This window comes from Telopea speciosissima, chromosome 5 (genome assembly GCF_018873765.1).
Source record: "Telopea speciosissima isolate NSW1024214 ecotype Mountain lineage chromosome 5, Tspe_v1, whole genome shotgun sequence".
NCBI lineage: Eukaryota > Viridiplantae > Streptophyta > Magnoliopsida > Proteales > Proteaceae > Telopea > Telopea speciosissima.
Genome location: NC_057920.1, coordinates 14,958,970 through 15,247,327, shown reverse-complemented (window position 1 = coordinate 15,247,327; position 288,358 = coordinate 14,958,970). Strand labels below are relative to the sequence as shown.

Here is a 288,358-nt window from a genome sequence, read left to right as displayed (position 1 = left end):
GGAAGCTCCGGCCTTATTTCCAGAGCCACCCAATTTCTGTACTCACTGACCAACCCCTGAAGAAAGTTTTGCACAAACCCGACCTTACTGGTCGCCTAGTCGGATGGGCGATTGAGTTAAGCGAGAATACTATAAATTACAGGCCCAAGGCGTCAATAAAAGGATAATGCTTGGTAGAATTCATAGTGGAGTGTACTTGGGTAACTGCGAAAGAAGAAAATGTTGGGACGGATGACATGATCTCATGGACTCTGTATGTAGACGGCTCAAGCAACTCTGCGGGAAGCGAAGCCGGAGTACTATTAATCAGCCCCGAGGGGTTCCGAATCCAGTATGCACTCAGATTCCAATTTTCGGCCTCAAATAATGAGGCAGAGTATGAGGCACTGCTAGCCGGACTAAGGGTGGCCCGCTCTGTACAGGTTAGATGCCTGGTGGCACACAGCGACTCCCAACTGGTGGTTAAACAGGTCCGAGGGAGTTATGAGGCCAGAGAAGAAAGGATGACCATATATTTGGGGAAGGTCCAAGCACTAATAGAGTAGTTCAAACATTTTGAAATAAGCAACATCCCAAGGAGTCAGAACGGGTCGGCTGATACACTTTCAAGACTGGCAACTGGGGGGTGGGAAAACCTCGATCAGTCTGTGTATGCAGAAGTCCTCGATCAACCATCATACAAGGGGGAACCACAAGTAAACATAATTGAGGAAGAATCGTGCTGGATGGACCCCATCATTGATTATTTAAAGGATGACATATTGCCGAGAGACTGAGCTGAAGCACAGAAGGTAGTAAGAAGAGCGTCCCGATACACCTTGATTGAGAATGTATTGTACAAAAGGTCAGTAAGTTCTCCACTTTTATGATACCTCGGGCCAACAGGAGCGCGATACACCTTGGCTGAAGTACATGAGGGGATCTGCGATAATCATATAGGAGGTCGGGCCCTGGCATACAAGATACTATGGCAAGGCTTCTATTGGCCGAAAATACAAGAGGAGGCGATGAAATATGTCAAAGCTTGTGAATAGTATTAGTTATTTGCACCAGTGCCACACCAACCAGCGACCCTCCTGACTTCATTGCTCAATCCTATACCATTCTTGATGTGGGGAATGGATCTGCTCGGGAATTTCACTCCAGCATCGGGAAATAGGAAATATCTGGTTATGGCAATTGATTACTTAATGAAGTGGGTAGAAGCAGAACCCCTGGCAACCATCACTAAGAAAAGTATGGAAAAATTCTTCCGTGATAAGGTCATATATCGGTTCGAACTCCCAAAAGTGTTGCTTATAGACAATAGAAAACAATTTGATAACCCGGCATTCAAGGCATTTTGTGCACATTATCATATCGAATACAGAAAAACCGTAGTGGCTACGCCTCAATGTAATGGTCAGGTGGAAGTCACGAACCGAACACTGCTAAACGGGATCAAGAAAAGGTTGCAAGAGGCAAAGGCAAAGTGGGTCGAGGAGCTACCCAATGTACTATGGACCTACAAAACAGCAATTTGAACACCCACAGGGGAGACTCCTTTCAGGTTGACCTATGGAACAGAAGCTCTAACCCCTGTCGAAGTATTGGCCACGTCGCATTGGGTCACTCATTTTGATGAAAAAATCAATGAGGACGGGTTACGCACAAACCTTGACTTCCTCGATGAAGTAAGAGAAGGGCACTGATCAGGAATCAAGCATACCTGCAGTGCGCAGCTCAATACTATAATTCCCGAGAACGACCACGATTGTTCAAAGTTGGAGACCTAGTCCTGTGGAAAGCCAATTCGTCTGACCCGCATAGTATCAGCAAGCTCTCCCCGAACTGGGAAGGACCGTACATAATTTCCAAGGTAATCCTCCCAGGCATGTATAACCTCAAAACTCCGGGGGGCGAGGACATCCTAAGACCTTAGAACTCTTTAAATCTGAGAAGGTTCTATCAATAAAGTTCTGACCCGATCAAAGGGACTTGACCAAATCATTTCTACTACTTGACTAATGTTTGTACCACAAAAGTCATAATATACAAGAAATTTACAGTAATTCCTCCAATATTGGCTAACGCTCTATCTTAAGTTTCTTAAATAAAACTACCCGACCAAGCGATTGGGTATCATGAAAGTTCGCTCCCGTGAAGTACGAAAGTCCTCACCCGTGAGGTACGAAAGTCCTCACCTGTGAAGCAAGAAAGTCCTCACCCGTGAGGCAAGAAAGTCCTCACCCGTGGGGCAAGAAAGTCCTCACCCGAGGCATATAAGGTCCCAACCCCTGAAGCACTAAGCAAAGAGACACACCATCACAAAGAAAAAAGGAGATTATATTAATTTTGCCAAGGTTACATAGAAGCGGTCGGTATTAGCAACCCGATCAGAAACACTTAGAAATTTACAAAAGAGAGAATAAAGTCATCACCATTACAAAATATAAAAAAAAAATAGACTACACCACAACCACGTCAGCATCACCAACGGAAGAGGGACCCGTCTGAATCACGAGCTCAGTCGGATCAGGAAGAAGAGATCGAGAGGAAGCGTCCACGTCCATAACCTTCGGGCCATCCACCAGTGTCATCGTCTCGGAGACTTCGGGAATGGTATCCTCAAGGGTTGCCCTGAGCTCCTCCTCCTCGGCATCGGCCACCTTCTTCTCTACTTCCAGGTCATACTGATCAAAACCAGAGAAGTTAGACCCCATATCTGACTTATGAATGTAATGGCAGGTGGTGTGGACCCCAAGCCCGAAAGCTTCGCCGTTGTATTCATACACTAACTCTTCAAACTCCTTCGAAGCTTTAAATTGTTCAACAGCCTCGACCCGAGCCTTAGCCACCTCTTCCTCAAAAGTTCTCTTCAGTTCAGCCTTGGATGACCTCGCCTTGTCAAGCTCCTGCTTCATGGTATTTATACTATCATTAAGTAGCTGCTGCTCATTCAACAACTCACTCTTTCGAATAAGGGCGGCAGACAGGTCATCCCAGACTCTTGCCATTTCTGCCTCAGTCTCAGCCTTGCTCTTGTTCAAGGTCTCGGCAAATGATCTTTCTTCTTTCAGCTTGTGAGTGAGCTTGCGGTTGGCCTCCATGAGAAACTTGACCCTTTTCACCGAATCAACAGTGTAAAGAAGACCCTAAGAATAGATCAGGAAAGGAAAAATTGAAATCGAGAATGGGCTCTATAATAGAAGAAAAACAAATCAGGAAGAGAAAGATAATCAGTACCTTTGCAAGCTCCTTATACGCGACGTTGACGACGCGACCGTGAGCAAGAGATTTCACGGAAGCGACGTCTCGAGGGAGATGACCCTTCAGCAACAATTCTCGGGCCACCGCGCAGTTGGCGATGGCCGAGTCAGTAGGAGAAAGGATCCAACATGGGTCAAAAATGTCAAGTCAGTTGGTAGCTAGCCGATCTGCAAGGGGCATGTCTTCTGAAGGAAAGTACTCCCGTCCTCCTACTTCTTCTTCCTTCCCTGATCGTCGAGAAGGTCGGAGTCACCAAGTTTCCTTTTATTTTTACTTCCTTTCGGGAGAGGAGGCTGACCCGATCCCCTCACTTCAGTTGGGCCCTTGCCCTTCTCTCTCTCTCTCTCTCTCTCTCTCTCTCTCTCTCTCTCTCTCTCTCTCTCTCTCTCTCTCTCTCTCTCTCTCTCTCTCTCTCTCTCTCTCTCTTTCTGCCTCTGGATGCCCGAGCCTACGGTAGGTTCGGGCCAATTTTTCGCTTGAGCATCGGGGGCACTGTCACCCTCCTTTGTAGCCCTCTGCTTCTTGGCAATGGTAGCAAGACGGGAAGGGCCGAGTTTCACTAAACACAAATAAAACAATAAAGGTGTAAGTACGTACATAAAAATAAAAAAAAAAACTTGAAACTTTATAAATGAAAGGGAAGGATGGGTTGGACTGACCCGAACTCAGACCCCATCTGATGAGGAAGACCTCTGAGTGAAGGTTTCGCACATTGAGCTTGGGGCCCAGAAGAGTAGCTTTCATCGACTCTTACTCCTCTCGGGTAAGACCAACCAATCGATTTTTTACCCGAAGATTTATTTTTGGCCACCCCGATCTTAGCGAGTTGCCAGGGATGACTGCAAAAACAAATTTCCCTTTCCAAAACTTGTTGGACGGTGAGACTTCAACATAAAACTTGAACTGCTTCCATGTTTCACCCAAATCGCCACGCATGAAGTAGTACCAACCGTCATTACACTTCTTCAAGCAGTAAAAATAGGCAAAAAGGGGGAGCGTTGGTGCACGCTCACAGATCGACAGGTAAATAAAAAAGCCAAAAATGATCTTTCAGGAGTTTGGCATGACTTGACCCGGTGCCAAACCCCAATGATCCAATACATCTATGACGAAAGGGTGGACAGGGAACCTGAGGCCGGCCTTGAGTGCATCCATATGGATGCAGACCTCAAGGGCACGGGGGGAGCTAGCCCTCTCGTGCCGGTTTGGCCAACGAGTGACCACCTCGGGTGGAATGTAGTACTTCTTCCTAAGGGCAGCGATGGCAACGTCGGTATACATGCACTCATAGTCCTCAACCTTCTGAGAAATTCATGTACGGGGCACTACGTACGCTACTTCTACCACTCTCGAATCATCAGGATTCAGAGAACCCTCGTTATAATGATCGACCAATCCCTGCCCTTCTTCATTATCGGGACGGCCTGCTAAGGTGGGATTTCGGTCATGATTAGTATGCCCCGAAGGCTCTGCCTTGGAACCATCGGGACGGATAGACATCAGCTCTTTCGGGGGGTCTCGGACTGATCGGGACATTACTTCTTCACTCTCGCTCGAATCATTAAGATCCTTCGAGGACAAATCTTCTGGATCACTGTCCTCACTAAAACCCCAGACATCTCCCTTACCAGGTATAGGTTCAAAATTACTATTTGAAGACATACTTACTCTTGAGGAGGAGAGATAGATGAGCCGAAAAGAGAAGCAAGAACCGAACACAGAAGGACAAGGGAACCCGAGTTCAATAGCACCGAGAGCAAAATAACAAAAAATGGCTAAGCTAGAATGCCTATTTATAGCAAAAAGGAGCGGGAAAAAATAGACGATCCAACGGTCAAGAATCACTAAATCGAACGGCCAAAAGTGTGCGACGATTCATTTCCCCGAGGCTAATGATGGTAGAAGACACGCGTCAGATCCTGAGGAGACACATCACGCGGCAGATATAGAAATCCTGACATAGTACGGATGCCATTTAATGTGCCTAGGGTCTAACTACCATAGACTCAGATCAGGATAATCTACGACGTGGTATACCCGACCTACTCTTATCAGACGTATACATCCAATAAGAGTGAGGGGCTTGTGATAGACGACAAATTATCACAACTAATTACCTCGCGACACATGGAGAAACTGAACCAATACCGATTCGATATGCATACAGGTCAGGTCTATTAGGACACATCAAGAAATCTCACTAACCCAGGTTAACCGCTACCCACTGCCCTTGACCCTGGTCAAGGGAGGGGTCATACACCTTGCATGACCCTAGAATCACACGCTAAGCATGACCCTAGGTCATACACGTGTCAGCCAAAGAGGCTGCCACCAAGGACTACAGGAAACCGAAGTTAATCTCTATAAACCAGTAAAGGTCGAATACTGTACAGTAACTGAAAGCTATAAATAGCCATGCCAGGCTAAGGTATGGGGACTTCAATTTCTCTCGTAACTTAGGCTCTATGCTTAAGATTTATCTGTTGTCAGTTTTGACTTGGGCATCGAAGTATACTGATCAGCTCAGGCCAGGACTTCCTTGTCTTTTCGTGGTTTTTGGCTTGTGCAGGAACTTCTGGGATGACCTGACCTGTTGAACCAAAGTACGAGTCAGAATTTGTCACAACACTACCTAAACTAGAATTGGAGAAAATAAGAAGAATGAAAAAGAAAACAATAAACTAATTGAACTGAGGGAACAGACCTGATGAAGAACAACATTGGTATCAACAATAAGAATCGTTGAAGCAGATGAGCTCAAACGAGCAACTGAAGAATGGCAAACTTTGCAGATAGAAGCTCCGCAGTAGATATCATCTCAAAGATAGTGCTCTCTTACGACCTGACAAGAGAACAGAATCCTTTTTGGTTTTATAAACTGAACAAATATGAAAACTAGGGTTAGAGTTTAGAAAAGAATATTGAGTGTGATTCATACCTTGATTACTTTGCTTGCTTTGTTTTTCTAATGAACGATTTGCTCTGCAACATCTTTATTCTTCGATTGCTTTGAAGGTAGTACAACGACGGTTCAAAATTTCTTCTCCATTTTCCGTCTACCTCTGTTTGAAGCTTGGCAAAGTTTACGTAATCGGGTGGAAGGTCTAGGCACTGGCTATAAGTTTGCCCCTGTCAGCCCGAACACGCATTGGCCCGCCCTGAGCTAGAATAGGGCCTGGGCTAAGATTTCTGGCCCTGAGGGCGGGTTAGGGCCAGAAATTCCTTGCCCTGAGTCAGGGTCGGGTTGAGACCTCGGACTCAGCCCAACCTTGATTTTGGCCCAAAAGAAAATTCGTTATTTGTTAAAAAATAGAAGTTAATATACATATAAACAAGTGCCTAGAGTTCTTGGTAGTTTTTTGTTATTTTAATTTGCTTATTGCAGGGTCAGGGTCAAGGTCAGGGTCAAGGTCAGGGCCAATAGGTCAAGCCCGACCCAATCAGGGCCAGTCAGGGTGGGCTTGGGCTGGGCTTGGCCCGTCAGGGGTAGGGTTAGGGTTAGGGTTAGGGTATTTAGGCCCTGAGTCAGGGTCAGGGCGGGCCTGGGCCCAGCTAAGGGAACTCAATATTGGGCTAGGGTTTTAAAAAGCCCAGCCCAACCTAACCCTATTGCAGCCTTACTAGGCAGGATTTTAAGAATCGGGAATCGGATCAGTGAGTCGTCGGAATCAAGTCTAAATCAGCCGTGATCGATTTCGATTTCCACCGATCCGACATCGCCGATTCACACCCATAACCCTAGAAATTCTTTGGTTTTTTTAATCGGCAAAACCAATTATAGGAATTTTTTAGCACTCATTCGAGCCGATTACGATCAGATCTGGATCAGAATCTCCAATGGCTGAGTAACTTGCCAAAGGTCTTCTAGCAAGTCTAAATGGAATCTCATTTTCTACGGTAGGAATTTGATAATACCCCAATTGTTGCTTATTATGCCCAATGGATACCATCCAAACTCATTGGTCCTGAGTACTGAAAAATTAGGTCAAAAATAAAGGGGAGAGTTTTCTCTAAACAAGCGATGTAGATGAACACACTAATAGTATCATGCATGTGAGGGCAACGAGGTCAAGTCATGAGGAGAACGACAAGCTTGACGGAATTCAATATGGATCTAAGCAACCCAGAAGAAGCTCCGGCAACCTCTGATTCTATGGTTCAGAACACCATAAAAGAGCGGCTAAAAGCTGTAGGCCATGAAGGTTCTTCCAGAAGTAACCAACAGGGTAGTGGTGGTGGTGGATTTGGGTCAGATGGGTTCGATTACCGGCTTATGGCCGCTACTATCTCTCCCAGAACAACCCATACGAGGAATTCCAGCAATTTCATTGAAACACCTCACTTCTTAAGAGCTTGTAACCTCTGCAAGCGCTGCCTTGGCCCTGGCCGTGACATCTACATGTATAGGTCTATATCTTAATATCTTTCCACCTTCTGGGTGAAATCCCAATAGAGAGATCTAGAATTTTTTTTGGGTTCTTCTCTTTATGGGTTTTAAAGCTTTAATCCCAAACCAGTTTCGTTTCTGAGAATTATTATATTTAGTTCTAATGAGAAATCAATTTCAAAAGTTGGGTTTTGTAAATTTTGCAGAGGAGATAGCGCATTTTGCAGTTTAGAATGTCAACAGCAGCAGATTAACCTAGACAAACGCAAGCAAAGTGTGCATTGGCTTCGAAGAAAGATGCATCGACTACCGCTGGATCAGAATCCTCCCCTTCTAAAGGAGAGGCAGTCGCTGCTGCATAGACTTGCAGAGAGAAAGAGAGAGATATTAAACTCATCTTCCCCAAACCCTTGATTTGGGGAAGATGAGTTGCAGGTTTTTTTTTTCTTTTCCAGGTAAGGTCATTTTGGTCATTTTATCCTATCCAGGGGTAGAATGGTCCATCAAAGTTCAAAAACTAAGATCCCTTATGGTATAACGTGTCTGTCTAACGGCAGGACTATAGTGGTACTTAGTTTGGAAAGTAGGAGTGCACGTAGAATTAGTGAAAGTTTAGGAGAACAACTGTAAGTTTGGCCATTTTAAGGGGGCATTTGAAAATAACTCTTCTTAAAATGAGTTTCAAAATAAGTTGAAAGAAACATATCATTATCTCATTATCAAAATGTGTAATTATCATGGATCGAGATCCTCTTCGGCGCACATCGTACGACTGGGGGGCTTCGATCCACACCATCGCACACATCCTGGTGCAGTGGCGTGTGGATCGAGGCCTCCCCAACCGGACGATGTGCACCAGACATCATCCCACGTGGGAGAGGATCTCAAATCTATTATCATGCACATTTTTCTAGAACATATATAAAATGAAACTATTACTCTAATTGAAAAAAAATTACAAATTATTTGGCACCCCTCAGGGATATCAATAAGAAGATGTCTTCATTTATTTCCTCTCTTGGCTAGAATAAACATATTACCAAAAAAAAAATGCTAGAATAAACATAAGGAGTAAGGACTCAAAGATGCAATTTCAAAACAACCCCCCCCCCCCAAAAAAAAATAAAATAAAATAAAATAATTCTGGTGCAGTATACAACCTTGGGCTTGGTTGCTTACTTGCTCCCCATGTCTGCAACGAGGACTCAAAAAAGAAAAAGGCAGAAGAAGAAATTCATGAAGATGTGAACCTTTCTAATTCTTTAACTCGAACGTGGAGTTAAGTGTACTTTCTCGTCCTCTAGAATCTTCCCATCCATTCCCACTGGTACCCGGCCGTATAAGTCCTCTGCACCAATAGCTTTATACCATGAAAGAAATCTGTAACTGCACTTAGAATGCAAATGTACCTGCATTTCAACCTGCCCTTCTGACTCCAACGACCGAACCTTCTTATAGAATTTCTGATCTGCAAGGAAATCCTTAACTATTGAATGAGTCTCTGTTGGCTTCAGTAAGGATATACCAGTAATATTTGTATTTCCAATGGGTAGAACACCATAACTAACTGTCACATTAATGTAATAGAAACGAATACTAAAAGCTCTGTTTGGGTTCAGAACTACAGTTTTGAGTGAGATTGTGTTGTTTGATGGTGGAGTATCTAGTAAAACATTCAAGATTGGGATAGAGAGATCTTCGATTGTATAGGAAGGTTTCATGGGTCGCCAGCTTGTCCAGAACAGAACTGAAATGAAAGCTATGAAGGCTAGAAGTAAGAGATAGAGGAAGACACACCATGGGTAAAGAAGACAACATCTCTTAAGGGTGGGTTGTCGAGATGGAACTGCCATTTGATTTTGGATTACAGTTCCAGTTTGATTTGTTGCTTGGGTTTATTGGGATTGTAAAAGATGAAAGGAGCAGAGCAGTTTTAGTCCTTAAAACAGAGACAGAGAGAGAGAGCGAGAGAGAGATTCTTTTCTTCTTGGGTGGTTTTTTTACTTTAGTTAAAGAAGAAAGAACTTTGATTCAGTAAGAAGAGATGTACCTGTAGGGACTAGGGACCATGGCCATCCCACGAGAAACACAACAAAAACAGGACAACCGGCTCAATGGTGCACCATTAAGGGATTACAAAGGTACCTGTGAGATCCACCAGCAAAGGTGATTTTCCTGCTATCTAATAGTGTTGTTAACGCTCAAAATTTCTTGATGTGATTGTTATTGGTGAAGTCTGATCACAGTCTAGAAAGTATTGTGGTGATTCTTTGCCAGGCCATTTCGCCTTCGAAACGCGCCAGAATGGTTAAAAAGTGTTATAGAGTTTGTCGAGATCTTCAATTTGATATGTATTTCGACATATGTTGGTTCAGGTCCAAACTAGACCGGATAGGTCTTTATAGGTGCTTCTGTACTTTCTGGGTTAGGGTTTTCTTATATAATGTTGTTATTTCTTTGAGAGATGAGAGATAGAGGGTTTGTATTTTGCTTCACATAAGTAGTGGAATCGTTTTATCGCCTGGCCATGGATGGAAACTTATCACCTCAATTTACCTGCCTGTCAATTTCCTCAATTCCCTCTAATAGAGGGAGGTGAACCCCACCCGGGCAGTGTGTTCGAGCAGGGGGTAGGGTGATCATTTCTACCCCCTATTAAATGGAATTAAAAAAATTGACGGGCAGACAAATTGAGGGGATAAAGATCCACCATGGATGTAGCCTTCCTTCTTGGGGGTGAACCACATAAATCTTGTCTTGTGCTTGTTCCTCTCTTTCTCTTTGTTTTTCTTCTGCAAAATAACCTTTGTGGGCATTTTTCTTTTGAGAGTGTTGTTGTTATTGTCATCAATTAATCTAGGTTGATTTTTTAAATCTTATTCAACATTTCTATATTCAAAATAAAGTAATTTGATTTGGATTTTATGAAACAATCAACTTTGTAAGAAAAAAACAGGAATTGTCATAAAATAAAATAAAAAATAAAAACCCATTTGTAACTTGCAATATATATATAGTTGAGATCGACCATTAAATTTGACATTACATTGAGATATCAGTACCTTTCCAATAGTTAGAATGACCAAATGATTAATCAACATTTTAGAAAACTAAGATTAGAAGAGAGCACTCTAAGGTTGTGTTTGATATGATCAATTAACATTTTGAAGTGAGAAAATAGAATATAAGGTTTCAGAATGTGTTTGGGTCATTTCATAGGGGGCACAAGCGGCCCCCCTATGAAATGACTACAACCTCCTCTGTTTTTGTTGGGCTGGATCCTCCAGCTCCCGCCACGGCTAGAGGAGAGTCAGGTCAACTATACCAATGCATTCTAGACAAAGAAACAAACCCTACATTGTTTTCTCATCCTGCCACAAGGCTATTAGATTTTTCCCCTGATCCAATGAAACACAAAATGATATTTCTCAATCAACTGCTCATTACTATCACATTTCTAAAAAATGTCTGGCCTTTAATTCTAGCTTAAAGGCCTTCCACTGTGGACCCATTTTTGGAAGAAAAAAAAAATCCTCTGCAGTGCCTTAATCATGTGGTGCCTTGCAATTCGGGCCTAAGAGCTTGACGCGTGGAAGATATACGATATCCAATGATGCCGAGCTCGAGAAGAAAGAAAAAAAAAATGGGTCAATTGAGCTCACACTGTTGGATGAAGCATCTTCCATATGTCGAGCTCTCACGTCCAAATTGCAAGGCACCGCAAGATGAAGGAATTGCATAGGATTTTAATCCCACCCCACCCCATTTCTCCTCAACATGATCAATTTCGTATTTAGCCTATAAGATAATGTATTGTATAAAATTAAACCATCAATAGAAAACCATACGAAATGTTGAAGTACCCTAGAGCTCGAATGATCTAATGGGTTACTTAACCTGAATTTTCTAGCAAATCTCTTCCTTGTAGTGATCTGGAACTTTCCGTAAGTCTAGATAATTACAAGGCAGGTTTAAACTACTCCTCACGATGGTTCCAATACAAGTAACGATCTTGGATGTGATAGGACCAATTCTCTACTGGTGCTCATTGAGGTCTATTTTTTTTCTTATGTTTCGGCTGCATTTTTTGTGTTTTGAATTTTGATAGCCCTATTATTTAGGACCCCGCTTTTTGCTTGGGCCTCCAAATAAATGCTACTTTTCAATTAAAAAAAAAATAATGATTTTAATTTCAGAAATTGTTTGGTTCGATTTTACACCTTATTTTAGTGAAATAGAAATCAAATGGAATAGAAATTCTGAAATAGTTGAGGAGTTATTTCAGAATTTCTATTCCAATTGATTTTACTCTTACTCTTTATTGAGCACATGGTTAATTTTATGGGCAAAATAGTAATTTTATGTTAAAAATAAAAAACCATACTTCTTCTTCTCGGAATGGTCTGAACGCCACCCCACTGACACCATTTTCACCACCACACCACTATTACCACCACCACCCCCTTCCCAACCCCCTGTCACCACCACTGTTTCCAAAGAAATATAAAGAATCTATTCTCGAAAATTGAACTATCAAGTGGATTTTTTTATTTTTAAAATATTTTATATTGATACAACCAAAACAATGCAAACTTTCTTGACCAAAAACCTATTTGTTGACTATTTTATGAAATCAATCCAAGATTGACATAGAAATCATATAAAGCCTAAACAAAAGAGACATGTAAGACCTAGTAAACTACTAATAATATTTAGTGATATACGACAAGTAATACGTCCTTGAATTTATATAGGAGATGTAAATGTGTCAAGGACGGCAAACAACAATTGAGGGGATATATTGAAACAAGAGTTTAAAGGATGAATAATAGGGTATAGATATGTCAGTCCATGCTTTGTAATGATTTATATACCAGTTGTTTGTCCAATGAAAGCTCTCTCTAAAAAGTCATTAAGAATAGAAGTTTAAGTTAATTAGATTAATTATAGAATACATGTTAGATTAGAATAAATTAAATTAGTGTAATTAGTTAATTAGAATAATATAGATACATTACATTTCTTGGGAAAATTGCTTAGATCTACTAACTAACAAAAAGATTTACAAATTTAATAGGTTTAAATTATATTTTACAATCACAAATTACCAGTTTGAAAAGATTTACCAAATTCCCATTTCAGTAAAAAAAACTAAAGGAAGAACCTAAAATACCCCTAACATCGTTTTCTCTCTCCTCCTCATTTTTCCTCCTCGGTCGAAGGAATACCTAGGCAACCGCTCTCTTTCCCTCCCCTGCAACCCCACCTCGTCCTCCTCCCTGCAAACCTGTCCCGTACCACCCCACCTATTGTAAATTATATGCGTTTGATGAATAAAACTTTAGACAGCCTCTCAGTACGCTGAGCCCTTGGGAGTCTTCGACTTTCTCTCTTGTGCTTTCTCTATGCGTGAAAGTAGTAAGGGGGAGATCCTAACACTCACTTTACCTTTTCTACTTTGATTTCAATTTTTACACACGGGAAAGAAGAAGGAAGATAGAAAGATCTTTAATGAGTTTCTCTTTTTCGACTGATTAATCCTAACGAGAAAGAAAATAAAACAAGTTTTAGGATCTCACGATCCAAACTAATACATTTTCATTTTCAGATCTGTTCGGTGGGCTGCCCCATCTATTCATATCTGATGTTGATTTAGTAGATTGATTCTTATAATGGTCAAGTGATTACTAAGCGGAGAAAGAGGGTTTTAATGGTTGTTCCTTTTCACTTATATTGTTAATGCAATTAATTGATTCCAATCGACAAGACAACTCTTCGTAAAGAGAAGAATTCTAGATTGAAAAAACAAAAAATCACTGACTTGAAAGTGTTGGACCTACAACATGCTATTCCGTTCTCATTTAACATATTATTTTTTGTACTTCTCGATCACTCTTTCTATGGTGTCCAAGATGGATTCTGAATAAGAGAATTTCGGACTCATCCACCAGGTTTTTCTGGGTCATAAAGTTTAACATCTGAATGATTGAACTAGAGACGCTTTGCTTCAACATCTCTTTCTTTCACCCACGCATCTGTTTTTCCATGCCTCTCCCTCGCTTTCTGCATTTCTTCTCTTTCCTTTGTTTCTCTCTTTTGCAGGTAAAGAGAGGGGTGACTAGCGGGGAAAATTATCACCTCAATTTGCCTGCCCATCAATTTCCTCAATTCCTCTAATAGAGGGGAGGTGGACCCCACCTGGGCAGGGTGTAGGGTGGTCATTTCCACCCCCCTATTAGATGGAATTGAGGAAATTGAGGAGCAGACAAATTGAGGAGATAAAGGTCCGATTGGCGGTGGTGGTGCGGGGAGGGATCTTTATCCCCTCAATTTGCATGTCCCTCAATTTCCTCAATTCCATCTAATAGGGGGATAGAAATGACCACCTTACCCCTGCTCGAACATACTGCCCGAGGTGGGATCCACCTCACTCTATTAGAGAGAATTGAGGAAATTGCCAGGCAGACAAATTGAGGTGATATTTTTCCTGCGGGGAGGGGGAGGGAGTGGTTGCTACGGTGTTGCTTTGTTAGAGGAGGATGAGACAGAGAAGGATGTTAAGGGTATTTTAGGCTGTTCCTTAAACTTTTTTTACTTATATGGGGATTTGGTAAATCTTTTTAACATCATACCTTGTGATTGTAAAATATAATTTATACTCACTAATTTTGTAAATCTTTTTTTTTTATCTAGTAGACTAGTAGATCTAGGCAATTCTCCCTTAATTAATTAGGGTGATATAGATGTAGATATGCATACTAGTTTAATTAATTAATTAATTAAAGTTAATGTAGTTTACTTTCTAGTTAAAGCATGATAATTAATAGGATTAGTTAATAGGTTGTTTATTTCTTTTAAATATATGTAATTGTTAGATAGTATGGGGCATAGAAAGAGTGCTTATTGCACATGAGGTTTCCATCACATCAAAGGTGATATGAGGAAAGCACATGATTGACTGGCAGTTCCTCTTTGTTGTGCTAACTAATTTGGATTTTTCTAAGAAGTGGATCCAACTTATTGAGCAATGTATCAGCAGTGTTTCTTACTCCTTCATTATTAAGGGAGTGCAGAAGGGTGCTCTAATCTCTTTTCCCCTAGTTTGTTTATTTTGTGCTTTGGATGCTTTGCATCATTATTCTCAGCGGCTATCTCCCAGAGCTACATTCATGACATTGGTTTTACAAGAGTTAGTCCATAGACTACATACTCTTTTCGCTGATGATAGCTTGTTTTCCTCCAACTCTTTTAGACTCCTGAAGAGTTTGTTGAGCCTCTACTATGAAGCATCTGGGCAAGCTGCCAATCTACAAAAATCCTCACTCTCCTTTAGTCTTAACACCCCCTTTCACACTCAAAAAGAATATTTACAAGAATTATTGGTATTAGTAGCATTACCTCTCCAGGGAAATATTCGAGGCGCTCTTCTATTATGGGAAAAGGCAAAATGACCACCTTTCAAGATATTAAGGATATAACCCTTAACAAGATTGTAGGATGGAAGGAAAAAATATTGTCTTCTGCTATAAAGTAATTAAGTTTATATGAGGGTTGTGGTTGTTGCTACTCCTTTCTACTCTATGTCTCATTTTAAGCTCCTTGATGGATCACTTGATGAAATCAACAAAGCATGATACAGATTCCTATGGGGCAGGATTGAAGGAAAGGAAGATTCATTGGATTAACTGGGGACTCTCTGTAAGCCAATATGGATTGTGGACTTGGCATTAAGGACCTTCATACATATAATCTGACCTTGCTAGCAAAGTTAGGGTGGCTGCTTCTTAATTATCAAAACTCTCTTTGGGCTCGCTTGTTGTGCAACATTTACTTTTTTGGTGGTAATTAACTTTCTTGAAGCACAACCATAATCTCACCCTTCTTGGTCATGAGCGAGTATTTTGAAAGGCAGTGGGCTATTTATTGAAGGTTTGCTTTGGATTGTGGGAAATGGTGGAGCATTAATATTTGGAGCAATCCCTGGATTCCCTCTCTCCTTGAGTACAAGATACATTCTCTCCAGCCTATAGTCTGGATCTCTAAGTTGATTCACTTCAGAAGGTCTTTTGGGTTGTGGCCAAGTTGAGGTCTTTGTTTTCTCTACTTGAGATGGAGACGGTGCTGAAAATCTGCCTTAGCTCTGAGGATTGTCAAGATAGGTTTGTTAAAGCCCCACACAAAAGCGATATTCTCTGAGAAGTTTGCATATTGCAAAGGAACCTCTCTCACTCCAAATATAGAATAGTCGCTACCCCCAAGGTCGTGTGGAAGATTATATAGTTTTCTATAGTGCCCCCAAAGGTCCAGAACTTCATTTGGACATTACTCCTTGAAGGAATATGGTTGCTTCTAATCTCTATCCACGTGTGTGCTTCTGAGACTACTGAGCATGCCTTGCAGGCGTGGTTTGCCTCACGTGTTTCTATGCAAGCCTCGACCCACTCTGATTATTCTATCTTGGATTGGGATTTGGGTATTGCATTGGGACACCTTTCAAGCTTCACAAAAAAGAAACATAGGTAGTGCTTCTTTACCCATGCAGCTATTATATAGGAGATTTGGAAGCATAGGAATGTAATGGCCTTTCAAAAGACTATCCCTGGCTTCCGTCCATAAGTGGATTAAGTGAATAGGTGTGATTGAGACTTTATCAGCACTTGCACCCTATTGTATGCGGACTCTATTCCCCTACTTGGCCCTCTCCTACCCCGATGTCAGGGTCTTATCATATCTACACTGATGTTTCTTTGTCTAAAAGGCCTTGGGCTATGGCATGGGATCATCAGTTATTGATGATTGTGAGATCCTCTATATGGTGGCTACGGAGAATGTTTTTCTTAGTTCAACTATTGTTGGGGAAGCTATCAAAGTCAACAACATACAAGGTGGGACTTGACTTCTATTTTCAATAAGTGACATTCTATTTTTCCTTTAATTACCATTTTCTTTTTATTATATAAAAACAAAACTATTATTGGGGAAGCTAGGACCATTCATTTGGGTTTGAAAGTAGCAATTACCAATAACCTCCGTAGGATTGTCATCCATCTCAATATTAGGCTTCTTTTACCTCCTTTGAGTCTTTATTTTTAAATTTTTTTTTTTTGATGAAAGTGTAATCACACAAACCACACACCAATCCCAAAAGGTTAATCGACTTTTAGGATCGTGGAATGACGGTTCTACACAACACACACCGAATGTGGGGTTAAACCCACACACTCCTTTTTTTTTTTTTTTAATGAAATTATAATCACATAAACTATACATCAATCCTAAAAGGTTAAACAACTTTTAGGATCATAAAATGACAAATATACATAGCACACACCACACTCACACAACCGAAGTAGGAGAATCTTTATCTTTCTCTTTTGTAGATAGAGAATAAAATGCTTATGCACATGAGATTTTGTAGAAGAACTCTTTCCTTGAAGATCTTGTCCGAATTCTACTTTTCCATTTGCCCACTTGGCCTTATAAATTTGCCTTAAAAAAAACCCAGTTTTACCGAACAGACCAGGTGTTTTCTCTCTCTTGAAGTTGACTTTGGTTGTTTGACTTTAATTATTTTTTTTTGAGTAATACTTTGACCGAACAGTTGACATTTAGTATTTATGATTTTGTGTTGGCGATCACATTGGCTCCCTCTTTCAAATTTGCAGTCTCTGACAAGGCTTTCGTTGACACTTGACAGAGAGGAATCCGAGCAAAGCCAAATCAAAAGTAGACATTTGTTCTACTGTTTTTGTGCCCTAGATCATCGTTCCCTGCTGGGATTCTTTACCGCCTTCTATTCTCTTTCGTTTTCTATCCGACTCATTCAGTCTATTTGTTGATATTTCAACAATGGTAATCCTGGCGTTGGTCGTTTTGCTTGAGATTGTTGGAAGCTCCAGATTCTGAAGACTGATTTTCCTCTTGTTTATCTGAAATGGCAGATCCGGTTCATTCTACTACAGAACAGGCAAGGGAAGACTCGTCTGGCCAAGTATTACGTCCCTCTCGAGGAATCCGAGAAACACAAAGTAGAATACGAGGTCGGATCCTATTAATTCTTTATTTATCTTCTCCGTTCCCCTTTTCATTGGTCCTTTTCGATTTTCTTCATATTTAGAGGTATTGATTGCTCTCCAGGTTCATCGATTGGTGGTCAATAGGGATCCCAAATTCACGAATTTCGTTGAGGTTTGTGTTTTTTATTATTTTTTTTAATAAATTACCGGTATGAGGCATCTTTAGTCCTCTCTATTTCACTGTAACATGTTTTTTTTTTGTCCCTGGTTCAATCTGATAGAAAAGACACCTACTGGTTCGTTGAGAATAATTTTATTAAATTTGATGGGAACCTTTTAATGGACTGGCTTTTGTTTCATTGAATTGGTCTGACGAGTGTATAATGCTTGTTCAGGACCCATCTGGCCCAATCCTGTTATTTTATTCATGGAAGTACTAGAGATTGTATATGACATCCCCTAGCACCAAAGTAATGAGGCCAGGGCTTGGAAGGGATTCCAACTACAGAGTTTATTATGATTTGGGTTCTTCACTTAAACGTCAACAGCAGCAAAAGGCTACCTTTTATGGAGAAAACAATTATTGTTCAGAGAGAGAAGAAGTGTTAAGATTTTTTCTGTAGGGATCCAATAGATAACAATCTAAATTCGATCAACTTCGTCTCACAGGGAACCACAATTTTCTCTATTTATGCAGCATTCAACTCAACTAGTTAACCTGACATTTTCTTTTTTGGGATTAGTAACAAATTATTCAATTGGAAAGCAATAACATATGATTACAATTTATTCATTCCTTCGTTAGTACCTTTATCAGGGTTTTATTTTTGATAATTTTTGAGAATTTAGAGATTCTGATCCAGCTTAAAGAATTTTGATTCGTGAACAATGTCATTAGTCTAGTTGCTTTGCCAGACATTTTTACTTGTTTTTCCAGTTTTCTTACCTACTGGGCTGCTCCCAATATCCTTCTTACATGCATTAATGCCTCGTTTGTATCCATTCATCCATTCTAACATTGTCATTCCAACTACACTATTTTTTGGATTAAGCTGCCCCAGATACAGCAAAATCAGAGCCAAATTACTTTATTACATCTTTTTAGAATAGTATGTACAACAGGCTATTCCAACTTCGATAAAGAATCAACTCAAACATGGATTGACTATAAATAAAAAAAGAAAGAAGTTTATTTATAATCAAGGTTGTCATCATTTAGAGACTAGATATGACTCACATGGGAAAGTAAACTAAAGAATCTAATTAGAAGATCAATACACAAACTAACTCTACTCAACTCTACTCAACAGAGCCCTATCCCAACTACACAGTCAAAACGGTGAAGTATTCGTGTTCAAAATGGTTTACATTAACAATTCTATCCTGATTCGAACTTGTATGGTTGATGTAATTTACCTATGACTTGCTTGAAGCATGTCTAGTTTGTGCTTAACATTCAGAAACTTCTTAATGAAGATTGGTTTCTAGTATATTGACATATTTGTGACTCCGTTTTGCTCAAACTTGATTCTGTGCTTCTTGCACTGTTATAACTCATGTGTTTGTGTCTTCTCATGCTTTTTTCAAACATTGGGTAATGTTCACATTATTTATTCCCATGTGGAGAGTATCGACGTCTAGTTTTGAAGCGAGTGATAATTGGTTTTGATTGGAACTTTGATAGCACTCTAGGATTCCAAGGTGCACCATTCTCCCTTGTTGGCAGTTTTAACTTATTTCGGGTCTTTGTTTCCCCAACACTTGTGTGGATAAATCCCGTCTTTGAGTTCTGATCCTTCATCTCATTCTGACTCAAATATGAGGATGCATACTTATGGTCAGTTGCATTTGTTGCCAATCTTGTTGTCGTAAGTGATCATATTTACTAACTTAGGTGCCGACAACCCTGTAAGGTTTCAATCTTCTATAGAATGTCATTTACCAACAAAATTAATAAAAAAGAAAAAAGGAAGCTCTCTCTCTCGCTCGCTCGCTCTCGATCAATAGGAGCTGAATCTCTTTCTTACTAGACTATATATATGAGCACCTCCCATGCAGAAGCATTGAATTTCTTTCCACTATCTCCGTATGAGCGTATCTCTCCTCTACCATGACTGCCATCTGTCTCAATTTTTTTGTTGTGCTTACACAATTGTCACTCTGCATACAATCCCTAATTTAGGTCCCTAAACATATCATCCCAAAAGGAATCTCTAGACTAAAGATGCACAAGATATAAGTGATGAAATTAATCTCTTCTTATCCCTAGTTCTAATTTACGTCCCTATGAGTACCAACCTGAAAGGATTCTCAAGAATGAACAATCCAAAGTCTAAAAGTGGTATCTGAGATTATATGTTTTTCATTTGATGCTACCATAATCTTATTTTTCACTTCAGGCTCCTATTCTACATCGCCACCCCATTACTTAGGTTGGGACATGGTGTATTTGAAAGTGATCTATATATATACAGTTCAATAGCAGTGGCATGAGATTAAAGTACTTTGTGAATTTCTTTATACTTCATACCATGCATCCGCACAATATCCAATGTTCAAGAGAGAGATTATTGTCTTTGCTTTCTAAGAATTGTCTTTAATATGAGCATTTTATAGGACAATCATACGACCGACTATGATGTGTGGTGCGGAATGTCGGGCAGTTAAGAAGCATCATATAGATAAACTTAGTGTAGCTGAGATGAGGATGTTGAGATGGATGTGTGGCAAAACTAGGAAGGATAAAGTAAGGAATGATCAAATTAAAACTGATTTGGGAGTAGCTCCGATACATGACAAGCTATGAGAAAATTGTTTGGGGTGGCATGGCCATGTTCAAGGGAGGCCTTTAGATGCTCGAGTACGGAGGAGTGTTTTGGTTCAGATTGAAGGGAGCCAAAAGAGCCATGGGCAGATCTAAAATGACTCTGGGAGAAGTGGTGAGGAAAGACATGCATAGCTTAGGCCTTGTTTCAAGTATGACCTCGAATAGAGCTGATTGGAGGGTAACGATCCATGTAGCCGACCCCATTTAGTTGGGATAAAGCTGAGTTGTCTGTTTTCTTTAACTAACTTTAGTTGATTGCTCAGTGAAACCAAACCAATAATCTTTTAAACTATAAACTTGACAATAGAAGGTGTCCTAATTAATTTATAAATTCTTGTCTTAAAATATGCACAGTTATACACTAACTGATATTAATTCTTTTCATTGTTTTGTTTGTATGATCCGTCTAATAGTTTTAAATACTTGATTAAGTGTCGATGCATTTTATTTTGCAGTTCCGCACTCACAAGGTTATCTACAGGCGATATGCTGGTTTGTTTTTCTCAATATGTGTTGACATCACAGATAATGAGTTAGCATACTTGGAGTGCATTCATTTATTTGTGGAGATTTTGGATCATTTCTTCAGCAATGTGTGTGAACTGGATTTAGTATTTAATTTTCACAAGGTTTGTGCGGTTCTTAGAACTTCCAATTTTGATTTTTCTCCTTCTTTAGTTGTTGTTTATTTCTTATTAGTTAGTATTTATCAGGTACATTTATGACATTTTGATTTATCTACTCAACAAATTTATAGTCTTATTCTCTTGATATGCAGACATTTATTTTTCTTGTTATAGGACTGTGGGCCTAGGACTTCTTAATGTCTAGACTCTAGTGTGCACTGTGCAGGGTCACATTTTTGAAATATCACTACTTCTATGTTGGACTGAGATGACCACCGAGAGGAGGGGTGAATCAGTGGTTTCCAAAAACTTTATCCCAATTCGTTTGTTTTTCGACTCACTCGTTGGCATCACTACCACTCAACCACACAGGCACATGCACACATACACATTTGGCTATCACCAGCCACATATCACATAACCATTCCTCTACAAACCATCCTGCAGTAGATAATAGTTGAAACTCAAAGGTAGATCGAATCTGGTAAGAGAAGAGTATACAGCAAGAAGAAGAAGAAGGAGAGAAGAGATGAGAAGAAGAGAAGAGAATGGGAGAATCGATTGTGTGTGTTGAGAGTGATTCTCAACACACATATTAGCTTCATTCATTAAGTCTTCCAAATTACACAAGCCTCCCTAGGGAGGTAAGGAGAAATAAGACAATAAAGTAAAAATACAACTTAGTCATGTCTTATAACTAGACAATGACAGAACTACCCCTATACAAGATATTCTAACAACTCTAACACTCCCCCTCAAGCTGGAGAATAAATGTCATACATTCCCAGCTTGCACAATAGAGTACTAAATAGACTAGAAGAGAGACCCTTGGTGAAGATATCTGCTACTTGATCACCTGTTTTCACAAAGGGAGTACAAATGCACCCAGAATCCAACTTCTCTTTGATGAAGTGACGATCGACCTCAATATGCTTGGTTCGATCATGTTGAACCGGATTATGGGCAATGCTTATGGCAGCTTTGTTGTCACAATAAAGTCTCATTGGCCCTTCAGTTTCAAAGCTCAAATCGTGAAGAAGTCGTTTTAGCCATATAAGCTCACATACTCCATGGGCCATGGCCCTAAACTCGGCCTCAGCACTAGATCGAGCAACAACTGGTTGTTTCTTGCTCCTCCAGGTAACTAGATTACCACCCAAGAAGGTACAATACCAGTAGATCTCTGTCGGAGATCGAACCAGCCCAATCAATCTGTAGCCTTCAATCAGTAAATGGTCATGCCTGCAAATAAAAGGCCCTTTCCGGACAGGATTTCAAGTATTTGATGATGCGATATACGCATCCGGATGTCCACCCCTGGAGCATGCATGAACCGACTCACCACTCCAACGCATAAGAGATGTCCGGTCGAGTTAGGGAGAGATAGATTAGTTTCCCAACTAACCTCCGGTACTTGCTTGCATCTATAAGAGAAGAACCACATTCATCACCAAGTTTATGATTCGGATCAATGGGGAAGTAGTGGTTTGCACCCCATCATCCCCTGTCTCTTTCGAAGATCCAAGACAAATTTCCTTTGGCAAATGTTGATCCCTTTCCTTGATCTAGATACCTCAATACCCAAGAAGTATTTTAAGATTCCAAGGTCTTTGATCTCAAACTGTTTAGCCGATAATACTTCAATCTATCTATCTCAAAGAACATCATTCCCATACCACAATGTCATCAACATAGACAATGAGAGCGTAATCGTACCATTACCTCTCCGATAAACAAGGTGTGGTCACTTGACTCTGGGAATACCCATTCTTCAGAATGGCTTGTCTAAATCTCTCAAACCAGGCCTTAGGAGACTGCTTTAGGCCATAAAGAGCTTTCTTCAACAAACACACTTTCCCTTCAGCTGAGGGACACTTAAAACCAGGTGGAGGCTGCATGTACACAACTTCTGCTAAATCTCCATGAAGAAATGCATTCTTCACATCTAATTGGTACATAGGCCAATCTTTATTGGCTGCTACTGAAAGAAGAACCCTGATGGAGTTATGCTTGGCTACAGGGGCAAAAGTCTCCTGGTAGTCAATGCCATACACCTGACTATACCCTTTAGCAACCAGCCGAGCTTTGTACCTTTCCACTGTACCATCGGATCTATACTTGATTGTATAAACCCATCTACATCCAATCGAGTTCTCCTGGGAAGATCAACAAGTGTCCAAGTATTGTTCTTCTCTAGAGCCACCATTTCCTCAGTCATTGCTTGCAGATCCATTTTGGATTGGATAAGGCCTCTGTGACATTTTTGGGAATAGAAGAAGACTCAAGAGCAGTGGAAAAAGCAACACCTGTAGGAGAAATGGAGTTATAGGAAACAAATCAGCTATGGGATTAGTACGGGTTCTCTTCCCCTTTCTAATAGCAATGGGAAGATCTAATTCAGAAGGAGAGGAATTACCTGACTGAAGAGGATGAGACTGAGGATGTGGATCCAAAGAGGGGTTTTGGCAGGGTCGCTTGTACCATGGTTGCTTCCCTTTTTCCTTCAACAAGCATTCACCTCTTGTGAATACACCATCTTCTTTAAATCTTATCCCCTTGTATTCCTTTTGTCTGCTAGCATCACCATCACCAATACCATCAACATCAGCATCATCCACAACATCCACTTCTTTATACTTTCCAATATCAAATAGAAATGGGGAAGTAGAGGTAGGTAAAGGAGATAGGAAGGGAATGACATCCGCATTCTGCTCATCGCTAATACTCTCCCCAACGAAATGGCGAGGGGAAGAAGAAAAAAAGGAATAGACTCAAAGAAGGTGACATCTTTGGAGAGAAATCGCCTTCGGGAAGAAGGATGGTAGCACTTATACCCTTTAGTGGAATCAGAGTAGCCTAAGAAGATGCACTTGAGAGCTTTGGGATCAAGCTTGGTGCGGGCTGATTTGTTGACATGTACATAACAAACACAACCAAAGACGTGTGGAGACAAGGAAAATACTGAGGATTGAGGAGAAAGAAGAGCCAAGGGAGATTTGGAGCCAAGGAGTGGACTTGGCATCCGGTTAATAAGAAAGGCAGCGGTAAGAAGGGCATCAGACCAGAAGGTCTTAGGCACGTGCATACCAAAGAGAAGACCCCTAGTGATTTCCAGCAAATGGCGGTTTTTGCGTTCAGCCACCCCATTTTGCTGTAGGGTGTCAACACAAGCCAGTTGATGGATGATGCCCTTATCAGAAAAGAATTGTTGGAGCCCCCCATACATGTACTCACCCCCCTTATCAGATCTAACAATTTTGATGTGAGTACCAAACTGAGTACTGATAAAGTGATAAAACTCCTTAAAAGCATCACAAACATCACTCTTTTGTTTTAACAAAATAGTCCAAGTAGACCGAGAATAGTCATCCACAAATGAAACAAAATAACGAAAACCAGATAAGGAAGTAGTAGGAGAAGGCCCCCAAACATCAGTATGAACAAGGGAAAAAGGTGCAGTAGATCTATTACCACGATAAGGATAAGATGTGCGACAATGTTTAGCAAAAATACAAGATTCACACTGAAAAACATAAGATGCAGGAAAGGAAGTAAACAAGTGGGGTAAGTGTCTCCTCATAACAACAAAAGATGGATGACCCAAACGTTGATGCCAAAGCATAACAGACTCCAAAGCACTCCGGTCGTGCCGACCACAAACATAAGCTGCAGCAGCAGATGAGCAGGTGGCGTGGCTCAAGAAGATAGAGTCCTCCTTTCTCGGGCCCCACCGCTAATAACCCTCTTTGTCTCCAAATCCTGAAAGACACAATAAGAAGGAAAGAAAGTGACACAACAATGTAAGGATTTGGTTAGGTGACTCACCGATAATAGGTTAGTAGCAAAGTCGGGAACATGAAGGACAGACTCAGGAAATAGAAGGAGTAACCCGCACATTACCCTTACCAGAGACAGAGGAAAGGGAACCATCAAGAACCCTTACCTTGTCTCCGCGTAACAAATGGAATAGGAATCATAGAATCGGACATACCAGCACGTGATCGGAAGCTCCGAGTCAATGATCCAAGTGGATGCGTAGGGGTAGCAGATGAGACCGCAGAGCCGAGGCGAAGTAGTCAACCTTCCGAGCTAGAACCGAGTGCGACCCTCCAAGGTGAGACATCAACCGACGTAGGGCTGCAATATCATCCTGTGAGAGGGAATCGGGAGCGGTCAGCGGTCCAGGTGGCTCGGACTCGGATGTCACTGAATGAGCCTTAGCTCCCCTCGCTTGCCTCCACGGGCATGAGATGAACTACCACGCATACCAGGGGCTGCCCACGAAGATCCCAAGACCGGTCCTCGGTATGTCCAAGCTTGCCACAATGGTCACATTTGTATCTCTCACGGCCTTTCCCCCACTTTTCCAGATCTTTTTGGGAACTCGAAACAAGAGCGAACCTCTCTATTGATGGTACAATATCCATAGTGGTCCTCCGGTTTCCTCACTTTGCAAATAACTCGCACACATCATCCGGAGATGGAAATGGAGACCTCCCTAAGATTTGTTGGCGAAGGGGCTCATATTCGAGTTAAGACCACCAAGCAAAATAAGGATCCTTTCCTTTTCTTGGCTCCTGTAGACTTTTGCCCGATCCTCGGCATTGGACAACTGGAGATTGGTATAATGATCATACTCCTCCCACAAGCTAATAACGAGTTGTAGTACTCGGATATACTCCTATCACCCTGTTTCATATGAATGATTTTTGGAGAATTTGATACACTTTCGTGGAATCTCCAACTCTATCAAAAATTCTGGATACACCATCCCAAATATCTTTAGCAGTCTCCTTACTCATAAATCTCCGACCTATCTCAGGTTTCATGGAAAAGATCAGCCAAGTCGACAAGGGAGTTTTCGGTCTCCCACTTGAGATAACCTCGCATCGAGTAGTAGCGGGAGCCGTGATAGACCCAAATGTACCCCAACTTCCCCTACTACGTAGAGACAACTTCACGAACGGGACCAATCCAAATAGTTGGTATTGTCCAACTTCACAACCGAGATCCGGGTGTTGGGGTTATCAAAGGAAGCCATGGTTGGGAAACCACCACTGGGCTGCCGGCTGTAATTGGTCCATCGACCTCGGAATCTTGTCCGCATGGACATAATAGGCAAATACTTCAACAATCAATATAAATTGTTTCGCAGTGGGGAGTATACTCAACCCAAAACAAGGAGACAGACCAATACAAAATATGGTCCCAAATCAACCAAACCACAAGGCTGAGGCCAAGCCTAAAAAACAGCAAGCATATGAAGAGCAAAAACTTGTATAACTGAAACCAAATTCTGCTAGTAGCCAAGAACCTTTAGTCCATAATACCCAATAAGTGTATCAAGATGTAATACTATCACATTCAGCCATCCAATACAGCAGACCTCAGAGAAGCACAAAAACAGAGCAGCCGATACCTCGCAGAAGAGAAAAAAAAGAGCAGTCCTCCGACCCTCCACCTTCAAGGGCAGTGCTCTTGGGCTTCAAAAAGCACTCCCATACGACACAAATGGGACAAGTTCCAAGGTCATCCAAGCCGCCAAAGGCGTAATCGAAACCGAGACACTCCTAGGTCAGGCGAAAACGAGCCTGGTTTCAAGTCTTCAAAAACATCTAGCAGAGAAGGCAGCATTTATTTTTCAACAACCAAGAGCTTTGGGGTCTGAAACAACACCCCTAGGCGATGCAACTCCAATAGGTCTCATGCCAAGATGTGGAGAAGAGAAGGAGAACCGAAGAAGCTTCACAGTCGGCGGTAACTCGCATCTTCCTCCATTGCTTAAGTCACCTTCAGCACTCAAACTCTCTCCAACTTAGGGAATACCACTCCCAAGATCGTAAGGAGTATAGGTTTCACATATACGCCTCCAATGGAACTCCCTTTACATTTATAGGGTTCCAAAGAGAGGAGAAGATGAGGATCGAGCTCACCGACTCTCAAACCAGAGATGTTGGCTCGATACCAAGTTGAAACTCAAAGGTAGATCGAATGCGGTAAGAGAAGAGTATACAGAAGAAGAAGAAGAAGGAGAGAAGAGATGAGAAGAAGAGAAGAGAATGGGAGAATCGATTGTGTGTGTTGAGAGTGATTCTCAACACACATATTAGCTTCATTCATTAAGTCTTCCAAATTACACAAGCCTCCCTAGGGAGGTAAGGAGAAATAAGACAATAAAGTAAAAATACAACTTAGTCATGTCTTATAACTAGACAATGACAGAACTACCCCTATACAAGATATTCTAACAACTCTAACAATAATATGGCAATGCAAGTACATAGGCACACACCACAAAACAAGATTTACGTGGTTCGGCAGTGTACCTATATCCACGGTGCAAATGACCGCTTGGCCTACGACCCAAATCCAGGGTACATACAATGCACGGTACAACATTCAGTGGAACCCACCACAAGGAGCTACAACCCCTAGTTCATGCTGCTACAACTACAAGGGAGCTCCCACCCCTAATTTTGGTAGCACCCACTCAAGGAGCACCAACCTCTACTTTCGAGCACCCACTCGATAGCCAATGATTACAAGCAAAGTGGACCATTACAATGTCCCAATAAAGTTCAAACTAGGCTAGGCATTTAATGTGGGAAATACAAACACGAGGTTACCTTCAACTAATGTTGTTTTCTCCCTTTGTGCTCCTCCCATTCACCAATGCCTCTTTGTTGCCAAAGCTTCAACCAAGTTGTCACTTGTAATTCTTAAAGCCTCTCACAAGAACCATAAACCGAGGTTCTTTTCTTCTTCTTCTCTTCACAACACAGCACAATGCTCTTCCGCTAACCAGCTTTAACTCCCCACATTCACCAATGCCTCTTTGTTGTCAGAGCTTCAACCAAGTCGTCACTTGTAATTCTTGAAGCCTCTCACAAGAACCATAACCCTAGGTTCTCTTTTTCTTCCCTTCACAACACAACCCAATGCTCTTCCATCAACCTGCTTTAACTCAACATATAGATCTTCAATCAATGTTCTTTAGCAAGCCACACCTTTCTTGAGCCTTCTTCATAAACCCTTGAGTGTCTTCTTGAGAGCACAGGACCAATCCTTCCCTCGAATACTTGGAAACAACAATGGAGCATAGAAGAATTGGGGATTCTTGGTTTAACTTCTTGGGAGCTCTCTCTCCTTCATAAACCACTCCCCTCCAGCTCAAAGACCTCTTCTTAGGTGTTTCTCTTGAAGCCTTTTGGTCTATGTCAACCCTAATCAAAATAGCCACTTAAAAGCCCCAAAATGACGTTTTCTGGGTGGAACCGGTCGACCACTTTGAGCAACCAGTGAGCCAGTTCGAGCTTAAGTTCTCTCATGAAATGCATTTGGATCCAACCGGCTAACCAGTTCCATGATCCGGAAGCCTGACCTCTGCTCTCTGAAAGGCCCCATATCTTTCTCGTCTAATCTCCAATTTACTTGATTCTTTTTCCACATGAAAGCTAACTCAAAGGGCTCAACTTTCATGTTTACACCTTCAGCTCATGTTCAATGTTAGGGTTCCAAAACTGAGGTTGAATCTGATGCATATGCAGAAACAGTGATCTATCTTTATCGTGTCTGGAGCTTCCATAAATTCCAATTGAAGGACAATTCAAAAAATCCGTGAAGTCACTACCACAACAGAAAACTTGGAGACTTCAGATTTTCTCATTTCCCCTGCATCTGGTGGTCTTCTACACATCTGGCCATTCTTCGACCTTGGCAACTGATGCAGATCCTAGTCTCCTCGAATTGAAGAAGCCACCCTAAACCTAGGGTTTTAATAGGAGCCTTAGTTTAGTTTAGTTTATTTCCATACTTAGTTTTTATTTTGTGTTTTTAATTGAATCGGGTTAAATTGGTTGCATCCAATTGGTTCAATTGGTCTAATTTAAGTGAAGTGATCCTATTGGCTAAGAGGATCTTATATCCTATTGGCTAGTAGGGAATCTTCTTTGTTTAAGTAGTTTCAGTTGTTTTTAAGTCATTAGGAATCTATTTTGAGTCTATTTCAGTTTCCTAGTCAATTTAAGTTAGCTAATAGGTTAAGGATTGGGTTAGGCCATTCCTTTTTAGTGTCTAAGTCTAATTTTGAGTCTTTTATATAAGGTTCTAAGGGGGCCAAGTATTGGACACGAATTTTAATTAATAAAAACTCAGCTTTATGCCTGTTGCCTTTGCTCCATCGTGAGTGTGCCTTGTGAGTAATATCAAGGTTGCCTTATGAGTAATATCAAGGTGAAGGGATTGGTGGATCTCCAATCGACTCCTTGCATCTTGTAGATCGGGAGATCCTTCTTCTTCTTCAAGTCAAGCTTCCTCAACTTGCTGCTATTGTAGATTTGTAGATCTGGTGAGTTGTTTGTTAATTTAGTTATTTTCTTCTTCCTCTAACCTAATCCACACCCCCCTCCTTCCATCAACCCTAATTCTCCATTAAACCTGCAACTCCTTCCTCAACTAGGACTCCCTTATAATTCCAGATTTAGCCTTCACCCTCAAACCCTACTTCCAGCCCACATTCCCTACATCACTCCCCGCACTCGACCTTAACCCTAGCCTTTAGTATTCACTCTAACCCCTCCATTCCCCCACTCCATTAAACCCTAAACCTGCATAGTAAAACCCTATAAACCTCTTTCCCAAAATCTATCCCTAAACCGTAGATCTTGCAAACAGTCCATTTTCACAAGGCCTCTAACCCGAAACCCTAGATTTCCATCCTTATCCAAATTCATCCGAACCTACACCACTAGACTCCTAAAAACCTGCACATCTTTACCAAATAAAACCCTAGCTCGAAACCCTATCCCTAAATTTCGACCTAATTAGCCAAATCTGTCCCATTCGGCAAATCCTATTACTTAACCCTATTCCCCTGGTTCCTAGTGGGACTTGTCCTACCTAGGACTACATTAGCAACCCATTCTTCACCTTTGGCAACATCACCTCATGCACTTAACTGCCTCCTCAACATGCCAGACACTTTTGGCAATTGCCAACTCAAGAGATGCCAACTGTACCAGCCATAGTTGTCATGGCGACGCCATGGCGTCCTGGCGCTGGAGAGGGCTGCATGGCGACCTACGCCATGGCGACCCTCTTTGATTTCTTCCTCCTGACTCTCTTTCCCTCTTCGATTTCTTCTTCCTGTCTTCGATTTCTTCTTCCCTCTTCGATTTCTTCTTTCCCTCTTCAATTTCTTTCGATTTCTTCTTCGATTTCTTCTTCCTGTCTTCTTTCCCTCTTCGATTTCTTTCGATTTCTTCTTTCCCTCTTCGATTTCTTCTTCGATTTCTGAATTTTCTTCTTAAAACTTGAGAAACAATAGAGAAAAAATAAAACATGGCTTGAGTATACATCTATTAACACATTAAAAATAGAGAAAATAAAAAATAAAACATGGTCGACATGCTCGCCATGGCAACGCCATGGCGGGCGACATGTCGATATATCGACGTGACACCCCTCCACCGACTTGGATCGCCGTGACGCCGTGACAACTATGGTACCAGCCCTATTGCCAACTCTCCCGCTGCACAACTCCACAGCTGTTGCACACTGCTGACACTACCACAGTTCCTCTTACTCTGCTGACTCAGCGTGTTGACAGCAATGACAAAAATACATGCTGGTATGGCCAACATTGTATTGGCTGATCAAGGATTGAAATTGGGATGTTGGATCATTCCTGACTAATATTGACTCATATCATTCCACATTGAATGATCCAACCAAAGGGTCAGCTGATCCAGTGAGAAAGGCCTAATAGCCATGATAGATTGGATCGGCCCCAGCTAATGCGGATATGGATTTGGATGATCAAACCTGAACCGATACTGATCTTTAAAACCATCTAGTACTTGATCTGTCATGAAAAAAGTTATTTTCTGTCTTTTACAGGAAATGTTTCGTTCACATATGTCAAATGTTCCATTCTTTGGTCATGTGAATTTCATGCTTTCTATGAACAATTGGATGAACACTCTCCTCTCAGTGTATATTGATGGAACCCCAGAAGCAATGGATGAGAAAAATCAAGAGAAACTCCTGATCTGAAAACCAACTCAATCAAACGAGCAACCCAAACTCAACTTGGCAATGACTTTGGAGAGAAAACAAGCAAAATATGCCTGCTGTATTGGGAAGTCTATAACCAGAAATACATGTTCTGTTTTTCCACCGTAATTTATTGCTATGAATTCAACTCAATGCCCTACTTAACAATGTGATAAAGACTCTAACTATCCCTACTATCAACCACTTAACTAGGGCAAAACAGTAAATTAGAAATAAGACTAAATTGGACTCATAATTAAAAGAAAATAAAATCTGAAAATCAGACTGATGCTACTTGTAGAAGATCATGATTTTATATGCAATTTCAACAAAGTTCACTCTCTCTTGCTGAAACATCCCTTCCTCTAGTCTCTATTAACAAAAGCGATTCAACCAAGGCCTTTTTGGCCTATCGATTTGGGCTTTATGGGTTGCTGCTACTTCTTGACATGGTGCTTTGTTTTCTGGAAGACTTCTTCAATCCTTGGTGCTCTGTTTTATGGAGAACTTCTTCAATCTGGCTCACATGTATTATATGTTAGATTTGCAGTTAATCCATGATGTTCACTTTCTTCTTTGAGTTTCTTGTATGACTTCTGTTGTTTTTGTTGATCAAATGTTGGAAAATATTGGATTATATACCCATAAAATGAGAATTCATATTCCTTCAAGAAATAGAGCCAACAATTTTGCCGTCGGTAATGTGAAAGCAGTATAACTTTTCGTCCGTGTAGAAACATAAAAGTAAGACTTTTAGTTTCTCTTGTTGTGTACCCTTTATTTTCTCTTGACATTTTGTCTAGATTATGAAACATATTGGCTTTAAGTCACATTGTTGCAGATGCCACTGCATGTTTCTGTTGCAGTCAAACATTTAATATGTTTGATAACATGAAGTCATGCATGCTGTATGTTCAGTTGTCCAATTGTGGACTTCATGCAGGACTAGCATAAGTTTGTTTCACAATTTGTGACCATGTAAATTATCTACTGGTTCTATATTGCCTTTAGGGTTTAAGAATTGTTGGATTTGATCCATCTTGCCAAGCCAAGCCGTGAGGTCTGGCCTAGGCCCAAGATTGAGTTTCTGCTTTCCTGCTTATTTTTTTTATCCTGGCCAATATGGTTTCTGCAGTTTTCCATCCCATTTTTTTTGGGATAGATTTACATTCCATCTCCTTTGTATATTATATTATGTTAATGTATGTCATGTGTCTAGGTTCAATGTATCTCTTGTGTATGTTAGGATGAATTTTATCTACCTAACATACCGTATTTGTTTTCCTTCTCTTAGCTATAAATAAAGTGGGCCTCTGTCAATTACAGACAAGCCAAATCATTCTGATATTCAACTTGGTATCAGAGCCCTAAAGCCCCAAAAAAGTTTTCTTGGTTTTTTTAGTTGAGCCACTAGTAGGGTTACCACCGCCAATCCTCAAGGCTCCGACCTCTCTAGTCAAGCATGGGAGACGAAACATGCGCTAACGCATGTCGCACCACGCGTGACCAACTGACATCACTGCTGACCTCTGCTAACCGGTGTATGTCGCACCACCACCGTCGGGCTCCCACCACCAGTTGTTAATGGCTCTACCACAGCCCTTCGGCCCTAGTGGCCCCCGTCTTCCCTGCCAGGCCTCTCGTGGCCTGTACCCATGCCACCAGGCCCCTTTGTGGCCCTTGCTCTCACCTCCAGGCCCCCAGGTGGCCACTACCACCCTACGCCAGTGTTGCTTTGCTTCTCAGCCATCACTGCCGCACCCCGCTAATGTCACCTGGACTCCAGCAGCCTTGTCATGTTTCATAGTTCATCGACAGCCCCGTTGTCTTGTCGCCCTCCATGATACATGAGCCCTTTCTTTATTTTGTTTCATCTCCGTTTTTCAAAACCCATTGCTTGTTTGTGTTTGACCCTATGGCAGAAGAAAGTAGTACCCCACCTTGGAGGGGAATTTGGGGTAGTGATGTGAGTTGTGTTGGGACTCATGGCTATAACCCCCTCTCTCCAACCAGGTCCAACAAAACTGAATGGATCTAATTACCTTGCCTGGTCCCAACCTTGTCTTTTGACTATTCAAAGGAATTATTTTTTCGGGGTACTTAACTGGTGACACCCCTATGCCCTACTAATGGCATGAAACGAAATACTTAGTTGGCCAATGATGCATTCATCATGTCTTTTCTCCTCAATTCCATTGAGCCAACAATTAGTTATAGCTTCGTTCTTATGAATTATGCAAAGGAATTATGGTTCGAGAGACTACTCAGAAGGATTAATGTAGTCCTAGGTAGGAGTAGTCCCACTAGGAACCAGGGTAATAGGATCACCTAACAAGGCTGGCCGATTGGGATAGCTTAGGCTAATTAGGGCAGAAATTAGGGTTAAGTTAGGTTTAGGTTAGGGTTGCCTTATATGGTAATGATAGGCAGGTGTAGGGAAGTCTAATGGTATAGGTTTTATGATGTTTGAGTGAATGGAAGTAAGTTAGATGAGTTGGACAGCAAGATAAGGTTACTGGAGACAATTCCTAATACAGGTAGGAGTAGGGGATTCTAGGGTTTAGGGTGGTGGGGGTTTGATGAAACTTGGATCGAGTGTCAATAATGATGTAAGGGATGTATGTTGAAAGTTTGGTTTGAAACTAATGGACAAATTTGAAGTTATAGAGGAATCCTAGTTAGGGTAGGAGTGAGAAGAAGAAGGTTTAAACAAAGTTCAGATTCAAACTTACTGGATTTGAAGAGATCTTCAATGGCAACAGCTTTGAAGATGAACAATGGGGTCTCCCGATCTTCGCGATGCAAGGAGATAAGTAGCAGCCCTCCCGATCTTCACTATGCAAGGAGTCGATTGGAGATCCACCAATCCCTTCCACCTTGTTATTACTCACAAGGCAACCTTGATATTACTCACAAGGCACACTCACGATGGAGCAAAGGCAGCAAGCATAAAGCTGAGTTTTTATTAATCAAAATTCGTATGTAATGCTGGCCTCCCTTACAAACTTATATAGAAGACTCAAAAATAGACTTAGACACTAAAAAGGAATGGCCTAACCCTATCCCTAACTTATTAGGTAACTTAAACTGACTAGGAAACTAGAATACTAAAGGAAATAGACTCAAAACATGGTTTGACTTATAGAGTCCTAATCCAGCCCAACTTACATCACATGACCACTTAACCAAGTCACATGATCACTTAAATTGAACCAATTGGATGCAACCAATTTGAACCGGTTCAATTAAAAAAAACATAAAAATAAACTAAGTATTGGGCTAATCCCGCATGCAACCTATATACCCATATTTTAGGCCCATAAAAGTGGCTTATTACAATAGAAACCTATGGGATCACAGGGCCAACATGTATGTAACCCAACCCTAGACTTATTCCTAATGAAATAAGCCCTATTTGGTGATGAATCTGCATCAACTCTCCTCAACTTAAAAAAATTCGTCCTCGAATTTTGTAGTGATGAGGGGGAATCAACATGTGATCAACAGCTTTGACCATCCCCAAACAAAATTCTAGTGAAGCAGGAACATTGGGGATAAAATCTTCAAGGCGTGGAGCTTTCTCTTCAAAGAACCATGGTGGCATAACAAAATCTATGTGTTCGTTTTCTGAATGAGCAGCAACTGTGAATGTCCTGCCCGTAGAGTCTTTAGTGTTAGCAACCTTAGCATCTAATACTTGAGACACAAGCTCCACCTCTTAAAAAACAGCATCTTGAATGCCAATAATTTCTTGTGGAGTACTCTCAACCACCTCTTCATCTTCTGCTGTTTCATCTTTTTCTACTTTGGTTTCTTCGACATTGACCACATCAGTAGGGTCTTCTACATGTCGACTTTCCTTCTTTGAAGCTATAGGGGCTGGCTCTTTCTTTTCATCACAATTCACTGCCACTTCAGCTTTATCTTTAACTTGTGCTCTCTCGACTTCCTTTGGTATTGGAAATTTGTATTCAGCCGCTATTTTAATACTGGTGAAGTTAGATTTCCCACACTCTTCAACTTGCAAATGGAATCTCATTGATGGAGGCTTCAAGTTGTCTTCAGATTTGGAGGCCTTTTGGTGGTGATGTTGTCGATAGGAATTTAAGTTACCTTGTTGTAGAGCTCTGAACGTTCATGGGAAATATTTCTTACTCAGATCTTATTTCATCTCTGCCCATGTAACAGGTTCTCTACCACGGTAGTCAGGACAATCCATCTGGGTTCTCTACCAATTATGTGCTAGTCCCACTAGCTTGGTATGTGCTAGTCTCATTTTCTTATGCTCAGGCAAATCATACCAATTAAAATAATCATCTAAAGCAGCTAACCAATCACAAAATACCTGTGGATCTGGTCTGCCATCAAAGTCTCTCAACTCATACGCCTCTGAAGGTCTATGGCGTCTCATGTAGTCTCTGTATCCTTTGTTCCTATTTTCACTATGATCTCTGTACCTTTCTCTGTCTTCTCTGTATTGATCTCTTCCTGGGGCTCTTTGTACTACCGAATTAACTTGATATTTGTCCTTTTCTAGGGGATTGTTGCTGTCCCTATAAGGGGTAGTCCTCTTCTCTTCCAATTGTGTCACCTTTTCATTCAACTTCTGTAGCATCTCCGTTATAGCAGCCATAGGGTCAGGTGGAGGGGACAGAACTGGATTGCCATGTACATCCATGACTCTGATACCAATTAATGTAGTCCTAGGTAGGAGTAGTCCCACTAGGAACCAGGGTAATAGAATTACCTAACAAGGCTAGCCGATTGGGATAGCTTAGGCTAATTAGGGCAGAAATTAGGGTTAAGTTAGGTTTAGATTAGGGTTGCCTTATATGGTAATGATAGGCATGTGTAGGGAAGTCTAATGGTATAGGTTTTATGATGTTTGAGTGAATGGAAGTAGGTTAGATGAGTTGGACAGCAAGATAAGGTTACTGGAGACAATTCCTAATGGAGGTAGGAGTAGGGGATTCTAGGGTTTAGGGTGGTGGGGGTTTGATGAAACTTGGATCGAGTGTCAATAATGATGTAAGGGATGTATGCTGAAAGTTTGGTTTGAAACTAATGGACAGATTTGAAGTTATAGAGGAATCCTAGTTAGGGTAGGAGTGAGAAGAAGAAGGTTTAAACAAAGTTCAGATTCAAACTTACTAGATTTGAAGAGATCTTCAATGGCAACAGCTTTGAAGATGAACAATGGGGTCTCCTGATCTTCATGATGCAAGGAGTCGATTGGAGATCCACCAATCCCTTCCACCTTGATATTACTCACAAGGCACACTCACGATGGAGCAAAGGCAGCAAGCATAAAGCTGAGTTTTTATTAATCAAAATTCGTATGTAATGCTGGCCTCCCTTACAAACTTATATAGAAGACTCAAAAATAGACTTAGACACTAAAAAGGAATGGCCTAACCCTATCCCTAACCTATTAGGTAACTTAAACTGACTAGGAAACTAGAATACTAAAGGAAATAGACTCAAAACATGGCTGGACTTATAGAGTTCTATTACATTAGAAACCCATGGGATCAAAGGCCCAACATGTATGTAACCCAACCCTAGACTTATTCCCAATGAAACAAGCCCTATTTGGTGATGAATCTGCATCAAGGATTCGTCTCTTACATCCTATTATGTTGCTCTGATTGCTCTCTGGCAACAACTGGATTTCTATCACCCTGTTCGCATGGCATGTACTACTGATGTCGCTACTTTTCAAAAAGAGCGTGAAATGGAACAAGTCTATGACTTTCTAACTTGTCTGAATCCAGAGTATGACTAGATTCGCGTTTAGATTCTTGGACGGGATAAGTTTCCCACCCTTCTTCAAGCTTATAACCTGCTTCAACATGAAGATCGCCATCATTCTATTATGATGCCATCCATTGTGTTGCCTCGCTCGGCTCTGGTTTCTACACCATAAATGGGGAGCCTTTTGCTCCTAAGGTACCTTCCAGTACTAGAGAACCAGTCAAATGTGACTACTGTGGCAAACCCTGTCATACCCGTGAGACATGTTGGAAACTACATGGTCGCCCTAAAGGGGGTCATGGTGGGAAATAGAGTTTTACTCGCTACTAGGCACATCTCATTGAGCCTATTGATACTTCTCAGCTTGGACTACCAGCTTCTACGTCTGCTTTTGTAGCACCCTTCTCTTCGGATCATTTATTGGCACTATAACACATGATGTCTCAGCTTGGGACTACTCCTTCTATGCCTAGCGTTGCCTCTACTTCCAATCTTGCTCAGTCAAGTATTTTTCATGTCTCTTGTTCTAGTCTGTCCTGTCTCCTGGATTTTGAAGCTTCTGATCATATGACTAGTTCCTCTGACCTTTTTTGTTCATGCCTCCCTAGTTTGGGTAAGGACAAAGTTTGTGTGGCAGATGGATCTTTATCCTCCATTTTTGGTAAAGGTTCCATTAAATTTTCTCCAAATATGTCCTTATCACCTGTTTTACATGTGCCTAACCTGTGTGCCAACTTGCTCTCTATTTACCGTGTCACGGTTGAACTTAATTGTTGCGATTCATTTTATTCTACCCACTGTATTTTTCAAGATCTGGTGATGTGAGCAACGATTGAATATGGTAGGGTGCGAGACGGCTTGTACCACCTGGATCCGGGTCCTCCTACGCTTACTCCCCTATTCACTACTCATAACCTTCGGGTTAATAGTGTTCTCTAGTAAATACACCGCTGGCACCAACGCCTCGGTCATCTTTCATTCCGTACTTTGAGTTTAATGTTCCCTGTTTTAATAAAGGGTTGTAGCCCAATACCTTTCATTATGAAAGTTGTGAGTTGGCTAAACATATCCGCACTTCTTATTCCCCAAGTTTAAATAAAAGTGAAATTTCATTTTTTGTTATTCACTTGGATGTGTGGGGACCCTCTCGCTCCCTTTTCTTTACCATGAATGTTCCGAAGTATTATTGGGGGAATGTTGTCCTCACTGCAACCTATCTTATAAACAGGGATCCTTCCAGTGTTCTGGACTTTAAAACCCCTGTTAGTCTTCTTCCAAATCTTTCCTTGGCCTCCCATCTTCCTCCTTGGGTGTGTTTGTTTTTCTTACAACTCCACACCCTTGACCCTCCCGATCCAAACTTGATCCCCAGGCTTTCCATTGTGTCTTCCTTGGGTATTCTGGCTCCCAGAAGGGTTACAATTTACAAATGCTATCATCCTCCCTCCCATCATCTATATGTTAGTTGTTACCAACTTACCATAGATGTTACCTTCCATGAATCTAAACCTTACTATTAGTCATCTCTCAAGGGGGAGAGTATATTGCCAGAGACTCCTTCAAGCCCTTTTATTGACATTGTTCGTATTAAGAGGGAGAGACCTCAAGTTGATAACAGTGGGGGAGGATGCTCGGAAAAAAGGACTTGCTTACATAGTCCAGGCGGAAGGATTACACAAAAGAGCCTGTGACCGACCTACTATGTCCAACGACATGACCTGATCCTGATCCACCTCCTTCACCTCCCGCTGGTACTAATGACCTTGAAATCCCTATTGCTATTAGGAAAGGAGTTAGAGCATACTAAACATCCCATTTTTACCTTTATTTCCTATGTATCCATGTCTTCATCCTATTGGGCCTGTGTTTCCTCCGTATCTTTAGTTATGCCGCAGGGATGGAAAGATGCTATGCCAGAGGAAATGCAGGCTCTTAAAAAAGTATTGGTACTTGGGAACTTGTTCCCCATCCAAATGGAAAGAAGCTAATGGGATGTAAGTGGGTGTACACCGTGAAGCATAAGGCAGATGGAACCATTCAACGATGTAAAGCAAGGTTGGTTGCCAAGGGCTTTACACAAACTTATGGCATTGATTATCAGGACACTTTGGCTCTTGTTGCGGAAATGAATTCGGTTTGTGCACTCTATCATGTGCTACCAATTTAGGCCGGAATCTCCAACAGTTAGATGTCACGAATGGCTTCCTGGATGGTGACTTGGAAGAGGAGGTGTACATGGACATTCTTCCGTGTTTTGAAACATCTTCTACAGCAGGGAAGGTGTGCCGGCTAAAGAAATCTCTCTATGGACTTAAGCAATCTCCTCGGGGTTGGTTTGGGCGTTTCGTGAAGGCTATGCAGGAATTTGGTTACAACTTACAAGCAAAGCCAAGCTGATCATTCCTTGTTCATCAAGTATGGAGATGGTAAGGTCACTGCTCTCATTGTGTATGTTGATGATATGGTAGTGACAGATAGTGATGAGGCTGAAATCTCCAAGATAAAGACTCAATTAGCAAGGGAATTTGAGATTAAAGATTTGGGACCTCTCTGATATTTCCTTAGAATAGAAGTTGCCCCCGATCTAGCAGGGGTATCTTTATTTCCCAGAAGAAGTATGTCCTAGATCTTCTCAATGAGACAGGAATGTTTGGATGCAAGCTAGCTAACTCTCCTATTGAGGTCAATCATAATCTCAGCAGCAAGGGTGGTGACCCAGTAGATAGAGAGAGTTATTAGAGATTAGTTGGGAGATTGATATACCTCTCTCATACCCAGCCAGATATTGCATACACAATACAAATTATCAACCGATTCTACATGATCCAGACTGCACATCTCGAGGCAGTATACAAAATTCTGAGATATTTTAAATCAGCCCCTTGAAAAGGTATCCTATTTTCCAACAATGACAATCTAAAGTTGGAAGCTTTTACGGATGCTGACTGGTCTGGTTCTATTGATGATCGGTGTTCTACCTCAGGGTACTGTACTTTCCTTGAAGTGAATCTAATCACCTGGAGAAGCAAGAAGCAATTAGTAGTGTCTAGATCAAGTGTAGAAGCAGAGTACCAGGCAATGGCACAGGGAGTCTATGAGCTTGTGTGTCACAAAGTGTTACTCAGTGATTTGGGAGTAACTGTTACAAAACCTATGAGACTATACTGTGATAACAAGGCAGCAATCAGCATGGCTCACAATCCGGTCCAGCATGACAGGACCAAACATTTGGAGATTGACCGAAACTTTATCAAGGAGAAACTCGAACAAGGTATCATTTGTATTCCTTTTGTCACCATGGAAAATTAGTTGGCTGATGTGTTCGCAAATGGTTTACATTGTAAGGTGTTTCATCATATTGTATGCAAGTTGGGCATGAGAGACATATATGCACCAACTTGAGGGGGGGAGTGTTCTATCTCGTGTGTATGTTAGGATGAATCATCTCTACCTAACATACTTTATTTGTTTTCCTTCTCTCATCTATAAATAATGTGAGCCTCTGTCAATTACAGACAAGCCAAATCATTCTGATATTCAACTTGTTATTCTTTTGTTCACTCAGAAGACTGAATTCCCAGCTATTTTTCATAAGGGCTGATGTTCTTTGTGCCCCAGCGCAGCCTGCACCCAGACACATGGGCTGCGTATTCAGGGGGCCAGGGTGGTCATTTCGCCCACCCCCAAGTGTCTGGCTGTAGCCTGCGCCCTCGGCACAGAGAGCATTTGGCCTTTTCATAACTATAAAAATTTTGGGCTATGGATCTTTGGTCATCAACTTTGTGGGAAATTGAGGGCATAAACTCAATTTTTTTACATCTTTATATACTTTGTTTTCTAATTTACCTGCGTTATTGGTGCAATTGGATTAACCTAAGAATAGGTTCAGTCGTTCAGACACAGCCCACAGGATAGGAATGCAGTGACAAGTTAGGAAACCAGATTAATCTTAATATCCAAGACTCCGATCTGAAACAAAATCTGGTTGAGCATACCCCTTAAAAAGCATATCAAATTCCCAAAAACTGAAGATATTCCAATGACTGACTGAAACAAAATCTGGTTGAGTGTAACCCTTAAACAGCATATCAAATTCACCAAAACTGAAGATAATCCAACGACTGATGTTGTACTATGGATCAATTCCAGAATTAGAAACTCTAGGTTCTATTTTTTAGGAACCCAGGTATCTCTAAATCTGCAGATCAGATGTTAACCAATTTCAGATCGAAGGACACTGCTAGGGGTGAGAATAGCTCCTCTAAATTAGGAGCAGATTTGATGGACAGATCTTTAATTACAACAATCTTCATGTCTGACTGAAGAATTTAGAAATAGAGTATCGCAGGATGAGATAATGTCTGATTTCAGACATGTAAGACCCTTTTCATTCAGCCAATAGAGTAATTAACTCTGCACAGAAAAAATAGGGACTCTTAGTCTCGATAGTAATAAGTAATCAAAACAGAATCAATTACTGCAGCCATGGAAATAGACCAGTTTAAGTTAGCTGGACTCTTCATACAATAGAGGAGATTCACTCAAAACAGACTTCTTTAAATGGTACCCAATAGGTAGTTGCTACAAGAGGGAGATCAAGGATAGAACACTGAAATAAGCTATCCTTAGGAATAATTTCAGATTAGAAATACAGCAGGAAATAAAAAACAAGAAGAACAAGGAGGAGGATATGTTGGTTTCCCATCAACTGCAAAGAAAGGCCTCTCACCAGTCTCCCTACCTGGAGTCCCACCGGATCTACTGTCTCTCACAACCAGAACATTGCATACACATGCAGTAATAATTCACCAAAAATCCATCCCCATGTGTGGGCTTTTCTTTATTTATAAAGTGAAGCATCATTACAAAATTAGAAACTCTTCATACCTAAGGAAAAGTTAATAAAATAGAATTTTCTCGAACTTACAAGAAATAACAACTAGGAGACTTAAAGACTAAGTCAACTTAATAACTGTGAAGCTATAATAAAGAACCACAAAATAGAAGCCCACAATTTAGTAGAGCTTATAATATTGCTGGAATATCTCAAACTGAACCCTCCACGCAAGTAAGGACTAGCTCAATGGGAGTTGGGCTGGCTGCACTGACTAAACTCTGTGGACTTGGGCTGGTCTTTCTTCTCTTCCACCTCCTTTGATCTACATCATAATTCAAAAGTCGACCTCAAACCAGGGAAACCAGCGGGAGATCGATTGCGGCAGGATCAGTACAATAAAAGGAACAAAATTAAATAACTGAAACTCCTGTTATTGCTGTTTTACTATTACATATCAAGGAGATCATAGAGGGTAAAGAAAAAAAGAATAAAGGGATATAGAAGGGGGTATAGGATCAGCTCTCTCAGCCCATCATCCTCTCACCCAGGGCCTCTCACCCACGGTCTCTCATCATTGCCGCGTCTCACAGCTTCAACCATAACTCTTTTCTCTTCAATCTCTGTCTTCTTCTGCTCAGCCTCATACTCATATTTATAATAACCCAATTGCAAAGCAACCCAGTTCCAATCTAATTAAGAAACTAAAGAGTCCTAAAAAGGAAACTACTAATTCGTAAAACCTGTAAAATAGAAACTTCCTATAAAATCTAGCCAAACACTTATTTTAGATAACAAAATAAAAATAGTAACAGGCTGAAATTAGAAACTTAAGCCTACTTTCTAAATATGAAAATAGAAACTAAACTTTGGCAGCATTAGGATAGAAGCTTTCTCCACTTGATTGGCCCACAAGATCTTCTAAAAAGCATCCCCGCTCAAGGCAAATATGGGCTGTGACACTGTTCATGTGAAAAGTACCGTGAACAGTGCTTGGTCTTTTTTTCTTCATATTTCGATGTACATCACGTCAATTATATTGTTAATCACTGATCAGGTCCATATTCTGTCATAAAGCAGAGTTGGGCATTTATAACCCTTCCCCTCCTAGGGGTGTCTACTTTTATTGCTTGCCTGTCAGCCGGTTGCTAACTTTGACTCGCGTCTTCCTTTTTGTTAAATCGAGTAAATTCCTCTGATGAGATGCAGTTGGTTCTTTTAATTCCATATGTTGGTTACTTGTTTTATCGAGTTCATTCATGAAAGCAGATCATCAGTTAAAATCCAATCGTAAATGGAAAATGAAGAAATCTGATACTGTTGTTTCTTATACTATGGTTATACCTGTTTGGATCAGGTCAAAATTTCCTTAACTGTAATTTTTGAGAAATATATTAAGGAAATTGATACGCACTTCCATATGATTAAGTAGCTGGAGATTTATATGTATGGATGGATGGCATCTGCACGTGTTTCTGATAAAACTCATACTGAGTGATAAAACTAGTATTTTAATAGGATTGAGTTCATTTTCTCAGGTAGACGGTTCTATAGGTCACTGGCATTCATCAACATGTTAAAATGTTTTCTGGATGCCTAATTTTGTTTGATGCTCTTGTTTTATCCATGTAATTAGAAAGTTTTTGTTAATGCAATTCATTGGAATTCGCTTTTTGAGGAATGTCCCAATACTTGGGTTCATCAAATACACCTCAATTTACTTTAAGACAAGTAAAGATGTGCACTTAGAGGATGCACTTGGTGTGAGTGGTTGATACCAAGCAGTTACTCAATGAAAGTTTTTAAACTTCCAATTGAGCAAAACCTGTGGGACACTTGAGATCCTTTGGGGTTGAGATGGGTGTTTCCTTGTGGCATGAGATCCATAGGATAAAGTGACTTAGTCTATTTGGGTTTGATTTTGTTTGTTTTCAATTTCTCTTATTTTGGCTGCAATTACATTGTAAAAAATTGTGTTTAATAGTTGAGTTTATTTAATGTGTTATTTTGACTAACTCTTGGTTGGCCATCATTCATATTTTTACTTTAAATTATGTTATTTAATTTAGACTCTTATCAGTTTAATTAGTTTGGGTATATTGCTGTTATTCTTTCGTAGCTCTAATCACGGGGTCAAATCTGAAAACCACTTATTCTGCTTGTATTTTGGTGGTGTAAAGAGTGTTTCTGGTACCTATCCAATGAACTGTTGGTGTTGCAAAACCAATGTCATTTTAGATAGATATGGCCAAATTATTGAAAAGTTAATTGGCTATGAATAGGATTTTTATTGTTGGGAAATATAATTCAATTAGAAGTCAAAGACATGGTCTTGGTTAACTTAAATAGGATAAACATATTTCTAAATTTGCTTTTGGGTTTTATTGGGAAGGAAGAAAGGCTGGGTAGTCATTTCCCTACTTATAAATACCTTCACATTTTATGGAGTGGGCTGATTTTGGGTTAGAAAGAAAAATTATTCTAGTATATTTCCATATTTTGAAGTGGATTTCTTTTAGGGAGAGGGATAGATGCACCATCCGTGTATGGTAAAATAGTGTGCAGCACCATGGGCGATGGGGTACCATACAGGAGGGGCAATGGGTCATTTCAAAAGAGGGGGGGGGGGGAGAGAGAGACACACACACAGTAGGCGCTAGCTTACAGTACACCGGTGGTGTGCCCAACCTTTTCCCTTTCTTTTATTTTCACTCAATGAGGATTTTGACTTTTGCCATGGATTACATAATTGGAATTTTTTCCTTCTTTGATTTATAGCTGTTTAGCTCCGTTCAATATATCTAATTGCTATTTTTATACTTCTGTGATGATACACAATCCTTGTTTGGTCTTACTTTGAACTTTAACCGAGGGTTTCCCTTTAATGGGCTGCATGTGTAGTCTTAGCTTCACTGAAAAGACTCTTTTGATTGCATATTCATCTGCATTTGCAAACCTATCTGAAGTTGCATGGGCAACATCAGTCATGACTACTACCATGTAACAATTTAATACGCATTAACGGTACTTTATCTTAGAAGCATAGTTATCAAGGCGTCGCCAAGGCGATGCCTAGGTGTCCAGACTCCTTGGTCACCTTGGCCGCCTTGCTGGTGTCGCCTTGATTTTAGACCCTCTCCAACACCATGGTCGCCTTCCCGCCTTGATAACTATGCTTAGAAGTCCATTATATGCACTGTTTATTTATTCCCATCTGGCTAAGAATTCTTTTTTTCAATTTAATTGTAACAGTATTTGTAATTTGTGCTTGTGTGTTATTTTATTAGGAAACAGGTTTAAAACTTGTTATTGGCATCACTAACAAACTCCCCCCCCCCCCCTCCCCTCCACTCTAAAAAAAAAAATTCCCTTTGAAAGGTGTACTTGATACTTGATGAATTCATCCTTGCTGGGGAGCTCCAAGAAACTAGCAAGAAGGTACGTATGCCTTTTCCCAACACTATGGCACATGGTTGCCAATACACTAATTCCTCTTTCCCCAAAAAATAGAAAGCACATACCACCAAACACAGAGTGGGACCCTCTTGTCTGCATATGCTGTGTCTAGCTTGGAAGGCCTCATAAGTTATTACTTGTTTAGCCTTAAACCCATATTTCTGTTCCCACCTTATTTTCTTTTAAGGAACTTAATATCTTGATCTTACAGAAATGAAAAAATTTGGGTTTCTTTATTTATTTATATGACTGCTGTCCATTTCTTACCTTTGGCCATGGTGTGATGGCTCCCAACACGGGCAATGTTGTTTATTGCCATATGCTTTTTTCTGGAGCTGTGTTACTACTGTGTTCAATCATATCCATGGGCCCCTTTTCTTGCACTACTGTTTGTTTTTGACAATGTAGACTTGATTATAGCCGTTTAGGGATTGAGGAATCAGCAATTGTAATTACTATACATATTGCAGGCAATCATAGAGAGAATGGGTGAGTTGGAGAAGCAAGAGTGAGCTGATTGTGCTAAGGAATTCACGGATCTTGCCTTGGTCTTAGTTCCTTGTTTGGTTCGCTTCTGTTCATCAAATTTCAAAAGTTGTTTCCTTCCAAGCCTTGTAACAATGAATGAGAAGAAGAACGAGATGAAACTGTCTTCATTTCCCTCCATTTTCTTTTCCATTGTATTGTGAATTGTGGTAATTGGTGTATTCCTTCTTCAAAATTAATGAGTACCAAATTTCTTATACGTGTGTGTTAATATTTCCTATATTCCAAATTTCTGATGATTCTTGTAATTCCATTTGTATCTTGTGTTTTTGTATGCGGAACGGAAAACATTCTATGGAGTGCTTTAGTTTAACTTTAAAGGGCTTCTTGGTACCCAATTACCTGGTACAATGGTTACCTAAAATGGCTTTATTTTATGAATCCAAAGTACTATGAAAGAGTACCATAAAAAAAAGGGGAAATTTCTTAGATCTACTAGCTAAAAAAATTAATTACAGGATAAGTGTGTTTTAAATTATTTTACATTCATTAGTCTTAATTTTAAAAAGATTTACTTAATACGCAGAGTTAGTTATTGGTCATGCCACCTAAGAAGAAAAGCCTAGTGAACTTCCAAAATTACCCCAACTTCACTTTAGCCGCACTCTTTGGCTTCTGTTCACCCTTGAACTCTGCAACTCACACGTTGTTGTGCCATCTCTGTATCTCTCACTGAACTCATCGACGTTCCCTCAAGAATAACAGAGAAGAGCTTTCTCATTAGTTCTTCAGCCTTCATAAGCCAGTCAAGCGTACATGTTGTGGAGTTATAAACCACAGGCCAAATCGTTTTTGTGTCCAAATTTACAAATTTGAAAAGAAAAAAAAAGAAAAAGAAATTAAAACCCCAAACAAGCTACATGCAAAATTTGGAGAAGAACGCAAAACAGGGGATTTACACTAAAAGGCCTCACCAAAGTTACTTATTGCTCAACGTATATTCTATCTAAACCATACAAGAGAATAAAAACATGAAATGAAATAAAAAATCCAAAAAAAAAATAAAAAATAAAAAATCTGATCAAAAAATCATCTAGATTGAAGAGGACGAGGGATAATGACCGGAATCCGTCCAGATAGTGTTGGAAAACTTGAGGCAGCATCAACCCATCATCACGACCATCATGATCACGACTCTGTTATGGATTTATGAAATAACCCATCTATTGATGACCATCAAAAAGTAGAGAAAACGATGTAGAAGATGGAGAAGAAAGTGAAGATTGCAAACCAGCAACAAGGTGAAGAATATAACATCTGCTCTAACAGACTCGTGGGCTGTAAAATCTAGAGAGCTCTGAAGCAACTATCAATATTCATTGTAATCCCTCGTTAAGTAAGAAGTCTAACTAATGCTAAAGCACTTGAGACTACATAAATTGCTTATGCGTTTGAGAAGAAGGCAAAAGGGTCGCTGGAGAATCCAAAATGGTCAACTTGAAGCTGGAGAAATGGGCGTTGGAGGACTCAATCTAACGTTTTTTTGGAAGTTAAACTTTTCCTCTGAATGTAAGAGCAGCTTCATCGTAAGCTCTGACAGTTGCTCCTGCTGTATGGAAGGTCCCTAAACAAAGAATCCCTTGCAAGTTGCAACTTTCTGTGGGTCCCTTATTTCTACTGCCTATTTGCCCCATGGCCTTTGTCTCACTCTTCTGTATCTTCTCCTCTTCTCTCCCTCTCCTTCTCCATAAGAAGTTCTATCTTCTATGATAGTGGTAATGGATGCTGCTGCAGTAGTTGCTGTCAAAGAGCTCTAACCTTCTTCTTTCACTATAAAGAAGAAAATATGAGAGAGAGACATCTAGAACACCCTTTCTTGTTATCTCTAAAGTTGGGCAGTGCTACAGTGGATACGGTAAGATCCAGAAGGGAAGTAACAACAAATAAAATGGGATAATTCGATATTGTTCAATCTAGTACAAGTGAAGGGTTGGTTTTCTTATTGTCGGAATTTATACTAGTATTTAGATTCTAGAATTAATAGCTTATCAAAGTAATATGTCGCCTCTAGTTTCTACGTTTACACCCTGCACATTTTACTGGGTTAAAATGATGACGAAGAACTAATGAGAATCTCTTCTCTATTACTTGAGGGAACGTCGGTGAGTTCACACACACACACACACACACAGTTGCAGAGGTCAAGGGTGAATAGAAGCCGAAGAGTGTGGCTAAGGTGAAGTTGGGGTAATTTTGGAAGTTCACTAGTTTTCTCTTCTTACGTGGCATGACTAATAACTAACTCTGGGGATTAAAAGAAAATCTTTTTAAAATTAAGACTAATGAATGTAAAATGAATTTAAAACCCACTTATCTTGTAATTAATTTTTTTATCAAGTAGATCTAAGAAATTTTCCCTAAAAAATAAAGGTACTATGAAAGAGGTCTGGGTTAGGGAAAAAACCCTAATCTGGGTGCTCAAACAATGTAACTACATATTATTGATCTACGTAAATAACTTAATAAATATGAACAAAAAAATAAAGATGAGAGAAAAAATATATATATCATTTTGGAGCCGAAAAAAGGTTTACATGCAGAATTTTGGCACCTACAGTGGTAGTCCGGGTGAAATTCTAACTTTTTAGTTTTGTGAATTTTTGAGATTTTTTTTGTTTTATCGTGGGAAACTGTTCTCAAAGATAGTTTCTGGGATTCCCCATGAATTTTATAGTTTCCCCAGAGATTTGGGGAACCGAGAAACTATTGAGAGACTGCCTGTGAGAAGACAGAGAAGAGTGTGAACTGATCACAAAGGGATGAAAATAAAGGAGGAATGAATTCCTATTTGTAAGAACCGAGGGAAGTCTCGCACAAGATCTTAAATGGAAGAGATTTTTTGGTTTCAAAAGTTAAGACTCTTGTATATTTTCCAAGGCGATTAAAACATTAAATTTTGTCATTCTATAGCAAAAATAAATCATAAGATATGTTCGGTTTAGGGAAAAAGAACTCTGTCCGGGAGTGTGGCCTACACCAGCATTCCCATGAGTCTATCTCTCTCCTCCCCATATGAAAAGACAATTCTGCCCCCTTGTTTTAAGGAGGAGAGAGATAGACATATAGGAGTGCTGGCATAGGCTACACTCCTAGATAGAAAACTGCTTCTCTTTTGTTAATTATATCAAACATGAGTATGGTGTCCTTTTTTGATGGAAATGAGTATGGTGTCCTCATTTTTTATTCTCTTAGGGTTGTTATTGTCTTTTCAAAGCAGTTATCTTTCATTTTTATTACTTCCAGTCCTGGACCATATTTTAGAGAACCTTTTTTCGGAATCCTTATTAGAGAGTGACAATGAGTTCTATCATTCTTTACCTTTTAATGGGGAAATTGGGAATTCATTGTTCAATATTGGGCCTTCAAAGCTCCAGGTCATGATGGGTTTTTGCTGTCTTCTACCATAGATATTGGCAGTTTGTGAAAGACGATGTTTTGATGTAACAAATTTCTTTAATTCTCTTTCTCTTCCCATTGGCATCAATCATACATTGCTTGCACGCTCTAATACCAAAAAAAGATAAAGTTTCCTATCCTAAGGATTTCAAACCCACTAGACTATGCACCGTAGCTTATTAGATTATTTCCAACCTTCATGCGCGATGACTCCAATCAGTTTTGCCCCATTTATCTCCCCCTTCCAAGCTACTTTTTTAAAGGGTAAACAAATAATGAACAACATTATTATAGCCCAGGAAATTATTTATTTCATGAAACACAGTAGAAGTAGAAAGAGCTAGGTGACTCTTAAATTAGATATGTCTAAGGCCTATGATCGTGTGGAATGAGGTTACATAGGGCTCTCTTCCAGTTTCTTGGGTTTTCAGAATATTGGTGCGATCATATTAGTGTCCTTGTTTCCTCTGTCTTTTACCCTATCAAGTTGAATGGCTCTAGTTTTAATTATTTTGAAGCTTCTAGGGGGATTAGGCAAGTTTGTCCTATCAGCCCTTACTTGTTCATCATGGCAATGAAGGGTCTCTCTCGGCTGCATTGGTATTTCAGATAACAGAATTTGTTTTGAGGTAAGAGTCTCTGCAGGCCTTTGAGATTACTCATCTCTTATTTGCGGATGACACCTTTCTCTTTTGCAGAGCCACCACCTTAGTGATATTTCTATGCTTTAAGCTACCCTGGACCTGTTCCAAACTCTAGATAATCAAAAGGTTAATTATGATCTTACCCAAAAAAAACGAAGATTAATTATGAGAAGAGTAAAATCTCTTTTAGTAAGTGTACTCAGATCTGAAAACACAAATCTGACATCAGTTGAAAATGAAAGAAATACCCCTTAATCCTTTCTATTTGGGTGCTCGTCTATTAGGATGGAGGTCTAGAACCAGCTGCCTCTCTAGAGTTCTCGACAGAGCTTGTAGCAAGTTAGCCTCATGGAAAACTCCCCTCCTTTCCTTAGCTGGTAGAGTCATTTTAGTAAAATTTGTTCTTAGCTCCATCCTAACCTATTTAATGTCTTGTTTTATTCCCTAAGTGCTTGTGCCTAAATAGATATTATTAACACTCATTTCTAGCGAGGGAATTCTAAGGGCAAGTGGGCAACAAAAAAAATATCTCTAATTGCTTGGGAGGAAGGATGTAAAACTAAGTCGAGTGATGGGCTAAGCTTCAGACTTAGCTCTACCCACAATACTGCCCTTTTGATCCACAATTTGTTGGAGAATTGCTACAAATCCATCTTCATTGTGGGGAAGGGTTCTAAAAGCTAAGTCTTTTCCCAATAATAGCTTTTTTGCCTCAAATTTTAAACCCAAAAAGGGTTCATGGACTTAGAACAGTATTCACATATTCTTAATTTTCTTAAAAGTATGGTATGTTAGAAAGTGGGTTCAGGAGGAAATATAAATGTTTGACAAGATCCATGGCTTCCTAAATGGCCAGATGTTTATATTGATCCAAGAGGCCATCAACAAAATCATGTAATTAATAAGGTTTATGACTTAATTTGTGATAGATAGTGGAATGTTCCGTTGGTTAACACCATTCTTCATAAACATGTTGTGTCTAAAATCTTAACCATCTTTCTTTCTGATTCAATACATGAAGATTTCTTAGTTTGTTATTTGACCAAGAAGGGTGTCCTCTCAAGAGTTTGGCTCAAGTCCTCGTACGAGGACGGTCCTTGGGACCTGAGCACCAGTGCACCCCCCCCATATGGAATACACTACTCCCTCTGGATTCTATGTAGGTGGTGCTCAGGTCCCAGGGACCGTCCTCATATGAGGACCTGAGCCACACTCTCCTCTCAATGAAAATGGCTACAATTCTAATGCTCTTCGTAGACCTCTTCCTCTATGGATACAAGGAACCCTCTTTGGAAGAATAAGATTTACCCAAAGTATAAAATCTTTTTTTGAAAACTTTTAAAAAATAGTTTATTTATCAAGACCTTGAAGAGGTTTTTTTCCTATTAAGGATCTTTGTCCTCTCTGTCGTTTGGAGAGGGAAACAGAGTGGCATTTATTCTTGTCGTGTTATATCTCCAAATTAATCTTGGTAGCTGGCCTTCTAGGGTTAAGAATTGAATACCTATATGGTACTAATTTGATGGATATGTTAACCAATGTGGCCAACACAGCCCTAGGTTTCCAATAATGATTTCTCAAATTTTTTTTTCTGTCTGTGTTTGCTATCACTTGTTACTTCTTTTGGATGACTGGGAATAATTGTGTCAATACATGAAAATTATTTATTTTGTTATATGACCAAGAAGGGTGTGCCCTCAACGAAAGTGGCTACAAACTCCATTGTTCTTCTTAGACCATCTTATTCTATGGACACAAGGAACCTCTTTGGAAGAATAAGATTCACCTAATGTTTAAAATCTTTCTTCAAAAACTTTAAAAAAATGGTTTGTGTATCAAGACCAATTTGATGTTCTTGTTTTGGGCTCAATAATGTTTGGAACCGATTAGAAATTGGAACCAGACTATCCATTAGTTAACGGTCCTAGATCTCAGATTTAGATCTAATAAGTTTCTTGGTCTGGTTGTGGCCTTGATACCTTAGAGTCAAAACCACTAAGAATTCAGACCGATAATCCAAAACTGGACCAATTGACACCCCTACTAATGCTTAACTTTGATTATTGCTCATTATCTCATATTTATAGAGCTAAAAATGTTTGTGCACACTTCATTCATTTCTAATTGGGCATTGTCCTACTCCCGGTTGTAGACTGCTTTTTGACCTGAAAAGATTTAATAAATTCCCCTTAGCTTGGTGTTCAAAATTTTTTTTTTAAAATTAATTAAAAAATTATTTTTTATCTTTATCTTAAATAATAATTAAAAAAAACTATAAACAATCAGATGAAGATCACATGGTTCTAGAGTGCTATTTTTGAACTTCGAATTTGTCTTTGCGTTTGGATTGAAAACCTGTCGACCTCGATCGTGTAGGTTACTCTTACAAGTTTATCAAGCGAAACCGTTCTGACATTTTTTCCCTACGTGGAAATCCATGCAAGGACGACTTTAAATGTCCCCGGGTTTGGGCGAGTCCTGAGACTCGCGACGAGAAAAAGCGAAAGCACAAAGAAGCTCGCCTATAAAATGCGGAGAGAACCACCAGGAAGGGGGCATGTCTTATGTATGAGCCTATGATCGTTCAAGTTCAACTCGTGGGAGAGCGGGAGTGAGCAACTCACGCAGAAACTCGTCTTCCTCGACAGGAAAACGGTACAGAGAAAGAGAAAGGAGACGAGAGGAAGAAGGAAGAACACCTCTCTAACTGTCAGAAACCCTAGAATCAGAGAGAATAAGCAAAAAATCGAATCAAGAATTTTGCTTTTATAGGAACAACTGAAAAGCAGAGCTAGGGTTTTAGCCCACTCTGCAACTCCAAAATGAGTCCGGTTCAGAACTTAGAACAACATGCTCGGCGTCTTATCGAGCCCGACCTCCGTATCCTTCAAAATTTCTACCGTCGGAGAAGCTTTCTTCTTTCTTCGAATTTTTTTTTTTCAGTGTCTTAATTTTGCTCCGGCGAGTTTCGAGTTTTCTCTTTTTACTAATTTTTAGTTGTTATTAGCTGAAGAGTAGAAGTAGAAACGATTCTTATTTTAAATTTTTTTTTTCTTCCGAACTTCGTGTTTGTGATTCGTACAGCCATGGCTGCTGTGCCGTTCTAATTTTTCTAGTATGCTTTCCTTGACTGTTTCGTTTGAAATCAGCTATCCAGACGAGGCATCAGATGGCAATGGAGGTAAGGGACAGCCTCGAGATTGCGCACACTGCGGAGTACTTAAATTTCCTGAAATGTTACTTCCGGCCCTTCTCCATGATTCTAACACAGTTAACGACGCCTCAACTCACTGACAACCTCGAGCACAAGATTAGAAATGTTATTATTGAGATTCTTAATCGTCTCCCTCACAGCGAAGTACTCCGTCCCTTCGTTCAGGATCTTTTGAAGGTCTCCCTACAAGTTCTCACCTTGGACAACGAGGAGAATGGTTTAATTTGCATACGTATCATCTTTGACCTCCTGCGGAACTTCAGGCCGAGCCTCGAAAACGAGGTCCAGCCGTTCCTTGACTTCGTTTGTAAGATATACCAAAACTTTAGGGCGACTGTTAGTTATTTCTTCGAGGATGGGGCGGGTGGAGAAGATAATAAGCAGCTCACTGGTTTGGGTCAAGTTGCTACCGGGTACATTGGTGGCGGACAGCTTAACCCCAGCACCCGTTCTTTCAAGATAGTCACAGAGAGCCCGCTAGTAGTGATGTTCCTCTTTCAGTTGTATGGGCGGCTGGTTCAGACCAACATTCCTCACCTGCTGCCTTTGATGGTTGCCACAATATCTGTTCCTGGTCCTGAAAAGGTTCCCCCTCAGTCAAAGAACCACTTCATTGAATTGAAGAGTGCACAGGTTAAGGTACGTGTTTCCTCTGCTGTAAAACTTCTACTCGGTAATGAAGAAAGAGGAGAGGGGAGGGGAGGGGGCGGTCAGATGGTCTTTAGCACTTAAGGGAGAAAGGTGGGAAAACGAGAATGATTAAGAGAAATTAACGTGACATTTGTCTGGCTGCATATTTATGGATTTAACTTGCTTTACAGGGAACTACATGCAACAAAGATTAGGCTAAAAAACTTGGTTGTTGAAGGATCAAGGACAATTATTGTTGTATTGTGTTAAATGAACCCTACAAATGACTTGAAGTAGAGAATAACTGAGGTACTTTAGTTTTCGTGTCCCTTGCTGGGACTGTAGGGGATCGGGAGATAAGCAATGCTTGTGGAGATTACATTGGTAGTTTCAATATGTTCGTCAGATTGGGCTGGCAATTTACTTGCCTAAGGTACAAGAGGAATTTTAATTTTCTGAGCCTTGGGAGGATGTGGATGAGATAAAATATCTGTTTTGGCTATGGATATTTTAGGCCTCAGTGGACTCAAGAGACGTTTCAGTGATTTTTGTGGAAAGCTATCTTGCTTGAAATTTTGATTGGTCGGGTATTATACTTTGATATAGAACCTCTAGAACAGTTTATGAAAGAAAGCCCTTTTGGCTGAAAAATTTCATGATTGGTGGCCAGAATGAATGCTGAAACCAGGAAAAGCAATCCCATAGTTACTTGTACCTACTTCCCCCTCCTCTCCCCCCCCCCCCCCTAAAAAAAAAAAGTGTTGCAGCACAATGGAAATTACAAACTCATAGAACAATATTCTAGCTTTAAGTCAATGCAATTTGAGTTTCTTCCTCTTTCTCTTCTTTATTTCCTGATTACCTTGTGTATTTCTTCATTTGTTGCAGACAGTTTCCTTTTTAACTTACTTGCTGAAAAGTTTCGCTGACTATATAAGGCCCCATGAGGAAAGCATATGTAGAAGCATTGTAAATCTGCTTGTTACTTGTCCTGACTCTGTTTCTGTTCGAAAGGTGAGATAGTCATTAATGTTTCCGTGTCTGCTTATCTTACAAGTTAAAATGTTTTTGTTTTGTTTTGTTTTAGTTACATAATTTCACGTGTAGCATGTTTGATACAGGAATTGCTGGTAGCATTGAAACATGTTCTTTCAACAGATTTCAAGCGGGGATTGTTTCCTTTGATTGACACTTTATTGGAGGAGAGGTACTAGTTTAAAGCCATGTGGACGGTATTAATGTTAATATGCTGGCATGGATATTAGACTAGAACACTTTAGTTTGTTGTTGTTGGGGTCGAGGGGATTAAGCTGGACTAACACTTGGGACATTGTTTTTGTGATTAAATTCATCAACCGATTTGGCTGATGACTTTGAGATTTCCACTTGAGGTTATCCAATTTATGTGAAGTTTATTTTTTACATTTTATGATTTTCTTTTGTGATTCCCTTTTATTATCTTATAATTATTTTTATTTTATTTTATATTTAAGTTCTTGTTATTTTAACATATTATTGCCTGTCTATATTCCTTTTAGGCTTATGTGGTTAGTGAGGAAAGTTAGGATTCAGGTTGTGGTTTAGATCATAATTCTATTGATGGAATTAAGAGCATTCATTTGGTTGGAGGCCTAAATCCATTTTCCCCGACTTCTTACCTTTGGTGTAATGACAACCTTGTCCATATTTGCTCTAATGGAAGGGAAAGCACCATTTATTGGGCTGGTGATGTTCTCAAATTGCAAAACTTCCTATCCTTGACAAGCCTTTGACCATGTGAAGCAGTATCCTGGATACATTCGCTGACCTTGATATCTATGTGAACCTCAATACAAGTTTCATCTATACCTATTTTGAAAAATTGACATCCTTTTTTTTCTATGGAGAAATTTCACTTGGATAAAGAAGCAAAGTTACCATAAGTAAATGTAAAGGTTACTATTATTCCAGGGGCCCTCTAAAGTCTTGACGAAAGGGACTCAGGAGTTGTTGGGTTTATTTTACCTTGTTGACCTGGGATGTTTGTGAGAGCTAGCAAATATGATTGTGTCAAAAATTTCTCTGTTTTGATGCAAAACGAGAAGTTTGATGACATATGGTGTATGAGAATAGAGAATGATGCTTTTATTTTCTGTTTCTGCTGCAAATCAATAGCAAAAAAAAAAAAAAAGGCTATCCTTCTTGGGTTAAGCATGTTTAGAAGGTTTATGAACTCAAGCGTCCAAGGTTCTGCTACCAATCTCACATAATTTTAGTAAAGTAGATTTATTTTAAGGAATTCAGAGGGTAGCTTCTTGTTTGGTGTCAATCTGAGTATCCCAGGCGTTCCGAGGGGGAAAACCGATTGAAAATCATTTCTTTCAGTCACAATAATGTATCCTTTTTAGATGAGCTCCTGAGGAGGAAGTTGGCAAGAACTGATGGACTAAGATTAGCAGGTTGGTTGTGACAACAATTCACACACCAATTTGAGCGGAAAATGTGGTGATTATTCTCTCTAAATATTATATTTGTCTCTCTACCTCTCTATTATCCTTTATTTGTCATTTACAGTAACAGAATAGTTTTTTACTATTTCCGTCATTATAGAGCATTATAATCTCAGTAAAGTTTTGGGTTCTAGAGAGCCACTCTTCTAAGTTGTTTCTCGTGTTTTCTGTCAACATATCTTCTCCTCTTTTTTATCGGGCCCGTCTTTACCTCTTGATGGATGTTTTGTTGATCTATGAGATGAACATGATTCACATGTTAATATGATAGATATTCAGTCCATTTGTCTTTGATATAAACCTGAATCTTGGTAGCAGAGAGGGGGCGGTTCCAGTACAACAATAGATGAAGTGGTCCACGTGCATGCTTGATGGAATGGAACGAGGGAATGGGTGCAAGTGTATCTACAAGACGACAATATGCTCCCGCCTTTTGATGCATAGCAATAAATCACTTTAGTCCGATGCCTTCAGTGCTTTGCTATTGTTGTACTGGAACCGCAGGATACCAAATTGTTTGTTGATGGATTATGCATAGCAAAAGTATTGTGCTCCAAAAATATCATCTTTGTGTTTCTTTTGTGTTAGGACAGTGGGGTACTAAAATGTCTTGTTTGATACATTAATGTTCACTGATAATTTCAGCCTTTATCCTAACTAATGGGCTGATGCTAAGTTACAGACACTGATAACCTGTATTCCTTACTGACGCACTGATTTATATACCTCTCTGCATGTTGTCGGATTGTTAATCAGATGCTTATAATTGCATTGTGTATTGTTAGTTTGAAATAGGGGCCATTGCCTAGAGCAATGGTAAAAGAGTCGGGCTGCCAGGGCAAGTGCCTGGGTTCAAGTCTTGAGTTAGGACAGACTCCAAACTCACCCCTCCCAGGACCTTGCATAAGCGGGACCAATACTGTGTATTGGCCCTTCTATTGTTAGTTTGAAATAAGGACAATCCACATACCATTACCTATGATCATAGATATAGGTGAACAGACATCTGGCTATTTTTTATTGTTATTCTCTATTTATAGCTTATTTGTATGCTTTTTTATTTTTCTGTTTATTTACTAAAGAACCGAAAAAGTGGTGAACTCCCATTGATTTTGAATGTGACCTATTTTTTGTTTTTGGAAAAATGTACCATTTGTTGATTAATTATTCTCTTAAAAAAAATCTCATGCTAGTATGCTACATCCCCTTCCCTTTTTGAATCTGAAAACTTCAAATTATGCTGCAGTGGATTATTAATGTATGCTACACAGAGAAAATGATATGTTGAAATACCTTATCACAGTCAAATCCAAGGTTTCTTAGTGGAAAACCAAGGAAAACCTCCTGCAAGTTGCATCCTTTCAACCCAATGTTGTTGAAGCCTAAAATGCATATAAATTCATTATTTCATTGAAGATGTCACAATATCTTCATACATGCACTTTTATAAGCCTCTCAATCACACCCATACCTAGAGTACCCTTTTAGTTTACACAGCACACCTAAACACAAACTAGTAAAAAGAGCCAACATTTATAGTTCAACTTTCTAAACTTCAACTGTGTTCTAGTTAAGACCTGACGATTTTTAGAGGACATACGAATCCATTCCTCTATTTCCCAAGATTTCCTATAAATGAATCCAAGAAACATAAGCTTCTTGGGCATCACATTCACTGAATGACTTATTTCTTTGATTATCTATTTCATCTTTACATTGCTTGAGTATCATTTCTAAGCTGTTTCTATAGGTAATTAATTCACCTAAAACAATTCCAAAATCCCTGCAACAATGGCAAGACTGATATTCTTTTGGTATGAATTTTTCCCAATGCTGCATGAAATTTTGCAGATTTTCCCCCTGGATCCCTTCATTAGGAGATTTTGTCTTGAGCTTGTAGGAATGTTTATTATGCCTGTGTCAGCTTTTGGAAGGTCTGGTGTGTTCAATTTCCATGACCTCCTACCATATTATGACCTGCTTGATTTTTAGATAAATCTTGGTTATTACTGTTAGTAAATTCGATTAATAGCTTTGTTTTTTAAGTTAATAATACCGTCTTTCTCCTGTTCGTTAATTGTATGTCAGGGTTTTGGTGGGCACTGGTCGGGCTTGCTTTGATGCATTGAGACCACTGGCATATAGTCTACTTGCTGAGATTGTGCATCATGTCCGCGGGGATCTTTCACTATCACAGGTTTCCTATTGGATTGAGCCATTGGATACACTGTTGGTTGTTGTTTTTTGTTTGTCATAATCTCTCTGTCTCTCTGTTTGGGGTGGGTTGGTATCTGACTTTCTGTAACTTTAGTGTTTGCTTCTTTGACTCATAACAGCATTACTAGCGTGGCTATATAATTTACATTCCATTTTTTTTTCACAGTTATCCTGTCTTCTTATTGCTACATTTATACTATGATAGCTTGTGTTTAATGATTTTTACGTCTGTTATGCTGTTTTGAGTCCTCTAGGGTTTATGCAAATGTAAGATTGTATGTATTTTTGTTGTTATTCTTTATTACCTTAATTATTTTATGGATTACAATATGGACTGGACGGACTTTAGAAAATATGAATTAGATAGAAATGAATGGGTATCCAAAAATAATAATAATAATGAAAAAAAGAGTTGGACGGAGAAACAAGATTCATGTTGCTTATTCCATTTAGTCATCCTAAGGCTTAATTGTGTAGGTTGTTGACTGAAGTGTTAAAAAATTGGCCAACTATTTTAGTTGTCTGCTTTTATGGTGAAGCCTCGGACCTGGATGGGTCTAACCATTTTATATGGTTTAGTGGATGGTGAGGCACTTGATGGCTGATCTATAATCACTAAGTATAAAAAAATATAAAATTTATCATTCCTTGATTAATACACTATAAATTAGCCCCTTGATTGATGAGCTTACTAATTAGCTCCTTTAAATATAGAACCACATTTCATTGTGGAAACTTACCTTAATTTAATTTGTAATAAATTGAATAGTATCAAGAAATTGAAAGCTTCATGCATAGAATAAGAGAGAGATAATCAGTATGTATTTACTAAGATTAGGAGAGTTATTTTTTTTTGGTGAATAAAAATCTATTACCAAAGCCCGAGGGGGGCGAGGGAAAAAGGGGGGGGGGAAGAAACAGACCCCAAACCCAGCTAAGGGGGGGGGGGTATGGGGCCGCAAAAGAGCAATATCTAAGCCCCAGGAAACAACAATATGCTTGTTCCTTGGGGAATCCAAAAAGGTCTTAAGCGGTAAAAAGCTAATCTTAGAGGAGACATCCGAAAAGATGGCTTTCCAAATCAAGTCAAAGGAACGAGAGTTGGAGGTCCATCTCCTAAGGTTCCTCTCCATCCAAATGTGGTAAAGGGCAGTGCCAAACACAAGCTTGCCAATAGTGTCGCAGATAGAACAACCAGGTTAAGTCATGACCAGCTAGAGCCACTCTCAAGCGAAAGGGAGGGGTCTACTGTTGCAAGGCCAAATAAACGAGAGGGCTTTTTTCTAGATGGTAGAGGAAAATGGGCAAACAAAGAAGAGGTGGTCAATGTCTTCGGAACCACTCCAACAGAAGATACAAGAAGGGTGGATAGAGATTCTTCGGTGGAGGAGGAAGGCTTGGGTTGGAAGGCAAAGGGTAAGGGTTCTCCAGGCCAGGAAGCTATGGCAAGGGATGTGACCTCTGAACCAAAAAATCTTGGGCCAAAGGACAGTGGGGGCTTGGTTCCTAACAAGTTTCCAGGCAGAACTAAAGCTAAAAAGGTTGTTTGTGGAGGGGAGCCAAATAACCTTGTCCGCAAGAGCTGGGGGGGGGGGGGGAGGGGAAGGGGGGAAGGGAATTCCAGATCTGGGATAGGATGAGGGGGAGGGGGGATGGGGGGTCCAAGATCCAAGGGAGATGATGGAGGAAAGGGGGGCTGACTTGGGAATGCTAGAGGAGTAGATTGCTCTAGCCCCAAAGTAGTTATAGAGGACTCCATTGGGGTGCCAGTGGTCAAGCCAGAGAGAGGTGGAAGACCCATCAACAATAGTAGGGGAAGTGGCTCTAGGCGCCAAGGGACGAAGGAGGAGGATCTTACGCCAGATCCAGGAGGAATCTGAAGGGAGGGAGGCGGTCCAAATGGAGTCATTTTTTAGGGGATGGGAGTAATCCCAATGAACCCAAAAGGAGTTATGTTTGGAAGAGATTTTCCAAATAAGCTTTAGGATTCCCGCAATATTGGAGTCACGGATATGGCGAATGCCAAGACCTCCTTTAGATTTTGGAAGGCAGATGGATTTCCAGCTGAGAAGATGAAGGAATTTGGAGGTTTCCTTCCCTTTCCAGAGGAAAGCACAAAATAGGGTTTCCATTGCTTTAATGATGGCTTTAGGAAGGCCAAATATTCCACACCAATAAATGTAGGAAGATTGGAGGACCGATCTAATGCATTCAAGCCTACCTGTGTAGGAAGGAAGTTTGCCTTTCTAGAGGTGAAGACGCTTGCGGATATTGTCAAGCATGGGGGTCCAATGGTGACTGGAGAGCCTAGCAAGGATAAGGGGAAGGCCCAGGTATTTCACTGGGAGGGAGCCTAAGGAGAAGCCTGTAAGGCGGAGGAGGGTGTCCTTGTTGGAATCCGAGAGACCAAAGAGGAAGAGTTTGGAGTTAAGGAGGTTGATACAAAGACCAGAGAGACTTTCGAAGAGGTGAAGGGAAGACATGATGGCAGAGATGGAAGAGGGGGAGGCTTTGGAGAAGATCATAAGATCGTCCGCAAAGGCCAGGTGGGTGAGGTTTAGGTGTTTGCATTTGGGAATGGGGGAAATAAGGTGAAGGTCGGTTTGGCTTGGATGCTCCTCGAAAGGACTTCTAGGGCCAGAGAGAAAAGAAAAGGAGAGAGAGGGCAGCTTTGGTGAATCCCAACTTTAGAGTGGAAAAAGCCAGCGGGGGAACCGTTGACGATAACAGAGAAGGAGGGAGAGGAGATACAAGCCAGAATCCAGCGGATGAAGGCAGGGGGAAAGCCCATCTGGGAGAGCACATCGCAGATGAAGTCCCATCTGAGGGAATCAAAAGTTTTGTGAAGGTCAATCTTCATAAGGGCAGCGGGCGAGTGGGACTTACGGTCGAAGCCACGCACAATTTCAGAGCATAGGATGATGTTATCCGCAATGCTTCTGCCAGAGATGAAGGCAGATTGGTTAGGAGTGACTAGGGATGGGATGACAAGTTGGATTCGGTTTGCCAGGACTTTGGCAATGAACTTGTAAAGGAGATTGCAAAGAGAGATAGGTCTGAAATTAGACAGGGAGGAGGCTCCATCTTTTTTAGGGATGAGGCAAAGAAAAGTCTGATTGGCCTGGGCAAGCTGGTTAGGGTTAAAGAAGAAGCTGCGGACAGCTTTGATGAGATCTCCTTTAATATGGTCCCAGCAACTACAGAAAAATCCCATGCTGAAACCATCTGGGCCAGGGGCCTTATTTGATTTATGGGACAAGATAGCCTTGGTAATCTCCTCATTAAAAGGGATGGCAAGGAGCGAACTAGCCAGAGAGGAGGGGATAAATTTATTAATGAGGCCAGGAGAGAGGGGAGAGGAAGGGGGTGGGGAGGGAAGGGTTAAAAAGGGAGGACTAAAAGGAGACAGCCTCGTATTTAATATCGTGGACAAAGGAAAGCGGGGATCCATCCTGAGCAATGAGCAAAGTGATGGAGTTGGAGCTCAACCTGGCTTTTAAAGAACGGTGAAAGAAAGCCGTGTTAGAGTCACCAAGCTCTAGCCATTTAATACCGGATTTCTGGCGGAGAAAGCTTTCTTTTAAAGTGGCGAGAGAAGAGAGCTCTTCAAAAAGTTTTCTCTCTTCCTCAGCCAGCAAAGGGTCAAGCGGATCCGATTGAAGACGGGATTGCACAGAGGCAAGGTTGGATCGGCAGGAGGAGATTCGGGAGGGGATATTGCCAAAGGTGGCAGAGTTCCAGGTTTTGAGGGCAGATTTGGTGAGACGGAGTTTTTTGGTGAAGGCAATGAGAGGGAGGGAGGGGCAATGGACGGTAGAGCTCCAAGCTTTAAGAATGGTGGGGAGGTATAGGGTATGTGAGGTCCACATGTCGAAGAACTTAAAAGGCTTGGGGCCGAAGGAGGAATATTGTTGAATAAGGAGATGGCAAGGGCTGTGGTCGGACAGGCCTTGGAGGAGGAAGTTAGCATGGGAGTGAGGAAAGGTGGAAAGCCAGGCTTCATTGATGAGGAAGCGGTCCAATTTGCAAGCAATCCGTTCAGTGCCCCCTCTACGATCGTGCCAAGTGAGGGGGGATGCTGACCATCTAAGGTCCTCAATACCAATGTCCTCAATTCAATCGTTGAAGGCATTAATGGAGAGGGTATCAAGGGGTCGACCTCCAATTTTCTCAGATTGGGATCTGACAACATTGAAATCTTCCCCCACCCCCCATGGGAGGGATCCTGTCCTATCTTTGATGAGAGCCAAATCATCCCAAAGGGAGATACGATCAGCAGCCCGGTTGAAGGCATAAACCACCGTGATGTAAAAGGAAGAGCGAGTTATTATTTGTCTCCTCTCCCCAAATGGGGAGAAAAACTTCAAAAATAACACATGGGGTGTGCATAGGCTCTAGTAGGCGAAGTCATTGAGGGAAATCTGCCTGTCGAACAACTCAAACTTGAGCCTGGACCTTTTCCCGGCTGGCAGGCCCATGTCCTGTTCGGGTTTTAAATTTTTGGGTTTGCCTAATGAATATGCTTGTACTTTCTTCCTGTTATCCTGTTGTAGAAATTAGAATGATGGCCATAATTTATACTGTTATTGGAATGGGAATTTTGGTTGAGAGTGGGCCATTGTACTTACTGTAGCTTGTTGCATGTACAGATTCTTTTGTTCAGTGTTTCTCTCATTTTGTCTGCATGGCTGACCTTTGGTTCCTGGTATCACTTATTCGCCATATTTTTACTCATTAGCAATGGTACTTGTGTTGCTGCCAGTAGGGAGATGTCATTAATAATTTTTACCTTCTTTTTCTTTCTTTCTTTTGGTAACCGCTGCAGTAAAATTTTTTTTAAATGTTGTTATGATCAATTATTTGCTTATTGAAACACTCTTTATTATTTTTCTGCAGTTGTCACGAATTATTTATTTGTTCTCAAGGAACATGCATGATTCATCCTTGTCATTAAGCATTCATACTACTTGTGCGCGCCTAATGTTGAATCTGGTTTGAACCTCTATTCCTTTAATGGGAAAATGAATTTAATGTCATCTTTTGCAATTCCTTGCTATGTTGAGGACTTGCATATGCTTGTGATATAATTTTTAATTCTATCATGGCTTTCATGTTGTTAGGTGGAGCCTATTTTTGAGAAGGGTGTTGATCAGTCATCTATGGATGAAGCACGGGTTTTATTGGTTAGGACCTTACTCACTAATTTTAAAGTTGACTGCTATTTGAGCTTTTCCGTTGCTCTGATTATTCTGAGTTACTATATTGTCCCAAGTTTTATAGATTTTGTGGATTTCTATATACAGAGTGAGGTCATACTCTTACCTTACCTGCAGGGTAGAATTTTGGATGCTTTTGTGGGGAAGTTTAGTACCTTCAAGCGAACCATTCCTCAGGTAGTTTACATTGGTTAGAATATGTTTAGGTTAAGTTTGTTGATATGGTAATCGATGTTTGCTTTTTGTATTTGTTAGTTCTAATTCCATGGTTTCTTTGTGTATTGCTTGTCTTGTAACTCATCTTTTCCTCGAGGCATTTTTAGCATTTATGGCCTACTCAAATATTTTTAGTTGTGGTTTCCAATACTTTACAATCCTACTTATGGCATCTCATTTATAAGTTAATTACATTTCTTTAGAATTTTTGCTTATCAGTAAGTTGCTTAATATCTATGTTCCATGAGGCATTGTTTAGCATTTACAACCATCCATTTATGGTTAAAATTTTGGTCGTTGACAGGTTGGCATGTCTTCAGTTATCCCTTTCTAATGGTGTTGTTGTTTGGCTCAATCCCCATTTAAAGACTTTCCCATTGAACAAAGAAGTATGACACAGGTTCTGTTGTATGGTGAGAGAATGACAGATTCACATGTGAGAACCCAAATTTCTGATTTTAGGCAGGAGGCATCATGGTCTGTGATCGTAAATGGTCTTTACACTTAGTTGTGCTGCATGGAAGGTTGATGTAGCAGTTCTGTGGTTGGATATTTAAGAAATGATCTGGACCATCTATGTGTTAAATTTCGGTCTCAAATTCAATCATATACCCTCCCATGTATGCCCATGCACCTCTTAAGGTGGTCCATGCATCATTTTAGTTGTCCCAGATTTTTCAATCCTTTGTTTTGCCACTCAGGAAACTCCATTTGGGCAGAAACTTTACATGTGAGCAGGGGACCTTGGGGTCTACCTGTCTTACAAAATTTCAGCCTCATTTAAGCTTCCATGTGGCAGTAAATGTGTGCAAACCACTAAAGGTTATAGGGTATGTACACATAGACCACAAAGCCCCCCAACCCCTTATTTTATCTTTATATGTCTGTTCTGCTCATCTTAGGTGCAGTGAAACTAGATTTTAGCGAATATGATTGTCATATCTACTAATTGCATTAGAATGTGAAAAGCATTTATATGGCTGTTCTAATATGTTGTTAATTTCTCTCTCCTCCTTGCTGTGGCCTCTGTTTTAGTCAATATAGTATTATCTGCTTGGTGTGCTGGAAGGTCACTTATTTATGTTTATATGTTAAAAGGCTGGATGCTTTTAACCATTTCATTTTGAAGGTTAGCTTGCTTTATTTATGACTTTTGGTTGCTCTGGAAGATGCTTATTTGATATTGCAGTTGGTTCATTTTCTAGTTTGATTGATGATAGTTTTGATGGTTAAATGTCATCTTTGATATGGAAATGGTACTTGAATTAGCTACTGGAGGAGGGTGAGGAAGGGAAGGAGCGATCAACGCTGAGGTCAAAGCTTGAGCTTCCTGTGCAGGTTTGTTCAGAAGATATCTTTGAGTTGTATTCGTGTTTAATGATAAAAGGTTTTGTGAGTTGACTTTGTTCATGTTCTTGATGTCAAATTTCTGGCTTATAGCCTCTGTAATGCCTAAAGTAAGTTTTTTAAATTAATGTTATTCCTTAATTTTTTTTATCTCTGCACTTTATATTTGACGTGTTCACTGGTTAACCAATCTCCGATTCTTCAACAATGTGAAAGAAATTTGATCTCCAATAGTAGGATACTCAGTCTCAAAAACAGAGCAACAATATTCCATATAAAGGCACCAGTAACAGGTTAACCAGTCATGCTTACAGAAGCCAATCAACAGAACCAGCAAGGTATGTAGTAAAGCTCAATAGAACCAGTAAGTATAAGATAGTAACTCAGCAGATCCAATAGTAAGTGATGCAGCCAGCCACATAGGAACTAGAAAATAAATAGGTTGATTGATGTAGAAGGTGACCATAAGGATGAAACCTGAATTTTGTTAAAGAACTCCATGAATGATGCTGAAACTTGGGTCGAGTACTCCTCTGATGGTGATAAAACACTCCTAAAAAAATCAGCAAGATAGGACATCCCTTCCCCTAAGATCGATTAGAGTCAGGGTTTTGAAAGTTGAGATCGATTGTAGGGAAGGGGGCTTCAAAAAATTGATGATGACTTGTCAAAGTGATGATGTCTTGGCATAGATGCTGTCCACAACTGCTTGAATGGATCTCTGATACGAACACCCAATCTCTTGTAGGGTTTGAGACTTGATCTTTAAGTGGGAGAAACACCAAAAAGTGCAGAAAAAATAGGGCAGCAGCTATCTTGTGTAAAAAAACTTCTTCAAGGCATGAATAATTTGAAGTAAATTGCCTCTCTTGATAGTAGAAATACCTCTAAAAAACTCCAAAACAGCCGGTAACCCTAACCCAAAAAATCGATTAATGTCAAGGTTTTGGAAAACCCTGAAAAGTAGAGATCGATTGCGGTAGGGGTCTTCTAGAAAACTTGGATAAGTGCAAGATTGAGGTCAAGTGGTCCTAGTAAAGGAAGTAATCAGCCTTCCATAAATCAGCAAAAACTAAAACCTGTAACCCTAAATTCGATTGGAGTCAGGGTTTTGTCAAGGTTTTTAGTAGGTAACCAAATTAGAAGGTTGATGAGCACATTTATGTGTGAAATCTTAGGGCATAAAGCATACATTTTACCACATTGGACAGAGTTACTTCGGTGCTTTCTTGTGCTTTTCAGGTTTTAGGTGAATTCTTATGAAAATGGAGCAAAAGATGCTAAGAATAGCCGGAAGCGCCCAGGAGTCGAGAAAATAAAGTTTGAATTGAGCACTGAAAGAATCACGCCAATCAATCAAATTTGAATGTGATTACAGTGGACCCCTTAGCATAATTTTGAGGTGTTAATAGTATGGATGCGTAGCCAGTCGAGTCAGCTTCGTAATGGTTCAAACGGCATTTGATTCCGAGTTGAAACGAAGAAGTTACGGCCGTTTCTGTGGATAGGGGTTTATTTGTAATTATTGATAGTTGGCCAGGGACAAAGTAAAGTAGAAGTTCGGATTCCATGGGCCTTAGCGCAATTATCAGAAGTTATCTTTCTGTCAGCCAAAAGATTCCATTTGGAAAGCTCTGGAGCAGTCCAACTTCAACTTGAGATATCTTGGTCTCCCGAACTCCAAATTGGCCGAAATTTGGGTCTATTTTGGGTAATTTTTCGTAAGGAATACAACAGTGAGACCCATATAAGCATCCCATGCTCCACGTTTTTTGAAGGACAGATTTGACATTTCATTAATTGTGAGTGGAATCCTAGTCATCACTCTTGCTCTCTCTCTCTTCCAACTTTCCAAGGGCATTTTTGGGATATGGATAGATTTAATTTGAAAGATATTCTCTCATTTATGGAAGGTTGAAAAGTCAAAGATGCCTTGATCTCATTGTTTGGAGAAGACACCTACAAAGAAAAGGAAGCACAAGTTAAAATTAGAAAGTTACTTTTTAATAAATAGAAGGTTTATGTATCTAGGATTCTTTTCTCTCCCTCTTTGTATTTTTTTTCTTTTTTCTTGGGATTCAAGGCAATGTAAAGGAGAAAGGAGAAGAGAATATTCTCTTTTCTTAGGGAATATTTCTCCTACCACTTCCCTCTTCTCTCTTCTCCCTTCCCCCTATAAATACCCCTTGCCCTTTGGGTTGTAAGAAGTTAGTTCTAGTTCAGTTTTTAAGTAGTTTTAGTTTAGTTTTAATTCAGTTTTTAGTTAAATTTTGAGTGAAATTTCTTCTCTTCTTTTCCTTCTAAATTGTGATTTTTGGCTTTCTAGTTTTTAGTTTTGATTTCATAAGATTAGTTCTTTCAAGTTCTTAGTTTTGATTTCATAAGTCTAGTTTAATGGTTGTAATAGCTTTAGTTTAAAGCTTCTTAGTCTAAGTTCCTAAGTTGATGACAAGACTTGGAGATTTAGAAGAGGAAGCCATGGTAAGTTTATTCAAGTATTCATTCAAGCAAGTTCAATCCGGTTCAAGCACATCAAGGTATCTCATTCTCTAAACCCTTAATCTCATTCTCCCTCTCCTCTATCTTCTTCTTCTTCTCCCTCTATTTCTTTTATTTTTTTTTATATGGTTGTGGTTTGTAGATGCACTTTTATCCCCTTATTCCTTTTTATGTGGTTGTTATATGTGGTTGCAATTTTATTCCTCTCAATTCGCTTTAGTTTGATAGGTTAGATGCTCATGTGTTAGGACGTCAATTTAATCCCTTAATTTTGTTAGATGCTTATGAGTTAGGATGCATTAATTTTCATTAGTTTAATTTAATACTTTAATTTGGTTCACTTTGCATTACTTTTAAGTTAGTTAAATAGAGTGGCGTATATCTCCTCGTGTTCGACCCGTAGCTACGATTGATCCGTATGCTTGCGGTAATTATTTTAACTCAAACAAAGGTTAAGGAAGCTTCGCTGTAAAAACTAATCCAGCCATCAGAAAGGGTCCAAACTTAGATCGAGTGGGGCTTATAGTAGTAGAGAATCACCCCCCAAAAATCAGCTGCATCTGAAAGGAGGAACCCACAAAATCGATTGAATCAGGGTTTTTTTCAAAAAAACCCTGATAAAGGAGATCGATTGGGGTAAATCAAGGCTGGGAAAGAAAAGAAAGGAGAGTAGATGGAAGATGGTAGAAAGGTGCTGGAAAAGGTTGCATAGGAGACTCCAACAATGGAGGATCAGCCTTCATGAGTGGAAAAATCTGATCTTCAAGGAATTCTGGAAAAAACTCCAAATCGCAGGTATGCTTCTAGCAGAATTTCAATGGAAAAAATAGATTGGATGGAGGAGGGCAGCAACTAAATCATTGGTTTAGGTTTTTACCTCATTAGTGCTGCCCCCTTGCAAGGATGAGAAGAAGAAAACCAGAAGAAGGTGAAACCGAGAAAAAGAGAAAGGAGGGAGAAGTCGATTGAAGAAGAAGAGGGTTTTTTTTTTTTTTTCTTTCTTTCCTAACCTAGATCAGACCTGCTTTGATACCATGTTGGCAGAACCGTGGGTTAGAAAGAGAGAATTAGAGAATGGAATGGCTTAGTTTCATTAATAGGTAAGCCCCTCTATTATAAATAGAAGGGAAAGTTACAAAGGGACTGAAATGGACATAATTACCTTTAACTAGCTGGCTCAATAAGAGCAGCAATCTAATCCTAATAACTTAACAACTAAGCAAGCCCAAAAGGACCAGAATACGCCCATGGTATTCTGGATTACATATTCCGACAAGTACTCTTGGTTTGTGTGATAACTACATTGTTTTTATACTTATTTAACATTAGAAAATAGAGAACATAGGATAACTTTGTGGCGGTATGAATGAATTGAATGCTTCGCCCGTCTTCAAGAAAAGTTCATATATCTTAAGTTTATAATATATATCTAGGGAGAGGGTTCCCCATGCCGCAAGTGTTTGGTGGGGGGGGGGGAATCTCCCACGCCACACTAATGACGGTGTGCGGAATGGTATCATCCTCATGGGGCCCACATGGTTGGGAAGAGAGAGAGAGAGAGAAGATAATAATAAAACCCATGTGAGAGGGCGTACGGTACATTGGCTGCGTGGGGTACTCTTCTTTCCTAAACATCTATTTTTCAGTGACAGTAGTTTGTGAGTGAACCTTTTCATTAACTAAATAGTAAATACTCCACGAAGGCATCTGCCCTGCCTGTTGATGAAATGTTATACCCAAAGTATCAAGTATCAGTATTGGACAGCATATCGGGAAGCTGGTTTTAAGTGAGGTCTCAGAAACGTATCAGAGAGTTGCTGGACATGCTTAATACACATGGGAACGTATCAGAGAGTTGCTGGACATGCTTAATACACATGGATACATTCAAAACTAGTGTTTTGAAGTGTAATACACCATAAATAAGCAATAAATAAGGCTTTCTTTCAAATACTTTCTCATTGCTTCGCAAAGTTTTGATGGACATTTCATACAAATCTTTACATTCAGATACTCTCCTACCATGCGCTGCTTTTGTAATAGAAAGCAATTATGCAAAAATATTTGAGAAATTAAAAGGTTGTAATATTTAATAATTTAAATATATTATTATTGATATTTAACATCATAAAAAAATATAAGCGTCATAAGATTAATCAAATTAATATCTAGTATATCAATCTAAGGTTGTTCCATTGTGACCAAGTGGTCACGGGTTCAAGTCTGGAAAAAGCCTCTCTGCGGAAGCAGGGGTAAGGCTGCGTACATTATGACCCTGCCCAGACCCAGCAGTGGTGGGGGTACACCCTTTATATCAATCTACTCTATGTTATCAATTTTGGTTACTAGAATAAAGTTCCAATGTAGGACTGTATAATTAGGGACCGTTGATTTAGCTGTGAACTATTGGTCAATAGTACAGTATAAAAGCAAAGATTCCAAAATGAGACTTTATAATCACGGTCCATAGCTTTGCGTGTTGGCTCTTGGTTATTGCTATATATTTAAAATAAAGTGAAGTGTGTGTCGTGGCATTGGTAAATAATTCACCCTCGGGCGCTTTTTAGTTATTAAATTCCTGACTAGGGTTCCTTCTGGTAAAGAACTTCAGAGCAGGAGTATTTTGGACCTTGGTACGTAATTTTCCCCAATGGAACTTTTAGTTTAAGTAACCACATTTTAACTTCAAGGATATGAGTCATAAGACTGTAAATAAATATCTGAACTGGACTTATTATATAAATATTTTCAAAAGAAGCGCCTTTCTGTAATTTTCCTTTCTAATGTTTCATATCGTCCTCAACCTGCGTAACGGAAGAACAACCCACCTTGCAATTGATCTAGCCAATCAACCCTTAGACCTCTTAACAAACAGTAGATAACAGCCTCAAAAACAAAGCAACAAAATAATAAAGTTCTTGACAATCAGATCTAGCAGTAACCCTTAACCAGATTCAAACTTTGTTTTTCTCTCTCAGCTGGATGAACCAAGTAGTTCCCAACTCTACAATTGAAGGCCTTTTTTTTTTTTTTGCCAAGGATTCACTTCCCAAAATATCAAGGCAAAAACAGTAGAAAATTGAGCCACAGAGCAAATTTCGTTTTTAATCGCTGAGTTTCAAAGCTTATCTCGATGCATAACCGTATGTATTGACCTGTATTGGGTTCTGTGCACTCCTAGGGGTCAATACATATGTTATTTTTATTTTTTTAATTTTTACCTTCTGTACTGTCTTTTTTTCATATTGCAAAGGGTCAAAGCGGGTACTATTGGAACGATACGTATCGATACTTCTCACCTTTGTTATACCTACTTCCTTTTCATGCTTCCTTTATATAGTACTTGAATGCCTCTTTTTTTCTGTTCTTCTAAAATATCATATCTCAAATTCTGTTTGTCTAGCTGAAAAGTGTGAACCTATTTCATTTTCAGTTTGCATTCTTCATTGATTTGCTGATGCTTTACCTTTGGACCTAAGAACCTTGGGCTTTCAGGGCATAAACTGTTATAGTTTTTGTGCCTGTAAACTTGTTCCCTTGCTCTTGGCTAGAGTATCTGGCTGATCGATAGGAATTCTGAATGGGACATCTTTGTGGCAGGATTTACCAATTCAAAACACTCCCTTTTTGGTTGAATGGTTACAGTAGCTTTATTGAATAGGATAGAAAACATTATAGCAATTCAGAAATTTAATTGTGTGAGATATAAACATTTCTTCAAATACAAATCATTCCCAGATTAAGATACAAAGTCCTCCCAAATCTGCTTGACTCCATTGCTTAAGAAACTATTAACTTCACTGGCAGTTCTTTTTTGGATAGATGATTCCCAAAGAAACTGCTTGACATATTTGGAAACCCATGTACTTTTCCTTGAAGATTCTATGGCTTCTCTCCCTAAGTGTATTCCTTGTACGCATTCTTTCTTCTGAAGAGGCACATAACACCAATATTGTTGGTTGTGCTGGTACCAGCCATGTAATCCAAGATGCACCCTATTAAATAATGCTCAATCCTCATCTGCCCTGTGTAGGATTAAGCGCTTGCCAATCCCCTAAAAGACGCCTTGTGAGGGAAGGTGCAACTTTAATTCCTTATTGCACACCAGCCAGCGCGCATCGCTCCCTCGTCCGAGCCGGGACATGGGCAGGACATTTTTGGTCACTCCCAACAATCCCCCCCCCAAATGCACGTTCAATAACAGAGCACCCATGGCACCGGGGAGACTCGAACTCGCCACCACCTGCTCTGATACCAATTGTAGGATTAAGCGCTTGCCAATCCCCCAAAAGACGCCTTGTGAGGGAAGGTGCAACTTTAATTCCTTATTGCACATTAGTCAGTGCGCATCGCTCCCTCGTCCGAGCCGGGATCTGGGCAGGGCATTTTGGGTCACTCCCAACACCCTGCTAAGAGAGCGGGAGGTTTACTGTTTTTACAAGGTAGGGGCCTCTAGATCGTTTGTTGCATACCAACCCCAATCTAGTGCGCTGAGTGTTTTGCTTGTGCCAGACCTGACTAAGGCGTGAATTAAATTATCTCAGTTGATTCCATGCTCTGAACTTGTGCCTAAATTCTGATTCGCCAGCTTGGATCTGGGTCCATCTCAGGGAATCCACATCCAATCTGGGATCCAATTGGATTAGAAATGTGTTCTGGGCATGGTTAACTCTCTATCTCAGGATTCCTCTCTCCATCTTCCACCTGGATCCAAATCATTACCTGCTGATCCAGCCCTAAGCCTACTAAAATTACAAAATTTATTTGGTTATACTTATATGATCTAATGCCTGGTTAGTTGGGAAATCTATTAGATTGAATTGGATCTAACATGTCTAGCTTGCCTTCCTGACTTGCTTCCTTATCTTGGGAAACCTGGAATATCTAGCCTCTTGCAACAGATGTTGCTAAAAAATTAGGCAGTTTCGGAATTTCATCAGCTTTCGATCCTTGGGGAAACATAAATATTTTTCCAATTTTGACATATTTCACTCGAAATTTCAAACATTGTGAAATGGATGCGGGAAAGTTGATTGAGATGACTGAGGAATGATATGGGGCAAGTTGAAAGTTCTAGAGAGACATGAGGACGTCCTGAAAGATTTGGATTGGCGTAATGAGGGAAACCTCTATGGTTTGGTGGAAGATATGACCCTAGATAGAGTTTAAGAACAGAATACTTTGTAGATTACCCAAGTAGTTGGGTGAATTGATACGTTGACTTTGGAGATATAGTTAGTTGAAGATGTGGCTCAGATAGAGCAGAATCGCAGGACAGGAATTCTTTAAGTGAAATGGTGGAAAATGAGTTATATATTCCAAGGATTTAAGTATCGGTATCGTGTATCATATCGGACAGGTGATTTTAAGAGACATATATGTATAAGAGAGACTCAAGATGCACTAAAGATACGATAGAAATGGGCAAGAAATGCATGGATGTGCTTATGATACATATAAAATACAGTTTTGAAGCATAAAACACCTTGTTATGCAGTATGCATCAGCTTGATGCAAGGATTTGAGTCGTTTTTACCCAATCTAGTGATGCGTAACCCCCCTCCCCCCCAAAAAAAAAAAAAAGAAAAAAAAAAAGAGAGGGCGATCTGCAATTTTATCCTGTTTCGATCTGTGATTTGAACTCTGTAAGTCCCTAGAACTTATTGAAATGGTGAAGATTAGAGTCGTTTTTTATGTTAGATGATTTCCTCCAACTCATATTGAAGAGAAAAGCAAGTTTTCAAGGCCTTCGGTTGCTCTCAGTTTATATGTCACTCGTGGTTTCTGTTTTGCAAGTTTAAAGAAGGTGTATCTTACTTGTATTGGACCGTATCAGATCATATTGGACTGTATCGGTCGACACAAACTTTTTTAGAAAATAAGTATCATATTGATACCCAGCTAATACATATCTGTATTGGCTGATATGATACGATACCTACCGATACTTGAAACCCTGATCTGTCCAACCTCAAGTAGCTGGGACAAGAAATTGTTGATTTCCCCTCCCCCTCTTCTTCTTGCTTGGGTGGTGGGTAAATGGTCTGGTGTATTTTAAGTAGAACAAAATTGATGACTAATTAAAGAATGTAAAACTGTTAAGGAACAAGTTTGTCCCATTGACTTTTTGGTAACATTCTATGGTTGGTGTCTCAGTTGTGCACATAAATTGGGGGATGCAATTGGTTTTTTTTGGTAGAAGGGGATGCAATTGGTTTTAAGTAGAGAACTTGACATTAGCATTAAATGATGATCATTTAAGCTTTATGTTCTCTTCCAAGATGCTGCATTACTTTCCTCATTTCCTTGTATTCTTAATATTATTCATACAACTTAACTTATTTTCTTATCTTTCTTTATAAAAACTGTTTCAATTTATCAACCATTTGGTAATATTAGCAGATTCATGTCCATATCATTTTAAATTATAATCAGACATTTTGATTTTTGTCAAAACTTTAGCGTTATGAGTCATCCAATCTGTTGAACCTTAGAATAGGGCAATTGTTTGTGGTGTCAGGGAAGCAAGATTCTTACACATTGATGGGTATTAATGGTCCTTGGATAATCATATTTCATTAAAGATCCTAGATATTGTGTCTACTGTTAACAGATCTTCTCGCAAGGTTCAAAAACTCGTATCGACTCTTTATCTCCATAACCAAGATATCGGTGAAAGTATTTTTAATTTTTTTGGTTTCGGTGGGAAAATGGCCATAGTTGGCTTTGAAACTTTAAGGGAAGCTTGTTTTAGGCTTAATAAACATATTTAAATCTTCAAATTGTAAAAAAAAGCACCCAATTTGGTGTTTTGGATTTGCACCACCCTTGGTTGGCAGTAAACGTTGAACTCTTAATTTAACATTACCTATTTTACACATTGTTTGAGGGTTATGAAACATAATTGGCAAGTAAAACAAGTAAATTATGCAATAATGGATGAAGACACATAATATTGAGTAATTATTTAAATAGTTAATGACTTAAAGTTTCTACTACAAAGTACAATAAACAATACATCAATCATGGACACCCTAGTCTTCCACGTCCCAACAATACAAATACAAGTATTTGTCATATTTTTTTTTCAAAAAATAGTTTTGGGGAATAGTAACTTTACTTGAAATAGTTGAATGTAGCCAAATCTTCCGTAATAAGCAGCAATTGATCTCTTCGTAGTGATGTGGCAACTCCCAGTAATATTGAGTGAGTGATGATACGACCAAAAAAAAAAAAAAAAAAAAAAAGGATCCAAGCTCTTTTCCCCCCTTCTCTAGGCAAGGTTTAAAGTATCGGTATCGGGTATCGTATCGGTCGGGTGATTTTAAGAGGCGTATCGTATCATATCGTTTCGGAGATACGTATCGAACAGTACAAATACACATAGAAATGGTCAAGATACACATGGAAATACACTTTTGGAACAAAAAACAATATAAATAAGCAATATATAATAAGTGTCATGCATAAAACCTAAAATTGTGAATAATGTATAACCAACAAGTGCATTAAATTGAAATTTTTATAAAAGATGAAGTTTCTCACATGTTGTAATCGTCTATAGCCATGAAGAATATTAGATGATGCAAAGGATGATGTTGTAGCACTCCTTGATTCGTTTTTTAGTTTAAAAGTGTGAAAAACCAAGATTAAATGCAAGATTTTAGACTCTTGGTTGAGAGTTTTCCTTCATTTTATCGTTGGATTAGGAATTGTATCGAGTCTGTGAGTGAAAATGGCTTTTTCTATGGAATGTATCAATGGTATCGGTATATATCGGTGTGTATTGGTACGTATCGGTAATGTATCAGTATGTATCGAGCCGTATCGGCCAATACATATTGATACATATCGATACGTATTAAACCACCCACAGAACCCTTTACTGGACGTATCGATACGTATCGGTCGTATTGTATTGTATCGGCCCGTATCGGTTGATACAATTCAAGATAGGGCATTTTTTTAAAAAAGGAGACGTATTGGTATGTATCGTATCGGTATCAACCGACACCGTATCGTATCGGTCCGTATCGTATCGTATCGGTTGATACTTTAAACCATGTCTCTAGGTTCAAACCCACGAAACTGACGAGTTTTGGTCAAAATTTTGAACTAAGGGTCGAGACCTTGCCTATTTATAATGGGTTTTGTACCATTTCGGCGAGACGGTATAAAGTGTACCGAAATCTCGCTAAAATTATGTAGAATAGAGATCTCATCTCTACCAGGGCAAGATTCTCGAGTTTTCCGAAATCTTGCTGAGATCTCGGTGAGTTTTAAAACTATGTCTTCCAGTGTATGCCAACATTGGGATAAGGGCTGATGAGGTTACCAAGTGAGGAGCAGGGTGGTACTCTATGTGTATGGGGTACGTTATGCTTGGATGAGACGGTGGATTCTTCTTTATTTTGACATCTTTTTCCCTTATCAATAAAGTAGCATTGCTATTGGAAATTCTAGATAACCTTAGTCCATGCATCTCTGGTCATTTTCTTTTGCTGCTTCCTGAATGGGGACCTCGAGATAACTTCAGAAATTCCTGGGGGTGTATAAGAACTGCTATAGGCCTCCGCCTGTCATTAATTTTGATGTGTTGTAGAATAATCTTCCACATGGAGAAATTTTCTTATGCTGCATTTTATCTTAGGTATTATATATGTTTGCTTTTTATTGAATTACTCTTAACATTTGTTGCAGGCAGTTCTAAATCTGCAGGTCCCTCTAGAGCACTCCAAGGAAGTCAGTGATTGTAAACATCTAATTAAGACATTGATCATGGGTACTGATTATCTTTCTCTTTTGCTGTTCTTTCATTCTCCTTTCCTTTTTGAAAAGCAAGTTTTTTTTTATTTGGATTTTCTGGTTGTCACAATTGGAACTTGAGATCAGTACCTGCACATGAAGAAAGAAGAAGAGAAGTGGAAGATTGAAGTTGAGAGAAAGAGAAGAGAAGAGAGAGTGGAGAGACAACATCCCATGGCTACAGAGAATTGGAATACCTCTCTGATCGTGAGTGGGGGGAGATTTTATATTAATAATAAGGGAAAGAGAACGCTACCTGGGCCCATGCGGTGCACTGCCCCTGCGCCCAGAAATGGGCACGAGAAATGACCGCCATGCCCCCGGGAGATTCCGGTTTTCCATAGGGGCATGGCGGTCATTTCGTGCGTCCCTGTGTCAGGGCACAGGGGCAGTGCTCCGCACGCACCCAGGTAGCGTTCTTTCTCCCTAATATTAAAAAGTCAGAATACAAGTAAGGATTGGAGAGATAACTTATGTATAAGTTACACATATTGACAGAATTACAAACTTAATAGTAAAAAATACACCTGCCAACACTAATATCTCTTAAATGTTCAGGAATATAGAATCTATTTCGTTGATCATACTCTTATAGTCAAAGTTGGCACATGAGTTTTCATTACTAATTGGGAAAGTCATTCCTGTAGGAATGAAGACTATAATCTGGAGCATCACTCATTGTCATGTGTCACGCACACAGGTTTCTCAATCCTCTAATTCAGCAGTTCCAGATATGCAGATGTCTACTAGATCCACTCACTCAATATTTCTCATGCTTCAGGTTTCACCATCAGTGCATGGAGCACATCAGCAAATGCAGGCTTCCCCATCGTCTAGCATACCACTTCCTCAAGCATTTAAAGGAATGAGAGAGGATGAGGTACTAAAATACACTTATGGCTATATTTCTTGATATCAATTCTAACACTTGCATTTATTTGGTAGGTGTGGAAAGCCTCTGGTGTCCTTACTAGTGGTGTCCATTGCTTAGCTCTCTTCAAGGAAAAAGACGAGGAGAAGGAGATGCTTCACCTTTTTTCTCAAATTTTAACTATTATGGAGCCACGAGATCTTATGGATATGTTCTCCATGTGCATGCCAGAAATTTTTGAGTGCATGATCAGTAACAATCAGTTGCTTCACATATTTTCTACCCTTCTGCAAGCACCCAAGGTTTTTAAACCCTTTGCAGATGTTTTGGTTAATTTCCTTGTCAGCAGCAAGCTTGATGTTCTTAAGCATCCAGATTCACCGGCAGCAAAACTTGTTTTGCATCTTTTTCGGCTGTTATTTGGTGCTGTTTCTAAGGCTCCTTCAGATTGTGAACGTATTCTACAGCCTCACGTGCCTGTTATTTTGGAGGTTTGCATGAAGAATGCCACTGAAGTTGAAAGGCCACTTGGTTATATGCAGCTTCTTCGTACAATGTTCCGTGCACTTTCAGGGGGAAAGTTTGAACTTCTGTTGCGAGACCTAATTCCTACATTGCAACCCTGCTTAAATATGTTATTGGCTATGGTAGATGGGCCTACTGGCGAAGACATGAGGGACCTTGTACTGGAGCTTTGCCTATCTTTGCCAGCACGTTTAAGTTCTTTGTTGCCTCACCTTCCTCGGCTTATGAAGCCTCTGGTTTTGACTCTAAAAGGAAGTGATGAGATTGTGAGCCTAGGTCTAAGGACACTTGAATATTGGATTGATAGTTTGAATCCTGATTTCTTGGAACCAAGCATGGCAAATGTTATGTGTGAAGTGATTCTAGCTTTATGGTCTCACTTGAGGCCAGCGCCCTATCCATGGGGTGCAAAAGCTTTGCAACTTCTCGGTAAACTTGGTGGTCGGAATAGACGTTTTCTCAAAGAACCCCTTGCACTTGAGTGTAAAGAAAATCCCGAGCATGGGCTTCGCTTGATTTTTACATTTGAACCATCAACCCCTTTTCTAGTACCTCTGGATCGTTGTATATATCTGGCTGTAGCTGCTGTGATGCAGAAAACTGCTGGCATGGATGCTTTCTACAGAAAGCAGGCTCTAAAGTTCCTTCGTGTATGCTTGTCTTCTCAACTGAACTTGCGAGGTAATGTTGCCGGGGAGGGAATTACACCCGGACGGTTATCAACATTATTAGTTTCTTCAATGGACCCTTCCTGGAACCGGGCTGAGACATCAGATACGAAGGTTGGTTTCGAACTAATTTACCTGATAGAATGTTAAAGATGTACTATCATTGAGGGGGTTTCTAGTCACGTAAGGAATTAGGATTCAGAAATCCCAAATAAATCTGGAACTGCAGGATAGGAACCAAACCAGATTTAGAGAATCAAATAACAGTCAAAACAGGTATGATAGGGCAGAAACTTGGCTCGAATGCTTAGTTTAATTAGTACAACAATGCTGTAAAATTTGATGCAGATCTGATGGTCAGATTTCAAGATATGGTGAAACCCTACTGTAAGAAGGAAACTGGAAATCCAGATTAAAATCGATTTCTACAGCAGGGCTTTTAAGGCATAAAATAGTGAGCTAACAATGATTTGATTTAATGAATAAACCGCACTATAAGATACTAAGCAGTAACAGAAATCAGATTTATCCAATCGAGAAATACCAGAATTGAGGAATGGGCATTGAAGTGGGATTCTGGAAAAAAGAATTTAGGAAACAGAGCTTAAATCAGAAACTGATGTTCTGATTCAGCAAACAATTAGATGGAGAAATAAAGCAGATTATTTAGCAGTTAAATCAATAAATAGGATTCAAATGAATGCTGAAACTGAAATAAGAATTTAAGCAAGATATTCGAATCGCAGGGTTTGAAATTATTAGTTCTGACCTGATATATGGTTGGAGAAGAAAGTAAAAGTAGGAATAATGGAGATGAGGAAATAATGCAATCAGGAATCCACTTGATTACTCGGCTGTTTCCTTCTCTTTGCTGTTGGCATGGCTTGAATTCTGCATTAATCTTTGCTGTTTTTGTGGCCTTTTCATTTTTTTCAGTTTAATGGCTCCGTTTATTGGAAGTTTTGGTTTTGTTGCTGAGATTTATTTTGGGAATTCTAGATTGATTATATTTACTAGTGCTGTTAGTATTGTTTATCACTTTTTTTTATGTAAAACACATGTTATCTTTTTGTTTAAGACCTTTTTTTCTTTCCCTGTATCGCGTACCTTCCAAAATAACAATTAATTCTTTATTTATTCAGAGTCTTAACTAAAGCACCAAAACTTTAAAATACAATTTTAAGTTTAAAGCAATAATTAAACATAAAAATTTGTTATTTATTTATGGGAGAGAGAACGCTAACTGGTGCTGTGCCTGGGCGTGTGTACCTGCACCCAGACACCCAGAGTGAAAAGACCGGTGTGCCCCTGGATCTTTCTGCCTTTCCAGGGGGGTGCGTCGGTCTTTTCATGCGGGCTATGTCTGGGCGCAGGTACACACCCAGGCACAGAACCGGTTAGCGTTCCTTTTCCCATTAATTATTTAGAGTCTTAATTAAAGCACCAAAACTCTTAAATAAAATGTCTTTTAGGTTCTTTTGGATACAGGGAGAAATTCATGTGGAGAAGCACGAATGCAGCTGTATTGTGTAGCATTTGGTAGGAATTTGCTCTAGGGTGCTCGAGATAATGTTTCAATTACTTTAGGCCATAGGTTTGATTGCCCTAAGGGCTTCTTACTTGGGAACACCAATAGCATTTGAAGTGTAATCACTTGCTGGGTTGTGAGAAGATGGTTTGGCATTTTCCTGATTTAGTGCATTATATGTTGCGTAGTTTCGCGTTTTAACTTCTCCTAATTAAAGTCTAAAGATGTTCTTTTGGGTTTTGAGGACACATGTAAATGTGGAGCACCTTTAGACATGAGTAGGGAAAACTGCTTTACATTTTTTTCTTTGGTCAGCAACAACAAATTTCATTTCCTTTCTCATTGTAACAAAAAGATACATTTGTTCCTTGTCTCATGTTCTATCTTCCTCACTCTTTTCAACATACACCGTGCTTACACTGTTGCACAAATTACACCCTGGGCGATGTAAAGGAATCCACAATCCAGATTGTGTGGTTGGGATTAATTCTGATTAATATTAGTTCAGATCTTGTATGTTAGGGAGGATTGTCTTTTGATTAAAGATGGGGGCAATTATGTAATTTTCTCAATATTTTAAATTATGATTTTACTTTTTAAGGTAGGGTCGTGCTAGCTATCGATTATTACAACAACAACAACAACAACTACAACAACAACAACAACATCAAACTAAGCCTTATCCCATCTAAATGGGGTCGGCTACATGAATCCTTGCAGTTGCAAATCAAAGTAAGAGAAAAGAAGAAATGAAGCCACAAGAGATGAGAAGTGCGAAAAGAGAAATGAAAGTAAATGAAAGTAAGAGTAAATAGGCTCAGCCCAGGAAGTCAAGGAAGTCTCAGCTACACGGGGTCGGCAACATGGATCTTTGCCCTCCAAAAGGCTCTATCCAAGGTCATACTTGGTACAAGACCCAGACTACGCATGTCATTCCTCACGACCTCTCCTATGATCATTTTCGGCCTGTCCCCAGCTCTTTTAGCTCCTTCAATCAGAATCAGATTGCTCCTCCATACTGGGGCATCCTCAGGCCTCCGTTGAACATGGCCATACACCTCAAACGACATTCTCGCAGCTTGTCATTGATCGGGGCAACTCCTTAATCAACTCTAATATGATCATTCCTTACTTTATCCTTCATAGTCTTTGCGCACATCCATCTTAACATCCTCATCTTTGCTACACATAGCTTCTCTATATGACACTTCTTAACTATCCAACATTCTGCCACATACATCATAGCTGGTCAGACAATGGTCCTATAGAACTTTCCATTAAGCTTTAAAGGAATACTTCGGTCACACAGTACTCCGGTCGCACCTCTCCACTTCATCCATCCCACTTTAATTCTTTGTAAAACATCATCATCTATGTCACCTTCTTTATTTCTACAAGTATTTGTGTTGCTTGATATTTGGAAATTAGTTTAGCTGTCCATGAGTCCTAGATTTAGAAGATTCCTTTGGATTTCCCCCCTATAAATAGATGTAGCGACCACCTATAGTTATATGTCGATGGATTAATTTTATTTTATTTGACAATAGCCTAGCTGGCTCTTGTCTTCTCCCTCCTCTTAATTTGGTAAGGGAATCTCTTCTTCCTCCTATTCTCTTTTTTTCTCTCTCCCCTTCTCCCTCTCATTAACTCCTTTGTGCTCTCTCATTAACTTCTATCTCCCCCTCCTACTGTTGTCAGTTTCCCCTTCTTTTCCTCTTATTTCTTCTCTTTCTTTATTGGGACATCACAACAGATTTATTTCCTTCATCCTTCCTTCAATCGATTGTTAGTTTCCTGATCCTAAATCTTAGGTTTCTTCCCCGTTTTATCTTCTGTACATCACCCATTGATCACTTTTTCCTCTCCTCCAGTCCACCTCATCAAATTCAAATACTTAGACTATCTTATGAGTGATTCAATTCTGCAAACATAATTATTCTCTTTAGATCTGGCCACTAGATCTGAGATCAAATCTGAGCAATCATAGCCATTGGATCTGAATATCTGATTGGTAGATCTAGGCAAATATCGGCCCTCAAAACAGAATCTTAGAGGTTGGTGCCCATCACTAGTAGATTGATCTTGATCGATCTAGCATCACTATGCATGAAAAAAGCAAAAATTAACATAATTCTTCTAGCAAGGGAAACCAGTTGACACCAAAACTGTCTGCTCCATCTTGAATTCTTAATAAAATAAAATGTCTTGTTGCAAGAGGCAAATGAATTAGATATTGACTAATATCTGCAGAAACTCTAGGGCAAAATGTGTATTGCCATTCAAATTATTCCCTGTTTCTCTACTTCATTAGATCTGTAATCATCACATATGAAACACTACCTTTGATGCCAAAGTGGCTTCTTGGCCTAGGCAGAAATAAATGTAGTACTCTCCGGCCATGTCATATCCATACCAACCAGACCAAAGATATACCTTCAAACATTCCTGGCCTGGACACATATTAAAAACAAGTTTGTGGTAGTTTCTTCTTCCCTAAAGCATCTTTGTTAGTGAATTACTGACTGCCAAACCATATGCTGCAGATTGTACATGGTCAAGGCATTACTTGATACCTCCACCCATAAAACAGTAGCCATCCTTGGTGGAGCTACTGATGCAGTAGTGCTATCATGGCTGGATTGACATGACCCGATCTGGAAACCCAGACCGATATGAACCTGTCCCAAAACTGGCTTTTAGTCCAAAGGTTGTTGGTAAGAGACAGCATTGTAATCTTTTATTTTATTAATGTTCATAGTTGTCAAGGGGTCGCCTAGGCATCGTTTTAGTGTTGCCTTGGTTTTTTTGCCACCGCCACCACGACCGCCTTGGATCGCTTTGTTTTTGTGACAACTATTATTATGTTTTTATTTTGTTTGGAGTTAGCTATGTAGGGGATTTGATTGAATTATCTTTTCCTTGTTTGAGTTAGTTTCCTAGTTTGAGAGTAGTTTCTATTTGTAGTAGTTTTTTTTTTTCTTTTATATATATTTATACAACTCAACGTGATGGGCAGAAAAGAATTGTGTCAAGAGTTGAGAATTTACTGGTTTGTGTTGAGTAGTCAAACCCGAAAGGGTATATTTGTCTTTTATATTCTTAAGTTGTTTAGTCGGCTATGTGGGTTTTAGTCCCACATCGCCTATTTGTAATTATGTTCTCTCTTTTCAATATTATAAATAGAAGAGCTTGGGGTGATCATTACTCACTCAAGCATTACATCCCATCATGTTTTGTTAACATGGTATCAGAGCTAGATCTGATCTAGTTCAGAACACCCCCCATCGTTTCCTCTCATCTCTCCTCTCTCTCTTTTTCTCTCGGCTTCTTCTTCTTTTTCTGTTTTGGTTTCCTTTCCCTATTAAAGGGCAGCACTTAGGAGGTGATCGATGATCTAGTTGCTGCCCTCCATGGTACTTCCACTTTGATATGAAGAAGGTTCGATAGTTGCTGCTGGCCCATCTTCTCTGCGATTTTTTTTTGGGAATTCTCCCTCTTGAAGATCAAGTCTCAATTATCATTGGAGATTGATTGTTCGTATCGGAGACGCATTCTTGCAGCCTAGGACAGCATTTATCACCAATCATCATCACCAATTGAAGCCCCTACCCTATATCGATCTCAACTTTCAGGGTTTTCTAAAACCCTGACAAAAATCGATTTGAGGGTTAGGGTCGTCATCCTGGTTGATTGTTTGAGGGAAGTTCTATCCATACCAGGGGAGCGCTTGATCTGTTTTCCAGCCATTTATATTGAGTTTTGTTGCACAAATCAGGTTTTTTCTCTCCAAACTATCGATTTGATTCTGGCACTTCTTTGGCTGGTTGCATAGAGCCTGTTGTTCTTTGTTTCAGATTCATTATTGTTGGTTCCTTGTTTATTAATTACCATGCCTGGTTCGACTGTTACTACTGCTACTTCTGGTTCTGAAACTGATGGACAGCCAAGGCCTGAATATTTACCTTTCGCTGCTCCTATCAAACTGGTTGGAACAAACTACTTGATGTGGTCCAGGTCTACTTATTTGACCATTGCTGGTCGAGGATTTACTGGCCATATTACTGGCAGTACAAAGAAACCTATTGAAGATGGTTCACCTCAAGATCGATGGGTATCCAATGATGCCATGGTGATGACCTATTTGCTGCACTCTATGCAACCGGACATCTCCAACAACTACTTATTGTTGGATACAGCCTATTCTATTTGGATGGGAATGATGCTCAGGTGTATGAGCTTCAAAAAAGGGTCCATGAAACCACTCGGAAGGAACTGTCCATCTCCAAATATTATGCCTCCCTAAAAGGACTTCGGCAACAATTAGATCACTAATCAGATTATCAGCCTTCTTCTGCAGCCGACATTGCTGCCTACCATAAACACATGGAGAAAAGACGTGTCTATACTTTCGTGGCAGGGCTGAATGCTGAATTTGATCCTATAAGAGTCCAAGTTCTTAGCAAATCTCCAGTCCCTACACTAGAGCAGGCTTTTGCTTGGGTCAATAATGAGGAGCGTCGTCGAGCTACTATGTTGCACACTACTCCTATTGAAAAATCTGCCTTGCAAATTGGTTCTAACACCACTTCTAATACCATTACTAATAGTGGTAATGCTGCTTCCAAGGAGCCGGTTAAATGTGAACACTACAACAAGCCTTATCACACTAAGGCTACGTGCTGGAAGATACATGGAAAGCCGGCTGATTTTGAGGCTAAACGGGCTGCTAAGGGGAACTCCAAGTTCAAGGCTAATCACACAGAAACTACTGCTGCTCCATCCTCTGATACTGGTCTTACTAGTCTTACATCAGATGAACTCCTCGCCTTCCGTCGTATGCTCAAGGCTTCATCAATACCGTCAGCTGCACTTGCTGCCTCTTCTGGTTCTTACTTTGCCTCAGGTATTCCAGTCGGTCGTCATTGTGCATCGACTGTTACCAGTCCTTGGATTATATACTTTGGTGCAACTAACCACATGACTGATTCCTCCCATATTTTTCACCAGTATTCTTCCTCTTCTAGGAACGACACAGTTCGAGTAGCTAATGGTTCCCTTTCCCCTTATCTCTGGAAAAGGATCCATTCGTTGTTCTCCTTCCCTTAAATTAAATTCTGTTTTGCATGTTCCTTCATTCTCTACTAATCTTCTTTCAATTAGTAGTCTTACTAAACAATTAAACTGCAAAATAACTTTTTTTTCTTCTCACTGTGTCATACAGAATCTGATGACAGGGACGACAATTGGGGGTGGTAAGGTACATGGTGGTCTCTACCTACTCGACACGGGTTAAACTTCACTTCCATTGACTCCATCTCCAGTTCATCAGTTACATTCAACTATATCACCTGATCTTCACCTATGGCATTGTCGACTCGGGCATCCTCCTCTTCGAACTTTAGCCTTTTTATTTCCTCAGTTAGTCAAGGGTTGTAAAAAGGATGAGTTTTTATGTGAGGCTTGTGTTTTGGCCAAACAGACTCGTTCTAGTTATTCTTCCACTAATAAAAGTACTTCACCTTTTGCTTTAGTTCATACAGATGTTTGGGGACCTTCTCGTTGTGTTTCAATAACTGGTTCTAGATGGTTTCTTTCCTTTATAGACTGTTATACTCGTACTACCTGGGTGTACATGATGCGGCACAAGAGTGAAGTTTTTCGTTGTTTTCAGCTCTTCCACCGTATGGTTCAGACCCAGTTCAATGCATCTCTGAAAATTCTGCGAAGTGATAATGGCAGAGAGTACATGGAGGGGCAGTTCCAAACGTATCTAGCTGAAAATGGGATAATTCATCAGACAAGCTGTGTTGACACTCCTGCTCAGAATGGAGTGGCTGAAAGGAGGAATCGTCACCTTTTGGAGGTTGCTCGGGCCATCATGTTTGCACGGAAAGTCCCTATCTAATATTGGAGTGATGCTATTCTCACCGTTGCCTACCTCATCAACCGCATGCCTACTCCAGTCCTTGCTGGCCGTGCTCGTGTTGAAATCCTACAGGGTTCTTCCTCTTTTGTGGTGCCATAAAAAATATTTGGTTTTGTCTGTTATGCTAACAATCATCTTTCTCATGGCAAGCTTGATCCTCGTAGCATTCGGTGTATTTTTTTGGGCTACTCCGCTACTCAAAAGGAATACAAGTGTTATCACCCTCCCACTAGGCATACTTTGGTGACTATGGATGTTGTCTTCCATGAATCCTTGGCTTATTATTCTCAGCCACCTCTTCAGGGGGAGCATGTTCCAGTTATCCTTGAAGATGTGCTTGCTGCCCAGGGGGAGCCGGCGTCTACTTTCGTTCCTGCTCAAGGGGAACGTAAACCTGTGAGTCAGATTCTTGTTGATACAGTCTATACCCGAAATCGAAAGCTGCAACAAGAGCATGTTGAGACTACCACCACTATCGTACCTCTTCCCCAATCGCCAGAACTTGATCCAGAGACTGATCTACCTCTTGGTAAGGATCCTTCTCTTAATCTTCCTATTGTTGTTCGTAAAGGCATTAGGTCTTGTACCTAACATCCCACCTCTCATGTTGTTTCATATGACTCCTTATCTCCTTCATATCGCACTTTGTATCTTCTCTGTCCTCTATTTCTATTCCACAGAAGTGGCAGGAGGCAATTGCAGATCCAAAATGGAAAGCAGCCATGATGGAGGAAATGAAAGCCTTATCCAAAAATGAGACATGGTAGCTAGTGGTTCTTCCTTCTTGTAAGAAATCAGTTGGCTGTAAATGGGTATTTGTTGTCAAGCAGAAGGTGGATGGATCAGTTGATAGATACAAGGCCAGACTTGTCGTTGAGGGGTTTACTCAAACCTATGGGATCGACTACCAGGAGACTTTTGCCCTAGTTGCAAAGTTGAATACTGTCCGAGTCCTATTGTCATATGCTATTAATCTGGGTTGGGACTTGCACCAATTAGATGTGAAAAATGCCTTTCTTCATGGGGAGCTGGAAGAAGAAGTCTATATGGAGATTCCTTTAGGTTTTTCTTCTGAAAAAACTAATGGGAAGGTTTGCAGATTGAAGCGCGCATTGTATGGGCTGAAGCAATCTCCTCGGGCTTGGTTTGGGAGATTCCATAGAGCCATGATCTCTATAGGGTGCAAACAGAGCAATGCTGACCACACATTGTTCATCAAGCGTCGCGGAGATAAGATCACTCTTCTTATTGTCTATGTCGACGACATAGTTGTGACTGGTAATGGTGCTGATGAAGTTTTTAAACTGAAACTTTTCTTGGGACGAGAATTTGTAATAAAGGATCTTGGACAGCTAAGGTACTTCCTTGGGATTGAAGTTGCTCGTTCTTCCAAAGGCATATTTCTCTCCCAAAGGAAGTATGTTCTGGACTTGCTTTCAGAAACTGGTTTGTTGGGTTGTCGTCCTTGTGATACTCCTTTGGAAGCCAATACTCGTCTACAAGAGAAAGATGGCACTCCCGTTGATAAGGGCCGTTATCAACGGTTGGTGGGAAAATTGATTTCTCTCTCTCACACAAGAGCAGACATTGCATCATTTGCGGTAAGCCTTGTCAGTTAGTTCGTGCATGATCCCTACTCCAACCATATGAATGCTGTTCTTTGTATTCTCCACTACTTGAAGTCGGCTGTAGGAAAAGGAATTCTCTTGTCCCTACATGATCATCTTCATATTGAAGCTTACACAGATGTGGACTGGGGTGGTAATCCTAATCGGAAATCTACTTCAGGGTATTGCACGTTTGTTGGAGGTAATCTTGTCACATGGCGTAGTAAAAAACAAAATGTAGTGGCAAGATCCAGTGCTGAAGTAGAGTTCCGTGCTATGGCTTAAGGAATCTGTGAGTTATTGTGGCTTCAAAGTTTACTCCAAGATCTTAGTGGTTCTGTTCATCGTCCAATGATGTTGTACTGTGACAACAAAGCAACATTCAGCATTGCCCACAATCCAGTATAACATGACCGTACCAAGCATGTGGAGATTGACAGACACTTCATCAAGGAAATGTTGGACAGTGGACAGAATTGTATACCTTTTGTGAAGTCAAGTTATCAACTTGCTGATGTCTTCACTAAAGGATTGAGTGGAAAGATGTTTCATCCTAATTTGGTCAAGTTGGGCAAGTGTGATATCTATGTACCAACTTGAGGGGGAGTGTTGAGTAATCAAACCCGAAAGGGTATATTTGTCTTTTATATTCTTGAGTTGTTTAGTCGGCTATGTGGGTTTTAGTCCCACATCGCCTATTTGTAATTCTGTTCTCTCTTTTCAATTTTATAAATAGAAGAGCTTGGGGTGATCATTACTCACTCAAGCATTACATCCCGTCGTGTTCTGTTAACAGTTTGTTTACTGTGCTTTGCTATGGTGCGATTGGAGGCTGCGTGGCTTCTTCCCCGTCCTTTTCACATCTTCCCTGGTTTGATTCCTCTTCCCTCCCAAGTATTCTCATTCTTCTTTCCCTCTTCTTTCTTCTCTGGTTTCGCTATTCATTCCCTACAAACTATTCTTGGTACCCTGTTCTAATGGTACCAGCAGCCCTTCTATTTTGGGCTCAATCTCTTTCCTTCCAATCATTTTCTTTCTAGGACTTTGGGTGTGGGTCTGTTTGACCCAGAAAACTCTAGCCATAGAACCTTGTTTGCTGAAACCACCCTTGCTGTGAAACCCAAGTTTGAACCATTTCTGGTCTCCCCCCCCCAATAATATTATCTTTTGAACATTGCATTCCCATATTCTCGTAAGTCCCAAGCCTTTTATGCCCTTTAATTACCTTTATATCCTTTCTCTTTTACCTACCAAGTAACCCCTTGAAAATTGTGGTTAATTACTAGATAATAGTTGTCACGGCATCTAGGGTGGGCCTTGGTGCAACGGTAAATGTTGCTCCATTGTGACCAAGTGGTCATGGGTTCATGTCTTGAAACAGCCTCTCTGCGAAAGCAGGGGTAAGGCTGCGTACATTATGAGCTTCCCCAAGCCCTGCAGTGGCGGGAGCCTCGTGCACTGGGTATGCCCTTTATAGTTGTCACGAAGACAAGGCGTTGGCGGGGGCTTGGAAGCAGGGCAAAACCGACAAATCGACCTAGGCGCCTGGACATTAAGGGTGTGTATGGCAACGCTTCTGTTTTAAAAAACCGATTCTAGGTCCGATACCATTTTTGTTGTGTTTCTGTGTTTTTGGATCGATTCTGGGTCCTTAAATACTGTATGGTAACAATGAAAAAAGAATACTTTTCTGTGGCTGGGAAAAAACAGAAACCTGTATGGGCTGCACTTAACAGAATCGTTTTTCTTGTTTACAAAAAAATAAAAATAATTATATATATATAGACACACACACACACACACACACACACACATTCAAGAAGGAAAAAAAGATGAAATCCTAGAATTATCAAATCACATCAACCAAACATTTGACAGCTTTTGCATGAAATCATTTTCCATATTATGAAAGATGATAGTTTAAAGCATCATTTGTTTTGCAGCCTTTGTTCAGAGAACCTCAGATATTATGACTACATTGGTTTTGGAGTTCAGCTCCATATTTCAGGAGTTGATGGTTTCATACCTGTGCTTCCGTATGGTTGGAACAGTGTTTTCATTCTGCTCATATGGTATTACAAGAATGGAAATAACATTCTTTAGCTCTTTTGCGTTCGATTGCTTTGGAGCACTCTAACTGATTTTGATTTTAAACTATGATTTCCTGTATATAATTTTGCATATTTTTGAATTACGAATTTGATGAGATAAATGTAGAGGCAAAACAAAGTTTGTGTAGCCAACTGCATTTAGATGGGATAAGGCTTAGTTCAGTTGAGGTGAATTTATGAGATAAATTTGAAGAAAAATAATGCCGAGTTAGACAAAACTTATACATAGCCATATAAGTCTTTGTTAAGTTCAGTATGCTTGGGTACAATGGAAGTAACAATGCCATTACATGTTCTTGATATAGAATTATTTTAGAAAAAATGATGAGTTAATAAAGAATTAAGTAAAACAACATAGAAATTTGCATGTAGTGGGAAGTACCACCACCATATTAGTTGGCTCCATCACAGATGTTATCAGGCAGAAGTGCAGACCTTAAAGGGTATTTCTGAAGTGGTATCTTGCAATGCTCACTTTCAGTTTTAGGACGAAGGTGTAAATTTCTATAGGGGTTTGGAGTTGATGGGACATGGCTTAGTTTAGTTGAGGTGAGTTTATGATATAAACTTAAAGGAAAATAATAGTTAGAAAGAACTTATGATATCTCTCATAAAAAGCTATCATCTTTCCTTAAAATGAACCTCAAATTGAACACTATGTTTGAAGCAATCAGGAAAGTACGCACTAGAACACCCCCCCCCCCCAAAACATTTAAGAGAAAACCCCCAAATCAACAGCATACAAAATGTATTCACATGCACGATGATGATCGTCCTTCTTCGATTTTACTTTGTGAAACCCTAGGGTTTCAAGAAATGGGACGATGATGAGAAGTCGTCGAACCTTCAAGATTGAGCTACAACGGCGTTAGATGCGATTGGTTTCAAGAGACCGAGTTTAAAAAACCCGACGTTGAGTTGAGATTGAACCTTCAAGGTTGAGTTGTAGCGGCTTCTTCTCTGTTTCGTTTTCCAGAGAAGAATGTAATGTCGAGAGAGAGATTGTAGAAAATTGAATAGGTAATGTTATGTTTTAGGGCCAAATTTCATAAATACCCTTGATCCACTTAAGTGAAGATTCATTTATCCGCCTTTTCATAGAATCAATTCTTAAGGGTGAAAAACACCAATTTGGTGTTTCTCAAATGAGGTTCAAAACTGTGCCCAGAGTACGGTTCATTTAAAAAAAAAAAAAGGGACCGGTGATGCCATACAGTTTTCAGCCCATATCTGTTTCACAAAAAACAGAAAACACTAGAATATGTTTTTTAGAACGTTGATGGCCATGAGTTTTGTATTGCCATCAGGATAAAATCAGAAGGTAGTTTTTTACGGATTTATTTTACTTTTTTCATGGCCCAATGGGACTATAGAAGTCTGAAAAAGAATATAGATTGGATGATCTATTAGAGATGAAGATCAGCTAAGGAAATAGTTCTCATTTGAAAATATATACTAAATAGAGTTGCATAATGAATTAAAATGCAACAGGAAGGATTGAATCGAGTCAAATTGTGCTCCTCTGAAATAGTTCGGGTATTCAATATTCAACCACTCCTTCAACAACGCCTCTAGTTCAGCGCGCGAGGCGCTCATAGAGTTGATTGTTGTGTTAGGGCTTTTCTATGTTGAGTTGATTCGCAATCCATATGTTTGGTCTAGTTGCTTGGACAACAATCTCGACTGAGTCATAAATACGGAGGGGCGAGCGAGCGATCAAAGCCTTCAATGTTGGAGACTTTGCTTCCCCCCTTTAGTCGTATTAGTCTTAGTTGTCGACATTCTTGTAGGATTGCCTCCTTAGTCGAAGAGTCGGCACCACAAAGTCGGCACCACGTATTAGTTAAGTACCAAGAGTCGGGATCAGGTGGTTGATAGACAACGTTCTAAAAAACAAATTCTGGTGTTTTTTGTTTTTTTTAGAACATAAATGAGTTGAAAATTATATGGCATCACCAACCTGTTTTTTGTTTTTTGAAATGATCCGGACTTTGGGCATAGTTTTGAGCCTCATTTGTGAAACACCAAATTGGTGTTTTTCACCCTTGAGAATCGATTCTATGAAAAGGTGGTGAAATGAATCTTCACTTAAGAGGGTCAGAGGTATTTATGACATTTGACTTTAAAACATAACATTACCTATTTAACTCTCTACAATCTCTCTCTTGACTTCGCATTCTTCTTTGGAAAATGAAACTGAGAAGGAGTTGCTGCAACTCACCCTTTATGGTTCGGCTTCTCCCCATTGTCGGGTTTTTCGAACTCGCAGTCTCTTGAAACCAATTGCCTCTAACGTTGCTGCAACTCACTCTTGAAGGTTTGATGAGTTCTCATCAGAGTCCAATTTCTTGAAACCTTTCGGTTTCACAAAGCAAAATCGGAGAAGAACGACGATCGTGCCTGTGAATACGTTTTGTATGCTGCTGATTTGGGGGTTTTTTCTCTTAAATGTTTTTTGGAGTTTTTCTAGTGCGTATTTTTCTAATTGCTTTAGATGTTTGAAGCAAATGTTCAATTTTAGGTTCATTTTTAGGAAATATGATAGTTCTCCATAAGAGATGTCATAAGTTCTGTCTAATTCGAAATTATTTTCCTTCAAGTTTATCTCATAAACTCATCTCAACTGAACTAAGTCTTATCCCTTCAACTCCAAACCTAATGTGGATGAGGTTCAACTGAGAACCACTCTACAATAGGATCATTATATAACCATATCAGTTGGCTGCAAAGATCACAGCAACAGAAGCGGTCAAAATAAGACTGCAATTAACCAGAAAATAACCAGCAGCAGATTTAGTAACTCAGAAACTCTGATGGAGCTGGGGAACCAATCTAAGGTAGGTCTTATTGGGTTGAATGAACCTTCAAAATCTCAGCCACAAGTGATGGCTAGATGCTGAGATATCCACAGATCTCAGAATTCGAAGGTTAAGTTCAGATTTAGAAGCTCACAGATATAATCAAACCTGACCATTGGATTGGACTCAATTTACCATCCAAGGAAAGGTTCATTGAGTGTATTTCAGCCTCCAAATATCATCAACAACTGATGGATGAATCTGGAGATCCGAGAGCTTGAAGTTGCTGCAATAAAACCCAGATCTGCAGGTGTTCATAACAGCAGCAACTAATAAGAACTTGACAGAGGATTGATTCAGATCTTTGAAGTATACTCTCACAGTGATAAGTTGCAGTCACAAAAAATAGCACAGCAGTGTTGATCGAGTAGGGAAGGGAGGAGCTGAAGATAGAAGAAGAAGAAGAAGAAGAAGAGGGGGGGGGGGGTAGGGGAACAGCTTTCTCAGCCTGGGTCTCTAACCCACAGCTATCCCAGCTGTTGAAACAAGGATTTACTCCTATAATCGGTGGCAACATGGTCTGAAAATTCTATTCTCCAAAATCTGCTCCTTCCTTACAATAGGGTGCCTATTAATAGCTTAGGCAAGCTTACAATAAAAATAGAAACTTTTTAAAATAGAAAGTAGGGAAATAGAAACGACTAAAACCTAACCAAAATAGAAGTTATCTAAAATAGAAACTTAATTCAGTCACATGCAACTATGCAAGAATAACTAAAATAGAAACTAATAGATTTAGTAACTAAGTTAAGAGAATAGTAACAAAATAAAATCAGATCTTCGAGTTTTCTAGCAGCTGATCCTCTTTCTTGTCAAAGCTTGGATTCTCATGTGGTCCCCACCAAGGATCTTCTAATAATATCTCACTAAGGCAAAATAAGGGGCTGTGACACTGTTCACGTGAACAGTGTTTTGGCATCTTTTTCTTCTTGTTTTGTCCTACATCAAGGTTCCTCCTAAGGTCAACAATCTATGATCTATTTCGATTCCTAACCTCCAAACTCTTTATGAACATTCACACTACATGGAACCAATCTAAAACTGGGAAATTCCACTAGAGTTAAATATTCCACACTACAATGCTGTACTATCCCCTGATATGGTGGATTCTACCACTTCCAATTGCATTTCATAATCACAACTTATTCATCTCTTAGGATATCTTATTGGGACAGCAATGACAATCCTAGGTAAGGAAAATTTGCCCCACCTAAATTTGGCTGACAATGGAAGGTAAGTTAAACCAGCCACTGACATGAGCGCTTCAAGAGAATCATGGAATCTGTTATATTTTGAATTTCTAAACCTTTTCTTTTGTGGCTTTGGTGTTACTTCACCTTTTGATTGGACCTTTCCTCATATAGTGTAAGCATGTACCGTATGTACGTTTGTAATTTGTGAATATTGGTTGGATGGAGAGTGAGGGGAAAGAAAGTAGGAGAAAAGAAAAGGGTGAAAAGTAATGGAAGGTTTCCCTTTCCAAAAGGTGTTTGGTTAAATAGAAAATGAGAAAAAAAAATTGTTCTTCATTCCTTAGATTTTGAAGGGAAAGTGAAACTTAGAAGTATTGCACTTCTTTGGAAAGTGCGGGAAATGATATTGGTACTTGCTGTCCAACCAAACACCAGAAAATCACAGAATGGAAAATGGTTTTCTGCTCTTTTCACACCTCGGTTTCCATCCAACCAAACAGAATTGTGGGATATGTGTTAAGACACTGATGTAGTTGATCTTGCTCTAATTTGGAATTCACACTTAAAATCATGATATTTTTGCAGGGTGACTTGGGAGTCAAGACTAAAACACAACTTATGGCTGAGAAATCAGTTTTTAAGGTTCTCCTGATGACCATCATTGCTGCTACTGCAGAACCAGATCTCCATGATCACAAGGATGATTTTGTTCTCAATGTTTGCCGCCATTTTGCTATGATTTTCCATATAGAGAACTCTTCAACTAATTCTTCAGTTGCGACCGGGCAACTTGTGGGCCCTGTGCTTTCATCAACTAATAACATGGGTTCCAGATCTAGGGGCTCTACTTCTTCGAATCTCAAGGAGTTGGATCCGTTGGTATTTTTGGATGCATTAGTGGATGTGCTGGCAGATGAAAACAGACTCCATGCTAAGGCTGCCCTCAGTGCATTAAACATGTTTGCTGAAACACTCCTGTTCCTTGCTCGCTCAAAGCATAGTGGTGTGCTGACTTCAAGGGGTGGTCCTGGTACTCCTATGATGGTTTCTAGTCCATCAATGAATCCTGTATATTCCCCACCCCCCAGTGTGAGGATCCCTGTGTTTGAGCAACTTTTGCCTCGTCTTTTGCATTGTTGTTATGGAAGTACCTGGCAGGCTCAAATTGGAGGTGTAATGGGGTTAGGAGCTTTGGTGGGTAAAGTCACAGTCGAAACTTTATGCTTTTTCCAAGTAAGAATTGTCCGTGGTCTGGTATATGTTCTGAAAAGGCTTCCGGCACATGCTAACAAAGAACAGGAGGAGACAAGTCAAGTGCTTACCCAGGTCCTCCGTGTGGTTAATAATGTTGATGAAGCAAATAGTGAACCTCGCAGACAAAGCTTTCAAGGTGTTGTTGATTTTCTTGCTTCAGAGTTGTTTAATCCTAATGCATCCCTTGTTGTTAGGAAGAATGTACAGTCATGCCTGGCACTTCTGGCAAGTAGGACTGGTAGTGAAGTCTCAGAGTTGCTTGAGCCTTTGTATCAACCGTTGCTTCAGCCCCTTATAATGCGGCCACTCCGGTCCAAGAATGTTGATCAACAGGTAGAATCTATTGGTTGTTGTTTTCAGTGTGTATTTGTTTTCCTTAATTTAAGACACTGGAAATAATTGCCCTGACATGCAGGTTGGCACAGTTACAGCTCTGAATTTTTGCTTGGCATTAAGACCCCCTCTTCTCAAGTTAACTCCTGAGCTTGTTAATTTCCTGCAAGAAGCTCTGCAAATTGCTGAGGCTGATGAGACCGTATGGGTTGTGAAATTTATGAATCCAAAAGTGGCAACGTCATTGAACAAACTCCGAACAGCATGTATTGAATTACTCTGTACGGCCATGGCATGGGCTGATTTTAAAACACCAAATCATTCTGAACTGCGTGCAAAGATCATTTCCATGTTTTTCAAGTCATTGACTTGTCGGACACCAGAAATTGTTGCTGTTGCAAAGGAGGGCCTTCGACAGGTTTTTGTTTTTATTATTATTTTATATATATTTTTTATATATTCAGTCAATAGCTGTCTGCAACAGTATATTGTTGCTTCGGGTTCTCATGCAGGGGATTTATATCCACCATGTGATGGTTTCCATTTGAGTCTCTTACTCCCAAGGGTTTATTTTATCAACCGATCCTACTATCCTACCATCTGATTGATATATATTTTTTATATATTCAGTCAATAGCTGTCTGCAACAGTAAATTGTTGTCTCGGGTTCTCATGCAGGGGATTTGTATCCACCATGTGATGGTTTCCATTTGAGTCTCGTACTCCCAAGGGTTTATTTTATCGACTGATCCTACTATCCTACCATCTGATTGATATTAGTTTCTGATCTTCTAAATGTGGTGGTGGAGCTTTTAAAAGGTACATATTGGAAACCATTGAGTTCATCGATAGCTCAACTCAACTCAAACTAATCCTGACTCTAACTAAATGGGATCAGATACACCAGTCCTTTTTTCCCATTCAACTCTATTTAAATCCAAAGTTGGTGTCATCCCTAATCCATACATCTTTTCTCACTTCTTCTCCCTAAGTCATGGATCCAGTAAGGAATTATTTGATATGTAGTAGAGTGGTGAAGTGACCAAAGGGTAGACCAAAAATGACTCAGGAAGAAGTGGTAAGAAAGGATATGAATGGCTTGGGGAATCTGCTTTAGACAGAGTTGAATGGAGGAACAGTATTGAATGGCTTGGGGAATCTGGCTTTAAACTGAGTTGAGTGGAGCCCATTTAGTTGATGAAGGGCTTAGTTGATTTGAGTTGAGTATTTTGGAGATCTCAAAATTTTATTTTATTTTTTTATCAATTTCTAGACAAGGAAATCACTGCAGTGGAGCCCATCCATCAGTTAGTCCTTCTAGCACATGCACCGCTGGTGCTACCTGGCATTGACAGGCCATCTTTATCTCTAAATATAATTTCTTCGGCTAATACTAACTGTCCATGCAAGGTTCGTGATAGCTATGTAACCTTTTCTTACATTTAGGTTATTCAACAACAAAGGATGCCTAAAGACCTTCTGCAGACTAGCCTCCGACCTATTTTAGTAAATTTGGCGCACACGAAGAGTCTCAGCATGCCTCTTCTGCAAGGTCTGGCACGTTTGCTTGAGCTTCTCTCCAACTGGTTTAATGTTACCTTGGGTGGTAAGCTCTTGGAGCACCTTAGGAAATGGTTGGAACCAGAAAAGCTTGCTCAATGTCAGAAATCTTGGAAGGCTGGAGAGGAACCAAAGATTGCGGCAGGTATATCGTATAATGTTTGTATGTTTGCTCTCTCTGAGTTATTCTTTTGTTATTAATAACAGACCGAGGCTCTTGTTTCATGCACAGCTATTATTGAGCTTTTCCACCTGCTCCCTCCAGCAGCAGGGAGGTTCCTGGATGAACTTGTGACACTGACAATAGATTTGGAAGGTGCTCTTCCCCAAGGACAATTCTACAGTGAAATCAACAGTCCTTATCGCCTTCCACTCACTAAGTTCTTAAATCGATATTCAGCTGAATCTGTTGAGTATTTTCTTCTTCGTTTAGGCCAGCCTAAATACTTTAGGCGGTAAGGGTTAAATGAAGCTGCAGTGGTTTTACTTATAGTTACTAATTTTTTGTTTTGAAGCCAGTTGATTTGTTCTTTCCCCCCACTCCTTGAAATTTCATTTTATTGTGAACATTTCAGGTTTATGTATATAATACGTTCAGATGCTGGCCAACCCTTGAGAGAAGAACTTGCAAAGGCTCCACAGAAAATACTTGCAAATGCTTTTCCCCAATTCTTTCCGAAATCTGAAGGATCGGTGGCATCAGGATCAATGACTCCACCTGCTGCTTCAATGAGTGATGAAAATCGTGTTACACCTCTACCTGAAAGTCTTTCTAATCCACCTTCTGCAACCCATGGTGAAAGCTCAGATGCTTATTTTCAGGGACTTGCTCTTATTTCTGCGTTGGTTAAACTGATGCCTGAATGGTTGCATAATAATCGTAGTGTATTTGATACGCTGGTTCTTGTCTGGAAATCACCTGCAAGAATTGTTCGCTTACACAATGAACAAGAACAGAGTTTGATCCAAGTAAGTGTTCTCTCTCTCCCCCCCCCCCCCCCAAAAAAAAAAAAAAAAAACACACACACACACACACACACACACCCACACAAACAAAGCTTTGGAGATTTTTTTTATTTACTGTTCTTTTTCCTGTGTTCTTTAATGAGAATAGCTGGGTTTCTTTGCTTACTTCTATGCCAAAGAAGTATCTCATTCTAATCTCATTAGACATATGTTGCTGGATGCTTCATTCATCTTTTAAAATGTTCTCTTGGCAAACACTCCTTGGCCATATCTGCATTGGACATTGACACTTTTGTTTACCACACTTGCCTATACAATTATAGCATTGGTACAATCCTTTTCTGAGGCCAAAAGGCATATTAATTGTTCTTTGCCACTTCTTTTCTCCCTTGATTAGACTTTATTTGAATTAATTTTCCAAAGCTTTTCAATTTCTGGGTAATAAATCTTTAGCAATACTACATGATTCTTTCTTTTCCTATTTATAGTCCACATGTGTATAATATTTGTTAATTACTTGTTTACTGGTTTGAATGATTAGGTTTTTGAATATACTAACTAAAACTGTTTTTTCTACCTTTTTTATTCGTATTTTCTGTATTTGCTATGCTTTTCTTAATGGCTTTACCGGTCAGAGTGTTTAAGTTGCTTCCAGATTACGGTCTGTATATTGTGATACAAAGGCAACTTGTTCTGTTTGTTAATGCCCTCCCTTCATCCTTTCTCCCAGTTGTTTCCCTTGTAATTTAATTGATGTAGGGACTTTCATTTCATTAAAGGGAGAAAAATTGCTTAGAAGTTGGAAATGGATAGAATTTTAATATGGTAAATTCTTGGTAACAATTACTTATTCACAAGAGCCTTGGGGATCCTTTACTTTTTGCTTTAATTTTTTGTGTGGATTTTTTTAATATTTTGTAACAATATGTCTCACACAAAAATCTTTAAAAATTATGATCTTCTTTAACATCTTGTAACAATTTGTCTTACACAGAAATCTTAAGAAATTATTATTTTCAGCATGATCCACTAGCCAGTGCTATTGGATCCCTTCCATGATTTTGGTTATGATTCTGAATTTCAAAGCATTGGAATCAGGTGAATAAGCAATTGTCTTTTTGGGCTTTCTTACTCAAAACGATTCAAAGGTTTTTCTTCTTCCTTTTGTTCTTATGAGGATTGCAATTTTTTTATGAGTAACTAAATTTTATTGCACACCTGACCAAAAAACAACAATACCTGATTTATATACAAGGCATTAACAAATCCAAAAGATAACTCCTTTCAACACCTTAACACCTGATGCAATATCCTATTGATCTTCTATTCATATCTTTAGGTTTGTATTGAGTCTTAGTCTTCCTTTTCTGGTAGATAATAAAGTATTTTTTTTATTAGAGAGGTGGCATGTGGAATAATACGAGGGGTAAGAGCTTAAAGTTGACCAATGGGAAGAACTGTAATTCAATTATATTAGAAAATTAAATAAGTGGAAGTGCCAACCATATATAGTGCTCCTATTGACCGTTTATTTGGCGTGCTTATCTGCTAGAGTATCGCTAACCTAGGGTTATAGTAGATTGAGATGTTGAATACTAAGGTTTGAGCAATGTTTGAAATTTTGGCTAAATTTTGCCAAAATTACAAAAATACTTGCGAAACCAAAATGAAATAACTGTTGATATATAAGGTGCAATGTTCAAAATTTTTCTGAAATTACTGAAATATTGCCGAAACATTTGGTGCCATCGCCGGTCATTCCAGGCCTTCGCTTGGTTCCTTATAGTTACAGCCTGCCATTTCAGCCCTTGGGATTGGCCCTTGTGCCCCGTCATGGCTATTAGATCACTCTATGCTTGCTGCCCCGCCTCATGCTACACTAGTTCTTGGTATGTTTTAGTTGCTCCTTGTGAGGTACTTCTCCTACAACTTGCTGTGCTTATTTCATTGGCTCTATGATGGAAGATTTTGTTACTTCCCTTAGTACTGGGGGTGGGGCTTTGAGCCGCCTTGGCACTCCCCATTACCACTTTCTTCAGCCATGACCCACCAAGTTGAATGGACTTAACTATCTTTCATGGTCACGTTTTTCGGGGTACCTCACTGGTGACACCCCCTTGCCTACTGAGGCTTTTGCCAAGGAAAATTGGTTGGCTAATGATGCATTGATTATGTCACTTATGTTGAATTCTATGAAACTGTCTATTAGTCAAACTTTTGTTCTGTTGAATTCTGTGAAAGATTTATGGGATGTTGTAAAGAAAAAATATGGACAGACTAGTAATTATGCCCAGATTTATGAGCTTCACTATCAGGTTCGCGAAACTACTTAGAAGGAGCTGTTTGGTTTTGCCTATTACTCTGCTCCCAACACTTTATGGCAATAGTTGGACTTTTATCACCCTGTTCCCATGGCTTGCACCTCTGATGCTGACACATTCAAGGAGTGTGAGATGGAACAGGTTTATGATTTCCTAACTGGTCTCAACCCAGAGTATGATTAGATTCGTGTCCAATTGCTTAACAGAGACATTTTTCCCAATCTTCTCCAGGCTTATAATATTGTTCAGCATAAAGACCAACGTTGTTCAATCATGATCCCCCCTAATGCCCTTCCTCGTTTTGCCCTGGTGACTACCCCTCAGGCTTCTCTTGCTTCAGATTCTATTGGTTCTTCCACTAAACCCAGTTAAGTGCGACTATTGTGGGTGTCCTCCCCACACCAGAGAGGCATGTTGGAAGCTTCATGGTCGCCCTAAAGGAGGTGGGCGTGGTGGGAAATAAAACTCTACTTGGCCCCAAGCTCCTTTCTTTGAGACCACAAATAGCACCACTACTGCTCCTTTTTCCTTTGAATAGTTGGTTGCTCTCCAGCGTATGATGACTCAACTTGGCACTGCAACCCTTACCATGGTACCTATCACTTCACTTGCTTCCCATCTTGTCCAATCAGGTATATTTCTTGCTTCCTCTCATTTTGGCTCTTCGTGGCTTATTGATTTTAGAGCCTCTATGATCATATGACCAGATCCTCAGATTTGTTTCACACTTATAACCCCTGTTTGGGTAAGGACAAGGTCCGATTAGCTGATTATTTTCTCTCTGCCATTTTTGGTAAAGGCCCTATCTCTTGCACTCCTACTATCTCTTTATCCTCTGTTCTGCATGTCCCTAACCTATGTGCCGATGGTGCTTTCTATTTACCGTCTTACAACTGATCTCAATTGTTTTATTCCCTTTTATTTTATCCATAGTGTTTTTTAGGATCTAGTGATGGGGGCAACGGTTGGATACGGTAGGGTACGAGATGGCCTTTACTATTTGGATTCGAGTCTCACTATTGCTCCTCCAGTTTCAGCTCATATTATTCGGGAAGACAATGCTCTTATTCAGCTGCATCAATGGCACCATTGTCTCAATCTCCCTTCCTTTCATATTTTACGTTGTTTGTTTCCTTCTTTAGTTAAACACTGTAATTTGCACCGTTGTACTTGTGATATTTGTGAACTTGCAAAGCACACACGATGGTCTTGTTTTCCCAGTGATCATAAAATCATTGTTTTGTTTTTGTTATTCACTCTGACATATGGGTTCCTTCTAGAACTGTTGCTCGGGGTGGGTTTAAATGGTTGATCACTTTTATTGATAATTGTACACGATTGACTTGGATATATCTTCTCCGGACCAAATCCGAAGCTTTTTCTTATTTCTAGTCTTTCCACAAAATGTATCAAACTCAGTTCAATGCGCAAGTTAAGGTTCAATGGAGCGACAATGGGACTGAGTTCATTGATGGTCCTTTCCTCATTATCTTGATGCCCATGGCATCCTCTCTCAAAACTCATGTGTTCTCACCTCTGAGCAAAATGGTATTCCAGAGCGAAAGAACCGTCATCTTCTAGAGGTCACCCGCTCTCTAATGTTTACCACTTTATGTGGAAGTATCGACATAATTTCATAGTCATTCGGTCTGAATGCTACATGAAGAACATAAGCCAGATGACGGAACGGGGAGACCTAGGATGTAGAAGATCATAACATGAGTGATTCGGCAAATCTATCTTTCAAAATTCTATAGGGGCGATGCTGGTCTTATTGCTGCATTTCTTATCAATCGATTTCCTTCAAGTGTTTTCGGCTTCCAAACTGTTAATGTGCTTTGGGTACTGTTCACGTGAACAGTATCGTGAACAGTAACTAGAAGATGAGAGCTGTTAATCAGGGGCAGTTTGGGAATTTCTCTTGTGTGTTAGCTCTGCCTTATTATTAATAATATTGGTGAAGAGGGGAGAACAATTTCATTCGATAGTTCTCCCCAAAGGATTACAGCCACTTCTCTTCTTCTTCATCTTCTCCATTAAATCTAGTTTTATTTACATGGTATCAGAGCTATGATCTTAGGAGTCGATTCTACATCCTAGGACGTACTCGATTACTCTCAAATTGATCAAGACAGTGTTGCAGTTTTGAAGGCTTCACGTTTGGTTTTTGTGACCACAGTTTGAAGGGGCTGTAGCACCCTATGTTGTGTTTTGGTGGAGTTTGCTGAGACTGGTTCATGATTATATAAAGGAACCTAATCTCGATTTTGTGGTGATTGCTTGATATCGATTCAGGGTTTTGGGAGGTAATTATTTTTCGATTTCAGTTCTTCTTTTTGGTGGTTTGAAGGTTCTTTGTAAGGTTTTCCCTGAATCGATCCTTGTTGGATATTGAGATTGCATCGATTTTTTGTTCTAAAATCGATCTCTGAATTTTTCGTTTGCTGTTGGCGATCGTGTTTGCTTGCTGGTTCATCACTTTTGCTCAATTCACACAGTTTCAGATTTCTCGGCCTTCTACATCTTCCTCCACGGCTACTTGTGTCCAGACAGGTAATGCCACTGCGTGTTTCTCTACTTCTCGTCCCTGGATCATTGATTTAGGTGCTTCTGATCATATGTCTGGTGTGTTAGGTAATTTTTCTTCCTTTCGGTCTTCGGAGTCTAGTGTTACATTGGTTGATGGTTCCCTTGCCAAAGTCACTGGCACGGGTACTATCAACCCAACTAAGTCCTTGTCCTTGTCTTCTGTTCTCCATTTACCTGACTTCCCTTGTAACCTTCTTTCTGTTAGTAAAATTACTAAAGCCTACAATTGTTCAGTGACCTTGTATCCTGATTCTTGTGTTTTTTAGGATCTTATGACGAAGAAGAAGCTTGGTAGGGGACGTGAGCAAGGGGGGTTGTATCATCTTGAAGACTCTCCTTCAGTTGCTTATTCCAGTGTTTTGTCTCCACATCAAGTTCATTGTCGGCTGGGCCATCCGTCTTTGCAAAGTTTACAGAAGTTGGATCCTCGTTTTAGTTCCCTTTCTAGTTTAGAGTGTGAGTCATGTCAGTTTGGAAAGCTCCACCGTGTGAGTTATCCCCCCAGAGTCAATAAACGGTCTGCCTACCCTTTTTCTTTAGTGCATTCTGATGTATGGGGGCCTTGCCCTGTTACTTCTAAGATGGGATTTAAATATTTTGTTACTTTTGTCGATGACTATTCTCGAGTCACCTGGATTTATTTAATGAAAAGTCGTTCTAAGCTGTTTGCCATTTTTCGTGCATTTGTTACTGAAATTCAGACTCAGTTTAATAAGAATATTTGTGTTATACGTTGTGATAATGCCCTTGAATATTTTTCTGCTCCATTGAATTTTTTTATGGCTGACGTGGCATGTTGCACCAGTCTTCTTGTTCAGATACACCCCAACAAAATGGTGTAGCTGAACGGAAGAATAGACATTTAATGGAAGTGACCCGTTCAATTCTTTTTGAGATGAAAGTACCAAAAATCTTTTGGGCTGATGCTGTCTTAACTGCCTGTTTCCTTATAAATCGTATTCCAGCTTCTGTGTTACAGGGTGGGATTCCTCATTCTCTTTTATTTCCTACTGAACCTCTCTTTGTTTTACCACCTAGAATTTTTGGGTGTGTTTGCTTTATCCGTGACCATCGTCCAGGTCTGTCCAAATTAGATCCCCGGGCTATTAAATGCATTTTCTTGGGTTATTCACGCACTCAAAAAGGTTATCGGTGTTATTCACCTGTTCTTCGAAAGTAATTTGTCTCTGCTGATGTTAACTTTTTTGAGTCCACTGCTTATGATGATACATCTTTTGTTTCCTTGGAGTTGGATGAGGATCTTCCTTTATATGTGGTGCAACGTACTATTTCCCATGGTCAACCGGCTGCTGCTCTGTCTCGGATATTTTTGGTGGTATATGTAGATGATATAGTCATCACTGGTGATGATGTTGAAGGCATTAAGCAGCTTAAGTTACATTGGCAGTGTAAATTTCAGACCAAGGATCTTGGTAAGTTGAAGTACTTTCTTAGAGTTGAGGTAGCTCAGTCTAGTAAAGGTATTTCTCTCTCCCAGAGGAAATTTGTTCTTGACCTGCTTTCCGAAACAGGTATGCTTGGGTCTAAACCTTTGGATGCTCTAATGGACCCAAATTTGAAGTTGACAGCTGATAGTGGTGATGCTCTTGATGATCCGGAAAAATATAAGAGACTTGTTGGAAAATTAAATTATCTCACTGTGACTCGACCGGATATTGCCTTTCCGGTTAGTGTAGTAAGTCAATTTCTGTCCTCTCCTAGGACGTCACATTGAGATTTTGTGATTCGAATTCTGAGATACCTCAAGAAAGCTCCAGGTCGTGGTCTACTCTACACTGATCATGGTCATGGACGTGTAGAGGGATTTTGTGATGTTGATTGGGCTGGTTCTCCTGTGGATAGGAGGTCTACCACTGGGTATTGTGTCTTTGTGGGGGGGGGGAATTTAGTGTCCTGGAAGAGCAAGAAACAGCCAGTAGGAACAAGATCTAGTGCAGAGGCAGAGTATCGGGCTATGGCACAGGTTACTTGCGAGCTAATGTGGATGAAGCAGTTGTTGAGTGAGTTGAAATTTACGAAGGAGTTACCTATACAGCTGTGGTGTGATAATCAAGCTGCTATCCATATAGCTTCCAATTCTGTGTTTCATGAGAGGACGAAGCATTTAGAGGTTGATTGCCATTTTGTTCGAGAGGAACTACAAGAAGGTTTTATTGCTCCACAACATGTTCGTACAGGGGAGCAACTTGCTGATATTTTTACTGAGTCCTTGGGAAGTGTGAGAATTGATTATATTTGTGACAAGCTGGGCATGATTAACATCTATGCTCCAGCTTGAGGGGGAGTGTTAATGTGCTTTGGGTACTGTTCACGTGAACAGTATTGTGAACAGTACTATACACTATTCACATGAACAGTGTCATGAACAGTACTATACGTTGTTCACGTGAACAGTAACTAGAAGATGAGAGTTGTTAGTCAGGGGTAGTTTCGGAATTTCTCTTGTGTGTTAGCTCTACCCTATTATTAATAATAGGGATAGACCTGCGGTAGTTGTAAGGGCAGTATGGTCTAATGCTTTATTTTGGGATTATTATTAATAGATAGGGATAGACCTGCGGTAGAACATTCTGTTCTAGCCGCAGGTTCTCTCCCACCTTTGAGCTTGTGTGTTTCTCTTCTTCCTCCCTTTGTTTTCTTCTTCTTTTCCTGTTTCTTCTAAATCTGGTTGTAAGAATCTGTTATTCTAACATGGTATCAGAGCTTTTATAATCAGATTAGGTCCCTTCCACTATTTTTTCTGCTGATCTTCCTTTCTCAAATTTTCCATGTGGTGTGCAGCCAACTAGTGCTGCTTCTACCATGAATTAAAATCACTCCTTCCATTATTAATGAAGTGTTTTATCTCTACCAATACTGCTGATGCTTACTAAGTTGAAGATTGTACTGCCTATTACCAAGGACTGCAAATATCGATCCTAGGTAAAAACCCTAGAGAAATCGTTCTCCTCTGTGTGGCTGTGTTGAAGCTATGCTGATTGAAGACTGGTGCTGTGATTCTTGGTGATCAATTGCAGTTGTTTGCACACCAAATTACTTGTCTATGCTGCATAATTGAAGTGGATAACATTCTCTCTAAAACTGAGATCAATCTCCTCTTGAGCTATTCTTCACGATTTTTGTTCTGGCTGCTGTTGGGTTGTACCTTCTTCACTTATTGAAGCCTCTTATACTGCTGGAGTCAGTGTGTGTTGCTGCTCCTCTTTCACATCCTCAAAACCCTTGGCTGCTGCCTACCAAGTGTTTGAAGAATTTCCTGAATTAGTGTTGCTGCCCTTACTGTTTTGTTTTGAAGATCTTTTTCACTCATTATGGCTGACACAGACAACCACAGATAATGTTAATACGCAGATTACATCCATTCATAGTTGTCACGGCGATCCAAGTCGGTGGAGGGGTGTCACGTCGATATATCGACATGTCGCCCGAACGCCATGGCAAGCATGTCGACCATGTTTTATTTTTTATTTTCTCTATTTTTAATGTGTTAATAGATGTATACTCAAGCCATGTTTTATTTTTTCTCTATTGTTTCTCAAGTTTTAAGAAGAAAATTTAGAAATCGAAGAAGAAATCGAAGAGGGAAAGAAGAAATCGAAAGAAATCGAAGAGGGAAAGAGAGACAGGAAGAAGAAATCAAAGAGGGACGCCATGGCGTAGGTCGCCATGCAACCCTCTCCAGCGCCAGGATGCCATGGCGTCGCCATGACAACTATGCATCCATTAAACTCGAGGGGAATTCCAATTATCTTCGTTGGGCACAAGCTGTCCGTGTCTACATTATTGCCAAGGAAAAACTTAGCTATATTACTTCTGCTCCTCTGGCTCCAGACTCAAAGGACTACAGTACTTGGGTGAAGGAGAATGCGATTATTCTGATTTGGTTATGGAATAGCATGGCACCTAATATTGCTGCCAATGTCATGTTTCACACGATTGCGAAAGGAGTGTGGGATGACTTGAAGGAGACATATTCTCAAGAGAAGAGTATGACCCAGATTTATGATCTTTATGAGAAGCTATTCCAATTCCAATACGCTGACAAGTCACTTCAAGAGTACTACAGTGCTTTTAAGGGGATTGTTGAAGAGCTGAATGTATTTCAGCCCCTTACTACTGACATTGAAAAATTGAAGGTTCAACAGAATGAGTTCTTTGTCTCAAAATTTTTGGCTGGATTGAGTCCAAGTTTGAAGGCTGTGAAGGGTCACCTACTGGCTGGTGAATCTGTCCCACACTAAATGATACTTACTCTAGGCTGCAGCGCATTGCCTCTCCTAGTTCCAAACTAGACAACACTCCTCCCAAGGAAAACTCAGCATTCACTACTAGTAGAGACCGTGGCAAAGGCCGTAATTTAGAGGGAGGATGTGGTGCTGGTGGTCGTGGCTCAGGTGGACAGCATATTGACAAAGCTGCCCGGCAGTGTTCTTATTGTGGGAAACTCTATCACACTATTGAGACATGCTGGTCCAAGCATGGGAAACTAGAGTGGGCTCAACACTTGACCAATCATGTAGCTCCTGAAGATGGTACAGACATAGTTGCACCCAGTGATACTAAATCAGGTTCAGCTGTGGCAGATTCCTCTACTACTCTTCGTGATGAGGTTCATCAGCAGATGCGGCGCATAAAGAGTCTAGAGTCATCCACTTCCACTACTGGGGCGTCCACTTCCACTGCCACACTGGCTCATGCAGGTACACTTGCTTTTCTTTCCACCACTTCTACACCCTGGACTATTGATTCCGGGGCTTTTGCTCACATGACTGGTAAGTCATCTATTTTCAGTTCCATTTCATCTAATTCTCATATTCTCCCCCGTTATCCTTACCAATGGATCTTCTACACTTGTTACTGGGCATGGTATTGTTTGCCTTAACTCCAATCTTTCTCTTTCCTCTGTATTACATGTACCTCAATTTCCCTTAAGCCTTCTTTCAGTTAGTCAACTCACTAAAAATCTGAATTGCTCAGTAACCTTTGTTCCTTCTCACCATCTTTTTCAGGATCTTCACACGAGAAAGACGTTTGGTGGTGGGCGTGAGAATGATGGCTTATATTATCTTTATGATGCTGCCCCATGTGCTTCTGCTGCTGCAACTACTGTAGGTGGAGAGTTGTCATTCCAATGACATTATTGGTTAGGACATTTATCCTTGTCTAGGTTAAAAATTCTGTTTCCGCAATTTAAGTCTTTAGATAGGCTAGAGTGTGAGGGCTGCGAGTTGGGTAAACATCATCGTGCTTCTTATCCATCTCGTTCTGCACCCCGTAGTACTTAATTTTCTTTAGGGCGTTCGGATATTTGGGGTCCTTGTCGTGCAAGTAATAGACATGGTTTTCGGTATTTTGTCACATTTGTGGACGACCATTCCAACTTACATGGTTATATCTTTTAAAGGATCGTTCTGAGTTAAGTGTATTTCGCAACTTTTGCAATGAAATAAAGACCCAATTTAAATCTTCTATTCAAGTGTTTCGTTCTGATAATGCCTTAAAATTTGTTCAAAATGAAATTTCTTCTTTTTGTGATGATAATGGTATGATTCACCAAACCAATTGTTCCTATACCCCTCAACAAAATGGGGTAGCGGAACGGAAAAATAGACATTTACTTGAGGTCGCCTGTGCTATGATGCTTCATATGCAAGTGCCTAAACATTTTTGGTGTGATCCTTAATGCTTGTTTCTTGATTAACCGAATGCCTTCTTCTGTGCTTGCCGTTAAGTCTCTCTTCTCTGTTTTATTTCTGGACTTGTCGATTTTTAACTTACCACCTTGGATTTTCGGCTGTCTGTTTTGTTCATAATCTCCATCAACCAGGTGATAAGTTAGATCCTAGGTCCACAAAGTGTGTTATCTGGGTTACTCCCGTACTCAGAAGGGGTACCGGTGTTATGATCCCGTTACTTGGAGACAATTTGTTAGTGTTGATGTCACCTTCTTTAAAGGTACCTCCTACTTCTCTGATCACCCCACCGTGTCAGATAATCCTTTGATTGTGTTTGACCCTCCTCCCATACCTGTAGATGTTCCTCTGTCTAACCCTCCACTGCAGGTGTATCCTTTTCTTCTCTGATCAGCCCACCGTGTCAGATGATCCTTTGATTGTGTCTGACCCTCCTCCCATACCTGTAGATGTTCCTCTATCTAACCCTCCATTGCAGGTGTATCCTTTTCTTCACTAGAATGCCTTCCTCTATAGTGACTTACTTGAGGAGGTCCATATGGAGCAACCTCTAGGGTATGTTGCTCAGGGGGAGAATGGTGGACGTGTGTGTAAGTTGCACAAGGCTATTTATGGGCTAAAACTGTCTCCTTGGGTGTGGTTCGAGAAGCTTAGTGCTGTTGTGCCTGGTCATGGTTTTTCTCAGTGTTTTTCAGACCATTCAGTGTTTGTTCGTCGCCAAAGAGAGAAATTGGTTGTCCTTGTTGTCTCTGTAGATGATATCATTGTCTTAAGGAATAATGATGGTGGCATTAAGGAGGTAAAAGATTATTTACAGCAGCATTTTTAGACTAAAGACTTGGGTCAGCTTTATTACTTTCTTGGGATTGAGGTTGTTAGAAGCAAAAAGGGGATCAACCTATCTCAAAGGAAGTATGTTTTAGATCTCTTGGATGATACTGGTATGCTTGCTGCAAAACCTGTGGATATCCGTATGGATCCAAAAAAAAAAATTGGGATTGATGATGGTGAACCTCTTAAAGAGGTACATTCCTACAGAAGCTTGATTGGAAAGCTAATATACTTGACTATCACTAGGCCGGACATATCATTTACTATTGTGTTCTCAGTCAGTTCATGCAGTCGCCTTGTAAGTCTCATTGGGATGCAGCGGTTCGGGTTCTTAGATCTTTGAAGGGTGCTCCTGGAAAGGGGCTTATTTATCGTCCCAATAGACATATAGAGTTAGTTGCGTACTCTGATGTAGATTGGGCAGGTTCGGCTAGTGATCGTCAGTCTACCACAGGGTATTGTACTTTTGTTAGAGAGAACCTGGTCACGTGGCGAAGCAAGAAACAATCCACAGTTACCAAGTCTAGTGTTGAAGCAGAGTATAGAGCTATGGCGCATACTATTGCTGAGTTGATGTGGATTCGGTCACTTCTCCTTGAGATGGGTTTTCCGGTATCGACTCCTATGAAAATGTATTGTGACAATCAGGTAGCTATCTACATTGCTAGTAATCCGGTTTGTCATGAGAGGATCAAACATATTGAAGTGGATTGTCACTTCGTTCGCAGTGCCATGTTGAAGAAGTTGGTCAAGACACCGTTTGTTTCTTCGTCTGGTCAGTTAGCTGATGTCTTTACCAAGTCACTGTTTGCTCCTAGTTTCCGTTCTTGTTGTAATAAGTTGAGCATGAGTGATATATATGCTCCAACTTGAGGGGGAGTGTTGAAGTATTACCGTCAGGATCTAGGGGTAGTTTAGTCTTTACATTCGCTTTTCTATTATTCTTAAAGCTTATGTAAAGTCGAGTAGTTGTAAGGGCAGAATAGTCCAAGGCTTTATTTTGGGATTTATTATTAATAGAGAGGGATAGACCTGTAGTAGAACATTCTGTTCTAGCCGCAGGCTCTCTCCCACCGTTGAGCTTATGTGTTTCTCTTCTTCCTCGCTTTCTCTTCTTCTTTTTCTGTTTCTTCTAATCTGGTTGTAAGAATATGTTATTCTAACACCCCTCTCGATCTAAACTTGACCCACGGGCCTTCCAATGTATCTCCTTTGGTATTTTACCTCTCAAAAGGGTTATAAATGTTATCATCCTCCCTCTCAGAAACTTTTTATAACTATGGATGTCACTTTTCATGAAGATGAATTACCAATCTTCTCTTTAGGAGGAGACTCTAGAGGAAGAGAATCCTTCAACTCCTTTTATCATTGATATTGTTCGTCTTTAGGGGAAGCAAACAAATGAGATTGACTCCACTGCCATGAAACAAAAGGATCTGCTCACCTATTCTCGGAGAAAGGAAAAGGACTGTCTTGATGTACCATGTCCATCTGCGCTCCCTGAGCTGGCTTCACCAACCCAAGCACCAGGTAATGAATCTCCTCCTCCTCCTCCTAATGACCTTCCTATTGCTATTAGGATAGGAGTCGGAACTTGTACCGAACACCCTATTTCTAATTTTATTTGTGCCACTTCAAAGATACGATCAAAATCTGGTAAACATAGCACCTGAGCTTCTGCCATCTTTTGCTTAATCAGTGGACAAGCCTTTGTGGGAGGGTGTCCATTGGAATTTGTCCTTTCTCGTCTTCATACATTCGGTAATGGGTACCATAACAACACTGAAGTTCCAAATGAAATGCCAATAAAACAATGCTAAGCCTTGAAAACTTCTTACTTCGGTCAAAGTTCTGGATATTTGCCATTCAACTATGTTCTTGATCTTCTTTGGATCAGGCTCCACTCTTTTGAACAACACAAAAAAACCAAGGATAACAACCTTTGGTAAAATGATTGAACATTCCTTGAGGTTGATGTAGAGCTTTTCAGCATGCAACACACTCATCACACGCCTCAGATGGTCTAAGTGTTCATCTTGCCCCTTACTATACATTAGGATGTTGTCGAAGTATACCACGAGCAACTTGCAAATAAAAGGTCGGAGAACTTATGTCATCACCTGCATAAATGTGTTCGGAGCATTAGTATGACCAAAGGGCATGGCTTTCCCGCTTGTACAGTCCGTCCTTAGTATTGAACGTCGTCTTTCATTCATCTCTGGGGCAGATTCGTCTCTATTGATATCCACACTTAGATCATTTTTGGAGAAAATCATAACACCGTTCAGCATGTCTAACATATCATCAAGTCTAGGAATTGAGAACCTATACTTGATGGTAAGCTTGTTGATGGCCATGCTGTTGATGCACATGCGCCGTGATTACAACATACAGACTCATGCTTTCTATTATGAATCCCTTTTTCAGGAAATTCATTCACTTGTCTCTTGAGCTAGGGGAGCTCAATAGGGGCTGAGACGATAAGTGGGAAACATAGTTGTCAAGGTGTCACTTAGATGACCGCTTTGGCATCCAGGCGCCTTGACAACTAGTGTCTCCTTGTTGGTGTCGCCTTGCGTCCAGGCCCCCTCCAACACCTTGGTTCACCTAGACGTCATGACAATTACAGTGGGAAGAATCAGCATAATTCCCTTAAAGGTTTGAGAAAGTTAGTTTCAAGTACAGTGACTACAGTCACAATTTCTTAAGTAACTAAAGCCAAGATGAGACCTGTCTCCTTGCTGGTCTCTAAGAATTCCTGTTGAGATAAAGCTAAGAGCTTCTTCTCAGCACACGGCCCCTTGCTTGTACTCGGTCCTCCTTATTGTGATATGTCTTGTGGATTCTCATTTGCTTGGTGTGTCTTGCCAACAGATTGTAAAATCTGTTGTTACCTGGATTGGGCAGCTCTAACCTTTGTCTTCGCAGCATGTTGAGTGGATTAAAAACTAAAGGTTTGACCTAGAAGTCAAAGAAACACTAATTCTTGGTGCCTCCAACCAACACATTATTGTTGTACATCCATGGCCGTCCAAGTAAAACATCCGTCAACACCATGGGTAACCATGGGTATGACATCACAACTTCAGCGGTACAAAGCATCATTGGTTGACTTCTAATGTTTTGTTGTTGCGAAGTGATACCTAGTATGTTTTGTGGATGCACCTCTGGCTTCAATTTCCCTTCAATATGAAAGATTGTGAGACAACATTTATGCAACTCCCACTGCCCACTAGACATCCGAGCGTAAAATATGCAATGTCAGAGCCAATCTTCACCCTTCAATCCAGCAACGAGAATTTGATTCATGACATTAACCTCATAGATATCGTCATTATTTTCTTCATTTAGGGTAATGTTGTAGTCCTCATCTTCATGGACTACATTAATAGCCAAATTATCATCTTCTTGGGGGTCACAAACTTGCATCTCTGGATTGGCTTCAATGGTGGCAAGGACTGATTTGTTCTTGCGACGTTGCAGACAGAACTTGGCAAAGTGTCTGAACCTGTTGCAATGATTTGGTTGCACCTCCACTAGTCGTGGGAGCCTTACCCTTATCTGCCGAGAACTGTGGAGCTTGATTAGGATACCCACTTGGTTTATTGGCTGTAAAATTTCTTCTACTATCTCTGGATTGTGGGTTGAACCGCCGGGTGAATGTCTTAATCAAATCTTCAGCCGAAAGAGCTTTCTCAAAGCAATCATGTAAGCTAGTAATGCTCGTAACTCCCATCTTATCTCTAATTTCAGATCGTAGCCCCAATCTGAAACGGGAAATCATCTGGTCATCTTCCTCGTTCAGTCTAGTACGGGCAATGAGGTTGTCAAATTGATCCATATATTCTTCAACTGAGAGAGACCCTTGCCAAAGGGTGTTGAGCTGATCATGAAGTCTTCACCGAAAAGTTTAAGGCATGTACTTTTTTAATTCCTCCTTCATTTCCTCACAAGTAGTGGGTTCTTGTCAACGACGAATTAACTTCTCTTCATAGTTATGCCACCATTCTCTCGCTGTCCCCACCAATTTGGAACATGCCAACTTACAATTTCCGGACCTCTGATAAGTCGTATCAATCAAAGTAATCATCAAGTGCACACATCCAATCAAGGAACTGTTGTGGGTCATGTCAACTGTTGAACTCCTTCAATTCCAGCTTTATTTTATGGGTGTCGTCGAACTGCCTCAGTCTTGTATCACGATGAAAGGGTGCTGGAGCATGTTCTTCAAAGGTGGCTGGTGTATATAGAATCCTTTGAGCAGGTCAAGGAAAGGTTCAAGGAGCTTGATTAACTGTGGACTGCTTTTGTCCCACCGTTTGTAACGCTAAAGAGTCCGTATGTTTCTCTTTAGTAGTCATTCTTTCAGTTAACTGTCAGAAGAAGTGCCCAAGAATGATTTGGCTTGTAACTAGTGACAGAGGCCCTTTATTATTTATATAGATTGGATATGAATTACAAATATGGTATGCTTAACTAGGGCCGAGTCACAATACGCTCAGCATCCTTAGCCTCTACATACATTGAATCTGGACAGCTAACCCTTATCCTTAATACTCCCCTTCAAGTTGGTGCATAGATATCTTTCATGTCCAACTTGGATACAACAAGATGGAATGACTTAGATGTCAATCCCATTGTGAATACATCAGCAAGTTGATCTTCTGAAGTGACGAAAGAAATGCAGATCAAGCCTTCTTCAAGTTTCTCTTTAATGAAGTGTTTGTCAATTTCAATGTGCTTGGTCCTATCGTGCAAATAAAGACACATTGGTCCCTCATGAGTCACTCCTAAATCAACAAGTAATACTTTGAGCCAGATGAGTTCACAGACACCTTGTGCCATTGCACTGTACTCGGCTTCTGCACTTGATTTGGAAACTCCAGATTGTTTCTTACTTCGCCATGTGATCAGATTACCTCCAAGGAATGTACAATATCCTGAGGTTAAATGACGATCATCAACAAAGCCTGCCCAATCAGCATCAATAAAGGATTCCAATTTTGGATTAGTATTGTTGAAGAATAGGATGCCTTTTCCTAGAGCTGATTTTAAGTACCACAGAATTCGATATACTGCCTCGAGATGAGCTGCCTTTGGGTCATGTAGAAACCGGCTCACAACTCCCACAACATAGGCAACATCAGGTCGGGTATGAGAGAGGTATGTCAGCTTTCCTACAAGACACTGATATCGTTCCTTATCCACTGGACCACCTTCCTGATTGCTTAGTTGATGATTAACTTCAATGGGCGAGTCTGCAGGCTTGCATCCAAGCATCAAGGTCTAAGACATACTTTCTTTGGGAAATGAAGATAACCTTGCTAGATCAGGCTACCTCAATTCCAAGGAAGTACCTGAGTGGTCCTAAATCCTTGGTTTCAAATTCTGCTGCCAACTGAGTCTTCAATACAATGATCTATATATCATCACTGCCAGTTATAACAATGTTGTCAACATAGACTATAAGAGAAGTAATTTTAGCCTCCTTTCGTTTGGTAAATAGGGTGTGATCAACATGACATTTTTTGTACCCAAACTTCTGTATGGCTTTCTGGAACTTGCCAAACCAAGCCCAAGGGGACTAGTTGAGGCCATAGAGGGGTTTGCACAGTCGAAATACTTTCCCAGTTGTTGATGGCGAATCAAAGCCAGGAAGAATGTCCATATATACGTCTTCTTCAAGATCTCCGTTCAAGAAGGCATTTTTCACATCTAATTGCTGAAGATTCCATCCAAGATTTGCGGCAAAGGATAGCAAAGCTCGAACAGAGTTCATCTTTGCAACAGGGGCAAAGGTGTCCTGGTAGTCAATGCCATATGTTTGGGTGAAGCCCTTGGCAACTAATCTTGCCTTGTATCCTTTAAAGGTCTCATCTGCCTTCTGTTTTATAGTGAAAACTCACTTGTACCCTACTAATATCTTTCCTTCAGGATGAGGAACAAGCTCCCAAGTATCATTTTTCTTCAAGGCCTGAATTTCCTCTACAATAGCATTCTTCCATTTTGGATCTATGATAACTTCCTTCTAACTCTGTGTAACAGACACAAAAGATAGCGAAGAAACAAAGGCACCGTTGGAGGGAGATAACGATGTACACTGTGAGTTACTATTTTGAATGATCACTTGCTAATTTTGAAATCTAGTCCTTTCTCCTCAACTATCCTTGAGATTTGGTTGTAGTTTTGAGAAGTCAAACCACCCCTAATACCCTACAGTAGGGATATCTTCCAATCAGAAAAGCCTAATTGTTATTTCTGTTACATGTTGAGTTTCTTGTTACTTAGACTTTTACCTGTCCTCTGAATCAAGGTTTAAAGTATCGGTATCGAGTATCGTATCAGCCGGGTGATTTTAAGAGACGTATCGTATCGTATCGTATCGGAGATACGTATCGAACAATACATATACGCATAGAAATGGTCAAGATACACATGGAAATACACTTTGGGAACAAAAAAAAATATAAATAAGCAATATATAACAAGTGTCGTGCATAAACAATAAAATGGTGAATAATGTATAACCAAACAAGTGCATTAAATTGAAATTGTTATAAAAGATGAGGTTTCTTACATTTTGTAATTGTCTATAGTCATGAAGAGTATTGGATGATGCAAAAGATGATGTTGTAGTACTCCTTAATTCGTTTTTTAGTCTAAAAGTAAGAAAAACCAAGATTAAATGCAAGATTTTAGACTCTTGGTTGAGAGTTTTCTTTTGTTTTTTTTGTTAGATTAGGAGTTGTATCGAGTTTGTGAGTGAAAATGGTTTTTTATGGAATGTATCGGTATGTATCGATAATGTATCGGTATGTATTGGTGCGTATTGATAATGTATCGGTATGTATCGAGCCGTATCAGCCTATACGTATTAAACCACCCACAGAACCCTTTACTGGACGTATCGATGGTATCGATACATATCGGTCGTATTGTATCATATCGGCCAATACATTTCGATACAATTCGAGGCAATCGGTATCTATCGTATCGGTATCGACCGATACCAATATGTATCGGTCCGTATCGTATCGGTCGATACTTTAAACTATGAGAAATGGTCAAGGTACGCATGGAAATACACTTTTCGTATTGTTGAGGCTGTAATAGCTAAAATACCTAGCTGTTCACCTTCTGATTTAGGTGTTTCTGTCGTTTTCTATTGCCGAAAGTTGGTGATATATTTTACTGATATTAGTGTGACTGTGAGTGATCCTGTTGTAATCTAGTCTCATAGTTGTCTATCCGAGTCCTAGTCTTACATTACCATTGCTTTGATAACACTGTTTATGATCTTGTTATTTTGTTCTGAAAATTGAGTGAATGCCTTTGAAAATTGGGGGACACTATAATGCAAATAAAAATATACATTCTGATATATTTGGTGAATCTACTGTCCTGGTCACATGATACCATTTGTTTTCTTTTCTTTGAGCGGATGTTTTATATGAAATGTTTTTCACCTTGATGCATTGAAAAAATGTAGGTGAAAGAAAGTAAATGGCTTGTCAAATGCTTTCTGAATTACTTGCGGCATGACAAGACTGAAGTTAATGTTTTGTTTGATATGCTCTCTATTTTTCTAGTCCACACTCGCATTGATTATACTTTCCTGAAGGAATTTTACATCATTGAGGTATGTCACATCCAGGACCAACTTTTGGGGGCAAATTTCATCCTTTAATTTGTCTTAGCATGCAGATTCGTGTGTTTGCTGGTAATGGTTTTGCATGTTCTTGTGTTCAGGTTGCTGAAGGTTATCCTCCACATTTGAAGAAAACCCTTCTAGTGCATTTCTTGCAACTTTTCCAATCAAAACAACTTGGTCATGATCACCTGGTTGTTGCTATGCAAATGCTCATTCTTCCGATGCTAGCACATGCTTTTCAGAGTGGCCAAAGTTGGGAGGTTGTAGACACTACTATTATCAAAATAATTGTTGAAAAGCTTCTTGATCCTCCGGAAGAGGTTTTTCCCCCCCTCGGCATTTGCCCAAATTTCTGTTTATTTCATGCCGTCATTTTCTCTAGTTTTTCTTTACCATTTTTTTATTTCCATCTAACAAACATTTTGCAATATCTTTTGCATCATTTGTAGGTTAGTGCTGAGTATGATGAACCTTTGAGAATAGAACTTCTGCAGCTCGCTACATTGTTTCTCAGATATCTACAAGATGACCTTGTTCATCATCGAAAGGAACTTATCAAATTTGGTTGGAATCATCTCAAGCGAGAAGAGAGTGCCAGTAAGCAATGGGCCTTTGTCAATGTTTGCCATTTCTTGGAGGCCTATCAGGCCCCAGAGAAAATTATACTCCAGGTACCTTTACAAATAATGTGTGAATTTAGTTATTCCAAGCATGTAATGCAAAGCTTTCAATGTTTGATGACTTTGTTTCTTTGATGACAGGGTACAATGTCTAGTTCTGTATAGTAATTATAGGATTGGAAATTGTTGAGAATAGGAATAATGGCTTGTGACTTTATGTTCACAGCTCCACTTTATTTATAATGAACTGGAGAACATTCTAGAATAGGTACAAGGACTGAAATATCCTTGAACCCGTATTACAACACTCCCCCTCAAGTTGGTGTATCAATATCAAACATGCCCAACTTGCTAACTATAGAACCTAAACTTAACTATTAATTCCCTTGGTGAGAATATCAGCTAACTAACAGCTAGATTGAATAAAAGGGATACAAATGAATCCTTGTTCCAGCTTATCCTTGATGAAGTGACGATCAATCTCGACGTGCTTGGTGCGATCATGTTGAACTGGATGTGCAATGCTTATTGCTGATTTGTTGTCACAATAGAAATGGATAGGCAGCTCAACATGAATACATAAATTTCAAAGGAGTCCTTGAAGCCAAAGAAGTTCACATATACCATGGGCCACAGCCCGAAACTCTGCTTCTACACTGGACCAAACAACTGTAGCTTGCTTTTTGCTCTGTCAAGTAACCAAGTTGCCTCCAACAAAGGTGCAATAAGCTGAGGTAGATCTCCTGTCATCCGGACATCTTGTCCAGTCTACATTGGTGAAAGCCTCAACTCGCAAGTGATTGTAAGGAGAGGAAAGTGCACCTTTTGCTAGGGAAGACTTCAAATATCTCAAGATTCTAAATGTTGCCTCTATATGGGTTGAGTGAGGATCATGCATATATTGGTTAACCACACTCACAACAAAAGCTATATCTGGCCATGTGTGGGATAGATATATCAGTCACCCAACCAGCCTTTGGTAGCTACCCTTATCCACTGGCTCTCCATCCTTACTCTTTAAATGAGGATTAGGTTCTAATGGACTAAATGGAGTATCGGCAGTCTTACATCCTAGCAAAATATCAAGTGTATATTTCCGTTGGGAGTGGAAGATACCTTTAGTTGAATGAACAAACCTTGATCCCAAGAAAATATCGTAGCTTTCCCAGGTCTGATGCAGATTCATCATCCAAATGGGGTTATTTTATTAGGAATAAGCCTAGGGTTGGGATATATATATGTTGGGCCTTTGATCCCAAGGGTTTTCTATGTAATAGGCCACTTTAATGAGCCTAAACTAGGGGTATATAGGTTGCATACGGGATTAGCCCAATACTTAGTTTATTTTTATGTTTTTTAATTGACCGATTCAAATTGGTTGCATCCAATTAGTTCAATTTAAGTGATCATGTGACAACTTAAGTGGTCATGTGATGTAAGTTGGGCTAGATTAGGATTCTATAAGTCCAGCCATGTTTTTAGTCTATTTCCTTTAGTAGTCTAGTTTCCTAGTCAGTTTAAGTTACCTAATAGGTTAGGGTTAGGATTAGGCCTTTCCTTTTTAGTGTTCAAGTCTATTTTTGAGTCTTCTATATAAGTTTGTAAGGGAGGCCAGCATTGAATACGAATTTTGATTAATAAAAACTCAGCTTTATGCTTTCTGCCTTGTGGATCTCAAGGTGCTAGGGTGAGTGGACTCTCACGACTCCTTGCGTCTGTCCAGTACCAGGAGGTTCTTCTTCTTCTTCAATCGAGTTTCTTCAAGCTGTTGCTGCTGCTGCTGCCTTCGAAGGAGATCAAATCAGTAAGTAATTTTAGTTTCCTGCATATACCCTTCCCCTCTTCATCCTCTAACCTAATCCATCCTTTCCCATCGACCCAATCAGGTTACTACAGCCAGCCTTCCATCCCCTCCATTAAACCTGCAACTATTCCTTCGAATTTTAGCTTGATCCCCAAGCATTCACCTTCCAACCATCAGATCTGTGCCAAATTTCCAGCAAACATCCCTCCCTCTCCCTCGTACTCTCGATCCCAATTTGAGTCCCATCTGACCATTTAAACCCTAGTTTTCAGCCTAGATCCTTAAACCTAAAACCCGTAACCCTAACCCTAATTCTGCAGATTTTCAAACTTAACCAAATCCAATTATTTTTATCCCATAATAACCCCCTAGACCTGCATATTAAACCTATTCCCATCCAAAACCCTAGAATTAACCTAAAACCTAGTGCTGTCCATTCGAACCAGCAACCCCTTTTGCTATTGATCCTGTTATCTGGCTCCTAGTAGGTCTCCTACCTCTATCTAGGACTACATTAAGGTCCTTAATTTCAAACTCTGTCCCCAAATAGGTCTTTAGTTTTTCTATTCTTTAAGATCATTCCCAGTGATTACTATGTGTCTTCTTGATAAACAAAAGTGTGATCAGCATTTTGTTTATTGCCAATTGAGACCATGGCTCTATGGAAACGACCGAACCAAGCTCTTAGGGATTGTTTAGACCATATAAAGCTCTCTTTAAGTGACACACTTTACCTTGTGTCTCTAGGGCAGCAAAGGCAAGAGGGATATCCATATACACCTCTTCTTCAAGCTCCCATAGAGAAAAGCATTCTTCACTTCAAGTTGTTAATGGTCCTATCCTTGGTTAACAACATAGGAAATAAATACCTTGATTGTGTTCATCTTAGCTATTGGGGCAAATGCTTCCTGATAGTTGATCCCATGAGTCTGAGTAAAACCTCTAGCAACCAGCCTCACCTTGTATCTTTCCACTGTTCCATCAGCCTTTTGTTTAACTGCGAAAACTCACTTGCAGCCTACGGGTTTCTTTCCTGGAGTAAGAGTCACCAAATCCCAAGTGTCATTTTTTCCTAGGGCACTCATTTCTTCATTCATTGCTTCTTTTCACCTTGCATTAGCTAATGCTTCCGGCCAAGTGTTAAGGATAGGAACATAGGCTAAAGAAGAAACAAACACATAGAAAGACAGAGAAAGAGAGTCATATGAAACAACATTAGAAATGGGATGCTTAGTGCAATTTCTACGTGGCTTACGAATAGCAATTGGTAAGTCAAGACTAGGATCGGAAGAAGACTCACCAGAAGAAACAAGGTTACTAGAAGGACTTGAGACTGGTAGTGCCGATTGTTTAGGAGCAGTGGTGGTGGTGGTATTATCAACTTGCTTTCTTTTATGCCACTTCCTCTAGTAAAATGTCTTCAAAGCATAGTACTATATCTCGCGATATATCGGTATCTCGGGCCTACCGAGATATCTAAAATATCCGAGATATCGCGAAATATGACCGAAATATTGCATTTTTTCTGCAATATTTCGGGGGTCCATCTCGGGGGGTATTTGGCCATATCTAGGCCTGAAACTTCATGGACAGCCTTATTTAAGCTTAATAAACACATTTAAACCATAAAATTGTAAAAATGTGAATTCAAATTGGTGTTTTGGGCTTGCACCCTTGATTGACATACGGTCGCCGACCCTAATGTATAAATAGTTAAATACACATAGATTAGGCAGTTAATATTTAATAATAGTATTTAACTTCATCACATATCAAGTTAAAGCCAATACACATTGATGAGTACCATGATTCTCATAAACTCCATAATATTCAATAACTCGCTTAAAGCCTTAAAGGCAATAAACTAAGTGTCAAAGTTAGTAAGTCACAAGACTCGCAAGTCACAACTCACAAGTTCATAGATCAATGAAATCACAACTTAAGTTACAAATTACAAGTGTTAAACTGCTAATAGTAGTTGCTGTGCCTCCCTGGATCAATCCCACTCATGCCTCGCTGGAGTCGACATCCATTGCTCTCTGTTTGAAGGACATATGTGGACCACGGTATAGAATCGGAGAAGAAACGAGTGTAGTCATCCACAAGTGTCACGTAAATGGAATCATCAACATATTGTAGGTAACCTATCCTAGGATATAAACTAGGGTTACCAATCGATCCAGTCCGTGAAGAAGATGATCCACTGTGATATGATGTTGACGCCGGCGCAAGAGGCGATGGCATTGGCTGCATGTATGGCTGGTGAGGTTGGTAGCTAGGTCTGCTAGGGTGTGCAAAGATGTTATCTACAAAAGATGATCCAGTATGTCCCTGGGACTGGGACTGGTAGTCATAGTCCCCTACCCCACTAAACTGCCCATATGATGATGATCCATATCCATATCCACCGTAAGGTTGTGATGCACCATAATCCGATGCCAATGGAGTGGTATGTGCGTCAAAAGATGGGGCACGCCAATGTCCAGTCGGTCCTCCCTCCCTATCACCCATACTAAAACCACCAACAGAGCTAGATAGGTTATCAATGTCCATGTGATCAGGTTGCAACTGTGTTTGTCAACCCCTACACTTCCTGTTGTATGTATGTAGGGGGCCTCTCGAGGGTGGGGGTGCGGGGGCACGTGCTCCGTGGTCCGTATCTTGTGTGGCATGATCAAACTGTGTCTCTCCAATGAATCGGAGTGGCTCTACAGGTGCTGTATCCTGGGCCTCCTGGCCTACCACATAACACTCTCGCATGCCGTCAAATTCTTCACCAGCATCACCACCACCAACATCACCACCACCAGCATCACCATCACCACCACCAGCATCACCATCATCATCATTTGAGGACTTAGACCAGTCTTCATCATCAGCAACATTGCCACCAATGTGCTTGAACAATGGCTAGAGTGTTGGATGAGAGCTTGGAAGAGTGGAAGAACAGGCAAAAGACTGAAATTCCTTAGCAAATGCAGCTCTCGGTCGAAATATGGACCGAAATCTGTGAAATATTGTATTAAAGCCCCCCTTCACATGACACTTTAAGCCAAAATACCATATTTCGTCGATATCTCACGAGATATCGACGAAATATGGTATTTTTTCATTTCGACCTGATTTCGCATCTCGGTAAGCTTGAGATATACGAAATTTCGCGAGATTTTGAACCATGCTTCAAAGTGGTAGGTTGAGCTTGAGCTACTTAACTATATGGATGGATATGAACTTCCTGAGCTAGTAAACTCCACTCCATGATGGTAAAAAAAACAATGCTTGGATCTTTTAAGAGTTTCGAGATGTACCGATCAATCTTGAAATGAAGAGATGCCATTTTTGGTGTTCCCATCAATCCATTTTTATCCCTTTGCTTAAAATATCAAAGGGATTGTCAAACCTTATTTGGTGTGTGCGAATGCTCTCAAAATTGCTCTGAATGAAAATAGTTTTTAGACATCAAAACAAATGAATATTTTACCGCACTTTTGGTTTTTAGCAATGTTTTACCATATTAAGATTTAGGGAAAATTACGTGTACCACCCCTGTAGTTTGAATCTATTACATCTACCACCCCTAAAATTTCAAAAATTACTTCTGTACCCTTGAGTACGAACTCTGTTAGTTTTGAAAGGAAATGACCATTTTGCCCTTGTCCTATTCTTCTTTCTTCCAACCGCCGCCACCACCACCCCCATACCTTCCCCCTCCCTACTAACAATTCCTAGCCAAGTGCCCTATCTCACAGCAATTGTAACACCCACCGCCACCACCGCCGTAACCTCTACCACCGTTACGCTCAGGCAGAGGTAGAGGTTCTCTCAGTTGTTCAGAAGCAATGGAGGTTTCTCTCTGGTTTTTTTTTTTTTTGGTTGTAAATTCACAAAAATCCTAATCCTCGTGAAACGCACACCTTCCGTCGTCCACGAGCGTGGCACGTGGCTTCACCCTCAAGTCCCGGTTGTGGATTACATGGCAAATTGATTTCATGGTTACTTCGCTGATCAATTTCCTTCTTTTCTGGCTCTTGTAGCAGAGGGACAGCTACTAAAGCCACCATTCTCTCTTTTTTCACCTGGAATCTCTACTTCAATCCCTGCTTCAATGGAGTCATGGATTCGAGGAGAATGCTCCCTCCTGATTTTGAATAGTGAAAAGTCAAAATAGGAAACATAAAACGATTATATTTTTGAAATCGAAGCAGGATAAACTCTCTCAAGCTTTTCTCTCCTGAGTTTAGCAGAACTTTGAATGGAGTTGGCGTCACGAGGAAAATCAATGAAAGGGCAGAGATTTTAAATGATGGGTAGGGACAACAATGAACAAATTTCTGGTGGGAACTGATTTTGTGAAACTTCATCACTCAACATGGTCCATCCTCATGTTACACCAACATTAACATCAGACCATGAACACATAACATTTTCGTCATCCTGAAGCCATTATAACCTGCCACATGGGGCTATTAAGCGAGCACCAACCTTGGACAACTTAGCATGAGAAAACCTTCACCGCAAGATCCTTCTGCAAATGATTGGTTATCAATTGCAAAACCCTCACTCTTACAAAAGAATAGCTGAATCGTTTCTTCATTTAGTAACGAAACCCATTTTTTCCCATTGTCACCACTGTCGGCGGAAGCCAGAGATTCTTCTGCCATTGAAGCTTCAGTTGCTCTAAAGACAAGATTCCTGTAATTTCACTGGCTTCAAAAAAAAAGTACAGGGGAAATGGGTGAGAGCATTTACCAGCCATGTTTTCAGAATTGGAGTTTTGGGAGGATGACGATGTTGAAATTGAATTCTTGCTCAAAAGCAGAAAAGCCTTTGGATAAAAAAGACTGCACGAGAGATTCGAGAGTGTGATCCTAGGATGATTTGTTGATTGATTCGTAGCCGAGGCAGAGGTTCTCTTGGTTGTTCAAAAGCAATGAAGATTTCTCTGTTTTTCGGTTTTTTTTTTTTTTTTTTTTTTTTTTTTTTTCCATTTTGAGAAGATGATGTTTTGGGGGTAAAAAAGTAATATTATTTTATTTCAAGTAGGGGTAAATAAGGATGTGGTTTTATTAAGGGTAATATGGGCATTTAGATTAAAATTGGGTGATGACATCATCACTTAACTGTTCTAATCTAACAGTAGGGGTATGGTTGTAAGGTTTTTTCAAAATACAGGGGAGGTTTTTGAAATAGATAAATTTTCAGGGGTGGTAGACGTAATAGATTCAAACTACAGGGGTAGTAAACGTAATTTTCCCTAAGATTTATGGAATTTTTAGATTTAAGAAAACCCCCAGCATTTAAAAGTTGAAAATTTCACTTACTCCCAAAAATCCAGTTTTTGTTCCACTACTAGGGGGGTTGAATTTTCATCCTCTTGGAATTTTATTTTTTGACTATTTTTATTGGATTCAAATAAGGGGTATTAGCTTATTTATGAATAATATCTTAAGCAAATGAAGATATTAGGGATAAATAAGTGTCAGTTTTTGTTCCACTACTAGGGGGGTTGAATTTTCATCCTCTTGGAATTTTATTTTTTGACTATTTTTATTGGATTCAAATAAGGGGTATTAGCTTATTTATGAATAATATCTTAAGCAAATGAAGATATTAGGGATAAATAAGTGTCTGTCTTGGTTTCTGGCATAAATATTTGTCTATCCTGGTTTCTGGCATAAATACGTTTCTGTATACCAAGGTTTCCCACCGTGATGACTGAGACCACAACCGAGATCACAAACCAAGATCTTGGCAAGACAATGCAATCTTCTCATTTTGCCAAGCATCTCGTCTCGGTTTTTAAAAAAACCGAGTTCTCGGCGAGTTCTTGTTCCATGGTCTCGACCTGGTTAAGACACTGAGTCAAGATGAGTTTTCGAACTATGGTCTAACTCTAACTTAGGGAATAAAGCACTAGACTAACTAGGAAGGTAAAAGAAAGAATACTAAAGATATAAACCAACTATATCACGTTAGGACAAACCCCCAATCGCAATATCTTAACATGATCATTGATTTCTTGCTTATTTTCTTAGTTCTTTGCTATAGCTTCTAAACTAAGCAGCCTGGAATTCATTTACTAGATCTGATCTGATTTTCAAGAATTTTACATTGAATGATAGGTCTGGTTAACCTCTACATTGGACCCGAATTGCATCCGGATATAATTGTTGGATATTGAGATATCAATTTAAAAAAAAAAAATCCAATCAATTATGTCCATAACCCGATTCTGTCGACTTCTATAAATGACTCTGGTTGTAGTTATTTCTTCTAGATTCTTTTCTAGAACCTTGAACCGCATTAGAAAAGCTTCAGCAAGAGGAATGTTTGAATACCAAGGATCCGCCAATAGGTGATTTTCCTGCCATTGACATTAATCAAGACTGATGCGAGATTCAAAAGTTTCATTCTTTGCCATGATCCCCTTCCATTAGGTGGTTCTGTAACTCTCCCATAACTGCTGCATGATTGCTTCTTCTATAATTGCCATTTATATTTGGCCTCAAACAATTTCCAGTAGGTGTTTAATTTCTTTTCCTAATATTGGTAACCAGCTTGATAGCATGTATTGGATTGAGTATTTGCTTATTCGCACCCCACCTTTCTCCTTGGCTGTGCATACTTTTGCCTTTTCTCCTAAAATGATACTTTTGTTCTGCCTTTGATGCATCACACAAGAAATTTGTAATGCTAAACTAGGCTGCTTTTATTAATTTGAGTTCCCTCCCCTTGAGAAGCGGCCCCTTTCTATGCTGCAAGATTCTTGTCCATTCTTTATACTTTATTAATTTAAGGGAAAGGGTTTGCTGCCAGGCTGCATGGATCCTGCGCCAGCACAGGGGCCAATAGGATCGCGCACACGGGCATCCAAGGGGAAGGGTGGGGTGGTCATTTCACTGTCCCATGGGATCGGGCGCAGGGGGATGCTGCTGGGCAGCGTTGTTTTCCCTTAATTTAATAAATGCAGATTTAATTTAAATAAAAATTGTGGTTCAGTCAAAAATTTTCTTCCTCTATATCTATCTCTGAGACGTTTGGACTTTTTCAAAACTCCATGGACATGCAGAATAGAAATGCTATCCTATTTTATCAGAAGGAGCACCATAAGTCCTGCAAAAATGAATCAAAGGCAGGTTAAATCTCTACACTGGAAGCTAAGAGAGAATTGCTTTATATCCAGCACCTTCCTCTGGCTATGGATTGGCTCTTAGAATAATTTACTTTTCATCCTGACCTTAATTTAAACATCGCAAAAAGGGCTAGGAGAGGCCATGTTAAACGAACGTATTATCAGAAACTTGAATATGATTTAATGGGCTACGTCAGGAAGAGAAACCCCCTCAGAAGAGAATGGTTTGTTCATATGCCTTTTCTGTAATTTTACCAAGAGTTTCAGTGATTCATATGAATAAGAAAAAGGAACAGGGATCTCCCTGCCAGCCAGAGTTTTCTTGAGCTTGGGAGAATCCTTCTGGAACTCCATTGATCAGCACAATAAACGTAGCTGAAGAATAGCTGGCCTCTACCATTATGACTCTTTGACTCATCGATTGATTTAAAGAAAAATTCTGGAATATCCCCATGGCTCAAGGACCACCAGTAGTATAGTCAATTGCTAAAATCATTAGGAATAAGTGAAGACTTCTTTTAAGTACTATGCTTGACATGGGCCTAACTGTTGGCCCTTGGGGCTCAATTTTGAAGGACTGTGTCTGAGCTTTGTGGACTTAGACCTGGGTGACAGCTGATGCTGATAAGCCCATGGATTGGATACTGCATGAATAATGTAGGTGAATATTTTGTTTCTGGTGGGTTTATCTTGCTAACTCTGGGATCCTTGTGGATGTTCTTATGGAAGCACATATTTGCTGGTGTATGGAAGTGCCTATCCTGTTACTTCCTTTTTCTTTATTCAATAAGTTCCTTACATTACGGTTAAAAACCTAGATATTTGCATGATAAGGTGAAATTTATTGCTACAAGTATTCCTGTAATTGTATCTTATAATTATATAATTATGTATTTCCTTATGTTTTATAGGAAATAATAATTATTTTCTGTGCATCCACCTCTTTGAATTTTTCTTGTTGTAAAGTTGTCTGGTTTCTGATGACAACGACAGCGACGATGAAATCCCCCCCTTTTTTTTTTAATGAAAACGATATCCTGGAAATTAATCAAATTATACACTGTCTTATAACCCTAATTTCGGTTTTGAGTGCAGGTTTTTGTGGCTCTTCTTAGAACTTGCCAGCCAGAGAACAAGATGCTGGTCAAGCAGGCGCTTGATATATTAATGCCAGCATTACCCCGAAGGTTGCCTGCAGGGGATTACCGTATGCCAATTTGGATCCGTTACACAAAAAAAATTCTGGTTGAGGAAGGTCATTCAATTCCTAATTTAACTCACATTTTTCAGCTCATTGTCCGCCATTCGGATCTCTTCTACGGCTGTAGGGCACAATTTGTGCCTCAGATGGTTAACTCTCTCAGTCGCCTTGGGTTGCCCTTCAACACCACTGCAGAAAATAGACGCCTGGCCATTGAACTTGCAGGGTTGGTTGTCGGTTGGGAAAGGCAGAGGCAAAATGAGGTTAAAGTGGTACTTGATACAGAAGGCCCTAACCAAACTAGTGATGTATTTAATCTGGGTCCTGTTGGTGGTGAACCAAAACGCTCGTCGGAAGGTTCATCATTACCTGATGAATTAAGTAAACGAGTAAAGATTGAACCTGGTCTTCAATCCATATGTGTCATGTCCCCTGGTGGTGCATCATCAATCCCCAATATAGAAACTCCTGGATCTGCTGCACAGCCTGATGAAGAGTTCAAGCCTAATGCTGCTATGGAAGAAATGATTATCAATTTTCTCATTAGAGTGAGCATTTACCTTTTTCTGTCCTCAATTTTGATAATAATTTTTTCTCATTTGTTTTGGCTCTCTAGATGTGAATGCTTTTTCTTCAATTTCACATTTTCACTGTTATAAAACAACGATATGTTTAATGTTCTTGCCTTGAATTATGATTTTTCATGATTTTTTTGTGTGTGATAGTTTTATGTTCTTGTCTTGCTACCGAAATCATGGTCATTGGAGTTTTAAAATAAATTTGTTAAATTATCCTCATTCTGCAGATCATATGTAGGTATTGTGAATCTTTATTTATTATTATTTTTTTTTTGGGGGGGGGGGGGGAGAACTATATTTAGATTAACATTTTGTACTTGTGGTTTCTGGAAATAGGTAGCTTTGGTCATAGAACCCAAGGATAAGGAAGCAAGTTCAATGTATAAGCAAGCTTTGGAGCTATTATCCCAAGCTTTAGAGGTGTGGCCTAATGCCAATGTTAAGTTCAATTATCTGGAGAAGTTGTTAAGCAGTCTTCAACCATCCCAATCCAAAGACCCAGCAACAGCTTTGGCACAGGGTCTTGATGTCATGAACAAGGTTTTGGAGAAGCAGCCGCATTTGTTTGTCCGCAACAACATCAACCAGATTTCACAAGTACATTCAAATAAGCTATTTTTTTTTAGTAGCTCAAATTTTGTACACCATATTATTTTAGTATTTAGATTTGTTATTCTTTATGAATATTATGGATTTATCTTTTACAGATACTTGAGCCTTGCTTCAACAACAAAATGTTGGATGCTGGCAAGTCTCTGTGCTCCTTGTTAAAGATGGTCTTTATGGCATTTCCTCCAGAGGGACCTAATACGCCACAAGATGTGAAGTTATTGTACCAAAGGGTTGAGGATCTTATACAAAAGCATCTTGCAGCTGTGACATCTCCTCAGATATCGCTTGAAGTTAGTGCTGCAAACTCCATGATAAGCTTTGCACTCTTTGTCATTAAGACTTTGACTGAGGTGCAGAGGAATTTCATTGATCCATTCATTTTGCCTTTGGTTCGTGTCCTTCAACGCCTGGTACGGGATATGGGATCATCTGGAGCTCCTTACATGAGACAAGTAAGCAGTATCTGTTTGTGGAGTAATTCACTTCTGTTTTTCAGTAATTGATTGTTACAAGTTTGTAATATATAGCTGATTTTATGTTTTTAAAAAAGTCAGGTTTCTACCATTCCTTCTGACATAACGCTTTCTGGCCATTATTTTGTACCTCTAATTTAAAAAAAAATATTCTCATTTCCCCCCTGGGTGGATTGGGAACAACTTTTTTATGGCTTTTGCAGCCTCTATAAGCATTCTTATCTATATAAAAAATAAATATATGAATCACATGAAAGGAAAAAACCAACACTGTATTGGGGAAAATCTACATTGATTACTGTTTGTCAGCTAGTGCTTGAAAAGGTCTATAAGATTCTGATGCAACAATGTTCTATACATGTAACTTTCAATAGTTTCATTGCGTCTCAGGTTCGAGTGTTGTTGTCTGAGATTCATTCTCTTGAGGTAAGTGTGCACAAAAAGGCTGAAATGTGTATTTGCATAATTTGTTGATACAAGTGAACCACCATCCGAGGACTAGAAAGGAGGTGATGAGGTAAGCTAGGCTGAAAAAAAACTAATGAAACCAGAATCACAGTGAACCAGAAACTGAAGATATATGGCATAAACTAGATATGATTTGAAGTAACAAATTATAAATCTGGTGGGGTTGAAACTAACATATAATAGAGGTCCTAATGGGGTGAATAAATGGTTAAAATATTAAAGCAAACTTACTGTTAGATAAGGAGATATGAACATTGACAGAAAATAGAAAGTAAGGAAATCTTGAATATTTCTCAATCCATCAGTGTGATGCAGTATCACTTGACTGGTTGGACTGGCATGGTAGGTTTTGGAGACCCAAACCCCGACAAAACCAGTCCAATGGTTTTTGGTCCAACAAGGGTTGGAATTAGTTTATTTATTTAGTCTTTTATTTGTTTCAGGATGAATAGTAGGAGTTAGAGTTTGAATTGCAAGTTGTTATTTTTTATATCAGAGTTAGAATAGGAGTCTTGTTATTATCTTCTTTAAGTACTTGCATTGTAACCAAAGTTGGAACAGATTAATAGAGAATATTGTTTGGTTGCTACACTGTGAGAGTGTGTGATTGTGTGAACTCTTTCCCGTCCCCTGCAATCCTGAAATCCTATTTCAGGGTTTTCCCTTCTTCCCTACCTGCCCTCCACCAGAGTGTGATGGTGCTCAAGTTTTGGTCGAATGGAATACAAGGAGAAGGAAACAACATAGTCAAATCTCTTCCCAATCTGATGGTTACATACTTAGAAAATATTGACTGAACTTCAGACATATGTGCTGTAAATAACCCCCCCCTATCACAGATGTGAAACAGTATGTAAAATTAATAGAAAACAAAGGAGTTTATGTGGGAAACAACAAAGGATTATTAAGATATAAAATAAGTTCAGAGTTCACCCAATAATAATTCACGATATAGAGAGGAAGTTGCTGGAATACCTGCAGAACAGTAATAGAAGAAAGAGAAAAGAAAAGAAGAAGATAGAAGGGGATATGACCATTGGCTTCACCATCTAAGGCCTGCGGGAAAGGCTTCACCATCAGTCCTAAACCGACGATTCACCACCTTGGATTTGCCACTTGCTTCACCACAATGCACACCCTCACATGGAGCTGGTTTTTCAAAACATCAAATCTGTTGGCTGGCTGCCGCTTTCTCTTTATTTATAGTTACCAATGGCCACAATACAAAATGAGTATCTCTTCTATTGTGTGCGGTTTCTTGGCTGCCATGATATTTAGGAACTTCTAGCAAGAAGATCCCTTGTTATTACAAAAATAGAAAGAAACTCTTAGTTGCTACTACTTTTAATGACTAGGAGCCTTATTACAAGAATAAAAACCAAAACAACATAATGACTAGGAAAGATTGTAGTAACTTCACATGTGGCAGCAACATGGGCCCACATAATCAACCAAAATAGGAACTTAACAGAATAATTTCTGTTGTTTACCAAAACTTACGTAAAATGCCAATGAAGAAGCTCAAGATAGAGGAAATTGATGATGATGGAGAAGGATGAATTATGATAATCCCCAGGTGGTCCAATCTTACAGAACTAATCAAACAAAGAGGCCAGAATGTTGTCTTAAAGTACAATACAGAACTAATTTCACTTTGTTAGCCAGATTGGAGGGCAAAGATCCATGTAACTGGCCCCATTTAGTTGGGATTAGGCTGAGTTGTTGTTGTTGTTGTGAAATATAGCAATGATAATTTTATGTAATTATGTTTATATGCAACACCCCATTTAGTTGGGATAAGACTGAGTTGTTGTTGTTGTGCAATATAGCAATGATAAATTATATAATTATGTTTATATGCAACACCCCATTTAGTTGGGATAAGGCTGAGTTGTTTTTAGTTGTTGTTGTTGTGTAATATGGCAATGATAATTTTATATAATTATGTTTATATGCAACACCCCATTTAGTTGGAATAAGGTTGAGTTGTTGTTGTTGTTGTTGTTGTTTTATGTTTATATGTAACATAGAAGCCATATTGCATTATCAATGTAATATGATATAATTATGCTAGTAATGGCTTAATATAAGAAAATCAACATATAATAACAGAGCGTAGATTATAACCATATTCATCAAAAAACAAAGTAATAAACTTAAGTCAACGTAAACTTGTGAAGTGTCAACAAAGTGCATTGTCGCCTTCGACCCAAGAAAGAGCTTGGATGCCTAGGCAGTTCCTAGGCTACGCCTTGACAACTATGGCTAAAAGTTCATTCAAGCACACCCATGAACACACACTGTAGACAAAAATAAAATTTCAATGCAAGAGTAACTCAAACTCGTATGCCTGAATGGCTGGCTGCATAGATATATATGGACTCTCAAAATCTGAATCCTAAGACGACTAGAAATAGCCTAAATCAGTTACTAATCAAACTAGCTATTTAATTGACCAATAAAGACTTAAAACTACTCATATTCTAACTAGGAAACCTTACCATAGTTGTCAAGGTTTCGCCTAGGCATCCAGGCACCTTCTTGGGTCCAAAGCGACAACACGCCTTGTTTGATGCAAGAAAGGTGACTGCCTTGGACACCTAGGGCGTCATCTTGTGGCCTTGTGAGCCTTATATTGTACCAATTTTTTGACCCTTACGAGTTTACGTTGATTTATGTTTATTGCTTTGTTTTTCTTTTATGAATATGCTTATATTATATCCTATGTTTTGTTTATTATATGATGGTTTTCTAATATGAGCTCATTACTAGCATAATTATATCATGTTGCATTGATATGGCTTCTATGTTGCACATAAGCATAACTATATAAGATTATCATTGCTATATCCAAGGTTTAAAGTATCGGTATCGGGTATCGTAACACTCGAGTGATTTTAAGAGATGTATCGTATCATATCGTATCGTATCGGAGATACGTATCGATCGGTGCAGAAACGCATGAAAATGATCAAAATACACATGAAAATACACTTTTGGACACAAAAAACAATATAAACAAGCAATTTATGTCATATATCATGCAAAGAAACATGGATTTTGAACTCAAATCTTTGTAAATGTATACAAAGAATGCAATACTAAGTTAGTTTAACATATTCCCTTTGAATCATAGCAAAAAAAAGACCAAAAATCAAAGATTTTAACAAAAAAATCAAGTTTTTTTCAAATAACCTACCTTTCCCTTCAAGAACACCTTTTGATTTCGAATGTGGGTTGTTGGATGCAGCAAATGCTCAGATTCCAGCTCCTTTAGGGTCGTTTTTTACTGAGGAATCAAAGCCCTAAAAAAATCTGCTCGAAAAACTGGGTTTGAACATGGATTTGGAGGGTTTTCTCAAGGCTGGACCTGCGTTTTTTCCGCCTGGAAGCTCCTGTCTCGAGTTTCTGCTGCTAAGAATAAACATTGCCACGTGTTTTTTTGAGTGGGTCGAGACGTCTCGATACATATTGATATGTATCGGTCGATACATATCGATACGTACCGATACGCTAAAAAATATTAAAAAAAGGGTCAAAAGGACGTCTTGGCTGTATCGATACATATCGAACGTATCGTATCGTATCGATATGTATCGGTCGATACATACCGATACAGTCGAGACAATTAATTTTTTTTAAAAATAGAGATGTTTTGGCCTGTCTCGTCTCGACATCGACCGATACCGAGGCGTATCGGCCGATACGATACGAGACTGACCGATACTTTAGTCCCTGGCTATATCACACATATTGCATGCCTAGGGTGCCTAGGCCTTGGGTCGCCTAGTCGCCCCTCCAACTGAAAAAGGAAAAGTACAACTTTATTCCTATTGTCTCTAGGATACCTAATAGAATTCCATTAATAACTATTAAACTAACTAATAAAGTAAATCTCTTATTCCTAGCTCTTACAGTCTTACTCTTAGTTTAGGCCCAGTAAACTAACCAATTGCAATGAGAACACCTTCAACCAAAGGCCCACCACATATGTAACCCAACCCAGGGCTTATTTCCAACAAAATAAGCAAATTTCTGTGATTCTCCTGCATCGCTGTCTTTTACCCATTCAGTGGTATCTGGAACTAAACTCTGAATGCTCAATAAAGCCACTTAATTTGCACAGTGTTAATCAGTTTGCATCCTTTATGGTAATCAAACCAATTACCTCAAGTACATGTGGAAAGTGTTGAAAAATCCTGCTTTCCTCTGGTTTGTTTACCTCTCTCTCTCAATGGAAAAGTTTAATACATGAAAAAAAAAATACGGGAACTTGTCGCTAATTCAATAAAGACATGGGCCAATATGTTTAGATTGTTAAGCACAATCTCTCTCTCTCTCTCTCTCTCTCTCTCTCTCTCTCCTGACAAGTGATGGGATGATATATTGAACTTCTGGATAATACAACCTGCTTGCTCGATTGCCATTTTTATTGCTCTTTGAAATTGCTTTCTTGTCTTTTTGCATGATTAAAATTTTAAAATGCATATATCTTGAGTTCTGGTCAACTGTTCTGTGCTCTAGGTTGTCTTGCACTGGTACAATATTTGACTGTTATGTCAGAAAAATCTAAAGGTTAGTCTGCATAATTTATGCTCTAGTATGCAGGGTATAATTCTATTGATACACGTAGGTGATATCCCTTGCCGAAAGTAAACATGTTTAATGGTTAATAGTTTGATGTATGCATTCTTTGTTTCATTCAGATGGCAATTGGTTGGGTCTAAGTCACGTGGGAAAGTTTTAATCATCTGTTTGGTTTGATTTTCAACACCTGAGATCTCTTTGTTGGGCTTGTGTTTCTATTGTTCTCCGCCTCTGTTTTTTAATCTCAACTGGGAAATACCATTTATTGTAGAATGTTTATATCTCTTCTCTACATAATAAACATTGAACTACATTAAGCAGTGGAACTTGTTCCATTCCAGGGTCAGAGAACGGAGCCCGATGCTGCTGGTCTTGCTTGTGCTGTTGGTGACATCGGATCAGTGACCTCTAATATGAAATCTGTCTTGAAACTTATCAGTGTGAGGGTCATGCTTGTTTCTGAATGCAAAAGATCTATAAGCCAAATACTAAATGCATTACTGGCAGAGAAGGGTACAGATGCCAGTGTGCTACTTTGCATACTTGATGTGATAAAGGGCTGGATTGAAGACGACTTCAGCAGGTTGGTGGCATCCGGTGCACCTGGTGCCGTTCTTACTCAGAAGGAGATAGTTTCGTATCTTCAAAAGTTGTCACAGGTTGATAAGCAGGGTTTCTCCCCTAGTGCACTAGAAGAGTGGGACAGGAAATATCTTGAACTTCTTTATGGACTTTGTGCTGATTCAAACAAGTAAGTAATACTCTAATGCTCCTTTCAACATTCTTTGATCAGGCCTGTTGATTTAATGATTTGATTTACTACCAGGTATCCACTGTCCATGCGACAAGAAGCGTTCCAGAAAGTGGAAAGGCAATTTATGCTTGGTCTAAGAGCAAAAGATCCGGAGATCAGACAGAAATTCTTCTTGCTATATCATGAATCTCTTGGGAAAACATTGTTCACAAGGCTGCAGTTTATCATCCAAATTCAGGACTGGGAAGCTTTAAGTGATGTCTTCTGGCTGAAACAAGGCCTTGATCTTCTTCTTGCAATCTTGCTTGAAAATGAACCTATCACTCTTGCTCCAAACTCTGCCCGGGTTCCCTCGCTTTCGGCCCAGGGTACTCTGCCAGAGCGTCCTGGAATGCAGCAACAGGTTCCTGATGCACCTGATGATTCTGAAGGGAGTCCATTGACACTTGATCACCTTGTATATAAACATGCGCAGTTTCTGAATGAAATGAGCAAGCTTAAGGTCATTGATTTTGTTTCTTTTGGATAGTTCCCCTAGCTTAATTAAATATTTGAGGCCTATATTAAGTTGATATTTACTTTTTCTCTTGAAGTTCTGTATCTCTGCTTTCCAATGGTGGAAAAGGTGGCTGTCATGTAATAACCCAAGATGGTAGCAAGGATGGGTTATATAGATTAAGGACAGAAGGTCTCTTTAGGTTTAATAGCTGAGTTGGTTTGACCATCCTTAGTCTATCTGATGGGGACTTGAGATTTCCAATATTTGTATTAGGGCTGAATACATTTATTGACTTGAATTTTTTTTCTTTTTGGTGTGTCTGTCTCTCTTCTTGTAGGTGGCTGATCTTGTCGTTCCTTTGAGGGAATTGGCTCATACAGATGCTAATGTTGCATATCATTTGTGGGTATTGGTATTCCCAATTGTCTGGGTAACTTTACACAAGGAAGAGCAGGTGGCCTTAGCTAAGCCAATGATTGCTCTATTGTCGAAAGATCACCACAAAAAGCAGCAAGGAAACAGACCCAATGTCGTACAGGCACTTCTAGAAGGCCTTCATCTGAGCCACCCTCAACCACGGATGCCAAGTGAACTCATCAAGTATATTGGAAAGACATATAATGCTTGGCACATCTCATTGGCTCTGCTTGAAAGTCATGTCGTGTTGTTCATGAATGAAGCAAAGTGTTCTGAGTCTCTTGCTGAGCTTTATCGATTGCTCAATGAAGAGGATATGAGGTGTGGACTGTGGAAGAAGAGGTCAATTACTGCAGAAACACGAGCTGGCCTTTCTCTAGTTCAACATGGTTATTGGCAACGGGCACAAAGCCTATTTTACCAAGCCATGATCAAGGCAACTCAGGGCACTTACAACAACACAGTTCCAAAGGCTGAAATGTGTCTTTGGGAAGAGCAATGGCTTTATTGTGCTAGTCAACTTAGTCAGTGGGATGTGTTGGCAGACTTTGGTAAAAGTGTTGAAAATTACGAAATGCTGCTTGATTGTCTCTGGAAAATTCCAGATTGGGCATACATGAAAGATTATGTAATTCCTAAGGCTCAGGTAGAAGAAACTCCCAAGCTCCGTTTGATCCAGGCTTTTGTTGCTCTTCATGATAGGAATACAAATGGTGTGGGAGATGCTGAAAATATAGTGGGAAAAGGTGTTGATCTTGCTCTAGAACAATGGTGGCAATTGCCTGAGATGTCTGTTCAATCCCGTATACCTCTTTTGCAGCAATTTCAACAACTCGTTGAAGTACAAGAATCATCCAGAATTATAGTGGATATTGCCAATGGAAACAAGCAACTTTCTGGAAATTCTGTCGCAAGTGTTCATGCTAGTGGATATATGGATCTGAAGGATATCCTTGAGACATGGCGATTAAGGACTCCAAATGAATGGGACAACTTATCTGTTTGGTATGATCTACTTCAATGGAGGAATGAGATGTATAATACTGTCATAGATGCATTCAAAGATTTTGGCAGCACAAACTCACAGCTACATCACCTTGGTTACCGTGACAAAGCATGGAATGTCAATAAGCTTGCCCACATCGCCCGTAAGCAAGGTCTTTATGATGTTTGTGTGACAATACTTGAGAAGATGTATGGCCACTCAACCATGGAAGTGCAGGTACAACCAAACCTAAAGTCGAACAGCCATATCATCAGTCAGGACGGAAATTATCTCTCCTCCTGCTGCACAAAACTGAGTACCTAAGGGTGCTTGGTTCTCTGACCACACATTTTTATCTCTTTTTTCTTTTTCATTAACACATGCGTCTACATTTTGATAAACATTTGCATCTTCTAGTTATTTTTATATGATAATATTATTAGTGCTTTTGGCATGAGATATGCCACTCCAAAAACTATTTGAGATTCTTTTCTAAGACTTTTAAAGCTTCTATACATTTTGTGCGCTCATTTTTCTCCCTCACTCCAATATTTATTGCCAAGATATCTCGTACTTAGTTATGATATATAATTATTGATAATGATGTAAGATTAAAGGAGGTTTCAATATATCGATTCATTAGTTTATCTTATCAAGCTTTGAATGTGTAAATAAATTTCAAAAATATAATTACATTTTGAGAAAATGTATGACTAATTTTATAGTATTTATAATATTTTCATCATAATAATTTTTTAAAAGTTACTAAAATATAGCTATTATATAGAATTTTATTTCAGTTAATGCATTGACAATTTCATAATCGATTAGAAGGAATTTCTATTTAATAATGTTCACAAAACAGAAAATTGGGAGAATGCTTGAATGATCAATGTGATCAAGCTAGCCATATATTAATAGCATTAAGGATTACATCCTAATGGCCAAAAAACCCCTAGCTTAGCCGACTTAGCTAAGCAATACATAAAACATATAATAAAGCCCCCAAAAGACCAGAATACCCCCACGGTATTCTGGTTTACATTATTCAACACTCCCCCTCAAGTTGGGGCAAAAATATCAAACATGCCCAACTTGACTAAGTTAGGATGAAACATATTTCCAGGCAGCCCCTTGGTGAAAATATCAGCAAGCTGATCAGTAGACTTCACAAAAGGAACACGAATCAGTCCGTCTTTTAATTTTTCCTTGATGAAATGCCTATCCACTTTAACATGCTTGGTACGATCATGCTATACTGGATTATGTGCAATGTTGATTGTAGCCTTGTTGTCACAGTACAACATCATAGGAAGATGAATAGGAACACCAAGATCTTGTAGCAAACCCTTCAACCAAAGCAACTCACAAATGCCTTGTGCTATAGCACGAAATTCTGCTTTGGCACTGGAACGAGCCACTACATTCTGCTTCTTGCTACGCCAAGTCACAAGATTGTCACCTACAAAAGAACAATACCCAGAAATAGATTTGTGATCAGGAGAGCCAGCCCAATCTGCATCAGTGTATGCTTCCATCCGTAGGTGATCATGTGGAGACAGGAGAATTCCTTTCCTTGGAGATGACTTCAAGTAGTGAAGAATACGAAGAACTACCTCCATATGGGAAGAGTAGGGGCCATGCATAAACTGACTCACAGTACTCAAAGCAACAGTAATGTCTGGACGTGTGTGTGAGATATAAATCAACATCGCCACTAATCTTTGGTACCGGCCTTTATCAACAGGTTCACCCTCTTTTTCCTTGAGTCAAATACTAGCATCCATAGTAGTATCTAAAGGATGACACCCCAACAAGCTAGTTTCAGCCAATAAGTCTAGGACATACTTCCTTTGGGAGAGAAAAATGCCCTTAGAAGATCTGGCAACTTCAATCCCAAGAAAGTACCTTAGTTTTCCTAGATCCTTAATCTCAAACTCCTACCCAAGAAAAGTCTTCAAACGGCTGATCTCATCGCCATCATTACCTGTGACAACAATATCATCAACGTAGACTAAAGAACAGTAAGTTTTCCACCAACCCTCTTTACAAAAAGAGTGTGATCAACATTACTCTGTTTGTAGCCCACAAAAATCATGGCCTTGTGAAACCGGCCAAACCACGCTCTAGGTGACTGCTTCAGCCCATAAAGTGCACGCTTCAACTTACACACTTTGCCTTGGTTTTTGTCACAAGAGAACCCTGGTAGAATGTCCATGTATACCTCCTCATCAAGTTCTCCATTGAGAAAGGCATTCTTCACATCCAGCTATTGTAAATCCCATCCAAGATTGATTGCACACGATAGCAAAACTCGGACAGTATTTAGCTTTGCAACAGGGGCAAAGGTCTCCTAGTAATCAATCCCATATGTCTGAGTAAACCTTTTTGCCACGAGTCGTGCCTTATATCTATCCACTGTGCCATCTACCTTCTGTTTCACCACAAACACCCACTTGCATCCAACAGTCTTTTTCCCTGGTGGAAAAATCACAAGATCCCAAGTGTTATTTTGGGCTTCCATTTCTTCCATCATTGCTGCCTTCCACTTTCCATCTGATAGAGCTTCCTGCCAATTGTTAGGAATACGAACAGAAGAAAGGAAAGAAACAAAAGCACGAAAAGATGGAGAAAGGGAGTCATAGGAAACAACATGGGATATAGGGTGCTTAGTGCAAGCCCTGACACCTTTGCGAACAACAATAGGTAGATCAAGAGAAGAAGTATTACCAGGTGGAGAAGTAGGTTTTGGATCTAGGTTCGGCAACTGGATAGGTACTGGTACTGCAGTGGATTGAAGCTGCTTATGTTTCCTTGTATAAGTCTACACATTAGAATCATTAATCCTCTTCTGAAATTCACTAATGGTTTTCTAGACTGGAGTTTGCTGGACTGGAGTTACCTCCCCCTGAATAGGAATGTCAATATTACCTGTAATGGTCTCCCCCTGTATAGGAACCTCTCCCCCTGAGGTAGAGGGAGGACTAGGAGTAGGAGGAATAAGAACAGACTCATTGTGAATATATGGAAGGGGAGGTTCTATGGTCAACACATCTTCACTAACACTCTCCTCCTGAAGAGGTGGGGACGAATAATATGAGAGGTTCTCATGAAAGACCATAGTTATCAAGGCGTCGCTATGGCGTCCATGCTTCTTGGTCGCCTTGGGCGCCATGGCAGGCGCCTTGTCGCCATGGCGGTGTTGTCTTGAATTTTGCCCCTCTAAAATGCCATGGTTGCTTGCTCGCCTTGATAACTGATCAAAGTACGACGGGCAGGAGGATAATAACACTTATACCCCTTTTGGGTGGTAGAGTATCCCAAAAAAATACAGTAGAGACCACAGGGCTCAAGTTTACTAGGGGATCTAGTATCCCTAGCAAAACAAGCACAACCAAAAACCTCAGGGGGAACAATGAAAGTAGTAGAGCCGTGTAAGAGCTCAATAGGAGACTTGGAGTCAAGAACCCAGGAAGGCAGCCTATTAATTAAATAGGCTGCAGTAAGGATAACACCACTCCAATAAAATAAGGGAACATTGTGAGCAAACATAATTGCTCTAGCTACCTTCAAGAGAAGGCGATTTTTTCTCTCAACCACACCATTCTGGGTTGGAGTATCAACACAGCTGGTCTGATGTAAGATTCCATGGGCAGCAATGTAGTTTTGAAACTGAACTTCCATATACTCTCTCCCATTGTCACTTCTCAAGATTTTGAGAGTGGCATTAATTTGAGTTGAATCATTTTGTGAAAAATGCCGAAAACAAGAAAAAACTTCATTCTTGGTATGCATCAGGTAGACCCAAGTGGATTGAGAATAAAAATCAATGAATATAACAAACCACCGATGACCAAAAAGAGACACTTTACGACTAGGACCCCACACATCAAAATGAACCAATTGAAATAGGGAAGAACATCTTTTATTACTAATAGGATAGTTTGAATGTGTCTGTTTGGCCAAGACACAAGCCTCACAAAAAAAATTCTTCCTTATTACAACTGTTGACCAAAGCTGGAAATAAATGCGATAAAATTCCTAAAGGGGGGGGGGTGTCCTAATCTAGAATGCCATTGGTGGAGTTCAGAAGAGAAAGATGAAGGCGGGCATAACTTGGAAGGCAATCCACCATTTACTTTACCCGATCCAATCATCTTCCCCGAGTCCAGTTCCTGAAAAACATAATGAGTGGGAAAAAAAGTCACTTTGTAATTCAAATCTTTGGTAAGACTACTAATAGAAAGCAGATTCGTAGTGAAATTTAGTATATGCAAAACTGAAGACAAGGTGAGACAAGGGGAGCAACTAATGGATCCTTTCCCAAAAACAGATGAGAAGGAACCATCAGCCACTTTCACCTTATCCTTGCCAGAAATAGGGCAATAAGTATGGAAAAGGCTAGAGGAACCTGTCATGTGGTCAGTGGCACCGGAGTCTATGATCCATGGAGTGGAGACAACCAATGCACAATGACCAGCAAAGAAAATACCTGAACGGGCAAAGTGGGAACCTGATGGAGAAGAGTAACTGGCAGGAAGAGATGTAGTAGAGGCAGCGGAAGGCTGTAACATACGCCTAAAAGCCTGTAATTCCTCCTGGGAAAGACCATTGTCAGCAGTGGGGGCTGGAGCTACACTTTCAGTGTGATTACCTTTGTTTTTAGTTTTAACACGACCACGTTTGGCCTCAAAATCAGCAGGCTTCCCATGTAATTTCCAGCAAGTAACCTTAGTGTGATAAAGTTTATTGCAGTGGTCACACTTAACAGGTTCCTTGGTGGAAGTAGTAGCAATGGGGGAAGCATCAATAGGAGTAGCAGGGGCAGAACCAGCCTATAGGGCAGACCTATCAATAGAAGACTGGTGAAGCATGGCAAATCTCCGAGATTCTTCAATATGAACCAAGGCAAAAGATTGCTCCAGGGTAGGGAAGGAAACCCTAATAAGAACCTGCTGACGAATGGGATCATACTCAATGTTCAGACCTGCCAGAAAGTCATAGACCTGAATTTTATCGACATGTTTCTTATAGGCCGCAATATCTATAGGAGTGGAAGGCTGAAAAGCAGAGTAGTGATCCAGTTGCTGCCAAAGACCTTTAAGGGCAGCATAGTATTTAGAGACAGGTAGCTCCTTCTGTGTAGTGTCATGAATTTTCTTTCGAATTTCGTACACTTGGGCATTGTTCCCTACCTGTCCATAGGTCTCCTTGGCAGCACTCCATATGTGATGGGCAGTGTCCAATAACAAATAATTGCTGGAGAGGTCAGGCTGCATAGAGTGTATCAAATATGCCATAACCATAGCATCATTAGACATCCATCGAGCAAGAAGAGGACCAGGTTCAGAGGGTGCAGCAGAAGTGCCAAGGAGATGCCCAGTAAGGCCATGGCCAGCAATAGTTAAGTAAGTAGAACGGGACCACATCAGATAATTTGTCCCATCAAGCTTAATAGCTAAAGCATAAGGAAGATATTCAGGCTTATTATGTCCTTCAACATCAGAAGTAACGGATGTAATATCAGACCCATCCATAGCAGCCATATATCATAAACAATGCACCAGCCGAGAGCCAAAAAAACCCATCAAAACCTGATGGATATAGGCAGAATTCGATCCAAGGTTGTGGAAGGCTGGAAATCTGAAAAAACTTCAGTAGAAGGGAGCACCAACAGTGTCAATTGATCCTTGAAGTAGTGTGGATAAGATCTCCAAAGATCAGCCAAGTAGAGAAGAGAAAAACCAAAAATCGATAAGAGTCAGGGTTTTGAGGTTTTTCAAAACCCTGAAGAGAGATCAATAATTGGTATGGGCTTCAATAACTTGAAAAATCTGTGATAGTTGCTGTCCAATATTGCTATGGTGGATCTCCAATAGGGAAAATCAGCTTCCAATAGGAAAGAGAGCTCGATCTTCAAGGAGGAGAGAATTCCAAAAAATCGCAGAGACACAGGCAGCAGCTATCGAACTTGATATGTGATTAAATCATCTGTTGAAGAGGTTAGATTGAGGGCAGCATCTAGATCGTGTGATCACCTCATTAGTGCTGCCCTAGTGATGGAAGAGACCCAAGGAAAAAAAAAAGGAAGAGAAATGGAGAAGATCGAGTGGAAGAGGGTGGAAAAGAAAAAACGATGGAGGGGATGGGGTTTTGAAAACCTAGATCAGAGAAGTTGGCTCTGATGCCATGTTAACAAAACAAAAAATTGGGAGAATGCTTGAATGATCAATGTGATCAAGCAAGCCATATATTAATAGCATTAAGGATTACATCCTAATGACCAAAAAACCCCTAGCTTAGCCGACTTAGCTAACCAATACATAAAACATATAATAAAACCCCAAAAAGACCAGAATACCCCCACGGTATTCTGGTTTACATTATTCAACAAATAACAATGACAGCATCACTACCCCCACCTAACAAAATATCATAGTAATAATAATAATAAGGGTAAATTACACGTCACCCCCTGGTTTTCAAACGAAACTCAGATCACCCTCTGATTTTTGAAAAAACTCAAATCACCCCCCTCTACAGTAATGGTGTTAGTCTGTTGTTAGTTATTGGTGTGAATGGACCATTTTACCCTTGTACTAAAACATTATAATTAAATTTACAATACACTGCTAAAGGGTAGTTTAGGGATTTAAATTTATTTAACTGGGTGATATCATCACTCAACGGCATAAAACTAACGTTAGGGGCTAATTTGTCATATTGGGGTCTAAACCAGGGGGTGATTTGAGTTTTTTCAAAAACCAGGGGGTGATCTGAGTTTCATTTGAAAACTAGGGGGTGATGTGTAATTTACCCTAATAATAATTCTTTCACATGGCTTTTCAGGTGGGGCTGAAATTTGGTGGATTGGTAGACCCCATGGTCCCCTGCTGTTTCATGTTATGTTTCAGCCAAAGGGAGCTTGCCAAGTGAAAAAACAAAGCATGCACTCTCCCATTTCCTGGTTTTTTCAAAGTCCTTATTTTGTCCCTTGGCAAATTTTGTTTGGGATGATACTTGACATGTGAGCAGGGGACCTAGGGGTCTACCTGTTTGCAAAATTTGGGCTCTATCCAATCTGCAGCGTGGCAGATCTGGGTCCTTGTAAAAGGGGCCATCTATACGGCCATGTAGGGGCCTAATATGAATATTAATAATAGTAATAATAATCATCGAAAGCAGGGGTAAGGCTGTGGACTTTATGTCCCTCCCCAGACCCCGCGGTGGTGGGAGCCTCATGCACTGGGTCTGCCCTTTAATAATATAATAATCATTGTCATCCTCGTCATGATGTCGTCGTCATCAACAGACACTATTACATACTGTATTGGTAGTCAGTGATGGACCCTTATTACTTGCTACATGTTCCATCCACTTGGGTTAGTTTATGATGGATGAATGATATGCATCAGTAGCAAGCAGCTTGAATAACTTCATTCTGTACTTCTGTCCTTGCATGGTTATTCATTATATCTTGGACATCTCATGCTTTTTTCTTTCCTGCCATTTCTTTGAAGTATTACAATTTTTCCATTTCACCATGGTGCATTAACATGGTATATCTTTTCGGTTTTTATTTTTTGTAGGAGGCATTTGTCAAAATAAGAGAACAAGCAAAAGCTTATCTGGAGATGAAGGGAGGACTAAGCAGTGGTCTTAGTTCGATCAATAGTACTAATCTTGAATACTTTCCCGTGAAACATAAAGCAGAAATCTTTCGCCTCAAGGGGGATTTCCTGTTGAAATTAAATCAGTGTGAAGATGCTAATACTGCATATTCCAATGCCATCAGTCTTTTCAAACAATTGCCAAAAGGATGGATAAGCTGGGGAAATTATAGTGACATGGTATTCATTTTTTTTTTTTTTTTTTTTTTGTTCAAACCTTGCTTTCTTAACATGACATTATGTTTCAGCTTGTCAGATGTAACTTGATAAATTTTTAATTGTTTACTTTCCACAGGTTTACAAAGAAACCCAAGAAGAGATTTGGTTAGAATATGCTGTGAGTTGCTTTCTTCAGGGAATCAAATATGGTGTCTCCAACTCCAGAAGCCATTTAGCCCGTGTCCTATATCTTCTCAGCTTTGATACTCCTAATGAACCTGTGGGAAGATCATTTGATAAGTACTTGGACCAGATTCCACATTGGGTTTGGCTTTCTTGGGTCCCACAGCTATTACTTTCTTTGCAGAGGACAGAAGCACCTCACTGCAAACTTGTGCTATTAAAAATTGCTACTGTGTATCCACAGGTAAAATATTGAAAGCTTCTTGAAGGATCAACTTCTACTCATCTTCATTATCTCACAATCAAAATTCTCTTCTCCCCCAAAAAAAAAATTTTTGCAGGCTCTATATTACTGGTTACGCACATATTTGCTTGAGCGCCGTGATGTTGCGAATAAATCTGAACTTGGAAGGTTACGAATGCAGCAAAATGTGTCTGGGGCTGGTACAACTTCTTTAGGCTTGTCTGATAGTGGTGCGAGAGTACAGCCTCATGTTGGAGGTTCTCTAACCTCAGACAATCAAGTTCATCAAGGCCCTCAGTCTGGCAGTGTTGGCGGATCACATGATGGTGGAAACCCTCATGGACAAGAACATGAAAGGACCACAGGTGTAGAAGGAAGTGTGCATGGTGGGCATGAACAACCTTCACAGCAAAGTTCTTCAACCATTAGTGAAAGCCAAAGTGCATTAAGACGTAATGGTGTGCTTGGATTGGTAGCTTCTGCTGCTAGTGCGTTTGATGCTGCAAAGGATATAATGGAAGCTCTTAGAAGCAAGCATACTAATTTGGCTAGCGAACTTGAGGTAGATAACATAGCTTCCTTTTTCTTTTTTTTTCTTTTTTTTGTTGGGGGGGGGGGGGGGGGGATGGGGTAGGCAATGGAAAATTTTTCATTTGACATGGAAATGAAAATAAAGACAAAAAGTGAACCCAGCTGTTGTGGTTATAATCAGAAAAAATAAAAGAGAACTGCAATAAAAAGACAAAGATACATAATTGTTCTCTCAAATCAAATTTTGCTAATTCTCCCCGAGCTGGTTTTTTTATTCCATTCTCTTCTTTGTAGCTGTGCACTTATCAAAAGATAGCCTATCAGAAACAAAACAAAAAATCTCTCTTTCTCTCTCTCTCTCACTCACACAAATTACGTCTCTGTGTACACTTTATATGGCTTAGCAGTATGGTTTCTCCTTTAGCTTCATAATCTGAGCAAAACATGTCATGCATTAAAAGAATATGGAAGTGTTGACAGTACCAAACAGAACCAAACAAAGAATGATGACCATATGAGATTTGTCAATGCTCATTCTATAACTGAAATTGTATTACTTTTCCTTGTGTTTGTTGTGTGGTAATTCTGACCACATGGAAACAAAGAGAATGTTATCCTTGATTGCCCTGCCTGCTTGTTAACTTGGATTCGCTAGACCTAATTTTCAGAACATAAAAGGACCTCTTGCATATGATTATGAGCAACTATTTAATTCTTTATTACCTTAACATGAAGTTTCATAAAATATCAATCATTTTGCAGACTCTGCTTACAGAAATTGGTTCACGGTTTGTTACTCTTCCTGAGGAGAGACTTCTGGCTGTGGTAAATGCTCTGCTTCATCGCTGTTACAAGTACCCAACTGCCACTACAGCAGAGGTTCCACAATCCCTGAAAAAGGAGCTGTCGGGCGTTTGCAAGGCTTGCTTTTCGGCTGATGCTGTGAATAAGCATGTTGATTTTGTGAGAGATTATAAGCAGGACTTTGAACGTGATCTTGATCCAGAAAGCACCGCTACTTTTCCAGCCACCCTTTCTGAACTGACTGAGCGACTGAAGCACTGGAAAAATGTTCTTCAGAGCAACGTTGAGGACAGATTTCCAGCTGTCTTGAAACTGGAAGAGGAAAGCAGAGTGTTGCGTGATTTTCATGTTGTTGATGTTGAAGTTCCGGGGCAGTATTTCACCGATCAGGTAACCTGAGTCAGTTTCTGGAATTGGGAGAGCAACCTAGATTAAGTCAGCTTTATCAAGCTGCATTGTCTACTGTCTAGAACTTCATGCTGAGATGTGAATATTCTTTAGAATAAATGTTTTTGAGTGATAAGATGTTGAAAGCCTTAATGTAGGAATTAAACGCCATTTACTACTTTGGAAGGATGATTTCATTTTGCCAGAAATCATTTCGGCTGCTTTTTCTTTGTAACTATTTACTTCTAATGTCATCTTTGTAATTTTTTATTTCATCTGTGAACTTTCAGGAAGTTGCTCCTGATCATACAGTGAAGTTAGACAGAGTTGGAGCTGACATTCCAATTGTGAGACGGCATGGAAGCAGTTTCCGCCGACTGACACTCATTGGATCTGATGGTTCTCAACGCCACTTCATTGTTCAGACATCTTTGACTCCTAATGCTAGAAGTGATGAACGAATACTGCAGCTGTTCCGTGTGATGAACCGGATGTTTGACAAGCACAAGGAATCAAGGCGCCGCCACATATGCATCCACACCCCAATAATAATCCCTGTTTGGTCCCAGGTGACTTATAATCACTTTTTGTTACCACTGAATTATTTTTTTTTTTCCCCCTTGTGAAATCTCTGTGAAATGGATTTTTTTTCTTTTTAAATATTTATAATTCATCTGGTTGAACATGACTAGCAGTACACATACACGCATGCTGAGAAGTTTGCCCTGCTGATGGGGGTTCTCACAATGAGATCTTCTGTTGGCGAGTGAACCATCTCTTTTTATGACCTGTTGGACAATGGGTCTTGATTGGGCTGTGCATGTGTTCCATGTGTACAGCAGAGGCAAGGAGCATGATTGCTTCTTATTCTTTCATCCAGCTGGAAGTGTCTCTAGATTTGTAACTTCTCTTATGTTTTTTTAGGTCCGAATGGTGGAAGATGACTTGATGTATAGCACATTCCTTGAGGTTTATGAAAATAATTGTGCACGTAACAATCGAGAGGCAGATCTCCCGATTACCCATTTCAAGGAGCAATTAAATCAAGCCATCTCCGGCCAGATTTCTCCTGAAGCTGTTGTGGATCTCCGCCACCAAGCATATAATGAGATAACAAAGACTCTTGTCTCTGATGGCATATTCTCTCAGTACATGTACAAGACTCTTCCAAGTGGTAACCATCTCTGGGCTTTCAAAAAGCAGTTTGCCATCCAGCTGGCACTTTCTAGTTTCATGTCATTCATGCTACAAATTGGGGGACGGACCCCCAACAAGATTCTGTTTGCAAAAAACACTGGCAAAATATTCCAGACTGACTTCCACCCAGCTTATGATGCAAACGGGATGATCGAGTTTAATGAAGCAGTGCCTTTCCGACTGACAAGGAACATGCAAGCATTCTTCTCCCATTTTGGAGTGGAAGGGTTGATTGTTTCTTCCATGTGTGCTGCTGCTCAAGCTGTAGTTTCACCTAAAGTGAGTCCTATCATGACATTTCTTTTAATGGAGCTTTTGATTAGCACGATTATTTTGCAGCTGAAGTTTTGATGGTATTTTTTACATTTGCAGCAAATTCAGCATTTATGGCATCATTTAGCCATGTTTTTCCGTGATGAGCTGCTGTCTTGGTCCTGGAGAAGACCATTGCAAATGCCTTCCTCACCTGCTCCTGCTGGAGGCAGCTTAAACCCCATGGACTTCAAGCTTAAGGTCACAACCAATGTGGAGCACGTCATTGAACGGATTAAAGGTGCAGCCCCAGACAACTATTTCGAGGAGGTAATACAGTTTTTAACCACCCAATGCATCCCTTCTTTTGGATGGTGAATTTGCACTAAAGTATGCAGTTGTTCGTTGTTGTTTTGGGTGATGGTTTTCTAAGCAAGCAGCGTAGAGAGAAATAAGTAGCTTCTTACATGGGGGCAGAAAGGGAAACCTTATACTCTTTTTTATTTACATGCATGATGGTCCACTACTCCACCGTTTTCTATAATGGATTGATGAAGTGAATGGCCATATTGATAAAGCATTTGGAATGTAACTAACCCTTGTTGTCACTCCATTTGTTTGGGCTTTTCAGGAGGATAATGCCATGGACCCACCGCAGTCCGTACAGCGAGGCATCACTGAGCTGGTTGAAGCTGCCCTGACTCCCAGGAATTTGTGCATGATGGATCCAACGTGGCATCCTTGGTTCTAGCTGTGGTTGCTTTTGGCTCTCTCTCTCTCTATATATATATATATCATTGCTGAAATTTCTGAAGCATGTTTAGCTGCCTCAACCCCTCTCTCTCCCTGTAGATCTGTAGAATCTCTTGTATACACCCCCTCCCTCAACCCAAAAAAGGCATAGACTATCTTGTAATTTTTGTTTTTTGGTTAAATAGAATCTCTTGTAATTATGTACATATTGGTTTCAATTCAATAAGTTACACTAATATTTTACTTCCTGGTGTTGAAAATGGACAAATCTGTTATGCCCCTTTGTGAATTGGTTGCTCTTGTAGTTACCCAAAGCTTTTCCAAAGTATCATTTCCTACCTATCTCTCAGACCAAAAAAACGGCGAGTTTTCTTCCACAATGGAATAAGGAAAACCCTCGATTTGATTGCTATTATTTGGTGTCAATTGGGCTCTAGAACCGAACACCGGACCAGAATCAGATCACAAAAAATGGGAACTGAGGTTCTTTTTCTACCGATAATTTATGGTTTGGTTCTAGATCTCCTAATTAAGTTATTGATCTCCCAATGGTTCCAGAACCGATAGACCTATTGGGAACTGTTGGAACCGGAATCATAATAAATCTACATCCTAACCATATATAAGTTCTAAACTACATCCATTTCATTTAAGACACTCTCATGGTGAAGGAATACCTTCTTCCCCACTGGTGGAAGAAAAAAATAATGATGGAGATTTTTCTTCCACCATGGAAGAAGGAAAACTCACGATTTGATTACCATTATTATTCAAGTTGCAGGTCCGAACCACATCTCTCATGTATGGTACCAATTCCACCCATGTAAAAGGAATTACCTTCAGAGCATAAGGACGATTTGTTAGATCTACTAGATTAGAAAAAAATTTACAAAACAAGTAGATTTACAAGAAAGGTAAGTAGATCTAGGACATTTTTCCAAGAAATATGTCTTTTATGGGCTGTAGGTTTCGTAGTATGTTCACTAAGGATTGATGGGATCTGCGTAGCATCATTCAAACTAAGCATGTGAGTACCATAAAAGTTAAGATGTCATGTCCATGTTGCCAAGTGATGGTTGTATGTAGACGACGTCGGCTGATGTAATAGAAATTACAAGGATTTGGATCCTTGCCTAGGGTTGAGCGGCCATCGTGCTTCATTCAACTCATAGACCGCCACATGGAATAAATGCTGATCCAATGGTTGGTAGATGGTGACAATTCAAAATTTAAAATTGTCACTCAAAATTAAAAAATGACAGGCCACCATCTACCAATCATTGGATCGGTGTTAATTTCACGTGGTGACCTATGAGTTTAGAGCAACACGATGGCCGCTCACTCCAAGCTGCAGAGGATCCAAATCCAAATTACAAACATCAGACAAGCAATAATTCCAAATAGATGGAGGACAAATCCCTACCCAAGCCTCACACTCCTTTCAAGTTTCAATTTAAGGGTCACAAATTCAATCTACATTATCCCTTTAGCTGCCTTCCTCTACCCTCATTTTTTTGTTGGGGTTTAGCCAATTCATGGAGAATCCCAAGTGAACCCCAATTCATGGAAAATCTGTCTTGTAAAGTATCTCAAAGATTCTATTGGAAAAAGATTTGTTATCGTGGTCATGGTCACAATGATATTGTTGATATTGTGATGTTGATTAATACTCTCTCTAAAATTAAAGTATAAATAATTAAAGGAAGGAAGAACACTAACCGGTTTTGTGTGTGGCATGTACCTGTGCTTAGACACAGTCTAACGTGAAAAGACAGCCACACCCCCTAGAAAGGTGGAAAGGTCCAGGGGTGTGGCGGTCTTTTTGCGCCGAGTTGTGTCTGTGTGCAGGTACATGCCCACACACCGTTTAGCATTCCTTTTTCCCATAATTAAATATCACTCACCCGATTGATCGTGAGAATAAACAAAAGGAGTGTGCTACTGGAGTGGCTACAGCCTACAACTGATGCCCTTTGCCACCGAAACATTAATGTGGATCAGGGTTGTACTCGATGTGGAATGAATGAAATAGTTTCACACATACTTATGGGATGTTCTTTCGTTTGATAACTTGGTTTGGAAGTTCTTTGGAACAATTTCTTCCACCAGGTGATGATCCCATCGCTTTATCAATGGATCAATGGTTGGGATTCAAATTCTTAGGATAAGGCCTCTCATCGTTTGATTATTTCTCTATGTTCCTTTATCTGTTGGATGCTATGGATAATTTATTTGAACACAGGATTTGGTCATCATCGGAGGTAATACAAATTTCTTTACAAGCTTTCCAGGAATTTCAAAATTCCTAGCTTCCTAGTATTTCGCAAACTCCTACATAGGCCGAGATTTTGATGGCCGACCTATTCATGCTATTCGGTCGTCTATGTTGGAAGGTATCTCTGAAAACTATGACCGGGTACTTCTTGCATCGGATAATAAGGACGTTGTCCCTTATTTACAGATGGGAATCACTGCTTCTCCACTCAAGCTTCCAGCTATTCTAGAGGATATTATTCACCTCTTAATTTACTTAAAACATGTATTTTCATTAGGCATGTAAACGGATCAGATTCGGCTCGGATAGTGCTATATCCGCATCCGCATCCGATTAGTTTTTGGACGGATTCGGATAGTGTTAAACGGATACGGACATGGATACAGATCAAATATTTTATCCGTTTACATGTAAAAATAGCTTTTCGGATAGCTAGAGCCTATCCGTATCCGTATCCGTTTAGCTTTCGGACGGATTTGGATAGTGCTAAACGGATACAGAAACCTATTTATATCCCTAATTTTCACCCATATTCTAGGGGAGAATTACAACTTGACTGACTCTCTAGCAAAGAGGACACTATCGATGACGTGTACAATGGTATGACCCATTTTTTATCCATGGGTCAGTTATCTTTGTAATCTATACCCGCGACTTTTCACGTTATCATTAATAAATGCTATTATAAAAAAAACATTAAAAAAAAAAACGAGTGTTAATTTTGTAGTTTTTTATAAATAGGAGGGGTATAATCAATTTTTCCAAACTCTAGGTTTTTTGTTTTGGGAAAATTACATGATTAGTTACTTTTGGGTTTTCATTACTAAACTATCCACCCTATGTTTGAGACTTTGAGTTAACAAAAATAGACAAAAACGAGTTTAGTTTTACAAAACAAAACAAAACAGTGACTCTCCTTCCTTCTTCGACAGTTCTCCTCTGAAAAAATCTCTTTTTTTTTCCCTCTGTTACTTGGGAGAACAGAGAATGGCGGTGGCTGGGACAAGGGTAGGGTTGCAGGGAATGGAGGATGCCTGGGCGAGAAGGCAATGACAGAGATAAAAATATCTAAAAAAGTAAGTGTGTGAGGGAGATGCACTAACTTGTTCAGTTTTATAAACCTCAACTTGTTTTTATCTATTTTTGTTAACTCAAACATAGCGTGGACAGTTTTGTAAATGAAAACCCTAAAGTAACTAATCATGTAATTTTTCCTCTTTTTTTTCCTATTTTTATCTAACTATATTCTAAATGGATTGGTTTTTTGGGGCGATCGGGCCCTAAGGGACGAATCCTGTGCCACCCTATTAGAATTATTTGACTTCGTTGTATGTTCCACCAATCACCATTGGAACTTTTGGTTGTTTGGATCATTCGAAAGAAACGGAACATACCTTAAATGCTTAAACAGTTGAAAACAAAACAGAATCCATTAAAATAAAAAAAAAAAAAAACCAGAATCCAGTTATCCAGCATCTCCCATGGTTCCAAGATATTTTTACCCCTTCTCTCTCTCTCTCTTCCTTGCTCGCTCACGCACTGTAGAGTCCGACAGTCCGACCTACAAATCAATAGGCGGAGCGTGTGTGAGCACGCGCCTACGTTTTTTTGTTTTCATGTGGTTTCTCTAACCAATTAACAATTATAGATAGAAGCGAAAGCAGACACTGAGACAACGATCGATCGAGCGAAGCGAGAGCCATGGCTCCTCCTGAAGACGGCACAGAGTTTACAGAGGAGGTCAAGGCCGCTGAAGCCGAGAAGAAGCCCATCTCCACCATCGTTTTCGTTATTGGTACTGAATCTGGTTTTTTCAACTCTTCTTCTTATCTTCTTATCTTCTTATCGACTTCAGTTCCTTTTCTTTATTGTTCTCCTTTAACTTTTCTTTTTTCCTCTTCCTGTTTTGGTTCGGAGTACAGCGATGCAGTCTGAAGCGCTTCCACTTGTGAACAGATTTCAGCTAACGGAGGATCCTGATTCCTTGTCAGTTACTTCTTTCTTCACTTAGCATACCTCTCACTCTCTCTACGTTTATAGGGTTTTAGGCGACTTACGTTCTATTTAGGATTCACTTGTTTATCTTTCATTTGTTGTCAAGAGCTTAGTTTGATTCTTCAAGAGCTGCATATTATTATTATTATTATTTTGATGGATTACATAAGATACGCACGGTGTGACTTGAACAAAGCTGCATAGCATTGATATTGCTTTCTATTACGATAGTCTAGTCACATTGCTTCTGTTCTTTTTTCATTCATTTACACGTCTTTCCAGCTCATATGTTCAATGAGTAAAACCGAATGAAATTATTGTTTTCGTGTTGGTCATCCATTTGGGTTTTCGCTGCTTCGCCTTGTTTTCTAATCAAATAAATTATTATGGCATTGGAATTTGTCTACTTCGATTAAAATATCTGGGTGTTAAATCCATTTCCGGTCATATTCTTGGGGATCCGTGCCCTGGGAACCCAGCTTGTGGAGCAATTTTTTTCGCATGCGATAAACTTGAAGTTGTCAGATCCTCCTGATGTAAAGCCTCCTGTAAGATTAGGCAGTTGTGTTTTCTCAGTGACTATGTTGTCTTTTCTGTGATAGTGCTTCGACTCATTGAGAACCTGATCCAATATTCTATTGGTTAATACATATGTTGTATTTTTGGTTTTTTTCTTTTGTTCTAAGATGTGATTTATACTGTCTTTACAGGTTCCCTAAAGGATGTCCATGGGTTAGATATCACGGTACTTACGAAGACCTGCATATCAATCTAATCTGGCCAGGAAAAGATCCAGTTTGGGGTAACGATATGGTTTTCTCAATATTTTCTTCTTTAGTCTTTTCAAAGATGAATGGACTTATGTATGGGAAATATGCTTGAAAACCCCCTGCCCACCAATCTTTTCTGTATCATTATGAAATTTACTACATTTGTAACTTTTGAAATAGATGATACACTTCTCCCCTTAGCATTAGTGAATTTAAAAAAAAAAGAAAGAAGTAATTGCTATATCTTTCTTGGAATTTTGTTATCATCATTATATAATGTGCCATTCTTATTGACTCTATGTTGTAATGTACTTCAATGCTTCGATGTCAGAATATATATCATCTGCTGCACCCTCTCTAGTTTTTGGAAATTTTTTACGTCAGGTGATGGTAGATTGTGTCTGTTTGCTAGCATTTAGATCTTAAACTAACTAATGAAAGTAAAATATTTTAGTAGAGAATAATAGCTTAAGGACCCCTCTTCTTACAGCTGAATCCATTATGTAGTGTGCTTTTCCTATATAAACGTAGCAGTTGTTCTGTTGTTGCTTGACTGCTAAGTCACTGAAATTTCTTTTCACAGGTGTTGATAATGTTGGCACAATTTCTGCTTCCCTTGTGACATATGCTTCTATCCAAGCATTAAAACCAGACCTTATTGTAAATGCAGGCACTTGTGGGGGCTTTAAGGTGCGTTTGTGATACTTCCCTGTACTGTACTGCTGTCCTTTCACTAAAATATTTTAAGGAGTATTTCATTGCATCGATTCCTTACTAATGCGGGAACTGTCTATCTACCATTATAATATATCTTTGCATATCTGTATAGTTTCCTTTATCACATTCATTTTCTTCAAAGTCTCATAAAAATGTTTCAGCCCGAGTGTGTTTAAAAATTGAACAACTTCTCATTTTCTGATCATTATGTGGAGTCCTGCACCGAAGTCTTCTAGCTGTTTAAAGTTTAAACATCTAAATGTTACTATTTTCTTCATAGTTATCTTTGGCACTCTGATTTGTGATTTTCTCCCCATTTATTTTCCAGCACTGTTAGGCGTACATTCTATTTCCATCTTGAAAGTACCATGGGATAATGGTGCAGGACATGTTTGGGAAATCTAATACAAGTCCAAAGACTCAGAGAATTTGGGTTTGGGAAGGTCTACTAACACAAAATTCACAACATACATGTAGAAAATCAAGTCTAACAGCAGCCATAAAAAATGAAAATTTCTAGATATGTGCAAAAGATTCATTATAAGGATTCATGGAATTTTAATAAACGATACATGATAGGGGTCAGTACATTTCTTTGTTGTATCGCGAGTTGGAGTGCTGTGATCAAGTGTGAAGTTGTTGCCGAACTCCAATGTGTCCTCAGTTCCTCCTTGCTGTTAATCGATGAATTCCCATACTGTTTGGGGCTGTAATTTAAGCCAAAAGTGGGAAAAACTGGCACTGATATAAAAATTGGTGTAAATCAAGTTCAGGCTAGTGGGGAAAGTTGAATTTCCTGAAGTTTTGAAGTCAAAAGATGGTGAACAGATCTGGGAATCCACATCAAACCACAAACCAGTCCTATTCCAGACAAAAGAGAAAAGAAATAGGAGAGAATAATTAGGGAAGAGAAAGGGGGCCTTAGATTCACACCAACTTGGATTCGCTCCAAGGTTTGTAAGTCACTCCTGCTATAGAGAATGGGAAAAAATCTCACAACTTCCAACATATTGTCATTCCTTCCATCGCAGAAGGCAGTCTTAAAAAAAAAGGTGTAATAACTCCCTAATAACTACGTCTCCAGCAATAACTTCCTAATAAATACTCCACTTAGCATTACGACAGTAGTACATAACAATTTGACACCAAATAAAAGAACATACAATAAATTTAAAGGAACTACACATAAGTAAACAGAAATATGCATCCACACTAGTTAATAAGGAACATCTAGCTACATTGATGTGATGTGTGGCTGTGTACATCTTAATCTCTCTTGATATATCCTAAATCCCTGAGTGATGTCTTTATCAGATAATTAATCTTTCTGCTCTTCAAAACTTTTCCTTCCCCCCCCCCCTCTGACCCTAGTTTTGTTATGAAAGTAGTAGTTGCCTGGTAGATTTGTTTTTATCCTAATGACACATGTCATTTCTTTTCTGGCTCAGGATGTTTCATAAGTTAATTTTTATTCGTTTGTTCTGTGACATAAGTGGCATACTGTTTGTGACATGTGACCAATACTTTAGACTTGAAAATTTTCAGGCCAAAGGAGCATGCATCCGGGATGTCTTCCTGGTTTCTGAAGTTGCTTTTCATGATAGAAGGATACCTATACCTGTAAGTATTTGTAACTATACCTTCACCCAATCTGCGAGTTAGGAACATCTTCAGAAGTGATTATTAGAGTAACTATGTGCATGCTTTTGATTTTTTCCCCCCGTAGGTGAACTTAACTTTTGAGTGTTCTTGATCTGGTCGATGGGGATGGTATTATGACAAAAGTGAAGGTTTAGTTTTGGTGTTTGGAAGATATTGGAGAGTAAGGTCAAACATGAAGTTTGAAAGCTAAAAGTCCATGGGGTTAGGACTTTATGATTTATTTGATAAACTTGGGAATTTAATTGTAAAGGTAATTATATATAATAATCCCAAAGAGAAAAATGATTTGGGAAAGTTGTGAGTGAAGAAAGGTGAAAGAAAAATTAGCAAGTTCGAAACCTAGCTATACCACCATAGCCATCATCTATGCCTGAACATAGGTGGCCTAGATTCTTAATTAAACCGAGATTTCAAGCTTTTATGTTTTACATCAAGATAATTTTATCTAATGCAGATAGTTCCTTACTAAAAAACTGTAACATCTATTGTCCTTTAAGTCATTTGCAATCTCTCTCTGGTTATTGTTCCAATACCACCTAAAATATTTCTTCTGCAGGTTTTTGATCAGTATGGAGTTGGTGCCCGGCGGACCTGTTCAACTCCGAATCTCTTGCAGAAACTTAATCTGAAGGTGATTATTCTGCCAACCATATGCTTAGACTGGATATTTGATCACATCATATGCATGAAATCTCAAATCTTATACTCCCTCTGTTCCTCAAAGCTGTCCACTTTGGGCTTTTACTGTTTGAAAATTTTATTATATTTCGAACAGTTAAATGTATAAATTTTGGTTGCTTCTCAGTTTACCTATTTTGTCACAGTAACAATTTCGTAAGTGAAATTAGTAATAATTGAGGGGCAAACATGGAAAAAAAAGTAAAGAAAGTGGGGAATTATTATAAGGAATAAGAACTCTGCCCGGGAGTGTGGCCTACGCCAGCACTCCCATGAGTCTATCTCTCTCCTCCCCATATGAAAAGACAGCTCTGTCCCCTTGTTTTAAGGAGGAGAGAGATAGACAGATGGGAGTGCTGGCATAGTCTACACTCCCGGACAGAAAACTGCTTCCCATTATTATATTACATAGATTTCTAGAACTGTGTGTTTCTTCGAAGTGGACAATCTTTGAGGAACAGTGGCAGTATTACTTTACTCTAATTTTTGGTGTTTCATTCTTTGAGACAATCCCTCAAACCTGTTGCTAAACTCTGACCTGTTTTTCTTTGAAGCAAACTGGTTCATAGAGATCTCAAACACCAATATTAAACATAGCAGCAGGGAGAGTAAGAAGAGTGAAGCAATAAATAAGCTGACACAAGAACCCCAGATTTATATCTTAATGGTGTAGGACAGGTTTGGGAATCCATATCAAACCACAAACCAGTCCTATTCTAGCCACAAGTATGATTTATTGGGGTTTACGGGCGGTTGTAGTTGAAAGAACAAATGAAATGCTCTTAGGAAATGAAAATGGAGGTTGGGAGAAATATGATGGAATAAAAGAACCATGGATTTGGGGGATCAAAAAAGGATGGTTTGTTGTAGATATAGAGTTTGAAAGAGGAGTGGATGGAAGAAGAAGAAAAAGATAGACAAGAAAGAAGATCATTTTGGCTTCGCACCATCTTGGATTTACTCCAAGAATTGCATAGAATCACTCATGCTTTTATTCCTTCCTTACTTGTTCTTCCATCTCCAAATAGTCTTTTTAAACCCAAAATGAAAAAAAAAAAAGAAGAAGGAAATAACTCCCTAATAACTACTTTTCCAGCAATAACTACTCCCTTTTATAATAATAATAATAATAATAAAAAAGAAGAGGCAATAACTACTCCCTAATAACTACTTATCCAGCACTAACTCCCTTGCAACATTAGTACATAACAATTCTGGTCCCAAATAAAAATAAAACAAAATAATAAAAAGAACTACACATAATGCTGGTCATCTAGCCATAATGAAGTGATATGTGACTGCATAAATCCTTGAGTGATGTCCTCGTCAATTAATTTGGTATAGGACAGGTTTGGGAATCCCCCTCAAACCACACACCAGTCCTATTCTAGCCACAAGTACGATTTATAAGGGTTTACGGGCTGCTGTAACATGGAATGCTCTTAGGAAATAAAAATGGTGGTTGGGAGAAATATGATGGAATAAACAACCATGGCTTTAGGGGATCAATCAAGGATGGTTTGTTGTAGATATAGAGTTTGAAAGAGAGGAGTGGATAGAAGAAGAAGAAAAAGATAGACAAGAAAGAAGATCATTTTGGCTTCACACCATCTTGGAGTCACTCTAAGAATTGCATATAATCACTCTTGCTTTCATTCCTTCCTTTCCTTTCCTTGCTCGTCTTCCATCTCCAAATACAGTCTTTTTAAACCCAAAATGAAAAAAAAAAGTAAATAACTCTCTAATAACTACTTTTCCAGAATTAACTACTCCCTAATAACTACTTCTCCAGCAATAACTCCCGTACTGCATTAGTACATAACAATTGTGGCCCCAAATAAAAATACAAGAAAATAATATAAAGAACTACACATAATGCTGGTCATCTAGCCATAATGAAGTGACATGTGGCTGCATAAATCCTTGGGTGATGTCCTCATCACTTAATAGTGCTTAAATGTAGGCAGGACTCCAGCTAAATGTCCCTACAAACCTTTTAGTTTGTGCTTTGTGACCTCTGAACTGTGGCCGTTATATTCAAGAGATTGGATAATATATTGCATATTGCTCTAACTGTTCCCAATCACAATAAGCATTGGAGATTGTCCTATGCTTGACTCCCGGCCTATCAGGTCCTTCTGGGCTCAGAATTGTCTGTTTAAAAATAAGTAACAACTTCTAATTAGACTTGAATTGCAATAGGGGCAGTGGGGAAACTGAACATTTAATCATTTTAGGAAACCCCTCCTGATTTCTCTTGATTAGAAAACATTGATAGATTCCCTTGGAGGACTGTTTGGTCTCAATAACAACTCACATCTGGATCTGGTATATGGGATGTGGAGTGTCTTTCAGAATGTATCACCTCTTTGCTAAGGGGCCAGGTTACTAATGCATGAATTATCATGTAAGGTAATCAGTGCATCCATGGCATTCCAAACAGTTGAAGGTAAAAAGACTACGATAGTAGTTGTTCTGCAATATAAGAAAATCCTTTTTAGACTCATTTTTCACATAGTACACACAGGCTTGCAAGATTAAAGCCTTCTTCCTTTAGGTTGTAAATGGTGAAGCTTTGCCCAACATTACAAGAGAAAAATGCTTCCAAAAATTCTCTTTATGTTGGCTACTTCTCTTATTTCATCAAAGCATTAAAATGACCTAGTTGAAAGATATTTTTGGGTTCTTCAATCCACATCCAAGCGATGCAGATCTGAAGACCCACATCCGTAGGAAGGAGAAGAACAAGTGAGGTCAGGTTGAGTTTGCCTACAACAGTTCAGTGAACAGGACAAGGGCCATCTATTCTTGGCATTGCTGAGTTTTCCTACAGCAGTTTAGTGGACAAGACAACATGGCGTACTCCTTTTGACATATTACTTGGAGTTCAGTGTCAACGTCCTATTGATGTTGTTCCTTTACCACCCCAAACTCGGGTCAGCCTTGAAGTTGATGAGCTCTTGTGCCACATCACAATGGTGCATGCAGATGTTTGATGATGCATTGGTCTCAACAATGATGTTTACAAGGCTACAACTGATTGTCATTGACGTTATGTGAAATTTAAGCATGGAGATATGGTTATGGTTTGTGTCAGTCTCAAGGTTCTAAAACTCAGGTTTCGACTAGGTTTAGAGACAGAAACCGAGATATGTTCGAAACCTGTGATTTTTTTCCCACCTAACTCAAGTTGGTGGATTCAAGGCCCAAAAATGCTTTTTTTTTTAAATCTAATTTTTTGTAATGAGCCTATTTTTGACATTCTAAACATAATGCATGAACTATTTTCATAAGATGGACCTTGTGGTTTTTTACCCAAGTTTGATAGTATGTATTGTTCTTGGACATTGGTTGCAAACCAAGACAAACACTTATTTATGCCAAATATCATTTAAGTAAATGAACTAATATTTTTTTATTTCATTTACTTAAGATATTATTCATAAATAAACAAATACCCCCTATTTGAATCCGATAAAAATAGTTAAAAAATAAAATTCTAGAAGGATAAAAAGTCAACCCCCCCCCCCCCCCAATTTAAGAACAAAAACTGGATTTTTGGCGGTAGATGCAATTGTCAACTTTCTAATGCGGGGGTTTTTCTCAAATCTAAAAATTTCATAAATCTTAATATGGTAAAACATTGCTATAAACCAAGTTGCCTAAATTTGATTTATATTGAAGGATTTATGTTCCGGCCAAATCTTATTTAGTATGTGCGAATGCTGTTTAAAATCGCTCTATATGAAAATATTTTTTTAGACATCAAAACAAATGAATATTTTGCCGCACTTTTGGTTTTTTGGAATGTTTTACCATATTAAGATTTATGAAATTTTTAGATTTGAGAAAAACCCCAGCATTGCAAAGTTGAAAATTGCACCTACCGCTGAAAATTCAGTTTTTGTTCTTGAACTGGGGGATTGATTTTTTATCTTTTTGGAATTTGATTTTTTAACTATTTTTATTGGATTCAAATAAGGGGGGTATTTGCTTATTTATGAATAATATCTCAAGTAAATGAACTACCAAATATAAAAACATTTACTTAACTGGTAGTAGGCATAACTAAGTGTCTGGCTTGGTTTCTGGCATAAATAAATGCCTGTCCTAGTTTCCAGCCAGGTTTCCTCAAGTTTCAATGGGGAGAAGTGACACTTATGTAGGTATTTAGGTCGAAACTGCTTGAAACCAGTCGAAACCAACCGAAACCTGTACTTTTTAAACTTCCACCTTAACTCATCTCAGTTTCTTGCGAAACCGAGATATCTCGGTGGTTTCGACTGAGATCTCTTTCCATGGTCAGTCTTGAGAGATACCAACCGGGTGTCATGATGTAGATCGAAATATGAAGAAGAGGCTAAAACACTGTTCATGTTACTGTTCACATAGACAGTATCACAGCCCCTATTTTGCCTTTGTATGAGTGCTACTAGAAGATTTTGTGGGGCCCACGACCAGATTGCATGAAGACTTTTTAGAAGAGTCAATTTTGTCTATGCATAGGGATTTAGAAGTTTAGTTTAGTTTCTAATTTCATATTTAGGAAGTAGGCTTAAGGTGATTTGGGGCTGATATGGACTGCTGGTTTAGAGGAGTAAAGGTGTTATTTTTGTTATTAGATACTTATTTAGTTTCCTATTTGAGTTGTAATCCTAATTGGGAATCCTAGTTAGAGTCTAGTTTCTATTTTATAGGTTTTATTAATTAGTTTCTTACTTAGATTAGGATTGGGTTGATTTATTATAAATACATCTATGTGGCTGAGCAGAAAAGGGACAGATATTGAAGAAAAAGAGTTATTGATGAAGCTGTGAGATGCGGCAACGGTGAGATACCGTGGGTGAGAGGATGATGGGCTAAAATAGCCTGGCTGGGGTAACTGATCCTATCCCCCCCCCTTCTATATCCCTTTCTTCTTCTTTCCTATGCTTTGATGTTCTTTCATATGTAAACAGAAAATAGCTATAAAAAAAAATCAGTTTCAGTTATTTAGCTTTTTCTTTTATTTTTTTGATCCTAGTTCGAGGTCGACTTTTGCATTAGTGGCCCTTCGCCTCTCGCCTTTGGCACCACCACGCCAATCTCTTTGGAAGCTGGAAGAAAGATCAGACGGCCCAAGGAAGGAAGCAGGTTCCATGACTACCCTGCGAGTCTCCTCACTCTGCAAATAACTACACACCTCATCTAGGGATGGCAGAGGAGACCTGCCCAAGATTTGTATACGGATGGTAACCTTTGCTTAATCTTCTGGGCTGGATAGTTGAAGATCCCTATAATGATCATACTTTTCCCAGAGACTAATGTTAGTATTATAAAATTCAGAAATAGATCTATCCCCTTGTTTCATGGTAATGATCTTCTGGAGAAGTTGATACACTTTAGCCGAGTCTCTAATTTGGGATAACCTAGAGGGGGGAGTGAATAGGTTATCACTAGTGGAATACGTTCCTTTTTAAAATTCTTTCGATTGTGCTTAAATTAATCAAAGTAAAGTAATGAACAAAAAAATGTAAAATGTGCACAATAGAGAGAGACACAAGATTTTTTATAGTGGTTTGACTCCAAGAGTCTACATCCACTCCTCCCAACGTTGAGAGAGTTCCACTAGTTTTTCCTTTCAATACAATAGGTGGGGAAAAACACCTTTACAAATCTTTTTACTAGGATAAGAGGATCCTAAATCTTTTAAGGATAAGATAATCCTTTGCACAATCCTAAGTACAGTCTAGGCTAGTGCAAAACTACCTTGCTCATCTAGAGTTCACCTGACTCAAGAGTAAGAACAAAAACAATTACAATAAAGAGGATAAGAATTACCTATGCACGTAGTGTGACAAGTAATCCTTGCAAATGAAGAATGATATGCAACGAGGTCAGTATGATTGACCTTCTTTAGAGCTTCTCTCTAGGATATAGGCTTCAATAGTATGAAGGTCTTGAATATTGAAGTCAGCCTTAAATGAACTTGAAAGAGACTTTTTGACTTCAACAATGATGGAGACTTTGAATATGACTTTTTCACTTCTCAATAAAGCTATTTTTTGGACTGTAGTGGATAGTGAAAAGGTCAGACACTGTCACTATTTATAGAGCTCATTTAATGCTCTAAAGACAAGTGATTTTTAGTTCTAACAGTTATATTTTGTACTACCGGTCAACCAGAAAATACGACCGTTGGGAGAAAAATAGCCGTTATGGCCTTCACAGGACTTGTCGGTCGGTGTCCGGTTAACCGGCAGATCGACCGACACGATTTGGTCGACCAAGCAAACCTGTCGGTTCGAACTGGTAAGCTTTTACCGGTCGAAAATGTCTGTTATACCGGTCGACCGGTGGATCAACTGGCAGACTCCTAAGGTCAAGTGATGGATCATGAAAACCTCCTAAGGTCTCTAGAAGGTGTATTTGTCTTAATAATATGCACATGCAAGTACAATATGAATTTTGTGTTCTTAAGTGCACATGAACATCTTCAAGTGTTCTTTGCTTTGACAATGAGTTCTTTAAAAGGTATTCTTCAACACTCATTCCTTCAAGTCCTTCACTTGTCCTTTTACGAGAATGTTCCTTCAAGTTTCTTGCATGGTTCTTCTATTTCTTTGAGTCTTTCTGATGCAACATCAAAGAGCCACATCCGTAGGAAGAAGAAGAACCGACCCCACTCCCATGTGGGGCCCATTGAGTAGTTGGCTAGGGTTGGCCCTTGGTCCCCCATACTTGGTTAATAGCTCAGCAGTTTGTTTAAATTCCTATACTTAGTTTATTTTTCTGTTCTTTTAATTGAACCGGTTCAAATTAGTTGCATCCAATTGGTTCAATTTAAGTGAAGTGCTCCTATTGGCTAATAGGGTCTTAAATCCTATTGGTTGATAAGGAATCTTCTTTTAATTAGCTGTTTTGATTTGAATTCCTCCACGATTTTTAGAAGGGGAAATAGTTTGTAAGTCTTTTCAGCCAAGGAATCCTATTCTAAAGCTGAATCGACATTGGCCCTTGGCCTTATTATATAAGTTAATAAAATTTCTGAAGAGGATTAGCCTCCCATAATCGTGAATGTGTTTTGCTGCCATTGTTGCTGCTGTTCTGCTCTGTAGAGATTTTGCATCCTTGTGGTTCTATTAAGGTGGAACGGGTAGGTGGATTTCCTATGACTCCTTGCATCGTGACGGCCGGGAGGATCCCTAAGATTGAAGGTGGTTCTATCCTTCTCTTCTGTCCAAGCTTGCTGCCAGTGGATTCTACTGTAAGTTTGAGACCCAATTCTGTTTCTAACCCTCTACTTCCACACCCCCCCCCCCCAAATCGATTCCCCCTTGTTTTTGTTTGAATTTCATAAACCCTAATCACCCTTAACCCTGTCCAGCGTTAACCCCTCATCAGAATTTCATCAGATTTGGACCACAGTTTCCCTTTAGCATCCCCTCCACTCGACCCCAGGCTGCTACCCAAATTGTCATTCAAACCCTAATTCCCTCTTCTCCATTAAAACTCCATAAACCCTAAAATTTCCACAGCCTAACCGAACCATCAAAACCAGCCCAAAATTGGTTTGAGCCTCCCTTCCACTGTCCCCTGCACTCGATCCAAACTGCATCCCAAAATTCCCACCCTAAACCCTAGTTTCACCTACTTTCCTATTTCCAAATCCTGAAACCCTAACCTTAAATTTTCTGGAATTCTAATTTTCATTTAAACCTAATTAAACCTACTTCAATATCATCCTAAACACCTGCCCAGTTATACTGTTTATCACAATCTCACATCTCCTTCATCTTAACCCTAAAATTTGACTTAAAACTCCTATTCTGCTCTATTGAAACTGCAGAACCAGCAGCCCCTTTGGCCCTTTGTCATTGGATCCTGGATAATTGGCCTCTAGTAGGACCTTTACCTAACTAGAGCTACATTACTTTCCTTGAGCTCTTCTTGCTTCAGAGACTTGGCAATTCTGCCTATTTCAGATAGTTAGGCAAAGCATTAGTATTCTTCGTGTGTTTGTTATCATCAAAATAACTATATGAAAAGGATTAAGGTACTAAAACTCGGAACTCAGTCCCTTGAAAAACCGAGTTGAGTTGAAATCTTGCCGAGTTGGTGCATTTTTTTTTTCCGACTCGAAGCCTCAACTCGGTGGGTTTTAGACCTAGTTTGGGTCTGGAACTTGGTATTCAGCCTATTTTAGGCCATTTAAACATAATGGCACTATTAGCTTTTGCAAAAACAAAGTCCAAATAGGAGTTATGTACCGGTCAAACTTAATTTGGTGTGCACGAATGTTGTCAAAATCGCTCTGAATGAAAATATTTTCTTGGACATCAAAACAAATGAATATTTTACCGCACTTTTGGTTTTTAGCAATGTTTTACCATATTAAGATTTATGGAATTTTTATATTTGAGAAAAACCCCAGCATTAGAAAGTTGAAAATTGCACCTACCGCCGAAAATCCAGTTTTTGTTCTTGAACTGGGGGGTTATTTTTTTTCCTTTTGGAATTTGATTTTTTAACTATTTTTATTGGATTCAAATAGGGGGATATTTGCTTATTTATGAATAATATCTTAAGTAAATGAATCATTTACTTAAATGCTATTAGGCATAAATAAGTGTCTGTCTTAGTTCCTGGCCTAAATAAGTGTTTGTATACCAAGGTTTGCATAGATAGGTGTCTATATACCAAGATTTTCCACCAAGATCTTGAGATCTGGCACTCATATAAAGGAGTTTGGGTCGAGATTCTCGAGATATCGAGAACTCGGCGAGATCTCGGTCGAGTTGTTACACTTTTGCAACTCATATGCCAACTCGTCTCGGTTTCTCAAAAAACCGAGAAACTCACCAAGATCTCGGCAAGATCTCGCAAGTTCTCGAACTATGAAAAGGATGAGAGAGAGGAGTATTTCCCAACATCTAACTCGGTCAAAAGTTTTGTTAACACTATCATAAATATCCTTGGCAGTTTCCTTTCTCATAAATCTCATCCCAATTTCAGGCTTCATATAGAAGATAAGCCAAGTCATAACCGTAGAGTTCTCAGTCGCCCATTTTGGATACGTTGAGTCATTTGGATTGGGGCTTTGATGGTGCCTGTAATATACTCTAGCTTCCCCCTACTCTTGAGGGAAAATCATAGAATGTGCCCAGTCCAAGTAGTTGGTATTGTTCAACTTCACAATTGAAATCTAGGTACATGGGTTTTCAAAAACCACTTGAATAGGACGACCATTATTCGAAACAACCTCTGTTGGTTTATTGATCCCAGATATGATGAAGAAACAAAATTACAACATAGGGGTAACACCCAAAGTCAAATAGGGGAGTATATTCTCAACCCAAAAAATCCTTTCAAACACTGGTAAACACAGTCCAGCAAGCAAACAAGGCAAACAACTCAAAGAAATTCAACTCCACCACATTCTTCAAATATAGCTTCATCACACAACAACTTGAGAGGCTCAAACAATATACCTTACCCACACCAAGCAGCTGGTAGCATCACATACCCACATTACAGGCAAAACAGAGAAAAACTGGGGTTGGCGGTACCATATAATCCAAGGGAAAAATGAGTTGTGGAGCAACAACTCTTAAAAGCATGGAGTAAGGCCATGGGGGGATTGAAGTACACCGTAGAGAGAGAGAGAGAGAGTTGGCTGGTTTTGCTTGATTTGTGAGCTCCCAAGTGCCTATTTCTTCAAATGAGATCCTCTTTTGGTGTCTCCATAGTCTTCATTCATGCTCCTTGCAAGATTTTTCTTCGAACATTTCACATAATAATCCTTTACTTGAAACCCCTTTGTAACCTACGGTTCCAAAGAGAGGAAAAAAAGGAAACAAGAAGGTAATTCGACTCTCAAACCAACAAAGAGTGCTCTGATACCAAGTTGGAAGTTAAAGAATGTAAGAGAACAGGGGGGGAGAGAGAGAGAGAGAGAGAAAGTAAATACAATGTAAGACAATAAGCAACTAGACTAGTTCCCAAAGTAACCTTAATACATAACTCTAACCCCTCTTATATCTATTAATCCAGCCATCAGAATTGGCTGGGATTTTGAAGATTTATTCCATCCTAAGATCCCTACCCTCAACTGGACCGTCTGGCCCCATTAGATTTAGTAAAATGCTATTTTTGTGTCATGTTGTTTTCCTGAGTTTTAGTACCCAGTCTGATCTGCCAATTAAAAAAGTTGTTATTCTGTTTCTTTTGTTTGCGTGATATTTCGGGAGTTCTACAGACTTTTGGTTACTCAACAGTGCCAAAGACATCTACTATTTACTACTGTCCAGGTGGGTTTACTTTCTGTTGCTGGGAACTGATGATATAATGTACGGTTGTTAATATTGGGAGACTGGGAAACAGCCTCTCCGCACAGTGGGGGTAAGGCTGCGTACATTATGACCCTCCCCAGACCCTGCAGTGGCAGGATCCTTGTGCAATGTGTACGTTTTTTTTTTTTTGTTAATATTGGGAGATCCTAATGTAGATTAGGACACCAGTGACCTATTCCTACAGTAGTTTTGGTTGCATAATTTATTCTTTCGATGTTATTTATGAGTAGTACCATTTTGCTTCAAATGGTAAGGATATGAAAATAGACAAATTTTAGGCCATTTTTTTATCTATTGGGAGATCAATCAACAAAAAAATGTGGATCATTAAGCATTCTCACCAAGTGCAACATTCTCAATTCTTGATGTAGGACACTACCTAGACTATCACATCATTTCTCTTTGATAACATTTAAACATCTCTGTTTTACAACTAGTCAATAATTTGGGCTTATGATAATGATGTTTGTGTTCATGTCTCAGAGTGGCAAACTGTCTACTGGGGACTCTTTGGATATGTCCCCTCAGGATGAAGCATCGATCATTGCAAATGATGCTACAATTAAAGATATGGAGGTAAAGTTATTGTTTCTTCCATTTGTATCATTCTAAAATAAAAATATAGCATCTCATTTTGGGAGACTTCAGCATATATTTTTTTTTCTACCTGTCCCCTTGATGCAACCTCGGGTTCCAAAACCCTAAATTTGGATAGTCGTAGGCCCATCCAAAATAAAAATAACAGTTTGGAATTAGAGGTGAGAGAATGAATTGATTTGTCATTAATGGCAGAGGTCCTCTTATTTATAATGAGATTACAACCCAAGAGAGCAAAAAAGGGAAAATAATATAAAACCCTAATTTAAAGGGATACCACGGTTCTCAACACTCCCCCTCAAGTTGATGCAAATATATCATACATGTCCAACTTGGAGACCAGTGGGTGAAACACTTTACAATTTAATCCCTTGGTGAACACATCAACTATCTGATCGACAGAACTAACAAAAGGAACACAGTTCTAACTTCTCGTTAATGAAGTGGTGATCAATCTCAATGTGTTTGATCCTGTCATGATGAACCGGATTATGGGCAATACTGATGGCAGCCTTGTTGTCGCAATAGAGGCGCATGGGGGCTTCAGTGGTAACACCAAATCTCCTAATAATCCTTTAAGCCACATTAATTCACAATTCACAAATGCCTCGGGCCATAGCACGATATTCTGCCTCTGCACCAGATCGTGACACAATAGATTGTTTCTTACTATGTCATGTGATCAGATTACCTCCAAGAAATGAACAATAGCCAGAGGTAGATCTCCTATCATCGATGGATCCAGCCCAATCAACATCAGTAAAGGCTTCAAGCCGTAGGTTCCCATTGTTGGAGGAAAGAAGACCTTTCCCAGGGGCAAATTTCAACTATCTTAAAATCCGACGTACGACATCAAGGTGAGATGTCCTTGGGTCATGAAGAAAGCGGCTAACTATGCCTACAACATAGGCAATATCAGGTTTGGTGTGAGATAAATAAACCAAACGACCAACTAGCCTCTGGTACTGCTCTCTATCAACTGCGTCACCCACAATGCTGCATAACTGATGGTTAACCTCAATGGGAGAATCAATAGGCTTACAACCAAGCATACATGTTTCACTTAGGAGAACGAGGACATATTTTTGTTGAGAAATAAAAATCCCTTTGTTAGATCTTGCAACTTCGATCCCAAGAAAATATCGTAGGGATCCAAGATCTTTAGTTTCAAACTCGGTAGCCAATAGATCTTTGAGATGGGAGATCTCAGTATCACTATTCCTAGTGATCACAATGTCATCCACATGCACAATTAGGGCTGTGACTTGGGATCCACTTCTCTTCACAAACAGGATATGATCGGCTTGGCTTTGATGGTTCCCAAATTTCTTCATGGCCTTTACAAACCGACCAAACCAGCCCCTAGGAGATTGTTTGAGTCCATAAAGGGACTTTTGTAACCTGCATACTTTGCCAGTTGTGGAGGTTGAATCAAATCCAGGAGGCAAATTGATGTAGTTCTAGATAGGTAGGAGACCTACTAGGAGCCAGACAACAGGATCAATCGTAAAAGGGGTTGCTGGTTCGAATGGACAGCACTAGGATTTAGGTTAATTCTAGGGTTTAGGATGGGAATTTAGGAATGGGTCTAATATGGCTTTAATATGTAGGTCTAGGGGTTTATTATGGGATAAAAATAATTGGATTTGGGAAGGTTTTAAAATTCTGCAATTCTGGACAGAATTGAGTTGCAGGTTTTGGGTTTTAATGGAGTGGAGGAATGGAGGGGTTATAGTGGAGACTAAGGGCTAGGTTTAAGGTCGAGTGTAGGGAGAGGTGTGGGGGATATAGGCTGGAAGTAGGGTTCGAAATTGGTGGCTAAATCTGGAGTTATGGGGGAGTCCTAGTTGAGGTAGGAGTTGCAGGTTTAATGGAGATTAGGGCTTGATGGATGGAGGGGAATGTGGATTAGGTGTAAGGGAAGATAAAGGCTGGTAGAAGAAGGTTTAAAAACAAATAGCAGGTTCAAACTTTTTGGATTGCAGAGAACAATGGCAGCAGCTTGATAACTTGAAGAAACCTCCTGATTTTCACGATGCAAGGAGTCGCAGGAGTCCACCCACCCTATCCACCTTGAGATCCACAAGGATATACACTCACAAAGAGGAGCAGCAATGGCAGCAAACATAAAGCTAATTTCTATTAATCAAATTCGTATGTAATGCTAGCCTCCCTTACAAACTTATATAGAAGACTCAAAAATAGACTTAGACACTAAAAAGGAATGGCCTAACCCTATCCCTTACCTATTAGGTAACTTAAACTGACTAGGAAACTAGAATACTAAAGGAAATAGACTCAAAACATGGCTGGACTTATAGAGTCCTAATCTAGCCCAACTTACATCACATGACTAATTAAGTTGTCACATGACCACTTAACCAAGTCACATGATCACTTAAATTGAACCAATTGGATGCAACCAATTTGAACCGGTTCAATTAAAAAACATAAAAATAAACTAAGTATTGGGCTAATCCCGTATGCAACCTATATACCCATATTTTAGGCTTAAAAAAGTGGCCTATTACATTAGAAACCCATGGGATCAAAGGCCCAACATGTATGCAACCCAACCCTAGACTTATTCCCAATGAAACAAGCCCTATTTGGTGATGAATCTGCATCACAAATCCATATAGACCTCTTCTTCTAGTCCACCGTTCAAGAAGGCATTTTTAACATCCGGTTGTTGCAGGTTCCATCCTAGGATGGCAGCACATGACAGTAAAGCTCTAACCAAGTTCAATTTGACCACAAGTGCAAAGGTTTCTTGGTAATCTATCCCGTAGGGCTGGGTAAAGCCCTTAGCTACCAGACGGACCTTGTATCTTTCAGCCATACCATCAGCCCTGTGGTTGACTGTAAACACCCACTTGCACCCTATTAATTTCTTCCCTAGGGAGCGAGGGACAAGTTCCCATGTACCATTCTTGTCCAAAGCTTGCATCTCTTCTAACATGGCAGCCCCACTTTGGATCTTTAATGGCTTCTTTCCAATCCTGTGGAATAGACACAAAAGACAAGGAAGAGACAAAAGCAAAATGGGAAGGAGAAAAGGACTCATAAGATACAAAATGAGAGATAGGTTGCTGAGTGCAAGAGCGAGCACCTTTTCTTAAGGCAATGGAGAGATCATTAGTGTTAGGAATAGTATTAGCAGGAAGAGAGAAATTACCTGATGGAGAGGGCGAATTTGGAGAAGGCGCCACAATGTAATGGTTGGTCTCTCATGATCTCCTTGTTCTTGGATCTATTCCGGGTGTAAGTTATTACATCCAAGGGGGCAGGAGCAGAAACTTTCTCAATATTGTTGTTACTTGGAGGCTCCCCCTAAAATGTAATGTTAGACTCCCCTTGAATTGGGATGTTAGAAATATCAAGAATTTTAGCAACAACCATAGGAGAAACAGGGCATACTTGCTCTTCCTCAAGACTCTCCCCCTGGAGAGGGAGCGTGAAATAGGGATCCAGCTTGTGGAATGTGACATCCATGGTGATATAGAGACGGCAAGGAGGGTTATGACACTTATAACCCTTTTGAGAGGCCGCGTATCCCAGGAAAACACATTTAAAAGCATGAGGGTCCAACTTAGAACGAGAAGGGGAGGAGTTGTGGACAAACACACACATCCAAAAACTTTGGGAGGGAAGGAAGTGGCAATGGCTGGGTCAGGTAGAAATGATAAAGGTGTCTTAAAGTTAAGTACACTATAGGGAAGGCGATTGATAAGGTAGGCGGCTGTTAAGATAGCGTCTCCCCAATAGTGTTTTGGGACAGCAATGGTAAACATCAGGGCACGGGCAACATCCAGGAGATGGCGATTTTTCCTTTCAGGGATGCCATTCTGCTCTGGTGTCCTAACACATGAAGTTTGGGAGAGAATGCCATGGGAAGAGAGGTACTCCTGAAAAGCATGGTCAAGGTACTCAGTGCCATTATCACTGCGTAAGACCCTGACAAAGGCATTAAACTGAGTACAAAGCATGGCATGAAAGGACTGAAAGCAAGGAAAAACATCAGACTTGTTGTGGAGAAGATAAGCCCATGTGAGACGAATACAATTATCAATAAAAGTAATAAACTACTAGAAACCATTGTGATCAACGGTCCTGGAAAGACCCCAAACATCAAAATGAATATACCATTACGATCACTTTAAAAATAAGAGGTTCGAGTGTGCTTAGAAAATTCACACATCTCACAATCAAGTTGTTCCACACCACAATGTTTAACTAAATCAAGAAACATAGAACGCAAAACATGAAAAGAAGGATGTCCCAGGCGACGATGTCAGTAGAGGAGCTTGGTCAGAGCACTATTAGAATGGCAGATATAAGCAGATGAGGGAGCTGGAGCAATTGGTGCAGAATCCCAATAGTAGAGACCATTACAGACCCTACCATACCCAATCGTTGCGTCCACCACCAGATCCTAAAACATTTAATGAGTGGGAAAAAAAAAGTGAATTGAACAATTTAACTCACTGGTAGCGATAAATAGACAGTAAATTAGCACATAACTTGGGAACATGCAAAACAGAAGAAACAAAGAGATGGGAACTGCAGGACACGGAACCTTTACCCGAAGTGGAGAACATAGAACCATTGGCAACACATACCTTATCCCGTCCAGAACATGGAGTGTAGGTATGGAAAACCTCTGAGTTGCTAATCATGTGATCGGTAGCCTCAGAATCAATTGACCATAAAGGACTGGGAGAAGAAACATGAAAAATACCTGACTGCCTGATTGGGCAAGGTTGGAAACAGTGGAATGAGAAGGTCCAATCGTCAACTATATCACTAATTTTTTAATATCAGCCATTTGATCTGGAGAGAAAGGTGTCGGGGCAGTACTGGTAGGGACAACATCAGAAGCATCTAAAAGATTGGCCTAGGAACGTGTGGTGCCAGGTTTAGCATTGAGCCCATTTTTGGGGCGCCCATGGAGCTTCCAACATGTCTTACCCGTGTGGCGAGGACGACCATAATAATCACACTTTACTGGCTCCCTAGCTGGTGTAGTACCTTTTGGAGGAATCGGCGGGAGGAGGTGTAGATGGTGTGGTGAGTAGGGCAGATCGAACCGGAGTAGCAGTAGGCATCATAATTGTCAGGCGATGGTCTTTAGGTTGGACTAGATTATACGCTTGGAGAAGAGTAGGGAATGTATCACACCCTAAGATCTGCACACGTACCTGATCATACTCAGATTTAAGTCCTGTCAAGAAATCATACACTCATTCCATCTCCCTCTCCTTCTGGAAAGTACCAGCATCATCATGGTGAACCATGGGAACAAGGTGATAGAAGTCCAATTGCCGCCAAAGAGAGGTGAGGGTAGTGTAGTAGGCAGTAAGGGAGAGCTCATTCGGAGTAGTGGTCCGAACTTGCCGGCGAATCTCATAGATCTGAGCATAATTCCCTGCCTGAGAATAGGTCTAGCAAACTGCATCCCATAATTTCTTAGCCGAATTAAAGAGAACAAAGTTTGGACTCACAAAGGCTTCCATGGAATTAATGAGAAAAGACATCACCTGAGCATCATTAGATGACCATGTAGCAGCAATAGCCGGATCTGTAGGCTTGGGAGTTTCTCCAGTAACAAGTCCCGCATATTTATTTCCGCACAGGGTGAGAAGACAGACGCGTGACCAAGTGAGATAATTCTGGCCATTAAACTTGATAGGGCCAGTTTGAAGGGTAGTAGAATGCCCCGTGGAGGTTGAATGTCCAAGAGGAGGCAAAGAGGGAGTACTCGTTGAAGTAACACTTGTATTATTGTCACCCATGGGAACAATCAAGGAGAAGCACTAATGTAGCGGAATAAGTGAGTGGGCAGCAGCCCAAGATAGGAGAACCGAAGGAAAAAAAGGCATGACGACAGAGGGTCGAGGCGGAGATCGGCACGACGACGGAGTCGCGGCGGGAGAACGGCCAAGAGGAGGCTGCAAAGGTCCGGCGGTGAGGGGGAAAGACCGGTAACTAGAGGTAGCGGCAGCGGCGAGTAACGCTCGGCGGGAGGAGAAAAATTAATGGTGCATGGTGTGGATGTCGTCTACCATGCTAGACGGGGAGGCGAAGCCTCCAAGACGGTGGCGGCGGTGGCAGTGGAGAAAGAGCGATGAAAAACCAAAAAAGATTTTCTAGGGTTTCGGGCTCTAATACCAAGTTCGGAATTAGAGGTGAGACAATGAATTGACTTGTCGTTAATGACAAAGGTCCTCTTATTTATAATGAGATTACAACCCAAGAGGGCAAAAAGGGAAAATAATATAAAACCCTAATGTAAAGAGGTAAAATACTAATCCCACGGTTCTCAGATTCTGTAAATTCGGAGAACAGTTTAGGATCTTTGGGAGAGGAAGCAAAATCAGGGGTGTAAAGGTAATGAGTTTTGAAGAGGAGGGACAAATCTGCTATTTCAGCGAAGGTAGGGTAAAATGGACACCACTTAAAGAAGGGCCCTTTTGTAATTATGAAGAAATATGGCAACAACAACAACTCAGCCCTATTTATAAAGAAATATGGCCCTCTTTATAAATTAAGAAGATATTTCTTCTTCTTCTACCTTTTGGGATACCAGAGACTAGCGGAGAATAGGTTCCCTTACGGTTGAGAGAACTCTCTAAACTTGGTTCCAATCGAATCAGGATTTTAGGGGGTGATTTCCAGCCGTCATCCTATTGAAACCACCCAAAACAGTTTCAAGGATCAACCGAAGAAGATAGGTAAATTCTCTGAAAATCAAGTAGTGAGTTGGACTGAAACTCTAGGTTTAAGGTTGCCCTAGGGGAGAAATCAATCACCAAAGTTTCAAAGTTTCAGTTTGATCCGAGTTGTAGAGATGGGATCCAGCAAAACTTACCTAAGATTAGCTATACCATAAACACAGAAAACAAGGAAAGGAGGAACAGTACCTGAGTTGAGAAGAGACCAAGAGCAGCAGAGAGAGAGAAAGAAGAAGCAACAATCGAACCACCTTTAACTTTTACAAGAACCAGTATAAACTCAAATATTCATTCATTCATGCATATATAAATACTGGTAACAAAAGCTAACCTACTCAAACTCAATGACTGAAATAGAGTTTGAATCAAGTCCACACTCTATCCCACGACTCTATCTGCATGCATAAAATAAGTTGATTAGCATACTTGTCTCCGAGGTATCTATTCTTTTCTTACTATACGCCTTGCTATTAAGGAATTTACACAAATAACCCCTAATTAATCCTAGTGAACCAAGTAAGTGAGTAACTGCATCACCCCCTCCCCCTTCGCTGGTTCCGTAGGTCGATGAAAATTTGTTTATGAACCATAATAAAGTCTGCTAGACTACCGTGTGTTAGATCAAGGTTTTGTAGCTATGAGATTTTCCCAATGCCGGCTGCCAACCTGATGCAGCAACCATTAGGCAACACAAAGCACTGGTGGAGTTGCTTCTTTTAGTTCTCTTCATCCCAAAATACCTACTGCCATCAGAGCTTTCATTTCTGCCTGAACATGGAACAGGAGCTCCCATGAACCAGCAATCATCATTGTAGTACATCTTAGGTATTTCAAAGCATATTATTTGATTTGTTAAAAGACTAGGGGCCTTAGAATTTATCTCCAAGTTTGAGCAAGATGGATCTAAGGAGGTATGGTGTAGTACAGAGTCTAGACATTGGTTGAAAAGATCTAACCAGTTCATAGAGGGGTTGTCCTCAGGACGATGTGAATGTAGTTCCATTCAAGATGGGTGTCCTTCAAGCAATTTTCTTCCATAACTGAAAGTTGTAGACTAAAATTATCTGCAGCTGTAGTTTGTTTGGCAACCTCCCAGTTCATCCACCGAGTGCCATTCAGTTGACCAGGAGCAGCTCCTCTCCAGTGACTGAGTGCCCAGTCAGAGAAATGTGAGTAATGTAATTCTAGATGGCTAGAATACCAGCTAGAACCAATAACTAGGATCTGTTCTTGAATGGGTAATCGGCTAGGTCAAATATGTGAAAATTGTAAAATTAGGGTTAGGATTTGATGGGCCTAGGGTTAGATGTTAGGGTTAAGTTAGGAGAGTGGATTATATGGGAGAGGAGATGCTGAAAGTTTTAGTTAAATCAGATGACTAAATCTGAAATTATTGACGAATCCTAGAATAAATAGGATTGAGGAGTAAAAGGGTAATTGCAGACAATCGGCTGGGTGGATAGTAATGAAACTTGAATCAAGTCTCTCTTAGGGTTTGAGGAAGATTCAATCAAAATTTCAGCAGGTTCTAACGGTTAGATTTGGCTGGGCAAAATTCTCGTGAAAATGACCTTCTTCTAGAAGGGAAGAAGAATAATTGCAGAATTTCAATGTCGGACTTCAGACTTACTTGTTTGAAAATATCTTGAACCTTGTACAGAAATTCCAGCAACTGAATATGTTTCTTTAAGAGATCGGTTATGGCAGAATTGAAACTTGAATGGAGCTTGATTGGAGATCGATGGAGGGGAAGTAAATCCCGTTTTCCTATTTTCTACCCATTACATTGGTCAATTACAAAATAAACCCCTGAGATCAAAAGCCCAACACATATATAACCCAACCCAAAGCTTATTTCCACTAAAATAAGCCCTAAGTGACTTATTTGCATCAGAGAGGAGCCAAACACCCCCCCCAAAAAAAAGAGCAGTTCTATCACTGGAGAGGATCCTTTCACCATTGAACCAGTTGAGTTATATATTGTGTCAATGATGCAGGAGAATCCTAGACCAGGCCGACCCAACTAGTGCACTACCTTGGACCGACCCAAACCCAGTTGCGTATCTAGACAGAGATGAACCGGGTCCAGTCTGAGTGTTTGGATCTAGTAGGATTTTAGGAATTTATGTTATTTGGGGAAATAATGTTTTTAGTTTATTTTATTCTCTCTTTATTTTAGAAGTTAGCTACTAGGATATTTAGCTTCCAATTGTTTTTAGCTTCCTTATTTGAGTACTTTTCCTAGTTAGATAGTGAGTGTTATTTTTAGGAGTCTTTTATTTCTCTTATATATATGAGGTAATTCCCCATCATTGGAGATAATGCAGAATGAATTGAAATTTGAGTTTGTGTGCGTGTGCACTCCTCTTCTCCCCCCCACCCCTTTTCTTCTTCTTCTCCACGGTTTCTTCTCTTTCCTCCTGTAACTCTGATTTCTTTCAAGCTTCTCTTTTCTCCTTTCCGGCCCCCCATTAGTTGATCTTGCCTAAGAAATTCTTTTCCAGTCTCGTTGTTGCAAGGTCAATTTCTACTTCCACACTTTGTACATTAGTGTCAGTTCCATTGGCTTTAATGTTATCATGCTTTCTTTTTTACTTTGGCTGTTTGGTCATCAGCTTTTGTGTGTGGTCCTTCCTTATACTAGGAGCCCTAGAGTCTGTCATTGTTGTGTGCTCCTTTACTTTTATATTATTAATAATTTAATATTCTGTTTCTACTGGGATCCATGTAGCCGACCCCATTAATTGGGATAAGGCTGAGTTGTTGTTGGTTGTTTGTTGGTCAGCTTTTATTTTTGTTTTCTGTTTTCTTGTCCCCCCGTCACTGCCCGTGGCGGTATTTCTAGCTTGGAGTTCCATAATGCAGCCAGCCCCTTCTCTTTCAGGGTGCAGCAGTGGCCTATGCGGCAGGTCTTTTTTCAGTCCCAACAATATTTGTAAAAGCTGTGACAGATCTAGTGGATGGTGACAAACCGACTACAGAGGAATTCATTGAGAATTTGGGAGCAGTGACTGCCGCACTTGATCAGACTCTCGCTAATATCATGGATTTTATCAGTGGGAAGTGCCTGTCTGAACTTTGAGGTTCCTACCTATCCTCCCTGTTTCTGTTCTTACGAGGCAAATCTGGTCAGAGTGATGCTGATTAACTTCTATTTTTATACAGAATTACAGATTCAAGCAAAATAGGTGGTCTGAGCTGAAAAGCTGATTCTCTTCTTGGACAACAGCCATTAGTGGACAACAACGTACTCTGATGTGATCCTCATTGTTTTGACCCAAAGGATCTCATAGTGACCCTAAATCAATCAATTAATGTACTTTAAATTTTCTGCATAATGTCTTACTGATTTACATGTCTTGGCTTTCACCAGCAGTTATAGCTATATTTTAGCAATTTGTTGTGGGTTTCAGATATTGTACTCAAGAAGGTAAGTTCAGATGTTAAATTATACACCTTATTCAAATGCTTTCCTGGAGCTCTTGTAAAAATAATACTCCATCACATACCAAATCATATTTTTCTTCATCAGATGCCTGTATTTCGATGTTTAAGAAATTAGAAAGAATCTTGGGTTATAGTTTAAAGTCAATGCAAACATTCTCAGTCTACTACAATGCGGTGAACATACCAGATTATGTCAAGAAGATTGTTTTTTTGTTTTCGTTTATTGGCAACAGAATTACAAATATATGCTTAGAATCGAAAAGAGGTAACAAGAAAGGGCCCCTGTCATTATTATTACATTTCAAATGATGAAGGAATTAACCTTGAGGGTATTTCTTGGCAAATCCACCCCATTGGTCCAGCATTCAATGTTTGTCGTCTGATTGGATAGTTCACAGTTGTGCTAGTAAATCTGAATTCTTGCATTTCTTTATGATATGATCTTAAGATTTGGTAGTTCTCAAATCTGAAAGAAACCCCCCGTTCCCCAAGACCAGAGGGGGTGGAAGAGTTTAGAGGAGAAGAAACACATACACAAAAGGGTGAAGAAAGAGTTGGTGAATCTTCTCACAGAAATAGTGGTGGATGCCAAGGAAATAGATTCTTGGATAAGGTAGTTTGAATTGACACATTTGGGGCTTGGTCCTGAAATTTACCTTGTGAATCAAGACTTCTGATCCGACAGGTTTGCATTACCTTTCATTGGAGTGTATGCTGATAGGAATTTGATTTAAGGGAAAAAGACTGGGCACACTGTCAGGGTGCCCACAGTGTGCCCAGCATGTGTCTTCCTCTCTCCTCCTTTGGAGAAAACCCCCCTTTTCCTCCTATGTTCAGCTCTGTGATTGGAGTATGCTGCTAAGCTTACCAAAAGCTGGGGATATGTCCAACCCTCTCCCTTGATTGATGTTAGGGGGGGGGCTTTTTAATAGCAGTTCGGGCCATTATCTATCAGCATAACCTATCCCTGGTATCAATCAGGGCAAGTGGAGTGATGACCAGGAACAGAGCGGTGACACATGCCACTCCATGCAAACTGAGGCCACCACGATTGTTAGTGAATTGGCATCATTATCTCTACGGCCACATCAACTGATATGAGTGGAATTTATTTTGATAAACCTGAACGGGGAGCATATGCTATGTAGTAAGCAGAGCCAAATGTCCAAATTTCATGGCATTCTTCTTCCTTCTCATACGTCTCTCTGAAGTCTGATCCATCCCCGCTTCCAATCTTTCACTGTTTATGAGAACAAGCAAATACAATGGCAGTGTTGGGTGTGTCCTGTAATACCCTGGCCAATGTAGTTATATATATAGTGCCAAACCAAATTGTAAAGACTTGTGTGTTGTGTAGCGATCGCCAACAGACTTGATTACCTCCCAATTACATATATGTTTAGAATTGCAGAGAAATTGACTAGAGCATGCAACCAACCTGATCATAGCTGCTTGGAAGGTGCTGTGCTGCTTCTTTCCTCTGTGGGAGGATGAAGAAGATACCGGTAAGAGTTTCTGTTGATGTTGGCCAGGAGAGCACTTGGAACCAAGTCACACCTCCAATGAAGTGGGTGTAGTTGGATGGCTTGAGCACAAGGGATGAAGGGGGTATTCTCTGGTCTCCCATTGGGTCCACTTGGGGAAATGAGACCCAGGAATTACCATGAATCTTACTGCAACTTGCTGGGCTACCTACCATATATGAACTGTTTCTCTTGGCATGCATGACACCCAAATACTGAGGGTGCTGTACAAGTGGATCTGATACTATTCAATACATGTATTAGGAGTAAGGACTGATTCTTCACTTAATTAGGATTTACTTAACTTGAGAGTAGAAAGAGATTTTTACCTGCTGTCCTGCTGCTGCTTGCTGGTTTGGATAAGGACCAGGGGAACGGCGAATAACTCCATGACCATCCTTTCTTGTTCCCTTGTGTCAACCACTCCACTAGTTTCTTGTCACTCACTCGTATTTCTACTCAGTTGAACCCCTTTCTTAGACCTCTCTCTTTGGAATAGAACGCAAATCCACCCACCTTCTCCAAGTTTGAATTGGAAGGAACTCCACGGACAAGAAATATAGGCTTTCTGTACATGCCATGTGGGTCACGCCTTCACGAACCTCCTCCAATACCTCTCCATTGTTGTTGTCTTTCAAAATGTTAAAAAGACTACTACCAAAAAAATGACCCACCAATGCACCAACGTTTGTGACCTGTTTAAGGACTGTTTTTTGTTTATTTATCGATGAGCTTGTGTTTAAAACCCGATTGAATAAAAATGCTCTAAATGGATGGAACCTTATATTTTTTTGGGACGACTGAAACTGATTGACTCCCTCCCTACCTGGTACACGCTCAACCTCCCCCTTCTCACTGTGCTGATCAACGCAGTGACAACCAGATGTGATTGAAAAATTTTCATGCAAGTTCTAATCCATAAGCTTGATACTTTTAGATTCCAGCTTGACCACTTGAAATGAGGAAAATAGTCAAAATATGGCTGTTTTTGTTCCATGAGGGCGTGTGCTACTGGTTTCCATCTCTCATATCCATCTCATGAGATTCAGTTTTCTAAAGTCCAAGTAGTCCAAAATTTACAGTGCATCATGATGATGATGAGAAGAAACATTCAAAATAAAGTTCCATTAGATGTTGCAGCAAATAATCAAAATGAGTGTTTTGCTTTTGTTAAACTACCTGAAATGTAATTAAGCTCTCTCCCATTGACTAAATAATAGAGCAAAACATAACCACCAATTAATCAATTAAACCTATCTGAAATCTAATATCAAAAAGCTCTGTGACAATCAATTCAGAGCTAAACATATGAGCAGCAATTTGCGTTCAGAAAATGAAATCAAATCAAAATCGATTTCCAGAGAAACGTTCAGAAGTATCGAAGCAACAACAGAATAAGAAATTCTGCCTCCATCATCAATCAATCAATCAATCCTCTTCTTCCTGTTGGAAGCGAAGGTGCTTTCCTTCCGCAGTGGGCAAACCCTTCAAACGCAAGACTCCAGGTGAAATAGCGGAAACACAGACCTCCTCTGCTCCTTCAATCTCATCGTCCTCGTTGTACACGAATCGGGTATGCTTACCCTTGAACTCATACAGCATTTTCTTCTCCTGAACGGTCATCTTGCTCAGACCTTCGCACAATTCGTCAAACAGCTCATCTGCTCCTCCTATTTCTTCTTCTTCTTCTTCTTCATCTTCTTCCTCGTCGTAGTTGTTATCTTCTTCGGCTTCCTCGCCTTCTACAATTTCTCCTCCATCTTCATCTTCGTCTTTACTGCTGCTAGCATTAACCTGCATGGACCAAACTGAAGCATCGTCTTCCTCAACGGACTTCTCTCGGTCGTAAGTCTCTTCTTGATAAGTCAGCGCCGACGAGCATTCCGATGAATCAGAGACCTCTGACTTCTCAGAGAAATCAAACAGTAAAGACCGAATCATCACATTTTTCACAGATTCTTGAGAATCTTGCTTCGTTTCGTCAATATCCGTGACCGCCTGTACATTTATTAGTCCAATAATTGAGTTTCATCAATAGGCAAACAAAAAAAACAGGAACCTTATAAAATGAATTAGCTCCGGAAATTGATCAGACCTGAGGAATTTTGGTTTCTTTGGTTACGTTGGAGGAGAGCTTTTCAGAGGCTGAACAGTTTAGAATGTTCTTGATGTCTCCGCCGCAGGTGAGATTGGGAACCTGGGGTGTGTTAGCAGGAGTTGGGGCAAGCCCTGACGGAGAAGCCGAGAGATGGACGAACGGGCGGTGCTCGAAAGAGAGTTTGAAAAACTCAGCTTCTTCTTCGACCTTCTGCAAGAGGGTTTTGACCTGACCCCGAAGCAGGGCCTCCCCAGAACCAGGAGTTTTCTTGGGGCAATCCCTTCTCTTGGCAACAAAGGAGGAAGGTGTCTCTAAGCTTCCACCAGCAAGGCCAACAATGGGGGAATCGTTCGTAATGTCGATAAGCGCAACCGACCTGTCGTTTTTCAAGTTTCTTTGTCTCGAATGAGCTTTCTGTTCAGATTTTTCGCTTTTCCCTGAAAGGAGAAGAGAAAATTCAATCAAAAACTAATAAATCTCGGAAATTCGTAGAACTTGAGGGGAAGAAGAGAGATGAAGGGAAATCGAAAACATGAGAAGATTGCTTCTTACTTGAAGTTGGGATGTTGTTGTTCATTGCAGACAAGCAGGCCTGTGATCTTGTAATTCTTCTCGTTGATGCAGGAGTTTCCATTATTTCTTGGATCGCAAAAGAAAGGATTTGGGGGTTGGAGAATGGAGCAGAAAAATCGAAAGCAAGAGAGAAAACACGTAAAGATGTTGTAGGGACAAGACTGTATAGAGTTATAAAAAGGATTTGAAACAGTTTCCAACGGTAATATTACCGTTGTAGTGCGAGCCAATGCTGTCTTCGGAATTCGAACAAATTTCAAAAACTAGCCGTTGGAGATTTTTTAACTATATTAGAGAAGAGAGGGAAGTACCATTTCATGCTGGTTTCCATTTTAGGTTTTGATTTCCCTTATTTTATGAAAAGTCAATTCCTTGAGATATTGTTAATAATGCCAAGATTTGTTGGGATGAAGATCTAAATTTGACAAAAGATTGGTCTAATTAGGTTCCCATGAGTTCATCCTAATCCAAGCCGAGCTAGAAATATTATAGTTTGGGGTGAGTCCATCTTATTGGATATTTTTGCCGGGGTAAAGCCCATATTAAAGTGCAAGCCCCCAGGAGGTCACGGGTTTGATTCTCTTGATCGATGCCTTACTGATAGAGTGCAAGCTCCAAGGAAGCCATTGGTTTAACTCACTTAGTTCGACTCTCCTACTTTCACCTTGTGCCATAGCCCATAAGGCATCTCTCTCTCTCTAATAGCGGTAGTTAAAATCTCATGATTCTACAGTAGAATTTCATTTTGACCTCTTTCCTACCCTCTCTTCTCTTCTAATTTAAACTATGTATTTGATTCAAATTAAAGAAACTAAAAGAGCAAGAGAGACCTAAAATAACCCTAGGAGACATGGTGAGGAAAGACATACATAGCTTAGGTCGTATCAAGAATGACTTCAAATAGAGCCGATTAGAAAACAAGGATCCATGAAGCCAACCTCATTTACTTGGGATAATGCTTAGTTATTGTTGTTGTTACATTATAGGGTTTTGATTTAAACTATAAGAGAGGACTAAATTCAACAGTTAGAATTACATTCAGATTTTTATATCAATATACAAACTGTTACACAAGTGTATGTACAAACAGTTTGTTCTTATAGCAACACTTAAATTGGGCCGGGCCTTGAGAAACCCATGCTAATTCATACTGAGCAGCCTAATAAGGATGGGCTGTCTTTGGTCCCTCTCTTGGGCTGTGCTTTTTGGCGCCTAATGTTGGGTTGGATTATTATATCTTTTGATAAACCAACCTGTTACATAAGGCTGTCTTTGGTATAGTTTAAATTTTGAGGCCAATATCATAACTTGTTATAACTGCTCGTAATACTTAATACTTTGTTAACTTATATCAATGAAAAATTGGGTTTGATCTAGTGATCAACGAAAAAAGTACTCGTTTGAACTGGCATCAAAGTAAAAAAAATTTTAAACTTTATTTATTTTTCCCTCTTAATAATTTAGTTATTTGTTTTAGGCTATGTTTAGAAGCTAAGAAAAGAAAAAAAATCAAAAAACAAAAAATGAATATAATCAAAGAGTTAGACGCATAAATCAATCATTGTGCCTAGGGGTGCAAGTTTAGCCCTGACGACCCAAGCCCACCTTGAGCCCGAACAGGGCCTGGGTTGAGATACCTTGACCTTGAGGGTAGGTCAGGTTTGTGAATTTCTGGCCCTGAGTTAGGGTCGGGCCCGGTTAGGGTTCCAGCCTTAGGTTGAGCCCAGCCCGTCCCAACCCAATCTGGTCTTCTTCTTCATGTTCTTTCTTCTTATTCTTCTACTTTCTTCTTCTTCTTCTTCTGCTTCTTCTTCTTCCCAGCCTGGCCTCATGCATCTCCCTTCCCCCCCCCCCCTCCCCACGGTCAGGGCCCACCAGGGTCAACCCGACCCAACCTTGAGGGCTTAGGGTTTGATTTTTCTGGCCTCGAGTCACGGCCGGACCGGGCCTGGGTCCAGCTAAGGTAACTCAAGGGTTGGGCTGGGGTTTTAAAAGTCTCGGCCCAACCCAGCCCTGTTGCAGCCCTAATTGTGCAATAATAATTTTTGCTTTATTACACTTTTTTTTATCCTTTTCTTTGCTTCCAAACATAACCTTAGTCATGGTAAAATTGTCCTTTCACATATGGTAAGAGAAGGGTAATCAAAAATAGGTTACAAGTTAGAGGTGTCATTCAAACTGTAGGATTTTTCTTATTGACATCTTAATAAGAAGAGTTTAGTTTTCTTCTCCGTTACTATGCCTAGTGAAGTATTTTTCCACATTGCATTACATGGGTTAGTCTAAGTGACAGAGGACCACACAAACATCTCATTGGTATAATTTCAACTTAAATAAGTAGAGGAAGTAGATAAAATTATTGAAGATTTTATTTTGTATTTTATATTCATCTCCATTTGATAGCATTTTGATAATTTTACTAAATATTTGAGTGACCAACTTTCTTTCTTTGTTTATTTTGGACTAAAATTTGGCCATTGAGATGTATTTTGAGTTCTTTATCACATGGACTAATTAATGTACTGTCAAGTTGCAAATGGTGAAGTATCATACTTCATGGGATCTTTGTCCCCTCCAGTTCCTTGCCTGGCCCAATTCCCCAGTGCCTCTAATAAAGGGGGCGGGGGGGGGGCGCAATGACTACCCTAACCGTGCACGAATACTCTGCCCGGATGGGGTCCACCCCTCCTTATTATAGGCACTGGGGAACTGGGCCGAGAAGGAAATTGGAGGTGAAAATTGTTCATACTTCATGGGCATAGTGACACCGGGTCGTTATCCCCTCCAATTCCTCATATGACGGAAATGATCACCCTACCCCTTACCCGAAAACACTGTCCAAGATGGGATCCACTTCTTCCTATTAGAGGAATTGGAGGTGCCCGCAAATTAAAGGTGATAATTATTCTAGTGACACCTAAAAAAGAAGGGGAATAGAAGAAAAAGCAAGTTGGGATCCATCATCTGTCATCTATTATCATCTAAGGTGTTACTTGTGAGAAGCTTGCTGCAAATGGAGAATAGTCCAACTTTGAAAGCTTTAATATATGCATAGCTGTAATTCCGACTAAAATGGGAATTCCGTGTTTTCGCACTCGATGTCGACATCCTCTCTATCTAACATTTTGACCACGCACTTAAATGGGCTTGATTAGATCGATAGGCAGTCGGTGATATTGACAACTTCTGGGCCCATCAAGCACAAGAGAAGGTATGGGGCCCACTTCAGCCTCTTGCCTGCTTATCTTAAAACCATTGCCTACTCTTCCTAATTTAGCATTCTTAACATTATTAGGAAAGAGTTTTGACGGATTAATAATACACTTCCAAGAGAGAGAGAGAGTTAACGGAGTGTTTGGGTTCAGGTTTAGGCCTACACCTTTGCATCACAGCCATGATGTTATATTTTTGTTATTTAAAAGCAAGGTTCTAAAACTTAGGTGTCGACTAGGTTTCGATCAGTCAGAAATCAAGTTCGTCTCGGTTATTTTTGATATTTTATATTCAATCCATGCATTAGTTTCACATAGAGAACACTAATATTACTTGTGGTTTTGATCCCTCCTTCAATATAAATCAGATTTAAACAATCTTGGATTTGTTAGAAAGCTTTCCAACAAATCCAAGATTGTTTAAATCTGATTTATATTGAAGGAGTTATGTACCAATCAAATTTAATTTGGTGTGCGTGAAATATGTCAAAATCTCTCTGAATGAAAATATTTTTTTGGACATCAAAACAAATGAATATTTTACCGCACTTTTAGTCTTTAATAATATTTTAACATATTAAGATTTATGAAATTTTTGGGTTTGAGAAAAACCCCAACATTAGAAAGTTAAAAATTACACCTACCGTTGAAAATCGAGTTTTTGTTCTTGAACTGAAGGGTTTATTTTTTTTTTTTTTTTGAAATTTGATTTTTAATTTATGTTTATTAGATTCAAATAGAGGGGTATTTGCTTATTTATGAATAATATCTTAAGTAAATGAAATACAAATACAAAAACATTTACTTAAATGATATTAGACATAACTAAGTGTCTGACCTAATTTTTGGTCTGATTTTTGATAGTTTCAGGCATAAATACCTGTCTGTCTTAGTTTCAAATCAAGTTTTTCGAGTTTCAATGGACATAAGTATCAAAACTATGAAAATATGATCAAAATCATTCAAAACTGTTCGAAATCCAATCGAATCCAAAAATTTTATAAAATTCACTTTCAACTCATCACGAAAACCTACATAATCGAATTAACTCAGTGATTTCCACAGCTTTCAATCGAGTTTTTCTTCCATTCTTAAAAATAAAGTTTGGGAAGGATCGTTCAGCTTCATAAAAACTGGAACAATCCCATCCTTGCATCCAATCTTGGCTTCTCTATAGAACTTCGTGCCGTAAAACCAATGGCATCAGGATAGCTCCTAACCTACTATCAAACTAAAAAAACAAAAACAAAACATAGCTCCTAACCTGGCACTCCCTTTATGTTGAAACCGGTCAACTCAGGTCGGTTCAAAATAATGCCTACTTAATTTGTCTTTATCATCTATATTATGTATGAGGGAGACATTTGATAGAGTTGCCTTCACCCAACTAAATGGGTCCCACTGTATAGGTGGGGGATAGTATTATATGTAAGGACCACTAATTAGTGAATCACTCGCAAGTTTTCATCGTATCAAATCAAATAGCAAAAGAATTTGGAAAAAAAAATTATGCTGAAAATTTAGGTTTACTTAATTCATCCAGGATTGATGATGAGTCTTCTTTGAGTTAAAGGTGTCAAATTGGAATAGAAATCGAAAATTAAAATTGAACCAAATTGTCATTATCCTATATCGCAAATAATAAAAAGACACAAAAATACTATATATAAGATAAAAGATGATCATGACATTCATATTTTCATTATAAATTTTTTACAAAAATATTACATATAAAATAGATAAGATCAAATTTTCCTTTAAGTCGGGAGAATGGAAATTCATTCATTGCGAAACTTTAGATACACATGATCAGAGACGTATTTTGGAAAACATACTAATTAAAACTCCATAAAAGGGTTTGTAAACTATAAGTTGATGTGGTGAACTTTTACCACATGTTGAAGGAAAAGATCATCTTAAAATTAAAAATACCCTCACAATTACTTGTCGTCTGGCTTATATGAAGGTGACATCCTCACTTTGAGAGGCTCCATGTAACCAATCATGGTTACATCAAGAAAAAAGGCAAAAACAAAGTGAATGCATGCCCTGTGTTTGTTGTTTTTTAAAGGAGGAGGTGAAGGGAAAGAGGGCTTAGTGATTGAGATAAGCTTTGGATCAATAATGTACCCACGACACACACACGGCTCTTCTAAGGTTGTACCCAAACCCATTGACCATTATTTACAATGAATCTTATCTATATCTTTTTAAGGATATTTTTCTTACTTTCTACTAACTACAATATTTTTTATTATTCATGTTATATAAACATGGAGAAATGTTCTTTGCGTGGGACGCAGGGGTGGAAATGACTGACGCATCCTTATAAATGGCAAAAACTTTATTCTCAATGTACTAGTGCGTGATCTCTCATTGGCTATCGAGCACGGCATAACCCCTACGTCCCACATGGAGAACACTCCCCCTATAAACAGATATAATCAGATATTATCATTTAAGGAAAGGAACCCATGAGATATTATCAAATTGATTTGATTGTGCAAAAGAGATATCTAAAAGTGTATTCAAGTCTCTTTCTAGGATAATAACTGGACCACATCTACCTCCTATTTTATGGGTTCCTGATGTGAAGCCATCGCAGGGAGGAAGTTTATCTATGATTATTAGGCTAGTAAAACCTTTAATTTGTTGAACACTACTTAATTAGTTTATGGAAATATAGCATCCCCCTCCCCTCTAAGTTTTCTTAATATAAACGCAATACTCAAGTTTTAAAAAATGATAATGCCTTCCTTTACTTTTTAAAGATTCTATCAACCGTACCTTAAGTGACCAACTCTGTTAAAACAGAATATGAAATGATGATATTACCCTTTTTATAGTTTGAGTTAATGAGTAAATCCACCAACCCGACCCTGGGGTACATTAGCACCTTTCCAGTAGTGCACGCTAGCAAATCCCAATTACTTAACTTAAAGAGAACCTTTTTTTTTTAAAATTATAATGAGGGGAATATTCCTCATCGTCTTCTTCAAATCGACAAACAGGGAAAAAACCCTATTAGGGTTTCATTTCACCCACCACCTGCCGCCCCTTGCGGTGGCCAAAAGGAGGGCCGGCAGCCTTGAAATTCATAGGCAAACGATAGGCCTTCACCGGCGACCACGGCAGAAGCCTTTCTCCCTTGCAACAGGGGAAATCGAGAGACCCGCCATTAGAAAAAGTCCTATTTCATTCCTTCTCTCTCTGTCTGTTTTCTTTTGGTTTATCTGAGTTTCATTCCTTTTTTTTTTTTTTTTATAAATTCTAAACCATTTTCCATCTCTTCTCTGGTTTTCTACTACTTTCTCTTCTCAGAGAAGAATCATATATACACTTGATTTTTGCCTCCCTTTTCCACACGAACGCCATTCCCAGCCACTCACATCACCACCACGTACTCCTCCCACTCCCAATCCCATTCCGCTGTGCTCGACACAGATGGCAATGAACTCCAAGCAGGGATGCCATACTACATCATCTCCACCATCAGGGGAGGCGGCGGCGGTGTCTCCATGTACCGGAGAGAGAGCCCCACCTCTCACAGCCAGACGACCCACACCCCAACCGTGAGACAGAGTGCCTACGACATGAACATGGGTACCCTAGTTTGTTCTCTCCGACATCCTCGCAAAACCCAGAATTGGCCACGGCGGGAGTAAGGTTCCTTGGAGAGACAAAAGAGGAAGAAATGATGATTCGGGAATCGATGGACATGAACATTAGATTCTCCGGGATGAATAATAGGATGTGACAGGTGCAACAGGAGAAAGAGGAATCATCAAGTTCCAGGGATTCGGATCAATCCATAGGCCTAAATCAGCTGCTCCACCCAATCGGTAAGATAAAATTGGGTGAAAAGTCGGTGGGTTGATTACTTGATTGGGTGAGATATCTATTTCAATGTGTTGTTTATTGGGTGAATTGTCGTAATTTGTCTAGGGTTTAAATACAAGTCCCAAATTTTATTCTTGAAAGGGGTTGCGTTGGCAGCATGGTGGGGGCGGAGTTGCAGGAAGGGGGTTGCAAGAGGAGGAAGAAGAAGGAGGAGATAGAGTGGGATGGAGGAGCTGGGTTTGAAGATGGAAATGGGGTTCAACGGTGGTGGTGGTGCTGGCGGTGGTGCTGGTGGTGGAAGAGGATCTGTGGTCGCAGTAGTGGCGATGATGGTGGTGCTGGCGGAAGAAGAAGAAGAAACACAGAGAGGAAGAACAAGAAATGGGGTTTTGGGTTGAAGAGGGCAAAATTGAAATAAATTACATCAAGGGTAATCTGGGGTTTTAAAAAAAATAGATATACCTACATCATCACTTAATGACGTTTTTTAACGATTAGAATACGATTGATAGAATCTTTAAAAAATAGAGGAGGGCATTATCATTTTTTAAAACTTAGGTGTTAGGTTGATATTAAGGAAACTTAGAGGGGAGGGGGATGATATTTTCCCTTAGTTTATCTCTGCAATTCATAAATCCCAACCTTGAAGAGTTGGCAACTTCATTGCAATGGCAAGTTAAAATGTTATTTATTAACTGATGATGATGACGCTCCACCACAGCATAATTATAAGGGTTGCGGAAAATGACATAGCAAGCATGGCTTTTCAAGTATTGATGTAAATAGATCGGATTCCAGTCAGGCTCGGATGTGATCAGATTTGAATATTCTCTAATCGAATATGGATACCTCTAAATGGATTCAGATGCGAATCAATTATTCATTTACATCTTTGCCTTGTGTAATCAGGACCCTTCTCCCCCTAGCGGATATAATTCACTCTCAATCCATATTTCTTAGATCGTGATTCTCTTTTTTTCATATTCTAGAACCTGTTGAATCTTCAAAAACCCTCCAGGATCGTTATTTATTTAAATTTTTATTATTAAATATTCAAATATATATATTTTTTAATAGCTCTAAGAAGATACAAATATCTATAAATGTAAACGCAAATTGGAATTCTTGATTTTCCATTTACATCCCTAGTGTCAAGTTGATTGGTGACTGACATAAATGAGTAGTAGCACCTTATCACCACACATTAATAATGATTGATTCAATATTAATTGTACATGTTTCAATTTGGGTACCTGACAAAGCTGTGTGGCCTGTCATCCACTCCCAACTCCCAAGAGGAGTTAAGGTTTTGCATGCTTCGTCTTGTGTGCTTTTCTCTTCTTTCATGTTAATTAAAGAGTATTTATTAAAAGACACAAATATTACCCGTGAGTGACAATTTGGGTTTGAAATTTTCTGTAATTAATTAGAACATATTAAAAGTATTTCCTTACACTATTATTCAAACAATTTACACTATTACATGAAGAAGACACTATTACATGAAGAAGAAGAAAGGTAGAGAGAAGAGGGGGTAGGTAGAGAGAAGAGGGGGTAGGCAGGGAGAAGAGAAGATTCTAGACTTACTGGGTTATTACATACATTTATATCCATAGCTTATAACTGTCGAGTTTGGAAAGTGATTGAAGAGATCGAAAATGGGGTGGTTTTTATAATTTAAGGGCATTGGCGTCTGTTGCCATGGGTGGTCATGTTGGCGTAGCAGGGGCAGGCATCGTAGTTGCCGGAGGTGCCCGGAGGGACGCATTGGCATCGGGAACAGCAAGTCCCGCAAGCTCTGTTGCATAAGTGAGGCCTTGACGATAGTTGGCACCTCGCTACACATGCGGATCCACAATCTGCATGGAATACCAATTAATTTAATCTCTCCCTCAATATTATATAATTCGTGTATCAGAATTAGAGGAATTGAAGAAGTACTAAGAGTGGTAAGTATAGGGTTAAAATTTACCTATGGTGGTCGTCTTAGTAATAGGGCTCTGTGTGCCAGAACTGAGAGTTGAGATTCTCACCGCCATCTCTTGGTCAGCCTCCACGAGAGGGAGAACGAGAAGAGAGAGGAGAAGTAGGGAAGCAACAAGAACGTTTCTTGTGACAACAGCCATTGTGAAGGAATTGTAGAGAAGGAAATTAGACTCAAACAAGACCTGACTCTATTGTGGGGGAAGAACTTGTGTGAAGTTGTGGTGTGAGCAAATTGGGGGCTAAGAATGTTGTATTTATAACCCCGGGTGGGAGAGAGAGAGAGAGAGAGAAGGGTAGGCGCATGCGAGGGAGGAGAGAGGGATGAGTACGTAGAAGGTCACCTCTTTGCCAATAATGAAATATCTCTTTTTTTTGTATGTGAGTTGGATCTAGCCAGAACTCTGACAGTGAAAGAAAGGTTAAGTGTTTACCTAAAAAAAAAAAAGGTTAAAAGAAAGAAAAAATAAATAAAAAAAAAACAACTCTTTCGTAGGGAGAGTCAGAGTTGTTATTAATGGAATTTTTTTTTGTGGTCAATCCTAATCTAAGCTACAAAGAGAATGCTTAAACGAGCCAAAAGAAACCTACAACTATCGAGGGAGAGAGTGGTCCTTTTTTTGTGGCACAATATGCAAATCAGGAGAGTGGATCTCTTAACCTCCTATTGATGCCATTGACCAGTTTTAAAGAGCAAAATCGAGATCCAGAACTGGATGTCTAGGTCTGTGTTTGATATGCATTCACATTCTAGAAATGCATAATGCATTCCGAGCTTAGAATTAGAACATTGTTTGGGTACATAATTGATTAAAATGCGTTCTTTTATTTAGAATGTGCAAGCATTTCATCGAACATTTCAAGGGCTTCTAGGTCTCAGTTGAGTAAAATGAGATGAGCAGTTACTCTCCTACGCTTGGTGTACTTCTCACGAGAGAATTAAAAAGCAAGGCAACTCCAATTCTGACTCCGACGGCCAAGTCAATGTTGTGATAACCCTTGGTGCCGAGCATCTTAACTGCCTAAGGCACTGCAACAGGGATCTTTGTCCCCTCTAGTTCCCTGCCCGACCCAGTTCCCCAATGCCTCTAATAAGGGGGGGGTGCAATGACCACCCTACCCCTGCCCGGGTGGGGTCCACCCCCCTTATTACAGGCACTGGGAGGAACTGGACCGGGAAAGGAATTGGAGGTGATAATTTTCCCTGCAACAGGCTAGAAATTTTCTCTATAAATAGGAGGGGGCCTCTCATTTTTAACCCCTTTTGATCCGAAGAAGCCTTATAGAGAATCCCAAACATCCTGAAAAATCCCAAAACTCATACAAACCTTAAGAAGCCCTAAGATAATCTAGGTAACCATATGAAACCGCATAACACCCTAGAAAGCTCTAGGAACCTTGAGAAACTCTGAGAAGGTCTGGAATGTCCAAAAATATTGTGGGTACTTCCTGACTATTGACGTATATAGAGTTTCACTCAAATAGAAACTCTATATACGGTTGATTTACTTAGGATTCACTTTCTCACTTTCCTATTATCACATGTACACAATCTCTTCTCTTATCTTATGTAGGGAATCCGATCTCTAGGCTTACCCTAATCTCATGTATAAATATACCTTTACAATCAATGAAAATTTAACTGAGAATTCTCAGATCTAATATGGCATCATCTACCGCTGCTCCCACGAGCTAGCGTTCCTAGCCTTTTTCATTTCTCCATTCTTCTTCCAATATGGGTGATGTTGCTGCTCTTATCACTACAGCTTCTGTGCCTGGTGTGCCCTTCCTGCAGGCTCACCACTACATATCCATCAAGTTAACCACAAAGAATTATCTCTACTGGCAGACCCAATTCGAACCGTTCCTTGTGGCTCAAAATTTATTTGGGCATCTTGATGGATCTACTCCATGCCCCCACCTAAGATACTGCCGCTGCTACCTGGCGTCACAATGATGCGATGATTCAAAGCCTCTTGATCGCATCGCTCTCTGAAGAGGTTTTTCCTCTCATTCTCGGCAAGAAATTGAGTAAGGAAATTTGGGATACCATATCCACTGCTCTCTCTCCTCCCCTTCTAAGAGCCGTTTAATGTCTCTTTCCATGACTCTTCAGGATATAACACAGCAGCAAGATGAACCTGTATCTCAATTTCTTACTTGTTCCAAAGCAATTGTGGCCGAACTCACTGCTGCTGGTCAGCCCCTACGCCCAAGCACCTTCAACCTTCATGTTTATCGAGGCTTGAAACTGAAATTTCAAGCCATGGTTTCTTCTCTCCTCACCTGGACAAATGCTATTTCATATGATGAACTCCTTGCTATGCTTCTTAGCCATGAATTCCTTCATGGTTCGGCATTGAATAAGCTCTCACTCATTGAGTCTTCTCCATCGGCAAGCTCCTCCACTGCCAATAATGTTCAGCATAGCTCCTCTTCTTCTGATCCAGGCGCTGCTATGTCATCCAAAGGCTCTACCCGCGGTAGGGGTGGCCGCGGCTATGGTCATGGTCGTGGTTTTGGGGGCTACTCCATGGTGCACTATTTGTCACCACCTTTACCATACTGTTGCCCAATCTCATTACAAAGACCAGCCCCACCTTTTTCATCACCCCACCTCCATCTCTACTCACACTTCTCCCCCATCCTACCGCCCCTATCCTCCTACCCCTCCCCCTGCAGCCTACTATGCCAACCCTCCTTTACTTCCTACCCCCACCGCCTTCCACTGCCCTCACCTGGTATCCGGATACTGGTGCTTCTCACCATGTTACCCCAGATCTCAACTCTCTCTCTTCCTATGATAGCTACCATGGCCCTGATCAGCTTCATGTAGGCAATGGTAAGGGACTTCCCATCTCCAACATTGGTACTGCTACTTATCCATCTCCTTATGACTCTCTTTCTTTTCGTTTATTCAATATTTTACATGTTCCTTCTATATCTAAAAATCTCCTTTCTGTTCAAAACTTGTCCTGATAATTCTATTTATTTTGAGTTTCACTCTTCTCACTTTTTTGTGAAGGACCAAGTAACCAAGAAAATATTGCTTTCCGGACTGAGTAACAATGGTCTCTACACCATCTCCTTTGATTCGGCTTCTTCCCCAACCACCAATACTACTGAAAGAACCTCCTTGGACATTTGCCATTCCCGTCTTGGTCATCCCCATGAACGTCTCCTACGTTTTATGCTTCGTCAGAATAGTCTTCCATGTCATTCTACTCGTTTATCACATTTATGTAATGTTTGCCAACTTGGCAAAGCCAGTCGTCTTTCTTTGCATCTTTCTCTTTCTCATAGTTTATTTCCTTTGGACTCAATATATAGTGATGTTTGGGGGCCCTCTCCTACTGTTTCTAGTGATGGCCATCGTTATTTTGTAATTTTTGTTGATGATTGCACTAAATATATTTGGTATTTTCCCCTTCAACGTAAATCCGATGTCTTTTCTGTTTTTCGCACTTTTCATCTAATGGTTGAACGTTTCTTTTATCGCAAAATTCGTGTTGTGCAAACTGATTGGGGGGTGAGTATCGCAGTCTACCCACCTTCTTCTCCTTCGTTGGCATCTCTCATCGCCTCTCTTGCCCTCACACTCATGAGCAACAAGGGGCTATTGAGCGTCGTCATCGCTACATTGTTGAAACTGGATTGTCCTTACTTGCCCATGATCATGTTCCTCAGCAGTATTGGCACTTTGCTTTTGAAACCGCTGTCTTTCTCATTAATCGAATGCCTTTCCGTGTGTCAGATCATATCTCCCCGTTCCAATTGGTTCATCACAAAGCTCCTAATTACTCTTTTCTTCGGGTTTTTGGTTGTCTCTGCTACTCTTATATCGGTCCATATAATCGTCACAAGATGGACTTTCGTTCCACACCCTGTATCTTTCTTGGTTATAGTCCTTCACACACTTATAGTTGTTTTGACATTCGCTCCGAAAAATTCTGGATTGCTCATCATGTCCGCTTTGATGAGTAATCTTTTCCCTTTCTCTCCTCCTCCCCTCCCTCTCGTCCCTCTTCCCCTTCTTCCCCATCTCCTTCGGCCTCAATTCCTTGTACGGAGAAGAGAGAGACATACTAATACCGCTCCGAGGGCTCCTAGCCTCCTAAGTTCAAACTACACCTTATTCACAGATCATCTCGAGAAGAAAGAGCATGCAAACAAAAACTGCAATTCTGCAAATTAATTTCATAGTAGTGGATTCAGATTTAATACCATGTAACAATTCAAGAAAGATTATACTGAGTGAAGAAAAATTCCTTAATACAAACTCATACTCTAATTTCGACTTCAATTCCTAGTTCCATTGCTAGACTTAACTTCAGGAATCTAGTGAAATCCCCAAAGAAAATTGAAAAAAAAATTATGGAATAACAATAATTATTATTAATTTTTAAATGGGTAAATGTTGTTTGTCATCATTTAGCAGAGAATTCAGAAATCTTTGAAGAAGAAGAAGAAACACGAAGAGGAAGAAGAGGAAAAAGAAGATGTTGCAGGGCGGTGTTGTTCGTCGTTGATGCGAAAGAGAAAAAGGAGATATAGTAGATGTTGCAGGTGTGAGGCGTGCGAGGAAGAAGAAGATGCAGAAACCGAAAAGGGGTTTTTGGGGGGAAAAAGTTGAAAAAGGAGTTCTAGGATTGAAAAGGGTAAAATTGGAATTACATTATATTAAGGGTAATCTGGGGTTTTAGAAAAATTGGACATCCCCATGTCATCACTTAATGGGGGTTTTTTAACGGTTAGAGTACGGTTGATAGAATTTTAAAAAGTAAGGCAGGACATTATCATTTTTCAAAACTTGGGTATTGGGTTGATATTATGAAAATTTAGAGGGGAGGAGGATGATATTTTCCCTATTAAGATTTATGGAATTTTTAGATTTAAGAAAAACCCCCACATTAGAAAATTAAAAGTTGCACCAACCGTCGAAAATCCAGTTTTTGTTCTTGAACTGGAGGGTTGATTTTTTTTCTTTCTGAATTTTATTTTTAAACTATTTTTATTGGATTCAAATAGAAGGGTATTTGCTTATTTATGAATAATATCTTAAGTAAATGAAATACAAATACAACAACGTTTACTTAAATGACATTAGACCTAACTAATTGTCTGGCCTGGTTTCTGGTCTGGCTTTTGGCAATTTCAAGCATAAATACCTGTCTGTCCTAGTTTCAAATCAAGTTTTCCCAAGTTTCGATGGGCATAAATATCGAAACCAATCAAAACTACTCGAAACCATCGTAACCCGATCGAATCCAAAGATTTTATTAAATTCACTTTCAATTCGTCTCGAAAACCTATAAAACTGAATTAACTCAATGGTTTGGATAGGTTTCGATCAAGTTTTTCTTCCATGCTTAAAAGTAAAGCTTGGGAAAGATCGTTCAGCCTCAGGAAAACTGGAACAGTCCCATCCTTGCATCCAATCTTGACTTCTCTATAGAGCTTCGTGCCTTAAAACCAATGGCCTCCTAACGTACCAAGCAAAAAAAATGGATCGCTCCTAACCTAGCAGACCCTTTACGTTGAAACAGATCAACTCAGTTTGGGTTAAATAATGCCTACTTAATTTGTCTTTATCATCAATATTATGTAAATATTACGTGAGGGAGACTATTGATAGAGTTGCCTTTACCCAACTAAATGGGTCCCATATAGGTGGGGGATAGTATTGTATGTAAGGACCACTAATTAATGTACCACTAGCGTATCAAATCAAATAGCAAAAAATTTAGGTATAACTTTAAAAAAAAAAAAAATTCCTGCTGAAAATTTAGGTTTACTTAATTCATCCATGATTGATGATGAGTCATCTTGAGTTAAGGGTGTCAAATTGGAATCATAATTGAAAATCAAAACTGAATAATCAGAATTGAATTGAATCGAATTGTCACTATCCTATATTGCAAAAATATATATATTATATATAAGATAAAGATGATCATGACATTCATATTTTCATTATAAATTTCTTACAAAAATATTACATATACAAAAGATAGGACCAAGTTTTCCTCAAGTCAAGGGAATGGAAATTGATTCACTACAGACTTCAGATGCACACGAAAGGATATCAGAGAGGTATTTTGGGGAACATACTAATTAAAACTCCATAAAAGGGTTTGTAAACTATAGGATGATGTTGTGAATCTTCACCGCATGTTGAAGGAAAAGATCATCTTAAAATTAAAAATATCCTCACAATTACTTGTCGTCTGTCTTATATGAAGGTCACATCCTCACTTTGAGAGGCTCCATGTAACCAGTTATGGTTACACCAAGAAAAAAGTAAAAAAACAAAGTATTTTTAACTAGGAGGTGAAGGAGAAGAGGGCTTAGTGATTGAGATAAGCTTTGGATCAATAATGTACCCACGACACACACACACACACAAAGACACACAGGGCTCTTCTAAGGTTGTGCGTACCAAAACCCATTGACCATTCTTTACAATGGATCTTATCTATATCTTTTTAAGGATATTTTTTTCACTTTCTACTACCCACAATTTTTGGAGAAATGTTGTGTGTGTGGGATGCAGGGGGTGGAAATGATCGATACACCTTTATAAATGGCAGATAAATTTTGTTCCCCAATATACCAATGCGTGGGATCTCATTGGCTGCCGGCCAAGCACAACATGACCCCTACGTCTCATACAGATAACACTCCCCCTATAAACATATATAATCAGATATTATGAAGTTGATTTGATTGTGCAAAAGAGATCCTCTAAAAGTGTATTCTAAGTCTCTTTCTTGGATAATAACTGGACCACATCTACCCCCTATTTTATGAGTTTCTGATGTGAAGCCATTGCATATAGGAAGTTTATCTATGATCATTAGGCTAGGAAAACCTTTAATTTGTTGACCACTTAATTAGTTTATCTCTGCAGTTCACAAGTCCCAACCTTGAAGAATTGGCAAATTCACTATAACGGCAAGTTAAAATGTTATTTATTAACTGATGATGATGATGCTATATCACACCATAATAAGGGTTGCAGAAAATGACACAACATGCATGGCGTTTTCAATTAGGGATATAAATGAATCAGATTTGACTTGGATACAGATCCAATGTGGTGATTGGATTCAAATAATTCATGTCTGAATATGGATACATCTAAACGGATTTGAATACGAATCAAATTCGGATTTTTGATCATCCGTACATTTATATCTTTACCTTGTATAACCCGAACCTTCCTCTTCTTAACGAATACAAATCAGTCTCAATCCATATCACTTGGATCATGATACTTTTTTCCTCATATTCTAAAAAAATCTTCAAAAACCTTTGAAATCATTATTTACTTAAGTTTTTATTATTAAATGTTTGAATATTTTTTTTTATGAATATGAATCACTTCAGATTTTCGATTATCCATTTACATCCTAGTTTCAAGTTGATTTGTGAACACCATAAATGAGTAGTAGAACCTTATCACCACACATTAATAATGATTGATTCAAGATTAATTGTACAAGTTTCAACTTGGGTACCTGACAAAGCTGTGTGGCCTGTCTTTTTTTTGGGTAATAGCTTTGTAGCCTGTCATCCACTCCCAAGAGGAGTTAAGCTTTTGCATGCTCATCTTGTGTGTTTTTCTCTTCTTTCATGTTAATTAAATTAAAGAGTATTAAAAGACACAAATTTTACCCGTGAGTGACATTTTAGGTTTGAAATTTTCTGTAATTAATTAGAACATATTAAAAATATTTATCCTTACACTATTATTCAAACAATTTACACTATTACATAAAGATTATAACAACACCAAGAAGAAGACGAAGAAAGGTAGGGAGAAGTGGGGGGTAGGCAGGAGAGAAGAGAAAGTTCTAGACTTACTGGGTTATTACATATATTTATATCTATAGCTTATAACAGTACGTTTGAGTTTGGAAAGTGATTGAAGAGAAAATGGAGTGGTTTTTTTAATTTAAGGGCATTTGCGTCTGTTGCCATGGGTGGTCATGTTGGCGTAGCAGGGGCAGGCATCGTAGTTGCCGGAGGTGCCAGGAGGGACGCATTGGCATCTGAAACAGCAAGTCCCGCAAGCTCTGTTGCATAAGCGAGGCCTTGACGATAGTTGGCACCTCGCTACACATGCGGATCCACAATCTGCATGGAATACCAATTAATTATATAATTCGTGTATCAGAATTAGAGGAATTGAAGAACTACTAAGAGTTACAAGTATAGGGTTAAAATTTACCAATGGTGGTGGTCTTAGTAATAGGGCTCTGTGTGCCAGAACTAGGAGTTGAGAGTCTCACCGCCATCACTTGATCACCCTCAACGAGTGGGAGAACGAGAAGAGAGAGGAGAAGTAGGGAAGCAACAAGAACGTTTCTTGTAACAACAGCCATAGTGGAGGAATTGTAGAGAAGGAAATTAGACTCAAACAAGAGCTGACTCTATTGTGGGAGGAAGTACTTGTGTGAAGTTGTGGTGTGAGGAAATTGGGGGCTAAAAATGCTGTATTTATAAGCCTCAGAGAGAGAGAGAGAGAGAGAGAGAGAGAAGGGTAGGCGCATGCGAGGGAGGAGGGAGGGATGAAGTGGGGAGGGAACATTCTCGATCACCCTCGCAGCCTCACGTACGTAGAAGGTCACCTCTTTGCCAATTATGAAATATCTCTTTTTTTCTGTATGTGAGTTGGATCCAGCCAGAACTCTGACACTGAAAGAAAGGTGATGTGTTTGATTTCATCAAAATAAAGTTTAAACAATTAAACCCGGTCAGTGACATCATCCCTCTGGTTTACTTCTCGACTTCGGCTCGTAGCCAACTTTTTCTCCTTTTAAATTAAAAGAAAGAAAGAAAAAATAAATAAAAAACAACTCTTACCTAAGCAAAGTCAGAGTTGTTATTAATGGAATTTTTTTTTTGTGGTCTATCCTAATCTAAACTACAAAAAGAAACCTACAACTACCGAGGGAGAGACTGGTTCTTTTCTTTGGCACAATATGCAATACAGGAGAGTGGATCTCTTAATCTCCTATTGATGACATTGACCCAGGTTTTACAGAGCCAAATTAGGATCCAGAATTGGATGACTAGGGCTGTGTTTGGTATGCATTTTTATTCTAGAATATGCATTCCTAGCTTAGAATTAGAACATTGTTTGGGTACATATTTGACTAAAATGCATTCTTTAATTTAGAATGCACAGGCATTTCATCAAACGTTGTCTAGGCTTCAGGGTCTCAGTTGAGTAAAATAAGATGAGTAGTTGCTTTCCTACTCTTGGTACTTCTCACGAAAGAATTAAAAAAGCAAGGCAACTCAATTCTGACTTCAACGGCCCAGTCGATGTTGTGGTAACCTATGGTGTCGAGCAGCCTGACTACCTGAGGCATTGCAATAGCCTGGAAACTTTCTCTATAAATAGTAGGGGGCCACTCATTTTTAACCCCTTTTGACGCCCCAAAAAACCTTGCATAGAAACCCAGACATCCTGAAAAATCCCAAAAATCATACAAACCTTAAGAAACCTAAGATAATCTAGGTAACCATAGGAAACCTGAAAACATCCTAGAGAGCTCTAGGACATGTTTGGTTGAAGGTGTTTGATGAGTCAAACCCCATCGAATCTGGAATTTTTTTTTTTTCCTGTTTGGTTTCTCAGAACACGGTTCCATGTTCAAATCCGCAGATCCACGTGTGTCCACATTTAACGCTATATTGAGAATCCAATAGAATTTAGCCCAAGGGGTGAATTCACCAACAAATCCACTTAAAACCATCTTGGTAGTTAAAGGTGACTTCATTGGTGAATCCACCTATCGAGACCAAAATTTTTGAAAACCCGAGTTTGCAGTTGAGCGAGGAAGACAAGCTTCGAAGAAATTTTTTTTAGCAAGTCTCCTTCAACCTCCACTCGTCTCTCTCTCTCTCTCTCTCTCTCTCTCTCTCTCTCTCTCTCTCTCTCTCTCTCTCTCTCTCTCTCTGTGATTGAAACCTTAGTTTCTCATGTGCAGAGTAGAGGCTTGAAATCAAGGGAAACACATCATAGATTTGGGTTTGGAAAACAAGAAGAGCGAAGCGACTATGAGTGTTTGTTTGTGTCCATTGTTACCAACTACGAATTCTTCTCCGAATTCATTCTAGTGTGCTTCTTCACTTCTTTTGTTTTCTTTCTTATTCTTGAGCTTCTCATTTGTTGAAAGAGTTCATCGCATTTCTCATTCTCCCTCCTCAGAGGCTAAAATCTGCATTTTCTAGAACTCAGGGTAACCAAACAGTTTTACAGATGAATTCAGGATGACTCTGATTGACAGACTCAAGGTAACCAAACAGTTTTTTTCTCAACTACAAATCCACATAAACCAGATTCGTATGAAGCAAATCCAAAATCAGAATCTGACTCATCCAACACCTTCAACCAAACATGCCCCTAGGAATCCTGAGAAACTCTGAGGTCTGGAATGTCCAGAAATAGTGTGGGCACTTCGCACTTCCTGACTACTGTGGAAACTATACCCCTGAGCTGGGAACATCTCTTTGTCCTCATTCTAGAGTCAGTTGGAAGGTAAATTTTTTTTCTTTTATTTCATTTTATTATTTATTCTCTACCATTCTTAAACAGTTAAACCCTAACACAAAAGGTTATTATTTCTAGCTTTTCAGCCATATGGTTAAATATCGAACTATATTATTTCCACTACATTGTTATAGGTTTGATTCCCTCAATTTCCTCAACGCAATGAATGATTGAACTGTATTATTTCCACCACATTGTAAATAACTGAATTCTCTCATTTTCTTCCATCTCCCAAATCCCAGTTTCGATTCACCAAAGTTGTAAACGATTGATACCACTTTCCTTTTTTTGTTGTCTCTCAACTGCCAGCTTCGGTTCTTCGAACTAGTTAGCGGGTTACTGCTATTTTTATTATGGGCATGAATTCGTTGTGTGATCGCATGGTCTTTATACTAGCGTCTGGAGCAGTTGGGGAGTGTGCATGGGCATGTGGGGCGTCACTTCATGGTGCCTGGCCTATGAGAGGGCGTAGGGGACGCCACCAAGCTGGGATCTTTTTCCCTTTTCTTATATACTATTTCTCAATTGCCAATTTTGATTCGCCATGCTTATATATTTTCTTTCAATCGCCCAATTTCTATTCGCTGAACTAGTAAAGTCAATTACTTCTACTTAAATTTCCTTATATATTATCATAGAGGGTTAAGGTAAAGGCCATTTTGAGCATAACATCTTAAATGCACTTCGATAATTGAGAATCGTATCTACCAAAAAAAAAAAAACAGAGATCTGATTATCAAATTAAATCAATTTTCCATCCGATGGAAAACAAATAGTAATAAAAAAAAAGGAAGAAAGAACCGTAAACAAAGAAATCATATACAAACCACTGCCCCAATCGTCATTTTGGCAGAAATTCCTTCAAAATTGGAAACCCAAGGGTTTTTAAGATTTTCAATACCCATGTTTCCCGAAGCGACACTTCGTTACACTCCTTTCATTAATATTCTGAGTGCGATTGCTAATTTTATACTTTGTAATACATTATATTTATCATTTTTTTATGTAAATAAAATATTATATTTTTTATGTCAAGTGTCAACGTCACTTCAACCCTTAGTAGTTTGAAAAAATTACACCTACTCCCTCTAGGGAGGTGGATGTAATTTTTTCAATGAGGTAAACATAATCTTTTTCATTTTTTTTTATTTTTTAAAATATTTTTTAAATTTATATATATTATTTTAAACGATACTTATTGATACTGATTCAATTCGATTCAAAGAATATCGGCCAATCCGATTTAATTTCACAACATTTATCGATCCTGACCGTTACATGAGTCGATCCATAAAAAAACGTTTTTTGAGTGTCTTTGACTGATCTGAACCGATTTTGACCGATTTGAAAAGATTTTGGCCATGATCGATACCGAGACTAATACCTGGATTCTGAACCTTGCATGAATAACTGAAATCTGTTTCCGTATCCGTGTCCATATATGTTTAGCACTATCCGAATTCATCCGAAAACTAGTCGGATATAAATACAGATAGGCTATATTTACACATAAACAAATAAAATATCTGATCCGTATCTATGTCCGTATCCATTTAGTACTATCCAAATCCATCCGAAAGCTTATCGAATGCAGATGAAGATATAACACTATCTGAGCCAAATTCGATCCGTTTACATTCCTATTTGCAAGGGATAGATATGTAAGCATGCACGATCATGTCTCCTCGCACAAAGAATTGGAAAAGTCATAAATCCTCACTCATTAATTAATGTCTTGAAACTCCCACCCTCTCATATACACGGCTTACACAATCGTGTATGAAAAAATTCTCCATTAAAATTTAAGATGATTAATTATTTTTCATGGCTAAGCAATAATCAAGAAGAGAGCCGAACCGAGCCGCCAAGCTAAAAATAAGAATATAGAACCAATACTATTATAACCGCACGTGTACAAAGGCTTTTGTATTATATTGTCCACTAATTTTTTGATAAAATTAGCTTACTAAGAATAATATTACCAAAAAAAAAAACAAAAAAGCTTGGTAAGAATAAAGCACAACACAGCAATCCAATCCAGGTCCAGCCGTCAAGGGGAAGGCATAGACAGCACACGTGTTATTTATTTATTTAATTTTTAAAATTTTTCTTCTTTTCCTGCAAGACGACAAGAAAGAAAAGAATTAGTTAGGAAATGGGTCTTGGGACTTGGGAGTCGGTGGTGAGAACTGAGAAATATACAAACTTACAAGTGTGCGAAAAAGAGTGAAAAGAGTCAAATCCACTGAATACCATGTATATCTATTCCACACCTGCTTGCGGACCTGTTTGGTTTGTTTGTTTCTCATTCACAGTGAACAAATACCAACAAACACGAATAAAACAAAAATAGAGCAAAGATAGATTATACTTAAATTTAACGTGGTTCACATAACAATGTGATGTGTTACGTTCATAAATCAAATTGAAGACATTTCATTATATAATAGAAGAAAATTATAATAGAAATCTCTCAAAAATATTCAAAGAGGCATAAAGAATATAAGTACTTCTCCATCAGGTAAAAATTTTAATACAAAAAAACCTTAAGCTAGCCCACTATTATCATCACAAATCTCAGAAAAAATCTCATTTGACTCACCACCAAAAAAATGTCAGAGCAAGTCAATCTTCGAAACGTGTATAAGAAGAATTCGAGACACAGAACACTGTATTCTAAAATTTCTGATAACACAAAGTAAACAGTAAAATCATAGTTGAGCTTTCTTCTGTGGCCTTGTGTATGTAGTCTGAGTCTGTCCACTTTAAGTGGTTCCGGATGCATTGTACAATCTTCACTTACTTTGATCCTGGTCAGGGACTCTGTTCCTTTGTTCCTACCTTGATTGACATTTGACTCTCATTGTGAGTCCAGTAAGGAATCATCTCTCTAATTAATGGGAATGGCCCATGGCCGATGGCCCATGTGTTCTTGGCCTGCCAAAGTAATTCCACCAAGGTACTCTTGCTCTTTGTCTTTTGACCTCTCTCTATAGTCTAAACTACACCTGATTGATTCAACTGTTCTTCTAAGCTTCTGCAAACAAGCATACCTCAGGATTGATAATACAACTTCTTTATATGGTCATGAATAATGTAATATATATTACTGAACCAAAGAATATAAACAATGGCTTCGTCTACTGCTTCTCTTGAGGGCTTATTAAAGAGAGGTGGGGGGAGAGGGGATGACCCACATCCATCCATCCATGATAGATAAAATTCTGTTTGAAGAAGGAAACTATAAATTGCTCTGAACGCGAATTCGTTGTTTTAAAGAAGCCTCCACACTGTTGAAGCAAATTTACCTTCAACATCAACAAAACACTGAAGAAATAACTTCGAATTCTAAAGAGATTCTGGTTGCAAGAGAAAGAGAGAATTAAAACAAAAAATAATGTTGTGTTGAATGGCTGAATTGCCTTGATCATATAGATCCACTGGCACCCATTCACCGAAACACATTCACTAGAAATCCATTCATTGGAATCCATTCATTGAAAACCATTCATTGAAAATCATTCACTGGAATGCTCCCAATAGTCATGACCGTTCAATCTCTCTTCTTAATGGATTTGAAACCCTTATTATAATCTGTCTAACAATCCATCCATCCATGGTCCCATCACTTCCAACTTCGTTGGACTATTTATAAAAGCTAAACATGATTAAATGCTAATAACAATGACAGGATACCCACCAACCATGAATCTTTGTTTAGTCCTCTTTGACAGAAATATATCACTACCGAAATTTTGCTTATTTTACTTCCATTTTATATAACTCATAATGCACTCATATTTCCCAATGCAAAGGTTACAGTTCCTGGTGGTGGAAGTGGAACAACCCCTTATATGAACAACTCTTGATCAAAGACACTACTCAATAAAATTGGCCGTTTGACGAATACCTAAACAGTTACTAGGAATCATTCTATTATACTAGTTTTTCCTTTTTAATTATAACATCTGTTGTTGAATGGAAGCTGGAGCTTATCAATGTAACTCCTTTTAAATTTAATGTTTGATGTGAGTCAGTACCACCACCCAAAATACCATATGGTACAAGGGCTGCCTAATGCTGGGGTAAGGCCCTAAATACCTGTCTATCCTAGTTTTGAATCAAGATTTTTCAAGTTTCGATGGGCATAAGTATCAAAACTATCAAAATATGATCGAAACCAGTCGAAACTGCTCGAAACCATTGAAACCCGATCAAATCCAAGAATTTTATAAAATTCATTTTCAACTCATCTCAGAAACCTGCAAAACTGAATTAATTCAATGATTTCGACAGGTTTCAATGCAGTTTTTTTTTCATGCTTAAAAGTAAGGGTTTTTGTCAAATGCCCCCTAAAAATACACATTTGTCTAAATGCCTCCTTGCAACTTTTCTAATCGTAAACTCCCCCCTATTTTCAATAAATTGTAGCCCCCTTGCAATGTTCAACGTTAGTTTTAGGATTTGTAATGACCAAAATGCCCTTGTGATAATAACCCACCAAAATTAAATAATAAAATGACCATAATGCCCTCATCTTCCCCAAATGGATTAGGGTTGAAATTGATATTTTTTTCCCAAATCGGTTAGGGTGCTACCCATCTGAAATTTTTTTCCCTGCAAATGAATCTCGAAAACTGATTTCCAACCAGAGCTGATTCAAACCTTAATGATGAACTCAATCTCTTTTCCTTTGCTGGAGACCGAATCAAATAGAATATCAAAATTTTGTTTCGTTTCGTTCCGTTCTGTTCAAACTTCAAACTCAGCGGAAAATTCGTTTCTTCTTATTCTAAATTCTAAGAACCCTAACAAGTTCAGGGGAAGGAGGGGGGGTTTGCGAACAAGTGGGGGCTGGTAGAGAAGATAAGGTTGGCTGAGATTCTTCTTTTGTCTCAGTTTAGTGGTATGCACAGCAATGGTCATTGGTACCGATGTGGTGGACTGTGTTGAGTTCATCACTTGTTAATTACAATTAGAAACAAGGGCTTGGTGATCTAGTGTGCGATCTGATGATCAGGTGTGTGTGTGTGTGTGTGTGTGTGAGATCTGGTGTTGTGGAACTGTTTTCTCCTTATGCGATTCAGCAAGGGTGTGATCGGTTGATCTGGTGGTGTGAAACTGTAATGTGGTTCAATCGCAGACTAGGAAATTTTTCCAGAATTCAAGAAAAAACCAATATAATAAAATCATCAATTCAAATATGAGTAAAAATCTAGTCGAAGGATCAATTAATATGAGGGAACATAATCCTAAAATTTTAGATCAATCCGGTGAATAAATTCTGAGATCTGAACAAATCCTAATTGATCCTGGAAACTCAAGAACAGAGATGCAGAACCAGAATTCAATTTCAAGAAACGAAGAAACCATATAAATATGTTTAGAAGACCAAAATATGCAGAAATATTAATGACAGTAGTAGAAACAATCAACTGAAATTAGATTCTACTTCCCCAAATGGTTTAGGGTTCGATTTTCAGTTTCAAATTCTCAATCATTTGGGGATAGCCGAGGGCAATTTGATCACTTTACATTTTAATTTTTGTTGGTTTTTGTCAAAAGGCATTTTGATCATTACATACCTTAAAATTAACGTCTAACATCCAAATTAATGGATAGAACCAAAATGCTACAATTTATAAGGAAAAGTTTAAATTAGAAAAATTGCAAGGAGGCATTTAGACAAATAGACATTTTCAGGGAGCATTTGATAAAAACCCTCAAAGTAAAGCTTGGGGAGAATCGTTCAGCTTCGGCAAAACTGGAACAGTCCCACCCTGGCATCCAATCCAGACTTCTCTATAGAGCTTCGTGCCGTAAAACCAATGGCATCAGGATAGCTCCTAACTTACTATCAAACAAAAAAAACAAAACAAAAAAGGGATAGCTCCTAACCTAGCTGTCCCGTTATGTTGAAACCAGTCAACTCAGTTTGGGTCAAATAATGCGTACTTAATTTGTCTTTATCATCTATATTATGTAAATATTACATGAGGGAGACTATTGATAGAGTTGCCCTTACCCAACTAAATGGGTCCCACCATATAGGTATGGGGATAGTATTGTATGTAAGGACCACTAATTAATGTACCACTCGCAAGTGTTCATCGTATCAAATCAAATAGCAAAAAATTTAGGTGTAACTTTAAAAAAAACATAATAATTCTGCTGAAAATTTAGGTTTACTTAATTCTTCCATGATTGATGATGAGTCTTCATGAGTTAAGGGTGTCAAATTAGTATCGAAATTGAAAATTAAAATGAACCAAATTGTCATTATTCTATATCGTAAATAATAAAAAGACATGAAAATACTACATATAAGACAAAAGATGATTATGATATTCATATTTTCATTATAAACTCTTTACCAAAACATTACATATAAAAAAAAGAGGATCAAGTTTTCCTCAAGGGAATGGAAATTTATCCACTATAGGACTTCAGATGCACACGAAAAGATATCAAAGAGGTATTTTAAGTAATATATTAATTAAAACTCCATAAAAGAGTTTGTAAATTATAGAATGACGTGGTGAACCTTTACTGCATGTTGAAGAAAAATATCATCTTAAAATAAAAATACCCTCACAATTACTTGTCGCCTGTCTTATATGAAGGTCACATCCTCACTTTGAGAGGCTCCATGTAACCAATCATGGTTACACCAAGAAAAAAGAAAAAAAACAAAGTGAATGCATGCTCTGTGATTTTTTTGTTTTTAATGAGGGGGTGAAAGGGAAGAGGGCTTAGTGATTGAGATAAGCTTTGGATCAATATTGTACCCAATAATGTAGCCACGGCTCTTCTAAGGTTGTACCAAAACCTATTGACCATTCTTTACAATGAATCTTATATCCTTTTAAGGACATTTTTCTCATTTTCTACTAACTACAATTTTTTACATGGAGAAATGTTCTTTGCATGGGGCGCAAGGGTGAAATGATTGACACGCCCTCATTAATGGTAGAAATTTCATCCCCAATGTGCCAATGTGTGGACTCTTATTGACTACACACACGGCGTGGCCCTACATCCCACACAGAGAACACTCACCCTGTAAACATATATAATCAAATATTATCATTTAAGGGGAGGAACCCATGAGATGTTATCAAATTGATTTGATTGTGTAAACGAGATATCTAAAAGTGTATTCAAATCTCTTTCTACAATAATAACTGGACCACATCTACCCCCTATTTTATGGATTTCTGATGTAAAGGCATCGCAGGTAGGAAGTTTATCTATGATCATTAGGCTAGTAAAACCTTTAATTTGGTGAACACTACTTAATTAGTTTATCTCTGCAGTTCACAAGTCCCAACCTTGAAGAATTGGCAACTTCACTGCAACGGCAAGTTAAAATGTTATCTATAAACCGATGATGATGAAGCTCCCACCACACCACAATAAGGGTTGCAGAAAATGACACGGCAAGCATGGCTTGTCAAGTAGGGATGTAAACAGATCAGATTCTGCTTGGGCTCGGATGTGATCGGATCTAGATATTCCCCGATCAAATATGGATACCTCTAAATGGATTCAAATATGGATCAAATTCGGATTTTCAATCATTCGTTTACATCTTTATCCTGTGTAACCTGGACCTTCCTCCCCTTAACGGATATAATTCACTCTCAATTCATGTCTCTTAGACCATGATTCTTTTTTTCTCATATTTTAAAATCTCCTGTTGAATCTTCAAAAATCGTCAAAATCATTATTTATTTAATTTTTTATTATTAAATATTCAAACTTTTATCCAAATGGATTTTTATAAGAGTACTCTGATTTTTTTTAAAATATCTTTGAAAAAATACAAATACTAATCAGACTCGGATTCGAATTTTTGATTATTCATTTACATTCCTCTTCTTTTTTTTTTTGTTGTTATAATAAGGATCCATTTACATCCGTAGTTTCAAATTAGATTTGTGACTGACATAAATGAATAGTAGAACCTTATCACCACACATTAATAATGATTGATTCAATATTAATTGTACATGTTTCAATTTGGGTACCTGTGTGGCCTGTCTTTTTTTGGGTAATAGCTGTGTGGCCTGTCATCCACTCCCAAGAGGAGTTAAGCTTTTGCATGCTCATCTTGTTTGTTTTTCTCTTTTTTTTCATGTTAATTAAATTAAAGAGTATTAAAAGACACAAATTTTACCCGTGAGTGACATTTTAGGTTTGAAATTTTCTGTAATTACTTATAATTAGGGTTGTAAATGGATCGGATTCGGTTTGGATAGTGTTCTATCCACATTCGCATCCAATTAGTTATCGGATGGATTCGAATAGTATTAAACGGATACGGATACTGATCAAATATTTTATCCGTTTACATATCAATATAATCTTTCGGATAACTATAACCTATCCGTATCTACATCCGTTTAATTTTTCGACGGATTCGGATAATACTAAACAGATACGAACACGAATACAAAAACAGATTTTGACTATTCATTTACACCGCTAGAACATATTAAAAGTATTTTTCCTTACACTATTATTCAAACAATTTACACTATTACATGATTATAATGACACCAACAAGAAGAAGAAGATAAAAGGTAGAGAGAAGAGGGGGGTAGGCAGGGGAGAAGAGAAAGTTCTAGACTTACTGAGTTATTACATACATTTATATCCATAGCTTATAACAGTACGCTGAGTTAGGAAAGTGATTGAAGAGATCGAAAATGGAGTGGATTTTATAATTTAAGGGCATTTGCGTCTGTTGCCATGGGTGGTCATGTTGGCGTAGCAGGGGCAGGCATCGTAGTTGCCGGAGGTGCCAGGAGGGACGCATTGGCATCTGGAACAGCAAGTCCCGCAAGCTCTGTTGCATAGGCGAGGCCTTGATGATAGTTGGCACCTCGCAACACATGTCGATCCACAATCTGCATGGAATACCAATTAATTTTATAATTCGTCTATCAGAATTAGAGGAATTGAAGAACTACTAAGAGTTATTAAGTATAAGATTAAAATTTACCTATGGTGGTGGTCTTAGTAACAGGGCTCTGTGTGCCAGAACTGGGAGTTGAGAGTCTCATCGCCATCACTTGGTCAGCCTCAACGAGTGGGAGAACGAGAAGAGAGAGGAGAAGTAGGGAAGCAACAAGAACGTTTCTTGTAACAACAGCCATAGTGGAGGATTTGTAGAGAAGGAAATTAGACTCAAACAAGAGCTGACTCTATTGTGGGGGAAGTAACTTGTGTGAAGTTGTGGTGTGAGCAAATTGGGGGTTAAAAACGCTGTATTTATAAGCCCGAGAGAGAGAAAGGTAGGCGCATGCGAGGGAGGAGGGAGGGATGACCTGATGAAGTGGGGAGGGAACATTCTCGATCACCCCCACAGCCTCACGTACGTAGAAGGTCATCTCTTGGCCAATAATGAAATATCTCTTCTTTTTTTTTTTTATTTAAGTGAGCTGGATCCAGCCAGAACTCTGACAATGAAATAAAGGTGAAGTGTTTGATTTCATCTAAATAAAGTTTAAACAATTAAACCCGTAAAGTAACATCATCCCTCTGGTTTACTCCTCGACTTCTTCGGCTCGTAGCCGACTTTCTCCATTAACTTAAAAGGACAAAAAATCCTCTTTCCCAAGCGAGGGTCTTGTTAATGGCATTTTTTATTTTTGGGTCTATCCTAATCTAAGTTAGACAAAGAATACAAAGACAAGTCGATGGAAACCTACAACTACCAAGGGAGAGAGGGTCTTTTTCTTTAGGGTAACGTACACATATCCTTATAATGCATCCAATATTCTTTGTACCTTTTTAAGCTTTTAATAAATCTACGTACCATCTCTTAATATTCCACGTATCATCTCTGTGTTATTTTTTAATGCCATTTAAACCCACACTAAATATTAAATGCTAAAAGATAAACAAAATATCTTTTCTTTTATGTTTCTTAAAATTTGAAAAGACCTAATTATCCTGATCTATTTGCTAAAAACTGAAAAAACTAAAATGCCCTCATCTTCCCCAAATCACCATCTTCTTTTACATACCCACCACCCACCATTAACGGCGATTTTTTTCAATCCCGAAACTTTGAACATTGACCCACCACATCTTTCATCCTCAGATGCCTTCTAAGTTCCAAGACGATTTCATTCTCATGTGTAAAACCCAACTCCCCTTCCCTCCTCTTACGCACATCGTCATTCAAGAACTGCCTTTCGTTAGTAATAAAATCTGTTTCCTCTCCAATTCTTCTTCACCCTTTTTGTCTCAGCAACCAATATTACCTTCCAATGGAGAAGATTGTAACATTTCCCGTCTCTCCTTTCTATTTAGTTGGTTTTTTAGGGTTCCCTATATTTCAAACAATTCTCAATTCGAGGATCAGAATTCTCCAGTTTTACTCTGGTTTTTTTCAGTCACTCCTCCAATCCCGAAACGACTTTGTATTTGGTGATGATTTGAATGTTCAACCTGAGAGGAAAAGCCCGAATCCTCTTGCACTCCTCCAACTCCAATCCTTTCACGAAACCCAGATCGCAGAGAACTCTCCTTAGCTCTTCTGCATCTATGTACCCATCTCTGTTCTCATCGAACACCTCAAAAGCTTCCTTCAACTCCTCGGAGGTTGGCTCCTTTTCCTCGAACAGGAACAAAAGCCCGTCCAAACCCAATTTCTCCTGAAGCTTCTGGCCATCTGGGTCACAAGAAATGCCCAACTTCTCCATCACCATCTTATCGCATCTCGTTGGTTGGTTCCTCTATGCCACTTGTTAAGAGAGCCTGTTTTTTCCCTGATAAGTGCTGAGAGAACTCTCTCTCATAAATTAACAAAAAACATGGAATCATATCCTCGATAGAAGAAATCTATGAAAAACCCCACTTCATTTATTGAAACACTCTCAAATTAGATGCAGTGAAGCACATGGTTCAAGTAAATGGAATTGGAAATGAGATTGAACTCCGTCGATTCTAATTCAAGCGGAATCAATCTAAACCCTAATGATCCAATACGAATTGGCATTGTAATCGGTCTCCGTCGATTTAAGCCCACAATCAGGGATGCTGTGGCTGCGGCTCCGGCTCCCAACTCAACAAGAGGTGGAGGAAGTAGAGGAGGAGAGAGAGAGTGAGGTGGGGCTTCATGGTGGGTGGTGGTGGTGGGTATGTAAAAGAAGATGATGATTTGGGGAAGATGAGGGCATTTTGGTCTTTTCAAATTTTTGCAAATAGGTCAGGGCAATTAAGTCTTTTCAAATTTTAGAAAAGATAGAAGAAAAGGTAGTTTGGTCATCTTTTAGCATTTAATACCTGGTGTGGACCTAAATGGCATTAGGGGGTAAAGCAAGGGTGGTACGTGGAATATTGAGGGGTGGTACGTGGACTTATCAAAAGCTTAGGAGGGTACGAGGAATACTGGGTGCATTATAGGGGGTACATGTACTTTACCCTTTTTTTTACACAATATGTAAACCAGGAGAATCGATGCCGTAACCTTCTATTGATGTCATGGACCCAAGTTTTAATGAGATCCGGGATTGAATGTCTAGGAATGTGTTTGGTATGCATTTCCATTCTAGAAATGTATAATGCATTCCTAGCTTTGAATTAGAACATTGTTTGGGTACATATTTGATTAAAATGCATTCTTTACTTTAGAATGCAGAGGCATTTCATCGAACATTGTCAAGGCTTCAAGGTCTCTGTTGAGTAAAATAAGATGAGTAGTTGCTTTCCTACTCTTGGTACTTCTCACGAAAGAATTAAAAAAGCAAGGCAACTCCAATTCTGACTTCGACGACCAAGTCGATGTTGTGGTAACCATGGTGTCGAGCAGCCTGACTGCCAAACGCGCTGCAACAGGCTGGAAATTTTCTCTATAAATAGGAGGGGGGCTCTCATTTTTAACCCCTTTTTACCCCCAAGAAACCTAGCAGAGAAACCCAGACATCCTGAAAAATCCCAAAAATCATACAAACCTTAAGAAACTCTAAGATAATCTAGGTAACCATAGGAAACCTCAGAACACCCTAGAAAGCTCTAGGGCGTGTTTGGTTGAAGGTGTCTGACGAGTCAGATCTCGTCAAATTTGGAATCTTTTTTTTTTCTTATTTGGTTTCTCGGAACACAATTTCATGTTTGAATCCGCAGATCCATGCGAGTCCACATTTAACGCTATATTGAGAATCCAATAAAATTTCACCCAAGAGGTGAATTCACCAACAAATCCACTTAAAACCATCTTGGTATTTAAAGGTGAATTCATTGGTGAATCCACCTATCGAGACCAAAAATTTCAAAAACCCAAGTTTGCAGTTGAGTGTTGCAATTGAGCGAGGAAGACAAGCTTCAAAGAAAATTTTTTGGCAGGTCTCCTTCAACCCCCACTCATCTTCTCTCTCTCTCTCTCTCTCTCTGATTGAACCCTAGTTTCTCATGTGCAGAGTAGAGGCTTGAAATCAGGGGAAACACATCACAGATTTGGATTTGGAAAACAAGAAGAGCGGAGCGACTATGAGTGTTTGTTTGTGTCCATTGTTACCGGCAAAGAATTCTTCTTCGAATTCATTCTAGTATGCTTCTTCACTTCTTTTGTTTTCGTCCTTATTCTTGAGCTTCTCATCTGTGGAAAGAGTTCATCGCATTTCTCATTCTCCCTTCTTAGAGGCTAAATATGCATTTTCTAGAACTCAAGGTAACCAAACAGTTTTACAGATGGATTTAGGATGATTCTGACTAATAGACTCAAGGTAACCAAACAGTTTTTTTTCTCAACTACGAATCCACATGAGATTCGTATGAAGCAAATCCAAAATCAGAATCTAACTTGTCCTACACCTTCAACAAAACACGCCCCTAGGAACCCTAAGAAACTCTGAGGTCCAGAATGCACAGAAATAGTGTGGGTACTTCCTGATCAACTATTGTGGAAACTATACCCCTGAGCTGGGAACATCCTTTGTCCTCATTTTAGAGTCAGTTAGAAGGTAAATATTTTTTTCTTTTATTTCATTTTATTATTTATTTTCTTCCATTCTTAAACAGTTAAACCCTAACACAAAAGGTTATTATTTCTAGTTTTTCAGCCATATGGTTAAATATCGAACTATATTATTTCCACTACATTGTTATAGGTTTGATTCCCTCGATTTCCTCAACGCGATGAATGATTGAACTGTATTATTTCCACCACATTGTAAATAACTGAATTCTTTCATTTTCTTCCAACTCCCAAACGCCAGTTTCGATTCACCAAAGTTGTAAACGATTGATACCACTTTCCTTTTATGTTGTCTCTCAACTGCCTGCTTCGGTTCTCCGAACTTTTTAGTCGGTTACTGCTATTTTTCTTATGGGCATGAGATTGTCACTTGGTTGCATGGTCTCTATACTAGCGTCTGGAGCAATTGGGGAGTGTGCTTGGGTATGTGGGGCGTCACTTCATGGTGCCTAGCCTGTGATAGGTCGTAGGGGACGCCACCAAGCTTGGATCTTTTTCCCTTTTCTTATATACTATCTCTCAATTGCCAATTTTGGTTCGCCATGGTTATATATTCTCTCTCAATCGCCCAATTTCTATTCGTTGAACTAGTAAAGTCAGTTACTTGTACCTGACTTTCCTTATATATTGTCATAGAGGGTTTAGGTAAAGGCCATTTTGAGCATAACATCTTAAATGCACTTCAATAATTGAGAACCGTATCTACCAAAAAAAAAAGGGAAAATTTCATGGACACCCCCTAAAAATATCTAATATCTCAGAATCTTACCATACTTGGTCAAAATGTCACAGACACCCCCTATTTTTATGAATTTGTATCAATTTAGTCCACTCTGTTAGTCTCTGCAGTTAAGTGTCTGTTAACTCTTTTTAAATGGTGAAATTACCCTTACCACAGTGAAATCCCTATAATACCCTGTTTTATTCCTTTTTTTTCTCCCCTTCTTCTTCTCCTTCTTCTCCTTCTTCACCACCATCACCACCACCACCGCCACCACCACCAGCCCTCCTTCTCTTGCTCCCCTGCTGCTGTTTCTTCGACCGCCGCCACCACCACCACCACCACCACCACCACCCCGTCCAGCCCTCCTTCTCTTGCTCCCCTGCAACCCCGCCACCATCCTCTCCAGTCTTCCCCTCCCGACCTCGCTCTCAGCAATCCAACCCCATAAAAACCCTAACTCTACAAATTAAAACCCTAACCGTATTCGGTGCGGTTGCTCTTCACAGTTTCATCGTGGGATCTGTCTTACAAAGTTGCAGCAACTCAGCAATTATGTGTTGGTCGCCAGTGCCTCGTCTTCCAAATCATACACGCAAATAACATTCCTTGAATTCTGAGGAGTTTCCTCTCCGATCCTTTTACTACTTTTGTTGGGGTCAGGAATTATGTTGATTCTGATACGCTTAAGAACAATTACAACCTGAATGTGACTCGTATCGTGGAACTTGGTTCGATGACCAACAGTAGGGGTGCTTCGATGGAGACGATGGCGAGCGAAATTCTTGGTTTTCATGGAATCAAGAAGCCTGAGTTTATTGGTAAGAGCCGCTGGGACGATCGGAGTCTTACAAAGGATCAGGTGCAGTATGCTTATGTGGATTCTTATCTTTCTTTTGAAATTGGAAAGAAACTGAAAGCTTGGAATTACCATTCTTGAACTGCTAGATATTGCTTTTTTTTGGGGGGGGGGGGGGGTTCTATGACTTTGGATGTTCTCTTTTTTGATTCTTGATGGGATGGATGATCAAGGGGAATCTGAATCTGCTGGATCTTAAACTCTTCCAAAGGATTCTTGTTTCGTTGGTCTTTTTGTATTTTGAATGACTGTTCCAAGGATTCGAAATGATGAACCCTACCTTGCATAGTTTTAGAATGTGAGATCTGTAATCTGAATCATACTCATAGAATGCCCAGTTTTAGAGATTTTTCTGAGTTTTCAGTTTCTATTGTAGAAAGTTCATCTTGTTTTGATGATTGAAGATGGATAATTAATTAATCTATCTCCACTTTCATATCCAAGAACTTGATTCACCATGAGCGAAACTTATATATAGTTCCGTCCCTTCGCATCAACTTCTACTTCTTTTCTTCTTCTTTCTCGTATCTCTCCCATTAACCACTGATTAGTGATTACGGCCGCCACCGCCTACCACAGAACCTGGCGCACACGAAAGGAAGGGAAAAAAAAGGCGTCAGTGCAGCGCCGCAGGGCCATTCAATGTACAGAAGCGTTGTAAGAGAGAGAGAAGGCAGGGAGAAAGAAAAACAAAGTGAGACATATCAGAGTTGCAGAGGAAGAGCAGGGCGAGGTTTCGATTTCGACGACTTGCAAGAAAATCTAAGGAGGATCGGCTCTTGGTTTTCCCTAGCTCAGGGAAATCCATCCCTGTTTCAGACTTTTTTTCCTTGCCGCTGGTAATGGTCGCTGTAGCCGGAGCAGGTGATGGTCACCGGAGCCGCAGCCATAGAGGGAAGAAGATAAAATGATAGTTTTGTCCTTTTATTTAAATAACTAAGGGGTAAAATGGATATTTAGGAAAGAAGATGAAATGATAGTTTTGTTCTTTTATTTAAATAACTAAGGGGTAAAATGGATATTTCACCTTTGGGTACTAACTGTGCTTAACATTTGAAGTGTCTTTGATATTTTGATCAAGTATGGTAAGTTTCTGAGATATTGGATACTTTTAGGGGACATCGGTGACATTTTGACCAAGTATAGTAAATTTTTGAGATATTGGATACTTTTAGGTGTTGTCCAAGAAATTTTTCCAAAAAAAAAGTATAGATCTGATTATCAAGCCAAATCAACCTTCTATCAGATGGAAAACAAATAGCAATCAAAGAACGAAGAAAGAACCATAAACGAAGAGAACAGATGCAAACCACTCTCCCAATCGTCATCTTGATAGAAATTCCTTCAAAATTGGGAATCCACGGGTTTTTTGTTCCACTCCTTTTATATATACTCCAAGTGCGATTGCTAATTTTATACTTAATTCATGTCAAGGTCACACTTCAATATTTACCGTAATACATTATATTTATCATTGTTTTTGGTAAATAAAATATTATATTTTTCATATCAAGTGTCAACATCACTTCAACCCCAAAAAATTACACCTACTCCCTCTAGGGAGGTAGATGTAATTATCCAAAAAATTACACCTACTCCCTCCAGGGAGGTGGATATAATTTTTTCAAAGAGACGTAAGCATAATCTTTTTTAATTTTTTTTTAATTTTTGTATATTATTTTGGCTGATACTTATTGATACCGGTTCGATCCGATTCAATTCAAAGAATATCGATCAATCCGATTTAATTTCACAACATCTATTGATCCTGATCGATACATGAGCCATCCATAAAAAAATGTTTTTTGAATATTTTTGACTGATTCGAACCATTTTGACTGATCCAAAAAGATTTTGGTCATGATTGATACTAAAACCGATACCGATATCAATACCTGGATTTTGGTTTTCCCACATTAAAATTTAAGATGATTAATTATTTTTCATGGCTAAGTAGTAAGCCAGTAATCAAGAAGGGAGCCGAACCGAGCCGCCAAGCTAAAAATAAGAATATATAACCAATACTATTATAGCCGCACGAGTACAAGGACTTTTGTATTATGTTGTCCACTAGTTTTTTGATAAAATTGGCTTGGTAAGAATAAAGCATTCGTGTCGCACACCAATCCAATCCAATCCAGGTCCAGCCGTCAAGGGGGAGGCATAGATAGCCACACTTGTTATTAATTTATTTAATTTTTTTGTTTTAATTTTTCTTCTTTTGCTGTGAGATGACAAGAAGGAAAAGAATTAGATAGGAATTGAGTCTTGGGACTTAGGACTTAGGGAGTCGGTGGTGAAGTATACAAACAGTATTTTACAAATGCAAATAAGAGTGAAAAGAGTCAAATCCACTGTATACTATATATATCTATTCCACAGCTGCTTGCCGACCTGCTTGGTTTTGGTTGTTTTTCATTCATACAGCTGTAATATGTGGTAAACAACAAACATCAACAAACACGAATAAAACAAAAATAGAACAAAGATAAATGATACATAAATTTAAGGTTCACGCAGCAATGTGATGTGTTACGTTCATGGATGAAGTTGAAGACATTTCATTATGTAATAGAAGAAAATTATAATAGAAATCTCTCAAAAACATTCAAAATCGCATAAAGAATACAAGTACTTCTCTATCGGATAAAAACTCTAACATGAAAAACCTCAAGCCCTTAGCTAACATTACAGATTTCAAAAAAATTCTCATTTGACTCGTCACCAAAAAAATGTTAGAACAAGTCAATCAGCGGAAGACACACATAACCCACTGAGTTCTCTTTATCCCAAATAAAACAGAACTATACTGTGTTCTAAAATTTCTGATAACACAAAAACTTTAAGTGGTTCCGGATGCATTGTACAATGTTCACTTACTTTGATCCTCCTCAGGAACTCTGTTCCTTTGTTCCATCCTTGATTGACATTTGACTCTCATTGTGAACCCAGTAAGGAATCATCTCTCTAATTAATGGGGATGGCCCATTGCCCATGGGTTCTTGGCCTGCCAAAATAATTCCACCAAGGTACTCTTTCTCTGTCTTTTGACGTCTCTCTATAGTTTATACTACACCTGATTGATTCAACTGTTCTTCTAAGCTTCTGCAAACAAGCATACCCGAGGATTGATAATACAACTTCTTTATACATTAATGGTCACTGAAATGATAATGAATAATATAATATATATTATTGAACAAAAGAAAAAAAAAATGGCTTCTTCTACTATTTCTTCTGAGGGTTAATTAAAGAGAGGTGGAGGAGAGGGGATGACTCACATCCATCCATCCATGATAGATAAAATTCTGTTTGGAGAAAGAAACTATAAACTGCTTTGAATGCGTACTAATTATTTTAAAAGAGATATTTGTCTGCATAAAGTTGAAGCAAATTCACCTTCAAGTTCAATAAAACACTGAAGAAATAACTTAGAATTCTAAAGAGATTTTGATTGTAAAAGAGAAAAAGAGAGAGAGAGAGAGACCTACAACAAAAAAATGTTGTATTGAATAATTGAATTGACTTGATTTATATAGATCCATTGGCACTCATTCACTAGAAACCCATTCTCTGGAACCCATTCATTGGAATCCATTCATTAGAAACCATTCATTGGAATGGTCATGACTATTGGAATAGTCATGACCATTCAATCTCTCTTCTTAATGAGTTTGAAACCCCCTTATTACAATCTGTTTTACAATTCATCCATCCATGGTCCCATCACTTCCAACTTCTTTGGACTATTTATAAAAGCTAAACATGATTGAACGATAATAACAATGATAGGATACCCACCAACCACTAATCTTTGTTTAGTCGTCTTTGACAGAAATTTTGCTTATTTTACTTCCATTTTATATAACTCATAATGCACTCATATTTTCCAATGCAAAGGTAACAATTCCTGGTATTGGAAGTGGAACAGCCCCATATTTGAACAACTCTTGACCAAAGATAAATGGCTCACCCCACCCTCACCACTCAATAAAATTTGGCTGTTTGAAGATTACCTAAATAGTTACCAGAAATCATTCTATTATACTAGTTTTTCCTTTTTAATTAGAACATCTGTTGTTGAATGGAAGCTGGAGCTTATCAAAAATTTAATGTTTGATGCGAGTCAGTACCACCACCAAAAATACCATATGGTACAAGGGCTGCCTAATGCAGGGGCAGGGCCCTAAATCAATAGGATTACCTTTACCAACATATGATATCCAAAACCCCACAAAAAAAAGAGTCACACTCAAGCAACTTTTCCTTTCAGGTCTTTATTTTCAAGCACCCACCATCAAGTAGTTAAATATGGACCTAGGAACACCCTACTAATAAGCAATGAGCATTGAGCAGGTCAATTTGGTAATTAACTAATGGGGGGGGGGGATTGTTGCCACGCTGCATGATCCCTGTACCAGGGCCAATGAGACCACAAGCTAGGGTATCCAACAACAGGATAATTTCATTTCACGAGGGCAAGGCAGTCATTTCATCCTTTCGATGTCTAGGCATGCAGCTTTCTTTTTCCCTTAACTAATGGGGAAGGTACCTCATGCTGCTGGTGTAGGAAAAATTCCCCTGCCACACCAGTGGTAGCCCGCAAGATTGCACCATCGCTATGGAGCAGAGTGTTCAAGGAGGCAAAAGAAAATAAGAAGACAAAAAGACCCTATGAGAAATGTAAGCAAACGAATAGTGTAGGTGATCTTTTTCCCTAAAATAATTATAAGCAATCTAATAACAGTAATTGACCCAGAATGAAAAACCAATCATGAAGTATCACGAGAAATGATTAGGAAAAGAAAGCGGGCTTGTAGCCACCAATGCTTAGGACCCATGTAGCTAGAGTCATTGTTCGAAACTCAAGTCCCCCACCTCTCTCGAACAAAAAAAAGAGAATTATTTGGATGATACAGTAATGTAATCTAAACCTTTCTATTTTTCATTTATTAAGGGGTAGGGTGGTGGGTGGTGGGTGGTGGGATCCAACATGACCTGAGAGCTTTATCGTAGAAAAAAGAACTATGACTTGAAATTTGTTTTATAGAAACTTCAGGGGAGAACTTTCCTAATGAGTCCTTGATTTTCTCAATACCGTGCAAGTCCTTAAACCTACCACTAGTCCCTTGGTAGTCCTTGATTTTCTCAATACCTTGTTTCGCAAATGAGCAAACACGGATTATGACTAAAACTTAACAGGTGAACAAAGGACCTTAGAATCCACCTAAACACAGAATTTCAGTTCCTCCTGAACTACCACATGACAGTTCTTGGAGGGTGAGCTATTCTACTTCGAGGAGAGGACATACCAAGCTACACATGACACCTCCCTTAAATTATATATTTTGCCAAACCTCTTGCATCCCCAACTTTACAACCACTGCTACCCATTTTCCACTAATAGCTGCAAGAAAGATGGAGAAGAGAGTACATAAACCACATCGGGTGCAAAAGGGAACTAAAGATCAAATACCCACATTTCCTAATTTGACTTTTAAGTTATTCCTGGCAGCAAAAATACTCAAAATCTACTACACAAGTAAGTTTCTGCTTTACACCACTCCAGATGGAAGACGCAACACAAGCTGCCCACCAACAAGACTGCAAGGAGAGTAAAACAAATGCATTAAGTCTGGACTGCAAAACTCTCTATTTCCAGGGGAATAACATGTAGGCAGAGGTATCTTCCTGCTAAAGCTCATAACCCACCTTTTGACATAGTAGTAGCAGAAATCTGCAAGGATGAAAGTTTGGACGATTTCGGATAAGAGAACCATGGAGGGCCACAATCCGTATCCCAAAGCTGTTAGTAAGCGTCCCCTTGTATCCAAGACCTGGAATGGCAGAGCCAAGAGATGTTAGACTATAAATACATTCAATCCGTAGCTGTTGACCATAATTGTCAAGGCAGGTGCACAGACATGTTCAAGGCAACTATATGCCATACCTGTCTAGGCGCACAGACCTTTTCTAGTCCAAAAATGGGGAAAACAAGGGAGGAATTGGGGGAAAAGAAGAAGAGAAGAAAAGGAAAAAGGAAGAAAATAATAAGAAAAACATATATTGGAACAAGAATTAAACACACATAGCAAGGCACATTTTTCCTGAAATATAAGGCAGCAGCCACATGGCTCCCCTTGGCACCATGGCAACTATGCTGTAGACATTTGGAACAGAACAACCAAGGAACACTACGATGGACAAGCATAATACATTCTTTACAAATAAGTAATCCAAATCAAAAAGGGTAGAGATATTTTAGGACGATCAAACCTGAAGGACCCAATGAGCACAGCTCAAGAACCTTGCAACTCCCAATGCAAATACATAATGAGCGGTAAATGGTTCAACAATCTGGCAAAAACAAATGATTTAAAGAAAGTACAAGTCCAACAAATTAGAGAAGGAAAAAGAAACACCGCATGCACATATGCTCTACATCCCAAAGCATACCTTAGTGTTCTGCATGACACGCAACTGTGGAAGAACTGAAACAGCTTCCAAATATACACAGAAAGACCAACAAATTCTATTCAATATATTGTGTGACGTTGAGGGATGAACAACCAGGGCTAATAAAGCACATGGCACCACCTACATGCAAATTCAAAGATGATGTGAATTAAAGAGAACATCAACCACACCAACAATGAATTAGTATAACAAAACAGACTCCCATTTTCTATTTAAATTTAACCAAGACAACAATCCAGTCATCATATATCAGCAACGTTCTACTTTTGTCCATTTACATATTTTTAACATGCACCAACTTCTTCATACATTTCTTTTGAACTCAATAATTATTCTTTTGTACTGAACAAGTTTACTATCATATCCCTATAATATGACAAACTGCAAATAAGAGTGTTTCAGATTTTCTAGAGGTCTCAAGTGTCCATGTATATAGATTAGTAACTTTGTAATTTACCAATTCGTAAAAGTTTTAAGCAAAGCAATATAGGGTATTAATGCCATTGCACCCTCGAATTCACATGCCAAAAATAGCAACACATTTGCAAGGCATCAGTAGGCCTTTGGATTCAGCCAATTATGACTCAGAGGGATGCCTTAAAGTAGAGGCACAAAAAAAAATTGCAGGGCATCAAACATAGTTGTCAAGGTGTCGCCTCGGCGTCCAGGCACATTTCTTTGGATGCGCCTTGTTGGTTTCACCTTATGTTTTTTGACTCCCTCAGACTGCCTTGGTTTGCCTAGACGCTGTGACAACTATGGCATCAACACCTCAGCAGACCCCAGCCAACAAATATAACTTCTAAATTTTTAGTGCAAATATGTAAGGCAATCTTTTTAATACATTGTCTTTTATTACATCACATACTCAATTGTGTAGTATTACCCAAAAAAAAAAAAAAAAAATACTCAATCGTGTAGGAGCACTCAGCACTAAAGACCAGCAAGTAATAGATATTACTTTCTTTGCCAACCATAACCATAAAGTACATGAAAACATATAGGACAAAACATGGAGAAAAAGAGGCCAAAACACTGCTGACTGTTCACGTTACTGTTCACTTAAACAGTGTCACAGTCCCTTATTTTGGCTTGGTGAGAATATTCTTAGGAGAATCGTGGGGGTATTTTAGTCAATATCACTTAGTCTTACTTCAACACAGTTGCTGGCCGATAGTATCAATGTGGGGACCACATGAGTCTCCCGTTTTGACAAAAGAAGGAAAGGATCGGCTGCACTTGACAAGATTATATTTAGTTTCTATTTTCATGTTTCTAAATATTAGTTTCTATTTCATGTCATTCCTAGTTACTAAATTTTGTTAGTTTCTATTTTGTTAAAACTTGAGAGGCAAGTTATGCCTTATTTATATATAACATCCCTTATAGGCTCCCCATGATTTAGTTAATGAATGAAAGCTTGCTTTATGCATGGAGATTATCTTTTCCATTGTGAGTGACATGAAGGGCAGGGAGCCTGGTTGAGAGAGCCAAATCTCCTTATCCCCCTTTTCTATTTCTTCTACCTTTCTTCTCCTATCCTACTCGATCCTTTTTCCCTGCTGCTCTGTGACTAATAATTAGTTGCTGGAGAACTATTTGAAGACCAGATCCGGTCCCCAATCCCTTTCAAGTACTATTGCTGCTGCATACAACCAACAGAAGGCTAAAGCACTCCTGCAGCTCTGTTTTCTCCATCAGAACCTGCTGCAATCTCAAGGCTCCAGAACTCAGCAACCTGTGACCCTGCAGAGATCATATTTGAAGCATATCAGGGACATCTCCTGCCCTCCACTCGATTGTGCTTGGCTTCCCCAACTGCTGCCCAGATTGATCTCTGTGTTAACCTTCTATTTTGAAGGCAAGTTTCTATTTTCTGGCCCTCTTCATATATCAGCACTCAGCCATCGGAATTGGCTGATTTTTGGAGCACAAAGCACATGCAACAGGGCCTCCACTCGATCCAGATTTGAGTCCAAGTTATTGGATGGTTTGGCCTGCGGGGCTTAACTTTCTATTTTGGTGTCACCTCATATCTCTCAACCTAGCCATTGGAATTGGTTGTGATTTCCAGCGAAGGTTCTCCTCACTGCCTGCTCCATTCGATCCAGTTTGGTTGGGTTACCTAGTATTTGTTAAGAATAGTTGTATCAGGGGTATATATGTACATAACCCCTACTTATGTACTCTATGTTTCATTTGTATTAGGCCAAGGGCCTCAGTGTAATTATACATTCTTTTCAATATAAGCTTGTTAGTCTCTAGTTTTGAGACATAACAGATTTACCCCAAGAATCGTGTTTGAACTCTTGGCTCTCTTGGAGCTTTTTCCTTTCTTCTCCATCTACTCTAAAACCTAACATGGTATCAGAGCAGTTTGTTCCTGGAGTTTGAAGGTGTTTGAAGGTTGCTTGGAAGGCTAGGGCTAGCCTTCATAGCCTGGTTTCTGCTGGTACTCGAAGGTAACCTTATGGTATCTTCACAAAGCTGTTTCTTGTTTGTCTGACATCCAAATGGAGAGCAACCAGAGGCTGTAGCTTCGTTTGGAAGTCCCTTTTCTTCTCTTTGGATCATCTCAAGCCTATTTGAAGCATCAAAGGGTAGAAGCTGAAGTTCGGCCAGACCTGTTCTGCAATTTTTTCCGCCAGCTGGGGTTCTTGAAGTGACAAAGCTCATCAGTAGAGCTTTGTTGGTTGTTTTTTCTGGGCTACTTGGCATCGTTTTTTGCTGAAGAAGGTTTGTCTTTGTCATTCCGCTGCAGTTTGATGATTGTTTGAAGTTTTACAGACCTTTTTCAGTTCTTGCCTCTGTTTTTCCTCTGATTTGTTTGAGGAGAAGCTGTTGTGCTTGAAGTACTGTTGTTTGGACCCTTTAAGTGTTTGATTTGGGGTCAATATGGGTGACAAAAATGTTGAAACAGACCTGCCTTTATCTGCAAACCCTACGGCTGCATCCTCCCCAGTCCTTTCATATGAGAACCCCAATGTGCAGCTTCCCATTGTCAAGTTGGACAATACCAATTACCTTGATTGGTCCCGATCTATGAAATTGATTCTTCGTTGTAGGGGGAAGATGGGGTACATAAATGGCAGCATCAAAGTTCCCCTTCCTACCGAGCAAGGGTATCCCAAATGGGACACTGAGAATTCTCTTGTGATGGCTTGGCTTCTTTTCTCCATGAAGCCTGAGATTGCCAGGAGGTTTATGGGCAAAGAGACTGCTAAGGCCATTTGGGATAGTGTGGCTCGTATCTTTGATAGAGTTGGGGACTCTACAAAGGTGTACCAACTTCTCCAACAGAGTGTCAGCCTGCGTCAGGGTGATAGAAGCATTTCTAATTACTAGAGTCTTGTCGTGGGCCTGTGGGAAGAGTATGATCATTATAGAGATCTTCAGTTGTGTCCTGAGGATGAGGTCAAGGTGCACCGGTTGTTTGAGAAAGAGAGGGTCCTATTTCTTCTTGGCGGCCTTAACTCTGAATTTGAACCTTTTCGGGTACAAATCCTTGGCCGACCAAGTCTTCCCTCACTGGAGGAGGTTTGTGGCTATCTACAGAGTGAGGAGACCCGTAGGGGTGCTATGGGGACTACTCCTAACTCCATTGTTGAGCGTCCTGCCCTTATTTCTTCCACCCCTCAGGACTCCATTAAGGGAGCTAATAAGGGGGTTGTTAAGGGCTCTACGAAGGGCTGATTCCTTTGTGACCATTGTGGCAAATCTGGGCATACAAAGGATTTTTGCTGGGACCTTCATGGGAAGCCTTCTCCTGGTTCCTCAGGGGGATTGAAGGGACAGCGGAAGAAGGGGCCTAAGGCTCATGTTGGGGTCACTGAAGCTGATTCATCATCCCTATCCAAAGAAGACATTGCTGCCTTTCGTCGAATTGTAGCTCACCTGGATGGGTCCTCTGCTACTCCTACTTCCACGGCACTGCAGGCCTCTTCCTCCTCTGGCACCATACCTTGGGTCATTGACTCGGGTGCCACAGATCATATGACTGGTAGGTCTCAGCTGTATAATTCCTATTCTGTCTGTTCCGGAAAAGATAAGGTAAAAATTGCTGATGGTTCTTTCTCCACTATCTCTGGTAAGGGAGATATCCGGGTTACACCTTGTTTACCCTTAAAGTCAGTCTTTCATGTTCCCAACTTTGTTACTAACCTTCTTTCAGTTAGCCAATTGACTAAATCCTTGAACTGCTTTGTCACCTTCTTCCCTACTCATTGTCTCTTTCAGGATTTGGTGACGAGGAGGGTGATTGGCAGTGGTCGTGAAACTAATGGTTATGTGTTTTGGAGACTGATGCTTCCCCTGTTGTGCAAGCTCAATCCTATGTTTGTGGGCAAGGAGGTGGATGTACTCAGGAGGATATTTTGCTGTGGCATCGTCGTTTGGGCCACCCTTCTTTTTCTATTATGAGGAAACTGTTGCCTCACTTATTTTCTTCTTTTCCTGTCACTCATGTTTTTCATTGTGAACCTTGTCTATTTACCAAAAGTTGTAAAACAGTTTATGCATCTAATGGTAATAGATCTACTTCACCTTTTCATCTTATCCATACTGATGTTTGGGGACCTTCCCCTGTTACTTCTTTGCATGACTTCCGCTACTTTGTTTCTTTTATTGATGACTATTCTCGGGTTACTTGGGTTTACTTGTTGAAACACAAGAATGATGTCTATGTTGCATTTAAAAATTTTTATGAGTTAGTGTTTACCCAATTTCAAACTCAGATCCAAGTTGTTTGTTCTGACAAAGGTGGGGAGTATATGTATAGTGGTTTGGAAACCTTCTTTTCTGACCATGGCATTATTCATCAGGTGACCTGTGTCGATACCCCACAACAAAATGGGGTGGCTGAACGCAAAAATCGCCATCTTCTTGAAGTGGCTAGATCTCTTTGGTTTATTATGCATGTTCCCAAAAATTTTTGGTCAAATGCCATATTAGCTGCTGTCTTTCTTATTAACCATATGTCGTCCAGTGTCTTGAACTTCAAAGTTCCCCTTGATGTCTTACCTCCCTGTTCTTCTTCCTTCTCCCTTCCACCAAGGGTGTTTGGGTGTATTTGCTATGTCCATATTAGCAAATCTGCCCGCACTAAATTGGATCCTAAGGCTCTCAAGTGTATCTTTCTGGGGTATTCCTCCACCTCCAAAGGCTATAGGTGCTATCATCTCCCTACTCGTCGGTGGCTTCTCTCCAAAGATGTCTAGTTCTTTGAAACCATCCCATATTTTCAGTCACCTCTTCAGGGGGAGTGTTCATCTCTTGGTGGTGTTGAGGGTGAAGAGGTTCCAGAGTTTGTTTCTGTTCCCCACTCCTTCCCTATTCCTATTTCTCCTTTTCAGATTGACAAAGGAAAGAAAAGTTTTGTGGATAATGTGGTTGAGGGGGAGCCTCCTAGTGCACAGGTGAACAGAGAACAGGGGGAGCTACTAGTGTATACGAAGGACAGGAGAACTCCGGCTACATGGCTTCCTATAAAAAAGATTGGTCAAAACCCTTCTTCGTCTCCTCATCCTGAACCTCCATCCATCGAGACAGGTATACCTTCTTCTACTTCTCTATCCTCAGACTTAGATCTTCCTATTGCCCACCGCAAGGGAACTCGGGCATGTACTAATCCCATTGCAAAGTTTGTTTCCTATGATTCTATCTCCCTTACAGGTATAGCCTTTTCTGTGGCTATCTCTTCCATATCTATTCCCAAGAATATAGCAGAGGCTATGGCAGATCCAAAATGGAGAGAAGCGATGAACACAGAGATGTTGGCTCTTGAGAAGAATCACACTTGGGACCTTGTTGAGCTCCCAAAAGGGAGAGTCCTTGTTGGATGCAGATGGGTTTTCACGGTCAAGTTCAAGTCTGATAGTACTGTGGAGAGGTATAAGGCAAGACTTGTCGCCAAGGGTTATACACAGGTGTATGGCATTGACTATCAGGAGACCTTTGCTCCAGTGGCCAAGCACAACTCCATCCGTGTACTTCTCTCAGTGGCTGCAAATCTTGATTGGCCATTGTACCAGCTTGATGTGAAGAATGCATTCTTACATGGTGACCTAGAAGAAGAGGTATATATGCATCATCCTCTTGGGTTCAAGCATACTGGTGACAATTGAAAAGTTTGTCGTCTTAGGAAGGCTCTCTATGTACTCAAACAGTCTCCTAAGGCTTGGTTTGAGAGGTTTAGACAAGCCCTCCTACAAAATGGGTATACTCAAAGCCAAGCTGATCACACATTGTTTATACAAAGGAAGGGCAGCACCACTACAGCTCTCATTGTTTATGTTGATGACATTGTGGTCATGGGAAACAGTGAAGCTGAAATCTCAAAACTTAAGCTTTATTTGGCTCGGCAGTTTGAGATCAAAGATCTCGGTCCATTGAAGTATTTTTTGGGGATTGAAGTCTCAAGATCCAAGCAAGGGATCAATGTTTGCCAAAGGAAGTTTGTTCTTGATCTACTTACAAAGACAGGCTACTTAGGATGCAAACCAATCTCCTCCCCTATTGAGCAGAACCACAAACTAGGGGAAGATTGTGATGAACCTCTTGTGGATGCTGAAAAATATCAGAGATTAGTAGGCAAGCTAATCTACCTCTCCCTCACCAAACCTGACATAACCTATGCTGTTGGAGTGGTGAGTCAGCTGTTGGAGTGGTGAGTCAGTTTATGCATACACCCAAGATGGGACATCTTGATGCAGTTTATAGGATCCCCAGGTATTTGAAATCATGTCCGAGAAAAGGTCTTCTCTTCTCTAGGAATGATCACTTAAGAATCGAAGTTTATACAGATGCTGATTGGGTCGGGTCTATTTCAGATAGAAGGTCCACTTTTGGATACTATACTTTTGTTGGGGGAAACTTAGTCACCTAGAGAAGTAAGAAGCAACCTGTGGTAGCAAGGTCAAGTGCTGAAGCAGAGTTTAGAGCCATGGCTCATGGTGTATGTGAAATCTTGTGGTTGAAGAAACTTGTTCAAGAATTGGGGTTTGAGACAACTGAGCCTATGAGTCTATACTGCGATAACAAAGCAGCCATCAGTATTGCTCACAATCCGGTTCAACATGACCGGACAAAGCATGTTGAAGTTGATAGACACTTTATCAAGGTGAAGATAGAATCTAAGACTATTTGTACTCCTTTTGTGAAGACAAATGAACAAGTGGCAGACATCTTCACCAAAGGACTTAGTTCTCATCACTTCAGTTTTATGTTAGACAAGCTGGGTATGTATGACATATACCACCCAACTTGAGGGGGAGTGTTAAGAATAGTTGTATCAGGGGTATATATGTACATAACCCATACTTATGTACTCTATGTTTCATTTGTATTAGGCCAAGGGCCTCAGTGTAATTATACATTCTTTTCAATATAAGTTTGCTAGTCTCTAGTTTTGAGACATAACAGATTTACCCCAAGAATCGTGTTTGAACTCTTGGCTCTCTTGGAGCTTTTTCCTTTCTTCTCCATCTACTCTAAAACCTCACAGTATTTGTTACCTTCTATTTTGGTGTTTACCTGCTACTGATTTGCTTCTATTATTAATAAACTGCTGCAACTATTAACGATCCTACTGTAAAGTGGTTCTTAGCTGAACCTCTTCTACATTAAGCAGTGTATTGTAGAAAGATAAAACTGCTCAAATGGTCCCTCAAAGTAAGTAGAGTAGTCAAAGTGCTAGGCGACCCAAGGCGTTGGACGAGGGACAAAAACTAACGCGACACCAACAAGGCGCTCCTCCCAAAATAAGAAAAAGGGAGCCTGGACGCCGAGGGAAACGCCTTGACAACTATGGAAGTGAGTCTCATGTAGTATAACATGGTCTAGCATGTAACAGCACCAAAAAAAACCCCCAAGAAACAAATATTATCATCTTTATCACTTAGAATTCATAAGAAATGGAACACTGAAATATATAAGCCCACCAGCAGTGTTTGTAAAAGAATAAGGCCCACCAATCAACATCCCAAAATTCCAAATGCAGTCGAATGTTTTAGGATGTCAAGTTCGCCCGCAATATTGGAGAATGAAAAACTGGTTATAGAGAACGAGGGAGAAGAGGGAATGTGATGTAGTAGGAGAGAACGAGGGAGAGGAGGGAATGTGATGCAGTAGTAGAGAACGAGGGAGAGGAGGGAATATGATGCAGTAGTACCAAAATGTGGTGAGGAATTGATCGACAAACCAACCTACTTCCCAGCAGCAATTTGATTGAAACGCATGACCCAAATGACCAGACAATTCTGCCTAATAAATGTCCTTTATCAAGACCCACTCCATTAATCTCCCAGGTCATTCAGGTCTACCATACAGCTACCATAACCAAAGTTGTCACAGCATCTAGGCGACCCAAGGCGTTGGAGGGGGCCTAGACGCAAGGCGAAACCAACAAGGTGCCCGTCCAAGGCGCCTAGACGCCTTGACAACTATGACCCGAACAACTAGAACAGCATTCCAGAACACTGCCAACTATTGAAATGCTGCCCAAAAGAATGCAGAAAAATACCTCAACGCATGTAGATAGGTCAGATATTTCTAGTTAACAGATACTGTAATGTGAGCCTCTATTGGAAGATCTAGTACGCAAAAAAAATTGCAGCGAGCCTCTGGACAAAGTCATAAAATCTCCATCACAAAAGCAATAACTAGCACCAGGGGATCCAAATTCCCTCTCACAAGAAGTCCCCATTTTGCCTATAACAGCAATTCAGAGAGAGAATCCCTGGAATGCAGAAAAATACCTCAACGCATGTGGCCAGATCAGATATTTCTAGTTAACAAATTCTGTAATGTGAGCCTCTATTGGAAGATCTAGTACGCAACAAAATATTTGCAGAGAGCCTCTGGACAAAGTCATAAAATCTCCATCACTGTAATGTGAGCCTCCATGGTGAAGAAATTCAATAAGAATGTGATCAATATATGCATGCATATTGAGAACATATTTTGGAAGCAAAAATGAAAAAGGTGGTGTGAATGATGAGACAAAACTCGGTGAAATTAGAAGCTTTTGCACGGGGGGAGGGGGGAGAGAACCACCACGAGATGGGAGGAGCTAAGAGTCAAAGATTGAGAGGAAGGAGTGATGTAGATAAGTCACTTAGAGGGCTTCTTTTAGTGGAAATAAGCCTTGCGATCGGTTATGTATGTATTGGGCCTTTGATTCTGTGCTTATTATGTAATTGGCCAACTTAATGAGCCTAAAATATGGGTAGAAAGTAGGAAAATGGAACTTTCTATATTATCGATTCCCCATCATCAATTCTTGGAAGGAGTCTTGGGTTTCAAAACCCTAAAGTGCTGATCGGTCTTCTTTTCTTTCTACCGATTGTGATCTTCTGATTTGAGGTTTCATTCTACAACTTCAAGATCATTTAAACACAGAATTGCAGCTTCAATAGGTTATTAACTTTGTGGGATTATTTCTCTTTGGTTATCTTTTTGAAGTCTCATCATTCTTATCCAACCAATTTTGAGATCCCATTGTTCTCTTTCGAAATCTCGTTCTTTTCTTCGTGTTATCCAGAGATTTCCTATTTGATCCTGCCTGGGATTAGACCTATTCTGGTTCTAGTCTTACATTAAGGAGATGACAGGTAACAGTGTCTTCCTGTTTCCTCCAAGTCCTCTACCCAAGTAAGTCATGCACTATGAACTGTCTGATGCAGGAGCAATTCCTTGGACTGGCCCAAACCCGTTGGGTAATTTATATGAAGATGAACCGGGTCCGATTAAGTATTGGATTTAGTAGGATATCTTTGTTTTAGTGTTTGGGTTTATCTGAAACTGCGTCGATTAGGAGTTTGAGTTTTATTGCTATTGATGGAGTCTTAGATAGGGTTGAATGGTTGATAGAGTGTAGTTGGTTTCAAGATCTGTTTGGAGTTTTAGATAGGATTTTATTTCTGTTATCAGTTTTGGTTAAGAGTCTTTATTTGTTTCTTTAAATACAAGGTTGTAACCTGCGCAAGTTTCAGATTTGAATGAATGCAAAATTTCAGTTGTTTTGTTACCAGATTGGTACGAACAAGGTCGTGTGACCATATCCCCTTCTTCTTCTTCCCCAGCAAATTTTCTGCTGTCTCTGTTCTGGACTGTAGTAGCCGCCCCATAAATTCTTGTTTGATCTCCTCCCTCACAAGCATAGTACTATATCTCGCGATATATCGGTATCTCGGGCCTACCGAGATATCCGAAATTTGGCAAAATTTTGCCGAAACATTGCATTTTTTCTGCAATATTTCGGGAGTCCATCTCGATGGGTATTTGGCCATATCTAGGCCTGATACTTCATGGACACCCTTATTTAAGCTAAATAAACACATTTAAACCTTCATATTGCAAAAAAAATGAACTCAAAGTGGTGTTTTGGGTTTGCACCCTTGATTGACTGTATACGGTCGGACCCTGTTGTATAAAATAGTTAAATACATATTGTTTAAGTACTAAAAGACATAATAAGAAATTTAAACAAAGTAATGAAACAAAAATAAAGTCAAATGTAGCCTTTAGTTTAAAGTTTAAACTCATAAAGTCATAAGCGCATAAGTCATAACTCATAAACTTCATAATAGTCAATAGTTCAATACTCAATACACAAAGTATTTCTACAAAATTTACCGAAATATACCGCCATGTACCGAAATGTACCGAAATATACTGCTCAATACACAGTATTTTTACGAAATTTGAACTTTTTTCATTTCGGAAGCCCATCTCGTCTCGGCCCTACCGAAATTTCGCGATATATCGGTAATATATCGCGAAATTTTGTACCATGCTCACAAGCCCTTGTTCCTCAGGCTTTAGGGTTAAGATTCCCCAACTTAGGATGATTCAACCTCCCAAGTCCAGATGCAAAAGCCCTCTGCTATCTTGAGTTTGCATTCAACTTTCAGACCTGAAACTACCGGTACCACCATAGCTACTTTCAGAGATCTGTTTCTCTCTCAGTTGCGCATCTTTAATACTATTAAGGCTTGCATTCAGTAGATCTTGGGAGTAGAAACTTTCGCCTGAAGTCTAGTTTGGTTTGGATCAGTATTGAGGAAGTTCTTTCAATTTGAAGAAGTCCAGGTTTCCGCCATGTTCTGTTAACCAAAGGTTGAAGGAAACCTTCAATCGTGAGTTGTGTTTAATCCTTTTTTTCTGATTTCCATATTTGCCCCACTCTTTCTCCAATAACCCCTATTATCCTTATTTTATCTTCTCTTCCTAATTTACCCCTCTCATTAATAGGTTGAGTTCCATTCACTAGACTTTCATTAAATACAATACTACCAACCCAATTACAACTTTCAGTTATTCACCAGTCTGCCATCCTATTATAAAACTCTGTTTATTTATAATTCTGCCATTTGTTATATAAACTTCCACATATTTATAGAATTGCCATCATTCCTTACTATTTGGCTATTGCATGTTTTAAATGGGTCCACAAGCAATCCGATTCGGGTTTTTGAACCCCGGATCTGCATTACTGTCACATAATCGAACAGTTAGTAATTGACCCCCCGCCCAAACCTGACTATGAATCCTGCTACACCCAAGCTTTTGTCATTGACATATAAGTCTTAAAGAGATAAGATCAGGATCATTTGGATTCTGTTTTACGAGAATTGGAAGTTAAATTAACAGTTGAAAAGAATATACACATAGAAACATAAAAAAAGCAATAGAGATTCTATTCAGAATTCATAAACTCTATTACTGTGTTGGAAAAATTTTCACCTCCACCCCCACACCCTGTGAGAAAGGCATGATGTTGAATTGTTGATAACTAGTTGGTTGATCCTAATATACGGGTGTCTACCCATTGATTGGTTGAAATGGTAATAACTTTGTGAACTGTTGCTCAACTGTGGCATTGATCATAGACTATTCATTTATTAGTTTTCTAAGGGGCCATTGCTTGGAGCAATTATTAAAGCTTTGGGCTGCCAAGACAAATGCTCACGGTTGAATCTTGAGAGCGGCCACTTTGCGCAAAAAGTGCCAAAGGTTAGGACCATCTCCAAACTCACCCCTCCCACTACCCTGCATAGGTGGACCAGAACTGGGCAATGGCCCTTATATATTAGTTTTGGGAAAAGGTTCTCTGAGCCACTGACGTAGGGTAAACTAGCACCTCTATGTCTATCTCTCTCTTTCTCACATTAAAATATCCTCGCAGCTCTTCAATGTACGATACCATTTTACCGCACCTCATAGGTGGACTTAATCTATGCCGCTTGCTCAGAGAACCCTCTCCCATTAGTTTTTTAGTTCCACTGCATAAAATACCCATATGCAGCCAAATTTATCAAGGGATTTATGAACCATACTGCAGGGTCACTAGAATTCTTGACTTTTGAGCACTCGATGCCAACAATACACAAGGACAGCGGAAAAATGAACAAGAAGAACAGAAAACAAATTACACCCCATTCCATATTTAAAATGTGAACTTCATTTGTATAACTGTAAGTTATCCTAATCAATAGTAGGAAGAAAGGAACACACTTTATGCGCCAAATAGCATATTTATTTGCCAGACAATTATTCTGATTAATCAATGAATATCATTGACTACCTAAAGCATACAGTTTAATTAGACATACCACAAAATGGAAAGGGAGTGAAAGAAAACTTACCACATAATATATTGCAAAGTTGTCCTTGTCTTCCATGTAAGTGGACTTCAGTTTAAAACGAATCATATAAATAACCCACAGGGTTGATACCAATGTAGCTGAATCCAGTAACGTGTGTATATCATATTCCATAACAAAACTGCAGTACAGTCTAACAGCTAAAAATATAGCCGTTAGTTCCTGGGATTTGAGTGAAAGTCCTGCAAATAGTTTGGAGGAACAAATAAAAATAATAATAAAATCAATGATCAAGTAGGACATATATAAGTGGGCAATGAGTATAAGAAATTCCTACAACGTTACCTCCTGAAAGAATAACAAAAAAGGTAAATAAGGAAATAAGAAAGCTTAATAATTATGTGAAAACAATGTGTACAACCTTAGCTCCGTAAGAAAAGTGGAATTATGGACATATGTTGTTATGAAGGAAAGCAGAGAACTCTGACATAGAAATATTCCTACATGTCACTCAAGATAAATGGACTAGATTCATCCAAAAAAAAAAAAGAAAGATAAATGAACAGAAACATAATTAATAACCAAAAAATACAAGACAAAACCACATGGCAATCTTCAGCACAAAACTCAACACCATTGGCAAATAAAGCATAAAAGAGCATCCTAGTGCACGAGGCTCCCGCTACTGCAGGGTCTGGGAGGGGCAAATGTATGCAGCCTTACTCCCTGCTTCACAGGAGAGGCTGTTTCCAAGTTTTGAACCCGCAACCAACAGGTTGCAATAGCGCAACTTAACTGTTGTGCCAAGGCTCGCCCACTGCAATTGGCAAATAAAGCATTAGAATGCAAATAGTTAGTTTTTAATATCAAATTATCCAGTACCACCAATGGTACTCTCTGGAAAATAAGGTTCCAGATTAAAAAGAGAGTTTGTTTTTCACTGAAAGTATGACATAGATCACCAAAAAAGGTGAATAACAGTACACAAGATTGGGTGGTAAGCATGATGAAATTCATTCATCATCTGTACCGTAATGAAGAAAATATAAAACATTAAGAATAAAAGGCACTCCTCAAACTCATTGACAATTGACAAGACTATTTACCATTCAAACTTATAGGCACTCATGTCCCTTCTCACCATTTGAAGTCGAGTTATATTGAACTTTCCCTGTCCTTTTAACCATAGTTGTCAAGGCGTTACCTAGGCAATCACCTTGGCATCCAGGCACCTTGACAACTAGTGTCGCCTAGATTGCCTAGGTGGGTGCTGGGGTCACCTTGGTCCCCTTATTGGTGTCGCATTGCATCCAGGCCCCCTCCAACCCCTTGGGTTGCCTAGACGCCATGACAACTTTGCTTTTAACACCTCCAATCTGCAGCATATCAGCCATCACCAAAGCATTTATTGGTCTTTGTTACAGAAGGCTGAACAATATGAATCAAATTTGAAGTTTCATGTCATCTGTAACTTATTAACAGTATAAAAAGTTCCTACTTCTGATTCTATCCTTCTCAGCCTTGCCACTCGTCCATCTCAATATCTTCATCATAGCTAGAACTCATTTTGTGCATATGCCATCTCTGTAGTCTCTACTGCCCAATATTCAACTGAAAAACAGTTGGTCTTATAGCCAATATATAAAATTTTCCCCTTTAGTTATATAAAAAAAATAACTGTTAAGTGGATTGACAAGATAATATACGAATATGTTGAAACCATAAATAGTACAGAATTGGAATCGTACGCCCATCCATTTCAGGATTCGGGGGTTCAATCTAAGCAAGATTCAACCAACTTGGCATCGCACTTAACACATTTTAGTTACACAAGAATGTTTGGAAACATGCACCAAAGAACCTAAATTTTCATGCAACTCAGTCCAGTTACTAAAAAACCATACAAATCAGCACCAGCTCAGCAAAGCTTATCTGCCAAAAATAATGTAGCAGAATTCTCAACAATTGAAGTAGATATTCAGAACTGCAATAACTATAGAGGCATAAAGTTAATGAGTCATACACTGAAGTGATGGGAGAGGGTTATTGAAACCCACCTGAGAAAGGAGACTACTATTTCAGAAAACTAATTCGGATTTATGTCAGGAAGATCCTTGATGGAAGCAATTTTCTTACTTAGGAGACTCATGGAAAGATACAGAGAGGGCAAGAAGGATCTCCATATAGTCTTTATAGACCTGGAAAAAGCCTACGACAAAGGCCCTAGAGAGCTAATCTGGAATATCCTAGAGAAGCACTTAAAATGGTAGGGGGGTAAAGTAGTGAATTCCCAATCACAACTGGGTTACACCAAGGATCAGCCTTAAGCCCTTATTTGTTCGCGCTTATCACAGCGACTTAACCAAAGACATACAAGATGAGGTTCCATGGTGTATGATCTTTGCAGATGATCATAGTATTAAATCTCGTCTCGGAAGGCCATTTTGGCTAGACTGAAATTTCGCCGAAATATTGTACTTTTCTGAGTTTTGCTTGGCCATTTCGGGTTGTATAATGCTGAAATGACCGAAATAACCGAAATTTCAACGAAATGGTGCATTTTTTTTTATTTCGACAAAGCATCTCGGTTTGGGCTAGCCAAAATATCAGAAATTTCGGCGACATTTTGAACTATGCAAATGATATTGTTTTGGAAGATGATGCAAAAGCAGGGATTAATGCCAAGGTGGAATAATGGAGATCAATCTTGGAATCAAAGGGTCTGAAGATAAGTAGAACTAAAACCGAATATATGGTGTGTAACTTTAGCAACTCTGTAATGGATAATGAGATGGTGAATATTGGTGATAGGGAGATCCAGCAAAGTGATCACTTTAGATATCTGGGATCAATTGTAGATAGGGAGGACCCCATTTAAGACAATGTTGTCCAGAGGATTAATATAGGGTGGATGAAGTGGAGAGGTACGATCGGCATATCCCTTTAAAACTTAAAAGGAAAATTTTATAGGACTGTCATTAGACCAGCTATGTTGTATGGTGTGGAATGCTAGGCTGTGAAGAAGTGTCATATAAATAAGCTTGGTGTTGCAGAAATGAGGATGCTAAGATTTTAGTATGGGAAACTAGGAAGGATAAAGTACGGAATGACCATATTAGAGCTAGGTTGGGAGTAGCTCTAATCCATGATAAACTTAGAGAGAGTCGTTTGAGGTGGCAAGGTCATGTTCAATGGAGGCCTTTGGAGGCCCTAGTACGGAGGAGTGACCTGATCCAGATTGAGGGGACCAAAAGAGCTGGGGGCAAGCCTAAGATAACCATGGGAGAAGTGGTGAAGAAAGGCATGCTTAGCTTAGGCCTTGTACCTGGCATGACTTCAAATAGAGCTGAGTGGAGAGCTAAGATTCATGTGGTCGACCACATCTAGTTGGACTATAATGTTGTGATGTTGTTGTTGTAAGCAAGGCTTGCAGTATGTTGAGCAGGTACGTAGCTAGGAAGGGCAGATGCCTTAAGAGTTTTTTTTTTATGCTACTAGAATCCATGTAGCCGACTCCATTAAGTTGGGATAAGGCTAAGTTGTTGTTGTTGTAGTCTATGCAAAATCCAATCTCCTAAAAATGGAGTACATATAGAGAAACACAGCTACTTAAACCTATTTCCCAAGAGAAAGATGCTATAAAGACATAAAGACAGGTTGATGCAGATTCATCACTAAAATAGCCTTGTTTTATTAGAAATAAGTCTAGGGGTTGGGTTCTGTACATGTTAGGCCTTTGATCCCATGGGTTTTCTATGTAATAGGTCATTTTTATGGACCTAAAGTATGGGTAATAGGGTTGCATACGGGATTAGTTGTTGTAATTCCATACTTAGTTTTATTTTGGTGTTTTTGTTCATAAATTGAACCGGTTCAACCAATGGTTCAATTTAAGTGATTTTAGTAGTTTTCTTTGAAGTGTTTAGTGGGGCTAAATTAGGACCCTATTCCAGTTTCCGAGTCAGTTTAGGTTACCTAATAGGTTAAGGATTGAATTAAGCCTTTCTTTTTAAGTGTAGGAGTTTATTTTTTAGTTTTTTATATAAGGTTGTAAGGAGGCAAGTATTGTACACGAATGATATTAATGAAAAACTTTTTGCTGCTATTCGTCTCCATTTGAAGATTTTTGTCTTGTGTTTGATCAAGGCTGGTGGGATTGGTGTTTGATCCAATCAATACCTTGTGGTGTGAAGCCCATGTGGTTCGTTCAAGCTCCCTTTATTCTTTTGAAGCCCTATTCCAAGTTTAATTCAAGTTTTGATTTTTATTCAAGATCTACAATCAAACAAGCTGCTGCCAAGGAAATTCTGCAACAACAGTGAGTTTGAATCATCCCCATCCCGAACAATTCTTCTTCTAATCCTCTCACAGCCCAACCCTAAATTCCCCCTTTTGTTTTCAGTTTTCCCAATACCTAAATTCTGCCCAAACCTAACCAGCCAGTCAAATCACACCAAACTTTGATCAAATTCTCCTCTCATACTAGAGAAATCTCAATCCAAGTTGCTCCCTCATCTGACCATCATAAACCCTAAAAATCCATCTTTTCGTCTTTTCAAAAATCCGAAACCCTAACCCTAACCTTGCTGCCGATTCTAATTAAAAGGCCTAGACTTGTTAAAACTTAACAAGACCTTCACTGGAAGACTCCCCTACATCAACTTAGCATAACCCTAACATCAAACCCTAGGTCCCATTAAACCCTAAACCCTAATTGAACCAACTTAGCAGATCCTAGTTATTGGCTTCTAGTTGGATCCCTTCCGATCTAAGACTACATTACTGCCTCACAGGTCAGTTGTTTAGGAGCTTCAGATGCTCAAAACTCGATCCAGATTTCCTTTCTATAGATCACTGAGAACTCATTCATTAAAAATATCAACTGTGTGAAGGCACAGGTTACAGGACCTATGTGCAAAAAGCATCTTTACATCATCCAGGTTGCATGCACCTGTTAGTACACGTCAAGATGTACACTTCTTTTTTAACCTCATCATAGAATATATTGTTTTTAATACCTTGCCATCCACCAACTTGGAAAAGGCACCAAATGCAAATTTTCAGCAGTGCCTAGATACCAAAATCTTTTGCTGATTCTCAGAACTTGCAAAAAAGGCAGAAAAGAAATTTGTGAGACAGAATCTAATGTAAAACTACCTATCTCTCCATAGAACTGTGCAACTTTAATTAAATTCCCTCGTGAGATCTTCCTTCAGAAAGAAAATTCCCTTAAGATATATATAAATGTAAATAAACATTCATATATATATATATATGGAATACTAGACAGAGTCTCTAGTGTTATCCAGTGCAATAAAAGAGCATCCCTATTTATTTCCATCCAATTTCCCTTATTCTCATAGAAAAGTCAAGGATTACCAAGAGAAGCTCAATGTAGATCAAGTCTGAAACAACTGAACAGGAATTTCAGTTTTGTCCGCTACATGAGACCAGAAGCTCAGTAGAACTTTCTGACATCAAATAATGTTCGAAATGGATAACTATTTTCTTAATAAAAAATTTCATATCTACAAAACCTCCCCAACCGCGAGACAGTAATCTCATGTAGCCAAAGAGCCCCATCCGCATTCCCATTACACAAAAATGAGAACATAATATCATTGAAAACGACAGAAGGGCCGAAGGAGAGGAAGAGAGGCAGGAAGCGAACTTTACATCACATCTCAACACTCAAATCTACGTGAATTCAGGTGGGGGGAAAAACAGGATCGTCCTCCACATATCTACGGGAAGATAAAGGAGGAAGTGAGCTTTCTAAATTACAAACCAAATCTACTAAATCAAACACCTTAAACATAGTCATTACATGCAATGTAGATGAATCAACGATCAAGTAACCTCAAGCGAAAAAATTAAACCTAACACGAAGAAAAGAAACCCTAGAGATAGATTTACCAGCGCAAGTCTTTTCCTTCATAAGCTTGTAGATGAGAACAGAGATTCCAATAGCATGAACGGCCTCAGCCGCTACAAAGAGATTATCATGATCGTGAACGATGAAGCGGAGAAATACAAGCGCAGCCATACCAGAAACAACGGCAAGGAAAGCCTTCACCTTGGGTGGCTGACGCTTCACCCATATCGAAACCGCATGTATTGGCCTCCTCGGTGGCCTCATCTCGTCTTCGCCGCCGAGAAATCGATGAAGGTTTAGCCTCTAAGCAGCTACAAGGGTTCTGCACCAGAGAGAGAGAGACAGAGCAGGGGATACAGTTTTGCTCTGAGTATGAGGGTATGAATTATTTATTAATTGAAGTGGAAAAACGTAGAAGGACGATGGCGGTACGTATTCAGAGTTTCAGACTTTGGACAGGGAATTGGCTAGAATCGTTCAGAGCCCCTGCAAATCTATTTTAAAACACGGAATCGATCATTAGCGATTTTGATTCAGATCGGATCGGAATCGGCATGAATTGGTGCTCAAGAACCTTATAAAACGGTCCTCATCCAAAAACAAAAAATTTCTTAATTGTGAATCTGCCGTGTCAGATTGGAATCGTTATCCCCTTCAATTCGCTGCCTGCTCCAATTCCTTCAATTCCTCACATAGGAGCAGAAATGCCACCCTACCCCTTGCCCAAACATACAGCTTAAGATGGGGTAGGGTGATCATTTCCGCTCCTATATAAGGAATTGGAGAAAATTGGAACTGACAGTGAATTAGAGGTGATAATTATTTTTCGGATTGGTGGAAATCGAGATTGGTCATAGTTGATTTAGATTCAAATTGACCGCTTCGTCGATCTGATTCCGATTTTTAAAATCCTGATCAATTTGAATCAACAGATTCCAATCAGATTGTGTCAATTCTGGCCCATTTCCTTAAATTACAGTTATAATTTAACATGTTTTGGTATGGGCCAGTCCGTTATTGGATCGGGCTGGTTGATCAACTACCTTGAGGGATGAGACGGGCCCACTTTGCCTTATTCAGTCATGGATATGATATATAGGTGGAGTAGAATTAGTAGTTTACCCACTACTTTCAGAAATTTTGGTGGACTATTTTTTTGTTTGTTTGTTTTTTTTTTTTTTTGTTTTTGGTGGACTTTGGAACCAACCTAAAGTGTTGGAGGCTTGGTCTAAGTCATCGGTCTCGGTCAATTCCAATATAATAATTTATTAAAAAAAATATTAATATAATATTAATATCCATTATAGAAAAAAAAAAATGATAACTAGTCTGAGTGGTTCTTGCGCCTAGATATACGATTGCATGAAATTATTACTTAAAACCTAATAAATTAAAACTTTTCATTCATTCAAATGCACCTGTACACGTGCTCTTATTGACCTTCATACTAGTTTAGACGCTACACAACCAAACAGCAATCTCTTGCCCAAAAGAATCTCTGATCCATATAGTTGCATTGATATGAAATGATGCATAAAATCAATTACGTATCAATACGGACCACCATTACCAATTACTTAAACCATGGTTGAAGGTCGTTGCTCTTGCAGAGAAGACAGATTATTAATTTCAAAGCCTTGACCATGAGAAGGACCTGAAATGTGAGAGTTCAGCAAGGATTTTGAAGTTATCAATTAAAGAGATGACTGCCAATGGATCTAAGTACACTAGATATTATATATTTATTCTTACGTTTATTTCAAGTAGCAGGTTCTTATTATGTTATTTAACGATTAGAACATCAACAAAAAGAGATTATTGTTTTGGTGGACCCACGCCCAGACAAATTGGAGGGTGTGTTAGCAGATTAGGTTTCACCCGATCCATGCACCCACCTGGGGCAACCGTGGACCCATATAGAGTCCGTTTAGAGGTACTTGGAGAAAGGGGCCACTTCTAGTCCCCTACTCATACTCAAACACAAAAAGAGAGAGTGGGAATAGGCTGTAGATATAAGAGACCAACAACCACTTCCCTTATGCATGCGCACAAACTCTCTCTCTCTCCCTACAAACTCTCTCAAGTCTTCTTCCTCTCACCGTGTGTGTGTGTGTGTGCATCTCAAGAGCTACCATCACAGCTCTAGAATTTGGAGTGTGGAAGATCAATCTTGTACGATCACTTATCGATTGCTTTGCTGCGAGGAAGATTGTTACGCGACATGTTCGATCAGTTGTCAATCAAGTGACATCGTTCAGGTAATCCTAAACGTTGTCCATTATTTAATAGGGCAAATGACTGCCCCGCCCCCTATGAAAGGCGGAATTTCTACCCCCAAGATGTTAGTGTGCGAGCTCTCATTGGTTGTTGCACGCACGTGGAATATCCATGACCAATAATATGGGGCTAAAATTATGTAGACAGGTCATGTTTCAATCAAATAACAGTTGGTATCATGACAAGAATAAGGGATCCTTAAAAGTTAATGATACGAATGCTTTTGAAAAAGCTTTCGAAGTAAGAGTTTTCTTTTTTCCGTTTATGTGCAACCATGACAACTTGTAGATCGAATACAAAAAACGCAAAATAATCATTCATCTAATTGATCCAGGTGGTCCTCTCATGAATCTGACGTTGTAGATATGCCCATGATCTTCCTTTCACATGACAAAAGAAGATGGGAAGTTCGATAAGACGCCTTTCCTTTGGTCTGCTCTCTGAGGAATGTGAGCCATTACTAGATTCTCGAAAACCTCCAATGTCAGCCACCACTTATCTCGCTATAACGAGATAGGGCTCACTCTTGGAGGCATGGAACCTGTCCTGGTTCATTCTTGACCCCCAAGGCACTCCCTTGACTTGATAGACCTTGTCATTGGCTTCAATTTGATTGGCCAAGGGTTGTAGACCTATTTTTCACCATTGATGAAAAACCACTTGATTTAATGCAAAGTTGATGATTTGGATGAGGCTTTTAGTCTCATAACGTGTTAGGGAGTTTGTGCTCGCCCCTTGAATCCATAAACCTAACCTCGCCCCCACGTTTTTGGAGTATCCATCTTTGGCTAACTTGAGTCTTTGACTAAAAGTGATTCATAGAAAGAGAGAGAGTTTTTTTTTTTTCTTGGTAGAGAGAGAGAGAGAGTTAAAAACCCTAATTTTGGAATAAATTACTTTATTTGACAAATCTTGATCAATTGAAAGGGTATTAGGTCTAAAAATTTAATAGATGCTTTTTTTGTTTTTGGGAACTACATTCGTCCTAATCAATTAGATCCTAAGGGTATGTAAACCTAAACGCTTGATGATATAGTTACCAAAAATTTTGGCCCAATCAAATATTAAAAAAATAATAAAGTACCATGCAAAACAAAAATGAAAAGCCTATAAATTTTTATTTTTTATTTTTTTGGTAAAAGAAAAGCCTATAATTGGCAAATAAAAGATCCCAATGGTTTAAATTACGAGAAATGCCTTCAACTCTTTCTGCAACTTTGCAATCAATGCTTTTAAGATAGTAGGATTGTCAGTGTCCTCATTTTCATCCTCTCTAACGTCATGAGGCCTCTTTAAACTAGATCCTCCTTCCTGACCCAAACGAACCAAGAACGATCCTCAACATTGTCTTGAGTCCCAACCCATGCCAAGTTTAGGCAGATAAAACGAAAAATGTGATAGTCTCATCAAACAGATCTAGTCGTATCCAGGAGAATTCATCACTGGGGCATCAGTTGACAACATGGAACATCTCCAATGTTAAGGAAAAGAGGATTAGGATAATTCAAAAAAAATATATGATTCGGCCAAAGATAGATAAAGGGAACGTGCCTTCAACAAGTATGGGACACCAGAGAAATCCTCCCCATGACGTGTACGTCCCTTCCTCAAACGGTCTAGACCCCTCAAAACCCTCAAGATTTTAGCAAGTATAGTGGGCACAATGTCATAACCCCGTTGCAACTGCTTTACCACCTCTAGAGAATTGGGGAAATACCTTGAGGGCCTGATTGGAGCAGAAAGCAAGAAACCACACAGAATAGGAATAATGCCCACTTATGATACTCGATTTATGCATGATTCCCTATCAACATCCCATGAACAAGCGAATGACAGACAGGATGTACATCTATATGAGAACTATGCATGAAGTGGGGCAACTATTGTTTCTCTCATCCAAAAGGATATGATATTAGATATATAATCCTTCAAAACCGGACGAATCATAACTCCTTGGTGAGGAGAGAGAAGACAAATCCTAAACTCCTCATATGTGGGGTAGATTTTTGATTTGCCAAAGCAAAATAAATGAAGTTCGAGGATCCAGATTGCCATTTCACAAATTAAATCCCGGGAGATTTTTGTCGTACCAAGCCACCTGTTGTCCTATTTTCTTGATTGTAAGTTTCCTCATATTCCTAGAGAATTCAACACAGTTGTGGATTCTTTAGCCCAAAAAACCCTGTCTAATTAGTACATGACAGTTTGATCAAATTCCACTCCGAGATTGACAGGGTCTTGTACTTCGTGTCCTACATGTCCAACACAAAATGAATAGATTCCTACTTGCAAAAAAACAAAAAACGATGCACTAGACACAACATTCTAAAATGACAGCACCACCTCTTTACACAATGAAAAATCCCCCATCAATGCCCTTGCACGTCCCCTCATCGGCCGTGGGCTGGTGCAGGGCCATGTGACCAGCCAGCGTTCTTCCTGTAAGTTACTACCTAAAGCAAACCAGATTACAGCGCTCACAACAACAATACAAATAGGTCTTCTACCATTGCAAATTTCGTTATATAATGGGGAGGGAAAGCTTTGGGCATCAAGTTTTGGTAAGGTTAGCATTTTCAAAGAAGTAAATAACAAATATCTTCTGATCAATGGATGTTCACGGAACTTAAAAGAACTTGCAGCTTCATTTCAGCAATCCCAGCCGAAGGTTAAGCATCAGATACATGTATATACTCTGCAAGAGAGAGAGAGAGAGAGAGAGAGAGAGAAGAGGCCAGAACAAGCAAGTCCATTCACCCAATTATTAGTAAGGTGCATCCCGGCAATCAAACTACTGTGCGTTGGCACAACCGATAAGTGTGCTCCCACGTCAAGAAAGCGAAAAAGGAGAGAGAGAATCAACAAGTCCATGAAGCAGATCTTTTAATGGAAGGTTTCATCTGTTTATCTTCCTCAAGAGAAACCATACCCAAGTGAGATGGGTCTTCGAGCATCATCTTTGCTACCAAGTAACCTGCAATGGACCAGGTCTGGAATTTACGAGCCTGCTTCCCAATGTACCTGCCAAGTTTTCCATCATAATATTCAGGCCAACTGTCTTTCAACAATCTGCTCTCAGCAAGTTCTATGGCACGTCTTGCAATCTGTGGACGCCCAGTTTTGATGCATGCAGCCGTGAGAAGCCACAGAAGCACTGAACCACAACAAACACACAAAGTGTAAATATGCTCAGGTAAAAAAGATTCTAAAATTTGGAATTGTGACTAAAGGTACAGCTCCAACATGTGTTGTGAACTATAATGTTCAACTGCATAAGCAGTGAGCTTGCATACTAAAGTTAGTAACAAATGATGGGCCCACAGATTTGCAGTAAATTTATGTAAATGAATTTAGAGTTAATGTACAGATAGTAAGAATTTCCAATGACTGTCGAACCTTGTTCGCATGCAGTTATAAATTCAATTCTACCTTGCTGCCTAAAGGCCTGTAGAGCAGGAAACATACCTGGCCAAGATCCTCCATTGTGGTAACTCCACCTGGTATTTTTGGGGTCATAACCTGTCACAATTCGCCATTCATGACTTTCTATGGCAGGATAACAAACTTTTAGTGGCATTTCTCCAACCAATTCCTCCCATCTTGATTCAATGAGATCCATTATTGCTGTAGATTGGTCAGGGGTTGCCAGAGAGGACAAAATTGCAATACAATTACCCAAGCAAAACCAACGGAAGTCCATTCTCGCGGGACTGACATTTCCAACAAAGTAACCTCCATGTGTCGGCATAAAATCTAACACCCAATCTGGAAGAGAATCAGGCATGATGTTGAACTTATTGACTGCGGTGTGAGAATACTCCTCTGTTTTAAAACGATAAATGTCATTAAGCTGCTTTAAATCAAGCCAAAAATAACTACGCATGTGATAGCTCAAGGCGTGGAGGCGTGTAACTATTCTCTCTACAAACTCCTTGCCCTCGACATCTTGCTTAAGTAAAAGCAGAGCACATCTTAAAGCCATGAAGAAAAGTGCTTGTATTTCAATAGGGTAACCATAAACACCCTGGAACATAAATGTTAAGAATAATAGTCAGAAAAAACCATTCGGAAAAAATTAACTAGGGAGAATATTGACCATGAATCATGGGAAGTAATTTTCAGAAACTGGAAATTGTTAGGTGCAAATAATATGTTCAAAAAGATCAGGGACCTCATTGTAGTCTACTAATTAACAAAGACATTTAAAGCGAGTTAATGTGCTTGATATCAACTAATACCAGAACCAGATAGGCATTCAGACGTTAAAAAGCGGGTGAAGACAGAAAATCCCTTTCTATAAGGCATTACAAATTGACAGAAGCTTGACACAATCTTTAGGACAGGATATTTGGCAAAAGCTGTCACAAGGTTTACATCATCAGTGAAAGGACTAAAGCTGATTTGCATGGCATAAGCTCCGTGTGATAAGGTGCAGTCAGTAACCTCCTTTTCAAATAAATTCATACAGAGATTGAAAATTCAATTTCCTCCCTTTATTCTTTTGGCAAGTAGGCACTTTTTTCTATTTTTCTTTTAAAATATCCCCCTACAAGACATTTCTGAACGACTGTCCACACCATCAATCTTTTGCTCCTCTGTAAAATGTCTTTGTGCAAGAGAGCAAGACAAAAACATGAGTCCAACAAGGATAATGGCTGAAATAACAAAACGAGTTGGAGAATTGGAGATTTAATTTCTGAAAATAGTTTTACACGTTGCATGGTGTACACGGTCAGATCTACTTGTACCACCCAATGGCGAACATGAAATAAATATTAAAAAATAATCCAGCTGCTCATGTTTGGGAGGCCTTGTTGTAGGCAGCTAAGTTAAAGTTGGCCCTGCTGTTCTCTCACTGCCTCAGAATTACAGTGCTTGAGACATCAGAAATGGGTTTCTAGCAGAGCATCAGTGTATATGTATTGGGAAACCAGAGCCCTCAACTGTAAGGGCAGTTTTCATCGATTGTAACAGGGAAGTAATTTCTTCGAAAGCCTGTGAAAGCTGATAGCTTGCCAGGCAGGGAATAGTCACAATACCATTACAGTGGTAGTCTTTCTGCTTTGATATTGTTCTTGACTGTTTTAGCAGCCTTTTCTACATTCTTCCTTATCTTTTTCCTTGTCCCCAACTTCAAGGCAAGAAGAACTGGAAAAGGTAAGATTTTATTTACTCTTCAAAAGTATAGCATATTATCTATAATATTTCATGTGTTATGCACTATATTTATCCTATATAGCATGTACAGGACACAAAAAGTAGTGACACAAGCAGATCTTAGTCTTCCAAAAGTAACAAGATCCAAACAAAAGCTGTACTAAATCCAGCAAAGCCTTGCATCAAATACCCCAAACAAAATAACAGAGAACCAGTATGCAAGGAAAGTCTTCGTGGGCACTGAACTTTGTTTTCCAAAAATTCTGCTGTCTTCCAACAGGACCCAAAGTATTGCATGAGGAATCACTTTCCAACAAAAAAATGAAAAAATAAGAAAAAACCCTGCCTTGAACAGAATTGCAGCGCGTCTTGACACACTTTCACATGACTCAATAGTAACTGAGTTACAATTAAATTCAGTCTAAATTATGTTCAAGTTTTCACTTGGACTCACAAGGACAATCAATCTATCTTTTTAACTTTCCAAAGCCTCAGATATTGCTACTACATGTCACCCGATCTCATCCATGATCCGTTGCTGCCATCTATGAAGACAATTTCCATTTCTTACTGCAGGATCACCTGCTTCAACAGACTAAAGACCATCTCACCACCGCCTGTGGTGTGTATCGCTCGAGTGACTTTCATCTTAAACTTTTTGACTGGCTTGTCTATGTAAGCAGTTGCTCTTCCCTTGCCCATATTGTCTACTGCCACAACTCTTTGGGATTCATTCAGCTCAGGGAATATCCTGAATTCCTGACTATTCTTGAAAGTTATAGTTCCACCTTGAGCTGTGAGTGAACTATCTCTAGGAATCTGCATGAGGTCAATATCCAAATCATCTTGATGAAATTCCTAATCAAGTTTCTGGAACCCACTTTCATAGAGCCACTACATGCCCTTCCTAGATCCTGGAAAACTGACTCATCTGGGGACCTCCCTTTGCCTCACTAAAACTGGATTTCAAGTCCAGATAAAATTTGATGCCTCAAATCCAAAAATGATTTTGCCCTTTGTTCCAATAGAAAACAGAAATCGAAGAGACCACTCTGAATCTCCTCACAAGCATTCCGGAAATTCTCATTCTTAAGTCAAGCAGTGGTGCAAATCTAATTTTGCGAAGTTGTAAATTAACAAATCTCCTGATGACATCATACAACATTGAACTCCTTCAGCCCAATTTCTGACCAACAGTTTGTTCTCAGTGTAAACTCCAAAGACCTCTTAACAAGGCCAGAAGTTGCACCTTCTTCCTCCATTTGTTTCACATGGTACAGAAGTCCAGTCATTGTCATATCTCACTAAACCTAAATCATCCCCCCCCCCTCAAAACACACACGGATGCACACACACACACACAAGCTCCCCTTCTTGAAACTAATCTTTGCTATGCTAGTGGATGAGTGTAGAGTGCAACATGGTTGTTGATAGTTGATACTGTTGCATATCTAATTACCTACTCTCAGATCAATATCTTGTCACAATCTCCACTTTTCTTTTCTCTTCCTTACTTTCTCATGATAAATTATTATTCCTTAAAAGGATTAAAAGACTTCAGGCTGAGTGCTAGAACATGTTCCTCCTCTTCATAAAGCCCTAGGACCTTGCAAGGTGGATTGCTAACTAGGAAGGAGGATTTTAATTTCTAAGTAAGACTTCACATGATTTCCTTGCACCTTACTGTCCATGAAAAAAATTTTGAGCAACCAGCAGACTCTAGATTAGACCATTGCCCTATGTGGAAAAACAACGCATAGAGCTCAGAAATAAAGAATGGTCTTTACTCTCAACCATGACAAAAGCGCACAAGCTGTTGCATCTGCTTTAACCCTGTAGTGGCGGGAGCCTCGTGCACTAGGTACGCCTTTAAGGATCATTCATTTTGATTCACAGGTTTGAAAGGTTCAAACAATGGCCTCTTCATCTCCTGCTCCTCCTTCCCCCTTCCCACTCCCCGGTATCTTTTGTACTTGGTTTCTCTTTTACAAGGAATGGTAGGGTTTTGAACTGCTATCCTTTACTCTGATGGCTCTTTTTGGCTCAAAAGCATAATGTTTTGATCTCGACTAGGAAAATGGAGACTTGAGATTAGATTGTGAAGCTAAACTTCCCCCTCCTTACTTGTATGACTGCATCAAGCCCTTAGCTTGGCAAGGGGGTCATGCCATTTCACACATGTATGCATGCATTCATTTTGGAAGACTGCAATGGTGCTTGGATCATACTCCAATGGTTTCCAGACAAAAGAAAAAAAAGGACGTTCCCTCAATTGACTAACCAGTGTTCAAAATTGTTGTCAAGATTGCTGTGAATCCATTGAGGACACCAACCACCAGGCCTAAAAGTCCCACATAGACTACGTCCACTCAAATTTATTTGTTGTTTTCAAATCAAAATGGCAATTGGGTTGTTAAACTGTCAAGGCCACGTCAAACAGATTTTGCCACCACTCCACTTTTACACACACTGCGGCTAAGTCTTACATGACCAGAACCTAAGACAATAGAGCTCAGATTTAACATTGTCACAGCAAAGTCTGACAAATGTTGACATAAAATTTTCTTTCCTTTAAACAAAAAGCCAAGTTTCTGTGTTTGGACTGTTTGGACTGCCACAAGTAGTGTGATAGCCAGTCATCCCTGTACATCAGTGTTATAAGCACTATAATAACAACAAACTCAGCCTTATCCCAACTTAATGGGGTCGACTACATGGATCCAAACAAAACACGGTAAGGAAAACTGAGTTCTAACCAAAAAGGGGATGGGGAAAGAGAAGAGAAATGAAAATTGAAAATGACACATGAAAGATGAAAGATAATAAGAGGAAAGAGGCACAACCCAGCACGTCAGGAGAATCTCAGCTAAATGGGGTCTACTACATGGATCCTTGCCCTCCAATAGGCTCTATCCGAGGTCATACTAGGTGCAAGACCTAGACTATGCATGTCCTTCCTCACCACTTCTCCTATGGTCATTTTAGGCCTGCACCTAGCTCTTTTAGCTCCTTCAATCGAAATCGTATCACTCCTCCTTACTGAGACGTCCCTAGGCCTCCGTTGAATATGACGATACCACCTTAAACAACTCTCTCGGAGCTTGTCATTGATCGGGGAGACTCCCAAGTCCGCTCTAATACCTTCATTTCATACTTTATCCCTCCTTTTTTTTTTCCACACATCCATCTAAATAACATCCTCATCTCTGCTACACATAGCTTATCGATATGATACTTCTTAACTGCCCAACATTCTGCACCATACATCATAGCCGGATGAACAACAGTTGTATAGAACTTTCCTTTAAGCTTCAGAGGAATACGTCGGTCACACAGCACTCCGGACGCACCTCTCCACTTCATCCATCCCACTTTAATTCTATGTGAAACATTATCCTCTGACACCTTCTTTACTTAAAATAGTCACTTTGCGGTATCCCTCCTTCCTTAATTCGCACCATATCAGTAATTCAGTATCCATCATAGTGTGACTAAAATTACACATCATATGCTCCGTCTTCGTTTTACTAATCTTAAATCCTCTTGTTTCCAAGGTTGACCTCCAAAGCTCTAACTTAGAGTTAATCCCTTCTTTTGTCTCATCGACCAAAATGATATCATCAGCAAAGAGCATACACTACGAGAGCTCGTCTTGGATGTTCTTGGTTATATCGTCCATGACAAGTACAAATAAATAAGGGCTTAATGCTGATCCTTGGTTTAGTCCAATTGTAATTGGGAATTCCTTTCCCTGACCTCCCACAGATCTCACACTAGTCACCATGCCCTCATACATATCTTTAATTACATCCACATATTTACTTGAAACTCCTCTCCTCTCTAGAACATGCTTGATTAAATCTCTTGGGACTCACTCATAAACTTTTTTCAGGTCAATAAAGACCATATGGAGATCCTTCTTACTGTCTCTAGTTAGATTTTAGGTTAAGAAAGTAAGTAAGAGAGGAGGAAGAAGTTGGAGGAGGAAGAAGAAGAGGTAGAAGGAAAGAGATGAGAGAGAAGAAGGAGAACAATATTTCGGTAGAATGTATTGTGTGAGAGAGTGTTATCTCTACACCTATATTACTTCACTAATAAAGATAAGAATATTACATGCACCTCCTTAGGGAGGTAAAAGATAAGAAAAGGTAAAAAAGGAGAAAATACACAATAGGGCAACTAGACTAAAGGGTAGTTTCCAAACTACCCTTATCACATAACTTATAACAACTCTAACACTCCCCCTCAAGCTGGAGAATAAATGTCATGCATTCCTAGCTTGCATAGGAGAGTACCAAACTGAATAGAGGTAAGAGCCTTGGTGAAGATATCTGTTAGTCGATCACCAGTCTGCACAAAAGGAGTACAAATGCAGCCAGAGTGTATCTTTTCCTTGATAAAGTGTCGATCCACTTCAATGTGCTTGGTTCTGTCATGTTGTACTGGATTGTGGGCAATACTGATGGCAGCCTTCTTATCACAGTAGAGTCTCATAGGGCCTTCAGTATCAAATCCTAGTTCCTGAACAAGTCTTTTCAACCATTTGAGTTCACACACTCCATGAGCCATAGCTCTAAACTCTGCGTCTGCACTGGATCTGGCTACAACATGCTGTTTTTTGCTCCTCCAAGTAACCAAATTACCTCCCACAAAGGCACAATAGCCGGAGGTAGATCTCCTGTCTGTAATGGATCTAGCCCAATCAGCATCAATGAAACCTTCCACCCCAAAGTGATTGTGCCTTGCATACAACAGTCCTTTCCCTGGAGAAGACTTCAAATATCTGAGAATGCGATACACAGCATCCAAGTGGCCACTCTTGGGGGCATGCATAAATTGGCTCACCACTCCCATTGCATAAGAGATATCTAGGAGTGTCATAGAAAGATAGATAAGCTTCCCCACTAGCCTTTGGTATTTTCCCGCATCATCAAGAGGAGGACCACAATCTTCTCCTAGTTTGTGATTCTGCTCAATAGGAGAACTTGCTAGTTTGCAGCCTAACATCCCTGTCTCTGTCAACAAATCAAGAACAAACTTCCGTTGACATATGTTGATTCCTCTCTTGGTCCTTGATACTTCAATTCCTAAGAAGTACTTCAAGGGACCCAGATCTTTGATTTCAAACTGTTGAGCCAAGTAGTTTTTCAGTTTATCTATCTCAGTTGTATCATCTTTAGTGATCACAATATCATCAACATAGACAATGAGAGCTGTAATGGTACCATTGCCCCGCTTGGTAAAGAGAGTATGGTTAGCTTGGCTCTGAGAATATCCATTCTTCAGAATAGCTTGCCGAAAGTGCTCAAACCACGCCTTTGGTGACTGTTTAAGGCCATATAGTGCCTTCTTGAGGAGGCACACTTTCCCTTCAGCTGAAGGCATTTTGAAGCCTAGTGGGGTTTGCATGTACATTTCTTCTTCCAAATCACCATGAAGAAAGGCATTCTTTACATCCAGCTGATATAATGGCCAATCTTTATTGGCAGCCAAAGACAAATGAACTCTTATAGAGTTGTGCTTAGCCACAGGAGCAAATGTCTCCCGATAGTCAATTCCATAGACTTGACTGTACCCCTTGGCTACCAACCTTTCTTTGTATCTCTCAACAGCATCATCAGATTTATACTTGATTGTGTAGACCCATCTGCATTCAACTGGGACACGTCCCTTAGGAAGATCCACCAATTTCCAACTATCATTCTTCTCAAGTGCCATCATCTCTTCAGACATAGCTTGTCTCCACTTTGGGTCAGACATAGCATCAATAACATTCTTAGGAATAGAAGCATTAGAGAGGGCTGCAATAAAGGCAAGACCTGTAGGAGAAAGAGCATCATAGGAAACAAACTGAGTTATAGGATTAGTACAAATTCTTTTCCCTTTTCTAACAACAATAAGAAGGTCTAATTCAGATGGAGTAGATGGGATGTCACCTGATGGAGGAGAATGAATCTCAGGATGTAGATCCAAAGAGGATTCTTGGTAGATCTTCTTACTACTCTTCAAGCTTTCACCTCTTTTGTACCCAATGTGGTAATCCTTCTCCTTACCCTTCTCATTACAAGAACCACTTTCAAAAAACCATTCTGTTTCACCACCTGATTGATCATCAGGTTCAACCACATCCACAGTCCTGTGTTTGCCAATATCAAGTATAAAAGGAGAGATAGGTAGAGGAGAATGAAGGAAATCCTCAGCAGCCTGTTCACTTCCACCACAATTATTCTCCCCCTGAAGAGGACGCTGAGAAGGGGCAAAGAAAGGGACAGATTCAAGGAAATTGACATCTTTGAAGACAATGCACCTTTGAGAAGAGGGTTGATAGCACTTGTAACCCTTGGTAGTAGAAGAGTACCCAAGAAAGAGACACTTAAAAGCTTTGGGATCAAGTTTAGTGCGAGTGGATTTGTTAACATGTACATAACAAACACAGCCAAAGACTTTAAGAGGAAGAGAGAAAGCAGAAGCCTGTGGAGATAAGATGTCTAAGGGAGATTTGAGATCAAAAAGTTTGGTAGGCATGCGATTGATGAGAAAGGAAGCAGTGAGAAAAGCTGTAGACCAGAAGGTCTTGGGAACATGCATGCCAAACAATGAGAAAGGAAGCAGTGAGAAGAGCTGTAGACCAGAAGGTCTTGGGAACATGCATGCCAAACAAGAGACTACGGGTGACCTCCAATAAATGACGATTTTTCCTCTCAGCAACCCCATTTTGTTGGGGTGTGTCAACACACGTTAGCTGATGGATAATGCCCTGATTAGTAAAGAAGGTTTGGAGACCACCAAACATGTATTCTCCCCCTTTATCAGACCGAACAACTTTGATTCGAGTATCAAACTGAGTAAGAATCATCTGATAAAAATTCCTAAATGCATCACAACATCACTTTTATGTTTCATAAGAATAGTCCAAGTAGCTCGAGAAAAATCATCTACAAAAGACACAAAGTAGCGATAGCCAAATAAAGAAGTAGTAGGGGAAGGTCCCCAAACATTAGTATGCACAATGTGGAAAGGAGCAGATGTTCTATTACCATGATATGGATAAGAAGGACAGTGTTTGGCAAACATACATGACTCATAGTGAAAAATATGAGAAGAAACAATAGAAGAAAATAAGTGAGGTAATTGTTTCCTCATTACAACAAAAGATGGATGGCCAAGATGACAATGCCATAACATAATAGACTCCACAGAACTACTATCATGGCGTCCACACACATAGGGTTGAGCTGTGGGCAAAAAAGGCTAAAAAAGATAAAAGCCTTGCTCCTCACGTCCACTACCAATAATCCTCTTCGTCACCAAATCCTAAAAAAGACAATGAGAAGGAAAAAAAGTGACACAACAGTTTAAAGATTTTGTCCAATGACTCATAGAGAGAAGATTAAGAGTAAGGTTAGGGACATGAAGAACAGATGTAAGAGAATAGATGATGTAACAGGGCTACTGCCCTTACCAGAGATGGAGGAAAGAGAGCCATCAGCTACCCTAACCTTATCCTTACCAGAGCAAATGGTATAGGAATCGTAATAATGTGACGTACCAGTCATGTGGTCAGTGGCACCAGAGTCAATGACCCAAGACTGGGTTGTAGTAGAAGCTGAGGATGAAGAGGAGCTAGCCATTGTGGGTGTAGGAGATGTGCTCAGCTATGACATGACCCTGCGAAACATTGCATCAGCCAAAGTAGAGTCATCTTATGTAGCATCTGCCTCAGTCATAACAGAGTATGCACCTCGAGCTCCCCCTCTACAGCCACCACGAGCACCACCTCGTGTACCAGGAGGATGGCCATGAAGAGTCTAACATCTATCCTTGGTGTGCCAAGATCTCCCACAATGATCACATTTAAACCTGTCTCTGCTACCTCCACTAGCACCACTTGTCTCTAGTCTCTACTGCTCTGTCTTCCCCATGGTTAGGCCCCTGGCCTCTACCACCACCACGAGTGTCCCGGAAAGAGGAAAAATTGAAAGCTGATCTCTCAAGAGATGATGTTGGAGCTGGTGCCATAGCAGCCTGCCGAGTCTCCTCACTCTGTAAATAGCTACAAACTTCATCAAGAGATGGAAGAGGGGACCGGCCTAAAATCTGGAGCCTGATTGGCTCATAATTAGGGTTCAGGCCACCAAGTAAGGTAAAGACACGCTCCTTTTCAAGAGTGCGATACACCTTTGCTTCATCCTCTGGATTAGTCAACTGGAGGTCCCTATAGTGATCATACTTCTCCAAGAGACTAATATAAGCACTGTAGTACTCAGAAATGATCCTGTCACCCTGCCTCATTGAATTAATCTTTTGGTGGAGCTGATAGACCTTGGCAGAGTCAACTACCCTGTCAAATGTCTGGGAGACACTGTCCCAAATAGCCTTGGTAGTTTCTTTCCTCATAAACCTTCTCCCAATCTCTGGCTTCATGGAGAAGATTAACCATGTCATTACTGTAGAGTTTTCAGTCTCCCATCTCTCATAAAGGGGCTTTAGTAGCACCTGTAATATATCCAAGCTTCCCTTTACTCGTAAGGGATAGCTTCATAGAATGTGACCAGTCCAAGTAATTAGTGTTATCAAGCTTCACGATGGAAATTTGTGGATGTGAGCTCTCATAAACAAACTGAGGGGCTGTTGGAGTGGGTTGTGACCCAGCCGAACCAAGCCGAGAAGTCTCTGAATTAGCCATCTTGTAGGGAAAAAGGCACTTAACCATAAACTAGGATACCAATCCAAGTGGGGAGTATACACTCAACCCAAAAAGAACCCAATCACAAGGAAAAACACAGAAACAACTTTGATAACACTTCTCTAATACTCTCCAAAGAGTAACATTCACTTTAAACAAGCTTAATAGCTTCACAAAAACTGTGCATAAGCATTACTCAACAAAGGAGGCAGCATATTGCAGTCCAAATACAAGAAAAGCAGAAGTCAGGCATTCTCGGCTTTACCTAGGCAGAAAACAGAGTTCCACGAAAAAGAGTTGTGCTCATTCAGGGCCTTCAAGCAGCAAGAAGGAGCACATGGGCCTTAACCAGCACCCTTGGACGATTCTAATGCACCATTCCAAACCTCAAACCCATGCCAAGAGAGAGAGAGAGATACAGAGATTGCAAGCTGAAGTTGGGGGTAACTCTAGCAGTGGCTAGAAATGCTTCAAATCATCAAGAGAGCTTCATCCAAGCTCAAACAGTAGATGCAAACACAAGGATGGGTTGTATCAAACCTATTTCATGCTCCTTTCAACAGATTTTTTACATAGGGAGCTTCTCCTTGAAATCCTTTATGCCCTAAGATTTCAAAGAGAAGGAAAGAATAGGGATAAGAAGTTGAATGTGACTCTCAAAAACTAAGCTCTGATACCAAGTTTTGGTTAAGAAAGTAAGTAAGAAAGGAGGAAGAAGGAGAACAATATTTCGGTAGAATGTATTATGTGAGAGAGTCTTATCTCCACAACTATATTACTTCACTAATAAAGATAAGAATATTACATATACCTCCCTAAGGAGGTAAAAGATAAGAAAAGGTAAAAAAAAGAGAAAATACACAATAGGGCAACTAGACTAAAGGCTAGTTCCCAAACTACCCTTATCACATAACTTCTTACAACTCTAACACTATATCTTTCCATGAGCCTCCTCAATAGGTAGATAGCTTCTGTCGTGGATTTACTTGGCATAAAATCAAATTGGTTCACCGAGATATGAATCTCTTCTCAAACGGGCGTCAATAACCTTCTCCCAAAGTTTCATAGTGTGACTCATAAGCTTTATCCTTCTATAGTTATTGCAGCTTTGGATATCATCTATATTTTTGTAGATCAGGACTACAATGCTTCTCCTCCATTCATCTGGCATCTTCCTTGTGTTCATAATCCTGTTAAACAGATTGATTAACCAAAAAACCCCCACACTCTCCAAGGATTTTCCGGATTAAAAGCCTCTGCAGTTCGGGGATCTTGTGGTGCCTTGCAGTTCGGGCCTTTCTTCTCGAGCTTGGCATCGTTGCATGTCGCATCTTCCACGTGTCGAGCTCTCAAGCTCGAATTGCAAGGCACCGCAAGATGCCCGCACTGTAGAGGATTTTTTTTCCAGATTTTCCACACTTCAATTGGAATCCCATCCGGGCCTGGAGTCTTGCCTGCTTTCATCTTTCTTAAGGCTTCTTTAACTTCCGCCACACTAATCTTTCTCACATATCTATGATGTGTGGTGTCTTGCTGAAAAATGTAATCGCCCAGGTCATTTATACTCGACCTATCTCCATTTAGTAGGTCACAAATATACTCATCCCATCTCTTCACAATGTCCTCATCCCTCATCAATACTCTTCCATCAACACTCTTAATGCACCTCACCTGATCGAAATCTCTAGTCTTCCTTTCTCTCATCTAAGCTATCTTATAAATAGCTTTTTCCCCTTCTTTAGTGTTTAGGTTGGTATAAAAAAGATCATCATATTTCTTCACCCGAGCCAACCACACAATCTTCCTAGCTTTATTTCTGGCATCAATATGTCTCTTTTTATCCTCTGATTCTTTAGTCCTTTGTCTTGACTTAAAACAATCTTTCTTGGTTTTAATGGCTGCTTAGACCTCATCGTTCCACCACCAAGTCTCCCAAGGGGCTTGACGAGTACCCTTCGCTTCCCCTAATACATCTTTGGCCACCCTCTTAATACAGGTCATCATCTCGTTCCACATCTCATTGGTGTCTCCCTCAAAGTTCCACTTTCCTTGTTGGACCACAATATCAGTAAATGTCATTAGAGACTCCCCTTTTAATCTCTACCACCTTATCTTAGGGTACATAGGTTCCCTCCTCCTATTCTTCTGTGCATTGAGGTACATATCCAAGACCACCATTCTATGTTGGGTAGTTAAGCTCTCCCTAGGGATAACCTTACAATCCTTACACGCCGTTCTGTCTGCCCTTCTTGTAAGGAAGAAGTCTATTTGGCTGGTATGGTTCCCACTTTTATAGGTAACTACGTGCTCCTCTATTTTTTCAAAGAAGGTGTTCACAATGGGAAGATCATAAGATACCGCAAAGTCTAGGATTGAGGTCCCCTCCTCATTCCTCTCCCCAACCCCAAAACCGCCATGGACCCCTTCATATCCTCTACGGCCAGTTCCAATATGTTCGTTCAAGTCACCTCCAACAATAATCGATTCATTCTGGCCAAAACCTTGCATTAAATCATCCATGACTCTATGAATTCCTAGAAAATACGCTTACTACTTTCATCCAATCGTACTTGGGGTGCATAAGCGCAAACAATATTGACAACCTCTTTCTCCAATAATAGTTTGATGGATATGATCCTGTCTCCCAGTCTTTTGACTTCTGCAACATCGTTCTTTAGATCTTTGTCCACTATTATGCCCACACCGCTTTTGTTACTGTGGTCTCCCGAATACCAAAGTTTGAAGTCATCCAACACCTTAGCTTTGTTACCCTTCCATCTTGTCAGTTGGATATAAGCGATATTAATTCTCTGTCTCCTCATGACATCTACTAACTCCAGTCTCTTACCCGTTAAGGATCCAATGTTCCAGAAAGCTAGTCTAATCCTACGTTTTTGGGCTGAAATACTTCCTCTCACTTGCCCTTGACTACTTATCACCATACTCTGGCGTCGGCACGGCACAGCGCAGCTCGTTGCTTACAGGGGACGCCCTAAAAAAAAGAGGACGTAGAGACATGAGACAAAAGCACGAAGGGATCAAGAAAAAGGATCCATGCAAACGTGGATTGGCTGAAAGTACTATATAATAAGATGGTGCCGGCTGCCTACCTGACGCACAAATTAGGTAAAAAATAAGATAGAATAGTAAAGAAAAAGTAGAAAAAGTCACTTAAAGCATTGAGTACATATACTCAAAAAAGTGTTAGAAGTCATGTAATAGGGGTAGTTTAGGAACTAGTCCCATTACTAGTTGCCTTATTATGTAATTATGATTTTCTTCTTTATTTCCCTTATACCTCCCTAGGGAGGTGGATGTAATTTCTTATTTGTTATGATTGAATTAATATAGGTGTATGGAGAAGCCTCTCCAACACAATCGATCACAACCCAAATATTCTCTTCTCTCTTCTCTCTCTTCTCTTGCTATCTTCTTCCTCCTCCAACTTCTTCCTTCTCTCTTCTTACCTCCTAAACCTAAAATCTAACTTGGTATCAGAGCAGGCTCAAGGTTTGAGAGTCGTGTTCAGTCCCTGTTTTCATTCTTTCTCTTCTCTTTGAAATCCTTTGTGTCTAAGGATTCCAAAGAGGAGATTCCTGTGTACAGCTTTGCTTGAATGAGCCTCTTTTGATGATCGAAGGATATACCTGAGCTGTTTTTGAAGCTCTCTTGAATGTTTAGATCTCACATAGCTGCTGCTACAAGTTCCGCCAGGTTCAGGTTCAGGTTGCAGCTACTGCTATTCTCGGATTGCTTTTGTATCTTGGCCAGGCTCATTTGCATCGCCCTAGGACACTTATGAGGATGGCTATGATCTTTCTTGCTGATTGAAGAAGCCATATAAGCAGATTTGCTTCTTGTGTGGGATCCTCTGTTCTGCCCAGGTAAACCCGAGAGTGTTTACCCTTTTTACTTGCTTTGAGCTACAGTTTGATGCTCTCTTGGTTGAGGGATGTGTATGCACAGCCTTTGTGAGGCCTTTCCTCTTGTTTGGAGTTGATACTACACCTTGCAAGCTTTGTGGTACAGTATTATAAGGGACTGCTTGCTGGACTGATGTTGGAATGCACTAGAAGTGCTTAATTTAAGTCCTCTTAGAGATTTGCGGCTAGGACTGCTTCAGCAGTGTGCTATCCTAGGCTGCTTATTGGACTTTTTGCTTGTTTGGGTTGAGTGTGTACTCCCCACTTGTCTTTGGTATTCTTGTTTATTGTCAAATCCCTTCCATCATGCCTGATTCGGATACATCTGTGCTTGGTACTGCTGATTCACAGCCCCCTACTGTTGTCCCTCAGTTGGCTTATGAGAGTACTCACCAACAGATTTCTTTTGTGAAGCTTGATTGTACTAATTACCTAAATTGGTCACACTCTGTGAGACTTTCTCTTAGGAGTAAGGGAAAACTTGGATATATCACAGGTGCTATCAAGGCTCCCACAACTGGTTCACCTACTTTTGATAAATGGGAGACTGAAAATTCTACAGTTATGACATGGTTGATCTTCTCCATGAAGCCCGAGATTGGGAGAAGATTTATAAGGAAGGAAACAGCCAAAGCTATTTGGGATAGTGTCTCTGTGGCCTTTGACAAAGTAGGTGACATTGTCAAGGTCTATCAGCTCCATCAAAAAATTCACTCATTGAAACAAGGTGACAACACTATTTTTGAGTACTACAATGCGTTCCTTAATCTTGTGGAGGAGTATGATCACTACAGGGACCTTCATTTGACCAACCCAGAGGATGAAGCAAAAATGTATCTGACTCTTGAAAAGGAGCATGTCTTCTCTTTACTTGGTGGTCTGAACCCTGACTATGAGCCAGTTAGACTCCAGCTGTTAGGCCGGTCTCCCCTTCCCTCTCTTAGTGAAGTCTGTAGTTACTTACAGAGTAAAGAGACCAGGGGGCTTACTATGACACCACCACCAGCATCATCTGAGAGGTCAGCCCTCAATTCTAGTTCTGTTCGAGACACCCGTGGAGGTAGTAGAGGCCCAGGGCCTAACCGTGAGGAAGCCAGTACTGTGGAGACAGTTGGTGCCAGTGGAGTTGGGCTAGACAGGTTTAAATGTGATCATTGTGGATGCACTGGACACACCAAGGATAGGTGTTGGTCTCTCCATGGTCGTCCTCTTGGTATGCGTGGTCGTGGTGGCCATAGAGGGGGAGCTCGAGCTCATTCCGCGGCGGCGACTGATGCTGATGCCCCACAGGATGACTCCACCTTCATGGATGCAGTGGTTCGCAGGGTTGTGTCACAGTTGACCACATCTTCTACATCTAGTATGGCTGGATCCTCATCATCCTCAACTTTGCAGGTCTCCACCTCAGCTTCTACTGCCGTCCAGTCTTGGGTCATTGACTCGGGTGCCACAGACCACATGACTGGTACAACTCATTATTATGATTCCTATACCATTTGCTCTGGTAAGGACAAGGTTAGGGTAGCTGATGGCTCCCTTTCCTCCATATCTGCTAAGGGTAATATCCCCGTGACATCATCTATTTCCCTCTCTTCTGTTCTTCATGTCCCTAACCTTACACTAAATCTTTTATCAGTGAGTCATCTGACTAAATCTCTCAACTGTTGTATCACATTTTTTCCTTCTCATTGTCTTTTTCAGGATTTGGTAACGAAGAGGATTATTGGTAGTGGACGTGAGGAGCAAGGCCTCTACTTTTTTTATCCGTTTTTGCCCACAGCTCATTCCTATGTGTATGGACATAATGATAGTAGTTCTGTGGATTCTGTTATGTTATGGCATCGTTGTCTTGGCCATCCATCTTTTGTTGTAATGAGGAAACAATTGCCTCACTTATTTTCTTCTATTGCCTCTTCTCATGTTTTTCAATGTGAACCATTTATGTTTGCCAAACATTGTCGGTCTTCATATCCTTATCATGGTAATAGAACTGTTGCTCCTTTTCATATTGTGCATACTGATGTTTGGGGTCCTTCCCCTACTACTTCTTTATTTGGCTTTCGTTACCTTGTGTCATTTGTTGATGATTTTTTCCGTGCCACATGGACTGTACTTTTGAAGCATAAGAGTGATGTTTGTGATGCCTTTTAGAATTTTTACCAAATGATCCTTACTCAATTTGAGACCCGCATCAAAATTGTGCGATCTGATAAAGGGGGAGAGTACATGTTTGGTGGCCTTCAAACCTTCTTTACTACTTATGGCATTATCCATCAGCTAGCGTGTGTTGACACGCCCCAACAAAATGGGGTTGCTGAGAGGAAAAACGCCATCTACTGGAGGTCACCCGTAGTCTATTGTTTGGCATGCATGTCCCCAAGACCTTCTGCTCTGCAGCTCTTCTCACTGCCTCCTTTCTCATCAATCGTATGCCTTCCAAGCTTCTTAATTTCAAATCTCCCTTGGACATCTTATCTCCCAAGGCCTCTGCTTTTTCTCTTCCTCCTAGAGTCTTTGGCTGTGTTTGTTATGTGCATGTTAACAAATCTGCCCGCACTAAACTTGACCCCAAAGTTCTTAAGTGTCTTTTCCTTGGGTACTCTTCTACTACCAAGGGGTACAAGTGTTATCATCCTTCTTCCCGCCGATATATCATTTCCAAGGATGTTACCTTTCTTGAGTCAGTCCCTTTCTTTGTCCCTTCTCAGCATCCTCTTCAAGGGGAGAATTGTGGGAGTGAGCAGGCTACTGATGATTTCTTTCTTTCTCCTCTACCTACTTCTTCTTTTATGCTTGACATTGGGAAACACAGGACTGTAGATGTGGTTGAGGTTGATGACCAACCACCAAGGGGGAATACAGATTTGGTTGTTGGAAGTGGTTCTGGTAAGGAGAAGGATTACCACATTACATACAAAAAAGGTGAAGGCTTGCATAATACAAGAAAGAAGACCTACCAAGAGTCCTCTTCAGATCCAGATCCACATCCTGAGATTCATTCTTCTCAATCAAGTGACATTTCTTCTCCTCCATCTGATTTGGACCTTCCTATTGCTATTAAGAAAGGGAAAAGAACTTGTACTAATCCTATATCCCAGTTTGTTTCCTATGATGCAATTTCTCCTACAGGCCTTGCCTTTATTACTGCTCTCTCTATTGTTTCCATTCCCAAGAATGTCATTGATGTTATGTCTGACCCAAAGTGGAGACAAGCCATGTTTGAGGAGATGATGGCACTTGAGAAGAATGGTACTTGGCAGCTTGTAGACCTTCCCAAGGGACATGTCTCAGTTGGATGCAGATGGGTCTACACAACCAAGTACAAATCTGATGGCAATATTGAGAGATACAAAGCAAGGTTGGTGGCCAAGGGGTACAGTCAAGTCTATGGAATTGACTATCAAGAGACATTTGCCCCTGTAGCCAAGCATAACTCAATAAGAGTTCTTTTATCTTTGGCTGCCAATAAAGATTGGCCTTTATATCAGTTGGATGTGAAGAATGCCTTGCTTCATGGTGATTTGGAAGAGGAAGTGTAGATGTAAAGTCCTCCAGGCTTCAAGATGCCTTCAGCTGAAAGGAAAGTGTGCCTCCTTAAGAAGGCTCTATATGGTCTCAAACAGTCACCAAAGGCTTGGTTTGAGTGCTTCCGACAGGCTATTCTGAAGAATGGATATTCCCAGAGCCAAACTGATCACACTCTCTTTACCAAGCGGAGTAATGGTACTATCACAAATCTCATTGTCTATGTTGACGATATCGTGGTCACAGGAGATGATACAGCTGAGATAGGTAAATTGAAGAGCTACTTGGCACAGCAATTTGAGATCAAATATCTAGGTCCCTTGAAGTACTTCTTAGGAATAGAAGTATCAAGGACCAAGAAAGGAATCAACATATGTCAGAGGAGGTTTATCCTTGACTTGTTGACAGAGACAGGGATGTTAGGCTGTAAACCAGTAAGCTCTCCTATTAAGCAGAATCACAAACTAGGAGAGGACTGTGGTCCTTCTCTTGTTGATGCGGGGAAGTATCAAAGGCTAGTGGGGAAGCTTATCTATCTCTCTATGACTCGTCCAGATATCTGTTATGCAGTGGGAGTTGTCAGCCAATTCATGCATGCTCCCAAGAGTGACCATTTAGATGCTGTGTATCGCATTCTAAGGTATTTGAAGTCCTCTCCAGGGAAAGGACTGTTGTATGCAAGGCACAACCACTTGAGAGTGGAAGGTTTCACAGATGCCGATTGGGCTGGTTCCATTACAAACAGGAGATCTACCTCCGGCTATTGTACCTTTGTGGGAGGTAACTTAATCACCTGGAGGAGTAAGAAACAGCATGGTGTGGCTAGATCTAGTGCCGAGGCAGAATTTAGAGCTATGGCACATGGAGTGTGTGAGTTCATCTGGCTAAAAAGACTTGTTCAGGAACTGGGATTCGACACTGAAGGACCCATGAGACTGTACTGTGACAACAAGGCTGCCATCAGTATTGCTCACAACCCTGTTCAACATGACCGGATTAAACACATTGAGGTTGATAGGCATTTCATCCAGGAGAAGATAGACTCTGGCTGTATTTGTACTCCTTTTGTGAAGACTGGTGATCAGTTGGCAGATATCTTCACCAAAGCTCTTGGCTCTCCTCAGTTTAGTTCTTTCCTAAGCAAGCTGGGAATACATGATATATATTCTCTAGCTTGAGGGGGAGTTTTAGAAGTCATGTAATAGGGGTAGTTTAGGAACTAGTCCCATTACTAGTTGCCTTATTATGTAATTATGTTTTTCTTCTTTATTTCCCTTATACCTCCCTAGGGAGGTGGATGTAATTTCTTATTTGTTATGATTCAATTAATATAGGTGTATGGAGAAGCCTCTCCAACACGATTACAACCCAAATATTCTCTTCTCTCTTCTCTCTCTTCTCTTGCTATCTTCTTCCTCCTCCAACTTCTCCTTCTCTCTTCTTACCTCCTAAACCTAAAATCTAACTAAAAGATGGGCAGATAAAAGGCAAAGTCGACAGTAGTTTGGACGAGATAAAATAAAACTCATGCTACCAAATAGAGGCAAGTAAAACCTCCTACACAGTCTAGCATAGGCACATGAGAACAAAGTTACAGCTTGCTCAGGGGTACACAAACAGTGAAGGTAAAGAACTTACAACCAGAATATCACTAAGCACTAATAAAGCAGGCAGTAATACAATAAAGCACTGACAATCAGCAAGATAGTATATTTAAATAGAAAATCAATACACATTCATAAACAGGCAGAGATACAGAGAGAGAAAGAGTGCAGCAAGTATTAAAACAGTATACTACTAAACATCTACCAGTAACACAATAAACACTAATACGCAGACAGTAATTAAGAAATATAGCGGGTGAAGCAAGCAGTGAATTAAAGCAGTATACAACTAAACATACAGCAGCAGAATAATAAAGGGTACAGTGTACACTAGAAGCACAATCAAGGAGAAGGGGTCAAATAGTATACAAAACCACTTCGACACTAATACAGAGCTAAGGGTCTAACCAAACAGAGTCAAGGGTGGATTAGATAAGATGAGTGTTGGGCAGTTAAGAAGAGTAATATAGATAAGATGAGTGTAGCAGAGATGAGGATATTGAGGAGGATGTGCAGCAAGACCAGGAGAGATAGAGTAAGGAATGTTTGTATTAGACCGAATTGGGAGTTGCACCAATCCAGGACAAGCTTCGTGAGAGCCCGCTTAAGGTGGTTTGGTCATGTCCAAAGGAGACCCATGGATGCACCAGTAAAGAAGAGTGACCAGATTCAATTTAAAGGAGCTAAAAGAGGTAGGGGCAGGCCTAAAATGACTATTGAAGAAGTGGTAAGAAAGGATATGCATATGGGAGGGCTCGATCCTAGTATGACCGCAGATAGAGTTGTTTGGAGGACAAGGACCCGTGTAGCCGACCCCTCGTAGGGGGATGTTCCTGGGATGCTACTTTAACTATTGCTTAGACTTTTCCCTTTAGTAATTTTATTTTATTTTATTTTATTTATTTATTTACTAGTATTATTATTTTTTAAAACCCTTTTTTTTTTTTACCTTTTTACTTCCTTCTACTGCTCCTATTTCTATTACTGTCATGGTCTCTTCAGATCCATGTAGCCGACCTCATTTAGTAGGGATAAGGTTATGGTTGTTGTTGTTGATTGATACAATTGCAGAGGCTGGCCTAGGGTTCAAGGGTCCACCCCATATGAGGTAATGAATGTTTATTTACCTCAACAGAAGTCTGAGATTGATGAGTACATTGGTGAAATGAGGAGTATGTGAGAAACATATGGGGTAACTATAATGGCAGATGGTTGGACTGGGCCTACAAGAAAGTCCATCATCAATTTTATGGCCTATTGTGATGGGAGAACAGTTTTCCTCAAATCTATGGATGCATCCAAAGAGATAAAGGATGCAAAATACATTTATAGATTGTTAAAGGAAGTGGTTGAAAAAGATGTTGGAATAGAAAACGTTGTCCAGATTGTAACGGATAACGGAAACAACTTCAAGAAGGCCGGTGAGAAGATGATGAATAACAGTAAGTACCGGCTCTTCCCGACTCCTTGTGCGGCCCATTGCATTGATCTAATGCTAAAGGATATGCGCAAGTTAAAGTTGGTGAAGACTGGGGTGGAAAGTGCAAGACAAGTCACCAACTTTGTATATAACCACTCCTTTGCACTAAATCTATTGTGGGAAAAATGTGGGTGACTTGGTGAGGCCGGGCATCACTAGATTCACCACAAACTACATTGCCCTAAAAAGCTTTGAGACAAAGAAGGTCGGGCTGAGGTCTATGTTTACTTCTGAGGAGTGGTTTGGATGGAAGGGTTCCAATACCAAAAGTGGGAAGGAAGTACAGGCAACCATGTCCTCTGAGGAATTCTGGACAAAGCTAGGCAAAATGGTGAAAATTTTGGAGCCAGTGGTTAAAGTTCTACATATAGCAGACTCCGCTCTCAATGGCCCCACCATGCCAGTCCTATATGCTACCATTGATTTGATGAAGGATAGTGTCTACAATGTGGCTCCTCGTAGTAGCAAGCACTTCTTGGATATTATCAATGTTCGCTGGGAGAATCAACTTATGCATCCACTGCATAAGGCTGGTGAGTAATTTTATTTATGTAACTAATTCATATCTTAGTAATATTACTAATTACCTATGCATTTGAAAATATCTGATTTCTATATGTCAATTTTCATCATACTACTTGAACCCCAAGTATCAATATAATAATAGGCTTGTGTTGGATACTCAACTTATTGACGCTGTGAAACAAGTAAAAAAGTTAGAGCTAGATGGTAAACTACAAGCTATATGTAACAATGAGGTGAGTCTTATAATTCATTTGGAATATAATTAGTAAGTAGTAATTGTAAACTTGTAATCCAGCTGAATGGTGGGTGCTGTATGGGGAATCGGCTGAGAATTTAAGGAGAATAGCAATCAAGGTTCCTGCCCAAACATGTTCCGCATCTGACTATGAGAGGAACTGGAGTACGTTTTCGCTCATCCACTCCAAGAGGCGCAACAGATTGGGTTCCCAACGTTTATCTGACTTAGTGTATGTGCACTACAACTTGAGGCTGAAAGTGCAACACCTACGCATGGGACATGAGGGACAAAGGGGCACTATTGACCTCACCGACATCTTTCAGGTCTCATTGACATCTTTCAGGTTGACTCAGACGATGAGGACCCTATTATGGATTGGGTGAAGGATAGAGGTGAGCTGGTGTTGGATCAAGAGGGAAGTAGGCCAGACCCCATGATAGCTCACAAGATGGGTGCTGATGTGGATGAGTATATGGCTAACGAGGGTCAGATACATGCACGGGAAGCATCACCCATACCATTCCAGATTTTCAGCCCACAGGTGGCAATGCTGATGAGGATGATGACTGGTCCAGGTCCTCAGGTGGTACTTATAGGAATCAAACTCAGACTCAAACTGGAAATGATGGAAGTGATGGTGATGGTAATGATGATGGCAGTGATGATGATGGTGGTGGTGGTGGTGGTGGTGGTGAAGCATTTGATGGAATGCGAGAGCATTATGTGGTAAAGGAGTCGACGACGCCCGTAGAGCCAGTCTGATTCACCGAAGAAACACAATTTGATCATGTCACACAAGATACGGACCACGGTGTACGTGAGCCCACACCCGCACCCTCACAAACTCCCTTATCAATTATCATACACCAAGAAGCGTAGGGGTCGACAGACACAGGCAGCTAATTATATGGATATTGATGACTTATCTAGCTCTGTTGGAGGATTGAGTATGGGTGATAGGGAGGGAGGATCGAGTGGGCATTGGCGTGCCCCATCTTTTGATGCACATACCACTCCATCGTCTTGGGATTATAGTAAATCACAACCTCACAGTGGATATGGATATGAGTATGGGTAGTTCGTTGGGGATAGGAGCCTATGACTCCCAGTCCCAGTACCAAGGACATACTAGATCATCTTTTGTGGACAACATCTTTTCATACCCTAGCTACCCAACTCACCAGTCGTACATGCTGCCATCGCCGACATCACATCATACAAGATCAGTGGGTAGTAATGGTTCTTCTTCACAGTCACAGATTGGTAACCCATATCCTAGGATGGGTTACCTTCAGTACGTTGATGACTCCATTTAAATGGCAATTGTGGATGACTACACTCATTTCTTCTCCCAAACTATACCGTGGTCCACGTATGTCCTTCAGACAAAGAGCAATGGCCATCGACTCCAACGGAGCATGAGTAGGGTCGATCCAGGAAGGAATAGCAATTATTATTAGGATTTGTTTTATAACAGTTGTGAGTCTTGTGAGTTGTGACTTGTGAATTGTGAACTTGTGACTTTGTGTACTGACTATTGAGTATTGAACTAATGACTTTATGCACTTATGAATTTTTTAGTTCAAAGTTTAAACTAAAGGCTACATTTGACTTTATTTTTTATTCATTACTATGTTTAAATTTGTTATTATGTCTTTTAGTACTTATACAATGTGTATTTAACTATTTATACATCAGGGTCCGACCGTATATTGTCAATCAAGGGTGCAAACCCAAAACACCACTTTGAGTTCACTTTTTTGCAATATGAAGGTTTAAATCTGTTTATTTAGCTTAAATAAGGGTGTACATGAAGTATCATGCCTTAATATGGCCAAAAACTCACCAAGATGGACTGCCAAAATAGGGCAGAAAAAATTACCATATTTCGGTGAAATTTCAGTATATTTCGGATATTTCGGAAATCTCGACCTGCCCGAAATGGTGAGACGAGACGAGATCTTGAACCTTGGTTATGTTCCACCCTACTGCTAAAGGAGTCTGGGATGATTTGAAGCCTACTTTCTCTCAAGAAAAGAATATCTCTCGTGTTTGTGACTTATATGATAAGCTGTTTACTCTCAAACAGGGCGACAAGTTCTTGAATGAATAGTTTAATGCTCTTACTGGTATCCGTGAGGAACTCAATATACATCAGCCCCTCACTACAAATATGGAATAGCTGCAGCTTCAGTGAGAAGAGTTCCATGTTGCTAAGTTTATGGCAGGATTAAGTCTTGATTATCAATCCGTTAAGAGTCAGTTACTAGCTGGCAAAAAAGGTGCCCTCCCTTAATCAGTCCTTTGCATGCATTCAACTTATTGTTACTCCTTCACCCATAGATATATCTCCATCTCCCAAAGAGAACTCGGCATTTGTTGCTGGCCGTAATCGAGGGAGAGGGCATGGCTCCTGGGGGGCGCAGACATGGAGGCAGAGGCTTAGGTGGTCAGCAAATTGAACGTCCCTTCAGACTGTGCACATTTTGTGGGAAGCCCCATTACACTATTGAGACTTGTTGGGCTAAGCATGGGCAACCGGAGTGGACTCCACCATTAGCTAATTCGACTGTGCCTAACAGTAGTACTTCGAAAGTGTCTTTTAGTGACTTCAATCCTCCATTCTCATCTGGAGGTGCTTCATCAGGTTACGTGTCTCAAGATGACTACAATCACTTGGTCAAGCTTCTACAAAATCTGCAGCCATCTCATAATACCTCTTCATCCACAGCCACTTTGGCCCACACAGGTACATCCGCTTTTCTTACATCCATTCATCCCACTCCATGGATTATTGATTATGGTGCCTCCACTCACATGACTGGTAAGTCGGAATTATTTACCTCATTATCCACTGTTTCTAACTCTTCTCTTGTTATCCTAGCCAATGGATCTTCTACCAGTGTGACTGGTCATGGTACGGTTTCTCCTACTTCCTCCAAGTCCTTATCCTCTGTTCATGTACCCCAGTTACCGTTAAGTTTGTTATCTGTTAGTCAATTGACCAAATCTCTTAATTGCTCAGTCACCTTTTTTCCTTATTAGTGTGTTTTTCAGGATCTTCAGACAAGAGGACGATTGGTGGCGAGCTTGAACAGGCTTGTCTCTACTGCCTCAGTGGCACTGGACCTTCTACTGCTACTACTACTACCACTGGTGGCCTATCTCCTCTCCAGATATTGCTTTCTCAGCTGGGGTTGTAAGCTAGTTCATGCAAAGACCAAAACAGATCCATTGGGATGTCCTTAGATAGTTGAAAAGTTCTCAGGAAAAGGAATAACTTATTCTAAGGTCATTCGGTCATTCCTACTAAATTTATCGAATTTACAGGATACTCAAATGCATATCGAGCAGGAAATCAAGATGATAGATGCTCTATTTCAGGATATTGTTCCTTTATTGGTGCACATCTGGTTACTTGGAAAAGCAAGAAACAAGGCATTGTAGCCAGGTCCAGTGCAAAAGCAGAATATAGGGCTATGGCCCATACAGGTTGTGAAATGTTGTGGGTTGAATCTCTCCTTCAAGAAATGAAAATGCAGATCATGGAGCCTATAACTATGTTCTGTGACAAGCAAGCAACAATCTACATTGCAAGTAATCCAGTATTCCATGAAAGAACATTCCTTTTTTCTCTTTTTTACAAGCTTTGTGACAGAGATCATTCCTTTTTCTCAAGGGAAATCTTTTTGTACCAATTCCAGACTGCGATAGAAGATGCAAATGCATAAATCTTCATAAAACTTGCCAAGGATATAACAAAAAGGGAATTCCCTACAAACCAGAACCAAATAGAGATGGTCTAAGCATTAAGATATTGGGAAAAAGTTCCCTAACTTGATTATTTTATTCTACCATCAATAATTCAGTTTCAGAATGATAAAAAAGTTGAAAAACTTGTTTTCTTGTCCAGAGTCCAGACATTCTATTTTCTGTTTAACAGTATTCAGCTATACAGATTTTTGTTCTTAACCACAAAGCACAGCAATAACATCAGAATAAACAGACATAACAAATTCCATTCACATATGTTCATTTCGCCATTGACATATGACACAAGTAGCAGCAAATGACGTAAGAATCAAGGGGAGACAAAAGAGGCAGCATCCACCCCAATGTGTGTGAGAGAGAGATCAGAATAAACTCACCATTCTACGGTCAACCATGCAACATCCATCAGCACAGAGCAAGGTCGGGAATGTATCAAATCCCTCTGAAAGACACAAACTCAGAATAAGGCGCATACCCTTTTGAATTTCTGGCATTTCAGCCAAGGAGGAGTCTCCTGTTGACTTTGTGTATGCACGGAGCAATATAATCCACCAAAACCCGGAATCAACAGGAGCAACTCTTCCTATTGCACTCTCACCAAAATCTGCAATTAAAGTTTCATAGTTCCGAACAGGATCATGGAGTACTTTAAAACTTGCTGGCATCACTCCTTCTCCAAGCTTAAAGCGATCAATTTTTTTCTCCCATGATTGGAGGCGTAAAGTTTTTAAAATGAAATTCTTGACTATTTGAGGTTCACCATTCATCAAAAAGGCCAGGGCACTAGGGAAAAAGTCTCTCACAAACACCTACCAAATAAAATAAAAAAAGTCAGGACTCTGAATTTGAACTCAACCAACGGTTCATCACAGAATCAGAAAAGCATCAGGTACGAGCAGAGAAAATTGATCAGCAAGAGCATGAAGTACTCGCATGTATCAATTGCAAATGAAATGACCAGAGAAGGATAAAAGGGAAAATTTTAAACTGGATAACATACAACATCACTTGTAACATCTAATACGATGCAAAGGTGCAAAAAGGTAAGGCATAATATCATGGTTACTCAACAGGTTGACCTGTCCATGATCCAATTGCTCTTCATTTTATCAATTCCAGCTCTCCAGCCAATTCTGAAGTTGTTAATTGGCCACGCACAACATATAGAGCTCATTGGAGGATTGTAACCTTCAATGAAGATACACTTATTCTAATAGTAACAAAGACCAACTATTTTCATTGTTTGACTGTATGCTGTTTTCAGAGCATAGAAACATCATTTGTTTACTGAAATTACTTTGAGGTACAAAAAATCCATCTGGCCATTGCATGAAATGGAATATCTGATTGAGACTGCTAGCAGACTTGGTGCCAAGATGAGATTGATAATTGATACTGTTAAAGTGTGTTATAGTTCCTATAGGTGTTGTGGACCCTATTGGACTACCTAGCAACTAGCGTTAGTAGTGTGTTAGTGCTCATGATAGGGGGAGTGTCCCTATCGTGAGAGAGTCCTATTTTGGTTAGTCTAGTTAGTGTTTACTGATTAGATTACTTACTTTCTAGTACTTTCCATATTTATTCTTTCCTAGTTTGATTGTAACTCTGAAATCCTTTTATAATAAAGCACAGAACCAGCGAAAGAATCTATCTCTGCAAATTTATCGCTGGGTTCAGTCTTCTCTCCTCTGTTATCTCTTTATTCTCAAACTCTTCTGTCTTTGATTGGCTGGTTCTTAGTTCTTTACCTGATTACATGGTATCAGAGCACTAATCAGCCATCAAAGATCATTCATCGATCCTAGGTGATGCAGATCCTAGCCTCCTCGAAGTGAAGAAGCCACCCTAAACCTAGGGTTTTAGTAGGAGCCTTAGTTTAGTTTAGTATATTTCCATACTTAGTTTTTATTTTGTGTTTTTAATTGAACCGGTTTAAATTGGTTGCATCCAATTGGTTCAATTGGTTTAATTTAAGTGAAGTGATCCTATTGGCTAAGAGGTTCTTATATCCTATTGGCTAGTAGGGAATCTTCTTTTATTTTAAGTAGTTTAAGTTGTTTTTAAGTCATTAGGACTCTATTTTGAGTCTATTTCAATTTCCTAGTAAGTTTAAGTTAGCTAATAGGTTAAGGATTGGGTTAGGCCATTCCTTTTTAGTGTCTAAGTCTAATTTTGAGTCTTTTATATGAGGTTCTGTTAACAGCCCTTAGAACTGAATGCTTGAGTGATTGAATCGATCACCCAAGCCCCTTTATTTGTATTAACTTGAAATAAATTTGATCAAAGTACAAATAGGAATAATAACACCTCAGTCCTAGTCCTACTAGGAATGCCAGAATAGGACTCGGCTAAGGGAACAATAAAAATAAAATAGAATAAAAGAACTTAATCTGACTAGTACTACTCCTAACATGACTAGGACTAATTCTAATCAGCTAGGACTAGTAGGACTAATCCTAATCCAACTAGGACTGCTTACCCCAATCGGGTAAGCAGCCTATTTCAACACTCCCCCACAAGTTGGAGCAAAGATGTCGATCATGCCCAACTTGACTAGATTGAGATGAAACAATTTTCCAGACAATCCCTTGGTGAAGATATCAGCAAGTTGATCCGCAGATGTCACAAAGGGAATACAAATCAGCCTAGCTTCTAACTTCTCTTTGATGAAATGCCTATCCACCTCAACATGCTTGGTACGATCATGCTGTACTGGGTTGTGTGCTATGCTGATGGCAGCCTTGTTGTCGCAGTACAGTATCATAGGAAGACGAATAGGAACACCAAGATCTTGTAGCAAACCTTTAAGCCATAGTAACTCACAAATACCTTGTGCCATAGCTCGAAACTCAGCTTCGGCACTAGAACGAGCAACCACATTTTGCTTCTTGCTACGCCATGTGACAAGATTTCCACCTACAAAGGAGCAATACCCAGAAATAGACTTCCGATCTGCAGAACCAGCCCAATCAGCATCAGTGTATGCTTCAATCTGTAGATGACCATGCATAGACAAAAGAATTCCTTTTCCAGGAGCTGACTTCAAATAGTGCAAGATACGAAGAACAGCCTCCATATGAGAAGAGTAGGGATCATGCATAAACTGGCTCACAGTACTCACGGCGACAGCAATGTCAGGACCCGTGTGTGAAAGATAAATCAGCTTCCCTACAAGTCTTTGGTACCGGCCTTTATCAACAAGCTCACACTCTTTCTCCTTGAGTCGAACAGTAGGGTCCATAGGAGTATCTGAAGGATGACAGCCTAGCAACCCGGTCTCAGCCAAAAAGTCTAGGACATACTTCCTTTGGGAGAGAAAAATGCCTTTAGAAGATCTGGCCACTTCAATCCCAAGAAAGTATCGTAGTTTCCCCAGATCTTTAATCTCAAATTCTTGTCCAAGGAAGGTTTTCAACTGCCTGATCTCATCACCATCATTGCCAGTAACCACTATATCATCAACGTAGACTATAAGAACAGTGAGTTTTTCACCAACCCTCTTTATAAAGAGTGTGTGATCAGCATTACTCTGCTTATAGCCCATAGAAATCATGGCCTTGTGGAACCGGCCAAACCATGCTCGAGGTGACTGTTTCAGCCCATAAAGTGCACGCTTCAATCTACATACTTTTCCTTGGTTTCTGTCACAAGAGAACCCTAGTGGAATGTCCATATACACCTCCTCATCCAGTGTTCCATTTAGGAAAGCATTTTTTACATCTAGCAGCAACAAGTCCCATCCAAAGTTGACTGCACAAGATAATAACACACGAACAGTATTTAACTTTGCAACAGGTGCAAAAGTTTCCTGGTAATCAATGCCGTATGTCTGAGTGAACCCCTTAGCCACAAGTCGTGCCTTATACCTGTCCACAGTGCCATCCATCTTCTGTTTCACCACAAACACCCATTTACATCCAACGGTTTTCTTCCCAGGTGGAAGAACCACAAGCTCCCATGTGTTATTTTTCTTCAAGGCGTCCATTTCTTCCATCATAGCTGCCTTCCACTTTCCTTCTGATAAAGCTTCCAGCCAATTGTTAGGAATACGAATAGAAGAAAGAGAGGAAACAAAAGCACGAAAGGATGGGGAAAGGGAATCATAAGAAACAACATGAGATATGGGATACTGAGTGCAAGTTCTGACACCTTTGCGAAGAGCAATAGGTAAGTCAGGATCATTACCAGGTGGAGAGGCAGGTTCTGGATCCGGGTTCGGCAATTGGATGGGTACTGGAGCAACAGTTGATTGAACCTGCTTATGTTTCCTTGCATAGGTCTTCACATTACGGCATCAATCCTCCTCCAAATTCACCGATAGTCCTCGGATAGGAGTCCTGACCGAGGTAGATTGCTCCCCCGAATAGAAATGGGCTCCCCCGTATAGGAACCTCTCCCCTAACTCAGGGGGAGTACTAGGGGCAGGCCGAACTGGTTCAGACTCATGATAAACAGACTGAAGTGGAGGTGGAGAGTCAATAGTCAGCACATCTTCACTAACACTCTCCCCCTGAAGAGGTGGGGACACATAATATGGAACATTTTCATGAAAGACAACATCCATGCTGACAAAAGTCCTGCGGGATGGAGGGTAGTAACATTTGTACCCCTTCCGAGTAGCAGAGTAACCCAAGAAAATGCAGCGAAGGCTACGGGGGTCAAGTTTACCAGGGGACCTTGTATCCCTAGCATAACAAACGCAGCCAAACACCTTAGGTGGGACTATAAAGGAAAAAGAGCCAAGTAATAGCTCAATAGGGGTTTTTGAAAGAAGAACCCGACTGGGCAGCCTATTAATTAAATAGGATGCAGTAAGGACAGCTTCCCCCCAATAAAGGGAAGGGACATTGCGAGCAAACATAAGGGCCCTAGCCACCTCTCGGTTTTTTCTCTCAGCCACACCATTTTGGGCTGGAGTGTCGACACAGCTGGTCTGATGGAGGATTCCATGTGCAGCAAGGTATTTTTGGAACTGACCTTCCATATACTCTTTCCCATTGTCACTCCTCAAAATTTGAAGAGTGGCATTAAACTGGGTCTTAATCATTTGATGAAAGTGTTGAAAACATAAAAAAAACTTCACTCTTTGTGTGCATAAGGTATACTCAAGTGAACCTAGAATAGCAGTATATGAAAGTAATACACCACCGATGGCCAGTCAGGGAAGCTTTCCTACTAGGCCCCCACACATCAGTATGAACAATATGAAATAAGGAAGAGGGTCTTTTATTAGAAATAGGATAAGTTGAACGCGTCTGTTTAACTAAGACACAAGGCTCACAAAAAAATTCTTCCTTATTACAGTCTTTAACTAATGCTGGAAATAAATTTGATAAAGTACCTAAGGGGGGATGGCTTAGTCTAGAGTGCCATTTATGTAAATTAGAAGAGAAGGATGCCGAAGGTAAAGCCTGAGTAGGATCGCCATCAAGCAGGTACAATCCGCCATGCACTTTACCCGATCCAATCATCTTCCCCGAGTCCAGCTCCTGAAAAACACAGTGAGTGGGAAAAAAGGTCACTTTACAATTCAGGGATTTAGTGATCTGCTAATGGAAAGAAGGTTAGTTGTAAATTTGGGAATATGCAACACGATGACAAGTGTAAGGGAAGGAGAACAACCAATGGATCCTTTCCCGAGATGGAGGAGAGGGACCCATCGCAATTTTGACATTATCCTTACGGAGGTAGGAGAATATGTATTAAAAAGGCTAGAAGAACTCGTCATGTGATCGTAGCACCGGAGTTTATGATCCATGGAGTGGATACTACTGATGCACAATGACCAAAAAAAGAAATACCTGAGGCAAAGAAGGAACCTGAATTGGCAGCAGAGAGTAGAGGCAAGTTGATGTGTTCAACATACGACACAAAGCCTGGAGTTCTTCCTGGGAGAAACCAATGGCAGCAATGGGAGTTAGAGCTACACTTTCAGTATGATTGGCTTTGTTTTTAGACTTAGCACAACCACATTTAGCCTCAAAATCAGCTGGCTTCCCATGTAATTTCCAACACTGAGCCTTAGTATGATATGGTTTGTGACAATGCTCACACTTAACGGGCTCTTTGGTAGTAGTAGTGGAAGCAGCACCACTATCAGAAGAAGCAACAGGAGTGGGACCAGCAGTCTGTAAGGCTGATCTCTCAACTTTAGGAGTAATCATCATGGCAGCCCTTCGTGTCTCTTCACTGTGAACATAAGAAAAAGTCTCCTCTAAAGTGGGGAAAGGAACCCGTCCAAGGACTTGCACCCGAATAGGGTCATAGTCATCATTGAGGCCAGCCAGAAAATCATAGACACGGAATTGGTCTACATAGGTGTGGTAGGCAGTAATATCAGTAGTAGTAATAGGTTGGAATCGAGCATAGTGATCCAATTGCTGCCATAAGCACTTGAGGGCAACATAGTATTTGGTGACAGTCATCTCCTTCTGAGTAGTGGTTTGGAGTGTCTTCCTGATTTCATAAACCTGAGCACCACTACCTGAAAGACCATAAGTGCCCTTGACAGCTGTCCATATTTGTGTAGCAGTGTCAAGGAGAAGATACTGACTAGAAAGGTCAGTGGTCATAGAGTTCAGAACAAAGGACATTACCATTGCATCATTGGCAGCCCATTTAGTACGGGCAGCACCTTCTTCAGCTGGTTGTTTGGTGGTGCCAATGAGATGGCCAGTGAATCCCTACCGCCTGATCGAGGATAGTGATGCGCCCGATTAAATAATTTGTACCATCAAGCTTGATGGCGGCAACATAGGGAAGGAAGTCATTCCTAGTCCGACCATCCCCGAAGTAGCGTAGTTGTCTCTAATCACCCATAGTTCGGTAGAAACCGATCCACAAAATTGAAAAAACACAAATCTTCAAAAACTGAATCGATCTGAAGTATGGGTTTTGAAGTGGCAGCAATTTCAGCCGTCTAAATAGGCTGAAAGATAGATCGAGTGATCCTCCGGTAGTGGGGAAGAAGTCCTCCAAAAAATAGCTCTTTCGATGGAGCAATAAGAAACCCTAATTTGATCGAAATTAGGTAAAAACTGTGTTTGGAGAATCCGCAGTCCGGATCTGAATTATACTTGATCCAATTCCGCTTTCAAATAGGGAAGGTATGCACCAATAATAGCGAAAAATAATCTCCAAAAAAAAGGAAAGATCAATCTTCAAGTGTAGGAAGAACTTGATCTTCAAGAATGGAGGAGATCTGCACGCGAATTAGGTCATACCAATAATCTTGATCTTTAATGAGGTAGGATTGAGGGCAGCATCTAAATCTTCATCGATCACCTCATAGTTGCTGCCCTGAATGAGAGAGAGGAGCCGAGAGTGGGGGAGAAGAGAAAACCGAGAAACCGTGGGGAGGGGAAAGTGAAAAATAAAAAACAAAAACTGAGAAAGCTGCTCTTTAGATCGAATTGTCTCGATACCATGTTAACAGCCCTTAGAACTCGAATGCTTGAGTGATTGAATCGATCACCCAAGCCCCTTTATTTATATTAACTTGAAATAAATCTGATCAAAGTACAAATAGGAATAATAACACCTCAGTCCTAGTCCTACTAGGAATTCCTAATACAACTAGGAATGCCAGAATAGGACTCGGCTGAGGGAACAATAAAAATAAAATAGAATAAAAGAACTTAATCTGACTAGTACTACTCCTAACATGACTAGGACTAATCCTAATCAGCTAGGACTAGTAGGACTAATCCTAATCCAACTAGGACTGCTTACCCCAATCGGGTAAGCAGCCTATTTCAACAGGTTCTAAGGGGGCCAAGTATTGAACACGAATTTAATTAATAAAAACTCAGCTTTATGCTTGCTGCCTTTGTTGCTGCCTTTGCTCCATCGTGAGTGTGCCTCGTGAGTAATATTAAGGTGAAGGGATTGGTGGATCTCCAATCGACTCCTTGCATCTTGTAGATCGGGAGGTCCTTCTTCTTCTTCAATCAAGCTTCCTCAACTTGCTGCTACTGCAGATCTGCAGATCCGGTGAGTTGTTTGTTAATTTAGTTATTCCCTTCTTCCTCTAACCTAATCCACGCCCCCCTCCTTCCATCAAACCCTAATTCTCCATTAAACCTGTACTCCTACCTCAACTAGGACTCCCTCATAACTTCAGATCTGTCCATCAATTCCAAACCAAACTTCTAGCCTATATCCCCCACACCTCTCCCTACACTCGATCCAAAATCCAGCTCATAACTCCCACTCTATCCCCTCCATTCCTCCACTCCATTAAAACCCAAAACCTGCAACTTAATTCTGTCCAGAATTGCAGAATTTTAAAACCTTCCCAAATCCAATTATTTTTATCCCATAATAACCCCATAGACCTGCATATTAAAGCCATATAAGACCCATTCCCAAATTCCCATCCTAAACCCTAGAATTAACCTAAATCCTAGTGCTGTCCATTCGAACCAGCAACCCCTTTTGTTATTTGATCCTGTTGTCTGGCTCCTAGTAGGTCTCCTACCTATCTAGGACTACATTACTAGGTTTGAGAGTCTAAGAAGTTTGTTTCTTGTTTAAGGTTAGCAGCAACCTATACTGCATTATCTGAAGAATAGGCCTTAGTTTATGATGAACTAATGGCAACTAGGGTCCCTGATTTGTCTTTGATTGATTTCCATATAATGCCTTGCTGATTGAAGGCAGTGTTCTTCCTCCTCAAGCTTACGGAACTGCAGGATATAGATTTTCTGAAGTCTGATTATATCATCTCACTGGATTAGACCAAGATTTTGAAGGTAGATTCATCTTGCTGGAGCATCAACTCGCTATCACTTTCATAACTTTTCCACCAGCTGAAGTTACAGATTCTGTACACTTTCTCCCTGGTGATAATCTGTTTTCATGGTGGTTTCAGATATGAGAAATTTGCAATTACTTTTTCCTTGGCCTGCTGATTATGCTGAAGTTTTGGGACTTTTCTTACCTATGAAAGGTTACTTGATCATATTTTGAAGACCATCAGACCAGCTGATGAGTGTTATTGACAGTTCTCCAGTTTCCACCTTGTGGTAATCCTGTATTATACCCCCTTTTTCTGTGGTGCTTATTATTATTCATTCAAGTTTTGGAGTACTTCTTTCTCTTGGTTTTCCATCTCTGCTGCATAGTGATTTGCACATATGATGGCTGACCTCAAACACAAGTCCGACAAGGTGAATGTTCGAATCATAACTATTAAACTCAATGGAGTTGGGAATTATCTTCTATGGGCAAGCCGTTAAGGTATGTATTAATGCCAGGGGTAAATTGAAGTATCTTCTGTCAGACCCTCCTTCCGCTGACTCTAAAGATCAATCTGAGATCAAGGCTTATGACGAATGGATGCGGGAGAATGATACTGTGGTTGTGGAACAGCATGGAGCAGTCCATTGCCGCCAATGTCATGTTTCATCCCACTACTAAAGGAGTGTGGGATGACTTGAAGAGAACCTTCTCTCATGAGAAGAATATTTCCCGTGTCTATCATTTGTATGATAAACTGTTTATTTCCAAGCAGAGAGACAAGTCATTGCATGAATATTTTAATTCATTTATGGGTATATGTGAAGAACTCAACATCCACCATCCTCTCACCACCAATTTGGAACAGTTACAACTTCAAAGGAGTTCTTTGTGGCAAAGTTTATGGCAGGATTGAATCCAGATTATCAGTCAGTAAAGAGTCAGCTCCTTGCTGGTGATAAGGTACCCTCTCTTAATGAGTCCTTTGCACGTCTGCAGTGCATTACTACTATTCACGGTCAGATATCATCCCCTCTCCTAAAGAGAGTTTTGCATTTGTTGCTGGCCGTGGCCGAGGATCTAACCTCTCTGGGAAGGGGTGTGGCTCATGGGGTGGTCGAGGACGTGGCGGTCGAGGTACAGATGGCCAACAGAGTGACCAACCTTTTCGATTGTGTACTTTTTGTGGCAAGCCCAATCACACTATTGAAATATGTTGGGCTAAACATGGTCGACCTAAATGGATTCCAGCTACAGCTAATTCAGCTATTCCTAATGGTAGTACTGCAAAGGTGTCCTCTAGTGACACTATTACTGCATCCTAATCTGGCGGTTCTTCATCAGGGTTTGTATCTCGAGATGACTACAATCACTTGTTGAAACTGATACAGAATCTCCAGATATCCACTGATGGCTCTCCATCCACTACCACCCTGGTCCATACAGGAACTTCAGCCTTTCTTACATCTACCTCTTCCACTCCATGGATCATTGATTCTGATCCATCTACTCTTATGACTGAGTTGTTTTCTTCGTTATCAAAGGTTTCTAACTACTCACCCATTATACTTGCTGATGGGTGGGTCTTCTACCCATGTGACTGGTCATGGTATAGGACTACAGGTTCCCCTACTGCATCTATGACCTTATCTTCAGTTCTTCATGTTCCCCAGTTACCAATAAATTTATTATTTGTTAGTCATTTGACAAAAATCTCTCAACTGCTCTGTCACTTTTTTTCCCATTGTGTTTTTCAGGACCTTAAGGCAAGGAGGACGGTTGATGGCAAGCTTGATGAAGCCGAACTCTACTATCTGCATAGCACTGGTTCTTCTACTGCTGCTGCTACGACTACTGGTGTTTCCCCTCTCCAATGGCATTTTCATTTAGAACATGTACCCCTATCCAAGGCTCCAAGCTTCAAACACATGGTTCCTAGCTGCAGGTCTATCTCTCGTTTGGAGTGTGAAGCTTATGAACTTGGGAAACAACACCACTCCTCTTCTCCAACTCATAGTGTTTCGAGAAGTTAGCCCTTATTTCCTTGGTTCATTCAAACATCTGGGGTCCGTATCGTGTTAAAAATAGGTTAGGTTTTTTTATATTTTGTTACCTTTGTGGATGATCACTCCAAATTAATTTGGGTATACTTGTTGAAGGATCGTTCTAAGTTCTTGTCTATTTTTAAAGATTTGTATAGTGAAATAAAGACCCAATTTGATGTTTTCATTAAGGTTTTTCGTTTTGACAATACATTGGAGTACACTCAACGTGAAATTTCCGCCTTTTGTTCAGACTTTGGTATGATTCACCAAACTAGTTGTTCATTTACTTCACAACAAAATGGGGTTGTTGAATGGAAAATCAGACACTTAATGGAGATCGCTCGATCTCTAATGATCCACATGAATGTTCCCAAGCACTTTTGGTGTGATGTCGTCCTTACTGCATGATATTTGATTAATCGGATTCCTTCTTCTACTTTAAATAATCACTCAACCTTTTTCCGTTGCGTTTCCTAATACATCATTGTTTTCCCTACCACCAAAGGTCTTTGGTTGTGTTTGTTTTGCTCATGGTTTACACCCTATGGTAGGTAAGCTGTCTCCCAGGCTGTTAAATGTATTTTTCTTGGGTATTCTCAAACCCAGAAAGGGTCTCGATGTTATGAACTTATGACCCAACTACTCATAGGCAATTTTTTAGTGCTAACATTACTTTCTTTGAAAGTGTTCCATACTTTGTTCCTTTGGTGCCTACATCTATACCTCCTGCTGATAGTGATTGTGCCCTTCCATGTCTGTGCTTGTGCCATTTGATGATGTTCCATTCCAAGTGTATCAACAGCGTAAGAGGACCGTGCCATCTATTGATGCTCCAATACCATCCATTCCTACTCCACCCACCACTCCGTTTGCTCCTTCAGCGGAAGCTCCATCTGACTTACCTGTGGCTGCTCGTAAAGATATCCGCTCTTGCACACAAAAGTCTATGCTTGCTTATCCTATTGAGAAATATGTTTATATATCTCACTTTCGTCCTACTTTGCATCGTCTTGCCCTGTCCATATCTACTAACTCCATTCCTCAAACATCATGCAAGAAGCCTTATCTCACATAAGGTGGAAAGTGGCAATGGACACAGAAATGGAGGATTTAATATCTCTTTAGACATGGACCGTAGTAGACCTACCTCCTGGTAAGGATATTTTACGTTGTCGCTGGATTTACACCATTAATTATAATATGGACGGTTCAGTTGAACGACTTAAGGCTCAATTGGTTGTGAAGGGCTCCACTCAGACATATGGTATGGACTACTTTGAGACAATTTTGCCTGTTGCCATGGTTCAAGAACTCAGCTGAAACCAGTTATCTCAGTTTACCAAACCGAGAAGAAACTTGGTACAAGTCAAGTTTCGAATATTTCGCACATTTCGTTATTTTCAACCAATTTTGAGCGAAAAATACCAAGTTTCAAACCATTTTTATTAGTTTTGACCAGCTTGGTTTCAATCTGTTTTGGTAGTTTCAACTAGTTTCAACCAGTTTTGACAGCATACAACATGTCAAGTTTTGCCAGAAAATACCAGGTTTCGACCTGGTTTCGGTCGAAACCTGGGAAATCTCAGTTTCCTGGACTGTCGAAACCAACCACGAAACCGAGATTTAGAACCTTGCCAGTTGCTCGTCTCAATTCAGTCTATGTTATTATCTCCTTAGCTATGAATTTGGACTGGCCACTCTATCAATTGGATATAAAGAATGCATTCATTTATGGATATTTACAGGAGGAGGTATATATGGAGCAACCTCCCGGTATGTTGCTCAGGGTGAGAATTCACACAGAGTATGAAAGCTAAACAAAGCTATTTATGGGTTGAAACAGTCATAGAAGGCCTGGTTTGACAAATTCACAGTGTTACTCTGATCACTTAGTCTTTGTTCGTCACCGAGGTTCTAAGGTGGTGGTGTTAGTGATTTATGTTTATGACATTATTGTATCTAGTAATGATACCTCTGGCATTACAGAAGTAAAATCCTTCCTACATCAGCACTTTCAGATTTGGGCTCTCTTAGCTATTTTCTTGCCATTAAAGTTCTCCGTAGCAAGAAAGGGATTAGTCTATCCCAATGGAAATGTGTTGCATCTTTTGTCTGAGAGTGGTATGCTTGGGTGTAAACCATTGGATATTCCTATGGACCTTCATCAGAAGTTTGACACAGATGAGGGCGAGGTGTTTGATGATCCTCACCGGTACAGGAGACTTGTTGGGAAGCTTATCTATTTAATTGTTACTCGTCCTGATATTTCCTTTGTTGTGGGTGTGATCAGACAATTTATATAGTCGCCAAACAAAATTCACTAGGAGGCGGCCTATCGTATCTTAAGGTAACTAAAGGGAGCTCCGAGGAAGGGGCTGATTTACCAACTGCATTAAAACATTGATCTGGTAGGATTTTCTGACGCTGATGGGGCCGATGCTGAGGGTGATAGGAGGTCTACCATAGGTTATTGCACATTTATTGATGGTAACCTTGTCTCGTGGCACGGCAAGAAGAAAATTATTGTGGCTCGTTCTAGTGCTGAGGCAGATTATAGAGCTATGGCTCATACTGTTGCTGAGTTATTGCGATTAAAGTCTCTTCTTCAAGAGTTAGGTTTTCCAATTACTCAATCAATGAAGATGTGTGATAATCAGGCTTCCATCTACGTTACCAGCAACCCAGAGTTTCATGAAAGGACAAAAAAATTGAGATTGATTACCACTTTGTCCAGGATGCTATTTTGAAGAAGCTGATTGTTACTCCGTTCGTTTCATCTGTTGATCAGTTAGCTGATCTATTTACCAAGTCTATCTTTGGCCCTGCCTTCCGAAGGTGTTGTTCCAAGCTGGTCATGGGAGATTTGTATGCTCCAATTTGAGGGGGAGTGTTAAAGTATGTTATAGTTCCTATAGGTGTCATGGACCCTATTGGACTACCTAGTGTTAGTAGTGTGTTAGTGCTCATGATAGGGGGAGTGTCCCTATCATGAGAGAGTCCTATTTTGATTAGCTTACTTCTTTCTAGTACTTTCTATATCTGTTCTTTCCTAGTTTGGTTGTAACTTTGAAATCCTTATATAAATAAAGCATACAACCAGCAATAGAATAGAATCTATTGTTGGGTTCAGTCTCCTTTCTCTTCTGTCTCTTCTTCCCTTCTCTGTTATTTATTCTCATCCTCTTTTTTCTTTGATTGGCCGGTTCTTAGTTCTTTACCTGGTTACAAATACAGAGGAATCCTCTTCAAATTACATTACTACTTAATTAAATGAAGGATGGAGTATAAACCAAATAATAGGACATTGGGCTTATCTTTGCCATTACCTACTCAATTTTCTACTATTAAGCAATATTTTGAAACCCAGTACGTGCTTGCCTTACAATTGCACATGGCAGAATTCAAGATACTAAATGAAGCAGAGAGCATAAATAAGTTAGAAAGGAACTAAACCTGATCATAATTAAGATCCTCATCAGAAGGGTCCAAGGCAGCAATAGTCCCTACTGGTTGACCACGAAAGTAGACCAAAGAACGTCTCAAGGCCTCCCATGCTTCAGCAACCATGGGGTGAGGCTCGAAGCTATGTTGTTGTGAACTAGGGGTGTTGAAGCCAGACCTTCTACCCGGAGAAAATACATTGTCAAAATGGTCCATTATCCGGGAGTAATTGTCGGTTTTACTAGCATACAGTCGAGGGGAGAAACCAATAGATAATTCGCTGAGAGACCTCTCATCAAATGACCTCTGCCGCTCTATATTCAGAGTCCTTGGTTTCTCCGCTAGCTTTGAGAAATCGCATTCTTCAATCTCAGATACACTGCATCGTTGATCTTGATTCTTAACACTTCCATTTTGAGAGATATCCATTGAAACAGTTGAGAATTCCGAACTTCTCAACTATTTGGATAGAAAACTGATCGTGATCTGATGGTGATTCCACGGCTCGAAAATCTGCATTTGATTGAAGAGCAATTAAACTATGAAACTGTGGCAGCTAACCATGACTGTAAACTGTGGCAGCTCTAGCTCTGCAACAGGAAAACGACTGAAAATCTCCAAAAATATATATATAATTCCCACCATGATTAGAACCTAAATGATTTATTTTTTTTTTTTTTAAAACATATAAAAACCATGTTTTTGGGAATTGGGAGTAAGAAATGAAACTGACCTCGGGATTCACGGAAGCGCCGGGGTAAGGAAGTTAACTAACCTACGCCTGCAAAACCTTCAAGCGTATCAATGGCCGAAAATTAAAGGAGGAATCATGTCTTCTACAAGAATGGCAATTTATAAACATGGAAGAACTGAGAGTCTGAGACAGAAAACGAGATCCAGACAAAGATAATTAGGTAAGTGAAGAAGGCAAGGCACAAGGTTGGGCAGGTGAGAGTGTGAGAGAGAGAGAAAGGATTCATGGTACGAGATAGTACCAGGTTTGGGAGAGGAGTGACCGGCTGGGCAGGTGACTTTCCAGTAGTGCATGCCGGATTTGGACGGGAAGAGTAACCGACACGTGGATTACTGTCCGGCTGCTGTTGTATACGTTACTTTCTATGCTTAAATCATAATTTACGTTGTTACGTGACACGTGCTAATCATAATGCCGCATAACTCGGTGACTTGA

General features: G+C 39.7%; 10 protein-coding genes and 2 long non-coding RNA genes across 18 annotated transcripts in view; 4 read left to right on the top strand and 8 right to left on the bottom strand.

The window, feature by feature from the left end:
* LOC122662462 overlaps positions 1–6,201 on the bottom strand; it is a 10,694-nt gene extending 4,493 nt beyond the window's left edge. Inside the window, exons 1-2 of the long non-coding RNA XR_006333028.1 lie at positions 6,188–6,201; positions 5,954–6,091 (exon numbers count right to left, since the gene is read on the bottom strand). This is a non-coding gene — a long non-coding RNA (uncharacterized LOC122662462). The remainder of the gene's footprint in view (positions 1–5,953; positions 6,092–6,187) is intronic.
* Positions 6,202–7,324: 1,123 nt separating this feature from the next.
* On the top strand, positions 7,325–7,669 carry LOC122662813 (FCS-Like Zinc finger 6-like). The gene has a single exon (XM_043858527.1). The coding sequence runs from the start codon at positions 7,325–7,327 to the stop codon at positions 7,667–7,669; it is 345 nt and encodes a 114-aa protein (XP_043714462.1).
* A 9,644-nt stretch (positions 7,670–17,313) lies between these two features.
* LOC122662752 (AP-2 complex subunit sigma) lies at positions 17,314–45,996 on the top strand. The gene is made up of 6 exons (XM_043858474.1): positions 17,314–17,488; positions 17,578–17,676; positions 17,774–17,824; positions 20,935–21,108; positions 45,125–45,184; positions 45,673–45,996. The coding sequence occupies exons 1-6, from the start codon at positions 17,486–17,488 to the stop codon at positions 45,712–45,714; spliced, it is 429 nt and encodes a 142-aa protein (XP_043714409.1). The 5' UTR covers positions 17,314–17,485; the 3' UTR covers positions 45,715–45,996.
* A 6,541-nt stretch (positions 45,997–52,537) lies between these two features.
* On the top strand, positions 52,538–149,259 carry LOC122661912 (transformation/transcription domain-associated protein-like). The gene is made up of 35 exons (XM_043857423.1): positions 52,538–52,668; positions 52,938–53,641; positions 54,521–54,646; positions 54,754–54,839; positions 58,210–58,318; positions 63,235–63,330; positions 63,459–63,521; positions 63,672–63,731; positions 65,040–65,108; positions 76,317–76,398; positions 77,069–77,121; positions 77,203–77,301; positions 77,367–78,599; positions 94,294–95,295; positions 95,378–95,713; positions 96,742–97,000; positions 97,088–97,310; positions 97,431–97,824; positions 116,766–116,915; positions 117,026–117,247; positions 117,377–117,598; positions 127,579–128,232; positions 128,599–128,859; positions 128,970–129,326; positions 134,744–135,153; positions 135,229–135,658; positions 135,993–137,294; positions 144,647–144,907; positions 145,023–145,313; positions 145,411–145,875; positions 146,607–147,038; positions 147,326–147,604; positions 147,960–148,511; positions 148,605–148,814; positions 149,116–149,259. Exons 1-35 carry the CDS (start codon positions 52,611–52,613, stop codon positions 149,233–149,235), a joined length of 11,670 nt encoding a protein of 3,889 aa, XP_043713358.1. The 5' UTR covers positions 52,538–52,610; the 3' UTR covers positions 149,236–149,259.
* LOC122661915 lies at positions 149,146–153,549 on the bottom strand. The gene is made up of 3 exons (XR_006332938.1): positions 153,529–153,549; positions 153,015–153,031; positions 149,146–149,263 (listed from the first exon to the last, which is right to left on the bottom strand). It is a non-coding gene; the product is annotated as an uncharacterized LOC122661915 (long non-coding RNA).
* On the top strand, positions 153,054–178,467 carry LOC122661914 (5'-methylthioadenosine/S-adenosylhomocysteine nucleosidase-like). 3 transcript variants are annotated; one of them, XM_043857425.1, is made up of 10 exons: positions 153,054–153,066; positions 153,165–153,307; positions 153,435–153,498; positions 154,218–154,309; positions 154,861–154,967; positions 156,540–156,614; positions 157,213–157,287; positions 168,149–168,241; positions 177,881–178,079; positions 178,170–178,467. In XM_043857425.1, exons 2-9 carry the CDS (start codon positions 153,214–153,216, stop codon positions 178,076–178,078), a joined length of 798 nt encoding a protein of 265 aa, XP_043713360.1. In that variant the 5' UTR covers positions 153,054–153,066; positions 153,165–153,213; the 3' UTR covers position 178,079; positions 178,170–178,467. The 3 variants fall into 3 exon arrangements, with proteins under 3 accessions (XP_043713360.1, XP_043713359.1, XP_043713361.1); XM_043857424.1 differs by having other exon boundaries at positions 178,162–178,467; XM_043857426.1 differs by lacking the exon at positions 168,149–168,241 and having other exon boundaries at positions 178,162–178,467.
* Positions 178,468–181,279: 2,812 nt separating this feature from the next.
* LOC122661082 (acidic leucine-rich nuclear phosphoprotein 32 family member B-like) lies at positions 181,280–182,746 on the bottom strand. The gene is made up of 3 exons (XM_043856396.1): positions 182,617–182,746; positions 182,062–182,501; positions 181,280–181,964 (listed from the first exon to the last, which is right to left on the bottom strand). The coding sequence occupies exons 1-3, from the start codon at positions 182,696–182,698 to the stop codon at positions 181,395–181,397; spliced, it is 1,092 nt and encodes a 363-aa protein (XP_043712331.1). The 5' UTR covers positions 182,699–182,746; the 3' UTR covers positions 181,280–181,394.
* A 203-nt stretch (positions 182,747–182,949) lies between these two features.
* Positions 182,950–211,416, bottom strand: LOC122661020 (gibberellin-regulated protein 1-like). Of its 2 annotated transcripts, XM_043856318.1 has the most exons (5): positions 211,244–211,416; positions 210,966–211,148; positions 204,954–204,962; positions 186,265–186,267; positions 182,950–182,960 (listed from the first exon to the last, which is right to left on the bottom strand). In XM_043856318.1, the coding sequence occupies exons 1-2, from the start codon at positions 211,395–211,397 to the stop codon at positions 210,967–210,969; spliced, it is 336 nt and encodes a 111-aa protein (XP_043712253.1). In that variant the 5' UTR covers positions 211,398–211,416; the 3' UTR covers positions 182,950–182,960; positions 186,265–186,267; positions 204,954–204,962; position 210,966. The 2 variants fall into 2 exon arrangements, with proteins under 2 accessions (XP_043712253.1, XP_043712252.1); XM_043856317.1 differs by lacking the exons at positions 182,950–182,960; positions 186,265–186,267; positions 204,954–204,962 and adding an exon at positions 209,654–209,671 and having other exon boundaries at positions 210,954–211,148.
* On the bottom strand, positions 191,354–191,815 carry LOC122661021 (gibberellin-regulated protein 1-like). Its single transcript, XM_043856319.1, has 2 exons — positions 191,662–191,815; positions 191,354–191,548 (listed from the first exon to the last, which is right to left on the bottom strand). The coding sequence occupies exons 1-2, from the start codon at positions 191,813–191,815 to the stop codon at positions 191,367–191,369; spliced, it is 336 nt and encodes a 111-aa protein (XP_043712254.1). The 3' UTR covers positions 191,354–191,366.
* On the bottom strand, positions 191,587–200,083 carry LOC122661019 (gibberellin-regulated protein 1-like). 2 transcript variants are annotated; one of them, XM_043856316.1, is made up of 5 exons: positions 199,906–200,083; positions 199,629–199,811; positions 199,265–199,273; positions 196,265–196,271; positions 191,587–191,598 (listed from the first exon to the last, which is right to left on the bottom strand). In XM_043856316.1, exons 1-2 carry the CDS (start codon positions 200,057–200,059, stop codon positions 199,630–199,632), a joined length of 336 nt encoding a protein of 111 aa, XP_043712251.1. In that variant the 5' UTR covers positions 200,060–200,083; the 3' UTR covers positions 191,587–191,598; positions 196,265–196,271; positions 199,265–199,273; position 199,629. The 2 variants fall into 2 exon arrangements, with proteins under 2 accessions (XP_043712251.1, XP_043712249.1); XM_043856314.1 differs by lacking the exons at positions 191,587–191,598; positions 196,265–196,271; positions 199,265–199,273 and adding an exon at positions 198,662–198,700 and having other exon boundaries at positions 199,617–199,811.
* A 10,718-nt stretch (positions 211,417–222,134) lies between the features above and the next one.
* Positions 222,135–242,165, bottom strand: LOC122662501 (ER lumen protein-retaining receptor erd-2.2-like). Its single transcript, XM_043858155.1, has 6 exons — positions 241,800–242,165; positions 235,926–236,125; positions 223,261–223,401; positions 223,081–223,161; positions 222,517–222,641; positions 222,135–222,408 (listed from the first exon to the last, which is right to left on the bottom strand). The coding sequence occupies exons 1-6, from the start codon at positions 242,020–242,022 to the stop codon at positions 222,360–222,362; spliced, it is 819 nt and encodes a 272-aa protein (XP_043714090.1). The 5' UTR covers positions 242,023–242,165; the 3' UTR covers positions 222,135–222,359.
* A 4,493-nt stretch (positions 242,166–246,658) lies between these two features.
* LOC122662037 (probable alkaline/neutral invertase B) lies at positions 246,659–288,053 on the bottom strand. Of its 3 annotated transcripts, none has more exons than XM_043857586.1 (6): positions 287,915–288,053; positions 287,182–287,685; positions 273,322–273,753; positions 247,501–248,059; positions 246,884–247,189; positions 246,659–246,765 (listed from the first exon to the last, which is right to left on the bottom strand). In XM_043857586.1, the coding sequence occupies exons 2-5, from the start codon at positions 287,596–287,598 to the stop codon at positions 246,894–246,896; spliced, it is 1,704 nt and encodes a 567-aa protein (XP_043713521.1). In that variant the 5' UTR covers positions 287,599–287,685; positions 287,915–288,053; the 3' UTR covers positions 246,659–246,765; positions 246,884–246,893. The 3 variants fall into 3 exon arrangements, with proteins under 3 accessions (XP_043713521.1, XP_043713523.1, XP_043713522.1); XM_043857588.1 differs by having other exon boundaries at positions 287,182–287,684; positions 287,951–288,013; XM_043857587.1 differs by lacking the exon at positions 246,659–246,765 and having other exon boundaries at positions 246,883–247,189.
* Between the last annotated feature and the right edge of the window lie 305 nt (positions 288,054–288,358).

Coding starts and splice junctions, on each gene's coding strand:
- LOC122662813 (XM_043858527.1), top strand. CDS start 7,325: ATGAGGAGAACGACAAGCTTGACGGAATTCAATATGGATCTAAGCAAC.
- LOC122662752 (XM_043858474.1), top strand. Junction 17,677..17,773: donor AACACAAAGTAGAATACGAG/GTCGGATCCTAT, acceptor ATTGCTCTCCAG/GTTCATCGATTGGTGGTCAA. Junction 17,825..20,934: donor AATTCACGAATTTCGTTGAG/GTTTGTGTTTTT, acceptor TTTATTTTGCAG/TTCCGCACTCACAAGGTTAT.
- LOC122661912 (XM_043857423.1), top strand. CDS start 52,611: ATGAGTCCGGTTCAGAACTTAGAACAACATGCTCGGCGTCTTATCGAG. Junction 95,296..95,377: donor CCAAGAATGTTGATCAACAG/GTAGAATCTATT, acceptor CCTGACATGCAG/GTTGGCACAGTTACAGCTCT. Junction 97,311..97,430: donor CAGCCTAAATACTTTAGGCG/GTAAGGGTTAAA, acceptor TGAACATTTCAG/GTTTATGTATATAATACGTT.
- LOC122661914 (XM_043857425.1), top strand. CDS start 153,214: ATGGCTCCTCCTGAAGACGGCACAGAGTTTACAGAGGAGGTCAAGGCC. Junction 153,499..154,217: donor ACGGAGGATCCTGATTCCTT/GTCAGTTACTTC, acceptor CTGTCTTTACAG/GTTCCCTAAAGGATGTCCAT. Junction 154,968..156,539: donor GCACTTGTGGGGGCTTTAAG/GTGCGTTTGTGA, acceptor GAAAATTTTCAG/GCCAAAGGAGCATGCATCCG.
- LOC122661082 (XM_043856396.1), bottom strand. CDS start 182,698: ATGGAAACTCCTGCATCAACGAGAAGAATTACAAGATCACAGGCCTGC. Junction 182,502..182,616: donor CAACAACATCCCAACTTCAA/GTAAGAAGCAAT, acceptor TTCTCCTTTCAG/GGAAAAGCGAAAAATCTGAA. Junction 181,965..182,061: donor AAGAAACCAAAATTCCTCAG/GTCTGATCAATT, acceptor ATAAATGTACAG/GCGGTCACGGATATTGACGA.
- LOC122661021 (XM_043856319.1), bottom strand. CDS start 191,815: ATGGCTGTTGTCACAAGAAACGTTCTTGTTGCTTCCCTACTTCTCCTC. Junction 191,549..191,661: donor TACTAAGACGACCACCATAG/GTAAATTTTAAC, acceptor TATTCCATGCAG/ATTGTGGATCCGCATGTGTA.
- LOC122661019 (XM_043856316.1), bottom strand. CDS start 200,059: ATGGCTGTTGTTACAAGAAACGTTCTTGTTGCTTCCCTACTTCTCCTC. Junction 199,812..199,905: donor TACTAAGACCACCACCATTG/GTAAATTTTAAC, acceptor TATTCCATGCAG/ATTGTGGATCCGCATGTGTA.
- LOC122661020 (XM_043856318.1), bottom strand. CDS start 211,397: ATGGCTGTTGTTACAAGAAACGTTCTTGTTGCTTCCCTACTTCTCCTC. Junction 211,149..211,243: donor TACTAAGACCACCACCATAG/GTAAATTTTAAT, acceptor TATTCCATGCAG/ATTGTGGATCGACATGTGTT.
- LOC122662501 (XM_043858155.1), bottom strand. CDS start 242,022: ATGAGGCCACCGAGGAGGCCAATACATGCGGTTTCGATATGGGTGAAG. Junction 223,402..235,925: donor ACTTTGCAATATATTATGTG/GTAAGTTTTCTT, acceptor ATTTGCATGTAG/GTGGTGCCATGTGCTTTATT. Junction 222,409..222,516: donor TGCTACTACTATGTCAAAAG/GTGGGTTATGAG, acceptor CTCTCCTTGCAG/TCTTGTTGGTGGGCAGCTTG.
- LOC122662037 (XM_043857586.1), bottom strand. CDS start 287,598: ATGGATATCTCTCAAAATGGAAGTGTTAAGAATCAAGATCAACGATGC. Junction 273,754..287,181: donor AGGATCTTAATTATGATCAG/GTTTAGTTCCTT, acceptor TTTATTTGGTAG/GTGTTTGTGAGAGACTTTTT. Junction 248,060..273,321: donor GCATGGTTGACCGTAGAATG/GTGAGTTTATTC, acceptor TTTATGTTCCAG/GGTGTTTATGGTTACCCTAT.